Below are 288,358 nucleotides of genomic sequence, written 5' to 3'. Positions count from 1 at the left end.
GCCAAGGAGGTCGAGCAGATCTTGCTCACGGGTCAGGACATCCGTCCAGCGGTGGGTGGCCTGGTTGTAGGTGCGCCAGACCCGAGAGTGGTGGTAAATGGCCTGGCACACCTTCTCCCACCGCTTCCGGCGCTCCCGGACCCCGTACCCGGCACTGATCTTGCCGCCTCCCATGATGGTCCTGGGGAGGCGGCGCTGAACATAAAAAATTAGTTGGCCCACCTCCTCCGGGGTAAAGATCTCCCTGGGTACGACCTCCTCCCCCCTCAAACGCCCGCACGGGAGCCGGACACGGGGTGCGGGACCCTTCCCCTTCTCAGGATGCTTCCCGGCTCCCTTCACCATGGTCTGGGCGGAAAGGAATAAAGAAAATAGAATAGGGAAGAGAAGAAAAGAAAAGAGTTTAAAAAAGTAGTTTAAAATTAACCAAAAGTAGCAGTAAACACAAAAATATAGGGCTAGAAAAATAGAGGGATAGATAATAAGTAAAATAGATCAAAAAAAACTTCAAACAAGCAAAGGATGGCAGAGATTGACAGAGGATACAAAGACCATGCCCAGAACCATAGCAATGAATGAGAAACAAGATGGCTGCGCCCGTTCACGACCGCGTGGGTAAGTTCGCGCGAGATTTTCCTTGCGAACACTCGCAAAACTGTACTGGCAAGCCGCAGACTTTGCGAGATTACACTTCGCGCCCGGAAACGGAAATACGTCAGGCAAACAAGATGGCCGCGCCCTTGAACAACCGCGAGGGTAACTTCGCGCCTTGCGCTACGAGCGGCTCGCAGAAACGCACAAAACCTTGCCAACTAACACGCCGCAAAAAAACAAATTGCATATTCGCACGAATTTGCGGCTTCCGAATCCGATCTTGCGCGTGTTCGCGCCCCGCGAATCCCGCGAAATTGCAGAAAAACGAGTTTTTCAAAACTGAAAGCACTCGGCAGGGGCAAGAGTTCAAACTCATCATTAGTAACAATTCCCTGTAGTGCTTCCTGACTGGGGTCCCTCCAGAATTCAGTTGCTAGTTGCAACAATTGTATGACCCTGCTCTGACCCTCACAGCAGGCTCATAGAATAGCTACAAGTAGGCCACAAAGGTCCTGGGAAAAAAAATGCACTGCAACAGAAAGCAAATTACAGATAAGGAAGCAGGTGCCAGACTGGAATTTTAAAACAGTGACACATTAATAAACTAACCCCAAATTAATTCATGTCAGTTGAAGCAGGGCTGGTGTGCTTGCTTTCCCCCCCCATAATCTACAGTGATGATGAACCAGAGGGTGGCATTGATGTAACAGAGGGTTGCAGTGGTGAAACAGAGGGTGCTGGGAACCTGTGATGATGAACCAGACGTAGAAACAACATAATCGCGACCGTTGCGTGCCGAAATGTAAGTTCGCAATTGCGAACTGGTACGAAACCCTCGCAAACTGGCAGAAATCCTTGCGAACACAAAAAAAAAAAATTCGCTAGAATTCGCAGATTTTGCGGATTGCGAGTTCGCAAATCCGCAAAATTCGCGAACGCGAGATTCGCAAAATTCACCCATACTTACATGCCACACACAGAGCTCCATAGCAGACCTCTTTATTCTTTCATGTACGATCACACACTGCACACTTATAGCAAGCTTTTAATAGCCACACTCCTAACAGATCAAGTAACTTCATTTTCAGAGTCTGTTCAGAACCACGAGGATCCTAGCACTCCTGACATCAAAGACACTAAATCCCCCCCTTAGTTAAACAAAATATCAATAAATCATCAAGGTCAGATCGTGTTTTGTGAGGTAGTTAAGCCTGCACCAGGACTAGGGCTCAGAAGCTGACAAACAATGAGGCAGATGTCTATAGTGTGACGAGTCTCTTGTGATGGGCTTTTGGGTCCTTTTATATGCATCACTTAGCGTGAAAGGGCATGCAATGGGTGTTGCTGTGGACATTCTGTGGAATTGTGCCTTTTTAAGGGGCACACTGGGGCAGGGTTCACCCTTATCCTGTCCACGGGTCCATAGACCAACAAAATGGAGATTGACACTGAAGCTGGAATTCAAAATAACAAGTTTATTCACTCATGAGTGAGACCACGTCCATACAACACCCTCAAGTGTTCCAGGAGGTAGTGGCTTACAGAAAGCTGTCTTGCCGTTTTTGGGAGCCACTGAAAGAGCCTTTGTCCAGAGCGGAGGAAACGCCAGGATTATCACCAGCTCCTTGCCGGAGCCGCTGCGCGGGTCCCGCTGCGTTGCTTCCATCTGTGTGCCATTGTTTGGGAGCTGCAGGGCTGCGAGCTGACCCGCAGGGACTCAATCTCCCAGGAGTCCCTGCGTGAGGTCGAGACCCGCAACACCTGGGTCGCTCTCCCTGCCTGCCCCGCCCTCGCCTCAGCAGATAAGGACCTGCTGCACCGACCCTCGCTGGGACTTACAGAAAGCTGTCTTGCCGTTTTTGGGAGCCACTGAAAGAGCCTTTGTCCAGAGCGGAGGAAACGCCAGGATTATCACCAGCTCCTTGCCGGACCCGCTGCGCGGGTCCCGCTGCGTTGCTTCCATCTGTGTGTCATTGTTTGGGAGCTGCAGGGCTGCGAGCTGACCCGCAGGGACTCAATCTCCCAGGAGTCCCTGCGTGAGGTCGAGACCCGCAACACCTGGGTCGCTCTCCCTGCCTGCCCCTCCCCTCACCTTACACCGCCTTATTAGTGACACAGCGCACCGCTGCGCGGGAGCGCGCGGAGGCGCCCGGGGCGAAGCCCGGGCAAAGGGCGGGCCGTCTAAGGCCGTCCAAGGTCGATCAAGGACGGGACGGGCCACCCCCTTAACTCTTAATCCCTGGTAAGTGACATTTCCTTTCTCCGCTACTACCTCCAAGGATTCCTTTACCAAACTTACGTCGTATTAGACATCGCTCTTTGTCCAATAAATCCCTGAACAACCATGTCTTCGGACCAAGCAAAATCCAGGAACATTACTGTAAACACATCGAGGGGGCCAGTAACAGGAACTATTGATCAATTCTTCAAAAGAGTCACAATTGTCCTAGAAAAAGAAATAGCGGACACTGAAAAGCGCTTATCGATGGACCTGTTAACCGGTAAGCGCTCCTCCCTAGGTTTAATTGGGAACGCCCGCTCTCCAAATTTGATCGCCTCTGACTCCCAGTCTTCCATTATTCCTTCCTCTGACATTAACTCACTTTCGCTTTTGGGAAACGATGCGAGGGACACAACAATTCAGACACTCAGTAATGAACCAGAACCAGAACAAGAACCGGTTCCTGAAATAACTCTAGTCAGCCCCAACGCATCTAGACTATCTATTTCCCCAAATCTCTCCATCTCCCCTCCACCTCCCTCAGACCAAATAAACAATCATACCAAGAAACGAAAGCGACAATCTTCCCCCACCTCTTCCAGTACAATCACCATCCTGAACACAACCCCCGCCCCGCCAACACCCCCCCTGCTTAGCACGGCGCAGAATACTTGCACCACGACAGGACTATTTCCTGAAATGGAGGCGGAACTTCTCTCCAGAATAGAGGTAATAGTGAAGGCACTTATGCTTCCTCTTCTGGAGAGAACAAGACTAATAAGCTCCCATTTAGAAAATTTGGGCAAACAAATAGAAGAAAACACTGCGGCCATTATCAAACTATCCTCACAACCACACAAACACCTAGCACAAAACCCCACAGGCCAAAACGCGGCTCCACTGGCCCAACCATCTACCAGTAGCGCGTCCCTGAAACCTGGAATCACACAAGGGAAAAAAGCGGTAGCAAAAACCTCAAAAGAAACAACAAATAATGAAACCCCGAAACCACCTAACAGCAATCAGGTAAAAGACGGGCGAAAGCAACCGTAAGGGGCAAAAACTCGACAGGGAAGAATCCTGCAGCAAGAACCCTCCCCGCATCAAACACTAACTCTAACCCCCCTACGAACCCCATACCAACTAGTGAGCTGGGCGAACAGTTACCACAGCGCCCATATAGACCCAGACGCAGGATCGTTTATTTACCTCCTGAATCTGCACCTTACACAATCATAATGGCAGGAGTACCAGAACTAGCTGAAGGGGTCAGAGAATCTTACCACGCGTTAAAAAATAAAACCATCTATTGGTTGAAGCAGAACAGACCCCTCCCTGCACATGTCAATGGGGAAATCCTGTTGGTCAGGCGGGCTGTCTGGGTGGGGCCTAGGCCGAAAGACAAAAGAGGGGATGTGATAATTATCAATTTCAAGGATCACAGGGTGGTAAGAACTATAGGCCATTGGTATGAGGTTACAGGAGGGGACAATATTTCAACACATTATGTCAGCTACTTCTACCCACGGGAATTAATTAACAAGCCAACTCACCATCACATTAGTAGGCAGCGCCCAGAGCGGAGAGAAGTAGGCTACCAATTCACCCAGAATCAGTTTTTAAATCAACTCCAACATCCACCTTATCACCACCCCTACCAAAATAACCTGTTCAATAACAATTACCACCCGATACCTTCAGACTACAACATACCTATATTCAACCCCTTCTCAGCTCTGAGCGGCTTAGAAGGAATAGATTGACTTGCCAGCAATCAATCTTCACCCCTAGAACCTTCCATGACAAAAGAAAATACCCCCCTGGTTGACACAATTCTAGATACTCCAATTGAAACCTGCAATAACGAAAGTCAACCTCAACTTACCCAACTGCATGGAATAAGTCCGAGAGAGCTGAAAGACTCTAGCATACGGAGTAAAACAAACATGAGGCCCATCCTAACTCATAGGGAACATAATCCAGACTCAGACATGGTCACAAGAAAAATGGAAGACGGACTAAATAAAGGACAGATTTCCACCAGGAGAGTAGAAAATATCCAAATAATGTTCTGGAATGTTGCGGGTCTCCGAGAATTTTTTTGGGATGGAAGTATACTAGACTTTGTCAAAGACTGTCAAGTTGTGGCCCTTCAGGAAACACGGCTTACGAAAGAAATGCACCTTATAGGTTACAAGACCTACTCCTCGGCAGGGATCGCAGGAACTCATGGAAGAGCCAAAGGAGGGCTGGCAATTTACATATCAAACACCATACCAGGACTGGAAGTCACAGTACTTAGTCTAGAACCTAACTTCCAAATTTTAAAGCTGGTTTTCAAGACAAAGAGGAAAGTAATTCTTGCTAACCTATATGACAATACAGGGGAAAATGAGAGGCTAAAAATGCTGGGGGCCCTTTTCAAGAAATTATCTAGTGGCGCGACACCAAGACCAGGGGTGGAACCCGCAAGCATCGTATGGGGAGGTGACTTTAATCACCACCCCTGTACGATGTTAAATAGTGATGTCTGCGGGATCGGAGGCGACTCAGAAGCTCAGATAACCCACTTTAGTCATTCAGAGGTGGGTGATCTATTAAATGAAACTTCGTCGAGGTTGGATCTACTTATATTAAATCAAATCAACCCCTTAACCGGAAAACTGGATCCCACCTACCTTGGCAGGGGCCATGAAACAACCGTCGACTATATTCTTATTACAGCATTCCTAGTAAACAGGACCGCAAACTTTAAAACTAAAATTAACACCCTGAGCGACCACTCGGCCCTAGTTTTTGATCTAACCTTGGACCAAGGCCAGCCAATAGCCCAGACCATAATGTCTACCCTTACCCAAAATAATTTACAGCTCACAAAAACAAACGGCTACACCCTGGGGTGGGGAAAGATTGACCCAAACGAGCTGACACATAAAGTGGTAACTGAAGCAGAATCTGCTATATTGAACTGCTTAGACCTTGAGGCCAGTGAAGAGAATGTAATATCCCATTTTAAACTAATATTAGTTAAAGTAAACGAATGCCTTACTAAGAAACAGAAAGGGTCTAAGGAAAAAAAGAAAAGAGGTTGGTTTAGCCTTGGATGTACTACCGCCCATAAACACTTAAAGAGAGCATTATCAAAAACAACAAGAAACCAGGAGGAGATTAGGATCCTGAGGAAACAATACAGGCTCGTGTGTAAAGCGCGTAAAGAGGAACTAAAAAAGGCCCTATGGGATCAGCTGCATGAAAGTTCACTCAATAAAGACAGCGATCTGTTCTGGAAGGTGGTAAAAGCACCATTCCTGAATGACACAGATGACCATCCTAGCATTGAAGTGGCCATCGAGGGCCAAACCTGGGTCAATCACTTTGCTAAGATCTTCGGACAAACCCAGGCTGTAGTCCCCATAGACAGAAGTCACTCCCCAAATCAGGATAAAGTATTCCCAATCCCACTGGAAATCCAACTACATGAAGTAATCACGGCAGTTAATGCTAGCAAGAGTGGAAAAGCGCCAGGTCCGGATGGGGTCCCGGTCGATTTCTTTAAATTCAAAATAGAACTGTGGGCCCCCATTATAACTAGGGTGTTCAACGCAACAATGCAGTGTGGTCTACTTACCTCTTGGACACAATCTATACTGGTACCCATTTTCAAAAAGGGCAATAGAGAGGAGGTGACTTGTTATCGACCTATTTCCCTCCTCGACTCACTGGGGAAAGTACTGGGAAGAGTGGTACTCCAGCGTTTGCAGAATTGGGCAGAGGATACCGGGGCCCTCTCGGATATCCAGTATGGCTTCCGAGAGGGACTTGGAACAACGGAACAAGCCCTGAACCTGGCCCTTTTGTTGGGAAAATACATGTCGGAAAAACGTGGGAAGGTCTACATGGTTTATGTCGACCTTTCCGCGGCTTTCGACTGCGTATCCCACGCACAATTATGGGCGTTGCTGTCCGATATGGGAATTGACGAGGCCCTGGTGACTTTTCTCAGAGAACTCTACTCGAACGCCTCTTCCAGGGTGCGTTTCGGAGTACAGGGTGAACTGTCGGAATCCTTCTCCATAGAGCGTGGGGTCAGGCAGGGGTGCGTCCTTGCCCCCTTCCTTTTCTCCCTCTATACAAATGGTCTGGAGGTGGAAATGCTGAGGGGGGGTCTGGACCTGCCCCGAGTGAACAAGAGACTGGTGCCCGCGCTCTTGTACGCGGACGACGCGGTGCTTTTAGCACGCACCCCACGTGAGCTCCAAAAATCCCTGAATAGTTACGCTAAATTCATGAGCGACCTAGACCTCCACATAAATATAAAAAAAACGTATGTCATGGTGGCGGGACAAGCTAGGAAACAGGGAAAAGCTATCTTCCTAAATAAATGAAAAGCTGGAAACCACCTCCCAGTACCCTTACTTAGGGATTATGATAGATGAGAGGCTCACCTGGAGAGCAGCCATAGAAGCGCGCAAGCACCAACTGCTCCGCTCTATCGCTGCCCTAATGAAATTTGCCCAAAAATTGGGGGAAAAGCCTCCGGTAGAATTACTCAAGATCTATAGAGCCAAGTGCCATTCCATCGCACTATACGGGGCGGGCCTATGGGGACACAAAAATACAATTGCCCTGCAGGTAGCAGAAAATATCTTCTTGAGATTCTTGCTTGCGGTCCCAAAAAGAGTCTCCACCTACGCCTGTCATGTAGAACTGGGACTTCCACACATTGAAGATCTGGCTAAAGTTGAACCAGTACTTCTTTGGCGCAGAATATGGGTCTCAACAAAAAACACACTCACCAAAGCTATTATCATGGACTGCATGACTCTAGACAGGGCCGAAAAAATAGACTGGCTCATATATGTAAAGAAACTTTTTGCAGACCTGGGAATGCCGGAGTACTATCACAATCCTGAAACCATCGCCAAAATACCAAAAAAAGAACTAAAGGCAAAGGCGTTGAGCCATTTCGAAGAGCTTCGCATCACTGTGGAGATCAGGAAACAATCAGTACAGCACTCCATAGCAGTTATGACCACCCTGGAAATGGAACCTTACCTAACCTACGTAAACTCACAGTTTGAACATTTCTTATTAACGAGATTTAGGTTGAACATTTTCCACAGGGTGGTAGCATTCCCTAAAAGAAACAGCTGGGAAGAATGTTTAACTCCTTGCCCATGCGACGAACTATCAGAGCAGTCAACAATGCATACTGTTTTGTTTTGTAAATTCTATTCTGCTCACCGCAAATTATGGCTAATCCCTCTGCTTGATCTCTACATCTTAGAAGATGCCGCCCTGCTATGTTACGGTTACAATTTTTAAACTCGGCTTACGTGTGTAAAGTTGTTAGCACCTTCTTAAAATGCATTTTTAAGCACAGGCTAAACCTTCAAAACAATAATCTCTAAAACTCTTTGATAAAACAATGATGATTTTTTACTAAACTGAATCTTAATCTGTAATGTCAAATTTTATGAAATGTCTGTACACTTTTATGGTTTTCTTTGTAAAAATGAAACCGAATAAAGATTTTACTTACTTACTAGTGGTTTGAATACACAGACCATGGTGCTTATTTACAGAGTATTTTGCACTGGTAAGCATGTGGTTACAAATAGAAGGTATAAGCATACACTGGAATAGTTACCGGCAAATAAGGGCAGATGGGAAATCACTTAGTCAGCAAAGTCGGAGGGGGAGCAGGAATGCTTATGGCAGCACTAAGGGAGTGACAGTTGAGTCCAGGAGACCAGGTGTTCTGGCAGCTACAAACTCTTTAGCATGTATATTGCTTTTAGTTGAGTCAAGAAGTCAACTAAAATAGACAGCACAGGCAGAGAAAAAGACGAGCTACAGAGGATGGGAGAATTACATAGCTAACAAAATGGATGCCACAGACAAGACAGCTCCAGCTTATGCTAACAGAAATTATTTTCGATTTCCACAGTTGCACCACAACACCCATTGATTTTTACGCTGCCTAGATTTACAAGGATATGTAAATCTTAGGCAGTGTAAAAAACTAATGCCATGCAAGAGAGGGCATCAGAATGGCAAAACGGGGAGAAATACTTTTTCTCGTTTTTGCTTTTTTTATGTGTGCTGCAGAATGCTATGAATAATTGTTTATGTGCAGGAAGATATCCCTTCCTGCACATAAACAATCATTAAATAGTGACGATTTGCTACTTCTATGTGTGCTGCAGAATGCAGCACACATAGAAGTAACAAATCGCCATTATCTATTGTTTATATGCATATAAACAATCATTGGACCCCAGCGCAAGGGGGCCTGCCTTGGCGCTAGGCTTCTAATTTCAGCACCAGTCCTAGGCTGCTAATTTTAGCACCAGTGCTAAAGAAAACACAGGAGTGCACCGTATTGTTGTAAATAGGGCCCATCCTTGTGTTTTGGAAATGTCAGAGTGTGGCTCTGCCAAATTTAGTGCAGCTCCGTGCTCTGGCATTTTGTTGTAAATATGCCCCAATGTGTCTAAGAGAATTCAGATGGCCATTGTGTTGAGCAACAATTGCCCTTAGCCCCAAAGGGCTCCAATCAATTGTGATCTCAATATGTAAGTAGTGGTCAAACTAGGCCATGTCAGTTGCATTCTCAATCGCATTGTTTATTCTTTTGAAACTTTGGACGCACCTGGGAGATCACTGGAATGGGAAATTTCGCTTTGTCAACTCTCTCAAAGGAGCACTTGTGGCAAAATCACAAATGTATCTTGAGCAATAACTAGCAATGCCTAATAAAGTTCACAGAATCGTTACATCTTGTGTGTGTGGGGGGGGCAGGTGAATTACAGTGCTTGCACCTTGTCAGGGTCAGGAGGCATTCCCCTATCAGAGAATATGTGTCCAAAGAATTTAAGTTTGATTTTGTAAAACTCACACTTTGCTGCATTCTGAGAGAGATCTGCATCAGCAAGTAGCTGATACACTTGTGTAAGATCCTTGCCATGCTCCTTTTGAGTTATCCCAGTTACCAATATTTCATCACAGTAATTAAAAACTTGAGTAACAGGTTGAGTTATTTGATGTATATCATCCTGGAAAGTTTTTTCTGATTTGATTTGATTTGAATAAAATTTATAACGCGCAAACAATAACCCGAAGGCATCAAGGCGCCTAACAAAGCATATCAAAAATGTATAAGCCTGACACCATTACAAATAGGCCTGCACAAAGAGATGTGTCTTCAGAGCACTTCTGAATGCCTGAAGAGTGGGTAGGGATCTTAGTTCCAGTGGGAGGGCATTCCACCACTTGGGCGCCAAGGTGGAAAAAGCCCTGCCACCCCATTTAGCTCTTTTAGAGCGAGGGACTGACAGGAGAAGACTACTAGAGGAACGCAAGTCCCTGGAGGGAGTATAGCGGGACAGGATAGATCCTACACCAGTGGAACTATTTTTGGCAAGGGCCCTATAGGTCATACATAGGGTCTTGAAACGGATACGATCCTCAACAGGGAGCCAGTGTAGCATCTTTCTGGCCGCTGTAGCTAAGGCACGTTTGGGGAGATCCAGCTTGGACTACCTGCAAGCGCTGTAGTAGACCTTTATTCAGTGCAGTATACAGCGCATTGCAGTAGTCCAGACAAGAACCAATAAGGGCAACTGCAAGCTGTTTCCTTGCCTGCAGTGATAGGTAATGCCTTATCCTCTTCAGGATGTGAATGATGCCCCAGCAGGTAGAGATAGTTCTACTAACCTGTTTACCTAGGTTGAGGGCAGGATCAATCATGACCCCGAGGTTTTTCGCTGAGGAGGTAGGGGTGGGGCAAGCTCCTAATGAGTCTGGCCACCAAGAAGATGACCATACGTCATCTTTCCCACCAAACACCATCACCTCCGTCTTCTCTCCATTCAGTTTCAATGAATTGTGAATCATCCATTGTCCGACTGCCTCCATGCAAGATCTAAAGTTGGAGGCAGTCGGGGCACCTGATTGGGAGAGAGAGACAAGGATCTGGGTGTCATCCGCATAGGATACTATCTCCGTCCCATAAGATCTAATAAGCCTGGCAAGTGGGGTCACATAGATGTTGAATAGGGTCGGACTAAGAGCCGACCCCTGGGGCACCCCACATTGCACAGGCAGGGATGGAGATAGATATTACCCCAACTTCACTCTTTGCACTCGATGACTGAGGAAATAAGTGAGTAGATCTAAGGATGAGCCCTGAACCCCAACCTCCCTCAGCCGAGCTGTTAGCACTGAGGGAGAGAGGGTATCGAAGGCCGCCGTCATATCCAAAAGGATCAGGAGGGTGGTCTGGCCCCCGTCGACACACGTGCGGATATTATCCAACACTATGGTGAGGGCCGACTCAGTGCTGTGTTTCCTCCTGAAACCATGTTGGGATGAATCAAGACAGCCCGAACTCTCTACAAATGCGGCAAGATGTTTATTAAGATGTGATTAAGCTGAGCCGCCAAAGACACTCCAAACCTCAGTTGCTTATACTGTAACAAAGCAACATCTGTCAAAAAAGTAGTAATGTACCTACAGTTTTCTTTCAGTTTGAGTTGATTGTATCCCTTGTTCAGGTCAAGATGAGAGAACACTTTGACTCTGTTCAGTTCAGTTGCATTATCTTGCCTGCTATATGTAAGCCAGGATGTCTCTCTCTCTCAATTGCTTTGTTGGCTTGGTGCATATCAACACAGAGGCGCTCTGGAAGTTTATTTGCAGAAATTCACGGAAGATGTTGAGGCATTACACATCGCTGATTAAGGTAGAATGTAGGGCTGATACACTTGGAGAGGGTTTAACTCAAAATGGGGCTCTAAGGTTGTTGACCATTTTGCTTATCTCAGGAATGTGTGCAGTGTATTTTATCAAAGTACTTAGGGTTGTCCATACCGCATGGCTGCAAGTGTCTTAGTCTTAGTGGTTAGTGCATGCATGTATACTTCTTGACTCAGAATGGAAGGTCTCATGAAGTCTTTAAGAGGGTGATCCCCCCTTATTGAAAAAAGAGAGAGAACACTTTTTTGAAGGGTGTTCACAGTTTAAAAAGTAAGCGCCCCATTAAAGTTTAGGGAGGCATTTGTTTATTAGGTGGATGAATATCAGTACAAAGAGGGTAGCATCTACCAGATGTGGGTAAAATTGGTAGATAGTCTGTGTGTCCTGCATGTTGCAAAAGGTTATCTCCATTATTACTTGATGGGGGATAGGTAATTGGGCACAGGTCTAGCTTGTTGAATTACTTGCATTCCACAAAGCCTATACTACATTGTCACAATCATTAAATTATGCGAAAGAAGACTGTTCAATAAAACCTTTTATTGAAAACACCCGTCTCTCTACTTCTCTGCACCTCTGTAGAAACGAAGCATGCACGAGTGACTGAGTGACAGGAAGAAGTGTGGCACCGCTGCTAGGGCGACTGACTCCGGAATCTGCGGATCACGGTTCGATCCCCGGCACCGGCGGCAGATTAGCCCAGCACCATGTGACTCTGGGCAATAGCTTGCTTAATCTTCCCGACGGCCCCCAGTGCCTAGAGACCCTAACGGGTGATTGTGCGCTTTACAAATGTGGATTATTATAAAATACTTATCTATTGTTTCCGCGACTCTAGAGATACTTTTCTTATTCTTGGGAAACAAAGTTGTCATGTTTATGCGGTTGTCAGAATCTAATACCTTCTTGTGAATTTGAGAACGTTTTTAGTGACCTCTGAGCTAGCTGGCATTCACTATTAAGTTTAATATATTCGATAGAGACCTAGTCGACCTCAGTCCTACGTCTAATCTATAGGATATATTATTCCAATGCGCAGAGCCTATTGGGAATATAGGAACTACACTACATGGCGCCCAAAGTTTGGTAAGGCACTAATTTAATGCTAGATTCTAAAGTAACTCAGTCGTGCTTTTCTCAGAGACTTTCTCAGAGACTTTTCTCAGAGACCTCTTTTTCCCGTAAAATACTTCAATAGACGTCTGGAGTGGGTAAAAGTATAAAATATCCGCCATAACTGAGTAGGGCGAAAATCCTGGGTATTCGTTTTTGATTTATTCAACGTTGAAGGATACAGTTTTCCAAAATATTGTGCACCTTATCTTGTTTCCTTGAAACTTGCTCTGCAACTTTCATTAAACAATACCGTACGGCGACAACAACGCAACCAGTGGAGTTGCAGCAGCCCTACCCGGCTTAGACGTTACAGGTTACAGGTTTCCAACAAGATGACCTGGATGCTATAATCATCCCAGAAAATTTAAGGAAATCCATCACTATAAAACTTAAAACAAATGGCCTATCATGAAGAGGTGGTAGGCTAATTTTTGTGATGGAGGCGAATATCGGCAGACAGAGGTATTCTATTCATGGATTATCTTCCCTGAAGCAAATTCAGTAACACATGTGTTTCACTTCTACAAAGTAGAGGAACATCATCGGAATATGTTCCTTTCGAGGATATTGTAATTCCACTAACTTACCAAGAGCATGCACTCTGGTTTAAAGGTGCCCTACGCCATCAAAATCACATTACCATGCTCGGTCCACTAGGTAGACCAGGAGCATGGCCGGTACTAGCCAGCTATACACCACATCCTGACATTGAAGAAATGTCAGGTGATGAACTATTAGTTCAACTAAAACAACTAATAAAAATACATAGACAATTGGTTCAATATGTCATGCGGACTCTAACAGTCCAACCTCCTGTAAGGATTCCACAACACACCCCTTACCAGGGGAACACTAATAAAATCACACCACAGACTAAACAATCAGTCATTGGTAAAATACCTGCAAAAATAGAACTCATTCCATTCTGGATAGCTCAAAAAATTACTCAAATCAAGGCAGTATTTCCTGATACTACCCCTCATGAGAAACACAGGATTTTAACAATCTGTTTACCAATGGGGGTCGCACCACACCTGGAAGACTGCGACACTTGGGGTACAGTCTTTGCTGCAATCTACACAAAAACACATGGTGTTCCGTCCATGGCGGTAATACCAGACGTCTGAAACAGATTCAAAATGAATACGGGGCAGAGCCTGCTTTAAATTTAGGTATGAAATTACTGAAAGATTTCAAACAGGTCTCAACAATAATATTAGCTAATATTAAAGGTGAAGCAGCATCCGTGGCGATCCGCCAAAAGTTAAGAGAATTTGATGTAATAAAGCAACCTCAAGAACTAGCCAGAATAATTGAAAAATCCTATGAAGACTGCGACTTCTATTTGAAGAACAACTTGAGTTTCTACGCGCAAAGAGTTAAACTAAGTGCGAGTTTGGACAAATTGTCAGAATAAATCACTTTTATTTTTCATGGAAGTTTTCAGAATAATTTTTTGGTTAAAGTTCACAACAAATATCAAGGACAAACAATACAAAATACAATCTTCATAAAAATGACATTTTCATAAAAGTACACATTAGTGGGGGAAAAACATTCATACGTGGTTGATCAACATTCACATTCAAATCTCACACTCTCACACATATCATACATACACAAATCAATATTTACAATTTTGAATGTCACAAAGTAAATTTTTGAAAGAACACCAAAGAGACTTATTTTGGTTGGATCACTAATTTTTTTGCCAAATCAAAAATAAGCTATTTAGAAAATTGCATTCTTATGGTGTCGATAGGCGGTCTACCCGTTTCGAACCCCTAGAAGGTGGGGGGGGGGGGGAGTTCTCATCAGGACCTCATAACTGTAGGAAAGAGAAATGAGATCGGTGTCATTAAATGTGGGTGATTGCGGCGAGGGACTAGCTGCCACTAACGAACAAGGCCTCTTACCTTTGGTATGAGTGTGCACTACTAAGAAAGGAACCGGGCGTCGACAAACTGAAAAACAGATTGACAAGAGCGACCAATCAATCGACCTGTGTGAACTACAGTTAATTCCTAATAACACTCGACAGGCGGCCAAAAAACACTTACATGATTTCTTTGGATGTGTTGGTTAAGAATCTGTAAGGAGAGACAAGGGACTTTGTGAGCTATCGATGTGTGGGGTGGGAAGGAAAGCCGTATGCTGGAGAGGCGGGTGGGGCAAGGCTTACTTGTTAGGATCGTGTTTTGCAGCGGAGCTGAAGGGTAGCCAGGAATTAATCAAGGACCTGTTGAAGAAGGAAACTTATGTTGAAACGTTTGGACTCTGAAAAACGGAGGGCTGAGGCTCTTATGATGTGCTAGGCACTTGTTAAGCGGCTGCGCTTACCTTTGGCCAAGTCACGTTTGCCTCGGTGCGGTGTCCAATCTGTGTCATCAGGTGACACCGGTGTCGGGCTGGCGTGCAGGGAACGCCAATGAGCGCTATTGTGCTTCCAGGTTGGCAGGCCTCTGGGTAATGTAGTTCCGAGATGGCTCGGCATCGATGTATGTATGTGCGTAGACTTGGAAACTACGATCCACTGGCAATGTGTGCATGATTGTCATGGAATCCAACGCGGTTACTGGGCATGGTGAATACTTCTAGCCATTAGCAAGCGGCTCATGGAATACGATCCACCTAATGTTTTAACATTTTGCACCTTCATTGAATTTGAACGGAACATGTAGAAGTCGCTCGGAAGGAGGGAGCTTGAATTTGGAAGGAAAGCTTGAACTGCGTTGTGGTCCAGGCTCTCGCGTTTGAATATTGAAACTTTATGTGTATAAGTCAAAAAATAATCACAGTGCCGAACTAGGCTGTAGTGGCAGACGCGCGTGTGGTGTGATGTCGAGACCAATTAGATAAATCTTAGATAATGATTTGTGGAGCTTAGAAGCGTGGGATTTAGCCACTTGTGTCCCTACTTCTTAATAACAATGGTTGTTGTCGACTGGTAATGAATGGTGTCTATGAATTTTACAAGTACCATGGTGCGTTGGAAAATGTCACGGAGAGCGTTAAATCAGCTTGGGTTATTAAAAAATCAATTGAGTCTATACAGTTCAGACATTTCGTTCAGGCCTTCAACCACAGTGTTGAATTTCAGAATGAGCATTGCTTCTCTCTGCAATAGTTTTTTGTCCAGATCTCTGTCTCTTTGGTCTTTGTCAACCTTCAGAATAACTGTCCATTTAAGTTCAGATTCTTTATGGGCCATCGTTTTCCAATGATTGACTAATGGCGCTGTGAGAACCTTCATCCTTATTCGCGACTTGTGCTGTGTTATACGCGTTATGTGGCATAGGAGTCTTGTATTGTTTTTGGATAGTCTATTTTTAAGGTAGCCCACCTGCGTTTTGTGTATGAGGTTTGGGAGCTGTGCGTTAAGTCTCCCCGCTAATATTTTTGCGTATATCTTGCAATATTCGTTAATTAGAGAGAAGGGTCTGTAGTTCTGCGGGAATTGTGTGTCTTTCCCTTCTTTGGGAATGACTATGATGTTGGCCTCCGCCATTGAGTTTGTCATTTTCCCTCCTTTGATGCAGTATGCGAAAACCTCTTTCATTGTGTTCCTAATTAGGGGGAGGAAGTGTTTGCAGAATTTGGTTGTGTAACCGTCCGGCCTCGGTGCCTTGTTATCCTTTAGGGCCGCTACTGCCATGTCTATATCTGCTCCTGTAATGTCTAGCTCTAGTGTTGCGCGTTGGGCCAATGTTAGCTTTGGTAGGTTAAGCTTGCCTAGGAGGGCTGCCCCCCCATCTGGGTTTAGGTCTTTGTATTCTTTGTATAGTTCCTCATAGAATTCTTGAAAAACCCTGAGGATCTCTTTGTTGGATGTTTGAGATATCCTGTTGGCGTCAGTCATGGCTGCGATGGCATGTTGTCTTTGCTTACTTTTAAGGTGTGAGGCCAGGCCCTTGCCTGCTTTATTCGCTGAAATGAGGTTTATGGCTTTGTACCTGTTTATCCATGTACCTACTCTCTCGCTTAAAATCTTATTGAGCTCATATTTTTTCCTCGTCAGGGTCGTTAGTGTGTTTCTGTGATGTCGGCTAGGTTGACACTGTGATGCATCTCCAGGTCTTTGATCTGCCCCTCTAATTCTAGTATTGTTTTGTTCCTGTCCCTATTCATTCTAGACTTGATGCTTATTATTTTCCCCCTTATTATGGCCTTCATAGCAGCCCAGAGTACTCCCTTGTCTATGTCTGGCTTGTCGTAGATTTCTAGATAGTCTTTAATGACTTACTCTATGGCAGCAATGTTAGCTGGATCTCTAATGACATCGCTGTTGAATCTCCATCTACAGCTTATTTGTTCGTTGTGACGACCGCTAAGTGTTAGGCTAGTGAGGGAGTGATCTGACACTGTTCTTGGCGCAATCTCTGTGTGTTCTATAAGGTGGGTGTGAGTGGCTGAGATCAGGATGTAGTCAATTCTGCTATATAAGTTGTGGGGGTGGGAATAAAAGGCCTCTGGCGTCTGGGTTTTGGAGTCTCCATGGGTCCCTGAGGTGGAGTTTGGCGCATAGATTCCTAAGTATGTGTTGAGACTGTGTCTGGTGGCTGGTTCTTTGTGGGTGTCTGTCTATGGTTTGATCTAGTACCTGATTGAGGTCCCCTGCTACTATCAGGAGCTCATCTTGGGGGAGACTGCCAAGTTTGTCCCCCACCTCCCTCCAAAAGGACTCGTCCTCTGTGTTTGGGCCGTAGATGTTGGCGATATGTACAGTTTCCGCCCCAAGTTCAGACTGGTTATTAGCAGGCGCCCATCGTCGTCCGCATGGCACTCGTGTAGGGTCAGTCTGGCTTTCTTATTTATTAGCGTTATTACCCCTCTCTTTTTGTGAATGGCTGGCGAGCATGGGGTAAGCCCTACCCAGTTCGCCTTTAGGCGCTGTGCGTCCTCTTCGGAAAGTTTTGTTTCCTGAAGGATGCACACATCACTTTTTAGTTTAGGTAGTCCATTATCTTCCTTCTCTTTATCGGGTGGTTGAGCCCTTTAACGTTGAGTGAGGTTATTTTTAGGTCTGAGAGTAGCTGGGAGTTGCTATGTATTGTCATGGTTTGTGCTTCTTATCGCCCTTACTTGGTGTTGTCTATGGGGGGGTTGCCCCCCCTACATTTTGGTCCATCCCACCCTCTCCTGGTGCGTCTCTATGTGCCCAGTCGGGCTGGTCTGATAGTCGTGCTGGCTGGGTATGTATGTCCGTTAAGAATTTGAGAATTAGAGAAAGAAATAAATAGAAGTATATGATCTGTACTGGCCCACCCCCCTGTCCCCGCCACCCCTCTCCCCCTCCCCCTCTCCCCGCATTTAGAAAATTTGGCGTGCGTCAGCAAAGTTCCCTCCCCCCATTCCTCCCCCGAGGGTTTCTTCATGAACTATCTAGGGTCTTGGACCCGGTCTTGACCAGGGATCATTAGTAAAGGATATACATTTGGTCCATACGGAATGTCTTTGCGTTGTTGGGTTCCCCCCGTCCCAGGGTGAATAAGATAGGCGTGCTACCCTTGAGGTAGGACCAGTGCACGAGTTATTGACAGGGTCCACCCCGGGACTGAGCGGTACAAAAGGGGGTGGTGATGGACGGAGCATCTGAACCAATCAAACACTCACACCCAGTCAAAAGATCTGGGTTTGATCCATCACTGTTCTTTAGCCCACTCTGCCACCCCAGTTCAGACATGGCTATATGCAAATCAGTCTGACCCTGTGCCTCATGGGAACAGTCCAGCCCGAACTGCCAAGCCATGCCTTCCCTGGACCGGAAACAAGCTTCCGAGGACCGGTTTCTGGCATTCCAGCCATCTTCAGCCCGGCTTGCTTGAATCCAGTGGCAAAGTGAGCAAGGGACTCACGTCTGAGCATACCCTGCCAAACTTATGGCGGCCAAAAGTGGTACAAAAGGGGGTGGTGATGGACGGAGCATCTGAACCAATCAAACACTCACACCCAGTCAAAAGATCTGGGTTTGATTCATCACCGTTCTTTAGCCCACTCTGCCACCCCAGTTCAGACATGGCTATATGCAAATCAGTCTGACCCTGTGCCTCATGGGAACAGTCCAGCCCGAACTGCCAAGCCATGCCTTCCCTGGACCGGAAACAAGCTTCCGAAGACCGGTTTCTGGCATTCCAGCCATCTTCAGCCCGGCTTGCTTGAATTCAGTGGCAAAGTGAGCAAGGGACTCACGTCTGAGCATACCCTGCCACACTTATGGCGGCCAAAAGCGGTACAAAAGAGGGTGGTGATGGACGGAGCATCTGAACCAATCAAACACTCACACCCAGTCAAAAGATCTGGGTTTGATCCATCACCGTTCTTTAGCCCACTCTGCCACCCCAGTTCAGACATGGCTATATGCAAATCAGTCTGACCCTGTGCCTCATGGGAACAGTCCAGCCCGAACTGCCAAGCCATACCTTCCCTGGACCGGAAACAAGCTTCCGAGGACCAGTTTCTGGCATTCCAGCCATCTTCAGCCCGGCTTGCTTGAATCCAGTGGCAAAGTGAGCAAGGGACTCACGTCTGAGCATACCCTGCCACACTTATGGCGGCCAAAAGCGGTACAAAAGGGGGTGGTGATGGACGGAGCATCTGAACCAATCAAACACTCACACCCAGTCAAAAGATCTGGGTTTGATCCATCACCGTTCTTTAGCCCACTCTGCCACCCCAGTTCAGACATGGCTATATGCAAATCAGTCTGACCCTGTGCCTCATGGGAACAGTCCAGCCCGAACTGCCAAGCCATGCCTTCCCTGGACCGGAAACAAGCTTCCGAGGACCAGTTTCTGGCATTCCAGCCATCTTCAGCCCGGCTTGCTTGAATCCAGTGGCAAAGTGAGCAAGGGATTCACGTCTGAGCATACCCTGCCACACTTATGGCGGCCAAAAGTGGTACAAAAGGGGGTGGTGATGAACGGAGCATCTGAACCAATCAAACATTCACACCCAGTCAAAAGATCTGGGTTTGATCCATCACCGTTCTTTAGCCCACTCTGCCACCCCAGTTCAGATATGGCTATATGCAAATCTGTCTGATCCTGTGCCTCATGGGAACACTCCAGCCCGAACTGCCAATCCATGCCTTCCCTGGACCGGGAACAAGCTTCCGAGGACCGGTTTCTGGCATTCCAGCCATCTTCAGCCCGGCTTGCTTGAATCCAGTGGCAAAGGGAGCAAGGGACTCACGTCTGAGCATACCCTGCCACACTTATGGCGGCCAAAAGCGGTACAAAAGAGGGTGGTGATGGACGGAGCATCTGAACCAATCAAACACTCACACCCAGTCAAAAGATCTGGGTTTGATCCATCACCGTTCTTTAGCCCACTCTGCCACCCCAGTTCAGACATGGCTATATGCAAATCAGTCTGACCCTGTGCCTCATGGGAACAGTCCAGCCCGAACTGCCAAGCCATACCTTCCCTGGACCGGAAACAAGCTTCCGAGGACCAGTTTCTGGCATTCCAGCCATCTTCAGCCCGGCTTGCTTGAATCCAGTGGCAAAGTGAGCAAGGGACTCACGTCTGAGCATACCCTGCCACACTTATGGCGGCCAAAAGCGGTACAAAAGGGGGTGGTGATGGACGGAGCATCTGAACCAATCAAACACTCACACCCATACAAAAGATTTGGGTTTGATCCATCCCCGTTCTTTAGCCCACTCTGCCACCCCAGTTCAGACATGGCTATATGCAAATCAGTCTGACCATGTGCCTCATGGGAACAGTCCAGCCCGAACTGCCTAGCCATGCCTTCCCTGGACCGGAAAGAAGCTTCCGAGGACCGGTTTCTGGCATTCCAGCCATCTTCAGCCCGGCTTGCTTGAATCCAGTGGCAAAGTGAGCAAGGGACTCACGTCTGAGCATACCCTGCCAAACCTATGGCGGCCAAAAGTGGTACAAAAGGAGGTGGTGATGAACGGAGCATCCGAACCAATCAAACATTCACACCCAGTCAAAAGATCTGGGTTTGATCCATCACAGTTCTTTAGCCCACTCTGCCACCCCAGTTCAAATATGGCTATATGCAAATCAGTCTGATCCTGTGCCTCATGGGAACACTCCAGCCCGAACTGCCAATCCATGCCTTCCCTGGACCGGGAACAAGCTTCCGAGGAACGGTTTCTGGCATTCCAGCCATCTTCAGCCCGGCTTGCTTGAATCCAGTGGCAAAGGGAGCAAGGGACTCACGTCTGAGCATACCCTGCCACACTTATGGCGGCCAAAAGCGGTACAAAAGAGGGTGATGATGGACGGAGCATCTGAACCAATCAAACACTCACACCCAGTCAAAAGATCTGGGTTTGATCCACCACCGTTCTTTAGCCCACTCTGCCACCCCAGTTCAGACATGGCTATATGCAAATCAGTCTGACCCTGTGCCTCATGGGAACAGTCCAGCCCGAACTGCCAAGCCATGCCTTCCCTGGACCGGAAACAAGCTTCCGAGGACCGGTTTCTGGCATTCCAGCCATCTTCAGCCCGGCTAGCTTGAATCCAGTGGCAAAGTGAGCAAGGGACTCATGTCTGAGCATACCCTGCCACACTTATGGCAGCCAAAAGCGGTACAAAAGGGGATGGTGATGGACGGAGCATCTGAACCAATCAAACACTCACACCCAGTCAAAAGATCTGGGTTTGATCCATCACCGTTCTTTAGCCCACTCTGCCACCCCAGTTCAGACATGGCTATATGCATATCAGTCTGACCCTGTGCCTCATGGGAACAGTCCAGCCCGAACTGCCAAGCCATGCCTTCCCTGGACCGGAAACAAGCTTCCGTGGACCGGTTTCTGGCATTCCAGCCATCTTCAGACCGGCTTGCTTGAATCCAGTGGCAAAGTGAGCAAGGGACTCACGTCTGAGTATACCCTGCCACACTTATGGCAGCCAAAAGCGGTACAAAAGGGGGTGGTGATGGTCGGAGCATCTGAACCAATCAAACACTCACACCCAGTCAAAAGATCTGGGTTTAATCCATCACCGTTCTTTAGCCCACTCTGCCACCCCAGTTCAGACATGGCTATATGCAAATCAGTCTGACCCTGTGCCTCATGGGAACAGTCCAGCCCGAACTGCCAAGCCATGCCTTCCCGGGACCGGAAACAAGATTCCGAGGACCGGTTTCTGGCATTCCAGCCATCTTCAGCCTGGCTTGCTTGAATCCAGTGGCAAAGTGAGCAAGGGACTCACGTCTGAGCATACCCTGCCAAACTTATGGCGGCCAAAAGCGGTACAAAAGGGGGTGGTGATGGACGGAGCATCTGAACCAATCAAACACTCACACCCAGTCAAAAGATCTGGGTTTGATCCATCACCGTTCTTTAGCCCACTCTGCCACCCCAGTTCAAACATGACTATATGCAAATCAGTCTGACCCTGTGCCTCATGGGAACAATCCAGCCCGAACTGCCAAGCCATGCCTTCCCTGGACCGGAAACAAGCTTCCGAGGACCGGTGTCTGGCATTCCAGCAATCTTCAGCCTGGCTTGCTTGAATCCAGTGGCAAAGTGAGCAAGGGACTCACGTCTGAGCATACCCTGCCACACTTATGGCAGCCAAAAGCGGTACAAAAGGGGGTGGTGATGGAGGGAGCATCTGAACCAATCAAACACTCACACCCAGTCAAAAGATCTGGGTTTGATCCATCACCGTTCTTTAGCCCACTCTGCCACCCCAGTTCAGACATGGCTATATGCAAATCAGTCTGACCCTGTGCCTCATGGGAACAGTCCAGCCCGAACTGCCAAGCCATACCTTCCCTGGACCGGAAACAAGCTTCCGAGGACCGGTTTCTGGCATTCCAGCCATCTTCAGCCCGGCTTGCTTGAATCCAGTGGCAAAGTGAGCAAGGGACTCACGTCTGAGCATACCCTGCCACACTTATGGCGGCCAAAAGTGGTACAAAAGGGGGTGGTGATGGACGAAGCATCTGAACCAATCAAACACTCACACCCAGTCAAAAGATCTGGGTTTGATCCATCACCGTTCTTTAGCCCACTCTGCCACCCCAGTTCAGACATGGCTATATGCAAATCAGTCTGACCCTGTGCCTCATGGGAACAGTCCAGCCCAAACTGCCAAGCCATGCCTTCCCTGGACCGGAAACAAGCTTCCGAGGACCGGTTTCTGGCATTCCAGCCATCTTCAGCCCGGCTTGCTTGACTCCAGTGGCAAAGTGAGCAAGGGACTCACGTCTGAGCATACCCTGCCACACTTATGGCGGCCAAAAGCGGCACAAAAGGGGGTGGTGATGGACGGAGCATCTGAACCAATCAAACACTCACACCCAGTCAAAAGATCTGGGTTTGATCCATCACCGTTCTTTAGCCCACTCTGCCACCCCAGTTCAGACATGGCTATATGCAAATCAGTCTAACCCTGTGCCTCATGGGAACAGTCCAGCCAGAACTGCCAAGCCATGCCTTCCCTGGACCGGAAACAAACTTCCGAGGACCGGTTTCTGGCATTCCAGCCATCTTCAGCCCGGCTTGCTTGAATCCAGTGGCAAAGTGAGCAAGGGTCTCACGTCTGAGCATACCGTGCCACACTTTTAGCGGCCAAAAAACGGTACAAAAGGGGGTGGTGATGGACGGAGCATCTGAACCAATCAAACACTCACACCCAGTCAAAAGATCTGGGTTTGATCCACCACCGTTCTTTAGCCCACTCTGCCACCCCAGTTCAGACATGGCTATATGCAAATCAGTCTGACCCTGTGCCTCATGGGAACAGTCCAGCCCGAACTGCCAAGCCATGCCTTCCCTGGACCGGAAACAAGCTTCCGAGGACCGGTGTCTGGCATTCCAGCAATCTTCAGCCTGGCTTGCTTGAATCCAGTGGCAAAGTGAGCAAGGGACTCACGTCTGAGCATACCCTACCACACTTATGGCAGCCAAAAGCGGTACAAAAGGGGGTGGTGATGGACGGAGCATCTGAACCAATCAAACACTCACACCCAGTCAAAAGATCTGGGTTTGATCCATCACCGTTCTTTAGCCCACTCTGCCACCCCAGTTCAGACATGGCTATATGCAAATCAGTCTGACCCTGTGCCTCATGGGAACAGTCCAGCCCGAACTGCCAAGCCATGCCTTCCCTGGACCGGAAACAAGATTCCGAGGACCGGTTTCTGGCATTCCAGCCATCTTCAGCCCGACTTGCTTGAATCCAGTGGCAAAGTGAGCAAGGGACTCACGTCTGAGCATACCCTGCCACACTTATGGCGGCCAAAAGCGGTACAAAAGGGGGTGGTGATGGACGGAGCATCTGAACCAATCAAACACTCACACCCAGTCAAAAGATCTGGGTTTGATCCATCACCGTTCTTTAGCCCACTCTGCCACCCCAGTTCAGACATGGCTATATGCAAATCAGTCAGACCCTGTGCCTCATGGGAACAGTCCAGCCCGAACTGCCAAGCCATGCCTTCCCTGGACCGGAAACAAGCTTCCGAGGACCGGTTTCTGGCATTCCAGCCATCTTCAGCCCGGCTTGCTTGAATCCAGTGGCAAAGTGAGCAAGGGACTCACGTCTGAGCATACCCTGCCAAACTTATGGCGGCCAAAAGCGGTACAAAAGGGGGTGGTGATGGACGCAGCATCTGAACCAATCAAACACTCACACCCAGTCAAAAGATCTGGGTTTGATCCATCACCGTTCTTTAGCCCACTCTGCCACCCCAGTTCAAACATGACTATATGCAAATCAGTCTGACCCTGTGCCTCATGGGAACAATCCAGCCCGAACTGCCAAGCCATGCCTTCCCTGGACCGGAAACAAGCTTCCGAGGACCGGTGTCTGGCATTCCAGCAATCTTCAGCCTGGCTTGCTTGAATCCAGTGGCAAAGTGAGCAAGGTACTCACGTCTGAGCATACCCTGCCACACTTATGGCAGCCAAAAGCGGTACAAAAGGGGGTGGTGATGGACGGAGCATCTGAACCAATCAAACACTCACACCTAGTCAAAAGATCTGGGTTTGATCCATCACCGTTCTTTAGCCCACTCTGCCACCCCAGTTCAGACATGGCTATATGCAAATCAGTCTGACCCTGTGCCTCATGGGAACAGTCCAGCCCGAACTGCCAAGCCATGCCTTCCCTGGACCGGAAACAAGCTTCCGAGGACCGGTGTCTGGCATGCCAGCAATCTTCAGCCTGGCTTGCTTGAATCCAGTGGCAAAGTGAGCAAGGGACTCACGTCTGAGCATACCCTGCCTCACTTATGGCAGCCAAAAGCGGTACAAAAGGGGGTGGTGATGGACGGAGCATCTGAACCAATCAAACACTCACACCCAGTCAAAAGATCTGGGTTTGATCCATCACCGTTCTTTAGCCCACTCTGCCACCCCAGTTCAGACATGGCTATATGCAAATCAGTCTGACCCTGTGCCTCATGGGAACAGTCCAGCCCAAACTGCCAAGCCATGCCTTCCCTGGACCGGAAACAAGCTTCCGAGGACCGGTTTCTGGCATTCCAGCCATCTTCAGCCCGGCTTGCTTGAATCCAGTGGCAAAGTGAGCAAGGGACTCACGTCTGAGCATACCCTGCCACACTTATGGCGGCCAAAAGCGGCACAAAAGGGGGTGGTGATGGACGGAGCATCTGAACCAATCAAACACTCACACCCAGTCAAAAGATCTGGGTTTGATCCATCACCGTTCTTTAGCCCACTCTGCCATCCCAGTTCAGACATGGCTATATGCAAATCAGTCTGACCCTGTGCCTCATGGGAACAGTCCAGCCCGAACTGCCAAGCCATGCCTTCCCTGGACCGGAAACAAACTTCCGAGGACCGGTTTCTGGCATTCCAGCCATCTTCAGCCCGGCTTGCTTGAATCCAGTGGCAAAGTGAGCAAGGGTCTCACGTCTGAGCATACCGTGCCACACTTTTAGCGGCCAAAAAACGGTACAAAAGGGGGTGGTGATGGACGGAGCATCTGAACCAATCAAACACTCACACCCAGTCAAAAGATCTGGGTTTGATCCATCACCGTTCTTTAGCCCACTCTGCCACCCCAGTTCAGACATGGCTATATGCAAATCAGTCTGACCCTGTGCCTCATGGGAACAGTCCAGCCCGAACTGCCAAGCCATGCCTTCCCTGGACCGGAAACAAGCTTCCGAGGACCGGTGTCTGGCATTCCAGCAATCTTCAGCCTGGCTTGCTTGAATCCAGTGGCAAAGTGAGCAAGGGACTCACGTCTGAGCATACCCTGCCACACTTATGGCAGCCAAAAGCGGTACAAAAGGGGGTGGTGATGGACGGAGCATCTGAACCAATCAAACACTCACACCCAGTCAAAAGATCTGGGTTTGATCCATCACCGTTCTTTAGCCCACTCTGCCACCCCAGTTCAGACATGGCTATATGCAAATCAGTCTGACCCTGTGCCTCATGGGAACAGTCCAGCCCGAACTGCCAAGCCATGCCTTCCCTGGACCGGAAACAAGATTCCGAGGACCGGTTTCTGGCATTCCAGCCATCTTCAGCCCGGCTTGCTTGAATCCAGTGGCAAAGTGAGCAAGGGACTCACGTCTGAGCATACCCTGCCACACTTATGGCAGCCAAAAGCGGTACAAAAGGGGGTGGTGATGGACGGAGCATCTGAACCAATCAAACACTCACACCCAGTCAAAAGATCTGGGTTTGATCCATCACCGTTCTTTAGCCCACTCTGCCACCCCAGTTCAGACATGGCTATATGCAAATCAGTCTGACCCTGTGCCTCATGGGAACAGTCCAGCCCGAACTGCCAAGCCATGCCTTCCCTGGACCGGAAACAAGCTTCCGAGGACCGGTTTCTGGCATTCCAGCCATCTTCAGCCCGGCTTGCTTGAATCCAGTGGCAAAGTGAGCAAGGGACTCACGTCTGAGCATACCCTGCCACACTTATGGCGGCCAAAAGTGGTACAAAAGGGGGTGGTGATGGACGAAGCATCTGAACCAATCAAACACTCACACCCAGTCAAAAGATCTGGGTTTAATCCATCACCGTTCTTTAGCCCACTCTGCCACCCCAGTTCAGACATGGCTATATGCAAATCAGTCTGACCCTGTGCCTCATGGGAACAGTCCAGCCCAAACTGCCAAGCCATGCCTTCCCTGGACCGGAAACAAGCTTCCGAGGACCGGTTTCTGGCATTCCAGCCATCTTCAGCCCGGCTTGCTTGAATCCAGTGGCAAAGTGAGCAAGGGACTCACGTCTGAGCATACCCTGCCACACTTATGGCGGCCAAAAGCGGTACAAAAGGGAGTGGTGATGGACGGAGCATCTGAACCAATCAAACACTCACACCCAGTCAAAAGATCTGGGTTTGATCCATCACCGTTCTTTAGCCCACTCTGCCACCCCAGTTCAGACATGGCTATATGCAAATCAGTCTGACCCTGTGCCTCATGGGAACAGTCCAGCCCGAACTGCCAAGCCATGCCTTCCCTGGACCGGAAACAAACTTCCGAGGACCGGTTTCTGGCATTCCAGCCATCTTCAGCCCGGCTTGCTTGAATCCAGTGGCAAAGTGAGCAAGGGTCTCACGTCTGAGCATACCCTGCCACACTTTTAGCGGCCAAAAAACGGTACAAAAGGGGGTGGTGATGGACGGAGCATCTGAACCAATCAAACACTCACACCCAGTCAAAAGATCTGGGTTTGATCCATCACCGTTCTTTAGCCCACTCTGCCACCCCAGTTCAGACATGGCTATATGCAAATCAGTCTGACCCTGTGCCTCACGGGAACAGTCCAGCCCGAACTGCCAAACCATGCCTTCCCTGGACCGGAAACAAGCTTCCGAGGACCGGTTTCTGTCATTCCAGCCATCTTCAGCCCGGCTTGCTTGAATCCAGTGGCAAAGTGAGCAAGGGACTCACGTCTGAGCATACCCTGCCACACTTATGGCGGCCAAAAGCGGTACAAAAGGGGGTGGTGATGGACGGAGCATCTGAACCTATCAAACACTCACACCCAGTCAAAAGATCTGGGTTTGATCCATCACCGTTCTTTAGCCCACTCTGCCACCCCAGTTCAGACATGGCTATATGCAAATCAGTCTGACCCTGTGCCTCATGGGAACAGTCCACCCCGGGACTGAGGACCGTCTTCTTTTGCAAGTTGAGGTTCTAGATAAAAACTATACAGTGAGGTAGAATGGTTGCTTGAGGTAGAGTTGTTGATCTCGTGATTTGAGTTCTCTTGTGTCCATGATTATTGACCTTTGCAGGAGTGGTCCGTTGCACTCGTGTTGTCCAATGACGCTCTTCTCTTTACAGTGTCTGAGCGTTGCGCCTCCATATCCTTCGGCGGAGGGCCGCGGGGGTGTCTTCTTAGTTTGCCCTGATCGTCGAAGATCAGGGTGTGCTCCTTGTCTACGATTCTCAGTCTTGCCGGGTCTCCGAAGCTGAAAGTGATGTTGTCCTTCCTCATTCTTTCCCTCAGTGCCAGGAAGCCTTTCCTTGTTTCGACGGTTTGGCGCGAGAAGTCTTGTGTAATTATTATTTTGTTGTCTTTCCACTTTAGGGTCTGGTTTTTCCTGGCCACTGCAAAAATGGCCTACGTTTGCTGTGACCTAAGAGGTCTGCAAATGATTGGGCGTGGGCCACGTGCATTTTGGAGCTTCATCGCTGGTACACGATAAGCCTTGTCCAGTTCGAAGTGTCTGTCAAATTTAAGGCCGGTGATTTGTGGGATGAGCTACTCTAGGAGGGCTGAGCAGGATCCTGGCTTATCCTCTTCCCCTTCCGGTACACCGAGTAGTCTTATGTTGCCTTTTCTTGTGCGGTCGTCTTGCTCAGCCAGCTGCTTCTGTAGGCTGCTGGTGGCTTTGGAGACTGAAAGTAAAGCTCTGCTTGACTGAGTGTTGGCATCCTCGATGTCGCTGATTCGCGATTCTGCTGTGTCGACCCTTTTATTTGTGTTGTGTTGGTCTGCCCTTATAGCTGCTAGCTCTAGCTGCATGTTGTCGATTGTTTGTTTGGTGGACTTAGCAACCTCGTTACCTTCGTTGACTTTCCTGAGGATTGTGTCCAGAGTTGTATCATTTTTGAGCTTCAGGGGCGAGTCTGGAGGGTTGTTTTAATATTTCTTTACCTCGTTGGCTCCTTTTCCTTCTTGGTTTGACATTTTGCTGAGGCGCCTTCTGGCTAAGTAGCTGTCTAGCCTGCCTCCTTTCCTTTGTGCGGCCGAGTTAGAGTGCTCTCCCAGTAGGCCCGGTGGGGCTTTACTTGTGTGCTGGCGGTCTAGTCTGTATCTGCTTGGCTCTCGGATGGACCTTGTTCTTGTTTTTGCTCCCGCCAGTTCCGCTTCAGGGCGCCAGCAGGAAGACTTGAGGCAGGGTTATCTTTCCCGTTCTATGCTCTTTGCCTTGTTTGCTTTAGTTCTTTCGTGTCCTGGGTGATATTGTGGGGCGTCCCTTCGCCTCACTCGTGTGTGCGCGCTTCTTTGCTTTCGCTTTGGGTGTGCGCTGCTGTAGGATAGGCCCCTGCCTGTTCACGCTACTGGTTGCATTACTCCGCAAAGCTTACTCTGCGTCGGCGTTTGCCCTGCTGTCTGGCCCGTTGGTTAGCACGCGTGCTTCTGCCTACCGTGCTTGGCGCTTGTTTCCTTCACAGTGCTGTTCACGCGCTGGATGAGTGGCCTTGGATGGGTGTATTGCAGCCATGGTGGAGGGTGCCCGCCTGCACCTTCAGTTTCGTATTCACCTCAGTAGTGGTTCACTTTCCTGCGTTAATGCCGTTGCCACACGCTGGCACTGATTGCACTCGCTTCTCTGGTCTGTTGGGTACGTTCGTCAGCTTGTGCCCACAGGGACGATTGCCCGTTTGTGTGCTCTGTGCGTTTGCCCGTCGATCGTTTTGTCCTAGGGTGGGTGCGCTCCTGCCAAGACGGCCGCTGCTTGTCTGCATCTTCAGTTTCGTATTCGTCTCGCTAGTTGTTTTACTTTCCCGGCGTTGCTGCCGTTGCCACCTGCTGCTCCTGATTGCACTCACTTGTCTGGTCTGTTAGGTACCTTCGCCAGTTTTGATTGCTCATTTGTGTCTTCTGTGCACTTTGCTCGCCTGTCCTTTGGCGCGTTCTCGCCAAGATGGCCGCTGCCTGTGTACACTATCGGTTTCGTTTCTGTTTCCGCCGTAGTAGTTGATTCTCTTTTCCTGCTTTCCCCGTTGCCACCTTCTGCCCCACGTTGCCCTCACTCGTCTGGTCTGTTATGCGTGTTCACCTGCTTATGGCCTGAGTGCGTGTCACTCTTTTCTGTCCTCTGTGATATGCTCGTAGAGCGTATGATCTCTGTGCGTTTGCCCGTCAATCGTTGGTCCTGGGTGGGTGTGCCCTTGCTATGAAGGGCACTGCCCGTGTGCACCTTCTGCTCAGTTTGCACCATAATAATTGTTCCCCATTTCCCGGCGTTGCACTCGCTGGTAATCACTTGGCTGGACTGTGCTAGCTTGTTGTTTGTTGGCCAAGATGGCCGCTGCCTGTGTGCACCTTCAGTTTCGTTTTCACCACGATAATTGTTTCCTTCTTTCTCGGGGTTTGCCGTTTCATCCGTTGCCCCTGTTTATCCTCACAGGTCTGGTCTGTTAGATGCGCTCATCTGATTGTGTCCACAGTGTTGAAGTCGCTCGATTCCGTCTACTGAGCTTTTGCTATTGATCGTTTGGCCTTGGATGGGTGTGTTCCGGCCAAGATGGCCGCTGCCTGTGTGCACCTTCAGTTTTGTTTTCACCGCGAGTGGTTTTTGCCCGTTTCCAGCAACTGATGTTCTCGTTCTCCCCCCTCCTGGCACTCACTTGGTCTGATAGCGCAGGGGAGTTGTTTTGCTGCCGGCTCTTCTCTCTCTCTCTCAGACGTCTGACCACTTTCCTTGCTCGGGCTAGCTCCGGTGCGGCGCCATTTTCTCGCCCCTGCGCGTCTATCTTGGTCTTGTGTTGAGGCTGTTTCTCGGCTTGCAGCTCACCTTGGCTGTGGTGGCGTACACCTGTGCGTGCTCCTGGTGTTCCGATGTTCGTACTTGGTATTTGCTGGTTTCAATGATGTTGTTTCGCTAATGTATTGCGGTTGTTTCCCTCTGGTTGGTGGAGGTAACGGACTCAGGCGCCCGTCCTCATTGCTATCCAAGCAACTCCCCCATTTGACTTTTTTTTTTAACTCCATGCACACCTATGAGCAGAGAGGCTGTATATTGTATGGCTAGCCAGCTGAGATGCCCTTTCGTTCCTCCTGGCAAGGGTAGGTTGCAGTGCTGTTTTTACTGTGTATTTTTTAACTTGACATTTTGGTAAGTAAAAAGAATGACATTTCAAACATTCTTGAGCAGACCAGACACTCATGTTCTCATCCGCAATGACCCCCTACTCCCCCACCCCAGTGTTGAACCGCTCCTTCAAGTACCCAGTAGGTCCCACACTGCCTAGTCGGGGCAGCGGGGTCCAACCAGTGAGTTGGGCTTTGATACCAGCTGTGCTAATCACTTGGGGATGGGCAAGTGATGGCTCGATTCATCTTGTCCGGCTTCTCTACAGGCAAAACACTGTAAATAAAGCAGGTACAAAGATAAAACGTCTCAACGCAGCCTCCTTTAAAGCATTTTTCATGCCATGACATCATCTCCGACCTCCCAACAAGATAAATTAGTCCATTAGATTTCAAAGGGGTCGCCTGCTGTGAAAGCCTCTGGGGTTGGACTGGGACAGAGAGTAGACCTGAGCACCACAATAAGTGTCCTCCATTAGTGAATTAAATAGGTGAAACAGTGACCAATGTTCGCAAACTGTGCCAGTTCTGAACCTGTAAAAACCCGCTGTATATGTGTTTAAAAAGCCATGGAAGATTGCATTGATTTGAGCTTCTTGCAGACAATGTTTATTTTATTATGAGGAAAATCAAAAGTAAAATCCGTCACAGCAGAGAGCAAAACATGCCCACAAAAAACCCCAAAAAACGAGCTCTTACACAAACCTGTGAGACCTGACCTTCGGGCACTGCTCGATTACTTTCCTCAGACTACAAAAATGTTTTCCACTTCTTGATTTCATTAAGACGAGCCACAATTTCACCCTCCTTTGGGAATCAAAAAGTTGAGAGACATCAAACCCCAAAGGTCAGACAGTGACTGTCAGATGAGAAGGGAACTCTATGAGGTGCCCTGCCGCTGGGCTAAGCCCTGTCTCTCTGGTCCCATCTGCCATACATGCTTTACCCCGTTAATAGTGGTGAAGTGTAGGTTTGCATTGCCGCCTCATTGATACCACGTGAAGAAGGGGGGGCATTCACCCCAGGTCAGGTTTACCGCAGCATTAATGAGAGTTAGCTCCACCGTGTATTTCTCATCAGAGGCTCATTTCCAACTGTGTCAGGGCAGCTTATGCCCCAGGCCTTCTTTGAGGTCTCCCCTGACTGGCACATGCAGCAGGAGCTTGACCCAGGTTCACTGCGCATGGGCTGAGCAGAGACCAGGCTCCTGGACAGACCCTAGCCCGTACTCTCTGCCTCTCATCTATGACTGTCTCTTCTGCCCTCTACCTCTCACCCCAGTCTCTCACAGTCTTACTCTCTGCCCTCAGTATTCCATGCTCCTCTCTGGACCGCTCTTTCCCAGTCAGTGTAACCTTCAGTCTCTCCTTCTCAATGTCGTCCTCTCTCAGGTTGCCACTCCATTCCTCAGCCTCCTCTGCCAGCTTACAGTCCCCTCTGTGTTTTGTTGCCCATCTTGACTCTTTATCTGCCCCAGTCGAAACCTCAGTGTCTCTTCTCTTCTTACTGACCAACTCTTCTCTCTTCATCTCACTTAATGTCTGTCTCAATTCTCTCTCTCAATTTTTGCTCTCTTTTTCTGTCACCATCTTGGTTTGCCTTACTCTTTTTTTCTCCCTAAGCCTCTAGCATTCTCAGCCTTTTTCTATGTATCTACATTTATTACTTTATCTTAGTTTCCCTCAGTTCCTCTCTGATTGATTCTCAGTAGTGAACTTTTTCCTTCATTATCAGGAAGTTTCTATCTCAGTTCTTCATGGTTTTTCATTCTCTTTAAGAACCCTCTCTTTCCCCCAATTGCTCCTTTTCCCAGTCTCCAAACTTTTATTTCCCTCTCACCTCTCCTCGCCAGAGTCTCGCTCTTTATTCCAGTCTCCAATTCGCTCTTTTATTCTCTCTAACAGTCTATCTACGTGTGTTTGTGTGTGTACATATATATATATATATATATATTTTTTTTTTCTTTGAAAAAAAAACAGGTTTCAGGGACATTACAGTTAGTAATTAGCATTTAAAAAAAACCTTTGACATTCACTGAAAAACACATAGGTTTCAGGGACATTATAGTTGGTGATTAGCATTTAAAAAACGTTTGAAATTCATTGAAAAAAACAGAGGTTTTAGGGACAATATGGTCAGGAATTAGCATTTAAAAAACCCTCAAAAATTCATTGAAAAAACCATAGCTTTCAGGGACATTATAGTTAGAAATTAGCATTTAAAAAACCTTAGAAATTCACTGAAAAAATTATAGGGTTCAGGGACATTATAGTTAGTAATGAGTATTTTAAAAAATGAAGAAATTCACTGAAAAAAAACACAGGTTTCAGGGACGTTGTAGTTAGTTGAACATTTCACTCATACAAAACCTGAGAAACTTGACCGTTATAGTTAGTTGAACTAACTATAATTTGCGCCCCTGCAAATGCACATCTGATGATGTCACTTATTACATCACTCATAACATGGTCAGTGACATCACTGATGACATTTCAAATGACATCAAGGATAACATCTCTGATGACATCATCCACTTTATATTTGATGCACCTCCTCACACCCTGATATAACCTTTCATACGTCTACTCAAAAATACAGACTAACATTCTCGAAACCATAGACAGACCAATATCAGTTAGTACTGGTATTGTAAGTACAGTGCAAATCTGTTCAGTAATTTCAGAGATATTAAAGTTTAAAAAATATAGCTTTCTGGGGACACAAGTCCTTGCAGTGGACTCGCGGAGCCTACTAAAATTTGATTGGCTGCAAACACTGCAACCAGGAATTTTTGGCAGCCATCTTGGGACTCGGTTTGAAGCTGAGTCCCACATAAAAAGTAAAAAAGAATGAAAAGGGGACAGGTTAGGAATACCCTGACCCCCCATATGGTGAAAGGGGTCCCAAAGAGACCCCGCTGGGGTTAACAAGCATTTATTTTTTAAATGTATTTTACTCCAAGTTCATGGGTGGACCCGCAAATCTGCTGCAATGTTTTTTTAAAAGGACACTCTGCGCGTCTTTTTTATTAAGCCCCGGGTGGGCCAAATCCCGGGGGCATGCTTTATATAATGATGTGTGGGGTGCCCATGTGGTACCCCCATGCCCCAGGGACAGCCACCTCCCCAGGGCAACCAAGTAAAATGATGAGGTGGAGGCCTTTATGGCCTCTCCCACAGCCCCAGGGACTGCCACTTCCCTAGGGCTTTATCAATAATGGAAGCGGGAGGCCACGCTGACCCCCTCTGCAGCCCCGGGGGCCACCACTTCTTTGGGCTTGAAACTTAAATTATGCGGAGGGGCTGTGCAGATGTCACCCATAGCCTCAGGACCACCACCTCTCCGGGAAATTAATTGTATAAACGCGGGGGGCTCATTCTGGAGCCAGGGCACCCAGACACGACACTTTGTTGGGGACAACAGGGCAACCTGAAGTCCCCCGCAGTCCCTGCCAGCTCCCCATGTACTGCGAGATCCTGCATTTCGTTTGGACAGAGGGAGCTTCTGGACATGCAGCACCCTCTGTCCAAAAGCAATTCTGCTCCGGTTTCAGCAAGTAAGAGCATGTTTAATGCTTTCACTTTCTGAAAGCAGAGACGTGTTAGCTCTGGATTGGCAGGAGCGGTAATGCTTCCAGGAAGCCATAGCAAACAGATATGTCCAAGGGGTGGGCACCCCGGAACAAAGCAGGAGCTCATCCTGGGGAGATGTGGTTCCCCAGGTCCGTCTATGGCTCCAGGAGGGGTCTGAGTGGCCCCCTCTAATCTTTAACTTAGCCACAAGGAGGTGGTGGTCCTCAGGACCAGGGGTCTAAAACAGACCCCCTCCATTATATTATTTTAGCCCCTGGGGAAGTGGCGGCCCCCGGGCTGCAGGGGGGCTGCGCAGGCTCCTCCGCACTTCTATAATGAATTGCCCAAGGGAGGTGGAGGTCCCTGGGCTGCAGGGGGGCCATGTGGATCCCCCTGAATTTCAATAACTTAATTGCCCTGGGGAGGTGGCAGTCCTCGGGCAGCGGTGGAGGCCATATGGCCTCCCCAGCATTTTTGTTTGAAAGAAGCTCCAGGGATGTGGTGGTCCCTAAACATTAGTGAGCCCCCCCAGGAGGGGGGGGGGGCTCATGTGCCCCCTCCTTTATTTGCATAATGCCCTGGGACCTGGCCCACCCAAGGGACAATACTGTATGAAGCGCCTCATTTAAAAATAAATCAATGGGGTCTGCTTTTTTGGGTCCTGCAGTATCCCTGTGGGATCCCCCATATAGGCCTAGGGGGTCAGGGTATTTGTACTCTGCCCCCTTTTCTTTTTTTAAATATTTGTTGTGGGACTCAGTTTCAAGCTAAGTACCAATATGGCTGCCAACACTTCCAGGTCGAAGTGTTGGCAGTCAATCAAATTTCAGTAGGATTTCAGTAAGATGTAAGGGTCCCAGACATTTGTGTTTTTTAAACATTAATATAGCTCTGAAAGTATTGAATGGATTTACACCAAATCAAAAAAGCATACTTTCTGGACCAACATCTAGCTTTCTGCTAAATTCAGTGTAATTCTGTTCAGCGATTCAGGCTGTAGTCATGTTCAAGAAATGAAAAATCCCCATAGACATAACATAGGGAAAACGCATTTAGGGTCCCCCGCTTGACGGACCACCCCGAAACTTTCAACACAGCAGCTGACCAGAAAGAGGAGATTTTTCTTAACTTTTGTGAAGATTTGTCAAGTAGCGCCAAAGTTATTGGCAAATCAAAAAATGTTTTTCCCATATAAACTTTGGTCCTAACTATATCTACTGACTTTATTTATACCAGGGAGAGGGTTCTTTCTGGGATCGAGCCAGTGGTCAGGTAATGCGCAAAGCCAGCGGAACCACAGCCGGACCATAGTATCCAAGAAAAGTTCAGTGAAGCGCACCCTCAAAACGATACTATGATTGTGCAAAAAACGTTATTCCTCAGTTGCCATGCCAGAACTGTAATCAATGTCTCAGATTGTAATCTCTCGGCTGCTGAAACTCAACTCCTCACCCTGATATTGATATTTTCAAATTAATTCACAAGCTCAAACTCCTTACGTTTTTTAAACAAAAACATACCAACAGCCCCATTCTAGCATCTACTAACACCATGGGGCCCAACAGCATTAACTTGTTCGTGTCTGACATTCCAACTATACGTACTTTGGCTGAATTGGAATCCACAAACAAAAGTATACTCACACAACAATTATTACATAATAAGAGCATAGACATCCCGGCCTATATGGAGAGCCCATTCAAGCCACCATCCACTTTCACCCCCATTATGCCCAGAGATGCCATAGACATTTTCAAAAATGTTATCATCGAAGAACATAAAAGTCTGTACCATCGCAAAAAACCTTCTAAACACAGACTTAACTTTCGTCACAAACAATACACGGACCTGATGAAGAAACTCCAAAGCAAAACTGAGATCATCATCAACAACTCAGATAAGGGAGACAATACCGTCCTCTGGCCCAGGAATCTGTACATGGAAGAAGCCCTCAGGCACCTTGATGATACCACCTGTTACAAGATTTCCAATCTGAAAGAAGTAACTGCCAGTGGTAAAGAGTTGAAAAAAAGCTTTAGCAATTACAGGACTCAAGGCATTCTCAGCAAGGACAAATTCAACTTCCTTAACAATAAATTCCCTGTACTCCTAGTGCTCTATTTCCTCCCCAAGGTGCATAAATATAGGTCACCAGTGCCAGGACGTCCCATCATATCGGCCCACAAACGTTTGTGCGAGAACATCTCTAAATGCTTGGACTATTTTCTTTAGGAACTTGTCATCAGTGTGCCCACAAATCTCAGGGATACCAGTGACTTCCTTCTCAAAATCAAATGTATTCCTTGGTCTGATGAATATGTCTTGATGTTCCTTGACATCACATCTTTGTACACAAGTATCCTTCACCATGATGTTATGGCTACCTGCCAGCATTTTCTCACCAAAAGACCCATCACTTATTGCAAACACAATGAACTGATCATGTTTCTCATTGAGGCTTGTCTACAGCATAATTTCTTTATGGTTTAATAAAGTCAGCTCAGGGGTGTTGCCATGGGGGCCTGCTTTTCCCCAAGCTACGCATGTTTACACGTGGGTTGGTAGGAGGAGCAGGTCCTCATGTCAAAACACTCAGATGCATTGAACAACATCCAGTGCTGGCTCCGCTACATCAATGATGTCTTTATGATCTGGAGGGGTAACATGGAAAGTGCCAAAGCCTTCATATCAGAGATTAATTCCAATGAGTCAAATCTAGAATTTAATGCTAACATCAGCACAGTCTCTGTTGAATTTCTTGATGATAAATTGTATGTCTCTAACGGTACATTCATCTCTACACTTCATAGAAAGTCCACGGCTGGCAATTCCACTCTACACACCACCAGTTTCTACCCCAGACCCCAGATTGCAAGCATCCCTTATGGCGAAATGTTGCGCTTGCACAGGATTTGCAGCTCAACCAGTGATTTAGTTTCCTGTCAGAGGGATGCACACATAAGATTTAAGGCACGTGGGTACACTGAAAAATATATCATCACTGCCACTAACAAAGCCAACTCAACACCAAGGGAGGCATTCTTGCAAGGAAGGCCCACCACCATTCCTAATAATACTGGCACACAGATTGAGCCCTCTATCCCAGACACTGTCAACACCCGCCTGATTATTACACACAACACGGAGGAGCGCGCCATCAGGTCCATTATTAACAAGCACTGGGGTATTATCAATTCTGATCTTACCCTTGGACCTATGTTAGCTGAACACCCAGATATTAAATTCAGAAGGGCGTTCTCCATGCATGATGCTTTATTCAGGAGCAGCCCTGAAGTCATCATTAAGACAAACTGGCTATCAGGCATCAAAGGGTTCTTTAAATGCAACAGTTACAGAGACTGCAGATTTGGAGTCAACGTCAGCCAGATCACAGCCACGTTCCGTGGAGAGCCCTTGACAATCAAACACAGACTTACATGTAGGACAGAGTACACAGTCTATTTACTTAACCCCTTGCATGCTGATGACGGAGCGGTTCCGTCATCAGCTACGGGTGAGCTGTGCTGATGACGGAACCGTTCCGTCATGACTCCGCCAGCGCAAGGCGGAGTCAGCATGGGCGGGGAATTCCCGCCGCACGCAAGGGGTTAAATGTAAATGTTGTTTTAGGTAAGTGGGCAGCACCAAACTACAGGTACATCTCTGCTTACTAGAACATCATAGGGCTGTAGTCAATGGTGATCCCACATACCCAGTCGCACAACAGTTCAAGAAAATCCACAATAACAACTTAGATCACTTCAAGTACTATGTGGTAGACTGTGTACCCTCACTTAGATGGGGTGGCAATAGAGAGAAACTACTCAGTCAACTAGAATCTAGGTATATTCTAGAACTTAATACCAAGGCTCCCTCAGGGCTCAACATTAGTGAGGACCTTCATAATTTCCTGTAGTCCCACTTCACTGTTGCATCCACCAGTCACTCCTCTAATCATCTCTGTGACTTCTTAGCTATACGTTTCGCAATTATCCAGCACTCTATAACATAATTGTCTTTGTTATGGCATTTGGACATGTGATATGTTGCCCACATTTTGCCCGCTACTTGCTGTATTCACAATTGTTACATATTTCTCTGTAGCAGTGTTAATTGCATAACCCAACATTATTGTGGCAGTATTGATTTCTTTACCTGCACAGTTCACAATTGTGACTTCTGGGTTCCGCCTGCGCCCTGCCATAATCTCTGTGCTGTGTTTTACTGACACATACGTGTTGAATCTTAGCTTTGAGTGGAATGCACTATTCTGTGTTGTTATTAATTCTTTTTATCTCATTTTATCTCACCTTAACGCATGACATACACTCAAACATGCAATAAGGATTTATTTCCACTAACATATGTTTAGCACGTTCCCATACACACATTGGGCACTCCAGCACTTTCCCTGATTTCCGGAACCTATCCCTCATCACCTATAGATATCTCTTTGGGTAGTGTGTCTTGTTCATTGTAGCTTACACTTTTTATGTTGAACAGCAACCACTTTGGTGTTGCCGACACTGACTAGACATCGCACATTTGTGCAGATAGTAGTTAACAATGACCTTGACTCACCGCTGAACTAGACTCTTTATTCTCTCGCAGTTTCCCTGTGTGCTGAACACCAGTCTATATTACCCTCGTGCATCCTTATGGGCTCTACTCCCATCCTCTAGTTGACACTCGTCTCCCGATGGCATTCCCTGGTCTTCCGAGTATTTTTACCATAGGACTCACATAGATTACGAAATCCCAGCACCATACATATGCCTCTCTTTACTATATCCAGCAATGCAGAAAGGTCCGCCATTATGAGGACAGATGGGTTTAATTCAATTTAATTTAAGTTAATTTAAAAAGGTTCCACAGGGTTGCTTACAGATCCATACATATCAATCTACGATTTGTATACCACACTGTACTTCTAAGGGGGTTGTCAGAAATCTTATATCAGTCTATTGTCTATGTCCGCTATAAGGCTGCTTTACGGCTTTTTACAAAGTCATTTGCATATGACTCATCTGATTTTCAGCATGTCATGAGTACAACGTGAAAATGTCAACCATTTGTAGAAACAGAAGAGTCACTACCTGTCTTCTCTATATATACCCTGTCACTTACTACAGCAGCGCAAAGTGATCAATGCCACAGGCTTACGGTTGAAACGCGTCATTCTGACATTTGACATGCTAATGCTATAAATTTCATTTTCAGCATCTTCAACGGTGTCTGTGTTTGACCCGGCGTGGTTTTACCTTGGGATCCTGTTTGTGTGTAAATATATATATATATATATATATATATATATATATATATATATATATATATATATATATATATATATATATATATATATATAAATATATATATTTATTTCCCCTGAAAAAAACTAAAGGTTACAGGTACATTATAGATAGACTCAGGTTTCACATAGACTCAGGTTTCACTTGTACAAAGCAACTGAAATTCAGCTGTTATAGTTGGTGAGCTAACTCACGCCCATGCAATGCACTGCGTAAGGCCTCACATATTACACCCCTCACAACATGGTCAGTGATATCACTGATGACATCACTGATGGCATCTCAAATGGCATCATCCACAGAACCACACACACCCCATGAAACCTCTCCTATACCCACTCACACACCTTCACACCCACTCACATACCCATTCACAGACCAATACCAGTACTCACACACCTACTCACTCCTCAATAAAGGCACTCACTCACACACCTACTCACTCACTTGTACAGCAACTCACACAACTATTTACTCACCCATACAGATGCTCATACAGCCAGTCACTCGCCCCTAGAGCCAGTCAGATAGCCACACACTCACCCATATAGCTACTCACACACCCACTCATTTACTTACACAGTCACTGACACACCTACTCACTCACCTATAGAGCCTCTCATCATAGCCACTTGCTCACCCATACAAGCACTCACATACTCACTCACACACCCACACAACCACTTACATACCCATTCACATATACATACCACCACTCATTCACCCATACAGCCACTGACACACCCACTCACATGCCAAATGTTATCAGTGATATCATCAGTGATTTCACTGACCATGTCATGAGTGTTGTAATATGTGAGGTCATAAGCAATATGCTGTGGGAGTGTAAGTTATAGTTAGCTCAGGTAACTATAACTTCTGAATTTCACTGGTTTTGTACCAGTGAAATCTGGGCCTAACTATAACTTCCCTGTAACCTTTCTTTTTTCCGTGAATTTCTATGATTCTTTAAATTCTATTTCCTAACTATAACATTCTTGCATCCTTTAATTTTTTTAAGTGAATTAGTAAGGCTTTTTTAATTTTTCTAACTGTAAACAATAACCTTCGACCCTGAGTGTGTGAGGGAGTGCATGAATATATCAGTGGGTGTATGAGTGTCTCAGTTGGTATATAAGTGGGTGTGAGATAGTATGAGTGAGACTGTAAGTAGGTATATGAGTTTCTGAGTGGGTGTGTGAGTCTCCGAGAAGGTCTGTGAGTTTGTGCATGAGTCTCTGAATAGATCTGTGAATGGGTGAGCGAGCATATGAGTGATTCTATAAGTGGGTGCATGAGTGTCTAACTGTGTATGTGAGTCGGTGTACATTTCTGAGTTCATCTGTGGGTGGGCACATGAGTGAATGGATCTGTTAGTGGCTGTATGGCTGTAAGAAGGTGTCAGTTGTTCTTTGAGTGGGCAGATGAGTGACTGAATTGATTCTGCTAATTTTCTGCCTCTTTTCTGCTCACTTTCAACCTTTATGTTGCCTCTTTCTGCTCGTTTCTCACCTTTATTTTGCCTTTTTCTGCTCATTGCTGACCTTGATTCTGCTTCTTTTCGCTAATTTCTGACCTTTAGTCTGCTTCTTTCTTCTCTTTGCTGACCCTGGAGGGGGGCCTCATAGCCCCATCCTTCTTTAAAGAAAAGAAACCACTGGGGGTTTGGTAGTCCCCTGGGTGCGAGCGTCCACAAGGCCCCGCTCCATTTTTAAGTTAGCCCTGGGTAGGTGGTGGTCCTAGAGTACTCGGGGGGTCTGCACGCCCCTCCTAAGCATTTATTTTAAGCCCCGAGGAGGTGGTGGTCCTCAGGGCTCTGGAGGTCTGCAAGGCAGTCCCCAAGCATTTAATTTGTAGCCCTGGGGAAGTGGTGATCCCCGAGGGGGTCCGCACAGCCCACTGCTTCTTAATACAATTAGCCTCGGGAGGTGGTGGTCTCCGGGGCATTTTTAATCCATTGGAGGGGGCCCTATGTGTCCCCCTCCATTTTTTCTAACAATACCCATATGCCCCCAGGACCTGGCCCACCGAGGGGCTACAATTAAAACATTTGCAGGATTTGCGCTTGTTTTAAAAAAAAATCACAGTGATATTCATGAAGCCTTTGTGAAAATTGCAGTAATTTTTTTCAGAAATGCTTTTATGCTGTGGTTGTGGTTCCAGGGAAATTTCAAGACCAAGGCTTAGGGTCAGGGGATTACTAACCTGCCCACTTTTTTTCCCATTTTGTCTTGTGGGACTCTGCTGTAGCTGAGTCCCAATATGGCTGTAAACACTTCCTGGTTGAAGTGTTGGCAGCCAATCAGGGCTCTGAGTTTCCCTGCACAAACTTGTTATTATTTGCGAAGAAGCCGCAGCCCCAGATATCCTTATTTGCTTTCCCTTAAATTTCTCAACAACTAATGAACGAATTCACACCAAATAACAAAATTTCCAATCTGCAGATCAAAAGCTAACTTTCTGCAAAATTGTGTGTAATTCCGTCCAGAGGTTTTGGGTTGTAGACATGTCTAAAGCTCTTATGGGGATTAACATAGGAAACACACCTATTTGACCCCCCTTTTTCTTGGCTACCGCTTTATGGATCACCCGGAAACTGAACATGCACAACAAGAATCACATAACACACATTTTTAGGAAAATTTCATGAAGATTCGTCAAAGAGAACTAAAGCTATAAGCAAGTCAAAAAACGGTTTTCTTATGGAAACAAGGTCTTAACTATAACTTCCTACTGGCAACCGACCATATGGTAATACATATATATCTCACACCCACACACTTATGTGTACATATTTATGACTTTCAAAAGGCTAAGTATATATATTTTTTAAATAGTTACTAGTACTCCCCTTTGAAGTTGTGACTCTCAGTATAAAGGTAGCAAGACATATCTACAATGTAATGACTACTGATGCACTGCTTATGCCATAAAGGTAGCACACCCTCTGAAGGAAATGGAGCCAAAGTTCAGTAATGTTCAATTATTAACACGTGCATCACAACAGAAGGCCACAGGAAATGAGGTGCCAAATTTTATGAGATCTTGTTTTCTGTTTGGCAAATGCAGTACCAAGAGAGGGGTATTCAGAGCTTGCAAGGCAATTGAAAGTCAGTAACAAAATCCTTAGCAAAGTCTCCTCTGGTCAGGATGGGAACATACACAAGTGTACTTTGTACTAGAGATGGGCAAGCATACAAATTAACACGGAGAGCTGAGCCAAGTGTCTAGCTAGGGTCTATGATCCTGTGCACGAACCGAGTCAAGAAAATGATTTACATGTAAATCGTGCAACAAACATTATGTAAAACTACTTTGATTAAAAAAAACTGCATTGCTTAGAAAAGCAAAAGATTTTCACCTTAATACATCAGATTATATCGCTATATTGAAAGACATTGAAAGAGACAGTTTTTACACATGAACGCAGAAACATTCATGTCCCCTCCCTTAACTTTAACAATAGCATTAGTGAAGCAAGGCAATTATCATATATGTAGCCTTATAATCTATGAAATGAAATACAAGAGAGGCTTTTGTACAGTGCATATCCTGAATTTAAAAATTGTAGGTGCTCACATATGTGATAATGAAGAAAAAGAAGGCTTGATAAAATAAAATATTTGTCCAGGATCACACACTTTGGTCCAGCGGATAAGTGGAGATTGATTCCATGTTTTCTAATTTCACATTGTGCAAGTCAGAAACTAAATAGTATCTCTTTTTCTCTCAATGTTTTACCTCAAAGTTTAATGCTCGGTCTTCAATTCTTGGCGCACAAGGCTATAGCGTGAGCAGTAGGCAGACGCCACCTGAAAGCTTAGCTTGCTTTGGGCTCGAGGGTTCAAGTGGACTTCGAACTAGGTATCCGCTTCAAGCCTTCAGGGGTTAACAACCTCTACATTGTACATGCACAAAAACTAAAACAAAGAAAAACAGGAATGTGTAGTGGGGTTGAATTCAGGGAACAGCAAAAGAGATTATAAGTAATATACAGAATCAAACCATACCTTAGAGGACATAAAATCCAAGATTAAGCTTTGGGAGATGTTCCAAAATCCAGTCGAAAGCATCCTCTGGCAAAGAAAAAAACAGAATAGCATAAGCCTTCAAATGGCACAAGTACTAATAACAGGGAAAAGAGGGGAAAAACGAATATGACTGCGTTGTAATGGAATGCGAAGTACAAGTCGCGTACTCATGTCTGTTTACCGGAAAACACATCTTGCAGGCATACCAACTGCAGAAGAGATAATATTGCTGGCCAAATACTGCCTTTTTCTGGCAGTAACTATAGGGCTGAGAACTGGGTGTAAAAAACAATAGAGAAGGTATGTAAATACTGACAAAGATTCCACGTTGCAGACATTCTGGGTCCGGTGTAAAGCCAACTGTCCCTTCCAACCTCTTGGAAAACCCATTTCATCACCCCTAACCCTAAACTTGGACAAACAGAATATCTGCTGTGGTAAATAAGACAAACTTTCATCAGCGGATGTAATTGTCCGTAGGTCCTTGTTCTCTTATTCAGCACCTATGATGTGCAATTTAGTGGAGTTGGTGCATCGGTAATATTGTCTTAAATGTGCTAACAAAAGTTGAGAACAGGACCTCAAAGGCTGTTGTCGAGAATGGTTTGCCCTTGAACTCTCTACTGGAAAGCAAAATGAAAAAGCCTAATTCATATTTCACAAATAAAGGCTACAATAGGTTGGGTATTTGCTCGGAGTTTGGTGTTCACCCAGTGGGAAGCAAAATATGTCCCTCTAGTGCAATAAAGTAGAGATCTGGCCCTGAGTGGAAAAAGCTGTGCAGTCAGCCAAGGAATCTCTCAGTCCCAGAACAAGAGCATCGTGTTCCTAATGAATTTTCTTTTCTTAAGGGCGCGGATACGGGTCACTTCGTGGAACATCTGACAACAGAAAAGAAAACAAACAGGCCAAATCTTCAAAAATAAACCTTACTCAGAAAAAAAGGTTTCAAAGGGCAAACGAACTGATGCTTGTACTTACTGTAATGGCTACAAAAGCAGTCATTGCTCCTATTAAAGCATTGTAACATCTCGTGATGTAATTTTCCCTGAACAGATTTTCCTCATTGGTCCTAAGTTAAAGGTTTATGGCAGACATGTAACAAATACATCATTGCAAGACATCTGTGGAGTCTGTTTCGCCCTGTCAGTTTAGCATGCTGGAAAATAAATGATTAAATTGAGGCATGAGAATCAGGTATTTACATTAGAACAATGAAAAGATTTTCAGCACAGTAGGCAAAATACTGTGTTGCTCCCCAGAGCACTCACATTCACCCAAAAAAAAGTTTGTTTGTATTTTCTGTTATTTTGTATGAATTTGGTGAAATGAACCCTGCAAGACTATTTTACTTTTATTTATTATGAATGCTACAAAGAGTGTTGAGACTTCACGCCAATCATAACAAGCAGAGCCAATTAAATTGGCCTCGGCGTAAGTCAAATTTAGGGGTCCTTTACCATGCCTACATGTAAAATGTGCCATACCATCACTGGGGACCTTTTGTACTTAAAAAACATAAACAAAACATGCCATTTCCTTCACGTGACTCAGTGTTCAAAAGTCCAAGCTGCCCTGGAATTCCCAATGAGTGTTCATTTGAAGCTTGAAGCCCAGTCCAGGGCTCCAGGAGGCCGGATGCATTATCTCCAATATTCCTCTCTGTTACACAATGTTTACTAGAATGGGTAGTGCTTTGGCAGCCTCAGGATGAGAACCCCAGGGACCTGATCTCTGTGTGCCATGCTGCAAAATACCTGGATGGGAACCTGTAGGGGTAGGATGGCCTCCCCTGCTTGTCTGGAATAAGAAGCTCTGGCTGAGCCCCGGGGCAAAACCCCAGAGGGCCAGGGGGAAAGGCCCCAGCCCTGCGCTCTATTCCATGGCTCGCAATGTCACTTGGAGCCCAGGATGGGGAACTACAGGCCTAGGGATGCCCCCACTGTTGTGTGAGATAAGAAGCTCTGACAGGGCTCAATGTCAGAGTTCCAGCTGGCCTGGGGGTGGAAATCGCAACCGAGGGCTCCCTTCTCTGGCCTGCTGTGTCGCAAACTGCTTGAAAAGCGTTCTCACAGGCCTGGAGAGGTTTTTCCTGCTTATCTGGATTCAGAAGCTCTGACCGCACATGGGCCACAGACCTGATGGGACCTGGGTGGAAGGCACCAGCCCAGGGCTCTGACAGGGACAGAACCCTGGCAGGCCTTGGAGTGGAAACCCAAGCCCTGAACTCCCTTCTCCGGGATGGGGCCCGACAGGCCCCGGGAGGTCTCTCTGGCTTCTACAGGTTCAAAAGCTCTGAATGGGCCATGCATCGAAGACCCAGCAGGCCCTGGGGTGAAAGACCCTGGCCCTGGGCTTTGTCCTGGCCTGCCACGTCTCAAAGTGCCCTGGACTAGGCCCAGCAGGCCTAGGGAGCACTCCCCTGCCTGCCTGTGATAAGTAGCTCTGACCGGGCCCGAGGTCAGAACCTCGGCAAGCCCAGGGCACGAAGCCTTCAGCCCTGGGATGAGTTCCATCTCCCACCCTGTCACTTAGAGCCCAGGACAGTGACCTGCACACCTGCGGAGGTCTCCTCTGCTTGTTCAGGTTCAGAAGCTCTGATAGGGACCTAGATCTTCCACCCCAGCAGGCCCAGGAGTCAGTTTCCTGGACCCCAGTGTTTCAAAGTACCCTGAAAAGGGATTCACAGGAATGAGGTGGCCACATCTGCTTTTCCAGGTTCAGAACTTCTGACACTGGGCCCCAGTTCAGAGTCCCATTGTGCCCTTAGATGGAAAACCCCAGCCCTGGGCTCTTTTCCCTGGCCTGCTGTGTCCCAAAGTGCAGTGGACGGGGGCAATAAGACTGGGGGTGGCTCCTGAGCTTGCCCAGATTCAGAAGCTTTAACCTGACCCCAGGACATAGCCCAGGCGGGCCCACAGTTGGAGCCTCTGGGCTCCCTCCTCAAGCCCGTTGAGTTGCTAAGTGCACAGGACAGGGTCCCCCAGGCCTGGGGAGGTGTCCCCTGCTTGTTCAGGTTTAGAAGCTCTGACCCAGCCCTGGGTCAGAGCCCCGCCAGATTCAGCGATGAAAGGCCCTGGGTTACCTTCTTCAGTCCACTGTGCTGCAAAGTGCCCTGGGCAGGGTCCCACAGGCGAAGACCCCAGCCATGGGCTCCATTCCCTGGCCCACAATGTCTAAAAGTGCCCCAGACATGGACCCGCAGGCCCCGGGTGGCCTCCCCTGCTTCCTTGGATAAGAATGTTCTCACCAGACCCTGGGTCAGAGCTAAGCGGGCTCTGGGGTGGAAGATCCTAGCCTTGAGCTCTATATTCTGGCTGGCCATGTCTCAAAGTGCTCTGGATGGGGTTTGGCAGATCCATGGAGGTTCCCCCTGCTGCTTCTCTGGGCTCAGAAGCTCTAACGGGGCCCTGTGTCAGAGGTTGAGGGCCCCCACAACCCCTTGCCTGATACCCACCTAGGGCTCCGAAAACCCGGGCCTGTCCTCTCCAAGTGACTTTTTTATAAAACACTATGCAACCAGATGGTCATCCTTCAAGTCCAGGAATCTAGTTGCACACTACATATTCCTATGGAACTCCTGGATGACATGGCTGGCATGGTGGTCCTTGTGAGGGCTCATTTGATTTTTTTTGGTCTGAGTCAGGGCTCCAGGAGGTCATGTGTGTTTTCTATGATGGCCCCCTCTGCCACTTGGTGTGGCTGGATTACAAGAAAGGAGGGTAGCCTTGCTCCAGATCAACAGGGACACGGTACTTGGGGGCCCCCTTGTCATCTAATTGTTCTCAGCCAGGTACTTTGGCTGTCTTCTAGCCCTTCTGATGGGCCTTTTCTCCAAGCCTTGTTTCCCAAAGAGCAGACAGGGAAACGAAGCTGAGATCCCCATTCAGGGGGTGTGAGGGGGGACGGAGATTTAACCAGCACTGTACTGTGATTACGATGGCTGGACTGACCTTCAATTCTTGGTGAAGGCTCATTTGACTGTCCAGGCCCAACCAGGGCTCCAAGAAGTTGGATTTGTTTACTTTTATGGCCCCCCTCGACTCGTCCACGGGTTTTTAATCCCAGGTGCTGCAAGGGCCTGGGCTAGCCCATCCTGCCCCGCCCGGTCCACTTAGGGATAGACTGCTTGGACAGTTTGGCTGTTTCTTCAAGCAAAGTTCTTCGATCCTGCCTTGACTGTCCAACTCGAGAGTCTGTCTTTTGTGGAGGCCACTAAGCAGAACCAAGACCAAGCAGCCTGGCAACTTGTGTAGTGGTCCGAGCAGAGTGGATGGGGTTGGGTGGAGCTCATCCTAGATGCGTGGGTCCCACATGCCTGTCTGTTGCCCATCTCCATCCAGTGTAGTTCTGTAGCAGCTTAGAAAGACAGTTCTGTGGGGTGGCCCGGCTGCCCAGGCTGGGTCAATGTATCACTGTTTTTTGCTTAGGCTGCACCTTGGCCCACCTCTCCCTTCAGTTGTCATGGAGTAGGCTAAGCCTGCCAGTGCCCGTATGAATGCCCTGTTCCCCATATCACCTGCAGGCAAGCAGGGGCTCCCAAAACAGGCTCCCGAGGGGTGCTAAGGTCAGTCTGGGATGGGTTCCTTTGATCGCTCCATCTGTTTCTTAGATAACTGTGGTAATTCTAGAGCTAATGCATGCTGACTTCCCAGGATGCATGTACTTTACAAACGCAGACCAATCCAGACTCGCCTGTCCATTTTCGAAACTTTACATAACCTCGGGCTGATCGCACATCCCTGTGATGATAACGATACCCAATCCCAACTAAGGGAGGCAGTGACAAAAAATAACAATAAATGACACTTTCAAGGCCCTGTAATTGATATGAATACATTTTAAATCCTGTAACAAGGATCCATTGAAGGACAAGCTTGGTGCCACGGACATTCCAGCTCCAATAGCGTATATTAAAGTTGCTGCAGTTAAAATGTTCGTATTTGGATCTTAGGATCAAGCTGGCATTCCACCGCAAGGCGAGCTACTGCCTGGCCCAGCCTCTAACTCTCGGTGCCCCCCTTGATGCTCTTAACTGAGTGCCCTGGGGATCTGGACTGTTTACTTTGTAAAACTTAGTGTGCTCAAAGCATGTTGGTAGCCTGACTATTTTAGCTAGGAATAATGGAATAGGACTCTAGTGGAGTGGAGAGGTGTGGCTCACTGGTTAGAGGCGGCAGACCCGAGAGCAGAGAACGGCCCGGGACCAGGGTTCGATTCCCGATGCGGCAGGGTCTTGGACCAGGATCAGCGGACTGATAATTCTCGCATCGGTGCCTACTCTGACCAGAGATCACACTCGGCAACTCTGGGCATTAGCTTGCCTCATCTCCACAACAACCCCACACAAACGCCGGGGATGCCTGGTTTCACCTTGGAGACCCCCAAGAGGGACTATCTCACAGGGAAAGCCAGGACGGGTTCCCCAGCGGTCTATAGCGCTACGAGGCCTGCGGTGCGGGTAGCAGTGCGCTTTATAAGACACAATTTACAATTTTTTTTTTTTTACTCTGGTTCTATTTTGTTGTTTTTCAAAACTGGGGATATGATTAAGAGGGACGGCTGAAGGCATTCAAACAGTGCCGCTAGTGGTGAAATTGTTGGACGGGTGCAAGATGAACCAAACTGAAAGCATTTGTTAAGAATGTTTTAATTAATTCAGAATGAAATCCAGAGGTTTGAAAGTGATCAGGCACTATCGTAGTTGCAACCATAAACAATGCAAACTACTGATCCAGTTGCGCTATTCCCACAACCTGCTGAGCCGCTCTAGGAAAAGTCTTTGGGTTGCGGGGGAATGTGGTTGCAAATTTGAGGGATGGGTACAATCAGGAGTGGAGCCTGCAGTCTTATTTGACTCAAAGCGAGAAGCCTCATTCGGCCCGACATGGAAATGATTGACAATTTGATAGGTCTTTTTTTATTCTGTGGGTTGTGGTACATTGCAATTCTTAGTTGGTGGAGTAATTTGTCTGATTCATTCTGATAGCAAATGAGAGTCCTCCATACTAACGTGATGCCTGGCCAGCAGTTGTTGTTCAACTTCTTAAAGGGACAAGTGGTGTTCACCGACACAAGATTGAGCAATAACAGATCTGTGAGCCCTTAGATGTCCTAGGCTGCAAACGTGTTGCAATGAACAGACCAGCTCGTGTCTATCCTTTGCTGACAGATGCAGGTAACCTGCTGAACCCAGTTTGAAATAGCGACTGGGGCTTGCAATTATTTCCTATGCACGAGGAATTCCCTGTTAGATGGAGTGATAAGCTTGTGTTAAGCCCCTGTCCTTTGTACACACTGTCAGTAGGTACTACAGATTGGATGGTTTAGTGAGGTCCTTGGATCGACCCCACCGGGGTCAGGCACTGCTCAGGTGGAAAGCCTATAGTACAATCAAACTTGACTATTTAGAGGAAGTTAAAGTCATCACAAGGTTTCCTTAGGCAACAGCCTGAACCCTTGGGCGTCTCCCAGTTGAAACCCAAAACATAGGGCCTAGCACTCCCTTTGGGCATCCTGGCTGACAGAGCAGTCCGTGCCTGGGTGCTTGGGTGAGGACTGGGCATAGGGTGGAATCCTCCACCTTGGAGGACCTAAACGCCATATGAGGAATGGGACAGTAATGCCCCAGGCCCTCTGGGAAGGTGTGAGATATCCCTCCTGAGAGGGAACCCTGGCTCACCCAGCAAGCATCTGGGGATAACAAAATTGCAGTGTCTACAAGGGCTGGGACCCCTTGAAGACCTGGGCACTCCCATGCCCGATACTATCCTGCCCAGGTTTCAAGTGACTGAACAAATAGCTTTTTTGGGTGGAAGAGGAGCCTGGATGAGAAGACGTCGAGCCTGAGGGATTCCTGGTCCCTCTCATTGGAGATCTTGCCTATGAAGCCAGTGTGTACTGCCTCAAGGGGTAGAAGATGCTGCCCCTGGCCTCATGAACTTCCATGCATGTACCAGAAGCAGGTGAGTCACTTTGGTGGTGTGGGGGAACCTGGCTCTTCTCTCCTTTGTGCAGCCAACCAGGACAAAGAGGAGCACTGGCTAGGGGCTGCCTTATAAGTTGGGAACATTCGATGTGCAGGAGACAAGCCCTGGCATCCACCAGTCTTGGTGGGTGGTGTATGGCTGATGTGCAGATGGGGCAACCCTCCCTCATAGCCAGTTACCTGATAAACTGGTCCTGTGGGGTCAGGCTGGGATTTAAATACTCATGTGGCTTGTCTGGGTGAGCCATGGGGGAGCTTCCTGCCTCTGCTGCTATGGGAGCATCTCGCTTTCCTGCCTACTGTGGCAGTGGAATGGGGCTTCCAGGCCCAGCATCTTTAAACACTTTCTTCCGGAGGCCGACTTCCAGAGGGAAAGTGTGACGGAGTGTGGGGCTGTCTCGCTGCACTAGAGGAGGATCGCAAGTTAAAACTCGTAGGCGGCCTATGTTGCGAAAGTTGCCTATGGCGCTTGGTGTTGGATTACCCAACTGTCTGTCAATGAAGAATACTGCAAACTGTGTGAATTAGTGTGCATTACACATTGATCATAGACACTTTGAATGCACCTTGCAGCAATGGTTTCGTCTTGGGCTACACCTGACTGAGAGCTGCTTGAAAGTCAATCGCCCTGGGGCTCTCCCATGATGTGGTTGGGGGAGTTGCAGAGGGCTGTGCTCCCTTTTCCTACCAAGGTCAGACCCTGATCAGCCATCGCTGGGCTTTTCCCCAGTAAGCCTAATCTTGTTACGTCCATGTCTCGTTCTATACAGTGTACATTTATTCACACATTATGGAAATAGATCCTAAAAATCCATGGTAACGTATTCCAGATTTGGTAAATTAGCTCAGTAAGTGAAACCTTTTTATGCTTGTATACAATATGATCTGTGTGTCTTATATTGTAGTCCAGGTAGTGGTAGATCAATTAAACCGTTCATCTTTCCAAGCTTAAAAACGGGGTCCAATTATGTACTGATCGTCAGTTTCTTTAAAATGTTAAGTGCTTTTCCTAAAAGTACCAAATGAATAATAGGTGATAATAGGTGATTACTATAGTTCACAGAGCAGTATCCTTGTTGTGACATATAGGATAAAAGTTGCAGACTTTTAAATTATTCATATAACATGTTCAAATGATAAATACTATGTACAATTTAGGCAAGCGCTCTAATTGTGAACATAACCACAGTCACACACAATCAAACTTAAATTCTATAAAATGTAGTATGTTGTAATACCCACATTAGTCAATCAAAATATTGGGACTGAGAGACTAAAATATCACCCTTAACTTAATTTTCATGGGTTTGAAGTACAATCAATCAAAGCTATCAATGGATTTACTTAGCCCGTGTTAGGTTTTACGAGGCCAATCTCGTGTTCTATATATTTTGTCAAACCACTGGGTTGCTTCTGATAGCCTCGTTTATCTATCAGCTAAAGACATTGGTATTCACATCAGACCTGAAGAGTATTTACGTCTCACCATCAAGCTGCTACCTGTTTGAGTGTATCTATCTGCCTAGAAGGAAGTGCTTTCTTTAGAGTGCATTAGGGACAATTTTACATCTGAATGTACCCAGATCATTAACTTGTTACATGCATGGAATACAATGAGTAATCCTTGTTTGTCATTTTTGTCACTGAAAGGCACATTGGTACACTTTACCTCAAACACATGAATTGCTAGGTATGCTAAATGGTCATTCCGTTAATGATTTCCATTAGAGTAAGGAACGCTTGATGTGTCTATCAACTCCCTTCAGCTACTGGGGCTGTGATCAGATTTAGCACACACTACGGCATTGGCATAGCAAATAGGTCTGTCTTACAATTGAAAATGTAAGGCAGACCTTTAGCCTTTGTCAATGCTTGTTTTTCTTTGCATTCCCATATATGCATACCATAGGACATATTTACAAGGGAATGGTGTAGGGTGGCATTAAGCACAAAATGCTAATGCCACGCTCTGCCATTCCAAAAGTGCAGGGATACGCCATATTTACAAAGATACAGCACATCCCTGTGTTTTCCCTAGTGCTAGCACTAAAGTAAACTGCCTAGCGCCAATGCAGGCAGCCTTGCACTGTAGTGCAAGGGTAACTGTGTGGAGGGAGTGATGTCCAGGAGGGTGTCCATTTCTGCACATGAACAATCACAAACAGCGATTTGTAACTTCAATGTGTCCTGCACTGTGCAGCACACTTTGAAGTTGCAAATCGGGATTTTTGTAATGATTGTTTATGTGCGGAAGGGACACCTTCCTGCACATAAACAATCGTTAACAGCGACTTGCTGTTTCTATGTGTGCTGCACAATACAGCACACATAGAAACAGCAAAAATTAGGAGAAATAAAGCATCTCTCCTCGTTTCGCCATGTTAAGACCAGGTTTTCCCTGGTCTTAATTTTGGCACTGCCTCCTGTTTACTGGTTAAAAAGGGGGCAGCATCAAAATCAATGAGTGTTGCGGCGGAATGCCCACCACAACATCCTTTGCCCACCACTTTCACGCTAAGTATGGTGTGAAAATGTGCCTTAATTAGAAGGCGGTGTTAAGCTACTTTAAGTGGTTTAACGCTGCCTTGTAAATAAGGGGAATCCCTATCGCTACAGGAACATTACGGATCTACATATGTACAGCCATCAAATGCTTAATATAGTCAAAGACAATTAAGAACCTAAAATGTACATTCTTTAAATGCCTAGAAGGATATCCAATGCTCATGGAAAAACATACCCAGGCACAACCAGAACATGAAGATATGTAGACACATTAAGCCTCCAGTGCTTCTTAGGCACAGCCACACTGGACCACTGCAGCCTCATTATGGTTAGGCATGGCATTATATATCCAGTGCATCCTGTCAAAGAATAAAGATCCCCTGAATACCTAGTGCAGCAACCCAGCTGCAGATGTAGACTCGAACAAAGTGTAGCCTTCCCATGTGCATGCTTGGCATCAACTGTTGAGTGCAGCTCCACTCCCAAGTATAGATGTAGCCTAAAATGCTGAGTGCAGAATTCCCGTGATCAGGTATAACTTCTAAAGCCTAGTGGATTCTCCTCTTGGGCAACTATGGATTCTGATGCCCACTACACCCTTGTACAGGTTTAGTTTCAAATGACAGTGCAACACACCCAGTGTACAACGAATATGAGAAATGTGGAATCAACGTCTAGTTTAACATCACTCTACCAGACCAGGTTTTTCTTTTCTAAAATCAACGCTATCAGGAGTTCTAGTTGAATTGTTTTAATTGAAGCAAGTCAAAACTACAACTCCCATAATTTCCTGATTCCTTAAAGGAAAACAGAGAAATTGAAAATCGGTGCCTTACTTATAAGGCATTATTTGACAGGGTAGACATTGCTGAATGTGAAATGATATCTGATAACAGACAAAAAAAGTGAAAATACAGAGTTGTCCAAGTTGATATGGGTAAAAAAAGGGAGAATTCCAGATTATAGCTAAGCACTGCAATGAGGAAACATCAAGGTAGAAACATCAGCAAGGTAGAAACAGGACTATTGCATCCACTCAAAGGCAAAATTGCTTTACATGTAGAAGGACGACTACAGGCCAGTGGAAATGCATGTAATCTTTCTTTGTTTTGTTAATCCTTCCTCTCCACAGGAAAAAAAATCAGTCAATCTTAGGATACAGTGTACATCCCAATCAATCCTGTAGCCAATTCGGTAGCCAACACGTGTTTCGTCATTCGTTGTTAAACCGGTTTGTCTACATCAGGGCCTCTCTTCAATGTTAAAGACCACAAGTATAGTCATGTTCAGTCGCACTCAAAAAGCTTCCAATAATCAGTTTCCAGTAAATAAATCTATTAGTCCTCCTCGTGTTACAGCAATCTATTCATATCGATACAGTCACCCTTAGTCCATAATAACAAAAGACGCCGATATACACAAACTGAAGGAGTGCTCACCGGTTTTTCATTATTATGGACTAAGGGTGACTTTATCGATATTAATATATTGCTGTACCATGAAGAGGACTGCCCTGCCAAGCCAATATATAGAGGCGGTGGGAAAGCATCAGTCATCAATTATGTGTTTGCCTCAAAATGCTTCCTGCAGTGGTGTCGACGCAGCTTAGTAATTGAAACCCAGTGAAGTGACCACAATGCCTTACTTGTCGAAGGAGTTTTCCCATTAGATATTTAAAGAAATCCCTTATCATTCGATGGTATAAATATTCACTCCAAAGACAGTCAAAGGCTGGTTTGGCACCTTAAAAAACCCTCAGCAGCATTAAATGATTTAGTAAAGAAGTATCTCCCAGTTTTTTGGGCTGTTTGTCTGATGGAACCATGACTGAGCTGTCCCGTCATCATCAGCAATTGTGTAGTATTATTAGGAACTCCCAAATGAAACTCATTAAACCTGCGATAACCTATCCATGGTGGTTTGATAAGCAAGGTTCTGCTGCTACCCATTATCTTAGAAAGGTGACAGTAGATTACCCTAGAGATAGAAGGGTGATTCATGAGGCGAGGAAGTTCTATAGGAAAACTATTTAGAAAATGAAGCATTCTCTATTCCGCAAGGACTGGGAGGCCTTGGAGAAGGCTGCTAAGCACAACCGTAGCAGGGTGTTCTGGGAAACTGTGCATGGGCATTCCTTGCATGATAACCCAGAGAACCCTCTTTTAATATATAATATTTCTGGGCAGAATTGGGTGACATGCTTCACTGACATTTACTCTTTGGACAGAGTCAGTGAGCATGAGGTTACATGGAGGCAGTGTTAAATCAAAAGGGGGAGAATGAAGGGGTTGTGATCCATTCAGCTTCCCTTATTTGTATCGTCAAAAATCAATGGAGAACGGATCACTTGTCCTGAGTAACCAGGGTTTAGTAGTTTTTCATTTTGTGTACCGATAAAATAACCCTCATTCACGTACCGAGGCTCGGGTGGTGGTATATCTTGGTTCTCTGCCTCTCTTTTAGCAACGTGACAGCATCATCATTAGGTCAAGTCCAGTCAAGTCAGAGAATTTGTATAGCGCACTACATACCCAGAGGGTCTCAAGGCGCTTAGGAAGGGGAGGAGGATTACTTGTCAAATATCCACGTTTTAAGTTGCTTTCTGAATGCTAGGTGGTTCTGGGTAAGGCGAATGTAAGTGGGGAGTGAGTTCCATGTTCTAGCAGCCAGGTAAGAGAAGGATCTGCCTCCCATGGTGGTCTTGTTGATGCGAGGTACAGAGGCGAGGGCTTGGCTGGAAGAGCGTAGTTGGCGGGAGGGGGTGTAGAAGGACAGTCGTGAGTTGAGGCATTCTGGTCCGATTTCGTAGAGTGATTTGTGTGCGTGGGTTAGCAGTCGGAAAGTGATTCTCTTATTGACGGGTAGCCAGTGGAGGTCTTTCAGGTGACCAGAGATGTGTTCGTTGCGCGGGATGTCTAATATGATCCTGGCTGAGGCGTTTTGGATTCGTTGGAGTTTCTTCTGGAGTTTAGCGGTAGTACCTGCGTAGAGGGTGTTTCCGTAGTCCAGTCGGCTCGTGACCAGAGCATGGGTGACTGTTTTCCTGGTTTCGGTGGGGATCCAGCGAAATGTTTTTTTGAGCATGCGAAGAATGTTGAAACAGGATGAGGATACGGCGCTGACTTGTCTGTTCATTGAGAGTGAAGAATCCAGGATGACGCCTAGGTTCCGTGCGTGGTCTGTCGGGATGGGTGCTTTTCCAAGGGCTTCCGGCCACCAAGAGTCGTCCCATGCAGAGGGGGATGTACCTAAGATGAGGACTTCTGTTTTGTCTGAGTTCAGTTTCAGATGGCTGTGTTTCATCCATTCGGCAACTTCTTTCATTCCTTCGTGTAGGTTGGTTTTGGCGGTGCTGGGGTCATTGGTGAGAGAAAGGATTAGTTGAGTGTCATCCGCGTAAGAGATGATGTTGAGGTTGTGTTGGCGGGCGATGGCCGCGAGGGGGCTCATGTATACGTTGAAGAGGGTGGGGCTGAGTGAGGATCCTTGTGGTACGCCACAGATGACTTCAGTGGCCTCGGACTTGAATGGTGGAAGGCGGACTCTCTGGGTTCTTCCGGTGAGGAACGAGGTGATCCATTCAAGTGCTTTTCCTTGTATTCCGATGTTTCTGAGGCGTTGTAAAAGGGTGCTGTGGCATACTGTGTCGAAGGCTGCAGAGAGGTCAAGGAGGATGAGTGCGACTGTGTCTCCATTGTCCAGTAGAGTTCGAATGTCGTCTGTTGCTGCGATGAGGGCGGTCTCAGTGCTGTGTTTTGCTCGGAAGCCAGATTGTGAGGAGTCGAGGGATTTGTTGGCTTCGAGGAAAGCGGCGAGCTGGTTGTTGACAGCTTTCTCGATTACTTTGGCCGGGAATGGGAGGAGCGAAATGGGGCGGTAATTTTTGAGTTCGGTGGGGTCCGCTGTGGGTTTTTTCAGAAGGGCGGTGAGTTCAGCGTGTTTCCAGTTTTCCGGGAAGGTTGCGGAGTTGAAGGAGCAGTTGATGACGTCTCGGAGGTGCGGTGCTATGACGGAGTCTGCTTTGTTGAAGATGTGGCGAGGACAAGGGTCTGTGGGGGATCCTGAGTGGATGGAGTTCATCAGGCGGATGGTGTCCTCAGTGGAGATTGGGTTCCAGTCGTTAAGGGTGTTCACGGGGGGAGAGTGTTCAGCATATGGTTGGGTGGGTTGGTCTCCGGGTTGGTTGTCGAAGCTGTTGTGGATGTCAGCAATCTTGTTGTGGAAGAATGAGGCTAGGGAGTCGCAGAGGGCTTGAGAGGGGGTGATGTCGTTGGAGTTGGCCGAGGGATTGGAAAATTCCTTGACGATGTTGAAAAGTTCCTTGCTGTTGTGGGCGTTGTTGTCAAGTCGATCCTTGAATGCTGTTTTCTTGGCCTTTCGGATTAGTTGGTGGTGAGTGCGGGTAGCGTTTTTGAAGGCGTCCTTGGTGCTGGTGGTTGGGTCTTTTTTCCAGGCCTTTTCAAGGGAGCGGCAGAGTTTCTTGGACTTCTTAAGATCATCGTTGAACCAAGAGGCCTTCTTGTTGCCAGGTTTGCTTTGACGTTTATTCAGTGGAGCTAAGGTGTCGGCGGTGTTGGATAACCATAGGGTGAAGTTGGCGGCGGCTTGGTCTGGGTTAGAAGAGTGGGCTGGGGTGTTTTGAAGGAGCGATGAGGAGATCTGGTCGATGGTGATTTTGTTCCAGTTTCTTTGCAGAGTTGGTTGGAGGTGGTTGATGGGTTTTGGCTTGTTGTAGGTGAAGTGAACGCAGCTGTGGTCAGTCCAGAGGAGATCCGTAGTGTGGCTGAAGGAGACATGATTGCTGGAGGTGAAGATGGGGTCGAGTGTGTGACCTGCGATGTGGGTGGGGGAAGTGACCAGTTGTTTAAGTCCGAGGTTGGCGAGGTTGTCCAGGAGGGTGGTGGTGTTGCGGTCGTTGAGCTTTTCAAGGTGAAAGTTGAGGTCTCCCAGAAGGATGTATTCTTTGGAGGGGAGCGCGTGGGGAGTGATGAAGTCTGTGATGTCTTCACTAAATTTTGTGCGGGGTCCTGGTGGTCTGTAGAGGAGGGTGCCTCTGAGTGTGGTACAATAGTGATCAGTGATGGTGGGTAACAGTGTGAGTGAAAAAACCTTATGATAAAAAAGCTTGGGTGGCCAGACTGAAGGAATTCAAGCTTATTTAAAAACATTGGCGTGCGTAGGAAGGGGAGTTAAGAGTCTTCCGCACTATTTAATGTCCATAAAAAGGTCGACATGTTTCAGCCTTATTTTGCCCAGGGAGGTCAACTAGGCTTTCTCAGGACCTAGAGAAAATGGTGAAAAAAGGATGGAGCCCTGTATTTTTAGGGTCTGGATCAGTCTAGGTATATTAGCATGACTCTGATAAGGTCGTACCTATAAATAAAGAGGAAGACAAGACAAACAAACATCTATAGATAGCGTCAATTGCGCGGTACCTAGGATGGGTGCTGTCTGCATACCATAATACAGAAGAAATTAAAGAAACTAAAAAATGGCAATTCTTTTTGTACAAATGACAAAATGTTCACTCATTCCCGTAAGGCAAAGGATCTCTCATTGCTCACACAATGCTGAAACCTGTCACTTCAGATGTTAGTGGCGTGGTTCAACTCGTCAAGTATCAAGAGAGGCCATTTGGTTGCAGGGCTGTGTTCCTTTGATACATGCTTTTAATGAGAAGTGCTGTCTGTAGTATGTGCACACTCTAATCCAGGTCATTATGTATTTCCACAATCTGTAGGTTGCGGTTTGACCTAGGTACTCTGCGTTTAACATGTGTTTAGTCACTACTTAATATATATATCTTAAAAACGGGCTTGTCTCCTTTGTGTTTCACATTACCCCTTAAAGTTTGACCCTGTTGCTAGTCGGGTGCGTGGTGTGAGAGTAGCGTATATTTAGTGGTTCGGTAATCGTCATTAAGGGTCACAATATGTGTGGATTTTGCCTCTCCCCTGTGTTATGTTGTATGTTTCTTTAAGTGCACGAGTTAGAATGTAGAATGGTATGCAATGTTGATTCTATGTTAGGTTTTCATTCTGTGGCTAGCGGTTGATATTGTGAGTGTTTATGCAGACTCCGGTTCACCATACACGATTGTGAACGAAGAGGTTTGGAGGAAGAAATTTGTAGACAATATTAGTGAGCAATTGAATACACCTGATGTTTACCCAATCAGTTACACAGGAGATAAGATTGGCATGATTGGTTTTAGATGGCTTACTTTTTTATTTAAAGGCAGGTCTACAAGAGGAAAGTTGTATGTGGCAAAAGTAGGGCCATCAGTTTTGGGGTGGTTTGACCAGAAAAATTTGCACATTATTTTGGACCCCAATTCAAAAGATAAAGTATTGATTTTGGATGACTGTAGCAAGATGAGGGAAGCATTATCTGAAAGCTTTCCTAAAGTATTTAGCAGTGAACTGGGTGTTTTAAAGGGGTTCGAACATAGAATTATTTTAAAGGCTGATGCACAACCTAAGGTTCACAAAGTAAGACCCATACCTATACTGATAAGAGAGGAAGTTAAAAGGGAGATTCAAGGATTGCTCGCTAAAGGTATTATAGAGGAAATTGAGACGTCTGAATGGATTTCTCCGATTGTGGTTGCCCGGAAACCCAATGGAAAAATCCGTTTATCCATTGATTTACGCCACTTGAACAATAACATCGTGGTTGAGAAATTTCCCCTTCCTAAAATTAACGAAATGGTATCTTCCCTTAAGGGTGCAACGTGGTTCTCCACGGTTGATCTCTCCGCCACATACCATCAGGTTATGTTAGATCCCGACTCTAAGAATCTTATGGCATTCATAACGCCATTTGGTTGCTACCAGTTCAGGCGTATGCCTTTTGGGCTGGCCTCAGCCGCTGCTGTTTTTCAGCGGCTGATGCATAAATTGTTCGGAGACATAGACAAAATTTCGTTTTTTCAGGATGACATTCTGGTGGCTGCGAGCGACAAAGTGGGTCATGATTTAAAATTAAAACAAGTTTTGGAAACCCTACAGTCAGCAGGCCTGACTGTGGAGTTATCCAAATGCAAATTCAGCCAGAGGAGTGTTTCCTATTTAGGACACATTATAAGCGAAGAAGGTGTCAAACCTAAACCTGCATTAGTAGAAAATATTGTAAAGTTTCCTGCACCTGTTTCAAAAGATGAAGTAAGAGCGTTTCTCGGCATGGCTGAGTATTGTGCCAAGTTTATAAAAAAAAATTCTGCAAACGTTTTCAATATACGTGCACTTCTGAAGAAGAATACTAAATTTATGTGGAATGAATTGTGTGAGGAAGAGTTTAAATTGGTTAAGGTCGATTTACAAAACGTGAATGCACTTGCTAGTTTTGACCCAAATATTGACTGCCTGTTAACCACTGATGCAAGTGACAAAGGCCTGGGTGCTGTGTTATCACAATATGATTTGGATGGTAAAGAAAAGATAATTTTGTTTGCATCTAGGGCTCTTTCCCCTGCTGAGAGTAGGTACCCTATTATTGAGAGGGAAGCCCTAGCGTGTGCGTGGGCTTTGGAACATTTTCGAGCATTTGTTTGGGGCAAGCCTGTGATCATTCGTACTGATCATAAACCGTTGATCCGTATCTTGTCATGTGAGGGTATGTCAGGTGCGTCAGCAAGGTTAGCCAGACTATCTATGCGTATGAAGGAGTACATTTATAAAATGGTCTACCTACCTGGAAGAGATAATCGCATTGCTGATTGCTTATCTAGACTTCCACCTCCTCTAGAGGAATGTGATGATGATCCCTGGAGTGAATACTGTGTGGCATTGGTACATGATTGTGGTGAACCCGCCATAAATAAGACTGAATGGTTGGCTGAACAGGAATAAGATGTTGTTTTGAAAAATGTATTAGAGTACATTTGCAAAGGTTGGCCCAAGAAGAGAGATATTCCTGGGTTGGATGCTTTTTGGCAGATCCGCATGGAGATGTCCTCAGAGAATGGTATGCTCTTTAGGGGTGATAGAATCGTTCCACCTGTGTCCTTGAGAAGAAAATTTTGCAACTTTGTCACGAAGGGCATTTTGGAATTGTGAGAACCAAGTCTGTTGTTAAGGGGATGTTTTGGTGGCCAGGTGTTGACAGCGCAATAGAGGAGTTTTAAACCTAAAATGAGAGATGGTTTGATACCCGATTTTCCTTGGGACACCATTGCAATTGATATTATTGGACCCATTGGAGACTCCAAAGAGTATGGGTTGGTTGCAATCGACCTTTTCTCCAAATGGCCGATTGTCAAGTTTGTTGAAAGAGTTGACACTCAGACTGTGCTTAAATTCTTAGATAAAATTTTTATCATGGAGGGTGTACCTGTTTGCGTGCTGTCTGACAATGGTGTCCAATTTACGTCCAAGCAGGCTAAGGAGTATTTTGACAGATGTGGTATCAAACATAAGACCACAGCATTGTACAACCCTAGTGGGAACTGCACTGTTGAAAGGTTCAACAGAGTGATCAAAGGCGTTATTCAGGCCTCTGTGCATGGCAAGTTAGATTGGAAAGTGCAAGTACAGAAGGCAATTTGGTCATATAGAATTACTGTGCAAAACAGCACTGGCATGTCCCCGTTCACCATGATGAGAGGCAGAACAGCGAGGTGTAAGTTTAACCCTGGATGGATTTTTGATGGGAAAATAAAAAATTGGTCTCCTGTTGATGTTAAGGATAAGTTGGTGTCTACTCATGATAAAAGCAAGGAATTTTATGATTGTCATCACAACACTAAAGACGTTATTGTCAAGGTTGGAGATTGGGTAAGGGTTAGGAAACCTTTTAAGGTACCTAAAGGCATGAGTCGCTTTGAACCACCATGTAGGGTTGCAGAAGTTTTAAGAAATTCGGTAAGACTAGACGGAAGGGTGTGGAATCATAAAAGCATTGCCATGAATCCTAATCAGGATTGTGTAGAGGTGTGTTTTAATCCTGGTGATAATAATTTTGATAGGATTGAAGATCATTTTGAGAATAGTCATGTACAGTCTCAACTTGCTAATGATTCCGTGTCTGTTTCTGAACAGAGAAATTTCGGGCAACCCAGTTCTTCTTTGTGTGATGAGGGGGGAGTGGGCGAAGGTTGCAGTTCTGATGTTCAGACAACTACTCGTTTGGATGTATGTGATACTCTTCGTAGCAAGGTTGTTGACGTCCTACCTGATAAAAGAACTAGAGCCTTGCCTGGTTGGCTTAAGGGGTTTGTTATGTAAATTCATTGACTTGTTTTTATTGCCCATGTTTTTTTTTTTGTGTTTCTTCTTTTTATATTTGTTTTCTTTCATTGTATAGGGGGGGTGTGTTATGTTGTATGTTTCTTTAAGTGCACGAGTTAGAATGTAGAATGGTATGCAATGTTGATTCTATGTTAGGTTTTCATTCTGTGGCTAGCGGTTGATATTGAAGACATCGCTTCCCTGGCTCCCACCTGTTTATTACTTATCTTATTTACAAATAAATATCCTTTTGCCACACTTCTCGTCTGGATTGCTTCACTACACCCGCCATAGGCACTTTGCGTGAATGTGGCGGTATAAGTTAGGATATGGAGGTAATGGGCTGTTGACAGATATGTTAGTGGACATAACCCGTGTGGATATTGTCTCTCCCCACTATGCACCAATCATGCGTACCTTGTCCGTGTTTAGATTAAGGCATCATCAGGCGATCCAGAGAGTTTGGTTCCTGCTGAGGAATATCATACACGCAAAACAAATTACAATTGGGGCACAGTAATACTACGGTTGTGTTGAGATGCTTCTCGGTGACGCTGATTCTACCTCTTGTGCGGAAGATGCACAACTTGTGCTGGCTCTGCCTCGTGGTACCCGGTTCCAAAAGGAGATTCCTTCCTGATCTCTTAAAGTAGTGGGGATTGCAGTGGAGAAAAGACTTCATCTCTTTACGTTGATAATGACAGACATGGTGTTTATGTGGAGGCAGCCTTTTATCCCCTATCCTCTGCAGTTTACCATTCAGAAAGTAGACGCAGCCATCTGAGTAAGCACCAGAGGTAAGGCGCCGGGTCGTGATGGGATCCCCATGGACCTGTTTAAAAGCAGTATGGATCTCTGGGGTCCTCTTTTGGTGAATATGTTTAACAACTCTCTGCGTTATAATATCCAAGAGTCTTGGGCCAAGACTATAATAGTGCCATTTTTTAGGAAAAGGGATAGGCGGTCCCCAAAATGCTACAGACCAATTTCACAGGTGGATAGCACAGTAAAGGTACTGGAGAAAGCTATTTTTAACCGTTTGCAAACGTGGGCCTTAGACAGTAATATTTTATCTGTGCACCAATACAGGTTTTGTCCTGGGCAGGGTACATTCAAAAATATAAAATGCCACATACAATTTCTGACACTGTATTACAATAGGCCTAAATATGTTATTTTCTGCCAGAATTATATGCAAGGTGCTGTAACCATATGCTTGAGAACATGTTGCTCGTATACCCCAGGGTGCTCAAATACTCTTGGGAGCCAGTATTAATGTAATACTCTAATTTACTAAACCTTTCAGGAGTGCCTTTCAAATAATAAAGGAATGTTCAATAAGCCATTGAGGCTGCTGGCCTGCTTAGTAGCCTTGTGGTTCCTAAAGGTGGCATGACTATCGATAACAAAATATTATCCTTGTGTTACAGATCTTGTAGTTTTTATCCCTCAGGTTATAGATAATGATACTAGGTTAGCACATCACCCAAATAACTGGCACATGCCACTTAAGCTTCAAAATCGCCAGGGGCAGCTGGCATTAATGGTCGAAATGGGCGTTTCCCTCCCACCTTTTTTATGGCCTCTGCTACCACCAGTCATGGCATTATACAGATAAGTGAAATGGGCTAATTAAAATAAATGAATCGGCCTGGTCAGCACGAAAAATGTATGCATTATTCTTTTAAAACCAAATGAAACAGGAATCCTATATTTAAATAAACATAAGTAAGCACTCGGCGTGTGTATTGTGTAATAAGATAATAAGCCTAAGTGGCTGAGGTTTTTACTCATCGTGTTCATGGTCACTGAACTGGAGTCCATCTACTAGTACTACTACTACGAGTCTGTGAGGTAGTGTTGTGATTTAGGTGAGCAGGACTTGTCCGTATATATTTGTGGCTGACACAGTATTTTGAGCTTGGTATGCGAGTATACAATATGTTTGAAATGTGTGCAAAGAAAGTTTATGTGTATGTACATATAGTGGGATTTGCTATCAGGTCAAGTGTGTCTTTGTGTGAGTTTCAGGCTGGCACGGTGCATATACGTTTGAAGTTATTTGATGTGTAGGTTTCTGTGGGTCACGGGTGCAGGGGTTCAGCTCCACCATTGAATACTTCACCGTGCACAAACAGTTGAGTAGCCAAAAGAAGACTGCAAGGTAAAAGTAACATCTTACGGTTGTCTTGCTCGCACAATAAAAATATGAACAATCCGATAATTTTCAAAACTGTATTTATACTGCGGTGCCATTCTCTTGTTAATCAGAAAATAGTGTACTTTAACATTGGATTTCAGCATCTCCTTGATGTAAATTAATATCTGCGTCATAGCTATTGGTTGTTATGCACTGTTGAAAGCATGCTCAAGACTATGTTATTGAGAGTGGTGAAAAATCAGCTGCAATTCCAAAGTACTTCTTTATTGGTTCAAGGGCTTCAGAAGCCTTTTGTTTCTAGGACTGCAGCATGTAGCTCAGAAACCTTTGATGGCTAGTCTTGTTGTCTTTGCATTTGATTTCTCTGTCTACACACAGCTGCATGCCTGTGTTTTTCGGCTTCATTGTGCGTGCATCGTGACTTGCGCACAGGTATCCACAATAGGAATTTTGCTTCATACGATCATATTTTGCACAGGCCGAGTGAGGACATTGCGAGCAATATATCACAGCAGTCTCGTCTTCCCACTCCCCTTTTCGTGCGCATAATGACCGCCAAATGTTGTTTGCACAACAGCGCAAAAACCGCAAAAGGGAGGGGGAATCTGAAGGCCACGACCGCCCAATTCGAAATTCTTCAGCTGCAGTGTAAGGGAGGGAGTCTTCCTCTGCCTTGAAAAAAAGGGACAGCAGACAACTAAAATAAGCCTTCTTGCAAGTTTGCCTGCTTCCCAGAAAAAAATTTAAATGCACGCAACTGGTCAATATGCAAATGTAAAGGGTGCCTGGAAGGTATTGACTTTAATTGATGGAATAAATTGAAGCTTCCTAATACGCCTTCATTCTTTTTGTGGGGTATTGTAAGGCGCAACCAGTATCAGCTAAACTGTGAAGTCTGTGCTTTTAAAAGACCATTTTAAAAATCTGCACTACATACTCTCGGCAAAAAGAAATCTATAGTTTGGTAACACTTTTTCTCTTAAACAGTTTTGTGCATTCTGTAGCAGTCTATTTAGTACTGAGTGTAATGCAAGTTGAAAATAATGACTTACATGGTCACAGTGCTTACTGTAGCAGACTGTAGCCTTGTACCACTAAACATGTACAAGTCACTATTCTCCACAGCACCAAACAGAACTCCTCTTATGCCGATCGGGCTCACACGCTACGCTCGCTCTCCACTGTGCACTCATCGCAACTTTTGCGGTTCACCCTTTTCAAATGTCACCAGCCGCCACTGAAGTGCACAATATTTTCTAGACATGAGTCAGTGACAGAGGTGCACACTTAAATGCCTTGCCTCAAATAGAAACCGGAGGTTTAGAAAGCAAACAAGATTTGACATGAGGAGACTACCATGTCGTTAAAGACTTTAATTTGTGTTTTTTTTATATTCAGGAGAATAGGTCTATGGGCAGAGGTATGGAAGGGAGGGAGTATTCATTACAGAGCAGGAATGCACTATACATTTGCAAAGACCCACACACACTTTTGAGGGCATTCAATCATTTTTCTCCAACCCCTTTCCACCCTGGAATAGGTTAGCACTTTAGGGAAGTGTAAAATCCATAATTGGCGGAAATTTGGAAGAAAGTGATTGTAGTGACTTGTAATAAAAAGAAACGCTGGAACTCTTTTGGCTCCCACTGTACACGATAGGCCTTGCCTGTGACATAAGCATTGGAGAGATGAGTTGAAGGCAGTCTTAGAATGTTGAGTCCCGACATACCAGCAGCAAAATAAAGACATGTGTGTGGCGTACTAGTTGGTGAGAGCCTAGTCTGGCACAACGCTACAACTGGTGACAAGATAAGGGGTCTGAAGCTGGTACACTGAAGCACTCTTCCAGAGAACTTGCCTTGGTCCAACAAACTGCTTGTACATGCCACATGTGGCGCAGTCGAAGTATAGAATCGCACTGGCACAGGTGTGGTCTCAGCGCAACGCCAGCCTGTATAAAACAATCGAAGTCAAAGAAAGCAATGTTGAGAGTTTACATGTTTGCAAGTAAGAGGTACTGCACTATTACACAAATTAATGTTATACAGAGTAAGAACGCTAAAGACAGATGCAATAAGGTTACAAAAGCAGCATACAGCAATACTGCAGTACGTATCAAATTGAAATTCATGTGCTACGAATCGGAGATTAACTAGGTGTTTGTGAAGAAACATTAAGCACAAAGCCAACCCAATATCATAACATTATCTGCTTTTATGGACTAGTGTAATACAAGGTGTATCTATTTACCAAAACCATTAACAAATCGTCGTGCCACAATGTGCTGCGAAGTGGCTCCAGAAGGAGGGTCAGGGATTGCGTGTGAGGAGATGTTCCCCAGAAGAAGCGTTCCACCACCAAAGCTGCCACATATGGCACTAGATCAATGCCCCAGACAGCCATCAAATAAAGAGCTTTGATGCAGTGCAAGGGCAAGAATCAAGCAGCAAAAGTTGGTAAGGCTGACCCTGCAGCCAGCACATCACAAGGCGCTATAGAAGCTTTGCCTGATCAATGTTCAAAAGAGGCACCTAAAAAAACACTACTGTTCACCAATATATATACATATATAACATGCAGCGCCCTATTCAAGCCCAACAAGGTACAACACCAGTGGTATCCACCACTCGGCATACCTGCTTGCGCTTTCACCCATTCCCACAATTAATGTTTTTAAATCACTCTTGCACTGTAGCAAATTTATTGTATTTCTTGTATTCATGAATTGCTAAAATTGTTATTTTGCAAATGAACTGATAACGTTTTTAAGTCTGTCTTCTGACTCCTAAAACAGCTGTTCAGTTTGCCCAGTGTTTCTATGTCTGTTGTTACACAGGAAATGCTTAAATTGCCACTGCTACTTCCGGCTCTTGTATGACTTTTTGACAAAGACTGTGCTGTCAAAACGAGTCAAAGTCAATAAATACTAACAACTCCAGAAAATCGAAATCCTGAGTGAGACTCTTCTTGCGTATATGGCTGCTGCATTCTTAAAACCACCTACTCCATTTGATGCTGCCAAAACTTTTGTACTATGTATCTGCCTGTTCCTGATGCAGCAATGAAAAGTCTTCCTTCCCAACGATTGTATTCGCTTAGGAGTTCGAACTTGCCGTCAGGCAGAAATGCCTAGTCTGAATCCTGTTGATACTATACTGAACGTAAACATTGTTAAGTTCCTCATGCTGGCGGCGGCTACACTGGGCTCTGCATATTTCATTTGTGCTGCAAAATCCTGATCTTTAATCTCATCACTTCAGTTACTGTACCAGTACAGCATCTGAGGCATGTTTTTGGCATGCTGCAGTGACTCTTCGTCTCTGCCAGTTCCCACTTAGATCTCTATGCTGCACATTTCGGGGCACCTTGGGGTAATCTGCCGCTTGCACCAGCACTTTCTGTACATTGCTTGGATTCCTTTTCATGAAATGTTGCTCTATACTTAGTGACAATACTCAAAGCAACCATGGGACGTTCCCCCATCACCACCTTTCAATCATGAGATTAACGCCCTGTTAACACTAGCACTTTCTAGGCCTGCCTGCACCTCTATATGGTACTCTCGCAGAGTGCTTTGAGGTTATATCTGAGGCAACCATAGGACTATGACTTACTGTTTCTGCATATAGCAATTTTTCTCTTTTCTTTTTTAGCCTGATGCACAGTGTGCTTTCTTTCCTTGCTCGCTTAGAATAAATGTTGTAATGCTCCAGGCACTCCTTCCATGTGCCGTAACTTGGGACTATCCTTTACTGTCTATTGCACAATGCACTTTTCTCTTTTAGCGTGTCACAGATGCATGTCACAATACCAATGTCTCTTGCATTAGGACTCTCTATACTTGATTATAGTTGCTAAGACGAACTTCACAAAGCACTTTGTGACAGCCTCTGAATCATTTTTCAAAGCTATTTCTTTTATTAGTACTGCAAAACAAACTTTGTGAAACAGGAGAAAATATTTGCATCAACTTTGCGCTATCCCGCCACTTCTCTTAGCATATTGTTCTCCCTCTTTGCGTTGAACTAACTATCTTGATACACTTGCCATTTTTCTGATTACTTATCACTGATTTGTTTGTTTGCTAAGGGTTTAACTAACTGTATAATAAAATACAACGCAATACTGCCAAAAAACACCATATTGGAAGTAGATGGATGGTATGGATCAAGACTTATGAAGATTTCATAGATGCAATAGATGAAAAAGATGACAAAAAGATTATAAAGTATCTGAGGAACATGGCTGGTGAAGGAATGAAAGACGCCATGAAAAAGATACCACAAGAAAGTGAAGTTACAAACGAACAAATCAAAACAGCCTTGAATGACAAGTTTAATCCAGTGCCAAATGTGGATTATGAACTATACATATTCAGTAAAGAGTGACAGAGACCCGGTGAGACCATCAATGAGTTTGTGAAGAGGCACCCTCTTCTGGCAGAAACATGGGACCAGCATGGGCAGTACTTTTGCCCCGAGCTTGGCCGGACTATATGTCCATCACCTTGAGTCTACAAAAATTCTACACCCAGATAGCCCATACAGGACGAGGATACGTACCTGGCGGAGATATATAGATGACATCTTGGTTATCTGGGAAGGAGACATGACCACGGTAACTGACTTTACCGTCTGGCTTAACAACCAGAATGCTTTCCTGAAATTTACCCATCAGGTGTCCAACCAAAGCATGGTATTCCTGGATTTAAACATTTATTATGAAGCAGGAACCCTAAAAACTGAAACACATTTCAAATCAACGGCCAGGAACTGCCTCCTCAGATTTGACAGCTTCCATCCACGTCATCTGAGGGAGAACCTTCCCTATGGACAGTTCCTGCGTCTACGGCGGAACTGCAGTGATATTGCTAAATATAAATCTCAGGCTAAGGATCTTAGTATAAAACTAAGACAGAGGAAATACCCAGAACCTGTAATCAGAAAAGCATCAAAAAGGGCCAGGAACAATAACCATGAGGCCCTCCTAGAGGACAATCCTCGTAGGGAGGAAGCCGAAAAAAGAACAGTATGTGTTACCACATACAGTCCGGTAACCAACCAAGTCACCAAGTTGGTAAACAAACACTGGCGCACTCTAACGAGTAGTGGTCTATCTTTGGAGAAACCTTTGTTTGCCCACAGAAGGGGCAGGAACTTGAGAGACATGCTTGTCCATACAAGACCGCCCCCCACGAAAAAGGATCAAACAAGACTTCAGGGCATACATGGTCACTATCCATGTGGTAACTGTAACAATTGCCACCTCACTAAAAAAAGCCTGAATTTGACTTTCTCAAATGGGACACAATGGGAGCAACGTATGTTCACAAATTGCAACAGCAAGAACGTTGTGTATTTGATCACGTGCCCCTGTGGAAAAGAATACGTTGGTATGACAACAAGACCTGTCAAAATAAGAATCAACGAACACAAAAGTAACATCAGATGCAAGAAACTCACCACCAAAATGTCAACCCACTTTATTGAACACCAACACTGTGTGAATGAACTGCAGTGGACGGTTATTGAACAATTACCTTCAGAGGTGGGTCTTTTGGAAAAAGAACAACGGTGGGTGTTCAGGTTGGGAACGGACGCAACGGGGCTGAATGACTCCATCCCGTGGAACCTCTTGAGATAACAATTGTCTCAAAACATCACTTTGGCCTCTGTGTCCGTAAAATGTCTTTAAAAATATCACCTTGGCTTCCTAGCCTTCGGTCTAGTAGGACAGAATGCCATCCCCTGTATGTGTGCACATGACCACCCCGCTTGGCACTCCAGACCCATCGGTGCCCTATAGCTGAAACTCATTTGCACGCTAATTCATTCCAGTTTTTAAAAATCTAAGGGATAATGTAAGCCCCCCTCTTGTGTAATTCATTTAGAGCACTATTGCACAATACATACTTTTAATTCATAGTATTGCGCAATAACTAATATCGAGTTAAGTCCCTGTCTCCTCGATTTGGGAATCATAATCATTGCCCACTTCTTTCGAGTTTAGCCTAGGAGTACTACTTGTTTTAAAATCCAGTCGGAGATCTCATTTCTCCGCGGTCCCAGTGTTAAGCGCTCCCGCTCGGAGCATGCGCGATCAGGTTGTTAGACCGCGCATGCGCATTAGACAGGTGGCTCTGCGCATGCGTGCCGGCAGTGTTCCACGGGAGCGCATTACCGGATCTCCGGTGATGGCGTTCTCCGTATTTGGGCATATACCGACTCTCATCAACTAATTAGCCATCACTAATTATCACGAGGGGCAGTGTATTTAAAGGCCCTGACGCTAGACAGGCTCACTTCATTGGAGCCGCGTTGAGGGAAGGCAGACGAATGGCCAGTGCAGTAACCGTGAGTTTATGGGTGATAGCAGACGAGCTTTTTTCCACAAGTATGGTAGACTCAATACCTTGCCTTTTTTCCAACTGAACCCTGATCATTAATGTTGTTTTAGGTCTTTCTGAGCAGGAAGGAGGGATCCCCAATATACGCTTAGGCTCATGAGGTTTTACATTTTAGAACTCTAAGTAAGACTTTCTCCTTATGATTATGTGCTCTCTTTCCATCAGAGCAGAGAGTAATTTTGTGTTTTATATTTGTATGTGTCAGTATAGTGATGTCCATTTGTGTGTTTTTTTGTGTTTTCATCAAAAAAGGTCCCAGCATTTTTGGTTTGACCTTGTGATATTTAGAGAAGGTTTTCTTCTTCTCCATGAATCTGCTGGCATGTATTTATGTATGCATTTCTTTTTGCAGGTTCTCTCGCCAACTGGGCGCAAAGACATTCACTAACATTAAATAACATTGTTAGGAATATTACACATTGTGGTAATTTAGCATTTTTTTAATGAAACACTTTTACATTCTGCATGTGAGTAAGGGGAGGGTAAGTGCATAACCCTTGTCCTGAAGGAGGCTGTGACCTCCGAAACATGTTGACACTTTCACAGTGGTTTTCGATACCTTAACTCGTATCTACTTAACCACGCTCTGCACTTCTTTTTAACAATACCAGCCGGGGATTAATAAAATCCTGTTTTCTCCCACGTGCCAGGTATTTTTTAACTTTTCACTTTTTTCACCTCACCTCACTCACACCTTGGTTATATACACACACACCCCCACACATAGTTCACTTCAAAGTGCTCCTGCGTACCCGCGAGTCGTAGCACGCCGCATCCCGTAGAGGGGTGCGAAGGCCCCGATGATGAAGCATGACACCAAGGGGCCTGTTGGTGTGTGAGGGGCATTTAAACAACACTGTGTGTCTCCCCATCACTTTAGGGATCACCACCACCTTGAGTGGATTCCACTTTGTTTATTTATTAGGATTTACCTCATTAAAACTTCTATATAAAGTGAATGATGGTATGTACTTTAAATATATTCAAATTCAGGATTTCTAGTTCGGAAAATGAAAACTAATGAGGTTGGTTATTCAGATAGTTTAAAATACCTATACTCTGATCAAACTAAATCACTTACAAGTGAAAGCTATGGTTATTTAAATCTAGTTAAGATAGACAACTGTGGAAAGATGGCATCTAAATGGTCGGACAGATTGGGAATTAACATCACTCCTAATCAGATTTCTGCCTCTCTTTGTCAAATCAATCAAATGGTCCAGTTTTCTAACATAAGGTTACAATCTTACAGAACCATCTGCCATTTATATTATACCCCCAAAAGAATTTCCAGACGGTCACCAAATAATCAGCCCAATGAATGCACTAAGTGTTCTAAATGTGATCTTGAAGCAGCTGACATTGAGCATATGCTTTTCTCTTGTCCCGCGTTAATCCCATTCTGGAAGGGAATAAAAGATGCTCTAAGTAAGAAACAAATTATATCCCCGCCCCTTTCTGCTCATCTGATTTTACTCGATATACAAGACTAACAGTGTACATAAAAAATTGATTTCTATAGCATGTGCTTGTGCAAGGCTAGTTGTAGCTAGGTCTTGGATTTCCATTGAGCCTCCACATGTTATGGAGTGGTGGGCTCTGGTTAACGAAATTTATACTATGGAACTAGCATTAGCTAAATTAAGAGGACCTAGCGCACTGAAAAGGCGGGAGAAAATCTGGGAAATGTTTATCTGATTCATTGAATACTGAGAAAATGTAACCCCTTGCATGCTCATGACTAGCTCAGCTCGTCATGAGCTACAGTGCTCCGGTGCTCATGACGAGCTGAGCTAGTCATGGCCTTTAGAACGCTCGCACGCTGGGCTAATTTCCCTGCTGTGCTGAGCGTTCTAAAGAAACAGGTGCGGCCGTGACGAGCTCAACTCGTCAGGAGCACTGTAGCTCATGACGAGCTGAGCTCATCATGAGCATGGGAGCGCGCGCCCCCGCCCCCCCCTCCCTCCCGCGCCCCCTCCCCCCCTCCCCCCCGCGCCCCCTCCCCCCCCCCCGCGCCCCCTCCCCCGCGCCCCCTCCTCCCCCCCCCCCCAGCACAGCAGGGGAATGTACCCAGCAGGGAAGGGGTTAAACAGATTGATGAGACCAGCTCAATATACATTCATTTTTAAATGTTTCTTTAGTCTGAAATTATTTTTCATTAATGAATTCCTCGGTTATAATTATTGCAGGGAAAAAATATATTCATTTACTGCTATGTATTGAATTGGAATGTATATGTCTCATTCTCCTCTTGCAATAACAATAAAAACATTTTTTCTTTTTTTTAAAAGAGGGACATCGAGGAATAATTACCATGAAGAGAGCTCTCAGTGACAAGTCTTGTTTCCATATTTCGACGACCGCATTGAAAAAGAATTAAAGACTTACCAAATTTGCAACTGCCTTTCGTCTCAAGGCATTCAGCGCCCTTTGAACAGGTCAGAATTGCCACATCAGGTTTGGGAGATAATTGCTTTTGATTTCTTTGGTCCCCTTGAGAATGGACATCATCTTCTAGTCATTGTTGATGAATACTCTTGTTTTTCATTAGTGGAAGAGCTTTCATCGACTACATATGAAGAGGTCACTCAATAACTAGATGGCATCCATGTGACATGGGGTGTATCTGCAGTATTAAAGCCTGACAACGGCTCACCTTTCAATAGTTGAGAATATAAAGACTTTCAAATCACCTCAATATAAAGCATCAAAAAAATAACTTCTTGGCTCCAGGCCAATGGCCTGGTAGAACAGGTCATGTGTACTCTAAAGAAAGCTGTTCATCATGCTGCATTGGAGCTCAACCTCAAAGCTGTTTTAACCACATGGCTGCTAGGCGTTTTCCCGTCCTGTGCTGAGATATGCATGATGCCATTATTCATGACGAGCTGGCCTTGTCATCCGCGCACGGCAGGTAAGCGCCATGACGAGCCCAGCTCGTCATTAGCTTCGAAGGGGTTAAACACTACTCTTGGAGCTTACTGCTCAACCCCTCATTCAACGACACGGGAAAGCCCTGCAACTCATGCTTGGAAGAGCCATGACGACCAGGCTGCCCCAATGGACCAACCTCAGATCTAAGAATAAGGAAGACATTCACACTACAGACTTTGGTCGTACACAGAAGATGAAAATATATGCTGACATGTGAGGTCATGCAAAGGACATCACTTTTACAAGAGGGGATGAAGTGCTTGTTAGATAATACAGAAGAAAGAAATCTGATGCGCTTTTTGAGGTTGAACCCTTTACTATCACTAACACTAAAGGACGCATGGTGACTTTCCAGGGTCCTGGGAAGTCCCTTATGAGATTTCTCTCATTTTGCACGTGGCCCATTACTCAAACATCAATGTCGATGTAGAGACTCGGTCTAGACAGACTGTCCATGACTATCTGCTGATAATTCCACATAACCTGTGCAGATCACTGACACTTCAACTGCCAGGTCCCGGTTTCAAGTGACCCGACCAGGACGTGATTCAGGTGCCACTATGCTTAATTGCTTGAGTATCTATGTATTTATTTGTGGATTTATTTACCTATATTTTTAAGTTGTGATTTTTTATTTAACAAAGCGGTAGATGTAATGTTTTGTAGTAAAAGAACGTTGGAACTCTTTTGGTTCCCACTGTACACCGTAGGCCTGTGAAGTAAACATTGGAGGGATGCGCTGAAGGCAGGCTTAAAATGTTTACTTTTGACATACCCAGTGGAATACAGATGTGTAAAATTACTCTGTCTGGTGTATTTATTGGCGAGTGACTAGGCTGGCAGGACGCTACAGTGATTTCCGTGGGGAAAAATGGAGTGTCCCAGAGGATTAAAAAAAAAAAAAAAAAAAAAAAAAGGACATCAGTATTACGCTGCTTATTTTCTAACGTGGAAATATGCACATGCATGTGTACGCATGTTAAAATGGAATTCACTAATATTTTCTAGCAGTATGTTTTGACGTACTTTTGGAAATCATTGTGAATTCCTTAGATTGGCACCTGTGAGGGTGTAAGCCTTTGGAGGCAGATATAAAATTACAGTTTATGAATTGGGACATGTGTCTAATGGTTGTGGGGAAACCAGCCTCCTTTTCTGGGTCATCATTAAACCCATAGTTGCACATGATCAAAAGTGAAAACTCCGGTAAAATAGTAGAGTCGCATGGAGCAGATAGTAAGCACTTCAAGGATGATTCTGCGCAACAGTGCTATATTACACATTCAATGCACCAATCAACTTTGATCAGTCCTCTTATACCTCACTCCCATCTCTCGCATGCCCCGTCACTTCCATCTCTAATTGTTCTTTCAGAAGCCTTTCTACAACCGATATCCCATTTCTCATTTTTCCTTCTCTTCTTACCATCATATGCCTTATTTCTCGTCACAATGGATACTGCTGTCCTATCTCATACATCCAGCCTTCATTTACCTCGTCTCCATGTCCCACTTTTCTTTCTTATACCAGTCCCATCTTATTTACAACATTCTCGAATAACTCGATCATTGTTTATTGCATCCATCACTTACAGTGCCCTGGGTTACCTTGAAACGCATCTAATTCTACTATCCCGATTCTATGTTCCTGCCCCACTTATTGCCTGTCCTTCATGACTTTAATAACCCCTTTACCACTTGTGCTGACATCTTACATTTGCTGCTCTCACCAGTTTCTCCTAATATTCCAACCACCCCTGAACTTTCCAATTTGTTCACTGTTTCTCCTAGCACCATCTCTTATCTCACCTCTGTCTCCATCTGTCCTGGTTATCCTCGTTTCCTCCTCTTCCTTGACAGTTTACTCCCCTGCACATCTTTAATATTCTCAACTCTTGTCCACACATTTTCCATTTCACCATCAACCATACCTTTGACCACAAATTATATATTTAGATGTCTTTCTCATTGCCAGCTTTCTCGCTCAATCCCTTACCATCATCACCCAATGCCACTTTCAAAGTAATCTCTTCTTCTCTACTCTTCAATCCATAATTCTACCAGTTTCACTTACCCGATCTATCATTAATTCAGGCTTTAAGTCCGTTGCACCTTGCTCTTTACTTCTCCTCGCATCCATCTCCCTCTATCACATTGCCATATCAAATACACTTTTTCCCCTATCTCCATTCTCCCCAGTTTTCCCTATACGTTTTCCAATTTCACTGTTTCTTTCAGTTTGCTTCTATCACACTCATCCCCAATCAATGTAAAAAAAAAAAAAACACCCACTCTTAGGTACACTGATCGTTTTAAGTCTGTCCATCCTCTTAATTCCTTAGTAAAAAACTGGATTGCTTCATTCTTCCCTTGTTCTTTGTCTGCCTCCAGTCCGTTTTTAGTTCCTCTCATTGTGATATTCCCATGCTTTGCCAAATATTTTCGCATTTATCTTTCATTTATGTGGATCTATTTCAATTTCTTTCCATTATCTCTTTACTGTTTAATATCTAGTTATGTATTTGTCTCATTCAGTGATTTTTGTCTCGTTTCCTTACATTTTATTTAGGTGCCAGCTGTTTCCCTTTCTCCTTGAACTCCATTTGTTTCTTTTCATACATATCTTTGTATTTACGTCTACATCTTTGTCGCAATGTCTTAACATTCTGGTTCTCTCTCTATTCTATATGTTGCACTCACTTTCTCTTTGTCGACCTCGGACAACCGGTAAATGATGGCCATGCATGGGGGGACCACTAAAATTATGTTTAAAAAGAAGGTAAGGGCTTAGCCCAGCAACAACTGTGTAAAAGCCCTCAAGAACCACAGAAGCAGTTTACATTATCTCCACTATGTGACAGGGATATCCATAGGTTGAGAATTGAAAAAGAGCCTGGTCTTGGGAGTACCTGCTGACGTATTTGGGTAGGATAGACAGCAAGAGTATAAACAGGATGTACTTTGGATGCAGGGAGCACAGAATGGAGAGAAACTGATCTTCCACCTGCTTGTTTTTTGGTGACTGCTCAACAGACCAGGCTGCAGATTTCTCACAATACATACTCGTGAGATAAAAAGTGCTGCCATATATTCAATGTACATACGGCATTTTGTCACATTAGTCAAATGTTTGACAATATGAAAATGACAACTTCTTGTACTAAAACCTTTACTGTAATTAACCAAATATATTTACAATTTGTACAAAATCTTTGACCTTCAACAAAAATACAAGAACATTATCACATGATGCAAAAACCAGAAAACAAGTTCATTGCAGACATTACTGCTCTACGAAGGACAGAAGGCAAGTTGAACTGAATGGAAATGAAACATATCCCATATCTTCAGGTATGGTTAAGGTCTGCAGAAGTTCACAGAAAATCCCAAATCCAATGTTCAGCAAAAGTTCATTTCCAAGTGCCCGAGACAGTGAGTTCGGCGGCATGTCCATTCGTTCTGTACTGTTCGGTTCAGGCAAATCATAGCAGGTTCCTTGAAGTCCATTGGTAATATACTCAGTGTTTTTTTATTTCAGGTTCGAGCGCCAATTTCAATCTCCTTTATAAGATGCAATGTTTCTACTTCTACAAAGTGAGAAAGTTTTGGCCCAGTTCGTCATAAAAAAGTTCATATCTCCAAGTTTCAGTAGATCACTTCATAAACTGTAGCTTTCTTGTCCCCAGAGCCAGTGACAATATATTTATCATCCACGGAGATGTCACAGCTAAGCACAGATGAAGACTCTTTGGACTGTTGTAATAAAAAAAATAAAAACAATTAATCAACATTCATAATAAAAATAATATACGGGATGAATATTTAAGAGTTATTAGTAGCAAACTGGTCACTTAATATTTAATAGCAAATTAATAAATACAGATGTCAAGTCAGAAAAACCATAACTGACTTCAACAGCCCTACAATCATATTCGGATCTAGCATTGTGAATGAGCAAAGCCTGCATTTCCAAGGATAGAAAGATGCTCTCCATACACCAAATAACATTTGAAAAATGACTGACACATTCCACTTGATATCGCTAACCTGGTGAAGGAACAACATAAGTGTTGGATGAAATTCTGAAGGAAAGCTTATGAAAGAATCCTGCATTTTAAAGTGGGATGCAAAACCCAGGGTCAGTATTCCACTGGAGTCAGAAACTGTGTGACCACTAGAAAGAAACACTAGATTTACTGCTGCAAGAGAGCCAGAGCCTATTTGACAATATGGCCCTTGCTGATTTCCAAAGTATCAAATGATGTGGAGAAGTGCTACACTATTTACTTCCTGTTGTACTAGTATTCAGTAAACTTTCACAAGAAGCCCTCTTCTCAGATCTATGCAGGAACAGACATTCATTTCATCATGTTAGGGGTTCTAACTACATTTTTTCAATGTCCTCTTTGGTTGGTGTTCGAACTGCATTCTGCCAAAAACACACTTTTGCAACTTCTTAAGATGATTTGCATCTGGGTCCGCTTTGGTTTCCCTCGCCATCTCAACCATTTTCAGTACAGCCTCTTGCCACTTGCATGACCCCAGAATGCTGCTCACACGGCACTCTTCTGAGATTAATAAACAACTCACATTACCTACTGAGTTCTGGGTTTTCTTTCATTGGCCTTCAAAGCAAACGCCAGTAAACAATTAGCTGCAATCCTAAAATCATAACAATGATTTGCTTATTTAAACAGCTGCTATGGCAGGACCAATCTGAAAGTATTCATTGCCTCAAAAGGCCTGAATTTGCTAACGTCCATTAGACGTACTGGCACTTGTTTGATGAACATTAATCAAGTATGCGAGGCACAGTAACCTAGAATAGGACTATTAGGTGAGAACCTCTAAGAAATGTGCTTGCATAGAACGGATGCAAAAGAAATAATCGATGGACGGAATGCTGGACAATGCAAACATTCACCCCCAATCGCAAGGATCTGGGTTTAATCCATCATTCTTTTGTTCACCACACCACCACATTTGGGATCCAGCCATATACAAATCAGTCTTGACCCCGTTACTTATGGGAACTGTCCAGCTCGAACTGCCAAGCTAGGTCCTCCCTGGACCGGAAACAAGCATCCTGGGACCGGTTTCTGGGTATCACCCTTCATCAGCCAGGCTAACTTGAATCCAGTGGTGTAGTGAGCATGGGACCCAGGGTCAAGACTGATTTGCATATGGCTCGGTTCAAACTTGAATGACATGGGAAGCAAAAAAAAGATGGATTTAGGCCCAGATCTCTGCACTTGGGTGAACGTATGACATTGTTCTGCATTCTGTTAATTGTTGTTTTTGCATTTAATGGAGGCAAGGAGGGGTGTGGGGGGTAAATAATGCTTTTTGTTGCAAAAAAAACTAAAGCCTCAAACTGGAAATTGATACTCTTGTAGTTGGAGAGGTACATAGGAGATCCTTACATCTCCTCGTAGGAGGTTTTTGCCCCCATCTGGAATACTAGGTGCTGGTTGTTCGACTATCGGAGCACTGTGGTCCACTAACCAGACCTCAGTGCCAGTGTTCTCGGCCATTACAAAATGTATGTTGAATTGGCTACCTTCCAATTGTCAAAAGCTGAGTTACTTAGAAGTCCCTTGTACGTGGTACCCAGGGTGCGCACATACACCTATTCAGAACACTCACTAGCAAATACACATACATTCATACAGGCACCAAACACAAAAAATATATAAGACTAACCTTCACTGTAGAGAGGGAAGCCTTAGGGGACCCTAGGAGGGTTGGGACTGCTGCCTTCTCTCATTGGCTGAACTATGGTCAAACAATGAGGGAAGGCAGCATTCCCTCACTGGTCACAGAGTGGGATGCAGACCCCACCCCACTCTGTGATGCAGGGTCACTAATTGACACTCAGCCCTGGGCATTTTAGGGATTAAAGCTGAAGTGCCCAGGTCAGAGGCAATCAACAACCTTCCCCCTCATCATGAGGCGGAGGGTCATGGGGAACTTTTGTCAGGCTGAGGTCACACCCACAGGGCTGTGAAATACTCAGCCTGGCAAAGTTCAGCTCAGGCAACCATGAGCATGTGCATTTAGCGCATGTCTAGCTCCTGGCTGCCTGGACTGACCTGAACAAGAAGAGTGTCTGTCAGGCTGACCTTTGTTCACCTTGACAGACACTCTTCTTGCCAGGAAAAAGGTGGGGGGCATGGCCCCTCGTCGCATATGGACAGCCGCTGCTGAGGTAGCCACACCTCTAGGGTGGGCTGCCGAACTCCTAACATGCAAAGAATGGTTGAGACAACGTGTGAGTGAAAGGAATAGTGTACTCTGGAATTGATAGGTGCCCCACATAGCCAGAATTCGTCACAGAGCAAAAGGGATCCTGGTAGCGCATGGACTAGTGATTGCATCATTCTCCCAGGGCACTTTATGGGCATATCTATGCCCTCCTCACCACCTGGCACCCTGACCCTCAGATCATGACAAAAATGGAGACAGAACTGAAGTACTGCCGTGCTGACCTCTGGACCTGGCAAGAGGCTGCACCATCTGCTGGACTGCCCCGTCATACTTTGGCTAGCAAAGAAGACTGTCCCTGTGGCCCCTGGAAAAGTCGCTGCCGAGCCACCAGATGCAAAGTGTGGAACTTGACTTGAGACTGATTTGGTGACCAGGTAACTGTCCAAATACTCCTTTGCCCCCCCCCCCCGTTCTCCCCCCAAACACACCCCCCGGTGCCCCATTCCCGTCCTTTACCCTGTCCGATTTGGTTGACCCACTTGGGCCAGAGTTGCCGAACACAACTCATTCAAATTTTTCAAAAGTTTCTAAACCTTGTGGTTACCATTGCATGTTTGCGCTTTGGACTAAAAAGCTGAGAATTAAATTTACTTAAAAACCTATCTCTCCAGAACCCTCCAGTGGATTTTGCCAATCTTGGTTTGTAAAAATTCAGAAAAATATAATATAGATTTATAAATTGGTGTCGGATTTATTTTGTGCTGCGTGACTTTGTTTATTGCTTCTAAATGCTTTACGCTAGATCCTTTGTTTAAGCCTTGCTGCTCAAAGCCACAGCTACCCTTGGTTGAGCTATGGGTTTTACAAAAGAGCATGAATGGACCCAAGACAGTTTTCCAAGTGTATAACACTGTAAGGTCACACCACCATACCATATAATACACCACAATCCTCACAGAGCTCTTTAATTGACATCTTGAACTGCATGTTCGGATCCTCTGAGATCACCACTCTAGATACCCAGGACAGCACAAACATCTAGCAATGCGGACACTGCTACTAAGCAGGTGTTGCTGGTCTCCCTTGTTTCGCTGCTTTTGCCTGTAGGTGGGCCTTCATCCGCTGATCCGTAGGGTTCCAACGACTCTGTGCATCCACTAGATGTGCCTATATACCGATTTTGAACTTCACTGCCTTACAACCACACTGTTAGAACACAGCGTTGAAAATCTCAAGATATTTTACAGGATGGTCATAACTTTGGAAGTATACAGTCACCCTTCATACACAGTATTTTTTTTTTTAATTAGTAGCTACTGCATTAGTCCTTTTTCTTACCTGGAATATACTCGCTCCATAGGGCGTTCTCCAGGCATTCAAGAGGTTGTCTTTCCCAGTACTCACAAACCATTTCCCTGCAACAAACAAAAAACGGACGCTCAATCCAGATACATAATACACATGTATTTAAATGGAACTTTTTTACATAGTGGTTATCTGTAAAATCTGATATGCATCTGGCCCTACTGCTCATACATTTCACATCCAGCATCCTCCACCTGCGCTCAGGCAAGGATGATGTCTATATAATTATACATAGCCATTTTGCCAGACGCCACCCACAAGCAAGTATGCTCGCAGTATTCAACATGGTGGGATCAGCATACAGGAAAGGCAGATACTACCGAACAGTATTGGTTGCTTTCGCTGTCCATCACCAGCGGCACACTGTGTGCATTAGAAACAACGCTTGCCATGTCTAAGAGATAAATGACAGCTCTACACAAATCCTACTTCTGCGCACACTGTTTCACCATGCACTATCACTTACCACAGTTGGCAAACTTCAGGGACAGCACACAGCTCTCGTGCAGATGCAGCTGGTACTTGTCTGGTTTGTTTACATGCAGGACTTCGACATTACTGCTCTCCATCCCCACCGCAAGCCATTCCCCGGTCGGGCAGTATCCAAGCGAGAAGATCTAGAGAACCAAACCAACATGCTATTACAATTAGATTTCTCACATTTTGCAAAGAGAGAGCTGGTGGTTTAGTGTGCATGGGGGCAAATGCTGCCGACCACTGGGACTGTGCACACTGTCTGAAATTCATATTAGTGTAAGGGGAAATAAAACAATACCTCCTGATGAATCACTGGCTGAGAAGACTCAAAGGGACGAGATGCAAGTGATTTGGCAGGCTGGCAATATTTGCTTTTGGTGAGCCTCAACATGCACGACTTCCAAACCATTATGAAATATGAAAATCAATATTTGACTTTCCAGAGTGTGCTTTTCTCTTAGAACCGGCTTTGTTATTAAGCGCTGACTGGAGCCGATCTTGGAAACAATGCCAAGGTGCAGTGCAAACACAAGGTGCGCAGAAGTCCAGGGGGGTGGGTTACCTGTGATGTGAAGTCATGCTGCTGGAGCTGGCGTCCTTCCCTCAGGTCCCAGGATCTCACCGTGTTGTCCAGGCCTCCCGTCCACAGCTTGGTGCCATCGTTTGAAATGTCAATACAGCTGGCTCCGTCCGTGTGGCCCTGGAACTGCCTGATAAAACAAACAGACGGAATAATGATTTCCTGCCAGCGCTCAAGGTAAACACTGATGTGTTAGCTTTGGACTCGGCCTACATGTGTCATCTCTTCGAGGTCTTCTGAGGAACAAGAACAAACAGATCCTTCTCTTCCACCTTGTGAGACACCGGGTCCCACTTCACTCGCAAGGGCATCCTTTCATCTGAAGACCCAGGCAGGAGCATCACTACCACGGGAGCAGTCTAGTGCTCAGATGTGAAACACAAACAGGGATCCGACCTATGCATCAACACCCGTAGATCAGTAGAGGGCGCCTCGTGTGCACTGGGAAGTGCACACGCGTGCGGGTGTTAAGCAGGTTTAAAACCCCGGAGATGCAATCTGATACCCAGTGGTGAGTGTATCTACACAAATGTTGGTGAATATCAGAGAAGGGTCCACTCCAGTCCTTAATGAGAATATCTGTGCTCTTGCGTAGGCTGAAAACCTCACCCATCGTAAAGATGGCTGATGTCCTAAGACTTGGCCAGTGGCGAAGATTAGCCCTACACAATGTAATGCCAGCAGCCCATGTTGCACATGAGATCTGGTAGGGATATTGTTTTCCCAACTATTGTTCAAGGCTACCATAATGGAAATCATACCAGACTGCCCCAAAAATTCTTCTAAAGCAGACTACAGGTAAGGCAGAAAGCAGCAACCTCCCATAAGAAGCAATAGGATGTTGGTGCAAAATGTCCCAGTTATCATGCTTCGTGATTTTTTTTTTTAATCCAACTGAACATTAGCCTGCAATCGCCATTGAGAAATGTTTTAGAAACATGTCTCACTGTGTGGCAAGACACCATACTTTAGGTTAGGGTAATAAGATGCCATTTGTCTTTAGATGCTGACTCAACACCGATGCACAGACTGAACTCTGGATTGTTGTGGCCTTAATGAGTGGTTTCTGCAATTAGGTGCCTAATGTTAAACATTTCAGCCTTGTGATTCGCCTCTTAACAGATATGGAAAGTTCATTTCAATCCTACTACAAGGATGTAGATGTATGGCGGTATGATCATTTGTTAATGCCCACTTGGTGGAAATGGTTACCGTGGCTCTTTTTCACTATAAAGTGTAAACAATTGGGGCTATCGGCGGATTAGACAAAAGGAGGAAATCTGGAGAAATTATATGTTAGTGATACTCAAAGTTCGGCCCGGCGGCGGCATGGGGGCCTTTGGGCAACCACAACACTGGGCTGCTGTTTACTGGACTCAGCACCAACAATAAAAAAAGTTAAATAAACAGCAAGCACTTATTTAGAGGTTAATTGCAGTTAAGTAAAGGATGAAACACAGCCCTTAACTTTAGGAGCACCTTCATATTTAAAGACCGTAAACATGTAAAAATGTGATACACTTTTTGAATTTTGAAAAGACTTACTAACCAGTAGAATTGTTTCACATTAGTAAACCAGATTATAGCAGCGCTTTCAGAAGCACGTTTTTCAAAAGTGCTAGTTTTCAAACTTGAATTTGGAAACGTTCATGCTTCACCCTCTTCCTGACTGACAATGCCATTAGTGATTAAATCCAAACACATGAGAAGGTTTTGTACAGCACGCATCATAAAGTCATGTATTTCGAGGTCCTCTTATATGTGGTATTAAAGAATAAAAAGGGAAATTGAAATAAAACAATTGCCCAGGATCACACAATTTGGTCAAGTTGGGAAGCCGGGATTCATCCCAGGTTTTCTGGTTCTGCATTGTGAAGTTCAGTGAAGTAACTAGATGTACATGCTATGCTCGCCCTCCATCCACTTCACGCCGCCTCCTGGTTGCTGGCATCAAAGCAGTTCTCGGCCCCACCAAAAAACCAAACTTTTCGGCCACCAGGAAAAAGTTTGCGAGTACCCACGTAACGCGTTCTGATAATCGGACAATCTTAGTCTGCAGAGGTTTGGATGTGATGCAAAGAAAGGGCAGCTAAAGGCAGGTCTTTTAAATGGTGACATTCCTTTTGGCGGAACGTCATCAGCAATGACAACTCCGCCTTAAACTGTTGTACTGAGGGGTGCCTAAGATTCTTATCTTTATTATTGAATGACTAAGTTTATACATCGATTTCACTGAAAAACTGTCCACCTTCAGTTTAGAAGTAAGGATACAACTTCCTATCATGGGCAAACTTCCCCTCTATGCTGTGTTAAACGATGCTGACAATGAACCAAATGAACAGGAGTTGAAGGTTGGCTCCCGGCCACATTGGTGATGACCCATCAATATACACTGGGGACCCAGGACGAAGGATTTTACCAGCGACGAGCAGCACAATCTCAGCTTCAGCAGACAAAGCTGCAACAATAAAGGTCCAGATCACCTTCATCAACATGTAGATCGAAGATCTCTAAGCAGACTACTCACTTCCTTGGGTTACCCAACGTGTGAGGGTGCTTGTGCTTTGCATACAGACTATGCTAATGGATTCACCTATGCCCAAAGCAAGATACCACAACTTGGTCATCTGCACATCTTAGCAGCCTGGGTTCTTCCTGGTTTCAGACATAACATACAACCCCAGCACTGTGCTCAAGCCACTGAACTTGCATTAAAAATAGGGTGGTTTATTTGGCCTGTGGTGCATTTTAAGGAACAGACTGATGCTACACACCCAAAGCCTTCCAATTAAACGTTCCATTAGCGAGGACGACGTGTTCAGAGGGCAGATGTTTCACAGTACATGCACAACTAATAAGGAAGACTACGTCCCTCAGTCAGATTCACTGACAATAGGCAGACGTTTTGGAAAGTTATGCAGAGGTGGCCTTTTTCTTAATTGTTATAAATGGGATAGACCACCTGCATACCTGTTGTGTTAGTGCAAGCCAACCTTTGGGCCAAAGTATGCTTCAAAAAGATATGAGCTGGCCCTCTTCATCATTGGCCCCAATGTAGTGATTTTACACTGCTAAGGCTGATGCCACCCTGGAGTGAATATATATGTGCACTCATTAACAGTTCTTTGTACATAATGTTTAAAAATTAGAATACAGGCCCTTCGGAGTCCCAGCGTTCTGATCAGTCAAACCTCTTGCAGGAATTAAGTCACAGAAAAAACTACAGAAATATGTATATTTTTTTTAAAAACCCTAAACATTGGCTCAGATTGTGGACACTTATTGCAGTTACTTTTGTTAGTCTATATCCAAAATGGGGGAAACTGTGCCCCCCCAAAAAACCAGGGGATTCCACATTGGACCGCGCGCTGAAATTGCACAAGTCCATGGTAGAACAGCACAAGTCCATGGTAGAACAGCACAAATTTGTTAGAAGTGGAATAATAAGTGGCTCTAGGATATATTGAGGAACGAGGTCTAGCTTAAGTCAACAGCTTGCAAAGTGTCCAATCCCTGCTAAGGGATGAAAAGACCTTATATCCAAGAAATGAACTCTACTTGGAAGAATCTGTCATAATAAAGAGGAAATTGGGGTTGGCTTTAAAAAAATAAAACCTCATGCACTCAGAACTGCAACTTCAAGTAACTTACTAAGGGCATATTCCTAGCGATTTAGCCAGAAACTGCATTTTTTAACAAAATGTGGGCGTTTAATGGAAAATGCTTTTTGTCCAATGAAAGAACAGAATTATCAATTGAGTTATTAAACTCATGGAAACAGTAGGCAGATTTGATTTTCCTTCTGCTGTGAACCAGAACATTGTAGAGTAATAGGCCTAGTGCAAACAGTCCCACGCCAAATAGGCTCCCCCATTTTCAGTGACCTGCAGCATCTCAATCCATTTTTCAAGTCAAACCTCCAAATATATCAAAGCAGTCAATACTTGGCCTAACAGATGCTGCCAAGGCCAAATTCTCGACCCTTGATTGAGGAGTGACTGTCCGTGTGACAAGAGAAGAAATTCTACATGGCGAAATTATCTTAGCAACCAAAACGAGGTAAGCATGCATGCAGAAATCCCGCTTGGACCATGTCTCCAATTGTGTTTAATAAAAGAGACCTAGAAATGTTATCAGCTTTCCAAAACAAAAGCAAGCACAGGCCTAGATGAAAGGCAATACAACCTAACTCACCCATCTAAGAACAAGTGATAAACATGCATTCATTTGTTAATCTGTGTCCCTAGTACCACTCGGATAAGTGTGGTTTTCATCAACGTCCTTTGCCAAACTATACAAATCAATAAGGTTATTTGACTGGAGGTTATCCTTATTACATTAGATCCACTCTGAACATACAAGTTGAAAACTGATGTACAGAGATAGCGCATTTTTGTGTGTAACCCTTAAAAATGGTTTCAGTAGATTACAGGACGGAAATTAAGGTTAACTTTAAGACCTACACCGCTTTAGGAATTGTGCAGCACCCTAAACTGGAGCCTACCAATAAGGGTCGTGTGTGATTCATAACTGATCACACTATTAGCACTTGAACTGCATTCCTGTGCAGCACCACTTAGCTTAAGTATTAAAAAATGCACTTAACCTCTGGATTTCAGCACAGGCAAAATACATGAAAATGGTATAGGACTGGCCGTTATTCAGGTTTGTGGAGCTGGAGCACCTTCTGAAACAACGTTTATGCAATCCCTTCTGCAAAAAAACATCTGTATACAAAAAAAGGCAAAAGGCACATAACGCTGCCCTCTTTCCACCAACTACAGGGCATCTGTGGAATACTTACAAAATAGCAGGAAATATACTCACATGAAATTTAACTCAAAAACACTGCAAAAAAAATAAATCATAACCCACCTGACCAGCGTCTGGTTGTGCAAATCCCACACTGCAATGTTGCCATCACTACAGCAGGAGAAGCAGACCTTGGAATCGGGGCTGATTGCCAGAGCGTAGCAGGCCGGAGCAGAGGACGTCAGCTCGGCCTTAATGCGGGGAGTCGGAGCTGCCAGGTCCCAAATGGATAGCGTGCTGGCTTCCCCGCCAACAATTAGGGTGCATCCATCAGGCAACAATTTACAGGAACGGATGTAGTTATCTCTGTTCTGTGTCAATGAAAATAAAAATCCAAATTACTTTAGAGTTTATGAAACCACAGAACACAGTCTGCAGTAAACCTAAAGATTCGCTCCAACCTTTTGGGGGTGGGGGTTTCAGATTACTATTTATGGACAGGTTCTACCTTTCTGAAAGGTAGAATGAGAACGCCTGTTTGAATATATCTCAAACAAATACACTATATTATTGTGCCAAGTTAAGCAAAAAAAGTAAACTACATTTCCAGCCACCACCTTTTGTAAATACAAAAACTAAATGAGAGAAAAAAAAATCTTCAAGAGCTTGCTTCAGGCATTTCTGCTCTCTGCAATCCCAACTTGACTAAAGACAATGGCTGTGCTAGGTTATAAAAGTATGACTGGCATGGTTAATCCAAAACCATTACATTGGATTTATCAGTTATATAATTAAGCAAAGCCGCTTCAAATGTGCAACCAAATTACCCAAGCAGAAGATAGAAGTGGGCAATATAAAACGGGCAAGAGTGCACTGGTATACACATTCACTGCTACCAGTAGAAGCAACTACAAACACTAAAAACAACAGGACTTATAGTGCAGTAGCAGATATTCTTCTGCCTAAAAGACCTACTGATTGCACACTCCCCAAGTGTGCTAAAAAAAACATGAGATTGGACACAAAACTTAAAATCCCAAACAGAATCTCACTAAAGGACGCATACTTCTTATTGCTTCAATAATTGTGTAAAAGCAACAAAACTATAAATCTAAAGGAACTGTCATGACTGTTGACAGACAAAATGGCTGACTATCTTTGAAAGAGGCTGTTCACTGACGGACAAAGTCAAGTTGGAGGTTAGATTGCTTTTCGCTAATAATGTTTTCACCATATTTGCGAAGAAACGCCAATTAGAATGTGGCCACCCATTAGTAAAAATCTGCACATCCTCCCTCCACCTTTCATTGTGCATGGACTATGGGGTGTTGTATCATGAAAAAGGGATGCAGGGTTGTTACGTAGATAATATTGGAAATTTTTAGTTACGCAAGCTATTAGCACTGAAATGACAATGCATTAGTTCCTGTGTATGTACCAGGCAGTCCAGCTGAGAGACGGGGCTCTTATTGCCAGGTTGGCTGATGTCCCAGACTTTGACGCATCCCTTGCCGCCCGTGTACACATGCCGCGTGGGGTTGCTGATGGTGACTGCGCATACGACCTCCCCGTGATTTAGCGTGTTGATTTGACGGGCATGTCGCGGGATTCCTTGTCCAATCAGGGCGTCGGGAGGAAAAGGTACCGGCTGCATCTGGCCATCTGCGGTCACGTGAAATGAGTAGGCTCTGGTTTTCAAATTGGGGTGGGATGGGCAAAACAGAAAAGTGAAATGTAAACAGGATTCTGGTATCAAACACACTTCACACAAAATCTAACATTCAGGTAACTTATTGGTATTTAATAAATGTTTCACAAGTGTTTCACTTGGCAGTAGACATGATGATCTGTCAGCTGCTTTTGTGTGGGGTGCAGAATTATATGGACAAAATATGCACATAGATTGATTGCACATTAAAAAAAAAATTATAGTAAGGACAATGTAACCACATTCTATTTCAAAAGAATTAACTTTAATACAGATGTTAGCGGAAAAGACGCCATAATTTCGAAAGTCAATGGTATAGTTGACTACCTACTGTCAGGATCAGAAAGCAATTACACAACTTTAATAAATTAACTTTCTCCACTTTGTTAGCTCAGTTTTAAAAATTTCGAACGAAAAAACGCCCATTAAAAATGAACTTTTCACCCAACATTACTTTACATCAAGGTGCAGTAATGGATTGGCACAAAAATATTGACGCTAAATGTAGACGGCGGTCTCATCTTAAAATGCAAGTGGAAACGGCCACAAACGGCTGAGACAGAGGATGAATAACGGACTCTGGAAAAAGTAAGCATGCAACGGAATCAAAGGTGCTTTAGCCATAAACACCACACAGCATGTTGCTGGGATTATACACGATTGTTAAGTGAATTCAATTCTAGTTGTGCTATGTTAAAACGCATCGCCACTTCAGAGACACTTTTATGTTTTTAAACATATTTTAAGTGGGACAAAAATATGAAAGCAGTCATCCCTTTTACTTTATTCAAAAACAAAAAAAAGCCTCGCCAGCTCTCCTCGGCACAAGACGGGCAGAGCCAGAGTTCCTTGCATATACACTGTAGAAATCGGGACACAATACTTTACTCTGTCAGACACCAGGACAGGAGTTAGAATGGAGAATTGCTATAGTAAGAGGGCAACAGCCTTCACTTTAGATTTGTTAAGCTGTACCAATGACACCCAACAATAAATACACAAACTATAGGTGCCAAATCTATAGCGTTCCCAATTTACAAGACGAACTAGCACACACATGCCAGCCCGTGACACCAATCCATCTCGTCATTACTGCTGTGCACATCTGAGCGAACATTAACTTTGGCGACTGCCTAAAACCACCATGATTAGAGTTCGATTGGTCTCCTACGCACAAGGAAGCAAGCTTAACTGTGGTTCGCATTCGCGCTTGCTAGCTCCGATTCCCTAAATTATCTGGCTCAAGAAAACTTAAAAAACTTTTTTTTAAAAAGGAACCACACAACTAAAGTATGTAATACACGCTTCTCAATCACCAACAAATGCATTAACAAAGATGTTTGAGCACATGCAGTTGTCTGTTCGTGTACCCGAGTATGTTATGCTGGCAACTAAAAAATGTTCGACGTGACAACAAAGTGAGCAATGAGCCCATAGCCGGTGATGGCGGGCGGCCACCACTGGCGGTTACGTCGACGGTGTGAAGCGCCGCGAGAGCTTCCTGTTAACGCTGCTGAGAGGCTCGAGGAGCCGCGAACAAGGGTCGAGTGGGAGAGTGAAAGGAGGGGCGCGGCAGGAAATACACATATGAAAAAAGAAACCGCGGGGGATATACAAGCATGCTGCTTAAACCACTGTCACGCTTAAGGCCACAAGCGCAGGAGGGCGATGTGGGTACAACCCAGACTAAAAACTAGAACTGGCAAGGCCAATTGGATTGGTCTGGCTTTAAAGTGCAACCAGCTTTCGACATATTTCAGCGACAGGCCTTGCCTTTTCCAGGGTTTGCGGAATGTGAGCTGTAACTAAACAATTAAAAAAGCCAGCTAAAATAGAAATCAAAACAAAAATGTAATATGTGATCATCTGTGTACCTACGAGGTATAAAACGCTTCCCTTGTATTTGTGAAAGTAGCACTTCATTGGTGGAGAATGGAGGACAGAAATAAATAGTCCTCTGGGCAGAGCCAATGACCCCTCATTCCCTCATTAAGAGTTTGTCGGAATAGGGCGGGCGATTTATCAGGGGAGGCAAATACTATTATCCGACGGGAAGGCATTTACCACTTGTGGAAAATCTCTCCTATTCTCTGTTTTGAGTAGGAAAACGAAGCATAGCATGCGGAATCAGTTTTTAAAACTTCATGAATTACGAATTTTTGCACCCCCCACCACCCACCCCCGCCCCCCATACATTTCGGCAGGTTTTACCTGGTGGAGTTTCTCATGGTACAACTTCAAAGGTGTGATAATTAACAACGAATTCCGATCCCCGTGTAAATATGGGTTTGTACAGGGATTGGAATTCAGCCCTGAACTCGTAACGAGGGCTTTAGTGTATCTGGGAGAATTTTTGACAATAGGTTATGCAAATAAGAGCATGTGAAGCACGACATAAGGCGAAGAGCGGGATAAAAGTTAAAAAAACAAAAAAATACATTGAGAAAGGGGCCGGATAATGAAGCAATGACAAGTATGAGAAGAAACAGGTTGCAGAAAGCGGCATTAGCCAGGATAAGCCGTAATAATGGAGAAACGACTTCTGTCCTTATCAAAGTACAAACCACCACCGCCGTTGGGGCTGTTGGCTGGGTGAATGCCTCGCAGTTTACAGGGTGCTTCGCTGCACTGGTGAGAAGTGACTGGGCGTCGTGGTGGTTCCGGGTCAGCTTACTACATCTGAGAAGAGCCGCCAGCGGATACGTTAGCTGCGGAAGAGAAGTCCAAGCAGTGGAAATCACCGCCTAACTATCCTCAAGGGGAATTTGCACAGAAGGCTGGAAAAAAAGGGAGTCCTGGGAGGCAGCTTACTTTCCTGACTGAAACAGACACTACAAGACTAGACTGCGCGCCATACCCAACGCAGTGGCTGCTGAACGCAGCATGGCAGCGACACAACAAAGCCACCACCTGCTGAAAGAGCGGAGGGCACGGTCCAGCCAGCAGGCATAGGCGCTGTCAAAATTGTTGCTTTCTGGTACCATGGGAAGAAAGAGTACATGGTACCAGGTCGGTAAATAGGGCAACGAAGGACTGAATTCGAAACATTACTTATCACTTTTCAACAAAATGTAAACGCCAAAAACCAACTTGTGAGTGGCAGTCAGTCTGGTTTTTAAAGCATTTGACAACAGGACCATGCTCAGTTTCTAGTGTTTATTTCACCTTAACCTTGCTTTTGTCATCTACATTTTTTATCTTTTCATTCTGCTCAAAGGCACTGTGTGTAGTGGTAGAAGTTTGGTACTCCATTTCAGGTTTTTACATATGCAGGTGAGAGATCGTATCAGTCACAAAGTCCTGACTCAGACCCGGAAGCAGTGGTAGTGAGGACTCAATGTGTGAGAAATTCTCCTTAAAGTGGCAGGCCCATGAGCAAAAGCAATACGTTAATACTTTTTTATTGTGTTAGTTTTGCTATAAATTGTAAAGCTATGACCAAGACAGGCTCCTCTAGCTTATTCCACAGCTTTTCCAGGGAGAGTTGGGGTTTAGAATGTGTAATAGTTTGCCATTAGCCCCTCTCCCTCTAAGCAATAGGTTCAGTGTTTTGCACCAGCTGGATTGACTGACCCCTGCCTATAACCTTGGTGTGATGTCCCATCCATTAGGACCTTGGATCGGTCATGAGGGTCCCTACCCTGCGGTGGTAAAGCGGCCTCCCGCGAGGAGAAGGGGTGTGGGGAACCCCCAGGGCAGTCGCTGGGGATGTACAGGTCGCTAGTGCCCTCATGTCAGGTTGGGAGGGGGCCAGAACCCTTCTTTTTACTCGGGGATCTAACGCCAGTCCTCGACAGGCCAATGAATTGCAGAGCCTACACGGTGGTGACGTTTGCCACCAGCAATTGACGATGTTTGTTCCCCCCCTAGATACAGTGGAAGTTGTAGGGAATGTAGTTTGTAACTCTACTGGTAATGAAGAACTTACCGGTGTGGGCGAGGCAGTGAATCAATCCGGGGGCCTTGTTTTAGGTTCCTCTATTGCAGCCACGCAGAGACATAAGATAGCAGTGCACCAGGGTTTAAAAATGCTGTCCTGGAATGTGGCTGGTCTAATAGCTAGTACAAGTAACAGGAGTGTGACCCATATACATAATTAGGACTGGGTAATGAAGGTATAAATAAAAAACATTGTCCCAATAGGAAGTAATGAACAGTCAGTTATACATGCATGCACATTGCATTGCTGCCAAGGGAGAAAGGAGACTCTCAATAAACTTTCAGACAAGGTAGTGAATCATCTTGTTTTATAGTTTAAATTCATGGTCGGGATTATACAGTTGTAAGCAGCACTGCATATATCAATTTAGATGACAACCATAAAATCTTGGTGCTCTACAAAAAGTGACTGTGGTGCAGGTGGCGACGCAAGTGAAGAAGTGAAACAGCAGAAACGGTGCACTGTGAGAAGGTGCAAATTATCTACAGTGAGTGGTTCGGATCATGTGACAAGGTGGAAGAAACGCGTTACTTACCTGTAACAGCAGTTATCCAGTATTGGTGTCTTTCATAGATTCACATGCCTGAATCATTCCCCGTCGTCGAGACGGGAACTTCCGGTACATAAAAAAGTAATGTCCTATAGACATACATAGAGAAAAATAGGCCTAAGGGCCTCACCTTAGTAGCCTATACTTGTCCTTCTGTAAAAAGGACCAAACTCTTAGAGTCAGCCAATCAGCTATCACCTCCCTCTAGAACCTTCCTGGCAGGAGCCTCAGTCTCTCAGATTTTCGTACGCACCAAGCTAGGTAGGCGTAATACAGGTATAGAGAACGTGAGTCCTTCCAGGGGAGGCGGGAGGGTTGCATGTGAATCTATGAAAGACACCAATACTGGATAACTGCTGTTACAGGTAAGTAACGCATTTCTTATCCAGTATTAGGGGTGTCTTTCATAGATTCACATGCCTGAATCAGAGTAGTTAGCAATACACTATGCACATTTCTGATGTAACCATGCCATATAGTCATTTCAGAGAATACACATTTTACCCTGTGACTTCGAAACATTAGCATACATCAACAAATCATAATAGAAAGATGTGCATACCAGGATGGCGGGATGTTAGAAGGCTCACCTCACTGGAACAGATGGCGAAGCACTGCCTGGCCCACTGCTGCATCCTTCATAAGCTCAGCATCCAGGCAGTAGTGTCTGGAGAAGGTGTGCGGGGTCTTCCACGTCGCGGCTCTACATATGTCTAGTATCGGCACTCTAGCGAACAGCGCTGCTGATGTGGACATTGTTCTGGTGGAATGGGCTTGAACATTAGCACCCAAAGGCCGTCCGGCCCTGTCATGGCAGAATGCTATCGCCGAGGAGATCCACCTAGAGATGCTCTGCTTCGTCAGAGGCATACCCAACCTTGGCCTACTGTAGGCCACAAATAGTTGTGACGACTTTCTGAAGCCTTTTGTTTTATCAATGTAAAACTTCAGACACCTTTTGAGGTCCAAGGAGTGTAGCGTCCTTTCCGCTGCGGTTGTAGGGTTCGCAAAGAAGGAACGTAGAACCATTGGCTCATTAAGGTGAAAGTCTGAAGGCACTTTCGGTATGAATTTTGGATTTGTCCTCAGCACCACCCTGTCCTGTTTGAACTGCATGAAGGGTTCCTGAATGGATAGAGCCTGTAGCTCGCTGACTCTCCTGGCAGATGTTAGAGCGAGCAGCAAAGCAGTCTTCCATGAGATGTACTTGATGGATGCTCGGTGAATGGGCTCAAAAGGGTGCCTCATGAGTTGGTTGAGGACTAAATTGAGGTGCCACGCTGGTGAAATCCTTCTAGGTCTTGGGAAGGATCTATACAGTCCTTTTAAGAATTGCTTGATAAGTCTATTAGACCAGAGGGAGGGTCCCTTGTAGGTCCTGGTAAATCGTGAAATGGCTGCCAGATGCACCTTTATGGATGCGTGAGCCAATCCTGACTGTGCCAAGTGTAGAAGATATGGCAATATCTGTTCGGGTGTGATAAGGAGTGGTCTCAGGCCTTTCTTTAAACACCACATGCAGAATCGTTTCCATTTGAGGGAGTACGTTTTGTTGGTACTGTCCGCCCTTGCTTTTGCCAGCACCTCCCTGCAGTCCTGTGGGATGTTTAGATGACAGAACTCTCTGTGCTCAGGAGCCAGGCCGATAACCTGAGCGATTGCAGGTTCGGGTGTTGCACCTGCCCTTTGGACATCGTCAACAGGTTCGGGTGCTGCTTCAGACGAATCGGTGTCCTGATGGAGAGGCGATGAAGATCCGAGAACCAGTGCTGCCTTGGCCAGAACGGGGCAATCAGGATCAGGGTACAGGGTTCTGCCTTCATCTTCCTGAGAACCCTGGGAATCATCGGAAATGGTGGAAAAGCGTACGCAAATACGCTGAACCAACCTATGGAAAAAGCATTTCCGAGTGACCTTGGATGGGGACGCTAGCTTGCGTAGTTTGGGCATTTGGCATTCTCCTTGGTGGCAAACAGGTCTATTCCTGGGATCCCCCATTCCGAGAATATGTGATCCAGCGTACTCCTGTCGAGTTCCCATTCGTGGGAGAGGGATTTCTGCCTGCTTGGGGCGTCCGCTATGGTGTTGTCCTTGCCTGGGACATAGTCCGCCCTGAGCGTGATTCCATGTAGTAGAAGCCAGTTCCAGATCTTTTGCGACTCGCGTGATAGAGTGAGCGCGTTCCCCCCTGCTTGTTGAGATAGTGCATCGTCGTGGTGTTGTCCGTTCTGACGAGCACTTGGGAGGTCTGGATTCGTGGCAAAAAGGCTTGTAGTGCCAGATACACAGCCCTCAGCTCTAGGAGGTTGATATGGAGGAGCTTCTCCTGATTTGACCATTTGCCGCTTATTTGGAGGTCCTGGAGGACCGCTCCCCAGCCTTCCAGGGATGCATCCGTGGTGATTACCAGAGGTGCTGCTGGATGCAGGAATGGCAGTCCTATAGACAAATTCTTGTGGTTTTTCCACCATACCAGGCTCTTGGATATTAGAGGTGTTATTTTTACAATGTCCTCGAAAGAACCTGTACTCTGCGTCCATTGGTTCGTGAGGGCTGTAGTGGGCGCATCCTGAGTCTGCAGTGAGGGATGAGGAGTATACAAGAAGACATCATCCCTAGGAGTGACTTGTATGTTCTTACTCTTAGGGACTTCCTTGATGCCACAGCCGTGGCCAGAGATATTATTTTGTTTTTTCTGTCCTTTGAAGGAAATGCCCTTGCACATTCCGTGTTCAAGGTCGCCCCGAGGAAGGTGATGTTTCTTGTTGGGGTCATGACCGATTTCTCGTAATTGAGAGTCAATCTGAGCTGTTGAAAGAGTGGTGCAGGCGTTGGTGGATTCGGTCGCGCCTGCAGCTGAAGGCGCCTTTACCAGCCAGTCGTCGAGGTAGGGGAAGACTTGGTGACCCATTTGACGCAGGAAAGCTGCTACAGGTGAAAGGCACTTGGTAAAAATCTGCGGTGCGGATTTGAGTCCAAACGGCAGGACTGTGAATTGATAGTGTTGTCCTGCTACCTCGAATCTCAGGAATTTCCTGTGTCCCCTGAGTATCGGGATGTGGTAGTAGGCATCCTGGAGGTCCAAGGATGTCATAAAATCTCCTTTTTCCAGTATGCCTAGTATTTCTTGGATCGTCACCATCCTGAACGACTGGCTCTTTAGGAAAGAGTTGAGTGCCCTGAGGTCTAGTATTGGCCTCCACTTCTTCTTCTTGCGTATAAGAAAGAAGCGGGAATAGAATCCTTTCCCTCTTTGAGACGGATGAACTCGTTCGATCGCTCCTTTCTTTAACATCGCAGATATTTCCTGGAGCAGCAGGCGCAGGTGTTTGTGCGGAAGCCTGCGTGGAGGGGTCGCAGGTGGGATGGTGGTGAATTCCAAGGAATGGCCGAATCTTATCAATTGTAGGACCCACCGGTCCGTGGTGATGAGATGCCAATTGTGTAGGAAATGGGTCAACTTTCCTCCAATTTTTAATGAGGGATATAGTTGCTGGACTGGCTGGAGTAATTGGTCACTGGCGTCCGCCAGTGCCCAGTCTCTGGTTTTTACCTCTGAAGTGTGATCTTCCATAAGAGGTCTGACGACCTTGTTGCTGTTTCTGCTGGTACTGGGTTTTATTCTGGTAGGAATACGAAGACCTGTTTTGATAGGATCCCCTGAAGGAGGACTGACCTCTGGATCTGTTGCCTCGAAAGGACTGGTTCCTTGCCTGCAAAGTACCAAGTGCTCTAGCAGTATCGGTGTCCTTTTTGATAGTTTGGAGCGCTTCGTCAATTTTGTCTCCGAACAGATGCTGGCCATCGAAGGGCATGTCCAGCACTCTCGTCTGCACTTCTTGCCTGAATGATGTTGCCTTCAGCCATCCCTGGCGGCGCAGGACGGCTGGCGGCGCAGGACGGCTGCCCCCGCTAGTTGCCGGAAGCCCGTCATGGAGACATCTATGGCACAATCAATGATCTCAGCTGCCGATGTTTGGCCCTCTGTAAGGAGTGCTTTAACCTCCTCCTGGACTGCGTCCGGCAGTTCTGCTATATATGGGACAATATCTTCCCAAAGCTGGCGGTTATAATGCCCCAACAGGGCTATGGAGTTGGCTATCTTGATGGTCATGGCCGATGTAGTTGAAAACCTTTTGCCGATTGTGTCCAACTTCCTGCCTTCCTTGTCCGGTGGGGCTGACAGAGGAGAGGAAGGGTTGCGAGAATTCTTTTGGGCCGCCTGTGTTACGACCAAATCCGGTTTCGGGTGTCCATTAAGGCAAGCCGGTGCTGTGGTTGGGGCCTTGTATTTTTTATCTAGCCGCGGAACCACCGCAGGTAAAGAGGCCGGCGTCTGCATCAGTTTCTTTTCCTGGTCCCGGAGAAATTCTATCATCGGGATAGACTTTGTCATTTTCCTTGCTTGCTCCTTGAAGTCATGTAAGAAGCATTCTGTTTCCGTTGATTCCATTACCATATGAAATCTCTTCGCCGCTCGTTCCACTATTCTATGGAAACCCCCAATATCCACTGGCGGTGAATCTGCCTGTCGTGGTTGGGGTGAGGCAGGGGAAGATGCCACATACTCATCATCCTCATCGGGATCCGTCTGGGTGTCATGCACTTCCCCCTCTTCCAATTCTTCTTGTTCATCCTCTGATGAGTATCACCTGAGGTGGCACTGTCTCATGACGGACCTGAGTAGTCGGACGAGTTTGCTTTGGGGCTGTCGCTGGTGTATTTGTCGCAGGTGTCGGGCCCCCTATTTCACTTGCCGGTGTTTCAGGGAAACGTTGCTTGTAGTCCTGTATAAGGTATTTAAGGTCATTCACAATTGAAACAGGAAGGCATACCATCGGGGTGACCTCTGTGCGAACATGAGCTTGGAAAGAATGCTCCTGGTAGCTAATCTCATCCTGTTCTTCGTCCGTAATCTGACATTTTACATGAAGGTCAGAAGGGGACGTTGCTTGATCCATGAGTTCCTCTTCAGACTCCTCACTCTGGAGAATGTCTGTAGGCAGATGACTTTGCACTTTACTTGGTGACGTTGTCTCCGGTGTAATCTGCTTCCTGGCCAGTTTGTCAGGCGCAGAACCTTTTGCAGGAGCCCCCGCTGTCGTCTCCGGTGTTGTTGACGGTGGCAGGGTCAAAGATGACATTTCTATGTGCTTGGACTTCTTCCACGGCTCAGTAATATTCAATGTCGACGATGATTTCCCCCCTCGACGGTACCCTCGTCGACGGCATGACCCTCGTCGACGGTCCCTCTGTAGACGAAATTTCCCTAGTCGTCGACGGCTTCGTCGACGGCTTCGTCGTCGGCTTCGAAGGCGTCGTCGTCGACGGCTTCGACGTCTTCATCGTCGACGCCCCCGTCGACGGGAGGCTCTTCATCGACGATGTCGACGGGACAATCTTCGTCGTCGACGTCTTGGACGTCGTCGATGGTTTCAGCAGTATTCTAGATGGGATAGGTTTACCTGCTGTCGACGATGAAGGAGTGGTCGTCGTCGATGAGGAGTGGTCGTCGTCGATGAGAAGACCGCCGACGACGCGGTCGTCGTCGCTGTGGAGACATAGACAGGCGCCGCAATACCTTTTTGCGCCTGGGAGGAAATCGCAAGTTTGCTAGACGACTGTGTAGGTTTCTTAAAGGTCTGAGAATCCTTTAAAGACACTGTAGATTTAGTGGATCTTGCCTCTGAAGACTTCTTTTGTGCCTTCATAGGAGGATTGTCTGAGGGGCCAGGGGAAGCCACCCTTGGTCTCTTCAGGGAGGCTTCTGAGGCCATTGAAAAGCTTCCCTCCGAGGATTCCACATTATCTCGCTCTTTTAGTCTGTCAAGCCAGATGAGCAGTCGGCCTTCTCTGTCCCTCTGCGTTTTGTGAGGAAAAGACCTACAAATCTTACAGTCCTTAGATATGTGGTCCGGATAGAGGCAATACAAGCACAGGTCATGCTTGTCATCAGCATGAAGTCTTTTCTTCCCACATGAAGAGCAGGCCCTGAAGAGGGCTTTCTTCTGGGTCTCAGACATTCAAGAATTTGAAGAATTAAACACTTGCTGCAGTGATAATTAGTTTGACGCAGTCCTGTTCAAGACTTTGAAGCCAGAACTCACTTTTAAAGATGGAAAAGTTTGTTTGAAGAGATCCTGAGGAGAACTCAGGCTGGAGACTCCCTAGCACAACGTGCGGTAGAAAATCTGAGAGACTGAGGCTCCTGCCAGGAAGGTTCTAGAGGGAGGTGATAGCTGATTGGCTGACTCTAAGAGTTTGGTCCTTTTTACATAAGGACAAGTATAGGCTACTAAGGTGAGGCCCTTAGGCCTATTTTTCTCTATGTATGTCTATAGGACATTACTTTTTTATGTACCGGAGGCTCCCGTCTCGACGACGGGGAATGATTCAGGCATGTGAATCTATGAAAGACACCCCTAATACTGGATAATCACAGATACAAAGTTATATTTCCATTTTATGAATTTTAGGAACCACAATCGAGAAATGCGCCCATTAATACGTTGTGTAGTCGACGGCGTTTCGATCCATACTAATGAGGATCATCATCAGGACTTGGTTGTCTTGTTTGGGGCGTGCTGAAGAATGGGGTGATCTAGGATGATCGTCAGTGATTGAATCGTGACCTGCGCGAGGGCTAGGTCTAGAGGAGCTGGGCGGTCGTCTGTGATCCGCCGAACCTGCACGAGTCCTTAGATCAGTCGTGCCGATACCGGAGTAAATCCGCCGAACCTGCACGAGTCCTTAGATCAGCGTGCCGGCACCAGAGTAAATCCACAGGCTGGTTGGCGGCCTGTGGATTTACTCCGGTGCCGGCACGCTGATCTAAGGACTCGTGCAGGTTCGGCGGATTTACTCCGGTTTCGGCACGACTGATCTAAGGACTCGTGCAGGTTCGGCGGATCACAGACGACCGCCCAGCTCCTCTAGACCTAGCCCTCGCGCAGGTCACGATTCAATCACTGACGATCATCCTAGATCACCCCATTCTTCAGGACGCCCCAAACAAGACAACCAAGTCCTGATGATGATCCTCAGTATGGATCGAAACGCCGTCGACTACACAGCGTATTGATGGGCACATCTCGATTGTGGTTCCTAAAATTCATAAAATGGAAATATAACTTTGTATCTGTGATTCCACCTTGTCACATGATCCGAACCACTCACTGTAGATAATTTGCACCTTCTCACAGTGCGCCGTTTCTGCTGTTTCACTTCATCACTTGCGTCGCCACCTGCACCACAGTCACTTTTTGTAGAGCACCAAGTTTTTATGGTTGTCATCTAAATTGATATATGCAGGTCTGCTTACAACTGTATAATCCCGACCATGAATTTAAACTATAAAATAAGATGATTCACTACCTTGTCTGAAAGTTTATAGAGAGTCTCCTTTCTCCCTTGGCAGCAATGCAATGTGCATGCATGTATAACTGACTGTTCATTACTTCCTATTGGGACATTGTTTTTTATTTATGGTCTAATAGCTAAGCGGGATCAACCGGATTGGGGTGAATTCATGGATACCCGTCTATTCCAGGAGGCGTGGTCCCTGAACCCCACACAGAGTAGGTTTCGCAACCTCTACTAAACCAGCCACACAGGGGCCCAGGGGAAGTCCCTCTGGAGGTTTGTGTATATGGGTTGCTATTCATCTTGAGTATGAAGTAAAGTTGATAGAAACCCACTCCCCGGACATCTTATGTATCATGGTCTCCCCTAATAATTCCCTAAAGTTTGTCATCATTAACGTTTACTCTCGTCCTGTTAGGCATGGACAGACTTCAGACGCTAGATTCTTTGGCGGCCTTCCTTACCATGTTGCCCGAGCAAGTCTTCCTTATCATTGGGGGGATTTTAATTGCCATTTTGAACCCTTAATTAGCTTTCCCCAGCCCATCACGAGTGAAGAGGACTCATTCTGGGGAATCCCAATTTGTAACCACTAGCCAATCAAGGCTTGGACTCCCTTAGTTCTGCAGATGACTACTCTCACTCTTAACCATTCTTTAAGGGCTTGTAATGGTCGCTTTTCAGGCGAGAACCCTGGCAAGTTTACCTTTGGGAGGATGGGTCAGAACTCGACTATAGATTATGCCCTTTTAAATGTGTATTTTTGGCATAGGATCTTAGATATTCAGTTGCACCCTCGCACTGAGAGTGACCACAACCCTCTGGTTTTAACTTTGGATTGGCCCAAATCGGATTCTGTTCATGCTGACAATAGTACACCTCCCCCTGACTTGCTATTAACAGATGGGGGTAGAAGGATTTGATGGGCCACCTATACACAAACTCCGGAGGCAATGGCATCCTTGTACAAATCTATTATTCCCTTCTTAGAAAGGTTATGCCTTATAACTGAAAGTGCTGATGCTAGTGACTACCTTGAGGAGTTGGGGAATAATCATTTGTATTCGATAGGCAACCTGGCAGGGTTCTTTTTTAACGAGTCAATCCCCAAAAGGAAAAACGCTATATGCAACAACCCCTGGAATAATAGGGCTTGCAAAGACGCAAAAAACTCCCTTTTGGCAAACCTACGAGAGGGGGGCAACACAAGCATCAAGGCAGCAAGGGCACATTTTAAGAATACTATTTTAGCTGCAAAAAGTGAATGAGAAATTGATAGGTGGCACGCAATAAAGAATGCTTTAATTGATAAAGACCCTAGAGGTTTTTGGAACCTAGTGAAAACAGGTAATTCCGAGTGTAGGTTTGCCATCGAACCGAAGCTCGGGGAAGAGGTCTGGCGTTCCCATTTCAAACTTTTATATTCGAAGAATCGATCGTAAAATTCTGAGACGGGCTTCCCAGTCAAAGATTTAACGGAGGATATCCCAGATGACATACCACCTTGCACGCTTGTGGAGGTAACAGCTGCCTTGGCCAAAGTTTTTCTGAACAAGGCTCCAGGCTTGGACCAGGTTCCAGGAGACTTGTTTAGATCTGAACCGACCATTTGGACCCCGTATCTGCAGTCTCTTTTTGATGCAGTCCTGTGTGGTATGAATCACCCCCCAACCTGGGTGGGGGCGGAGATCATCCCCATTTTCAAAAAGGGGTCTCCCCTGGAACTGGGAAATTATAGGCCCATTAGCCTTTTAGATGTAACCCAAAAGATCTTTGCCCGTGTTCTATTGGGTAGACTCCAGACCTGGATGGATGACCACAACATTCTAACTCCGCTACAGGCAGGTTTTAGGACCAAAATATCAACAATTGATCAGCTGTTTAGACTCCAGCTGATCCTTAGGAAAACTACTATACTGGTAGGCGGCTACCTCTACCTTACTTTCGTGGACCTCAAATCCGCGTTCAATATGGTAGATCGAACCCAGTTATGGACCCTATTGCTTGAGATGGAGTACCAACTTACCTCTGCCAACAGCTTAAACGACTCCATGATGGCACTTTTGCCAGGGTAAGATTTGGAAAAGGTGGTAAACTTACAGCGCCTTTCCCGGTTGAGAAGGGGCTGAGACAAGGTTGTGTACTTGTACCTACTCTCTTCTCCCTCTTTGTCAACGGTTTAATTGAGGATTTGTTAGCTGTAAGGGACATAGATTCCCCAAAACTCACTAATCGCAAAATTCCCGCGCGGATGTTCGCGGATGACACGCTGCTCCTCTCTAAAACACCTATGGGGATGCAGCGTGTCCTTGCAGCATTTAGCTTGTTTTGCAAGAATAGAAATCTGGAGGTTAATATAAAAAAAACAAAATACGTGGTCTTTTACGCTGATTCTACTAATAGTCCCCACCCCAACTTGGACTCTAAGCCCCTAGAGAGGGTCCCAGTATTTGATTACCTGGGGCGCACTATAAACGTCAAAATGGAACGGGGGCCGCAGATTACTAAGGTAAACCTAAAACTTACCCAAGCTAGTGGGGGCATCCTAAAAGTCCACAGACTCTGTGCTGTAAAAGTGATTGGCCCTCCGGTAGAGATTTGTAAGGTCCAAGCAAGGGGGGCCACTGTGTACGGAGCGGAACTTTGGGGTCACTGCCCTAGTAAATCCTTGACAGTGACCGAAAACAACTTTCTAAGGCACCTTTGGGTCTACCCCAAAGTACCCCATTAATCCCATTAAGGCTTGATTCAATCTATCAATCATATCATTTGTAAAGCGCACTACTCACCCGTGATGGTCTCAATGCTCTGTGGTGGGGAATCCTGCCACTGCCCGAAAAGCCAGGTCTTGAGGAGTTTTCTGAAGGTCAGCAGGTCTTGGGTCTGCCGTAGGTGGATGGGGAGGATGTTCCAGGTCTTTGCGGCGAGGTGGGAGAATGATCTGCTGCCTGAGGTCGCTCTTTGGAAGTGGGCGACTGTAGCGAGGGCGAAGTCGGCGGAGCGGAACTGGCGGGTGGGGGTGTAGAAGCTGAGTCTGTTGAGGTACGTTGGTCCGGCGTTGCGGAGTCCCTTGTGTGCGTGGGTGAGGAGCTTGAAGGTTATCCTCTTGTTGACCGGGAGCCAGTGCAGGTCTCTCAGGTGGGGTGTGATGTGGCTGCGGCGAGGGATGTCGAGGATCAGGCGTGCGGAGGCGTTCTGGATGTGTTTGAGCCGTCTCATGAGTTTGGCCGAGGCTCCTGCATAGAGGGCGTTTCCATAGTCCAACCTACTGCTGACAAGGGCCTGGGTGACTGTTCTCGTTTCAGTGGGGATCCACTTGTAGATCCTACGGAGCATGCGGAGGGTGTTTAAGCAGGAGGAGGAGACAGCTTTGACCTGTTTAGTCATGGAGACGGTGGAGTCGAGGATGACCCCTAGGTTGCGTGCGTGGTCCGTGGGTGTTGGAGCGGTTCCCAGTGCGGTCGGCCACCAGGAGTCGTCCCAGGCCGAAGGGTTGGATCCGAGGAGGAGGACCTCCGTCTTGTCAGAGTTCAGCTTCAGTCAGCTGTTCCTCATCCATTCAGCAACGGCCCTCATTCCTTCGTGAAGGTTGGTTTTGGCGGTGTGGGGGTCCTTGGTGAGGGAGAGTATCAGCTGGGTGTCATCGGCGTAGGAGAGGATGTGGAGGTCGTGCCAATGGGCGACCGGTGCCATGTAGATGTTAAACAGAGTTGGGCTGAGGGATGAGCCCTGGGGTACGCCGCAGATGATCTCGGTGGCTTCGGAGCAGAAGGGGGGGGGGGGGAAGGCGGATGCTCTGTGTTCTGCCGGAGAGGAAGGAGGTGATCCAGTCGAGGGCCTTCTCTTGTATCCCAGCGTTGTGGAGGCGTGCTCGTAGTGTGTGATGACGGACCGCTTCGAAGGTGGCTGACAGGTCCAGGAGGATGAGGGCTGCCATTTCTCCATTGTCCAGCAGGGACTTGATGTCATCGGTGGCGGCGATCGGGGCAGTCTCTGTGCTGTGGAACCCAGACTGAGAAGGGTCCAGGATGTTGTTCTCCTAGAGGTAGCGGGTCAGTTGTTCGTAGACTGTCTTCTCGATGACCTTTGCCGGGAACGGGAGATGGGCCGGAAGTTCTTGAGGTCCTTGGGGTCCGCCTTGGGTTTCTTGAGTAAGGCGTGGATCTCGGCGTGCTTCCAGCTCTCTGGGAAGGTTGCTGTCTCAAAGGAGGTGTTGATGACTTTACGGAGATGGGGTGCGATGGATGTGCTAGCTTTGTTGAAGATGTTTTGTGGGCATGGATCTGACAGATCTGGAGTGGATGGTGTTCATGATTTTGATGGGGTCAGTCGATGTTGGTCCAGTAGAGCAGGTGGTTGGTGCGGATGGTGGTTGTGGGGGCAGAGGTCTCAGTGGTTGTCGGGGCGGTCGTGGCGTTGAAACTGTCGTGTATGTCTGTGATCTTGCGGTGGAAGAAGGTGGCCAGGGAGTCACACGGGTCTTGCGAGGGTGGGGCGTCGGTGTTAGAGCTGGGGTTGGAGAGTTCCTTCACAATGTTGAAGAGCTCTTTGCTGTTGGACGCATGGTTGTCTAGGTGGGTTTTGAAGGAGGCCCTTTTGGCGTATCTGATGAGGTGATGGTGTCTGCGGGTGGCATTCTTGTGGGCGGCGTGGCTGTTTGGTGTTCGTTCACGGAGCCAGATCTTCTCCAGCTTTAGGCAGGTTTGCTTGGAGGCCCGGAGGTCTTCAGTGAATCAGCTGGCTTTCTTGTTGGTATGATTGTTGGATGATTTCTTGATCGGGCGAGGGTGTTGGCGCAGTCGTTGATCCACTGTCTGAGGTTGTGGGCGGCGGTGTCAGGGTCGGTATGGTCAGTGGGTTGGCTCTGGGCAAGGGTGGTGGTTAGCTGGTCTTCGGTGACTTTGCTCCAGCAGTGGTGAGGCATCTGTTGGTTGCAGTGGTGCATGGTGGGTTTCTTAAAAGTGAAGTGGATGCAGCCGTGGTCGGTCCAGTGGAGTTCAGTAGTTTGGTTTAAGGAGACGTGGGGGCTTGCGGAGAAGATGGGGTCAAGCGTGTGACCGGCGGAGTGGGTTGGTGTTGTGACGAGTTGTCCGAGCCAGAGGTTGGCTAGGTTGTCGATCAGGGTGGTGGCGTTGGTGTCGTCATTGTTCGAAGTGGAAGTTCAGGTCCCAGAGGAGGATGTAGTGCGTGGAGGCGAGGGCGTGTGTGCTGGCTAAGTCGGCGATGGAGTCGCTGAACTTGGGTCCGGGCGGTCTGTAGATGAGGGTTCCTCTGAGGGTGGTGTTGGGGTCGGTGTGGATCTGGAAGTGCAGATGTTTGGCAGCGCTGAGCAGGTCGGTGTTGGTCGAGACTCTGAGAGTGTTCCTGTGGACGATGGAGATTCCTCCTCCCACTCTGTTGGTGCGGTCCTTGCGGGTGATCTTGTAGCCTTCCGAGACGGCTATGGCTATGTCGGGTGCTGAGGCGGGGTTCAGCCAGGTCTCCGTCAGGAAGGCGACGTCTGGGGAGGTCGAGTCGAGTAGGTCCCAGAGTTCAACGGCATGTTTTCGGGCGGAGCGGGTGTTGAGATGGATGCATCTGAGGTGGTTGGGTTCTTTCCTGGTCGGCAGCATGGTGGAGCGGATGCTTGTGAAGCTGCAGTTCCGGCAGGTGAACGCTCTTTGGGTGCGCTTGGGGGCAGCCAGGAAGCATGTGTGTGATCGTCCGTGTTGAGTGCGTGGAGGGTTCTGGCATCGTAGCGGTGTCGGGCGTCGTGGCATTAGTGTTGTCCAGGGGTCCTGGCACTGGGCGCGGTCCGGGCACAGACGGGCTTGCCTTAGGTGTGCCAGCGGCGTGCCCGCCGAGCGCGGCGGCTTCCATATGAGGGGATGTGGGAGGGAGGAGCAGCTGGGAGGTGGGAGCGAATGGGATTGCAGGTGGGCGGGGCCGCAGGGACGCAGTGGCGGGAAAAATGGTCGGGGGCCGCGGGAGAACTGGGCACAGGAAGGAAAAACAAGTTTAGGCAAGAAAACAAGTACAGGCAAAGAGAAATAAAAACAAGCCTGGGCAAGAAAGAGAGTTAGGCACAGTGGAAAAATACAAGATTAGGCAAAAACAATGCAGGCAGAGCCGTGCAGTAACGTGGAGAGCGACCTGCCTGCGAGCATGTGTATGTGTCATCCCCATAGCTGATCTGATTGCTCTCCACCCACTCCAGTACTGGCGACCTAATAAAGTGTTTAAAAAAAAAAAAAAAAAAGAGAAGTTAAAATCAGTCCTGTTATTTAGGGGGGCAGGGAAGATCCGTTTGCTGATTTTCATCTGGGATTCATCTCGTAACAGAGGAATGATTTATGGACGGAACCCAACCAGGACTGCTTAGCCACCTCCAAACAAACCCTAACTCTGGCCTGGACCGGATATAGAATGGAGCGTCTAATCCACTCTATAGACTCCCCCTGTTTAACCGCTAGATTTCTGGATGTTAAAACAATGCTACAGCTTGGAGCCCCATTCTTGACATCATTCTGCCCTTAGCAGCTAAGAAACTGTTTCTCCAGTTCAGGCAAGGGACGCTTCCGCTCTATGTCTTTACGAACAGGTGGGCGGAGGGAAAAAAGCTGCTAAGCCCTGGCTGCAAAATTGTACAAGAAACAGAGATCCATGTGATTTTTTTTGTCCTGCATATAGGATGGCCAGGGCCAAATGGGTCCTCCAACTATGTAGGAATCTGTGGATACAAAGCCATATTGTGGCCTATAGGATTTTTAAACATGAGACCTGCCAAGTCTTTGTTGTTGCTATCGCCAAGTTCCTATTTGCAATGTGGTGCAAACGTAGGCGTCATGTGTTAGGCTGTATGGAGAATTTAACAAGATCACTTATTCGGATTTATACTGCCCTTCTCATCCTTCGATTCTTTCTAGATTTTTTTAGAGTAATTTATTACTTTTTTTAATAGGTTATTTTAAATGAATCTGACAATTAAATTGCTACTAATGAAGTTCGAAAGCGTAATACTAATGTATGTATAAAGGCTCTATTTTTACCCGGGTATTTGTTGCTGCTCCATTGCTGTGGAGCGGAGATAGTACCTGATAATTGAAATTTTAATACTCCTTAGTGTCTCTACTATGTTCTTTTAATTTCACTAACTTTGTAATTCCTTAATTTTCATTTTTAGGATGAAGTTTATGTATTAATATTATATTGTATCATGTACTTTTATGGCTGTAACTTGCAGAAATAAAGGGGTATTGATTGATTGATTGAGAATGTGCAAACACTGCAATAAGACAGTACACTTCCATCGAGGAAGGCCTTAGAGGACAGGAGGAAATCAGGTGTGCCTAAATTGGAGGGAAACACTGGTCACATTAATAAAGCACATGCTGATAGACTGAGGGCTGTTGGTTTAAGGCTGAGAGATGCTGCTGAGGAAGGTACAAGCAAACCGATGAGTCAATCGCTCGCACAGAGGTACACATGAAGCATTGTAGCATATGTGAAAAGGCAGGGGATGGGGACGTTTTGTGTACTGATCGGTTTTACTTGAACTGAAGTAGATAAGACCAACGCTAATCCAAAACATTCCCAATGAAAAACGACAAATTTGCTAAATCAGGCAGCATTACAGCAGAAGCAACAAAGACACTTACGGTTTTCCTCCCGGGATTCCAGACAGGTTGGTAGGAATTCCAGGGACACGCATGTGGGGAGGAGGATCAAAGCCAACCTATTTTATAAAAAAAAATACATTATTCCAGAACCAATATAAGAGAAAATAATCTGAATATTTCCCCAATTTACACTCGAGACTCCACGAAAGCAGATTTATGCAAATGGTCTTTTTACATGCACTGTATGTTGCTAGCATATTTAAGTCAGCCAGTAAGAGCTAAGCCTCATTCAAAGAAGAGTAAGTGTTCTGTGTAAGAACATGTAGATGCGTTTTACTCACTTAAAACAAAGGCACAGATCAACATGGTATGTATGACATTTTCAGTAGTGTATGTATCCCTCTCAAATGGTCAGGCACACAAAGAATACTTTCAATGCTCACTCATTCTCACTTGCCTCTAACACCGCTTACCTAATCCATTCGGGGAGGCAGGAATAACATCTCTCATTCAGATGATGCATCATCTGTATACTTTCAGGGTTAGGCCGAGGTTGCCCAACAGAGTTCTTAAAAATAGAACCTGTCGTTCAAGTTTCAACAGGACCAACCAGGGAAGGGTATCACATGCCTGTGCATACCCTTTGAAGCACACGCCTTCATGGATACTCTTTGTTCTGACACTTCTCTACACTGACACGGTCAAAAAGTGTTGTGAAGCATCCATAAAACATGTTGGTGTTATATATGAAACACCAAAAGAAATTGTTATGCAAAAGCATTCCCACTCCAGGTCTCCAAGGTAGGGAACATGGTAAAACACACTATCATAACTCATAACTGATTTCTACCAAGTCACAAAACCTTCATTTTACTATTTGCTGTGGAAACCTTATTAGGACTTCCAGTGTATAAAGTGGCTACAGGTCTCAGATTGCGACATTCAAAGCTTTTTACCACTGATGCCCCTGTGAGGTTTAACCTTCCTCTTGAGCCCAACACAGAGTGTGTAGTAGTCAGGTCCCACGCAGTTGGTGATGTTTAGATGTTTATTTGTAGATGAGTAGATAAGATGGTAAAGCAGCCCCACCAGGAGCATCTAGCATGATGCTCAGCCCAATGTCAACTGTAGACCTCAGCCCACAGAGTACCAACATTCTCTTGTGCATCATAGCTGCAACATTCTATAAGCTGGACTGGTAGAGGGGAAAGCATGTACAACATAAACAAGATGTAAGAATACTACAGAGTGCCGAGTATAATGGTTTATCAATAATTCTCGAATTTTGTGATCAAAAAGGACTCCCACTTTTGACAACATACAGAGTGCTGCGGACGTTGGTATTCCCACTGTGTTGATCCTTTCGAATCTAACAGCAGTCTTCAACATGGCCACTCTACATGGGCTTTACTCTGGATTGCTAACATTATATCCAAGCATTCTTTGCACTGGCCTCCTTTGAGTCCTCAGAAATATTGTGTCCATGGGGGTGCCTCAAGCCTCCATTTCGTCTCCACTGCTTTTTAATCTTTACGTTATTCCGACGCCCTTCTACTGGAGTCTTTTGGGTTCCTAGTTTTACATGCAGATGATACCCAGATCATCCTCAAATTTGAAGGTGACCCCTCGACTGCATACCCAGTATCGGCTTGAGTGTGGAGGCTTTCCACACTCGAGCCGAGGCTGGTTGTTGAGGCATCAGGGGATTGTTCCGAGCATCTGCAAGTGGACCCTGCTGCAGAATTGCCTTTAATGTGCCCAATATTAATTCCAAGAAACGATTGATTGTTCTTTACCAGTCACTAACGACATACAATTTTCTCGAGAGCTTATTCAAGCCCAACACTCACATTGATCACGGCGGATCCTTTCCCCCATCCGATATACTAGTGCTCCCACTGTCCTGATGAAGACCCTACCTCAAGGACCACAACCTGTCCTGACGGGTCGAAATGTTGGCAACACTGAAATACAAACTCCAGCGACACCATATAGTATTAACTTTGGGCGCTTTTGAGTTTTGTACGATATTGGGAACATTTGATCATTCAAGGAAACGTATACAACAAATCATGTTGATGTATATATGTCACTATTACCTTTCCTTGTCCCCTACCTAAACGTGAACACTCTACCCAGATTCCCTCCTTCCTTACCTGTAAAATAGTGCACATTTGTTTCGACTAGCAACTCTATGGCTCTTATCAGTTATCTCTAAATGCTTTGAAAATAATTGCATCAGATACGCTGTGTCACTATAAAACCACTGTAGTGGACATGATCCACCTTTAATTTGTGTTGTGTTTTTTGCTACTATAATTTAACACATGAGCTTTGCTTGCTACCGTGACCACACTTTTTGATACTGTACCGATTGACCCAGGTCAGGTAGTATATATGGGTTACCCCCTTTATATACAATACCCTCGACCGCATGGGCTACCACTTTAATGTGCAGTGCCGAAACAGTAGAAATTCTCACAAACTTAAAGGAAGCAAGAAGTTTACACCCATCCAATTCCCCGGATTTTCAGAACCTTTTATACTGGTCTTCCTCACTGGGGCCAGTTGCCCTCTCAATGAAAGTGGCAAAGAATTTAGAACCAAAATTCACCCAGTACTAGTTACCAGACTACATCTCAGAGGTAGGGAAATCCAGTCTTTCACCACCATACTCTTGAGGAATACCCTTTATCTTTTTGGACTAAAATGTTTAACATTTGGAACATCTTATTGCCTCACACTGTGTACCTTGATTTGCCTTCCTTTCAGATACGTAAAATACAGCAGCATCAACATTTTGCAGCCAGGGCAGCGTGTGGCGACAGCCACAGTAATCACATCGCCCCTGTTTCAGCCTCCTCATATTGGCTGCTGGTGATGAAGGGGATCCTTTATAAAACCAATTTGGCTCACAAAGTGATTTATTCTCCCAACAGATCAGCAATTCAGCATTGTTTTAAGTGGCCTCTTCCTTCCCGCACATTAAGATAGACAATCTATCTTCAGTTGGCTTCTAAATCCAGCCTAAAATCTATGGGCGACAGAGCCTTTCCCACTGCAGCTAGATATAATATGCTGCCTTTGTACCTTGCTTTGAACGTAATCGACTAAAACTCAGAACGTTGCTAAAAACCTTGTTATTTCCTTAAGTCGATCAGCCTTCCTTCTGCTCTGGTGTATTTGTGCGCATTCAGGAATCTCTAGTTTCAGTATCAGGACACCCAAGTAAGGGTAATAGAGCACTCTACAAAAACTACACAGAGGTAAACCACACACATAGTTCTGTACACAATACTTTAAAAAGCAAGAAAGAACATAAGTTACTTACCTGTAAACTGTGGTTCTCCAGTATTGGTGTCTTTCATAGATTCACATGCTTGAATATTCCCCGTCGTCGAAGTGGGAGTCCCACGGTACATAAAATAGCAGTAATATATGCATGTATATATATGAGAAATATTATAAATAAAATATACATACATATAATGCAATAAAAATGTAAACTTAAAAAAGTACCATAGAACAGAATAGGCCCATTGAAAAGCCCAAGGGAGAATTCACTTTAGTAACTTATAGGAGTCATTATGTGTTGGTCCACATTCCAGCCAATCAGGCTGTAGCCTCCTCTAGAACCTTCTCCTCAGAAGCCCAAGTCCTCAGATTTTCGTAGCACAAGTAAGTATAAATGCTTGAGGAGAAGAGAGCCTCTGAGGGGAGGATGGGAGGGTCGCATGGGAATCTATGAAAGACACCAATACTGGAGAACCACAGTTTACAGGTAAGTAACTTATGTTCTTCTCCAGTATTAGGGGTGTCTTTCATAGATTCACATGCTTGAATAAGAATAGAAAGCAGTAAAACATACATTAGTCATAAAGGAAGATACAAATTAAGTTTAGGCATACCTTATCACTTAATAAGCAATAAAAAACCAAAACATGACAATACCTTTATGACTGGAGGCGGGTAGCAACAGAGGCTCACCTTTAATGGAAAAGATTCCGCAGCACCGCCTGACCCACTGCCGTATCCGCGGCATCTGTTGATTGCAGGCAGTAGTGCTGCGTGAAAGTATGGCTGCTGGACCAAGTAGCAGCTCTGCAGATTTGTCTTAGAGGTACCCCCGCAAAGAGGGCAGCAGAAGTCGACACAGCTCTCGTGGAATGAGCTCGTGCAGGAACAGGAAGGGGCTTCACTTAATCAAAGGAGAGAGGGAGGACTAGGTAAGCTAGTCTGGATCCCCAATATTATATATTCAAAATCAAAAGAGACTAGCTAGGTTTAAACAAAAAGGACTCAAAGGAGTACGTATGTCAATGGAAACCAGTAGGTTTTATTTGAAAGCCCTCACCCACCAACCTAGTTGGTGGCATGCTTCATCATCGGGCCCCACCGCAGTGGCACCTAGCGTGCCCCGGGTGTGCTTCGACGCCAGGTTACTGCGGAGCTGGTATGATTACTGAGTGTGCAATGTGGTGAGTATGAAGGTGAAAAATTAAAAAGCCATACCGAAGTCCCAGCACCCGAGGGTAAAACTATTTTAATAAAACTGGGTATCTGTTGGCACATTAAAAAGGCAGACGGACACAGTGGAGTATGGATTATGACCTCCAGTGTCCTGTGTGGTCTACATGTTTCAGCCTGGCCTTTCTTAATTTGAAACAGGCTTTCCTCAGGACCAAGTGAGTATGTGTGGGGGTATTAAAAATAAATTACAGTGAGTGTGTTAGAGGTTCTATGTGTAGCACACACTAAGGTGCTATATGGGTGAGAAGGGGGTTCCCTCTCGCTTTGCTACATATAACATAGAGGGGGAGACATACAGACGTACAGGGTAGAGTCATATTAGCATATTATTGCAAAGGACACAGTCGTCATTCCACCGTCTTATAAGGTGAGTGAGCGAACTATATATGGCTAGAGTGTGGTCTTGTCAGTGGCAAGACTCAGGTGAAGGTTATCTAGAAGCCGGTTGTAGTGGTGATCTAGAAAACGAACATGTCAATGTGAGGTTCAGGTAAGTGAAGGAAAAAACAAGTATTGTCCTCACACAGTGTTTTGCTGATCAAAGCCTCCTTGGGTCGCCTGGCAGAGAAAGAGACCCTAAAGGAAGGCAGTATTGGTATTATATAGATATCCGACCTGCAAGGGAAAACCTCAACACCTTACCCCAACAGTAGCTGTAGTGCGCAGCCTCATTTACTCACGAAACTGTCGGTCTAGTTCCTCCCTGGACCTGTAATCCTTCTGCGGCGCCCGGATGCGAATGAGGGTCGGCCGAGCTTGTGTATTTAAAGGTTCAGTCATTGGTTACACCTGGGTTAAGGTAGAAACAGAGGGAGGGGTTGCCGCGCTGAAAGCGCCATGTCATGTGCGTTCTGCGCATGCGTTAGGAGAATAGTATTCCCTATCCGGTGCGTGCGCTCGCTGGTAAAGCCTGTCTGCGCATGAGCGGGTAGATAGTGGCTACCGCGCATGCGTGGAAGGAGCCGCGCAAGCGAGGAAGGGTGTTTTAGCGCTCGTGGTAGCGCTAGTATGTAACAAAACTTTAAATGAAGGCCAAGGAGTGTCGAAAAAAAAGAGATATTGACACTGAGAGGCAGCAACTGGGTGGTGTATTAACCAGAAAACGATTAGTTTATATACAACAGGGGGAAGAGGAAGGAAGTCTCAGTCATTGAGTGTGGGAAATGCACAGAATGAAGGGGCTTGCCAGCCCGTTGATGACAATAGGATATGGCAGACGATATCCATCTGGTGATAGTCTGTTTAGTTACTGGTTGTCCTTTGCATACTGGACCATATGCAACAAACAATTGATCAGACTTTCTGAAGGCAGCTGTGCGTTGAATGTAAAATTTAAGACAGCGCTTCACATCCAGAGTGTGTAAGGAACGCTCCGCTGCAGATTGAGGTGCAGGGAAGAAGGTCTTAAGAACAATAGGTTCATTGAGATGAAAGTCACTGGGAACCTTCGGAATAAAACTGGGATTTGTTCTCAAGGTGACAGCCTCGTTGGAAAATTGCAAAAACGGTGGCTGTATAGTAAAGGCTTGAATGTCGCTGACGCGTCTAGAAGAGGTCAGAGCAAGTAACAGAGCCACTTTCCAAGTGAGGAACTTCAGATTGGAAGAATGGATGGGCTCGAATGGAGGCAAAAGCAGCCGAGACAGAACTAGGTTGAGTCGCCATGAAGGTGGAGGCCGACGGATTGGAGGAAACATCCTAAAAAGGCCTTTGAAGAACTGTCTTATGATCCTGGAAGAGTACAAAGATGTTATGCCATCATGACGGAAACGAGAGATAGCAGCCAGAAAAACCTTAAGGGTAGAGTGAGATAGTCCTGATTTTGCTAGCGACAAAAAGAATGGCAAGATTTGTTCTGGCTGAGCACGCATGGGATCTAGTGATTTAGTGGAACACCAAGCGCAGAAACGCTTCCATTTCAGTTGGTAAGTTTTGACAGTAGATTGTGCTCGAGCATTTGATAGCACTGTCCTACAATCCTTGTCGATATTCATGTGTGCAAATTCATAGTACTCGGGTTCCAAGCATGAAGTTGAAGGTATGCTGGATCCGGATGGCATATTTGACCTTGATGCATTGTGAGAAGATGTGGCAGAGGATGCAACCGTATCGGCTGTGTCAGAGAGAACAGGAGGAGATCTGAGAACCAAGGACGTCTCGGCCATTTGGGTGCGATCAGGATCATCCGACATGGTTGGAATCTCATTCTGTGTAACAGACGTGGAATGAGCGGCAGAGGAGGGAATGCATAGCTGAAGGTGTTCGACCAATTTATTGAAAAGGCGTTCCCACTCGACTCCTTGTGTGGATGCCGGCTCGCAAACGTTAGACATTTGCTGTTGAGAAACGTTGCAAAGAGATCCAACTGCGGTTGGCCCCACTGTCGGAAGATGTAATCCAACGTTGGTTGGTGTAGTTCCCATTCGTGGTTGTCCGAGAGGGCTCTGCTGAGCGCGTCCGCCAGCACATTGGCCACACCTGGTACATGAATAGCTTGGAGATGTATTTGACGTTGTAGAGCCCAGTCCCAAATTTCCTGTGCCAGCTGTGATAGCACGAGAGATCTTGTGCCGCCCTGTTTGTTGATGTAGTGCATGCTGGTGGTATTGTCTGTCTTCACCAACAATGTCTGTCCCTGCACTACTCTTTGAAAGGACTTCAAGGCCAAGAAAATCGCCAGTAGTTCTAAGCGATTTATGTGCCAAGTGCGCTGAGACGCTGTCCACTTGCCCCTCACTGACATTCCGTCGAGATGAGCACCCCAACCTTCCAGGGAGGCGTCTGTCGTCAGTGTCAGTGTTGGTTGTTCGTCCTTGAATGAATGACCTGTTGCTATATTTGGAGGATGAGCCCACCACTCCAAAGCTCTTTGCATGCGGGACGTTAGATGGATCTTGTCCTCGAATGACCCGGATACCTGCTTCCACTGGCTGTCGAGTTCTTCCTGAAGGACTCTCATGTGCAGCCTGCAGTTGGGAATCAGTTGAATGCACGAGGAAGCCATGCCGAGGAATGACTTGTACATTCGAACAGAAACGCACTTTCTTGACTGCAGGAATTGAACTTTCTGCAACATTCTGCTCTGACGTTCCTGTGACACGAACACTTGCCCGAGCCGAGAATCGAGCGAGGCTCCTAGAAAATCTCGCTGTTGAGAAGGGTGAAAGTGTGACTTCAGGCAATTGATGGAGAAACCTAAAGTTTCGAACAGGGATATGCAGACCTGTGTGTGTTCTTGTGTCAGTTGGAAAGTCCTGGCTTTTATGAGGCAATCGTTCAGATATGGATAAAACTGGATGTTCTGTAAACGCAGGTAAGCGGCCACCGGGGCTAGCATTTTGGTAAACACCCTCGGTGCCGATCGAAGGCCGAATGGAAGGACCTTGAATTGGTAATGAAATTGGCCGACTGAAAAACGAAGGTATTTCCTGTGCCTGGTGTGAATAGGCACATGGAAATATGCATCTTGAAGGTCTATTGTCGAAAAGAACTCTCCTGGAATGAGGAAATTCAAGATTTGAAGCAGGGTTAGCATCTGAAAAGTCTTGGACGCAATGAACTTGTTTAGAGCCCTTAGATCCAAGATGGGGCGCCACTCTCCTGATTTTTTCTTCACTAGAAAGAAACGGGAGTAGAATCCCTTGCCGCGTTGATCTTGCGGTACCAATTCTATGGCTCCTTTCCTGATCAGAAGCTGCACCTGGGCCAACAGTTCCCTGAAATGGGGAGAAGGTGGGCCCGAAGGCGGGCGAGCGGGGGGAAATTTCGTAAATTCCAGGGTGTGTCCTTTTGAAACTACATCCAAGACCCATCGGTCGTTGGTGATGTTCGACCAATTGCAGAAGAATTTCGAGATTCGACCTCCAAGATGCACAATCCTCTCACTGTTTTTTGCTGGAGTTCGCACCACCTCTGTAGTTGGACTTCCGCTGGTAAGGTCTGGAGGTGGATGAACGATTTTGGGACTGATGGGATCCTTTTTGCCTGTTGTCATAAGTGTATCCTCTATATTGGCCCGTGCCTCGAAAAGTAGAGGTTCCTCCTCCTCTACCCCGAGCCCCACGAAATGGCCTCTTTCTGTATTGCAGAGTTGTTAAGGACTTCGCCGTGTCCGTGTCCTTCTTGATGAGTTCCAAGGCATCATCAACGTGCTTACCAAACAGAGACTCGCCATCGTAGGGCAAATCGAGCACTCTGGATTGAACTTCCGGCCGGAAGGTTGTTGACTTCAGCCAGCCTTGGCGACGCAAAACTGCAGCACCCGCCAATTGTCGGAATCCAGTAGAGGCTATATCGACGGCACAGTCGATAATTTCCGTCGAAATCTTCTCACCCTCGAGAATGATGGATTGTGCTTCCTCCCGGATGGAGTCAGGCATTTGGGGAAGTAGACCAGCGATCTCGGACCACATTTGCCGGTCGTATCGACCCAGAATGGCTAAGGCGTTGGAAGCTCTTACCGTTGTCGCTGCCATTGTGGTAAATTTTTTACCAATGGAGTCCAATTTGCGGCCATCCTGATCCGGAGGGGAAGTTAGGGGTATGGCAGGATTTCGAGACCTTTTTTGTGCCGCCTGAGTGATCACTGAGTCTGCTTTAGGCTGTGAAACTAAGCAGGCCGGGGAAGTAGGCGGTGCTTTATATTTTTTGTCCAGTCTAGGTAGAACGGCTGGAATGGAGTTAGGACGTTCCATTAACTTAAGACCCTCTTCCCATATGTGGTCAATAATGGGAATGGTATGAGTTTGGCGTTGAGGCAAGTCTTTAAAGTCATACAGAAAACATTCTGCTTGCTGCGTTTCTAACGTTAGGTGGAACCTTTTTGCTGCACGAACCATAAGGCTGTGGAAACTTGCGATATCCACTGGTGGCGAAGTTCTCGGTGATGTTGGTGGAGTAGAGGGTGTCTGTGCCCTATAATTGTCCCAATCCTGCATTTCCTCATCATCAGTGTCATTATCTCCAGTGTGTTGTGGAGTTTGACCCTCATTATCTGTATCAGGAGCAGCACCTAAAGGAGACGTAGGTGCAACAGTCGCTTGAGCTCGAGGCCTAGGTGCTGGAGACTGTGGTTGAAGCACTGGAGACTGAGGGCGTGGAGCTGGAGCCTGGGACCGCTGCACTTGGGGTGCTGGGGAAGGCGGTAGTGATGGTGGAAATCTACGATTGTAGTCATCCAGCATATGTTGTAGGTTTTTCACCATAGACATAGGAATTTGTGTAAAGCGTTCGTAATTAGGTTGTTGTGTGCTATCCAATGGAAAAAGGACGTTCCCATCTTCGACGGTATTATCCGCATACTCATCGCTGTAGTCCTGACGCTTTATGTGTAAATCCGATGGACTGGTTGCTGGTTGGTAAAGTTGATCCACTTCTGAATCATTTCCAGATTCCTCTGCTCCAGATTGAAATAATTTCTCCGGAGGTTGTGATCCACTCCTAATAGGACTTAACTGTATTAGTGGCACAGACTTGAGGGACGAAGTAGAAACCACTTTGAAGGTGGCAGCAGATTGTAGGGGTTGCTGTGTCGTCGACGAGCCAGTCGACGAGAGTGGCATAGCCTTAACACCCTCTAGTTGTTTTTTCGTTGGCGCCGCTGCATCCGGCGTAGGAAATTTAATTTTGGTAGACGATGATTTTTTGGTCGTCGACGAGGCCGTCGATGGAATCGCTGTCTTTGCTGTCGACGAGGAAGTAGTCGGCGGAGCAGCCGTCGACGGGGCGTTCATCATCTGCGTCGATGGTATCGTCGACGGGGCTGTCGTCGACGAGGATCCGGTCGTCGACGATGAAGCCTTGGTCTTCGTCGACGGGAGAGCCGTCGACGATGGGTACGTCGACGGTGGTTTCTTCGTCGACGGTTTGAGTGACGAGATCATAATAATGGAAGAGATGGGTCTCACCTCCTGGCTGCTAGTCGACGAGATGATCATCGTCGTGGCAGAACTAGTCGACATGGAAGAAGTAGTCGTCGACGTGGAAAAAGTCAAAACAGACTTCGTAGACGCTGAAGACGTCGACGGACGCGTCGACGAGCCCGTCGACGAGCCAATGCCCATTTTAGAAACGGAGGGCATGGTCTTGGGACGAGACGCCAGAGAACCAGGTCCCGTAGGCGCGCCCTGAAGCAAGTCTTGTGAGGAGACATCCTTGGAAGATCCCAGCTTTTTACTCTTCTTAAGAAAAGGAGAGGGGATTTCAGTCTCAGACCCACGCTTCTGAGAGGTTTTAGAAAAGCCAGATGACATACTCTCAGCATCGGACACGACGTTGTCAGATGATTTCAACTTCTGTAGCCACAGAAGGAGACGAGCCTCTCTGTCCCTCAAGGTCTTGGGAGGAAATTTGCGACAGAGTCTGCAGGTAGAGACAACATGGTCCGGATATAAACAGTAAATACACTTACTGTGTGGATCCTCATGAAAAAGGCGAAGTTTCCCACAGGAAGGACAAGCCTTGAACAGAGTTTTCTTTGAAGAAGACATTTTGAAGAAAAAATATGAAGAAACTTGAAGAAACTGAGCAGAGCTCAGGGAGACTCCCTTCACACGACGTGCGGTAGAAAATCTGAGGACTTGGGCTTCTGAGGAGAAGGTTCTAGAGGAGGCTACAGCCTGATTGGCTGGAATGTGGACCAACACATAATGACTCCTATAAGTTACTAAAGTGAATTCTCCCTTGGGCTTTTCAATGGGCCTATTCTGTTCTATGGTACTTTTTGAAGTTTACATTTTTATTGCATTATATGTATGTATATTTTATTTATAATATTTCTCATATATATACATGCATATATTACTGCTATTTTATGTACCGTGGGACTCCCACTTCGACGACGGGGAATATTCAAGCATGTGAATCTATGAAAGACACCCCTAATACTGGAGAACTATAATAATATTCCAAGAACCGTCAGTGGCTATTGGGGAGAAAGCGTACACTGTTCCCATGGAACAGCCTCTTATGTTAGCCGGCATGCAAAAGCCCAGAACAGTCTATGGATTTCCTGAAAGGTTATTAGTAATGACAGACTTGGTTAAGTTCCAGTGCTGGTTTCGCATCCTAAATTTACAATGGGCTTTCCCCCCTTTGGGGTTGCAAGGCACCTTTGCTGTTTGTTTGATCGCTGTAGAGCACAGGGAGCACCCATGGTTCGTGCTGAAGAAGAGCCTAGATAGCCAAGTCTGTGCCCCAGCCCAGCCTAGCCAACCGGGGTGCCCAGCAGTTGGGGTACATGCATGTCTAATCAAGTAAGGTATGGCAGCACACGCACTAGTTTGAGAAACTGCATTGCTCGTGGCCAGTGGATACTGAAGTTTCGGTTCATCGACCAACCTAATCACAAAATCTATTTTCCAAATAGGCAAGGTGCCCCATCTGAGCATAATGGTGAGTTCTAGAGAAGGCATCTTAATGCAAGTTTATCCTCCAGCTTGCGGACCGTTCCTTTGTTGGGACCAAAGACTGTAGTTTGTTTTTTTCTATTCTCTTCCGACTTCAGCAGGTTTAGGTTTACAACAGAACTTGTATAGTCCAGAGTCCATCAGCACCCTTGTCCACAGTGCACAGTCCTATCCTCACTGTGGGGAAACCTTGGGACTACTGGGCGTCTCTCTCACAGTGGTCCATACCCTGCCCTGGTGCTGCAGCACACGTCTTTAGCTCGTCCTGCCATGGATTCTTCAAGGCAGTGTCATCCTTGTTTAAAGGCACTTCCAATGCCCCTCCTCAGAAGTTGAGTGATCTCTTCCTCGAATCAGGTTTCAACTGGCCCTCCTGGCAACTTAGCCAGGTCTCTGGTCCAGTAGCTGGCAAGGTAAATTGGAGTAGAAATCCAACCCTGGATCACAGTTTTAGTTATCACTGGTGTAGAAGCCCCAGATTCAGGGCCGGACTGGCCATAGCGGGCACCGGGCAATCTCCCAGTTCACCGCACGGGTGGGGGCCGGTTTATTTACAACACCATTTTTGCAGCATAGCTGCAAAATCGGCCCTGTACCAAAATCGGCCGAAAACCGGCCTGGCAAAGAGCTCAGCAGCACCTCCAACCCCCAAGTGGGGAGGGGGCCGGCCGATCACTCTGCCAGTGCCGGTTGTGGTTCCGAGTCTGGCCCTACCCAGATTCCAGTAGAGAATTATTTCCACACTGGCTGGACTGCTGCATTTTTTTACCAAAGTTAAAGACAATAGTTTTGCATTCCAAAGGGCAGTTTTAAAATCAGTTTTGTGCAGTTCTTTCCGGTCTTATTCCACTCAGATTGGCCAAGCCAAGGTCTCAGTTAGGCGCTAGCAGAAGGTAGGTGCACCTGGGGGTCTACTCATGAAAAACCCAAAACAAGGGTATGACAGATATGGAAGCTGTTCCTCTAAGCTCCCAGTTAACCTGTGGGGTCGGGGAGGAGCGGGTCTCTAGTGATTAATGTGCCAGGAAAGGGCACGGGGAAATCCCTTGGCTTCAGAGGCATTCTTGCACATCTCCTTCGGACACAAAAGGCTGTCCCATTAAAAAGAATCTCTGGAGTGTCTTGGAGGAGCCCTGCGATTCATATCTGCGGTTTCAACTGTCTCAATCTGTGCATCTTAGGCAGCTCTTTGAAGTACCAACTACAAAATAAATGTGTTGCAATCGCCACGTCTCATGCTCCACACCCCCCTTATACAGGCAGATGAGTATACATGTGATACATCCATGCCCCACGTTGTTTGGGCAGTAGTAGTGAACTCGCAGAACAATTAAAAGGTGGTAGATGCAGTAGGTAACTCCTCCCCCCCTCCCGCCCCTTCAAGCAGGGACTGGAAAAATAGCCTAAACTTTACACTATTATTTTTATTGTTGCACCCACAGTCAGTCTTGTACAGCCTGGCAAGCTAACAGTAGACACAACTGTCCCTACTGTCAAAAGATCCCTATGTGGTTTTCATCAATGTTACGCAATGCCTCCAGGATGATAGTTGTGAGCGTTGAGCTACTGCCTCTGCTTTTTACCGAGAATAAACTCCTCTCAAGCTACTGATATTCCGTCACTGCAACACAAGAATATGTTTCTTCCCAGGAGTGAAGTTTCATAATGTGAATCCAAAAGCGTTCCCAAAGGTAAGTAACTTATTCTTCTGTTGGATACTTCTAACAGCAGATTTCTTACCATGTGACTAGATACCAAAGCAGTTCCTACCAAGGTGGTGGAATGGTACCAACCATAAATTCCTATTTTTGCCTATATGGCGCCTACTGTCAAGGCAATAGTGCTTCATGAACGTGTGCACGAATGTCCTAGTAGCAGGCACTTCAAGCACAAACAGTGGTAGCAGCCTTAGCTCTGGTGGAATGAGTGCTTACATCTCCCAGAGGCTGCTTCTTGACCAGTGCGTAGCAGATTTTAATACAGAGGCTGCTTCTTGACCAGTGCATAGCAGATTTTAATACAGAGGACTATTCATCTTGATATGGTCTGCTTCTGCACCGCCTTGCCTTTGTGTAAGAGATCGCCACAAACAACCGATAGCCCTCCCGGGTCACTTTAGTGTGATCAATATAAAACCTCTTTTGGGTGCAAATGGAGTCTCTCTTCCTCTTTAGGGGGATGAGGTGGAGCAAAAAATGTCAGAAGAGTAAAGGGATTGTCAGACAAAAGATGCCTCAGCCTTCGGAAGAAATGCTGCAGTCCTGCCAAGTGCCAAGCATGTCACGATAGGGTAACCACAAGTTAAGTTCCCACATTACTGCAAGAGCAGTAATTGGTAAATCAAACAAGATGAATAGACAGCTAAGCGGGATATCCAATATCTAATGCCCTGTCTTGTTGTGAATGGGTCTACTTTTTGATTAGCTATCAGACAGTGACACCTATTGGCAGCCAGCTCCGTTGGTCAAAACAGCCATAAGAGCTCTGCTGACACATGGGCAAGCTTAAATTAGCACCAGAGAAGAGGCGTTCTAACCCGACCAAGTCATAGAGTGTTCCAGAACTATGTTGCAGTTGCTGGTAATAGCATTTGGGCCAAGTAGATGGGGCGGCTTAACACTTGCTGACTGTACTGTATATGTGGCAAAACAAATCCAATACATTTTGCAGGTCCAATTTAAGTCCATGAAAAATATTACATACCTGAAATTCCTCCGCCTGAAGCTGGGAAATACCATTAAATGAGAAACGATATTTATATTTTTGCAGGGTTTTGTGCATTGCATGCGAGGCAGTGGCTGCCAAGTGGAGTTCTCTTATGTGATTTACACTTTCGGTCAGTTCTGACATTTAAGTCCGACTGATTAATTATTAACTATATCAATTGGTTACATTAAATGCTGGTTTACAAAACGTTATTACTTCATGATATCACATGTCTTATAAGGGTCAATGAATATAAACCGGTTTTAAAACAGCCTTGTGAATTGCGTTAATGTGCATGAACTGGTATATCCCACACAACAGTCAATTAATTTTGGTCCATCATAGGCATATCAACAAAACTTAGCTTAGCTGCACTTATGTGCACTGAGTGTACAGGGTGGGCTATGGACATGCACTCTTTAAATGGACAAAACCGTTTGATTACGCTTGTTATCAAATATCACTCAAAGTGTCACACAAGGCAATCTAATGCCACACAAACACTACGAAAACACACAAATGTCACACTTAATGAATCAGAAAACGTGGCAGTTATGATTCTGCTCTGATCTGCAACACCATACTGTATGGAAGGTGGTGGTGTAGGGTAGCTGGACCGGAAGAGCCTAGAGCTTGCTCACATTTCAGCTGAAGTTATTGCACTAAGACTATTTTGAGTGTCAGAAGATGCAAAATGCAGTTGTGCATTGGCTCAAACAGTGTATGCATGAAGAATGCGAGAACCAAATTAAGGTATCCTAAAGGGTTTAGGTGGAAACATATGTACCACACCTTAAGGATAACAAATCACAACAAGTGGTAAAGTAAATGCAAGAAAGTCGAAAAGACCGACAAATATCCTTTAACTGTGCCCACTGCAAGTCCTTGCTGGGCTAAAGACAGCATAAAAAGCTAAGACACCCAACAGCTTTGCCTGTAATGGGTCCATAATGTGGGAAACACACCAGGCTATAAACCTAGTCAAGAGATCTGTGTAGACAGATTTTGTAGAGTGGCATCTAGATGCTGCTTCAAGTGGGAGGTCAAATGAAATCGACTTTCATTCCACAATCTCCACGCATAGAGATGTACCCTACCAGGCCTGGGTGCAGGACACTCCACTGCTGCTGCTACAGAATATCCTCCCGAATAGGCAGCCAGATCAGAGGACAGATGCTCATGTCCAGAAGTTCATGCTACTGTACTCTCTTGACCCAATCTACAGCCACTAGGATGACTTGGGCCCCGTCATTCTTTGTCCTCGTTCATAAATCTGGGACAAGAGGTAGAGGCAGTTAGACAGCAGTCCAGAATTCCACTCCAGACAGAATGCAGCTAAAATGGACAGCACAATTGGGAATCCCAGCGTGCAAAGTTGTTGACATTGCTTGCTCTCTCTGATGGCAAACAGATCAAGCAATGAGTTTCCCCATAGTTGGAAGCTACTCTCTAATCTCAGGGTGTAACTGCCAACGTAGTTAATCCGGCCTCACATTCAAAGATCCCTGCCCACCTGGCAGGGGACAGCTCTGACTTCTCAGCCAGTGATAGAGGCTCAAGGCCCTAATCCTCTGATCTCCAACTCTCCCACGGGACCGTCCCAACCCAGCAGTCATGAATAGGTCACCGCCATCAGCTCTTGGTGTGGTAGAGAAATGGGGCTGCCACCAGTCCAACGGCAGTTGATCAACAACGTCTGCAGTTCTTTTGCAGTTTACTTCATAAACCTAATTGAATCGGACAGGTTACCTTGATGCTGAGCCCATTGAGATTTGAGATCCTACTACAGAGCTCCCATGTGCCACATTAAGTAGGCAAAGAAGCATGAGGCCAAAAAGGTCAAAAAGTCTAATAACCACTCACAGAGAGATCCAGGACCGAGGATGAAACATCAGGTTCCTATCCCAAATGTCCTGGACTATCTGAAAACTGGACTGTATCCAAAATGACTCAGATGAATGGGAATCTCTGCCAAGTAATCAGGTACGACTTTGGCATTTGATTGAGTCCCTTCAGCATACAGTCATCGAGGTAGGGTAAGGCTGATTTTTCCAGCCTTCAAAGATGTGCTGCAATCAAAACCATCACTTTCATGAACACCACAGCGGCAATGGAAAAGGCCGAAGGGGAGCACCTGAAAATGTAATTGGCCCACCTTGAACCACAGATCAAGCTTGTGGGACCACAGAACAGGGATAAGAAAATAAAGTGTCCTGGGGATCCAGTGCTACCATCCAAGTCTCAAGAAACCAGGGCTGACCGAATCTGGAACTGCTTGAGAATCTTAAATTTGTCCTTCAGGAAGGACTTGAGAGAGCGAATATCTAAAACCAGATTAAGGCCTCTGTCCTGCTTTGGTATCAGGTAATAACATGACTTACATTACCTATTTCCGATGCGCAACCATCTCAATGTCTTCTTTGTCCAAAACAGCCAGGACTTCCTGCAGCAGAATGGTCAAACTGTCTCCTCAAGTCCATACTGAAGATGGAATATGCAGAGGGCTAGACAAGAATTCCAGGGTGTAGGCTTATTAGACTAGTTGGAGGGCCCATTTGGATGTAATGCACTGCCACTCCTGGAGGTCATTATCTATCCTGACTCGGAGGATGGTCAAGTGCTGCAGATGGTAAACTAACAAGGACTGGAAAAGGGAGCGGCAGGGGACTGGACTGCACATTTTCCCTGCTGATCTTGACATTGTCAGCTGAATCCCTGACCACAGAAACAATAGAACTAGAAAGGCCTGCTGCTGAGCCTTGAAATTGTAAGCCATGTCTCTTAGGAAGCCTCAAAAGGGGCCAAATTGTTAAAGATACTGTTGTACGGGTGCAGAAAGCTCGAATGAGCATGCTGTGTGCACAACAGTGCAGAATCTGCTTGGTCTCGAAAGATGGGAGCTGTTAAATGCTTATCCATTATTGATGCCTGGCCATCACCCAAAAAAACTTGTAGACATCATCCAGGTGTAATGAAGAAGCACCAAACTGGCACAGAGCACCATGCCTAAGCATTCATTCGTGTCTAGTCCTCAGTGGATAGCATTTTGTCACATCTTGGCTATCCTGAATGATTTGCGCGAGACTTAAATAAAATTCATCGTCAACTCTTGGCAAGATCTTATTCACCCACCCTGGCCCCCGCTGAATCCTGCGCTCCCCGTGAAGAAATGGAGGAGGGGCCCGGGAGGCAGGCAGGGGCAGGAGGCCAAGAAGATGGGAGGAGGGTCCCTATCTCCGGGCCCCACAGTATCCAGGATGGGGGGTGGGGGGGGGGGGTGGGGAGAGCGCCATCGCGCCCCCCCAAAGGTGTCGAGGGGCCGGGACCCCATCCCGGGCCCGATGTCAGGAAGAAGGAGGGGGGGTGGGGGTGGTGCCGCTGCACTCCCCAGGCCAGCGGGAGCCAGAGCGGGCAGACGAGAACTGAAGGGCGCAAACTGAACTGAACTCCCGCATTCGCACACCAGGGTGCGGGCCAAGCGGGGAACCGGCCGGGGGCAGCCAGGAGGGGGATCCCTGGACTGCCCTCCAATGTGGAGAGCCTGCGGGGGGTCCCAGGTGGGACCGGGGCCCCAGACCAAAGCGCGGAGCAGAGGGGATGGACTCCCCATGCTGCATCCCCTTAACTAGGGGTCCGGGTGGGACCGGGCCCCCCAACGGGGCCTGAAGATGTGGCGAAGCCGCCAGCAGGTCTGTGCGGCTCTCCGCAGCACAGCGCGAGAGCCGCTCATCAAGTATTCACGAATAGGAGAAAAATCCCCCCCATAATGCCTTGCCAGGCGTTTGGAAGCCTACTATTCTGGTGCGTGGTGGCCCCCCAGAGGGGGGGGGGGGGTCACCCTCAATGATGAAAAGGTGCTGGGGAGCTGCTGGAGAAGCAGTCTCCCCCCCCCAGCATGAAGAGATAAGTCTACCTAGGTGTCCTGGGGATTTAAAAAGAATAACCCCTCCAGGGCTCAACCTAAATTGTAATTCTTTATTGTTTGATTATTTAAAATCTTACAATATTGCCTATACAAAACATACTATAATAAATAGAAACCATTAAAAGCAATTGCACCATAAAATTCATTACAATTCATTAAACCCCTTCATTTTATAACTTAATCTCCCAATTTTGTTTTAGCTATCAATAAGAACCTTACAAAGGCAGCGTTCATGCTTATATCATTGGAGTGGAGACACATTTTCAGTACATGCCTACATGTCCTTATGCCTCGTATATTAAAATGTAATTTAAGTAAAATTCTTCTTTCATTATGAAGTCCAGGACAAATACATAAAAGGTGGATAATATTCTCCTCTCCATTTTTACAGAGTTTACATAGTGTGCACCTCTCCATTTTTTTCCACGGGGAAGGTGACTAAGACCCGGGAGTACTCCAAATCTTACTTTAAGAAAAACTTGTTTATTGTTTTCCGACCACGGTGTTTCCAAAGATTCTTGTACCTTCGTTTTTGTATATCAGTTTATTATTGACCATCAATGTTTCTTTTTGCCAGCTTATCTTTATCATTTACAAGCGATAGTTGGTTGTTGTTCGATTGACTATTTTTTTAAAGGATGCCTTACTTATCGTATTATTCCAAATTGACATAAACGCAAACTCTTCTATCGCTTCATTAAGATAATTCCATGTAGGTGACTTCACATTATTATTTATTTCTTCCCATAATAACGGTGATATCTGATTATCATGGTCATTTTTTTATCCGATTCCAGGTTGATAAAATTACCCTTTCTTGCATAGTATTGATTATTTAAACCAAATTCCAATCTAATTTGTGCTGGTGAGGCATTATTTGGGAGGTAAAAAAAAAAATAGATATGTTTTAGAAAAAGCATTATTTATTATTTCAGTGTCCTTCCCCATTAGTGCTTCGCTGCCATATGTAATGGTCGGAAGCAGTTTCGCCCCTATAATCTTCAAAAGGGGCTGATATATAACATTGCCAAGCGATTTCTGTAAAATCCTGAATGCTGCAGTTAGTGTATTTGCCTTCTTTTGTATATCCAATTTTTGTGGATGATAGTTTCCCTTCTCATCAAATAGAACACCCAAATACCTATAGACTTCAACTTGTTCCAGTTGGGTGTTCTCCATGTACCATTTGTTTTTATGTCTTAAATTTAAATTCTTAGTGACCACCATGATTTTGGTTTTGGTTTCATTTATCACCATTCCATTTTCCTTTGCATAAAAGATTGTTCGATTATTTAGACGCTGTAGTCCAACTTTAGTATGGCTTAAAAGGATGGCATCTGCATATAGTAAATTAGAAATCTGTTTACCAGCTAATTTCGGAGGGTGTGCATTTAATTCATCCAGGTTTTCCTGTTAAATCTGCCAAGAACAAATTGAAAAGGAGGGGGGCCAATACACATCCCTGTTTTAGACCTTCAATTTCTGGAATTTCTTTTGATAATGTTTGGCCATCCCCCATCCTCACTCTAACCCAGGTTTTACTATATACAAATTGAATCATTCTTAACAGTTCAGTTGGAATATTTTTTCCCTGGAGCTTTTTCCATAATAGATTTCTTTGGACGCAATCAAAGGCAGATTTAAAATCTACAAAACAAATACAGAGGCTGTTCGGCTCAGATTGACTTGTCAATTAGTAGAGATAATGCCAAGATGTTTGTGGTCGTTCCCAGCCCTTTAATAAAGCCAGTCTGATTCGGTGGCAGTATCTTATTTTCTGTTGCCCATTCATTTAAGTTAGTGAGCAATATTCCAGCAACCAATTTAGCGTCTGTGTCTTGTAGGGTAATAAGTCTATAGTTTTCCTGAAGCGCCCAGTTTCCTTTTTTGAAGATTGGCGAGATTAAAGACCCTCGCCATGGCTCGGGAATAACACCTGTCTGTCTAATTTCTTTAAATACCTTTACTAGATATCCTGACCACTAATCCGGATTTTCTTTATAGAGAGCGAACTGGACCATTTGGTCCTGGTGCCCCATCTTTCTGCTTCTTAATTTTATTAGTTGGGCTTTTGATATTACAATTTGTTCTTCCATCACATAGTCTAGACTATTAGTGGGTTGTGGTTCAGTTTTTGTTATTGTTCCATTATGATTTAGATGTTTTCCGAGAAATGTAACCCATTCTTGCTCAGTTAGAGTTGATGAAACCACCATTTTGTTTGGTCGCACTAGCCCATTTATGATTTTCCAGAACTCTTGCGTTTGCTTGCATAGAATAATTTTGACCAGAATACTTGTTTCTCTTGATATTTTTCATTCCATATTGACTTCTTCAGGTTTTGATTTAAAGATTAATTTACACAGGATTTCCTCATTGTTGATGGAATTTTTAATTTGTCTTCTTATCCTATTTCGAGTTCTTTTTAATTTTGTTACTGGATATGGAAGATTTATATAGGTTTTCTTTTCATCTCGTTGCTCATTTTGGTTCCTTTTGTTCGATCGTATTTGCGGTTGAGGTTTAACCAACTTCTGTGTAAAATATACCCACTTCTCAATTGATGTTTCCATTGTTCTATCATTGAAGCAATTCTCTAAGTTTCTGGACTTGTTCATTCTTTTCATCCTTATTCTGGACAGTCCAAATAAGTTTTTTGTAATTTATCGTTCCAAGATACCCCGGCACAGTTTGATATGGTTGATTAGTATTACTCCTGATATTGGTGGTTATTATCTGCTGGCAGTGGTCACTATCCACAACTTTCTACAGTTGATATGAGAATGTTCTGAAAGATATTGAGTGATGTCATTGTATAATCAATCCTTGTGCTTGCATTGCGTGAGATATGCGTATATGCTGGAGGAGTATCTGCTTTAAATCGTCCATTAAGAATACGCAAACCCATTGCTTCTATATCCTTAACAAATTGTATACCAATTTTGTTTCATAAAGGGTTTGTCTCCATTCCTAGGTCCTGATGGGTGGATTGACCATTGATGATCTTGTGATTGCGAGATGTCATCCCTTATAAAAGGTGCAAGTAAATTCAGGTTAAAGTCCCCGGTCATCATATAGACTGCTAAGGGGTCATCCAACATTTGTTCCAACAAAAACGTATTAAGTGCTGCACATGTAGATTCTCTACTACTGCATGTTGGATGTATATATACATTAATCAAAATTAGGGACTTTGTTTTCTGATCAATTGTTTTATATTTCAATTTAATTATTAGAATGTTTGTACTATTAGAGGCCAATTGCTCATGCTCAGTCTGTAGGTTACTAGAAATAAATGTTGCTAGCCCCCCACTCGGACGACCATATTTATGGATTTTATTTGCATATTCAAAGTAACTTATATAGCCCTGTAACATAAAAGGATTGGTTTCCCATGTTTCCTGCAATAGGATAATCTGGCAAGGAATTGGTATAGAATCTATATGTGCATTATAAATCTTTGTTCCCACTCCATTTATGTTCCATGAACACTGTCATTTTTCCCATCTCTTTTACATTCATTGGGGGGAACTTGATTCTATTCCATCATTGATCCTTATTGCTATGTAATGCCAGGGCAATCAATTTTTCATTTATTCCTGAATTTTTTTCTATTTTCCTTAGCGGCGATGTGGCTCCTATTGTATAAGCAGATCTACCCCGGGCATTTTTTAGTACAGTACCCATTTGCACGTTGGTTTTTACCTTCTGTACCTGATCTATCTCACTAATGAGTGGTGTCGGATAAACCTTTGGTACTTGCTTACTAATTGATATGCCCCAGGCTTTAAATGTATTATGTTCATATAAAATTTGTTCTGCTATTGACATCGACTTTAATGTAATTAATGTAGGTTCCTGGGGACTATCCTTATCAGTCATAAATTCAATAGAGTCAATATCCTCATTCATAATTTTAGCTAGTGATGGGATGGATTTAAATAATCTAATATATTCCCTCTATGTATCTTGTCTCCCTCTAGATTCGAATTCTGGTTTAAAAATAAGTTGTGCTTTCTCATTAGATAGTGGATTGCCCTGGCTATCTGTTTCCATAGATTGCTTTGTTTTATAAGTAATTTGTGTTACTCCTTCCCGATTTTCAATAACAAGTTGATACCAATTTGGTAATTTTGTTTTTGTCTCTATTGTTTTTTGTGAAATCCTTTTATCTTCATCATTCACATTAGATTTAAAATAGGTTTGTTTTTTCGTCAACATATTGATGTTGATGACTTGTTTTTATTGTTACCTTTATAGGCGTGCTGTCATTCCATCTCTGAGAATAATAGATGATCGGACAACTGTCCTGTGCTTCCTCTTCTTTTAGTGGTTTATCTTTAAGTTGAGGTGGGCTAGCTATAATCCTTAGTTTTTGTTCCATCGATATTTGGCTTGTTTTAGTACATTTTATAGCTATTTTTTTGCGTCCTCGTTAGTTCCATTGATGATTCTCAATCAAATATAGCAAAAAATGCATTATTCCCATTCTTAGCTGTTGAGATATTTTTTTCTTCTTTTGGTAATTCATTTCTTAAATCAGTTCCTTTCGCATCTATGGCTGTTATCGGGTCTTTATCCGATTGTATTATTACACAGTTTTTAGTGTTTTTATTTTTCCTTGCTTTGCGTAATTTTTTCCTTTGGCGTTTTGACATACTGGAACCATTGGCGTCCTGATCTTTACATTCTTGATCTGCCCTTGTTTCTATACTGGTTGTTTCCTCCCTTGTTTGATCCAATAATTGTATGTCTATTGATGATATTCTTTCGCCATGCACATTTGATTTTATCTGCGACTTTCTTGGTGATGTTAATTCTAGCCCATCTATACTTTCCATGGAGCCGTTATATTCCTTTTCAGTCTTCATAATAAGTTCAGTTTTATCTTTTGTTTTTTCATAATCATTTCCATTTTCTTTTAGAATGGACTTTTTGGTGTCTTCTATTATGGTATGCAAAACCTCTGGTATTGTTGCTAGCTTCTCTATAATTGGTGTACAAATACAGTCTGTGGCCATTTTTCCATTATCATTTTGAGCTCTAACTATCAGACCATTAAGCTGAGCAAGTTGGTCAATCCACGCAACTGCATTTGCCATCATTTTAAGAAGGTCAATTTGAATATCCATTTTGTTGGATTGATATTTTAGTGCTTCTAATGTGAGAGTCTAAGTTTAGTAAAAAAAATATCCCAACTCATCCCCATATCTTTTTCTTTTATTCCTATTTGGTTATCTTGTGTTATCTTTCCATTTTGATATTTAATGGTAGTGGGAGGTACATATTCTACCATGAGGATGTTGTTAATTTTTGGGTCAGTATTTTCATTTATTTTATTTCCTAAATAAACTTCCCCATTTGGATTGACTTGCCATTATCTTCTTGGTTAGCACTCCCAGTATTGCATCTTTGATTACTCAATTGATTGGGCAGTTTTTCCTCAATTATGGTCAGAGATTTTTCTTGATTTCTACATTTACTTCTATAGGAATCATTGACAGTTTTTGTTCCATCATACCTCTCTTAGTTAATACATCTGATTCACCTGATACATCGGATACATCCATTTCTGTTGATTTATCTTGTTGATTTATCCCAGAAGGTATAGTTACACTTAGTATATCTGATCTGTGATTTGGAATTCATTATCCTTAATTTGTGAGTTACACTCTTTTTGTAGGCTACTTTGTGTGACTTGCATACTGGATTTCTCACTACTAGTCGGCTTGATTGGAATTTGTAATTTATTATTTTCCATATCTGTTTGCATTGTTATCAGAGCTCCAGTTGGATCCTTCATAAATTGAAATTTGTCTGGGATTTTACTTGATTTCTCAAACAGCCTGGCTATTGGAGAAATTTGTGTCCGATTCGCTCCTACGGTGTTTACTTTAACCTTTTTTAACACATTCAATTGTTGTATTTTCTTTGTACGTCTTGCAGTTGTTCCTGACATCCTCACTTTGCCAGAGCGCATAATTCCCCTCTCTATTCCGTACGACTGAACCCTTTTCGTGTTTCGTAGCGTGATCCTTAAAGAGGGTATAATGCTCAACACGATTAAGTTAATCAGTTAGATGGTCCAAACTCCAGCTAGATTTTATGCTGTACACCTCTATTTTCCTCCACTCTCTTACTCAGACCAACTGCTCACGAAGTCCAGGGCACATACACTCAGGGACTCAACAGTTAAGGGGGACTTTAAACAGCTGAAGTGGCTAAAAGGATAGTACTCTCCCCCCTTGTTACACTCCGCCACAGTTCCAGTTGTTTTTCTCTAGCGGACACCGGAACTTCAGTTAGAGGGGACTCCGCAAAACATAAAATCAGTCAGCCAGCTGACGGCGAACCATGAACCATAGGCCACCACCAACTCTAATCCTTGGTGCAGGCTTTCAGTAACACAAGCCAGTCCACATGACTCCACATCTCCAAAACTCACAAACTCCTACTCCACACTCCGGGCTCCTTGTTCGAAACTACACAGAGGGGCGGGAGGGGGTGCTCACGCTCAACAAGCAACCCCCAATAACTCCGCCAATACCACTTCCAATATTACCCACACATGTACGGTCAGATCTCACATCTAGGGTTTCAATCAAACGGGGCAGTTCAATCCATCTGCTGCAGCTGTGGCTGTGGCTGCTGTAGCTGTATTCACATGCCTCTGTCTGCCTCCAATCTGCAAGTTTCTTGTGAGTGCAGTGAGACTAGAGGTAGTAGAGATCGAGTTCCCCTCTTATTTCAACACTTGCAGCTTGTGGCTCAGGCTGCCTTCACACGGCCCTCCCTTCACCACTCGCCACGGCACATCTGTTCCCACCTCACAACTTCGCTGCCTCCTCACAGCTCCTCGCGGCCCTCAGCTTGCTCCACTACTCTGCTGCTGCCGCCACTTGCCGTTTGCTTTCTGCCTCGCAGCCCACAGCTTGCTCCACTCCGCCGCCGCTTGCCGTTTGCTTTCTGGCTCCTCGCGGCCCCGCGGTTTGCCGCTGCTGCCTATTGCCGTCTCTTGCCATGACTGTTTTCCCTATGCCACCAAAAATGGGGATATAATAGTTCAGCTTATTCACCGTAGTTCGTAACTTTTTCAAAAAATCTAAATCGGCATCGGCAGAGATGGTGGTGGTGCACACCCCGCTCCTTCCTTCTCACCGCACCACTCTCGGCACTATCTTGCGTTCTCGTCTCAACAGCGCCAGGGCTCAACCTGCATTTAACACCTTCCGGGCAGGAACTTTTGTTCCTCAGCTGAGGGTGGTATGATGATTGCATCAAGGAGTAAAGGGCTGAGTTGGGGATGTCTGGAGAAGGGCATCCCCTGGAGGTGAAGGTGTAATTGGACTGAAATGCATTTATTAATGGTTATTTCTTTTCAAGGGACTGATGTTTAAGGTGATGTTATAAGCAAAGTGGATTTAAGTGGCTAGACACTCCTGCTTGGGTGTCTGACTGTATTTTACTTAATCCTGCGATCATCTGTGATGCCTTTAGGGGCTGGAATTGTAATGCATTTTTAATGATATCCACATGTGTTGAGTACTATCATTCTAAAGTGTGCAAAACATGTAGTCTTGCTGCTGCGCTTAGGTGAAGACCCCAGACTATTAGCCCTTAAGATGTAGAGGTGCCTACTGTCTGGTCAGCAGGAGATGCTCAGTCAGGATCATGTGTCACTAATTAATGCTTGTGGAGGTAATGGGGGGGGGGGTCGCCACTGGGATGGTGCCAGTGCATAGGGCCCTCACTCCAGGTTAAGACCAATTCTCTGCATTGGGGGCAAGATGATGTGCATACATGGGAGTGGTGGTACTAGACCTCCCCCCCCCGCCCCCACACGGGAAGGGTGGAGATGTTAGGCAATATCACAAGGTAATTCCATCAGCATATGTATATTTGTAAATTGGTGTATAGTATTGAGTGGTGTGTGTGTTTAATAAATGTACTCTTACTTTTATAAAGCAAAGTTCCGACTGGACAATCAATTATTGAGTGTTATTTTTGCGCACCTGCAAATGGCGATCACTAGCCCACACCACCTCCCTTGAGTAAGCCTCAGACTGCTCTGCAACGCTACCCTCAGAGTCAGGCGCTGCCCTAGGGTGTTTGGTTCCCAGTGAAGAACAAATGTGTCATGTTACCAACCAATCTACATATAAAGCACTAAATATAAAGAAGAGCCTCAACAGGTATGTTGCCTATAAACCACATGCACATCCATGCAGCTTAGCATTAACAACCACATTTCTCCAACTAAAACAATCCACATATTTTTGTAGATTTGCCTGGCAACTATTACCCAGTTGAAACTAGTGCCCATTCCTAAAGATCAGCCCTATACATCTGATGTACCTAAGTGAGTGTTATCTTTGCACTGTATGAGATATTATGAGCTGAGAGCCCTTGCTCTATTTTAATCGAATCAGACTCTTTTGAATAATTTGAGCCCATTTGATACGAAGCCATAAAGTTATGTTATGTTGGCTAGATAAGAGAAGATCCCAATCCAAGAGATAGCTCTTTCGATTGGTCATAGTAAACACACAGCATGATTGTTAGGGTATTTATGTAAATAATGAGTTGATGATGTTATTGATTTGTGTCGATAGATCATCTAATTGTATATAATTATTTTTGTATAGGGGGTTTTATTTGTTGAAAAATTAAGTCCTGATGATGGTCTTATAGATGACAACATACAAGACAAAAACGTCGACCAAAGACATCAACTCCTCAGCATGGTTTGCACTGAAGGATACCACAACACATTTATGATTTTGGTTTTCTTCTTTTATTTATGCAGCTGATGTACTGTTATGAACTGACCAGTTAACATAGATATACTGCTTTTCATGACTTTTATTTGAAAGTTTTGTTCTGTTTTCTGTCCCCATGAAATCTTCTTTGCGATTAACTTCAATACAAACAATTTCAAATATAACCTTTCTTTGCTGTGTGCTTCTTCTCGTTACTGTATTGTTTTACTTAGTTTTTAAAAATTGGTGATTAATGTCAGAGTAATCCTGTGGATACATTAGGTTCAATTCACTAAAGAACCTTTAAATAACAATCATCTTACTTAAGCCAATTGATCCACGAACAAAATCCCTTGTAGTCATCTTTCACTTTAACCCTCAGAGTCAGGTGCTGCCCTAGGGTGTTTGGTTCCCAATGAAGGACAAATGTGTCATGTTATTTGTGCAGGCCTCACAGATGCTGCCTCGTTTTCTAACACACACAAAAGGTAGTCCATCACAAGCGAGGAGACTTCAGCAATCACTCTTCAACCAGGTGTTACGGAGTTAGACGGTTGTGTTGCTGCAGAAGGGTCATAATCGCAGAATTTGCATTGAACTACTGAAGGTTTGGGAAGGAGGTGAAGGTGTCTGCAGAGCACAGAATAGATTAGGTGCCCAGAAGCAGCTGAAAGTACTTTATGCAGGGACATTTCCAATCACAACCAGGGCGAGACCTAAACATTCCCTCTAGAAGGACAGACCAGGAACAAAAGCAGGCTTAAGTCAGAGTTAAAGGCATCCAAGAAGCTGGAAGGGGTATAATTGAAGAACCTTCAGTTATGTCAGCCATGAAAGCAGAGGTCATAAGAGAAGGAGTTCAAGCAGTTAAGTATGCCTTTTGCTGCTTGCAGGCAGATTGGGTGGGAATTAGTGGCAATGTAGAGGCAGGAAGCATTGCTAAAGTGTTACTAGAGAGGGACAGGGGAGGGCATGTGGGGTTGGACAGCTGAAGGCAGGCTGTAAAACTAGGTTTTTTACATTATTTAGATGGAGTTATGATTGTTATGACCAGACTCGCTTGGGACTACATCTCAAATGGCCAGAACCCTATTCCTTCTCAGCAGCAAAAGAAAAGCATAGCAGCCAACACCTAGAAGCATAACTGCACAAGAATAGAAATTCCCGTATGGAAACATGAGCGCATTCCTTACTAAAGCAATCACACAGTGAAACAAATGGTATCAACTGACTAAAATGCACCGCAGCCCCATTTCCCTAAATGAATAGCAAGCACTTCAGTAATTCATTCGTGTTCAGTTTGTTTGCATGATGTCGTTTCTGAAGACTTCATCGTTTTCATTGTTGCTGCTGGATTTATGAGGAGATCTGGGGTGAATAATCCCTGGTCTAAGACAAAGTAGGTATTACATTTCAGGAAGGCAGAGGTAACAGTTTCTGCTCATTAAAGGAAAATTTTAACGAGAGAAAAGGATAACTAAGGATTAGTGGATATCTTGAGATGGGGAATCGCAGTCGGTACACAAGATTTAAAAGTAATCCGGATCAAAGCAGCTGGCGGATAACCACAGCTACTGCACCTGCCCCGGACAACCGCATTCAGAACCACCAATATCAAATGTGCTATTTTTCAGATCAAGGTATATTTGGCATTGCATAATGAGCAGAACACAGTTTTAGGCTTACAAAACCAAAAGTTATTATTAGGAGAGCACAATAATCTTCCAATCACATATGGAAAACAGTGGCCCACTTGTAGCAGAGCCTGACAGTGTAACAGTGCATAAGGCTTCCTTTTGCTTCAAAAATCTTTTACACACTGTGGCCTACCATAGTGGATCGTCCATAGGCAACAGCAGCGGCAGCTGCAGCAGCTGCACTCATCTGGGGCGACATGTTGTGTAGACTGGCGTAGGCTGCGCCAGGACTGGTCAGATCTCCATTCATGCCCGCATGCGACACCATTCCAAAATGTGCGCCGTATGGGCCCGGAACGGCTAGTGGTGTCCTCAGACCCGCAGCTGTGGTAACAAAGTGCAGAAAACATATACATCTTAGTCCCTATATCCTTCTCTGTGCAGAGCAAGTCACCAACATTATATTGCATTTGCAACACATCTTATTCGGATACATGCATGGTTTCACTTGCACATCAGCTAGATGTGCATTCAAGTCCGCTTTGCTGTAACAAACTGCATGCATTTGTAAAGCTAGCAATGCAGATGCTTTCGAAAAAATACATTTAACTACGTACGCAAGATTACAACCACAAATAAGGACCATAATAATCAGTAGGAACCGCAGCATTTACAGAAAAACACGAGACAAAGCACTAGTCCACGTTTCTGGCACCCTAAAGAAAACTTCTGCAGATTACACGTTAGCCAATGCAACTGACATGTTATGTGGGGCACCAACTATGGGACATAATATAGTGGTTCAAATGCTACAAAAGCACCAATCGCTTAGCCCAGAAGGACAATACTTAGTTTTAAAACATGCATGCCTTGGAGGATTTCCTGAAGGACACATCTAGTAGTAGGTGCACAACTGCACTGCCTTTTCTTCAGACAGATCAGCAAACAAGTTAACTCTGACCAAGCATGAGAAGTCAAAGGGGAGCTTAAAGAAGTAATGAAAATAAGCAGAAATCTTACTGCCCTCTTTGTAGAAGCTGTATTATTCGAAAATAAACTAAAGCCGAGTGTAAACAGTCTGGTGAAAGAAATTGGTGCAGCTGCCGAAAACTAAGTACGAACATCTGCTTCTCATCACCCCTCTTCTATGTGAAGGAGCGAGGCGTGAATCCAGTTAATATTCATGGAGTGTTACATAAAAAACCATGTACACGACATTAGCCAAGGCGCTGGAAGAAAGATCAGCATACCAGCTTGGTTAACCAGAGGGTCCATGGAAGGCGGCTTTCCCAAGCTTGGGCGGTGGCCAGAACTTGCGCTCGAGCCTGGAGTTGGCACGTCACCGCGCGGCGTTGGTGTGCTGGATTTCAGGCTGGGCGTGCTGGCTTTTTCATGCTGGTATCATTAAACAAATAAAATGAGTATTATTTTTAATCCAGGCCATATTACACAATTTATCACAACAGCAGCTGCCCCGCTAGGCACCCACCACCTACTCCGTGAGCCAATTTTCATAAATCCACGCAATGTTGACAGCATTAACTCGTGAGCAAGAAAATGTTGACCTTTTCCACTCCTGCCAAAATGAAAACCCGAGCAAGGACTGCAGAAAGTGATTATATGTTTTTCTGCTGCCAAAAGGCAGGAACAATCTTGGCTCGTGCTAAGGCCTTTGCTCCACATCAACATTTTTCAATTAATTCCTGCCCCAGGAATTTAAACAACCAGGTAACTGCCGCGCACATGGCTGTGAGGGTTCAAAGAGTGGGTGGCAGAACTTCTAAATTCCGATTCTGACTGTATCCTCAGGAACTAAAGATTCAAGAGTTTCTGGGATGTAGAACTAATTTACATTAATTACTAGCTCGCAGTATTTTGGTACTCTGCAAAACTGTGGTGAGCGTGCTAGCTTCACCGCAGATATATCATACTATTCGTACATTTCATGAGCTATTGTTAGGGATATTTGACTACTTTTATAAATTTACGGAGACAAAAAAATTGCGATATGAAATCTTGTTGCTCAATTATTAACTTGGGGAAAATTAGACAAATTTCTCAAACAAATATTTGTGCCAATATTTAGTGTTTTCACAGAAACATTTCTCGAATGCTGTTTAACAGCCCTGTTTTGATCGATTAGCTTTATTAAAATAAAACAAAACCCATGTCAATTAAAAAAAAAAAAAAAGGAAAAAATTAATTCGTAAGTACTTCGAAAATGGATTGTGGGCCACACATTTTTTTTAAAGGAAAATGGGAGCACCTGACTTTTCTGGGGCGTTTTTAAATTATTTCTCTAAAACGTATCTTTTTTTTATTAATTTCAGAGGGCTCAGAATAACTTCTGCTATAAAAGCTCGTCACAGTAATATACTGAGTTGCTCCCAAAAGTACTCGAACCCTAATGCCATCCCCCGGGCTTCCAAACAAAACTAACACCCGCGTTTTAAAATGAATTTCACACCTCATATTTCTGGACATCAGAGTCTGGGAGACGGCACCCCAGTACCACATTTCTGTAATATGAAACTCCGGTGATACCATAGAAGAGTTGCCTTGGAAACCCTTTATTTTAAGTTCTCATTCACCAGTTGATCTTTCAGTGGTTACCTACAAACAATACAAAGACAGAGGATCACAACACAGCTTCTCTGTGAAACTGCACTGATTATTTACCATGCTAATTTCTTTGGATTTCAGAGAAGCTGAACTTCCAGAGGAGGCTGTTGACGCGGGACTGCTAGAGGCGTCTTTTTTCATCAAACGGCTTTTATCAATGCCGTTTTCTCGTGGTGAGTGAGCAGGACTTGCTCGCGGAGATGAAGGGTCCTGATTAAAACACACAAAAAAGACAGAAAATGATCTTCATAAAAGGATTCCCATTTAAACATTTACACTCTTTTGGAAAATATGTACTGACTGCGCCCCTATGGTTTCAGAGGAAAAGCAACTGGGAATCGCATGGGATATCATGGCTTTGAGTGAGGTACATTTTCTTATCCACCCACGCCAATCTACCTATGAACACAGAGGGAAAATGTCTGTCAATTATCGCCAATCCTACAGGGATAAAAAGTCCAGGTAATAAGAGGGCAGAACTTCCAGCATCGAGGCACTGGAGTGAGCAGCCACTGCTATGGTTCATGCTTTGCCACCTAGAATCCTCCCACCCATTAAATAGTTGTCATTTGCCTGACCGATCTAAACATCTTTTTAGAAAGTTAAATTATGAGAATGAATATACTTTCAGACAATACATAACCCCAAATTAACACGGGGTTCAAATTAAGAGATCCCTCAAAGGCACAGGGACACTTCCGAGTAGCTGTGCGCTCTACAAATTAAAATAACGTAACATAACACAAGGCATGTTTCCACTAAATAGAATGCAATCTATGACTTATTCTAAAGACACTCGTTGACGGTTACAAAGATGACATAATCAGGCAGTTAGAAGGAGTCTGGAGGTAGATAAACGTAATTATGCAAATCCAGACCTGAAATTACCAGACTGTCTGTGCGCAGAGTGCTAGATCAAATGTAAAATACTGTTTATCATGCACAAGACCTATTGAAGCAAAGTCTCTGAACAAGTACAAACAATAGGCACACAATCACAGTTATCAACAGCAAACATTTGGATCCAACAATCTGCACTCAAGCGTCTAACAGGGAAAGGAAGTCCCTTAGGGGTTAGAGGTACTAAATTTGGAATTACTTTACTGTAACCTCGAGACCAGAACCAACTCGTGCAGTTCGGGATTCTTTTCCACTAAAGCTCAACCAATGATTGGTCTGGATTCGAACTAACAGGAAACGTTAGCTCTGCATTATTCTGCTGAAGCAAGACCTGTAAAGTGGTCTCTAGTGGTGCAAAGTGGTCTCTAGTGGTGCGAAACAAAGTTCCGAAAATAATGGTTTCCTTTCAAATTAAAAAACAAAACCAACATCTTGCCCATAGGACGCGGCAGTCTAATCTGATCTCCAACATGTTTAACACAGAATATAAACAACAATGTAGTGAACAGACCAGGGCATGGCAGTGGGGATAAAGAACGCACTCCAATATTGGGCCCTTATAACTCCATGGAGCTCAAATCTTCAACAGGGGGGGGGGGGGGGGAGAGGTGAGCGAGAGAGAGAGAGAGGTGAGAGAGAGAGAGAGAGAGAGAGAGAGAGAGAGAGAGAGAGAGAGAGAGAGAGAGAGAGAGAGAGAGAGAGAGAGAGAGAGAGAGAGAGAGAGAGAGAGAGAGAGAGAGAGAGAGGTGTGAGAGAGAGAGAGAGAGAAGCGATTATATTCCCCAAAAGCAAAAAAGCAATGAATCAGACCTAGTCACATTGTTCAATGTGTGCATATTCACATATTTATGAAAAATCCCATTCATTAGGAGTGTTTTGCTTCACCCATCGACTAAAGAGACTAGATGGGACAGGGAGACCTGTACAGATGGATGTACACTACCTCAGCTGAGGTGCACAGTTTAAGGTCATTGTGGAAAAGCCACACCAGAATGCCACCAAGAAGGAGCGCAGTTTCTCTGGATTATCTGTCATACTTGCACTCGATTCCTCTGATGAGGTTCTTTTTCATTTAAGGGAAAGGTTTCAAAAGTGGTCAATCGTTAATAAAATAGTACATAAATGACTGCCTTCTTTTTCCTACCATGAGTCATATTGAGACAAATTCACTCTACTACTTACAAAAGCCTAGGCAAGGAGAGTGGAGGTATTGCTACAATCAAAAGGGAATAGTCATTTCTGAACTTCAGGACCAGAATCTGGTGTTAATCTTAGACTTCAGCAACAGGAAATGCTAATGGCAGCATGGCACAGGTGAAATGCGATTGTGGACCACTTCGGGAAATATCAGCACCAAGTGAATCTGAAGGCTTTGAGGTGGAGAAGCTCTTGTGGATTATTCCCCAATTGCCTTGATAGGACAGTTGCCATTTCCTTGCATGTCTTTCAAAATTATAAGGAAATGCATCTTGCAAGTACTAAATTTGGAACGTCGGCGAGTATTTAAAGCAATCAACCAACCAATTTTGGAGACCTAAATAACACATTCATAGTTTAGAGTAGAAGGATAAGGTACTGGTGCATCAATTTAAGCTTGATGCGCACTGAAGACTTTTCAGACCAAGAATTTTGGACATGTGCAAATAAAGTGCCTTTAAAGCTTTGGACACAAACTAGATGAAATCTTCTGACCAACACTGGTGGGAGAAAAGGGTCCTGTAACTGTAGTGTATGGAATCCATGCTGTGGGTGGATGAATTACAACAGTGGGCTTCACCCACTGAACAGTGCTACTCTGAGTCCTTTTGGATTCCAAGTACATTAAGATACATCACTGTGCAGATGACCAGCAACTCTAGCATGACACAATGTTGGATATCACAAATATCTGCCTCAACACCAACTCTACGGCTTATCTCAAACTCTACACAATGACAAGTGAATTTCCACAAATCACATCACAGACTAAACAACCCATTTAAGGTTGGCTGAGTGATTCTAGAGGTCTCTGCAACCAATTTGCTTAACAATGGCAAGCCACTTGGCTTCCCAAAAGGTCACCTACTGTAGCTTTAAAATCAACCACAACGCTGGCCACGCAGGAGATGGCCGACTGAGTGACGAGCTCCGCCGCGGGACGGACCCTTGAAGGGATATTCCCACTTACCTCTAGTGTCTGAGTCTTCTTTTTGTGTGCCGCTGGAGGACATGCAGAGGGTCTCGGTGGCTTTCAATTTCGAGGAGACGGCGCATTTCAGCGTTCCCGCCAGCCGGTGAGGTGTTTGCCCTGCTCCTTTCTGTTGCCGCATTCCGAGCGCTACATGCCGATTTGGGCCGCGCCTCTTCTCTACACAGGGCCGCGCCTCCTCACATATTGCGCATGCCTGGAGTAACAACGCCTCCTCCTACTGTTGTGGAGTGAGGTGTCTCTTGACACTGCCGGCAATGTTTTTTTTTCTCCTATCTGACGGTACACTTCTGATTATTCTACAAACCAGCGCTTTCTATTGATGCAGCTCCTCAGCCTTATTTCACTCCCTGTCTCAAGGGCTGTGTTCTCGGTTCCCAGTCACTTTGGATTATTCCAGCACAAAATAATTTTTGGAGAGCAAAATTTGATTATATTTACTGTTTTTTCTTCATTATAGGCAATCTCCTCATTGTATTGACTTCGAGCCGACACTTACATTGCTTTCACAGGGCCAATTGTTTTCCACGCTCTTAGAAGCAGTGTCATTCTCCTTCAAAGAATTTGTTTTATTGCCTCACAACATGGCCATGAGTATTTCCTCATGGTAGTGAAATATGTCATTACATTGCTGGAATGTCTTCCTGCAATGTAAGAGCTGAAGAAACTAAATCGATTAGAACAGACCTCAACACTTTTAATACAAGAATTGAAACCTTAGACTAAAATACTGGCCATGGAGAGTCGTTTGGACTCAGTTCAAACCTCAGATCAAGATCTTTTTCTTCATAGCAAAATCTTTGATTTGGAAGATCGCAGTTGCAGAGACAATATCCGTTTCTTTGGATTTTCAGAGAATATTGAAAGGCATAACATGAAAACGTTTCTCTGTGATACTCTTCCACCAATGACTGGTATTTCCTTTGCTCCACCTCTTGAAATACAACACGCTCATAGAATTGGTCCTCCACGTTCTGATCCTTCTGCGAGTCCAAGACCAATTATTGCTGGTTTTTTTCGACATGAACAAGTTAGACAAATTCTATCTGTAGCCCGTACACAGGGTTCCTTTCTATTTCAAGGTCATTCTATTCATGTGGCTGCAGACTTCTCTAAAAGACGGAAGGCATTCCTTTCGATGCGAACTCAACTACGTCAGCTAGACATTAAATATGGTCTATTTGAGCCTGCACGATTTCGTATTACCAGAAATGGAGAATCCATGGAGTTCTTTGATCCTGCACTTCTGCAACAATTCCTGGATAATATCAACTCAAGATATGGAAACGCAGCCTTCCCAGTGTACTCCGTCTCAACTGTCTTCTTCCTCTTCACATAAACCGCCACAGCTACCACATACTCCCAGTTACTCTAGGCAGCGTGGTAGAGATTTGAATAGACTTACTCGTTCCTCAGATGATAAGGCTTCAGTTTTGCTCTCTGTCTCTATTCTTACAAAGGAACCACAGAGGGATAAATCTAGATCGCCTCTTAAAACACCTTCAGAAGCGGACTGAATGATCTTTTATTGCTTACTTGTTTACTTGACTGAATACTCCTTTCCTGTTCACCTGCATACTTCTGTGATTTGTTCAATTGTTCATTTTGATGCTTTATTGTATTATATAATGTAGTTACTTCTGCTTCCTATGTCATATTGCAGTATCTGCTTTAATGTTATTGCGTAATTTCACATTAGCACCATTTCCTGCTTTTCAAACGCATATCTCCCTACTACTGTACTGTTTATTGCATGTTCAGGCTAAAGTATTTAACATCTTGCATGTCCTTTCTTCATTGTGGATTCCCTCCCTTTGGAGATATTAGCATTATTTAATTTGGCACTGCATATTTATTATTCTTAGTTATTCAAGGGTTGTAGTTAGTATTGCTATTTAATTGCTTTGTGTCTGTAGGTAAGCGTGGTCTTCTTTATTTCTAAGTTCCAATATCTTATTATACATGCTTTCCTTTCCTTTTAATCTCCCTCCTTCTTGCTTTATATATTCCATTCTGCAACTTGTTCTCTCTTCTTGTATTTTGTCTTTTATGCCTCTCTAACCTTAGTTAGTCTCTTGACTATTTATGTCTCACTCTTGTTTTCATTAATTCATGGATGTTTTTCTTTTTTCACATTACCTCTGTTATGTATTATTGCTTCCTTCTTTTTCAAGACTTTTTCTTTATTCATTGCAATATTCTCTTAATTTTTTATCATAGTTATATCACATTGAAGCTCTCAGTCTTCCTATTTCATGGTTTTATATTACACTGTTATAGGTTATAGTTTATTATGGTTCTGATAATGTTGCATTGAATACTTTACATTTTGACATTTCTCATATATTCCATATTATCCTTCATTTACTTGATCCGTATCTTTCTCTCCTCAGATGGGGTCCTGTCCAACAGCGTTGCTTTAGTGCGCCCAGGCCCGTGGTTAACAGTCTCGGTTCGTCATCTATCCTCTTATCTTATTTTCTCTCCACTTCCTCCATCTCCCCCACCCTATTTATCTCTTCTATTTATCTTTACTTTTTCTATACAGAATATTTACTTTGCTTTTCTAAATTTCTCACATCCTTTTATTCTTTCTTTTTCTTCCTTTTTATTTCTCAATTAGTTTCTCAGACTTTTACACACTTTGTCTTTTGCTACCCAGAGTAACCCTCTTCTCCATTTTCCCTGTGCCCTTATTTCCTCCCTTTTTCTCAATTCTGTTCTTGAATTCTTCTACCATGTCTCCGACTCATCCTTTATCAGTGGTTTCCTGGAATGTTCATGGTCTCACCCACTATATTAAAAGAAAGAAAGTTCCCTCATATTTGCATTCTAAACATGTGGACATTGCTTTACTGCAGGAAACACATTTGGATGATATTGAATCTAATAAACTCAGTAGATTGGGTTGGAAGGGTTATTCATAGTAGTATTTCCAAGACTGATCCCACCAACTCTAATCCTGTTCATAAATGTGGTGTAGCTATTCTTATCCGGAAGTCACTCCCCTTCACGATTTCCAAGACATGGTCTGATCCAGAGGGTCGATATGTTGTTGTTAAATTGAAAATTGGAAACTCTTTATTTGTCTCGGTTCTATATACGCTCCAATTGGTGCTAAAAAAAACAATTTTTTTCTTAGACTGAATTGTCTTCTTACAGAAATCAATGCCTCTCAATTCTTCATTGGAGGGGACTGGAATTTGGTTCAAGATCCTATCCGCTTTGATAATGTTAAAGCTTCTGATAGAGCCATTTTGCAAGATATTCTTGCCGACAATGGTCTAGTTGATCACTGGGGGCTTAGTCACCCACAGGATAAAGAGTACACATTCTTCTCTTCCGCCCATGGCACATTTTCTCGTCTAGATTATTTCCCTCTTTCACAAAAGGCAGTTCAGTTGGTTACAGATTCGGGAATCTTAGAAGCAGCCATATACGATCAGTCTCCTGTTCTTCTGTCCCTCGATTTGGGTCTCTCTAGACCAGGACGCAAACCTTGGAGAATGAGCATACACAAATATAAGACACCTGAAGGTAAACTTCTTTTACAATGGCACCTTCAAGATTATCTCACTATTAACAAGAACTCAATTTCTTCTAAGTGAACAGTCTGGGCAGCAGCTAAAGCGAACATCAGAGGTCAATTAATGTGCAATGCTGCTCTTATTAACAAAAACAATGCTGCCAAATAAACAGAATTTGAACAGGACATTCAACATTTTTCCCATTTGTATGTTTCAAATCCTACCATACAGAATCATAAGTTTTTGAAACAGGCACGAATGTCTCTTAATAGTCTTTTTACATCTAAGGCCGAATATGCCTTGCAAAAAACGAAAGGGAGACATTACGAACAGGAAGAAAAGGCTGGTCGACTATTGGCTGCACAATCGCCTCAGAGGAAGGCTGCTATGGCGATTCCAGCTATCAAATCTAGTCACGGCGACATGCTTACTAGGCCTCAAGAAATAGTTGAAGAATTTGCTTCTATCTATAGATCTCTTTGCTCCCCGAGCGATCACATAGATAAAGCTAAAATGTCCAACTTTTTAGATCAGGTAAACCTTCCACGACTTTCAGATGACGGCAGAGCTTTACTTGATGGTATTATTACAAAAGATGAGATTTCTTCGGCTATATCTGCCTTGCCGTATAATAAGGCCCCTGGAGAGGATGGTTTCCCTCCCGAGTTTCATAGATGGACTGGTCAGAATATGATCGATACTTTACATGCCGCGTTTCTGGAAGTTGATGAGGAATCCTCTTTAGGATCCCTTTCTAACAAAGCAATTATAGCTGTCTTACCAAAACCTGGCAAAGATCCCTTGCTGTGTGGCAGTTATCGGCCTATACCTCTCTTGAACTCCGATATTAAAATACTAGCTAATATTCTTGCATCCCATCTTCGCAAAGTTTTACCTTCCTTAATCCATAATTCTCAATTGGGTTTTGTTCCGGGTCGTTCATCTCAGAATCATCTCCGCACTTTGTCCCATGCCTTGTGGTCAGCTAAAAACTTCACAGAAGATGCTTTGATTCTTTCCCTTGATGCTGAAAAAGCATTTGATCGCATTGAATGGGAATCTCTTTTTACATGGGCGATCAATTTATTGATAAAGTGTGTTTGATATATGATAGTCCACTAGCTCAAGTTAACTGTGGTGGTTTCTTATCTACCCCCTTTCCTATTCAAAGAGGCACTTGGCAAGGTTGCCCGTTGTCCCCTCTTCTTTTCCTCTTGGCGATGGAACCTCTGGCTGCGGCAATACGACAATCTAATGAAGTTGTAGGTGTTCCTCTTCCAATTGGCCATACAAAAACTTACTTGTATGCCGATGACATTCTTCTCACTCTTACTGACCTCCCCCGTTCTCTTCCCACCCTTCTTCAAATTATCAATGATTTCTCCTCTTTCTCACGTTATAAAATAAATTGGGATAAAAGTGAAGCGTTACCCATGTCAATTGGTACTACGAAGACAGCAATTTCTGGATTGCCTTTTCTTTGGCAACCGTCCTGTCTTAAGTATCTAGGAATATTAATCAATAGAGGCTTGGATAATATGGTCACGGATAATTTGACTCCTTTATTTACACAAAGGGACTTTGATAAATGGAAAGCTTCGGGACTATCTCTTTGGGGAAGAGTTCTAGCAGTTAAGATAGTCACTTTACGATTCCTTTATGTTTTAGGTATGCTTACTCTTCACATTCCTCTAGCTACTCTTCGATCCATGGACTCCAAAATAAAACTTTTTTTGGGGTACGGTTAAGCCACGTCTTGCTATTGCCAAATTGAAAGCCCATTAGTTATATGGGGGTTTGGGTCTTCCCTCCATTGAGCACTATTCACTTGCCCTTCATATCTCTCAACTCTCATCTTTTCTACCCAAATCTAAAGATATTCCTCAATGGGTACTAATTGAACGTCACCTTTTGGCTCAAGATTTAGGATTATCCCTTTTATACGGTACAGGATCTAGTTCTTCTGATCCTAAAAACCATATCTTATCTGCAATGCATAAATCTTGGCAGAGAGGTCACAGCATACTAAAATCTAACTCGCGAATTCACATTAAAGTTCCCCTATGGCATAATTCAGCTATTCGTATTGGTGGTCGTACCTTGTCCTGGTCTTTATGGAAAGAGGCTGGCATCTATTCCATAGATCAACTTGTACATGATGGAGATTTTAAATCTGTTCCCCAAATTTGTGAGGAATTTCATCTACCACTTTTACAATCCTCTAGATATATCCAACTTCAACAATGTATTACAAAACACTTCGGCTCTCCACCCGAACTGCTTCCAGTATCTCCCATTTTGTGTTATTTACAGTTGTGGGGGAATTTTAAAGGAGTGACTTCTGGTCTTTATAAAACGTTTCTACATACTCTCTTCTCACAGCCTCTCTCACATACTCTTCAGATGAAATGGCAATCTCGTTCATCAATTATGTACTCCAATACTCAATGGGATCAAATTTTAGAAGGATTACATAAATGTGTTTGGGAAGCTCGTCTTAAATTCTGTATCTTTAAAATTCTTCATGAATGGCATTGGTCTCCTGCTAAGTTACACCAAGCCAAGTTGTTATCGCATACTTCTTGTTGGAGCTTTTCTGCTTCTGGTTGTGACAAATCACACATCATTTGCGAATGTCCCCGTACCAGATCCTGTTGGCTTTTTGTGGGGAAGACCTTGACTTCTACAATGTCACTAACATTACCTTTTACGCCGGCCACCATTATTCTACATGATTCGAGGTTTCCCGAAACTTTCTAAACCACAAATACGCCTTCTTCATACTGCTTTGGCCACGGCCAAAATCTGTATCCTAATCTCCCTCAGCTCCGTCTCAGGATGAATGGCTGGTGGCAATGATGCAAACGGCTTTACACAAACGCACAATTTACAATCTTCAGGACCAGGCTTCCATTTTTCTCCAAAGTTGGTCCCCTTTTTTGGAAACCACGGTAGATGGTGACTACATCTACTCCTTCTCCTACGCATACTATTTCTACTTAATTCTATTTCTTCAGTGGTAACTTTTCAATTACTTTACTCTAGCTATCCTTTCCCTCCCCTTTTTCCTTATTCCTACCCTCTCCAACATGGTTACTCTGGTAATTTCCTACTTTATTTTCTTTTTTCTTTCTTTTTTTTATTTACTTATACCAAGATCTGTCCATTACTCTTTCTATTGTTACCTTATATTGGATTATGGAATATATGTTATTCATTATTTCCTCATATATGTCCTACTCTGCATAGGATTTCTTATTACTTGTATTTTCATTCATTTACTATGACATTTTTTGCTTGGTTATCGTATTTGCATTTTCTTGACAATTTCAATAAAAAATTTCAACAACAAAAAAAAAAAATCAACCACAACAATACCATATTCGATATAGATGTCCTGCTGCTCAAATCTTAAATCTCAATGGGTCTCCCAAATACATCAACCTTTCCTCTCAGATCCACAAATGGCAAGGCCATCACCATGGCTCGATGTATGGCCAGACGAGCCATCACAGGAATGTGGGGGAAAGAACAGGCACCGGAATACAGCGCTTGGCTCAACAATCATTGAGAGCGGCTAGGCATAGAAAAACTCTTGGCAGCTCTGGAGAAACAAAGGATCACTTTGAAACAAGCATTTACAATGCAATGGTTTCGCCTTTGGAAAAGTTAGAGCTATTGGCATTGTAAATGACAAAATTTGTATTTATGTGTTGGTTTTGAAAACAGATAAATAAATGGCATTGTCATTTACATTGCCATTAGCTTAATCTCTGCAGTCACTCTGCAGTCCCTCGCACTCCCTAGCACTCTGCACTCCCTAGCACTCTCTAGCACTCTGCACTCCCTAGCACTCTGCACTCCCTAGCACTCTGCACTCCCTAGCACTCTGCACTCCCTAGCACTCTGCACTCCCTAGCACTCTGCACTCCCTAGCACTCTGCACTCCCTAGCACTCTGCACTCCCTAGCACTCTGCACTCCCTAGCACTCTGCACTCCCTAGCACTCTGCACTCCCTAGCACTCTGCACTCCCTAGCACTCTGCACTCCCTAGCACTCTGCACTCCCTAGCACTCCCTAGTCACTCTGCACTCCCTAGTCACTCTGCACTCCCTAGTCACTCTGCACTCCCTAGCCACTCCAACAGGGAATATGAACCTGCAAAGAGGCAACAATCCTGGTTTTTCAACACAGTGGAGCCGTGTGACTTGGTGAAATTTGGCAAATACTTAAGCCTGCTACAAGTATAATTTAAGGACATTAATAATACTGATCACTGCTCCAATTAAAATCACCAAAACAGTGAATTTTAACGTTTTATATGGCAGGTTTAATCCACTTGGATAGATCTTTAAAATGTTTTCATTAGCCGCTCTCTGAGCCCATGATTTGAGAACTATCTGCTATATAATTCCCAGTCCGTATGCACTGTTGTGCACACGTAAATTAATTTGCACAGTAATTAGCTGATATTAAGCCACAGGTATTATTCATGATTCCCAAATTCTCCTGACATTGATTTAAAATCTGTCCAAAACTGCTATATATTACTTACATTACCTATGCTTGCGATTAAAACAATATGCACATGTACTGTTTGCACAGCTAAGGTATTTTGCATAGCAATTATCTGGTTTCTAGCCATAGGTATGTTCACGATTTTGACATTTTTATGACATTACTTAAATTTGGCATATAAAAGGTAGTTTTGTCTGGTTAACTTAGAATCTATCTGCCCTCGGAGTTATATCTACTTGGCTGAGCTGCAGTGATCTACCCTGACCAGCGCACTGGCCAACTGAGAGAAGCCATTCAACAGTGAAACGCTGCTCGTCAGCCAGACCCTGAAAGTCGCATAACAATGAAGAACTAGGTTACCAGTTGTCTCCACACCAAACCCTGGGAGAGAGGGACCACCTCTATAATTGATGCCTGATGGGGAGAAGAGAGAGCTCAAGAAGCCGCGTGGAGGGAACGGCTCCCAAACACCAGTGGGCCCGGGATGCTCTTCTTGCTCTAGTCACGTGACTAACGTGTGTTTCAACACTTTGCAATGTTATTTTCCTTCTCACGCGTACCTAATATCTACCCAATGATCCATCACATGACGGAGTGATAGCCACGATCACAAGCCGCCGCGTTCTCCCATCTTAGGTGACATCATTCACTCCCCACTGAACTGAAGTGTAGGCATGAGATTTTAAACAGCTGTTCAACTGCACACCACTCAGCTACTGCACATACAAAATAAAGATCATTCTCTGTTACTAAAGACATAAAACTGGGCTCGTTTTCGGTCGCGTTGGACAGGCCACTAGCTATCTTCTACCCGTGGGATAGTGATGTCATACTGTGAGCCTCTCAGGACTCAATAAACAAATGTGGGCACGGTGGAGTCCCCCCTCCTGGGGACTCAGGAAGACCAATGGCAGGAAGAGCCTCTCTGGCTCGGGTTGGAGTCCCCCTCCTGGGGACTCGAAATGCACAGAAATGCCCCCTTTCGCTGGAGTCCCTCTCGGGGGACTCGAGATGCCGCCAATGCCCCTTGAGCCTCCTGGCTCGAAAAGAAGATGCCACCCGACGCGTTGGAGCGGCCCTCTGCCAACTGGGGCCGCTCGGCGAACAAATAGGAACTGCCCCCAGAGCCTTGCACAGTCACGGAGCCCCCACCAGCCCTCCTTCACTTACCGGGCGGTTCGTGGGGGACTCCGGTCCTTTCTCCTGTGTGGCGGTAGCGCTTTGCGGGGCTCTCTCAGCACATGAGAGCCCCGCCTTCACAATGCTCCCGGCCCGCTACCTGTTCCCCCGGTCCCCCATCTCGGGACCGGGCCGTCAATGGCTCGCGCTGTTTGTTTCTTTTTCCCGGCGGCAGCGAGCAGCCAATCGGTGCGCGGCGGCAGGCGGGACTTCCCTCCAAATGCGGAAGTCCCGCCCCGCGTCAGGCACCGTAGTGCCTGGCTTCCTGTTTTGCGGCGCTCGGGCCGCGGCGGTGATTCTCGGGCATTTAAGAGGGGTGGACACCCTCGAGACCAAAAGTAAACAGTGAAGCGAGGTGGGCACTCGCAAAGGGCGCCATAATCGGGGTGGCACCCGTCAATTAAGAATAAAGTGCAACGAAGCACTCGGGGGTACCAAATTACTGCAAACCCCGGAATCCAATCACCACACGGCAACAGTGGTGACGCTGCGCCGCACGGGCCAATCCCGTCGCGGCGTTTGGTGAGGGGGCTCGGCTCTCCCGTCCAATCGGAGAGCAGCGGGCTCGTTTTCGGTCGCGTTGGTACCGGCAAGGTACGGGGCCCTTCGTCGGGGGTTTACTGATCCCGGGTTGCGGTGGTGAAGCTGCACACAGGTTATTTTAGTGCGCTCTGCTCGGGGAAGGCTCACAAACCTTCAGTCTGCACCAAACACGTGTCGATGGATTCGGGGGCGTTCCCGGCGTCGCGTGACGTCGGCAAAAGCCAAAGAATCTCGGGAACGCCCCCGTGTCTGGTCCGGCATTGATGGACAGGCCCCTCGTCCAATGGCTAGGCTCCATTTATGTAGCTAGCCAATGGGACGGGGGGGCGTGTTCCAGAGTGCTTACTGTACTCAATAGATTTCTCTGGAGGAGGAGCCTAACGGCTCCGCCCCCCAGCGAAACCTAAAAACATGGGGTCAGTGCATAGATTACCCATCAATAGAATACATGAATCTCATCTGCCACAGATACTTCAAAATCCTCTGCATTACACACTTTTACCCGGGATGGAACATTTGAGTGTAAAGTGATAAGGGCACCATTTATCAAAGTCGCAGAACTGATGGGCAGCGGGGCACAAGAGGGGGGAAGGGTCTTTGGTGTTTCTTTTTTCATTATTTCAATATGTATTCCATTACTACTATAGAGATTTTACAATTGGACACTCAACAGGTCTGTGGAAGTAGGGGGAAATATGTGATATCTTTAAAAAGACGCAAGCCATAAGTTCCACAATAATAGAGGAAAGCAACAACCACTGCAGCTTTGGAATATCAAAAACTCATTTCTAGAAAGACATACAAGTTCTGATCCTCTTGCTCCTTGACAAAGGAAATGCTCTGTTGAGAGAAGATTCAGAAATCCTGCTCACACCCCAATAAAGTATCACCTTGCAGCAGCCGGTCTAATCAAAAGTCTGCAAAAGTTCAAGAGATCACACTAGCTGTCAGCGATGAGATCTCCAGTGACTCCTCATTACCTTCAAGATATGTTGCATAATTTACAAAGTACTACACAAGAAGCCACACAACCACTTTACCAGGTTCTTACACTAGTCACAGGTGACCAAACTGGAACAGGCTCATCAGAAAACTTAGATACTAATCAGTATCAAGGATTACATCAGTGCCTATATTCTCCAGGTCATCGTAATCAAGCAGTTTCATCCTCAATATCAATGTTGAATGGTTTCTGGCATAAGCACCAAGGCTATGGCTCTACACCTAAGCCGGCTGACCTCATCCTAGGACAACCATCCGAATCCAAGAGGCCACTTCTTCCACAGCATGAGAACTCGCACAGCATGAGATGTACGGTCAATAGTGACATAAATGACTGCAAACAAACATTTGCTAATGCAAATATAAAAATGTATGGGCCTTATAAAAATCCCTGCAAACTGGTACCACAAAACAAGCAGTCACGAGTATTGTAAAGCATTGGCCACTGGTAAGAAAATTCATGCAAACAAAAAAGAAAAAACATACAAAATAGTTCTTTACTGGTGGATAAGAAGACCACGAGTTATGTCAATACTGTGTGATTAAAAAAAAAAAAACTTTTTGTTAATTATATTTTTCGATGAATTCCAGTACAACCACTGGCACCATGCAGTAAACAAGTGAAGATCAAAGAACTTCACGCAATAAAAACAAGCATTTGCAATGCAATAGGCATTGTTGAAATTTAGAGCATTGGTGTTGCTAAGCTGCATAAGAAACAGACGCCATACTCTCAGAAGCGTTGCCTTTGCACAGTCAGCTAAAATAAGAGTTGATCTGCCTCGCTTTACTGCTTTGCCCCAGGTACCTGCCAGGCATGGAACTGCAACCAGAAACAATGCCCCTTTGCCGGGTATGAAATGCGCAAGCGTAATCAAGGGACCGGCTGGTTTAGCAGGAGATGGGCTGGTGCGTTAATGCAACTACTTTGCTGATGCCTTTAGGTCTTGGGAACAACAGGCTGTCAAACGAACATGAGCAACAGTGGACGAGACAGTGGGCAATGGTGTTTTGTAATACCATGCAGCATGTGCAGCCTGCCCGGAGGCTGGTGTCCTCTTGTTGACTACAATTGGTAAAGATGAAGCGCAACAGAGTATGTTAAAAAAAAAATCAAAATCCACTGTGCCGCCCACAACAAAAGAAAAAACGTGTGGCTGCCATTGGCAAAGATCAAGTGAGACATGCCTTGCGGTAGAATACATAAATAAATAACATGCTACCTTACAAGTGAATGCAACCGAAACCATAGAAAAACACACCTAAAATTACAAGATCATCATGTCGGGTAACTGTGGTTCGGGAATAAGTAGCTGTTGTGCCTGCAGTTGCAGCCCTGTCAAAGAAGTTATTAACAAAAGAGTGCTCACAAACTCAATTAAACATTCAAAGTTACACATGTAAAAGGGGGAGGTCCTTATCGGAGGTTAAAAGAGTAGAAAAGGAGGGACTTTTAAGCAAAGTAACAAAAAACTAAGCATTTACGAAAGACTCGCAAGAGCCAATTGAAAATATCGGCAGGCAATGGGCGGAGCTTAAAGCCCATATCCTGAATACAGCATGTCTCGAAGAGACAGTGCAAGCACTGCCTAGCTGAGAACTAAAAAAGTAGTCTGCCTGCTGACAGACTGGATAGTGCTATTATGTACACGGTGTGTGAAAGTGTTTATCTACATCAATTAAGATGGAGCCCTGGGGCCATTCGAGGAAACTGGCAAACCACACCTAGACGATACCTTGGAGATGTTTTAGAAACATCTGCAAGATGTACAGAGATATAAACACACCCTCAAAAACAAACCTCTCAGCAGCTAGCTCTGGAAAGCTTCAACAAACTATCCACCAGGAAACAGAGGGTAGGGAGAACAGGGTTGCGTACATAAAGTAATTGCAGAATTCTGGCCATTTTAATTTTGTTTTGAATACCTTTTTTAGCAGAGCAACAGGCAGCATGCCAGGTTCAGCAAGTTAGGGCACAGAATATCCCACATCCAATATAGACAACAAAAGTGTAGCGATTGCAAAATAGAGGTGTCCCCGGTCGAAGGGGGCTGCCCCTATTTACAGCAGTGTGTGCAAATATCAGCAAAAATTAAGCGTGCAATGATTTTCAAACAGTTGCTCATGTGCGTTGCTTAAGGATCTAATTTTTTGTGAACAGTTTTCTGCAATTTATAAAGTAGAAAAAGGTGTGGAAATTGAAGGCAAAATGAGGAAATAAGCAACTCTATTAAAATGTTTGTTTAGCAACAGCATAATCTCATCAGTTTTGGGTTTCCTTGCTCCTTAGTTTTTTAATCTGTAGTATAAGCATGGATTGACAATGCCCATTAACGCACAATACCGAGTAGATAACTGGCAAGCAGGCTCTCTCAAATATATTACATATATGGCAATCACCGCTTGAAACATACAATGTATAAGTTGACATTTTTAGAATATCCACAAAAGAAGGTAATTACCTCATTCGACACATCTACTACCAGGTTGTCATCACTTTTGTCCCCATCACTGTCCTAGAAAATATTTAAATTCAGTTAATACATAGCAGGCAACACTGATCGTAGCCTTTTAAGAAAAATTGCTTCTGATTACAAACTAAGTATATTCAAGCTGCGTGCAACAAGGAGTTTGAATTCAAGCTGCGTGCAACAAGGAGTTTGAATTCATGCATTTAATATTGATAGCAAACAACTAGTTATTTTTGCCACAACACATCATATAGATCAGATTCTGACAGAGCTTGGTCTTATCTTGCCATTAGACTACATTTCCAGTGCTGAGGCAATACTAATGGACACCATTCTCATCACCACATAGATAAATTTCTCTGAAAAACATGGGCCTTCGGCCATCTATTTACCAGCTTTCATCTTCATCAACTGCGAATACTAACCATCCTTCAATCATACACTGAAATCAATAAGTGGATATTAATTAACAGCACCGAAAAATTCTGCGCTGCCTTTGAAATAGGTTACGTCAGCATCATACTTTCTTTAAAGGGAAATAAATCCAGCTAAAAATAGATATCTTGATTGTTCCTGTATAGAATCGGTACATTCACAAGTCATGAGAATCAGCAACCAAGGTATTACTGTCGTCATATACATTTAGGTTAAGTGTGTGCAGGAAATTAATTATCTAAGAATAAATCAAAGGATGTGTTAGACGGAATATCCATATCGTCAGTTGCATTTAAGCTGCTTTGGGAGTTCTACGTGATGCTAAATAACAAATTGTTTCTTACCTGTCGGTGTAGTTTTGCAGCTTGAAGATCTTTCTGGATTCACTATGCTGTGCATTATTTCACAGTCTAGTGGTTGGGTCCGAAAACGGAGTCTTTTCTTTCTTTCTTTTTTTGTAGCCAGGTTGGACGTCAACGTCCCACTTCTTGGTGTACTTCCTGTGACGTCAGCACGCTTCCTGCGGAAGCTCCCACCTTTGGGCGCCATCTTCGGATTCTTTTTCTTCTTGTTGTGATCTGTTTGTGAATCCTTTGGCAATTTTTCTATTTCTTCTTCAAGTAAGTGATTTTTCCGCTTTGTCCTTTAAGGTGTGTATTTCTATATTGTCCTTGTATCACCACTTTCTTCTCCGGTCTCATCTTTCTGGATGGGTGGGTGGGTTCAAAGTGAAGCTAGTGAATCCAGAAAGATCCTCCAGCTGCAAAACTACACCGACAGGTAAGAAACTATTCGTTTCCACACAGTAGTGCTTAGTGAACATGTTCACTGAAGCCCATGTTGCCGCCAGGCATATGTCTTGAATGGGTGTGTTAGCCAGGAAGGCTATTGTTGCTCCATTCTTCCTGGTAGAGTGGGCTCATGCCCCCTCTCCTAGTTCCCGGCCTGCCTGTTTGTGGCAGAATTGTATAGCTTGTGCGATCCATTGTGTGATGGTTCCCTTTGTTATTGGTCTACCCAGGAAACTGCTTACGAAGGACACCAAGAACTGCTTTGTTTTCATGTGCTCTTTAGTTCTTTCCAAGTAAAGCATCACTGCTCTCCTAGTGTCCAGAGTGTGCAGTGCCCTCTCTGCGCTTGTGGATGGTTTCTGAAAGAAGCTTGGTATTTGTACTGTCTGGTTTATGTGGAACCTCGACACCACCTTTGGCATAAAGTGTGGGTCAGTTCTCATTACCATCCGATCATTGTGTATTTGAATGTAGGGTTCTTGCAGTGTTAGCGCTTGTAGCTCGCTAACCCTGCACAGCGAGGTGATTGCCCCCAGAAAGGCTGTCTTCATTGTCAGCATTTGTAGGAAGGCCTTATGGGTGGGTTTAAAGGGGGCTTTCATGAGCTCTGTTAGGACCAAATTAAGGTTCCATGCCAGTGGCGGACACCTCTTAGGTGGTGCGATCCTTTTTGCCCCATCCAGGAATCTCTTTACTATTTGTGATGTAAAGAAGCTCTTTCCGGTCTCATCTTGTGTAAGCTACTATCGCTGTAAGGGGTACTCTTAGCGAGAATGAACTCAGTTTTGCTTTCAGCAGGTGCACGAGATATCTTCGCACCGTTGAGTCCCTTGTCATCTTCTTGTGAAGTTTCTTCTTGCTGCACCATTGTGTAAACCTCTTCCATTTTGCCAATATAGCACCTTCGTGTGCTAGGTCTTCTTGCCTCTCGTAGCACCAGCAAGATGCTCTCAGGTAACCTTAGGTGTGTAAACTAGGTCTTCAGGAGCCATGCCGCTACACTGAGGCTCTCTGGCTCTGGGTGTAGTACTTCTCCGTTTTGCATGGAGAGCAAGTCTTCTTTTCCCGAACTTGTGGGGTGGCCCCTGTGCCATTTCGATTTGCGAGTACCAGGTCTGCCTTGCCCACTGTGGTGCCACCACGATCAGTGTCATGTTGCTGGTTCTGCACTTGTTGAGTACCCTGTGTATCAGCGGCATCGGGGGGAAAAGCGTAGGCAAATGTTTCAACCAGCTTATCCATAGGGCATTCCCCTGGGATCATTCCTCTGGTTGCCTGGATGCGAAGTATCGGCATTTTGGTGTGTTGCAAATAAGTCTATTGTTGGTGTTCCCACCTCCTGAATAGCCTTTGCGTTTCCTGTGCATTGAAGCTCCCACTCGTGGGATGCTGAAGTCTGTCTGCTGAGCCAGTCTGCTTCCACATTGTCCTTCCCTGGTAGGTGTATGGCTAGCAGGTCTATTTTGAGTGGGATGGCCCATCTCCATATTTCCTGCGCTAGGTTGGACAGTGCGACTGATTGTGTTCCTCCCTGTTTGTAGAAAATTGATGTTGTGTGGTCTGTTTGTATCAACACTCTGGTTGTACAGTTGTTTCTGGAATGCCTTCAGAGCGAGGAACACGGTCTTGAGTTCCAGGTAGTTGAGGTGTCTGACCGCATCTGCTGGAGTCCACAGACCCCTCACTGAGTTTGTTCATGTGTGCTCCCCATCCCATCTGGGATGAGTCTGTGGTGATGGTCACCGTTGGGGTTGGTGGTGTTAAAGGCGTCCCTTTTGTTATGTTCTCCTTGTTCCATCACATAATCTCCTCCTGCACTGTGTGCGTTACAACCAATACTTCCTGTAGCTTGTTGTTGCAGCCATTTCTGGAATAGTCTCATCTGGAGTCGTATATTGGGGACCAGGTGTATGCAGGACGCCATCATCCCCATGATCTTGCTCGCTGTCCTCACTGTCGGAGCTCGCCCCTTCTGGTAGTGGCGTGTCTCCTTCAACAGGGCCAGTGTTCTCTTGTCGCTGGGGAACACCTTGTGCTGTATGGTGTTGATCTGTGCCCCCCAGGAAGATCTTCACTTGCTCTGGTTCCATTGAGGACTTCACCAAGTGTATGGAGAATCCCAGGTCGGTCAGTGTCTCTGTGACCCGCTGTGCGTGTTCCTTGCACGTCCTGTGTGAACTTGTTTTTATTAGCCAGTCGTCGAGGTAAGGGTATACATGAATCCCTTCACTGCGCATGTACCCTGCCACGGCTGCGAGACATTTGGTGAACACCCTTGGTGCGGACTTTAGTCCGAAGGCTAGGGCTGTGAACTGGTAGTGTTCTTTGTTGATGGTAAATCTTAGTAGAGGTTTGTTCATGGGAATGTGCAGGTAGGCATCTTTGAGGTCTATGGTGGACATGAAGTCTCCGTCCCTTATCTGAGGAATGACCTTGTAGGAAAGTAATTTTGAACTTTTCTGTCTTGATGTATTTGTTTAGGAACCTTAGATCCAGGATGGGTCTTAGCGTTTCGTCCACTTTTGGAACAAGGAAATATTTGGAGTACACTCCCTTGTTCCTTTCTCTGAAAGAAACTGGTTCAATGGCCTCCTTTCAGAGTACTTGAGATTCCTCTAGGAGTAGCGCTAGTTCTTTTCCTGAATGCGCCTTCCTTTTTGGTTTTCTGTTTGGTGGTTTATTTTCCAGTTCTATGCAGTATCCGAATTGTAGGATGTTGAGTATCCATTTGTCTGTAGTCATCTTCTACTCCTGGAAGAAGGGTCTTAGCCTGCCTCCTACTGGTGTTACATGTTCGTCGAGGTTTGGTCCGTGTAACCCCATCTTGTTGGCCTTGTTGTGCTCCACCCTCTGAGTGGCTGTGTGGGTGGGCACGCTTTGCGTGACGGAGTCACTTTGAGGTGGGTTGTTGGCCTTCTCTTGTTTGCCCTCGTCCATTCGCCCTCCTGCGAAAGGACTGGCCCTGAGGCTGGTACTGCCAGGTTTGCTTTTGCTGCCCCTGCTGTGATGGTCACCCTGGTGTGCCCGCTGGAATGTCTGTTGTGTTGTTCCCAGCTGGTTTCCTCCCCTTCCGTTTGGTCTCCGTGTCGGGGTACCCCTACTCATCCCTCTGAGCTGTAAGGCCCCCATGGACCTAGCAGTTTCATTTTCTTTCTTGAGTTGGGTGAGTTTCTCATCCACCGGTGCCCCGAACAGTGTCTCTCCATTGAAAGGGGTGCTCAGAATGTTTTTCTGCACTTCAGGCTTCAAGCCTGAGATCCTAAGCTAGACCTGCCTTCTTCCTGTGATTCCTATCATCATAAGTCTGCTGGATGTGTTAGCCCCATCCAAGGCCGTTTTCAGGCAAGCATTTGCTATATTTTTTCCTTCCTCAACCAGGTGTGATGTCCTTTGCTGGTATTCCTCGGGGAGGTGCTTGAGAAGTTGCCCCATCTCGACCCAATGCTGGTACTGGTGTCTGTTCAGTAGGGCATTGGAGTTCGCCATGCGCTAGTGTACCGCTGCATTTCTCTCTATTTTTCTCCCAGTTAGGTCCATTCTCCTACTTTCTTTGTCTGGTGGTGGGCCTGATGTTGTTTGGACGTTTGCCCTCTTCCTGGCTGTTGCCGCAATAATGGAGTCCGCTGTGGCGGTTCCCTAGATGTAGGGAGGATCCTGAGAGGAGTGTTTGTATTTTTTCTCAGTCCTAGGTGTGACAGACCTGCAGGTCACTGGATCTTTGACTGCCTCCCTCCCTTGGTCCATCACACTTGGAAGCATGGGGAGGAACTGACTCTTTGTTTGAGTGGGGAGCAGGGTCTCCAAGAGGAAACATGCATTTGATTTTTCCTCCTCCAGTTTGACTCCATAGGCCGCTGCCGCGTTCTTGATGACCATGTTATAGGCCCCAATGTAATCTGGTGGCGAAGGCCTCGAAGGATAAGTCTCCACGGGCTCTTCTGGGTTTTCAGAGTCGAGGTCCTGCCATTCCAGGTCCTGTGCCATCGAGGATGCCGAGCCGAAACTCATTCGCTGGTCATCGTCCCCTTCTTCCTCATAGTATAGGCACTCTTCCTCTAGGTGCTCCTGGGGCTCGGGAATTTTCGGCGGCCCTTCGTCGTCAAACTCCTCTTCCTCTTCTATTTCGACGATCGTCGGCGGCGGCGGTTTAGACGGAACTGGGAACCTTTTCATTTTCTTGTCAGACTCGCTCTTCCTTTGCAGGATGTTCTCCATTTCGGCCTCGAGCCTTCTCTTTTTCCTCTCTATCTTGGTGGCATGCTTGGCGTCGAGCGTTTCAGCCGATCTCTTTGACTTAGTAGTCGACGTCGAAGCGACCTTCGGGTCCTTTTCCTTCGAAGTCAAGTGGTTCTTTTCAGGGACGTGCTTAGACGACCTTGGCTTTTCACTGGTCTTCGCCGCCTGGGAGTCCGTTTTGAAGGATCGGCTGGGCTGTTTGTCCTTGGATGCAGCTGCGGCCGTCGAGGTTGTCGGCGCCAGTACTCCCGTCGAGGACTTCAACTTGGTTTTTCGAAAGTCCTGATCCGGCTTTCGAGAGTCTGTCGTGGGTTTAGGGCATGGGTACTCACAAACTTTCTCTCGGGGGCCAAATTTACAGTGTGGTTAGTGTCGGAGGGCCGCACCGGTGGGGGCGGGGTCAGTGGGGGCGGGGCTACAGCAACAAAAAAACTGATCATGAGGTTGATCACAGGTCCCTGCAGCGGACGCCTTCGTCCACTGAGCCACCAGACCCGGCATGCACACCTCTCTCGCTCTATGTCTCCCTCCCTCTCTTTCTCCCTCCCTCTCTTTCCCTCTGTCTCACTCACTCTGTCTCACTCACTCGGACTCTCCCTCTCTCCCTCCCTCCGACTGTCTCACTCCCTCTCTTCCTCTGTCTGACTCACTCTGACTGTCTCACCCTCTCTCCCTGTCTCCCTCTCTATTTCCCTTTCCCTCTCTATTTCCCTTTCCCTCACTCCATTTCCCTTTCCCTCACTCCATTTCCCTTTCCCTCACTCCATTTCCCTTTCCCTCACTCCATTTCCCTTTCCCTCACTCTGTCTCCCTCTCTCTCCTTCCCTCTGTCTCCCTCTCTCTCCTTCACTTTGAGGTCTCCCTCACTCTGAGGTTTCCCTCTGTCTCCCTCACTCTGAGGTCTCCCTCTCTCTCCTTCCCTCTCCCTCACTCGGAGGTCTCCCTCCCTCTACCTCCCTCTGTCACCTCACCCTGCCTCCGCCGCCCACACCCCCCTCCCGAGCTCCAACAATTTCCACCCCTTTGGCATTTATTTTATTTGCTGATTTTTTGAAGAATGGCTGCAGCGGAGCTACGTGTGTATATTTTATTTACCTGAATGGATGGTAAAAAGATATATATATATATATATAATAATGTTGTTGGCCTTCGCTTGGTCAATACCATTAACCGTTCCCCAGGAGCGAGAGAATGCCCCCCCCCCTTTCCCAGACACACAGTCTCCCAGTGTGAAGTTTTTGAAATACATTATAAGGAGCTGCATCCCTGAAAAATGAAGGGACCAAGAAAAACCATCAAAGAAGTCCCTATTACAGTCAGCAAGGAGGAGGCCGCTTCCCAGGACAGTGCAAGCTAAAATGTAAAAGTAAACAAAATCTATCTAAATCAATGGTACTAATATTTTAATGAACATATACAGCTAATTTAGCAATTGTGCACCCTTCCACGCTTACTTGTAGCAAGCCCCAGGCAGGAATGTGTAGGAATATCGTGGAAAGCAAATAAATAACGCTGGTAATAAAGTGCAGTAGGTACACAAGTTGTTCAGGGAAAAGGAAGGCGTGTGAGCGCTCCTACGATAGGATTATGAAGGAAGAAGAAGAATGCGTAAACAAAAAATAAGAAACTCGAATGTCCGAGTATATGCGCAAACTTGCATGTTGAAAAAGTTGAAAAAAGCCTCAATAATGCTAAACCAAAATCTGGCCTGGACTCGTCCGCAAATCCGAGAGTAATCCAGGAAGGTGGGGCGTCCCCCGCTAAACGTTGACGGCTTGCACTGATTAACGGGGATGCATAATCGCTCCCAGTGGAGGTAGTTGAGCAAAAAAAAAAAAATGACACGAGAAACGCTGAAAGCCAAGCAATGAGTGACTACAGCTGCTGGTTTAAATCCGCCCTCTCACCTGACCTGCGCATAATCGTATGGGAGAGTGCACAACGTCCCTTTTTTCCCTACTCTTTCTGGGAGATGTAGTGTACCTACAGTGCATACAGCCCGACTCCTGACATATGTACCTTTGTGATTATTTGGTTATTAATGAAGACAATGGAAAATGGAAATGTGATAGCTTCCAGGTGCGCGCACACACACAGAGCCACCCGAGCACTTCACAGGTCATTAAAAGACCATTGGCATGTTAATGAGGCTTTGTTCACCTCTCAGCGCCCCTGCAGCCCCTCTCTGACTATGGCGATAATCGCCCGGCCCCCACAGAGCAGCAGAGTCTCCGAGTCGAGCTCTGGTTGCAAAAACTCTTTGAAAAAAAAACACAACTCGGGTACGATGTCTGCAAGGTCCGCGGGCCGCCAGGGAAGGCTTGCCGGGCCGCCACTGGCCCGCAGGCCGTACTATGAGTACCCCTGGTTTAGGGGGTCGACGTCTCTCCTACCGCTTTAGATGCCTTCTTATCGGTCTCTACGACCGTGTAGTCATCTGGTCCCTCAGCGATGTTGTCCTCTTAGTCGCTGGAGAGGCCCAGGTCTCGAAGCAACGGAGGTAGGCCTTTGCCTTGCATGGTGTAGTTGGCTCTCCTCTGTCTCTGTCTAACCCGGAATGTCTTCGGGATGAAGGCGGAGCAGGTGTTACAATCCTTGCTCTCATGGTCGACCGGTAAGCAGAGGTTGCAGACCGGATGCTGGTCCTTCTGCGCGTATTTGTGGAGGCAGTTACGGCAGAATTTAAATGGTGTTTTGTCCATTCCTGCGCTCGGGGGGGCCCCCATGTACGCATTCTCGGTTGGACGTCGAAGATCTCGAGTTCTCCTCCTTAGTCTCCCCCTTAGTGACCTTGTTCCTTCTCCAATCTTTTCTGTGAAAATTTCGTCTTTTCCCTCTTCTTTCCTCCAAAAACTCTGGAGCCTCTCGGTGACGATCCAGATCCAACGGCGGAAAAAAGAATCTGAAGATGACACCCAAAGGTGGGAGCTTACGCAGGAAGTGTGCCAACATCACAGGAAGTACACCAAAAGGTGGGACGTCGACGACCACCTGGGCTACAAAAAAAAAAAAAGAAGGAAAAGACTAAGATTCCGGACCCAACCACTAGACCGCGGAATAATGCACAGCATAGTGAATACAGAAAGATTCATGCTGCAAAACTATAAAAGCAAATAATGCTGCTCAGCCCATCCAATTCTTCTAAACCGGCTCACAAAAAAAACTGCTAACAGGGAGCAAAGTTTTAGGACCTTTTTCTTGAAATGTTGCAAACATATTCTCCACTGGGCAAAGACTAACAAGGCTTAGACGAAAGGTGTGCTGAAAGATTGGTAAAAAAGAAAAAACAACCCTTTTAATAAGAACCCATCTCTAACGCTCTGACATGTTGCTGGGTTGCCCAGGTAAAGCAATCTCTCTATGAGCCCATTGGGTAAAGGACTCTCTCTAGGAGCCCATCGGGTAAAGGACTCTCTCTAGGAGCCCATCGGGTAAAGGACTCTCTCTAGGAGCCCATCGGGTAAAGGACTCTCTCTAGGAGCCCATCGGGTAAAGGAGTCTCTATAGGAGCCCATCAGGAAAAACACTCTAGAAGCCTATCGGGTAATGCAGTCTCTCTAAGAGCCTATTGGGTAAAGCAGTCGCTCTAGGTGCCCATCGGGTAAAGCAGTCTCTCTACGTGCCCATCGGGTAAAGCAGTCTCTCTAGGTGACCATCGGGTAAAGCAGTCTCTCTAGGTGCCAATCGGGTAAAACAATGTCTCTAGGAGCCCATCGGGTAAATCAAGGTCTCCAGGAGCCCATCGAGTAAAGCAGTCTTTAGGATCCCATCCGGTAAAGCAGTCTGTCTAGGAGCCTACCAGGTAAAGCACTTTCTAGGAGACTATCAGGGCAATACGACTAAAAATGGAGAGAACCTTTGTTCTCAAGCGGTCAGTGTCACTCGGAAGGACAGGAGCAAACATAGCACAACACAAGATAGCGGGGTCTCTCTTTGTAACGTCTCATCCGCTGAAGTTTGAAAGCACACAATCCACTTCTGCTATGGAAATACTTTTTGAGAACAGTGTCAAGGCTTGGGGGAAGGTTTAGCTTGAGAAAGAGAAGAATGCCCCTAGCTGTTACACGGTTACTGGGCCTTTTGGCCAAAGGTAAATGTTGGAGTACCTGTCTACAGCTTCATCGAAAATTTTAGGTGAGAACACGCATATTTAACCTTTTTAACGGGTAAGCATAATCTTTCCTTTAACCAAAAAATGAGGCCAAAGAAACGTCGGTAGAACTGCCAATGTTTAACTGGGTCCCAACAGATTTCTTTTTATATCTAAGCAAGTGCTGAACTATTGTAATGCTGCACTGGTTTCAAAATCCCTATACACATAGACCAGCTGTAATGGCGCTCAGCATGTCAGTTTTTGAAGTTCGAATGAGGCTACCTATCTGACCAATTAGTGGAGTTAGACAAACTCATCACTAGATAGTCAAATTCTGTCATCTTATCCAATTTGGCTCCATCAAGAGCTACATTCCCATTGACTTCCTTGCCATGTGTGAAAATCTTATATTTAGCTTTAGACTGGTTTATTTCAAGGACGTGGGCTTTACAAAATGTAAACTTCCCAAAAGGGCGTTAAGGCGAACAGCAGTTTTGGATAACAGGAGGAGTGTATAGTCTGTGAATAGCAGACTTGGCATTTTGGAGCCAGCAATTTTGGGACAGTCATTCACATAAATCATTAAATAGGGTATACTTTAATTAAATTATAGCAAAAATAATGAGGGAGCAAGGACGCAACCTTGTTGAACACGCCCTATTGGAAAGTTCTGTGGTCTCCCCCCCCACCCCTAGTCCCCTGCTCCCCCCCCCCCTCTATCCCATCCGACTGTGGCATAGTTATCAGTGCCCCGATTCTGAATCAACATCAATAGCCCTGAGGGAACCACGATTTTGGTGAGGTTCTTCCAGAGGTTTGTCCTTGGGACAAGGTCAAATGTTGCACAAAATTCAACTAAGGTGACCAAAAGCACACTCCCAACACCCCCTCCCCGTTCTAGGTCGGAAACTTTCCATTTTAGGGTCTAAAACTGAAAAAAGATGGTCCACAGTGCTAGTTCTGGGGTTGAAGCCAGCTAGGCGGTAGGATGGAATTCATTCGGACCATGGTTTACCCCCTACTCCCCCCCCCTCCAAGTCTGACAATCTCGGAGTACTCCTGATCTCCACACTGACAGCGGAGTCCGAGCACTATGTCCGACGCCCGGTGGAGCTGCTCTGTTCAGCTATTGAGGAGATCGGCCTTGGTTCACCACCTGACCGTCACCTACCCAGCGGACTTTGGGCACAGTTTTTCTCTCCGTCTGCCACCCCATCATATTTCTGTAACTATTCTTTTTCCTTGTCTTCTATCTATATATCTGTTCCCATTTAGCACTCTCTCATTGTCTACTTCCTTTGCTCCTATCCCCTCTCACCTGAATCTTTCCCCTTGCCCGCTACACCGCCTAGCCCCCCCTGTCCTTTTGTACCCTTTAACTAAGCACTCTTCCTCCCCTTGTTGGGGAAAGTTCCAATATTTATACTCTGGAGTTTCAGCAAACCCACTGAGAGAGTCCACTGCGCCAAAGGAGCCACTCACAGCTGAGGAATGGTATGGCACCCCTGGCCAAAGCACTCCCTCTCCCCTTTTTGGGGAAGGATCCAGTATGTAGGCCTTGGAGTCTCAGAGACCCCTCTGAGAGAGTCCACTGCGTTTAGGGAGCCTCTAGCAAAAGAGATGGGGAAAGGATACCACTTCCCCTGGGATCACAGTTTACTGGACTTTGGACGCAGCTCTGACTCGTCTACTGGTTTGTGTCCCAGTAACCCTCCCCACCCCTCTTTCCATGCTGTGTTTTATCACCCTCCCCTCCTCTTCCCCTTCTCCATTCTCTCTACTTCCCCTGCTCTTACCCCCTCCTCTTCTGAATATCTCCCTTACGTATATGTCCATTTGTTTGTCTCGACCTTACTTGTCACTATGTTGCCAGGCTCTAATAAATGTATAAAGTTTTGTAACAATGTAACTTGCAATTTATGGTCTGATACTCATGTAAAGCGCTCTGATACCTCCGGGTCTAGCCAGCGCTATTTAAAAAACTTTTAAATAAATAGAGCTTCATTGGATCTAATCTAATCTCGGTCTTACCAGAAGCTGTTTAACCGTATATTTTATGGAAGTTATCGATCAGGGATATAGGGCAGTAGTTACCAGGCTCTTGGCTTGAACAAATATTTATAAAAAGGCATTATATCAGCCCCTATCCATGAATTAGGGATACGGTGCACCCACTGAGATTGTATTATTCAGGATATCAGAGATTCAGCACAGAACAGGTCTGAGGGGGGCCGTCAAGGCCAGGAACTTCCCACACTTTCTGGTCCTTCAATGCAACAAATGATTCATCGATGGTGCAAGATACTACCCTCCTCCAATATGGTCCTTCTTGAGGAATTGGACTCCAGGTTCTTTGGGGATGTTTTGGAGAGTGGCTCTGCATAGAAGTGCTCCACCCAGTCAGCCTCGGGGATGTGGCATTTTGGGACCATTGTTGATAACCAGATGCCAGAACAACATAGAGCCCCCCCCCCCCCCCCTTTAGCTTCCAACAGCTCTTCCCAAACCTTAGTTTCTCACTGGGACTAACTGGATTTAATTTCTTGGGTGTAATTCCATCTGGCTTGTAAAATATGTGACCTCATAATGCTTTTTAAGGCTTCCATCAGGGCTGTTTTAGCCACTGTGCATTATGCTCTCCAGACGATGAATGATCTCCATATCTAACATCTCATGCCAGATCGTAAGGGCCAGTAAAATGTAATACATATTGCTGGAATAGTCTCCCTTCTTAAAGGTTGGCTTAGCAGTGAGATCCGATAAGGTACGCCCATTGCAGGCTCATATGGCATAGGTGGCGGTAATATCTGAAATCTGAAAGGCAGTTGCACTCATCTTAGGGCTATTTGTCTCAAGACAAAATTCATCCTTTGACACAGTGATACTAAAATTACGGCCTGGGGGGCGCTTGCAGCCCGCCCAACCTTTCTATGCAGCCTCTTGTTGAACAGCAGCACTGGTCTGCTGTTTACTTGACTCCGCACTAACATTCAGAATGGAAGAAAATAAGGGTCCTGCACCACTAAACTTTAGAAACCCCTTCATTTTTTAAAGACCTCTTACAACGAACATGTAAAAATATGAAAAGGTCTCTTCAAAATTAAAAAACGTGCATTTCATTAACATGCAATAACTTTTCACCCTAGTAAATCCGGTGATATCACTGCATTGAGAGTTTTTTTTGTTTTTTTTTAGATGATACTTTTCAAACAAGAATTTAGAAACACTTATGCTTCCACTGACCCCGACAGCAAGGCCAATAGTGAACTCAGAGTCAAGTCAGTGGTCGGGTGCCAAGTCTAGGTGGCCTGAGTTCCTAATATAAATGTACAACATCATTGTTTATTAAATCGAACACCGCAAGAGAAGGGACTGGAGACATCGTGAGAAAAAAAACTATTGCCTAGGATCACACAATTTGATAAAGTGGGGGTCACAGGTTTTCTCTGTTAACATTGTGCAATTCAACCACTACATTTACATGCTTTGCTCTCCCTACACCACCTTACAAACTCCATATCGCCCAACGGCCACCCTGCTGGCATCAGTGCGGCCTTCGGTCACACCACAGATCATGATGTGTGGCCGGGGAAAACGTTTGTGAGTAACTATGCTCTAACCAAACAAATCTAGCAAGGGTTGGTAGGGCTAAAAACAGCAGTTGAAATTGCCTGCAATGACATTGTGACTGACTGATGCCTAGTCTATTACCACGTTAAGGATTTTTGTAGTTTGAGACAACTTATTAAAAGACGACTACCTGTTGTACACATTTACCAAGATGGAAGAAGTACCCAGCTTCAGAGACAGTTTGATTATGAGGAGGTTGGGGGAATCCGTGCCCATAACCTCAATAGAGCAGTTGAGAGGCTTTAATACATATAAGCAGACCGCCCGACGGTCTACCCGCTATGGAGGGGAGGGCATCAATACTGAATGTAGAATAGCCTCGCTTAAATCAAATGAAAAAAAATCCTAGGCAACTCTTCCTTCACAACAAATGAAATAAAATCAATTTAAATTAAGGGCGCATGTGACAACCAGAGGGACATGAGAGTAGATCTCATATACAATACATAATTAAAAAAATGTCAGCTAACATACGCCAAAATGATACAGCTTCCAAGTATTTCAATTACACAATCTCATACCCTATTTGGATAACAAAAACACCACATGTGAAACATTATAAGTACATCTTATAGCGAAAGAGAAATATCCAACTGTTTTGCTTTGTACAAGTTTCAGCATAAAGGGATTTTTCATGCAATTTGCAAACAGTGGCTAACCAATATTATATTTTCTTTCTACACGCGCTTAGGCACATCGCCTTCTTCAGGAAGGCGCAGAGTTTATGTATTATGCGGATTCTTAAGCAGTCTACAATTGCTTAAGGATAAATAGATGGAAAGGGCAGCTGAATGTGTGAGCAGCCTCCGCAAACCCCCCAAAAAAAGATGCAGCAAATATGCTTCTATCTGTGCTCAGTGCAGGAAATATGATGACCGGCCTCGTTGGGTTGTCCCTAAATTAGAGCAGCTATGCACAAACTTATTAGTTCTTTTTCTTACATGTTAAGGAGCATCGTGAAATACGTATGGCCAGAGTGCTGCTTTTTCTAGAAATGGTAATCTGTTGGTTCGGACGTGGGACTCAAAGCGATACGAAGTGTCCTCAGACCGGTCGGACATCAAAGCCTTGCCTATAAAGCTTGTCAACTGTCTAAGTTTTTTGGTAAATGCAGATTTGAAATCCCTCCAGAAAGTGGCCCCAATTTGCATCCGGCATCTTGGATTTAAGGCTGTTTAGTTCCAGTTCACAAGCCGGATACCCACAGGCCCAGTGTAAGGCCTCACCATTGCAGGACTTGGAGTACCTAACCTGTTAGAGATGCTGCAAGAATTGTACAAATTACCAGATTCACTAACATCAGGAGAAGGAGGTGCAATGAGTATGATGCCCTCTTCATTCATTCACCACAGATCCTGAATGACCGCGTGAAGCAGGCATGTGGAATAAGGACGGGGGAATCGAGCTATATAATTCTGGAAGGAACGGTTGGAGGACCAGAGCAGACAGTGTGAATTAATTTGGGTGGTGGTGTTGGCCTCACTCCTGACCCACCCTGGAGGCAGCCAACAGTTGTCCCTTCTAAAAGGCTATTGCTTTGACGACCCACTCCAAAGCTGCATTAATCTACTCTACCCAGCACATCAAAACGATCTCAGACTGGTACATTGTAGATCCTATTCGAGCAGTATTGATCATAGGAAATAACCTTGGTGGAGGACGGGAGCAAAAGCAGCACCCTCTGGTAGTCATATTTTAAATAGTGTTTGGGTTTGTGTCCGCTCACTCCTGCATTTCCGCAGCGCTGAGATACCCCTCTGGGGGTGATTCAGGCGCTATACAAATTCATAAATACATAAATTACCCTGTTATACCTCGTGGTGAAAGGGTCTGGAGAACAGGATCCAGGAAAAGGGTGACTTTTTAAAGTGTACAGGTACACTCCACGGCAAAGTTGGAACCGGAGACAGCAACCTCCCCTCATGGCTCTCTAGGCATGTGTGGGTGGGCACAAGCACTGCTGCCGGGGAGGGGCTGATGCAAGTGAGTTTCTGTATTTGATGTGTTTGTCGAATCGCTGACATTTATATTTTGCTGCTTATAAGACTGGGGATATCTGCATGTGCACATATGCGTCAGGTGAGCCTCAAAAACAGTGAAATGTTGTGTCAAAAATATTCAGTAATCATCCATCATATTGAGCATTTTGAGATAGCAATTAGATGCTATGAAAACTCAACATGTGAGTAAATACATGCATATATGACAATACATTCCCTTTAGAACAATAAAATAAAGGGAACAGAAGTGAATATAAGGGGACCCTTGGACACTGGTCCAACCTCACTTCATTATCTTATAACAGCAAGCCGGTCTTTTTCCGGAATGTGGATGTTTGCACACTTCAGGGTCCAGGTAATTGCAAGTTGACTCCACTGCCATGTCGTGAACACTGCCAGAACCCTAGCACTCTTCCCTTTCTGTGAATGGAGCAAGAAGAACGCTCATGGAAACCTGTGGTGAGGCTTTCACTATACCCTCCACCTGTTTCTCCCCATCCCCTCGCCATAGGCCTGCTTAAGACCCGCCCCCTGTGAAACATCTATCCCAATGTCCCAATTACACCAATTGGAAGTTCACTAAACAGAAATGGTACAGGAAGGAGTCAGTCTATCAGTGGGGTTACATAAACCCTCCACAGTACATTAACAAGGAACTGCTGGGATATATGTTTTCGCAAATTCTGATATGTCGCAAACAAAATGTCGTTTTAGAAAGCACGCAATGCACTGCTGGCTCTCCTAAATATGGATGGTTTCCAAAAACAGACATACAATGTAAACATTTACTTACATAGTGGCTGGAATCTTTATCGTCCACCTTCCGTTTCTTGAGGTCATTTGAGTAATCGGGCCCGTTCCGGCGTTTATCTAAGCCGCGCAGGCTGTCGGCAACCAACAGTGAGTTACTCTGCAGAAACAACACAAACCGTTCAAAAGGATTAATTCAATATAACTTTGTGCGGACATGAAAACCAAAAAATAGGTTGCCATTTCAGAAATGCGATGCCTATGTAGATCGATGGCAACTTGCCCTTCAGGCAAAGTATGTGTAGAGGACCACATTTTTAAAAAAAATTTGAGTTAAAGGAAGCTGAATGTGAATAGATCTGTGAATCCTAACCCCAGTCATCAGTCAAGTTCCATTCAGCTATCCTGTCAACTAAACTTTTTATCTTTTTTTTGTGTGTGTGTGGGGAGGGGGGGGGGGGGGAAGAGGAGGTTCTTTGCGGTTACCTCTTGAACGTGCCAGGACTAATTGAAAGGAATGACTAGGCTTCAGAATGTCAAACGTAAACCAGGGAAGTTTCCCGCTCTATGCATCTCTACACAAAAGCCGAAAGGAAAAAAAAATCACGAAGGGGGTTAACTAAAATATTCCACAATTAGCTGTATTTTCTCTTCTTTGAGAGAGGTCCTAATTTTATTATTCTAGGAAAAGATAAAGATTGTTATTTTGTGCGCCATAATAGTGTTTACTGGCTTCAAAGGGGGTCTCTTTGAAAAGACTGTTTATTTAATCACAACCTCACCACTTGAGTCAACAAAGAGCTCCATTCTGCGCACAATAAGCAATGACTAATCTTTTCCACAAATTGCACAGGCAACTTAGCATTCAGAGGCGCTCGGTACTAACTGTTGACCCGAAGAAAGCAAGAATTCGATAGTTGTGGGTCACATGACAATTTGACATGCACTGGATTCCCATCTCCCCTCTGGCTACAGCACGAAAACATGTTACAATGAGTCCTTTTAAGTGCAGGATTAGCATATGCAAGGGGCAATTTGTTCAGTGATGTGTTAATGCCGCTAACAATGCTGAATAAGTTGTGTGAAAAACTCCTTTCAAAAAGCACAGATAGCTCGGGGTTTCAAAAGCCCTCTAAAACAAAAGGATGAAAGGCACGGTGCCAGCATACATTTGCATTGCTTATGTACACTAGTTTTTTTACGTGCGATAAGATAGCCCAGCTTTTGCCACGATAGCTGACCAGCTGCGGGTGCATTTGCAGTGAATACACTTGATAGCTGCGCCTGTGCTTTCCTGGCACAAAGTCGTTTCGAAGACGAATCCATTCATGCACAGGAGACACAATTATGTAGCTATTTGTCTTGTGGATTTAACTGCTGAACCAGTGTTCTGTTGTGTAAGGAGCATAAGGAGTGTAATGTGCATTTTCACCATTCGAGAACTCTGGAGTCGGTTCGCCAATTATGGTCCTGGTTGTGTTTCTCGGGGACACTGTAGTTGCTTGCGACTCTCGTATAGTAAAGAGTTTCTGATCCTAACTTTCCTTGTGATCACACCAGTAAGATAAATCAAGAAAACTAAGGCCTGGATGAAAATGCATCTGCTGCTTGCACTTTGCAGCCCCCTGTCACCAAAATCACTTCTAAGCACGTACATCCAGTAGTGAAATGGGGATAATGATGGGGCCTGATTTAGGCACGGTCAAGGTGGGCCTAGATGCGGGAGTCTTGCTTCAGAATGATGCATTAAGCTTATCTAACAATTTGCTTTAAATAATTTAATTCGTGGCTACCACGGCTGTTGAGTACATTTATTTAATCGCCATACATTTTCCTCGCTCCCTTCCCTTCACGCTATGCCAGACTTGCTCCTCAGAGCATTGCACTTCCAATTTGACACAGATGAACAGAAGGACACATTTGCTTTTGTCTAGTGCCTTATCTGAGCCAAGGCCGGACCCAGTTACCTGGTTCATATCCCCGGCGAGTTCCAGGTTCCAAACCATAGCTGAGAAACAGTTACATCTTCAATAACTTGCAGAAATAGCAAAGATAACTTGCTTTCACTTTGAACTCCTCCGAAGACTCGTTCTAGACTCTGGCACCTCAGACTGCCATTGAGTCTGGTCCTCAAAGTTATGGGTAACCCAATTGTGTGAGCAGCACCTGAGTGAAGTCAAGGGTTTCCCAATGACTTAGAGGTGTCGGGTAATTGAAGAGCGCATTAAGACTGATCACAATGAAAAAGTTCAAACATGCAGCTTCTCCAGTTCCTACACCCAAGCTAAGTTTATGGGTTTCAGGAGTTAACTACAACCTTCCCTCGATTCATGATAAACTGTCAAATCCGCTTACAGATTCAACTACTAAGACAAATCAATTACCTCCTTTGGACTCATCTCCCGCAAAACAGTTCACACACGGTGGAGTACCCTCATCAACAAGTAATGAGCTTCCTGAGACTTTCTAGCCACTCTCTGGTAAGGGCAGTACTACATTAGAACGACACATTATTCATGACGGAGTCCATGTGAAATCACCACATGACAGCAGTGCTCAAAATGCTACACTAGCTGCTCTGAAATGTAATAATCTATCAAGTCTAAGCATTCTTCCATTTCCTTCAAAGCACTTCACCTTCACAACTCTACGTCTCAGTTCTTCTAAATTGCTCTAAAAGTGGAAACTTCCAATTTTAAATGAAACAAGCCCTCGCCACTCCTTTTTTAAGGCTTTGCATATTCACTTTGATACTTTCCCACAGAAATTCAACGCATCCCCTACTTCCTTAGAATTGCTTCCTCAACCAATGGCCTTCATTGAGTCTTTCCTCATGTATGTAATTTTGCATATTTTGGTTCCTTAACTTGCACATCCCCTAACAGTTATGCCCATAACCTATCCCTGACTTTACACAACACATTAGCTTCCCATCTCCAGCTTTCATAGACCACCAGCACCAACCCAGGATCAATCTAACTATTTTGCTTTACTGATTTTCGACACTGGTGTTAGAATTGTGCACCTGGACAACTGCATTTTTCGTCACTAAATAGCAGCAAAGATTAACTTTTCACTGTTTAAAAGGGAACTACCTACATGTAGCTTTTCTCCCTTAACTTATTTATTTGGTAAAAGGCTACCCTGCAGTGGGGTCCAGCACCCCTCGAATCATAGTAAAAATAACAGTGTAAAAAAAACAACAATTACACGAATCAATGAAACAAACAAAATAACTTCAATTATAGTGTCTGAACCAATAATTAGCATGTCGAACTACTTTTTTTGGCACCATGTTGATGTACCGCAATGAGCGTCCAAGGTCTGGTGCCCCTGCCTCGTTTTTTACCTCCTTAGTCAATTACGTTACTTTGAAGAGAATGGGTGAACCAGACCATCTGGACAGCCTAATCCTAGATTACATTCATGTTTAAAAAAAGCATGTTTTGCTAACTGAACATGGGTATTCGTTTTGTTAATGTTCAACTTTTTCATAAGCAAATGCTATTTGTTTGAAGTGAATGACATTTAAAACGACATTTGTTGTGACCACACAGTCAGCCGAGGTTTGGGTTGCTTTCAGTATAACAGCACTTGCATCTCCAGTTGCGTTTGAATCATCAGCTTCAATCCCCGTTATACCGCAATCTCAGTCAAACTCACAAATTGCTGCACCTCAAATACAATGGATACATTTTAAAAAGCTTTTTACAATCGAGGAGCTGCATAAGTGTCAAGAATGTTTTGGAAGTGAAATCCCAAGGATTAGATAGAAAGCGCCGTGACAAAGTCCATAACTGACTCTTGCGACCAACCATCCCTGGGCTGTATTTTTTTTGGTGGGGGGAGCCAACACCAAACAGACTATGGGGAGAAATATATATATATATATATATATATATATATATATATATATATTCACTGAAAAAACCATAGGTTATAGACCATATATAGTTAGGAATTCGCATTTACAAAACCTTATTTTACTCACACAAAACCATTGAAATTCTATATAGTTAGTTGCACTAACTATATATCGCGCACCCGCAATCCACTGCTGATGTCACATATTACATCATTCATGACATGGTCAGTGACATCACTGATGACATCACTGATGACATCTCAAATGACATCACTGATGACATCTCATTTGACATTACTGATCACATCACTGATGATATCATTCATGTGATAATATGATGAACCTCTTCAGACTCTAATATAACCTTAGATACAATCAGTGTAAACAGACACTCACAGACTGTCACTCATCCATGGAGTTACTCACACACCTAGTCAGTCATGCAAAGAATCAATCACACCTCCATTTCCTCAACTATACAGTTATACAAACTTTACTTATTCAAACATATACTAACACATATTTACTCTCTTATACAATCCCTGATACAAGTTCACAATGATCCATACAGCCACTCACACATTCACTGGCTCTTATGCACAGTTATTTATATATGTCAACTCTCACATGTACTGTGTTTTACATATGTACTTACTTTGACATGTAGCACCGAGATATCCATTCACTCACCAATACACTCATGCACACAGTCAACCGCCCATACAGCTGTTTCCACATGCACTTTTGAAACCATACATCTAGTGAATCAACTGCTCACACATCTATGCACAGAGTCATACACCTCCCAGCCACCCACACACACACTCAGTCTCCCATACAAATACTTGGGCAACCAATCAATAACCCATATAGTTACTCATATAGCTACTTATCAACACATGCAACAGTTTACAGAACAATAGACATAATGATGCACAAATTAAGACAGTTTACTCACTAACCCATGCACTCAGTGAGACACTTAATCACTCACTCATACAGCCAGTCATGCACCTACTAAATCCTTCATCCAGACACTTATACATCCACTCATTCTTCAATATGTAAGACATATTTTAACTTTACAGAAACATACAGTCACTGGATGTTGTCATCAGTGATGTCATCAGTGATGTCATCAGTGATGTCATTTGAGATGTCATCAGTGATGTCATCAGTGATGTCATCAGTGATGTCACTGACCATGTCATGAATGATGTAATATGTGACATCATCAGCAGTGGATTGCGGGTGCGCGATATATAGTTAGTGGAACTAACTATATATGGAATTTCAATGGTTTTGTGTGAGTAAAATAAGGTTTTGTAAATGCGAATTCCTAACTATATATGGTCTATAACCTATGGTTTTTTCAGTGAATTTTCAAGGTTTTGTAAATGCTAATTCCTAACTGTATATGGTCTATAACCTATGGTTTTTTCAGTGAATTTTCAAGGTTTTGTAAATGCTAATTCCTAACTATATATGGTCTATAGCCTATGGTTTTTTCAGTGAATATATATATATACATACATACATATATAAATATATATCATCTGTATAAATACAAACATAAATGCATGCATACATATACTTATATGCATACAGATGCATGTTATTTACATGAAAGTTGAAAAAACACTAATAAAAGCAAAGCTAAAAAGCCACCTCATTACAAACAGAATGGCTTTAACTTGAACGAGGGCGAGATCTATTGCATTTTCAATGCTGGTTTACTTTGGTTCCATCAAGAAGGCATTCAGATGTGTCACACATTTGCCATAAATTCTGAATGTTAGCACTCTAGTTGCACATTAGATCACTGTAGTAAAGCTACTGCTCACCAGGGACGTCTGCTGCTGGTATTCAAAGTGCATGTTTCAGTCTGCATGTCAGATTTTTTTTAATGAAATAGAAGAGGATTTGAGAAGTCACTCAAAATGATCCCTAATTTTTCTTTCTGAAGCACTAATCATACTTTCTATGGCAAAATTAACCCCCTCATGTTGTTCCTTTTTAAATTAAATGTTTTAAGAGTTACCACTTTATTCCAATCAAGATGGCTTCAGGTGTGCCATACCTTTGTAATAAGTAGGACTGTTAGCGCTCTAGTTGTTCTTTAGAACACTCTGGGACATTCTGTCATTGGGCTATACTTGGGCTACATCTGGGTGATATTTGGGCTACATTTGGGCTCTTTTGTCTCTGGTGGCCATTTTGGGAGACTGCATGTCAGAATGTTTTAATGAAATAGAAAAGGATTTGAGAAGTCACTCAAAATGTGCCCTAATTTTTCATTCTGCAGCACTAATCATACTTTCTATGGCAAAATATACCCCCTCATGTTGTTTCTTTTTAAATTAAATGTTTTAAGAGTTACCACTTTATTCCAATCAAGATGGCTTCAGGTGTGCCATACCTTTGTAATAAGTAGGACTGTTAGCGCTCTAGTTGTTCTTTAGAACACTCTAGGAGGCTGCAGTAGAACACAAAGGAATCAACTGACAGTCTCTGTCCTTGTTGGATGTACATGTTTTACTGAGAATGTCAGACTTCATTTTCACATGACTGAGAAAGATAATGTGAATTTACAGAAAATATGCTTTCAGTTTAGCTTATAGATCCCCTTCCAAACCACTGTGGGAAAATCATGAGATATTAGTTTTCTTTCAAACAATATTCATGATATCACAGCAGAAGTTTTTTTCACATGGTAAAATCACCTTAGAACCCACCACAATTCCTAAAACGAGTATGGTACCATCAACAAATGATTTATAATGTAACTAAAGTCCTAAAACCCTCTATTAACTACAATGCTTTTTAATGAGGTGCTATCATGTATATTGGTCCCAAGATGGCTGCCAACACTTCTTGGATGAAGTGCTGACAGACAATCAGATCAGATGTGTGGTTAGGCTCCGCCCAGATATATATCTTTTTTTTAACCTAAATTACTCAAAATCCACTGGAGCACATATATTGAGACCTAGCAAAGGCACATCGGGCTAACAGTCCCTACAATTTTGCCAAGTTTCGTGCAAATCCATTCAGCCGTTCGAGCTAAAAGTGAGGCCAACCGCCCTATGGAAATTAATATGGGAAAAACGCGTTTTGGGACCCCCCTTTTTTCTCGGCCCCCCCTTGATGAAACCCCCCCAAATTGTCAGGGGCTGCTCAGAAACAAAAAATTCCATTTTCCTGAAAATTTCAGCCAATTCCGTCCACAAACGCCAAAGTTATTAGACATAGAATTTTCAAAAATCCCATAGAGAAAAAATCCTAACTATATATACCTACTGGCGACCGCCAGTAGGTAATATATATATATATTTTTTTTTTGTTTATGGTAAAGGTATCAATATTTTAATGAGTGTGGGTTCTGAGAGGTGCAAATAGCTATCGGGCTACAAATCGGAACATTTATGGGTAAACATCTGAATGTTATCATTCTGAAGTACAGTGACAACTGGAATTGGGGAAATGGTAACCGTGGCACCTGCCGCACTATTGAGCATCAAGAAAATTATAGCACATACTTCGAGGGAAAAAAACTCAATGTAAATGTTCCTCGTTGAGACTGGATTAGATTTTATAAGCTAGTCAAATTGAATCTATTAATTATCTTAACAGCGATGTGGCTGGTTCAGGACTTCATGTCCAATGTGGTGCTAGCCCACAAATGAGCATTTATTTAATTACCAAGCTTTTCGCTCACTTATTAACACTCACGCTGCTATGGTATGCTTGTTTACTTTTTATTCTTGGTTTGCAGAAAAAGGGAAACAGTTGCCTTAACCCCCAAGGGCTCTACTAAATAGCAATCACGTGGAGCTATATATGAACAGGCCATCAAGGCAGGCCCAGCTTCTGCTTGAAGGGCCCTGTAATGTCCATTCCTACTGCCTCTGCAGTAGTCTAAAGTCACATATTAACTCGCCTTGGCACACATCACTTGGCAGCTGAGGTAACCTCAATTAGCCCTCAGAGCAATAGTTAAGTTAAGAGGTTTTGTAAAGTGCCATGACCTGAAGCGATCCAAGATTTGTCGCAAATGTGAATGACCGTATAAACTGAAAACACCAACTTCAGGAGAACAAGGTAGTCCGTGTATGGAGTGGATGCTTAACCTGTTTAAAAAATGTTAGATGTCAGTATTTTAATTTGGTTTCTTTACGATTAACTTATCTGCTCTTTCCACAAAACAATGAATGTGATTCAACTGTTAATTTCGGGATGCTTAAGATTACTTTGAGGGGTGTAGCTCACTTTTTTTTTTTTAGATTTCATTGAAGAATTAATTGTACTTTGAGTTAACTGACGTCAATTAAAGAGCATATTAAATGAAGAGTGGGAGCAGTTCACTCCTACCACTAGTCTCATGACGTTTACAGTTTGAACTTCATCAGATGCCTTACATTTCCTTGGCAGACCTGCGAGAAGGTGGTTTTAATACTGCACTTTGAACCCCACCTTGAGAACTTTAGAGAGTGGTTATTACAAGACGAAATCAAATAGTTGCTTTTATTGCACATTTCGGTTATCTGGTCTTGAGTAAACACAATGAACTTTGTGAACTGTTGAAGAGAGGCTGAATCAGAATTCGGGAATTCTTGAGTAGATTTGATGATGCTGCAGAGAGATACCCATGGGGCATTACACACCAACCATGAACTGGGTTGTACATGTACAGTCTCAAATAGACTAACATTGTAGCTGCGAAGCCGGTGAGTTAAGTTATAAAGCAGGTAAGCTATATGGTGGTTAAACAAATAATGCAGGTTAATTTGTACAAGGCCTACTTCCCAGAAATTCTAGTTATTACAGTTTCTCCGAACTCAACTATTTCCAATCCATAGATAAACAAAAATGAGCCAATATAAGAAATTCTATTTCCACCCACAAATAAGCACAGGCAAAACCAAAAGGTCTGGATTTAGCCATTAGCCATTTGGCTGTGCCAATGCTTGGTGTTTTCTCAAGTTTTTGCAACACTTTCCAATATATACATATATATATACATATACATATACACATACCATATACACACATACGCACACACATACACACTATATACATACACACAAAATGGTTAGAAGCAAAAGTATGTTTTGGTTTAAAAAATACACCCCCTTCCCCCCCCCCCCCCATAATAATCCCCATACTTATGCTAAGTACTTCGTGTGGCTGTGCTCCAGTGGAAAGGGCAGAATGTGGTCACTGGAGGTAGTCAAAGGCTGAAGTGTGCTGGCCCATGCTGTATGGTGGGCAGAATATTTTAATTGACAGTACGGACCTAATACATTAAGAAGGCTGGCAAAATCCCCTGTAGATTATCATATATATCAATTTAGTAGAATCAAATAGGACTTGGCTACCGTCAGAGTTGAAAAGAACATGAAACTCAGAGAAGCCATGTTTCCGGCTCAGATGATTAAAGCCTGTACCTCATTAATTTTCTTCTCACAAAATCTCTCTTTTAAAGCCCTTGCAGATAGAGCCAAAGCTAACATAAGTCTAACAGAACATGCAATGCGAAAAGAAAAGAAAATCACCAATAATTTTCGGGTCTTCGATATATAAATCCCTGCTTCCAGGCGAGTTATCATACCACACATTAGAATCAATCGCTCACGGACACAAAACTGATTTCATAATTTTCATTGATCAGTACAAATAATGAAATATTGCAAAAAATTTACAGCACCATTTTTCAAACCAGGAATGAGGTAAACTGCAGATTTCTAAATAAGATTCTTTGCCTGAAAAAAGTATTCTTCAGTAGTAAGGAGATCTAAATCTTTACTTTATTTCCTACTAAAATGCCCCCGTCCTAAAGGGTGTGGGGGACTGAGTGTCTCACATTATACATTCTTGAAAATAAAAGCCCAGGCTATGCTGCCATCTACACAGGTAGTACCAACAGTGGGTAGCCTGTCAAACGAAATGCAACACCGCAAAACACTGCATGCATGTGAACTTCAATCTAATGCCAGCTGTCAGTAACGCTCTATACCATTTGCACGGGTCAATCATTTGAACAATATTCACACATCACTTTAGTACATTCATGCATAGTATCCTATTGCAGCATGCGCTCTATTAAGGATATTCTGAAGTGTCATGTATTACCTACTGAAATGCCAGTTTGAGTGTGCATTAGCAAAGATTATCTAAGTAAGGTAGCAACAGACTCAGCATGAAGGACAGACTGCAGCATGAACTCTGCCATGTATCAACTGGGCAGCGTCCGTGGCCTGGTATTGTACACAAATATGCCTAACGTGGTCTTTGCAGGACTAAAACCCATGGGCCAGAAAGGTCTTCTGTACAAGTTACACAGAATGAAAGACTAGCACAGCTCTGTGGATTCGTATGCTTGTGGCTGCTGTAGTTGTGCCACATCAAGGTCACTAGCTGAAATGCCCGCAGGTGGACTCAATGTTTTACTCCTAGGAGGTCGATAAAAACTGTGAACATACCAGGGTAATACACTTACAGCAGTCAAAGCCATGTTAAGAAATCCCCTTTACAAACGGCTGGTGCACTGCTAGGGATCTGGTGGACGAGGTGGGCAGCTACATCGCCTGCAGGGTGGCTAAGTCATTGACAACACACTGTGTTTCGGAAACATCATTGTTCACCCAGCAACAAACAAATCATAATGAAAATTTCAATAGTCTCAAAAAGCAAAGGTCATGTATAGAAGCAGCCCAGCATCTTCTAAAGAAGGTGTACTGGCAAGAACCTGTAGTTCAAAACTGGTTTTCGAAAATGAAAAGCAACTTAAAAGGTACACTACTAATATATTTATCGCCACAACTTCTTGCAGGGGTGCAAAGTAGAGAAAGGCGAGGATCATTGTGATAACGTTATCATCGATCTTTATTGAAGATGTGATTAGTATTAAACAAGAGTACTCTTGGGCACTGTCCACGAAGTAATGAGACCTACGTTTTTTTTGTTTAAGAGTAGGTTCTATTGAAAACATTTTTCTTACCATGCCATACATACACTCCAAAGAGTGAAGACAAAGATGTTCATGGTCATTCTTGGACAACTGGAATAACTTCTTGTTCAAAGAGCAGAAGCAATGCATTATCCAAAGAATGATCAAGGCATTTTCATCTTCACAGCAATATCGCTCTTAGATATCGAATTTGTTCAAGTTCTAGCATTTATTTTATAGGATTTTTAGAAATTTATTTTACATAGTACTGAGCATTGGTCTAACATGCATTACCTGAAAGATCATGAGAAAGCATCAGTAATACTTACCGAGTGAAAAACGAAAACCAATTGTATAATTTCATACTGGAATACTCTAAGAATCTTTCAAGGAGTTAATATGGGAACCATGAATTAGTTATTAGCACACTAACCCAAGTAGATATTGGGAGGGGGAGAAGAGGCACTGGGCGCTTGAAGTCAGCTAACCTCCAACCTAACATGACAACACAACAGACGCTGCTCCAAGTACAGTGACTGAAACCTAGACGCTGCTACGTTAAAGGGGTCATGGCATATCACAAAAAATGTGAAGGACTGTCAATTCAACTAGCTCAGACTATACTACCTCGTCTCCACAGATAATGAATGGGCTTGGTGTGAGCTGGATAAACAGTCTTGGCAAGACCTCATTGTTGTCTCAATGGTCAATTCAATGAAATGCAAAATAAATAAGGAGATACATTGTTTTAGAAAGGGCAGCCACTGCGCTTCTCGCTTCTCTTTTGAAGCAGGAGATACTGTGTGCTACAAAAGCCTCTGTCTGTAGGAAATTCCGGCTGACAGTAGTACATTTCTCTTTTTTCTACTGAAATTAATGTTTTAATATAATTCCAACAGCAGATTATTTAATGTTCAGTCCCATTAAGGACGCACTGAATAAATAAATAAAAAATACCAGTTTCCTACTGATAAATTCGACCAGGACGTATTCCACACCTCGCCATCCATATTTAAATACATTTGGGAGGAATGTAAAGATAAAAGGAGGAGCTCAGCAGCGGTCACATAGGCATTTTTCAGATTGAGTGTGTGGAGAAAGCCTACAGAGAGGCAAATATCATTAAGGTTTGCAACCACCCTTTATTCCCGTGCATCTAAAAAGTACCAGATTGAAATCTTCTGCTCATTAGCTAGAACTGGCGTGAAAGTACTGCAGACATATTTTGACCAAGAAGACTTATCCTACAGCATCGATATTATACCTTTTCTATAACAAGAGCTACTTATTTTCAATTAAAATAATTCCATGATACTAAACACAGTTTTTACTTTATGAAAATAAAAAAATGCATCCTTTTACGTTTTGAAAGATACCCAATTTAATAAATAACATTTTTTCATTTACCAGGTTGAGCTGCACAAAAGGGAGCCACTCACAGGTAGCTGGAAAGCTATCAGTAGCTCCCAAGCTATTCCTTGGAGACCTCTATCCTACTGCTTATAAAGTAAGTCTGCTTTGGCATGTCTTCTTTGGGCATGAAAGGGGAACTTTGGGGCAAGGGAGTCTGCTGAATGCTTAGGAGACCACCTGGGTCACTGAGAAGTGACATGTCCAAACTAGCCTAGTTACTGGTTGAGTGCGTTACAGGGTGTAAACGCATCCTTGAGATTGGGCACACACATCAGGTTCGTCATATGAAGACAGACTCCATTGTTAGTTGTGATAATCAATTTGTTTAATCAAAGATTTATCATATTCTTTAGTTGTAGCAGTTCATAAGGAAAGGTTTACCAAAATTTTCCAAAATGTATTTAAATTCGACCAAGAAACATCCTTAAAGGTGATCTCAAATCATGCTCCGATGCATTTCGGGCAGAGATTGCCCTTTCTCAAGGAGCTCTGTGGACACGAGACGCATTTACAATTCAAAACAATACTCAAATTAAATAATATATTGATCGTTTAACATTGCCTCAGTGTGCAACAGCATGCATGAAGGGCGTGTGTGGGTTCGGGAAGGGTTTGAGTACCTTACAGACCTGGGCGGGTAACTAAGACATGGAGGGAGGTTGCGGGTTGTGAAATGTGAAAGGGTTGCGGAAGGCACTTACGTTTCTGGGTCAAGAAAGGAGATGCGTCTATGGGAACAAAAACGGGTTTAAAAGCGCGTTAGATGCGGTACGACCCAGAGTTGTCGAGCAACACGGGTCTATGTCGGAGCTCAGACTTACTTGGTTTGGTGCGAAGGTTCGATTCAAGGGTCCGCGGCGGCGGAGTTGCGCGTGGCTCGCGGAGTTGTTAACGGAGTGGGTGAAGGTTGGTTAAAAGTCGGTTCGCGGAGGGCCGGTCATGTGGTTGGGTCATGGAAACTGAAAAAGGACTGGGATGTAACAGAAAATGTGGCGGCCATGTTGAGGGGGAGTGTGTGGGCAATATGGGCAATGCAGAGAAATGTAAACAAAATACAATAATTGTCCTTGAGCTAAATATACAAAAGATACAGAGAAACATATGTACCATATGGTATTACAGAAAACTACTAAATTCAATTCGGTCATTAAGACCGTATGGCTTCATCGCCTTAAGTCTGTAGATCCAAGCTGTCTTTCGTTGTAAGAGTGTTTTATTATTGTCTTTTCCTTCTTGTTTACGCACAATTTCTAGCACCAAAAATTTTAACTGGGCCACATTGTGATTAAATTCATTGAAGTGCATAGCAATGCTAGATTTTTGATGCGAATGTTTGATTTATGCTCTTTTAGGCGAACTTTTATTTTTCTGGTAGTTTTGACCACGTATATCATACCACATGGGCATTTGAGTAGGTAGGTCAAGTTCGTTGAATCACAGGTTGCATCCACATGTAATTTAGTTTGGAATCCTCTCATGGGGTGGTTTATGCTGTTTCCCTTGATGATATTGTTGCAACTGTTGCAATTAAGGCACGGAGCATGATTTGAGATCACCTTTAAGGATGTTTCTTGGTCGAATTTAAAAACATTTTGGAACATTTTGGAAAACCTTTCCTTATGAACTGCTACAACTAAAGAATATGATAAATCTTTGATTAAACAAATTGATTATCACAACTAACAATGGAGTCGGTCTTCATATGACGAACCTGATGTGTGTGCCCAATCTCAAGGATGCGTTTACACCCTGTAAAGCACTCAACCAGTAACTAACTGCGACGTACATGGACGGTTACGTCACTTGCTGGAGCACCCAAAACTTAAACTAATCTTTAAAAACTACATAAAAAATTTCAAACAATCACTAGCTGTGCGCCACGCCATCAACTACCAATTCAAACTAGCCTAGTCACACATCACTACCTCAAAATCAGGAGGCCCCTGAGTTTCACTCATATGACAGCAAAATGAATCAACTGTACAGTAATGTGTTCTGGCACAATACTGTAACAGATGTGGCCCAGAAGCACCCACTAGTAGTTGATCACTTTGAAGCAATCCTCTATAATAGGAATGACCATCAGCATATTTGTTACATGCTCAATGTGGATGGCATGGAGTGTACTACGTGGGGGACAAAGGGCTGCCCCAGAATCGTTGATGGGAACGTGGTAGTGTGAATCTCTACTGTCGGAGGTGAAGGGTATGAAGCTAAAGAGGTAGAACTCAAAAGAACATACCGTTCCAAATTAATAGGTCGAAGCAATGGATACCGGTGTATCAATGGAATATTCACTGTACACTGTTCTGAGTCAACAGAAGTGGTAAGGTGAGGATCAAGCAGCAGAGAACAAACAGGCCTATGTAGCAGGTGATTGTAGAGTTTTCAGACTCGTGTTGCGAGTACCAGATTTTGGCATCTGCACAGAATAGGGTGCCCCATCAATTCATGATTTTCTAAAACTGGGAATGATCAGACTCGGCTCCTGTCTTAATCTAAGGGTTCTTCTAGGCTGGCACTTGTTTCATAAAAATCTTCTGTGAATGGCTCAGTGTGCAATGCATAGTCTTTTCAAGGGGAGTGATCTGAGACACTATCAAAAGAAGCAGATTTGCAAACTAATGGCAGACTTTCCTCTTTATTGGGTTTTTTTGTCATTAATCCATTAATGGAGGCAGTTAAGACTTGTGTTAATAGAACTTCTGGAACCCATTGAAAATTCTAGAAAGTAGGAGCAATTCGGTGGCAATACATGACATAGGGAAATATAACCAGGGTTAATAAAATGCTATTATCCTTCAGCAATTGAACCAAAACACTCTAAACCACAGTTGCCAAAGGCCAGAAGTGCACGAGCAATTAATCCATTATCATTAATAAGGGAAGTCATAAAATATATGCATGATGAATCTAAAATCAATTTCAATACCTACTTGGTTATCCTGAAAATCGGACACAGATAGGAGTCGCTTGAACCCATGCTGGCACCATTGACTCCGCTGTAATTGATTCACTTAGGTACAAGTTTGCTGTATAATATAATGGTGCGTCTGCATAATTGATATTATGAATTTACAAGCACCTTGACCGACATGAGTTTGAAACTTTCAAAAACAACAAACACCCAGTCTTTCACTTTCACCGTAAGGCTGGACTTGTGTGGATTAGACTCGACTGGTCAAGAAAACATGAAGTGTGTTTACATTAGTGTAGAATAAACCAACTGGAGAAAAGAATCACCTTGACATTAGACTGGCACAGGGGTTCGTAATCTGTGGTCCGTGGACCCCTTGGGGTCCTGGACTCCTAAAATAGGGTGCAGATTAATAAAGTATATGCAAATAAAAAAGCAAAATGTGAAATAGAACATTTTTAAGTCTTGTAAATGTGAAGTAATTTGAAATTAGAGGCTAAGATTAAGTTGTTATCCTTAGCTGGATTCGTGGGAACCGCCACAAGCAGCAAACAGAATATAATACAGAAGATGATTGAACTCGTTTGGAAGATCGATAGAAAGGGAGGACACATACAGAGAAGAAAAAAAAGGACAAATCGATATGCTAGTCATGCATTTTGCGTCATCTAGAATTAAAAACTAAATTTAGAAAAGGTTCAACCTTCCCACGAACATTTTTTTTATTGGTTTGTGAACTGAATTAAATGATATATCATTTGTGAATCTATTTGATGTATACTTGATTCGATATTTGTGGGTACTGTTTTGAAGTTCAAATATTATAAATTGGTTAGGCCGGGATCCCAGGCTTCCAGTAACGACTGAATGAGGGTCCCCTAATTCAGGTAATGACCATCCCTGGATTCCACTAATGACTCAATGAGGGGACATAGACGGCGGAAGGTGAATCGCCGCTAGACCAGCATATAAAGCTCAAACATATCAGTTTAAAGAAATCTGCACTTTAAACTCAGCAAGACTACATTTAGGGCATCACTAGCATCAGAACCATTAAACAGAACCTTACAATTTAACATGATGTGGGAGAGCAACATTTGGGGTGGGGAGAGGTTTGCGGCTTTGCAGAACTCTACACAACGCAGCTCTTCTGCAAAGCAGCTTCTAGCTGCTCAGTTATCACGTACATGTAATTATTCAATTTTCACTAGCTCAAAACAAAATGTATGCACATCAATTTCCATTTATGAAGAAAAGTTGAAACAATTACATCTACAGAGATCAACGCAGGTGCAAGACAATTATTTTAATCTTTTATGGTGGAAACTTTTTAATGTTTGCAGTACTTACTGTGCCTGGTTCTCTTTCTGTTCCCGTAGTGACCAAGTGCACAGACATGCCCGTTCAGACACATAAGCAGAACAGGAAAAACAAAAAAAAGGAGGAAATAATTATTACACGAACGCCAATGTTTTAAAATGGCTTTTATTTTTTTAGTTCATTGCACATTCCTAATACAGTAAAATCCTGAAAATTACATTAATTTGTAAAGATAAATGTACAATTAACCATTTACAATGCCTAATTCATTTTAGAATAAATTATTTTTCTTCCAAAAAAACAAGTGCAATTTTGCCTGTACTGGATGCGCAATTCTAGATTTGATATCAAATCTTTACAGGAATATATGCAATTATCAAAATCAGTTGTGTACATTTAATTTACATTTACTTCATAGTTCTCACTCGTGCAGAAAACGATTTTTCCAAACTAACCACATATGCAGTAAAAAGTAGTCCATTTTTTTGGCAGAAACCCATTTGAGAAATACGTAAGATTTGCCAAGTTAAAGTATCTGGGACAAAACAAAGCCAGAACACGCCAAAGAATCTTGTATTTAATTTTTTGCAGCCACTGAAATTCTCATGCCGATTTTTGCACAAAGGTTTAAGGCTTCCATAATCATCTGCAAGGTGCATCAACTTGCATTTTCTATTTACTTGTCTCAAATTCTTAAACAAAAGTACACAAACTTCTGTGAGCATGAATGTTGAAATCATTAGACCAAGAAACAGTCCTAATCAGGTTTTCCCCGCCTCTCACCTCGGTGGTGATCTGAATCATGATGCTTCTTGTCGTCTTTCATGGACATGTGGGACTGCCCACCCAGTGCATTGGAGAGGGCAAGGAGACTTGCACTGCTTCCAAGAGAAGACATTCCAGGGGGTGGGAGTCCTGTTGGATGGGGCGTGAGAGGTACTGGAGGTCCGTGGCCATGGGAGAGGTGTTGAGCTTGTAACTGCTGCTGCTGTTTTAATTGTATTCCGCAGTGAGGTGTAAAATGTTCGATGGAGGGGTGATGAGTCAGACAGGAAGTGTCAATAGAAAAGAAAAGAGAAAAAAAAATGGTAAGAATGTTGTGTTCACCCACAACTTATGCTCAGAACATTTTAGGCAATTTTCATTCTTCCTTGCACTGCAATTACATGATCAAGAAATAGAATGACAATTTTTAAGATACAGCACTTCCATACTAAAGCAATAGCAAAGAGGAGCCTTCTAACCCCCAATCTTATAAAGCCGTGTACATCACAGCAACACACAATGCAATGCTCTACCTGTGCCCAGATACCCTCTTTTAAGTGCATTGTCAAGAAAAATTGGAAGAAAATGCATAAGACATCTAGTAGTATAATAGGTAGACAACAAAAACCGCAAGGCTAGAGATTTCACAGCATCGAAGCATGTTAACCTCACTCTTAATCTTGCACACATCAACTTTGAAACTGAAAGCAAACAATTCCCCCATCACCAAGTGCAAGACAAGCTTTTAAAGGTGATATACCTGTAAGCATGGCACAATATTGGTATTTAATGTTCTCCAGAGCAGATAAAATAACCTGATGCTCCCATTTTAGAGACTGATGTTATATACAAGAAACGGCCATGAGGATGGGGTCAATCAAGATGGAGGACCACACAATAAACTTGTCTAGGATCTCCAGCAGTTAATTTGCCTGACAAAAAGCCATCAAATTTCGCCTTCACTTAAAAGTGAAAAACAGTGCATCTGAAACATACAGAGATCACCTACCAGGGTGTAGTTCCACAAAACACTACTGCCAACATCTTTTTTGCAAGATTGCCAAGTCATTCTTTCAAACATATCATCGAGGGATATGCCATGTGGTAGCTAATCAAATTTATAAACTGGAAGGAACACATTCCTCATATGTTAACAAGAGGTTCATCCATATTCAATCCATGTTGTATCTTCTGGCGATATATCAATTTGTTTCTTGCATAAATACTACACCAGTGGTCTTCAAACTTTTTAATGCCGCGCCCCACTTAGTGGGAAAAAAAACCCAGCTCCTGCCCCCTCAAATTATTTCCAATTATTCTAATAAATTGTTAATGTGTAAATATGTCTAGACTTATTTAAACACTGCAGTCAAGTTAGATTACCATTTAAAAAATGCAATCAAATACATAATTGACAAACATACTATTCTTGTCAGGCATGCCTTACTAAAATAATATCCACTGTGTGAGACTGGGGCTTTCAACAATATTTGGAGTCCCTTCCGACACATACTCTCAGCTAAGATATAAATGACACAAGAGGTTAATTATGGCCCATTACAGAGTGGCTCCACTGTCGCTTATTTTATTTCACCTAAAACAAAGCACTGCTCTCAGCATGCTTCTTTGGACCACAGCACCCCTGTACTACACTTTAATCTTAGTAGACTGCTGGAGCCAGTAACCCTTGGTGGGGCAATTTATGAGGCCTTGCAAAAATAGAAGTTATCCTGCTTTTCGCATGATGTTGCATTGACTTGTCACAATTCTGCAGCTGCAAGATATTAACCAGCAACAATTTTTAGTAAATCCAGCCCTGGTGGTCAGTTACAGTGAAATTTAATTGGTTATGAAAAGTGAGTGCATTCGTTTTCATCTATCCTAGAAGAGAGGTAAATGAATTATCACGACCGTAGGTTTCAATGGCCTAGGGTTTTGGAATGCTTACTCCATGCCACATTGAGATAAACTTTTTAGAAGAGGCATTTTTGCCAATAATAGTTATATTTTGTAATAAACCGGCTCAAAAGAAAAGGTAGATTATCAACTACTTGAAAGAATAAAGTAAGTAAAAATCAGACAACACTGAATAAAATGAACTGCGAGCTTGACCTCTAGAAGGGAATGTCAATGAGCGTGGTCAGCATGGAGACAACTGCCTGGGGCGGTAAACAACTCAAATGATTCGCTCCACCAGGAAACAATTTCGAGAAAAACAGCATAACTAAAGACAGAGTTGGAGTGCAGAAAAAAACACTGGATGGCTGCAGATGTGAAACCCTTTCTATAAATTGCAGCCGAAATGCGGATCCGGAAACCGGGAAGCGAAATTTCAAGGACATGAGTAAAGTTGTACTGTTTATTTAGAGACCAGCTGACATTGTAGTTACTTGAAAAATATTGCAGGTATTAAAACTAAGATGCAACTATCGTAAACACGACATCACTTGTCTCGAGGCAATACACTGCAGTAATTTAAAAAAGCTAAGCAAACAAGCAGTCCAATAATTATGTTAACTACATTTGCTCAGTGTCAGGCTAATTCCATCAGAGGTACAACCATGCACGTAGGCCGGGTAGGGACTATACCCCACTGGCTCAGGAGACAGACGTGTAGATGGTTAAGAGCTTTTAATCCTGGGCCAGGATGACAGGTGCACTTGAGCAAGACGAGAACAGGGCAAGACGCACCAAACATTCTGCCAGAGCCAAAGAAGGGGGTGATATTTGACATTGTGGAATACCACCAGGGGCAAGGAGAAACTGGGATTTTCAAAATGGTACATTGATTGAGGAGTGAAACTGGGTGCATACATTTGGGAGCAAATCAGAATGCAACACAAGCTTATATATTGGACTGGCTCTGACATGATAAATACCAGGCGTCGGCTGTTAAGAAAAATCACTAGTAACCGAAATTAGTATTTGGCTACCTTATAGGGCAATCAGTGGCATCAGTCAGCATGAGAAACTGGTTGTTTAGGTCTTCAAAATGGTACTAAAACACTCCTTTCACCAAAGTATAATATATTCCTTACCCCACTCTCCAAGGGTGCATTAGTACAAAAGCTCTTACCTACTGATAGTATTCAGATAATGCACAACTCCATTGTTGTGCTAAATTATGGTGTGTTATGTCACACTAATTTACAAGAAGAATACTTTCTAGAGATCTTCTTGAATGACAGTTACAGTAAGATTAACAGCACAATTTTTTTTAACCTTTATTCAAAAATTAAACACTCCCCTCTCACAAAAATGATTAACAGTATAAATAATTACTTCGTTTTAACTCGGATTGTATGAATGTGGAACCACAGAGTACACAAAGGTATTTTCTGTGCTTATAGCACTGAACGTACCCTACCAGGATTTCAAGAAAAGTGACTAATTTTGCAACTTTTAATATACCCTTTAGGATATAAATTTAAATCGAAAAGTTATTTTTGCCATTACTATGCAACAATCAGATCTGTTCTCTTACTACCTCTTACTCGAGAAGCATCTAATACCATAGAATATATGATCCCTTCCTTCACTCAAGAACTGCTTAATTACAGAGTCTCTGGGAGGCCACAACGAACCCCCTCCCCACCTCCCCGTCTGACGCTTACATGGAAAGAATTGGGAAATGAACAAGTATACTGCCATCGATCAAGATTGGCTAGCCTACAAATGACCAGTTGCGTGGTCTTCCACAAATCATGGCTCTACAGCTTTGAGACTGTACATTCAAAACCATGGATAACTATGTTCATCAAGGGTGATTGTCCAATACCAAGATGCTTTCACAATTTGGGATCAATGAGGTATTGCGTCAACCAGAGAGGTGATCAGTTTTGTGCTTTTGTAAAACGATAGTTCTCTCAGATATAATTGTGGAATGATTGTAAAATCAACAGATTAAGTTGGCTGAAATAGGATCCACAGAAAATGGAAAAAGTTCAGGAAAACTTTGATGTATCCAATAGGACAATAAATAGTTGTAAGAATGTAGATTTTATGTGAACGCATCATCTTTCCTCCTCCAGCTGTTCAACCATAAACAAAGTAACAGCACCAGCTTTTGTGCCAACCCTTATACTGCTTAAAGCCACATCATTAAAGGTTTAAAGAAACGAAAGACAGGGTATTCAACAGTGATTGGGCATTTCACAAAGAGCCCATTTCGCCCTTCAGTTAATTCTATCAATGTACTTTTGTATTGCAATATTCCTACATTTGTAGAGGACAATGGCCATAATACCCAATGCAACATTAGCAACTATCAGCAGGAAAAAAAGATCTCCCTTACCCCCTATTCCAAGCTTCTTCTCACCCACTTACGCAACTGGTGACAAAATAAATGTAAGATGCTGATGCTTTCCACCATAGCACATGATCAACCTTCTTTTGCAACTCCCAAGACCTGAAATGGACAGCCTCGGGTTGTTTTCACATATACTTCAAATAAAATATTATATATATATATATATATATTTTTTTTTTTTTTTTTTTGAAAATCATGTTCCATAACAAAAAAAAGTTCCCTTCACCAATCCTTTGATTAAATTGTACTGACAGACAAGAACCACTCCTCTTGTGCTTTTAACCCGGAGGTTCTTTTGACTGCGGATTGTTGTTCCTTCAGGTAGTTTCCTCTCTTTAAAGGGTCAGAGGAAGGAAGCTGAGAGTTCCATTGATGCAAAGAGCCAGACACCCATGTCTGTTAAAACCAGTGCATCCCTGTGTTGAGGAGGAAGTCTTTGAAGCATTGCAGTAAGCTTCGGAAAATGTACAAACATAACAACCAAGCAGAATTGTGGGAGAGGAGTGTTGATAACCAAAAGCCAGATTTAAAAAAAAATGTAGATCTTATTCATCTGCACAATTTAATTACAAAAATGAATTTCAATTTCTTGAAACTTCCTTTCTTGAAGTAGACTACAAAAATCGTGCGCCATCCAAAGGCATTAGAATCACAACAAAGTCAATGAAAACGGTTAGTTCTATGAAACTGCAGAAACCAAAGTCAATACAGATGCGCTCTCCAGCCTTCAAGCTTTCACTGCCTCATGCAAACCTGCAGCCAATTATGTGGGTCTACCAATGGAACGTCAGAAGGGGGCATAAGATGCGAGGTGTAAGCACTAGACCAAAGACCTGCACACTAGCTGAAAGCAACCAGAAAGCAATGCCTATCATCATTCTGAAGTGGATTACCTGAGGGACATTTGCCTTTGGGTTCTGGACGAACTGGTCATCGCTCACCGCCAAAATGGCTAAATTTAGGAAGAAGCCCCTCCCCATTCTTGCTCCTATCCTAACACCCCCTAACCGTCCTCATGTTACAACGGTCTTTATCAAAATGTTTTACACATAAGAGCAACAAAGAATCTGCGGACTGGACGAGTTTCAATCAATAAGAAAGCAACAGGACGCATCTCTCTGCGCAAGCCATTGCAGACAAACACCCTTCAAAACTGCGGCTGATTTGGATAACTCACTTCAGACAAAACAAATTCACATTTCTGACGCTGAAGATCTGATCGTAAAGTTCAGCGCAGATCTCAGTGCAGTTATTTGGAAAGTAAACATGCATATTGTGAGAGCAGTCACTCTCTAGGCTCAGTTCTACCTGTAGGCAGCTGCTTAACCCTTGGCTCCAGACAGGCAGGTTGCGAGCTCTCATATTAGCATGCTGGGACTCCAGGCACTGATGAGTTAATAAGACATTTGATTCATAGTAAATGTAAATACCAATGTAGAAGCACAAACATTTTTTAAGACATTAGCGACACAATAAACACACTTGGAGAGGGATTCACCCCTCCTGCAACATGTGATAAACCTGTTAAAAGTAAAGCTAGTTTTGCATAAAAGAAACATGTTTCGATTATCTAATTACAGATAAGATTTCAAAGAGACACCCACGCATCGAAATAGGTCGATTACATTTTGAGTCTGTGATTAGCAAGATTTTTGGAATTTTTAATGTCAAGTACCTCTAGATATGCTACTCAAGAAAAGCACAGCCCCGAAGAATGGCATTTGCTTAGACAAATTCGGACCATTGCACTAACCATTCTACCCAGCTTTCCTGTAAACAAACGTGTGCATTGTAACAGAGCAAGCGTACAGAAATGATGCAATATGATGCAAGATGCTTGCGGCGATGAAAGGAAAGTGTGCGTAGAAACAGCCCTGCCAACATGTATCATCCAGCCAGAAGCTACTACCAACTAAGACACCGCCACCAAACTACATCGAAGGAACTGCTGCATGCACTGGAAGGATGCTGGCAGCAAAACAGACCTCAGAAACGATTTCTGGAGGCTGCCAAGCGGGGGGATGCCTGGCCAAAAGCGAACAAGGAATACTGTGGAAGGAGTAGAAATATAGGACTTGTTACTAGCGAGAAAGCCAATCAAAAAGAAAAAGGCAAAACAACCAAATACAATATTGAAATCGGTATCCCACATAGCCCTTCAGGTTACCGCAATAGAAGGGAGGCCCAGAAATAATGTCCACGCTCAACAAAATATTGGGGACAACGTGGCAGACACATTCATGTGCATTTTTGTACTGGTGGGATGGAAGAAGCAGGCACACATATAGATGTGCCTTCTACACCAGAAGAATACGTTCCAAAAATTGTTAAAGGGTGAAAATTCTTTAGACAGTTGACAAACTGCCATTTTAACCTATTCATATATATTTTTTTTAATATGGGGGACAAATTCGCCCAGTGTCCTTGATGCTGGGCATTCCTTTTAATAGTTATTTCTGCAGAAAGTTCCATTCTTGAGCTAAAAAGGTGTTACTAAGTTGTGTGGTGCAGAAAACCCAGCCCCCTTTGATTCACAGCCGTGCCCTCTGCCCTCCATTAGAACTGACACAGCACTGCCCAAATAGGTTCTCAGAGAGGTCTGTCAAAGCAGCCAGGAATTCCTTTATGATGTGACAACGGTGGGGGTGGGGGATAACTTTTCTTGCCCCCAGTTACTATTTCACAGCAGTGAATAAGGAACTTTATAAACTGGTGCTACTGTTTGGTTAAGCATGGTTTTATTTCGGTAATATTTGACAAGAATGGAACTCAAAAGTTAATTATTGAATGAAAGTTTGCGATTATTCAACATTGGATAGCAAGAGGAAAGCTCAAAAAATAAAATATTTGCAACTCTGAAAATATCCTGAATGGTTCTGAGTGAGTGAGTAAGTAAGGCGTGCAACACTGGTACTCATTTGGTTACTTCACGGTTTGGTTGAATTCCGATAACAATAAGCCTTTTCCACCTCACTTCTCAAGGACATTGGCTGTCCATTCATCTCTCCTTCCATCTCCTCATCTATCCTGCCCTCAATCCGTAAATCTTTACCATCCATCCTTACGTCTCCCCATCCACCCATCTTCACATGATCCATCCGTCCATTTACCCATCCTGACTTTTGCTGCATCCTTCCTTCCATGTTCCCTCATTATAACCTGTACTTGACAACTCAGCCCCATCATTCTATTCTCTTGGCGTACTATTTATGAGCTTCTGTTTCGATCAAAGACAAAGGAGGCATTAAGAAGCTTAATGTGACACGAGTTTTCCAGTTGAATCCACCCTCCATGCCCCCGCTCAAGGTGCAAAAGTGGTGGTTCATGGAACAACCACCCCCCCCCCCCCCCCCGACCCGCTTGCTAGCATCAATAATTTGACTGGAGCATTTTTATTCTGTCCACATTTTTCCACATGTTGAAATATTGCTACTGTAGCACTGTAAGGCATGGGACTTCAGCATCTGAGATCAATGTAGAGCTTAGGACCTCTCAAACTGGTGCAGTCTAAGAGTTTCATCTTGTTTAGTGGTGGCCGGAGATCATCCCACACCAGTGGACAGGCGGCTGGTTTTGCCCATCCGAAAGGCTAGAATGCAACTGTAAACTTGAACCTTAGTGTAGTGTAATACACCGTCTGAGCTTTTGCTAATGTAGATATGCTTTGAGGTATGTTTCAATGTGTCTTGAAACTTCTTTAAAAAGGTTTGAAACAGGACAATGATTTTGAAGTGATGCTGTAATATTAAATACAACCAGTGTTAAACCCATAATAATTCTAATTTACGTGTTGGCTGGTTGTCCTCGAATCGTACGAGTGGGAGGGCATTGGGAACCTAAGTGAACACATTGAAGCCTAAATAATAAACCTAGGTAGATCAACACAAACTCATGTATCAGGCTAACCGTGGTGACAGCAGAAAGCTCGGAGGTGTGAAAGCTCAAACAAACTAGTTGAAAGCACGAGCCATTAAGTGTCCACAGCCCCAGGTAGACATCGACTGCACGCCATGTCTGATACACGCCTTGTCTGATGCACGCCATGGCTAATGTCCTCTAGATAATATATGCTTTAGGAGTAGACTGTTAATGTAACCTCCACTGCACAGTTATACCGAAAGTACAAATGCTAAAGGCTGCAGGCCTGTTGTAGTCGTTTTTTCCTTTCGCTCCAGTTCCCTGCTTATAACAAAATACACCGCCCGGTTATTTATAGGCTTTCCTGGGATTAAGTGGATCCTCGTCCGAATAAACCCTCGAGAGGTTAACCTCATCCTCTTAAACCTCACACAGTACAATCCTGGAGATAGCCAAGGAGAGAAATAAACCGACATCTTGCTAATCCGTTTGCCAATCACCTCCTGCAAAGAGAGCTCTCAAGGAGGGAGGACAGCTCAATCTGCCTACACCGACTCCTGCGTCTGGCCAAATCCACAAAGATTTCACACAAGAGCGAACTGGGATATTTAGTGGAGAAAAATCGTTTATGCATTCACTTTTAGGGATCGGTTCGTCTTTTACGAAAACTATTTCTCCCAAATCATTTCAATTATCCACCTACAAGCAAATTAATATACAAATCCAGTAACTCCAAATAAAAGTTATATACAGTGAATCGAAATAGGGCACATTCACATAGTCTGCAGTTGTTCTTTAAAGCTGCTAGGACCCAGCCTTCTGGACCTAAGCTAGCCACACCTGACCTGCACTATTTAAACACAACCCTTGAAGTAGCAATACCAGGCACTTCAACAGCTTTGTATCTTTGTCCATTCTGGGCTCTATTAAAAAATCTATAAGTCTAGCCTTAATTTTTAGGTTTCTTGTGTCAATAGATTTCACTCCATGGATCGAAAGACACTGCTCAGACTCAAGTATAAAGAAGCCACAGAACGAAGCGTTGACCAATACAACCCCTTGCTTAAGTGTAAGGAACACTACATACAAAATTAGTGATGCAGACGACTGGCTAAGAAGCAAGGAATATCCATTCCGATTTTTTTTAATCTAGATAGACGGAGAGAAATGCAAATAATGGGAAACGTTATGGGAAATTGCAGAATGTGAGAACATGAGTTGGATATAGGGGATGAACTAGCTATAGAGACAGAAAAGCTATAGATATATTTTATTTATACTCACCAGATTACAGTTCTCTCAATTACACAGCAAGTATTCTGCTGGCACCATAAACTCCACCTCAATGGAGATACCACCATAGCAGACAGAAGAGCACAGTTAAAGATACTCAATGTGCTTTGATGAGAGCCTCAAAGGTGTGCATGTGAAAAAGGATCAAATTTGGCATCTGAGCTCAATAATATGTGAGATTTTCTTCAAAGGCAGAAACGTGATCAGACCTATAACAAACCAGAAGTGATATTTCATATATTTTTTTAAATGGGAGCTTCAAGATTTGGAACGATGGATCACATGCAGTCTAATTTAAACTCCTATATTTTCGCCAGTGTCCTTAGTCACAACTTCGAAACAAAACGATTGACTGAGAGAACTATATAGGCTGAACAAGGTAGTCTCTGCTGAGACGGTTACCATCCTTAGAAACATGGTTAGAACATAGATAACACCTTAGTAGATTTGGACGGGTATCACAAGTGAAGAAGTTAGTTACGGTGGTTTCCAAAACTGTGAAATGGATGTGTTCATGGTCTATACACAATGGACGCTTAACCCGATAGGCAGGAGCTATACAGAATACATGGCATGCATATGTGCTATCCATCACAAAAAGTGGCCGGAGGATTAAAGGCCTAGATACATCAGGGCTGGTCTTGCCATTGTACCACTCTGGAATTTTCCAAGCAGTCTACAGTCCAGGGGACGGCTTTCACACAGAAAAGACTGCAAAGATCCAACCATATTTTCCATAATAACACCCTAGTCACAGCATTCCAAATGTAGGGTGGATATGAACATGTTTTTGCCACGTTTGCAGCAATGACTTTGATGTCAGAAGGGGAGTCAGCACTACGCTCGGTCAAAGTGATGTTGGTTTGCTTGGCCAGTGGGCCTTAAGAAAACGGTCAATTCAGCAGATGCATACATCAAAAGTACAACGCTAACCAGTTATCTAATGAGAATTTTAAAAGGCTGGGTATTCTAGAATAAAATATAACACATCTGCTGTACTGACATGTTTTAAATATATATATAAACTATCAAAATTACAACAATAAAAAAAACACACAATAAGTTACATTAGGCCGTACCTAGGTCTGGTGCTTCCACTTCACACCTTCAGATTACAGCTACAAACTGGAGCAATAGCAAATCATAAAGATCAAAAACCATTTTAGGTTCATATGTTGGGGAAAATCACTCCATGGCAAGACCACTGCTGAAAAAATAAATCTCACAAACAAAGAGCTGTGAACAGACCAGAACTTTTTTTTAGCACTAAATCCATTGAAAAGAAAAAACTATGAAAAGACTGTAAAACGGTCAAATCAGTTGGTTATGACCGAGACTAAGATCTGATCACTTTCATTTCTAACAAGTCCTTTAAATACATCAACGCAAAAAAACAAAAAAACACACAAAAAAACTCACTTCCAACTGCTTTAAATAGGCAGAGATCCCCGCTCCGGCACAGTCAGCTTCTCTAAAGTAGCAAAGCTAAGCGGACATCTCTCTTCAAATCTACTCTTTCCGCTTGTGAAAGCAGAGCACGATCCTCTGCTGCTCAAGTTTGTTGCATGAGCCATATTTTTAAAACAGGCGCATTGTAAAATAATGACCAAGTTTGATTGTGTGCCCAGTCAGCCTTTGCCTGGTGGGACGTGCATTCGCTAGTGGAGTTTTCCATGCATTTCTTGACAAATTACGGCCAGGGGCCATAAAGCACGGTTTGGGGGAATTTAGGTAGAAATATTGTTCTGGCACTGAGAGCCTGACCACTACAATGTAGTTTTTGTGGTGAAGTATAAAGTACAAACAAACGATAACAAAGGGCCTCTTGGTGGAATGGTATTGACAAGGTATGCTCAAGGAATCTATGAGCAGAAAAGCCAGGTCTTCGTTTTTTTCTGAAAGCACAAGAGCTGGGATTCTGATCAGACAGGAGGAAGGAGGTAATTCCACAATTTTAAGACTTGGAATCTGAAATCGGTCACCACAAACGCTGCCAGGAAGAAAACTGCACCACAATGCTTGGAAAGCAAGCGTTGATCTTCGTGGTGGGCTTGACATGTTGAAAGTTATTTGCTCTAGAGGCTGCTCCCGCCACCCTACTTCTTAAAAGAGAGAGGCAGGAGATTGACTGGCAGGCATCCAAGTATATTTATCATGGCGGAAGGTAGAGACTGGGTGATGCTAGGCAATGGCACCCGTGCAGCAACAGACCGATAAAGCAGAGTAAAAAAGCCAACAAAGAGTCAGTTTTAAACATCTTAACATGCCAAAACATAAAACTGAACAGAACGAGGAGGCTGCCATGGTAAGTGCACAGAAAGTCATTTACCAATAAAACACAACTTTCAATACTATGCCATTATTTGCTGACTAATGAAATGGCATTCTGTTCACAATTTCTGTTTGGGGCAGTGTTTTAGAAGCCTTTCACATTAATCAAACATGTGTACAGCTTGCAGAAATGTACCCAATCATAACTTACTGTATGTTCAGGAAATATTTGTTCCGTAATTTTATTCACAGTGAGCCACCAAGGCAAAATACTGTAATACAATGAGCAGCCACTCATGTGGACATTATGGACACCACTAACTAAAAGTGCTGGAAAAGTCACGGTAAACAGATTACGTAAATAACAGAAAAACATCAAAGAATGTTTTTCTCAGGGAACAGTGCATATTAAAAAGGGAGGCGACGGAAGGCTACGCCTTTTCTCATGAAACTAGTTCTTTATCCACTTCAGAATGGTTTAAATCCTGCTTGAGGTATACACGCTTTGCTCAGGGTGCCTACTGCAGTTTTCATCCATTCATTCATTTATCCCATTCATTGCAACTGTGAGCTGCCTCAAGGCACCGCTTGTCAGTTGTGTGAGCGTGGAGGGTGGTGACCGTCTGCATTTCACACGGACTTGCATCTTAAACTGCAATATCACCAGACTCCAATTTACCCATTGACCTGTTGACTAGATTCCAGGACCTATTAAAATGTAGTATAAATCATGAATTCGTCAAATAACAAACTGAATGTTTTCCTACCAGGCACATGAAGTAACAAATTGTCATGCACAATATGTTCTGAGTTTGGCGAGTTATTTCTTTAACTTATTGAGTGAGTCATAGTTAAAGCCAGCCTATCAGGGGCTCCCGTAGGACAAGAATCATTTACCAGAAGGTTCCCTTAATAAAATGTAGTAGGGCAAGACCTACTCCTAGATGCACTGATTTTGGAGCAGTCGCTGGTCCCATTCATGTGCTCCAAAAGTTTAGTCTGCGTCATTCACCCCTTGAACATGGGTGTGTGGCCCCAAAAGGCTTCTAACCCCAAAGATTCGAGACTGGGAGCTCACAAGTATCACTATGCATCACCAAGGCAGGGGACACCTCTTTATACATACTAGGATCGTGTACATCTAACAAAGAAAGATCAGAGAAGTGTATGTGTCAGTAGTACTACAGGGTAGTACAGAAAGAGCATGCCAAACTGATCGCAGACAGAAAAGGGCAGCATTTTGGCAAGCCAATGGCAATTACCAAAGAGAAAAATTATGGCTAGGCAAAGGTTGTGTATGCAAAAGGTAATCAATACTTCCCAATAAGTCTGGTTTGACCTCGAAAGTAAAAGCACTACATTTTTGGGGGAATGATTCCTTTTGAGTATGGAAGGGGGATTAATGAGAAGACTGATTATTTGCCATGTAATGGCCAGATTCTTGCTCAAACCAGCACACTGCTGGAACACTAGGAGCATAATCTGCTTAACTTCATAGCTTTACAATTTTGATGAACTTTTAGGAGAAAAAAAAAGTTTTAAAATGTTGCTATACAATCCATTTCAAAGCAACCTCTCATCTCTCTGATCAAATAACTTCTTATCTCGTTGACTTCTATTATGTGGGAAAATATGCAGTTGCTTTGATGAACAACAATGAATTACCCTCTTTGGTTAGTTTGTTTCCTCTTCACTAGATCCGAAGCATGTCAACATAATTATACTGAAATTCTTTGCACAGGATCAGGCTTCGAACATGTAGGATTTTTTTTTTGCTCAGGCAGAGAAAAACGTGATGCTCCTGAATGAGAATGTGCCCAACAAGGCCAGTTCTGTGTCATATAGGAAGAAAAAAAAATCTGATTTCAGAGCAGGTTAAGAATAGATTTTGCCAAAAGGTCTCATATCCCTGGGTTGCCCCTTTCAGCTCCCCCACTCTACCAATAATCACTCATGCTCGTTGGCTTGGCTTCAACTGAATAGTATCAAAATTCCTGCCTCAAGAGAAAAACATCCTCCACTGGTTCTGACAAGCAATAATAGTTTGAAGGGCCTGTCACAATCAAAATATTCAACTCATGGAGAGACGATGAGAGTCCAAAGACACAGCATTAGGGAAGCATGATAAATCACCAAAACATGGAGGCGACTGTCGCCTGATGCTGCATACACCTCATGCCGCACACCCTGACTTGGGGAGGCATAGGTCTGATGCAATGAACAGCGAAATCTCAGGTGACGGACTGGAATGGGTTTACTTTAAAGACAAATGCCTAAAATAATGCAACACATTCCAGTGTGGAAAAACCCATTTGTACTTCAAAAATTTGAGTTTAACAGGTCCGCTCAGATTTTATATTTCAATGGCAAGTAGAAACTGTGCACATGCTTCGCTTCTTCATCCATGCCAACAAGATCTGTGTGAATACCATCCGGAGCATAAGACATAATTAAGATCTGAAACCAAGTTTACATCTATACTGTCCTTGGCGAGGCAGATGGGAGTAATCTTGGAATCAAACTTCTTAGAATATAAAAACTGATTCAACAAAAAAAAAAAAAAGGTAAGGGAGTGGCGGGAGAATGATCAATGGAAGAGTGCAAGGGAACATTTGGTTTAGTGAAATAAATGTCAGGACAGAACAACTAGACTGCACAATAAACGCAATCTGTACAGGCAAAGTGTGGGCCAGTAGCTACAAAAATCGAAAAATCGACGAGAACAAGAAACAAACAGCACTCTTTTTCCACCACACACATTTGCATAAAGCGCCAAAGAGAGAAAAAAAAAAATATATATATATATATATATATATATATATATATATATATATATATATATATATATATATATATATATATATATATATATATATATATATATATATATATATATAGCCACCCAATATATTATGCTAATAGACAATACACAAGACTATTCTAACCTTGTCGGACAATAACTCTTTAATGTATGTGAAAAAACCAAACAGAATTTCAATAACTGACTCAGCTTAGTAGGTAAACCAGAACCATAAATGGAATTGAAAAGGAGCCCTGGGAACATATAAATGGTACTAAGCACTACACAAATATTTCTTTATTTCCCACAATCAGCCGAAAAAGCATATTCCCAAATGTAAAAACACAACAGAAAACGTACCCTCGGTAGTCCACATTTTGTTTGTCAGCATATAAACATGGTCAATGTTCGATAAAAAAACACGTATGATTCATGGAAGGTAAGCCTTTAATTATACAAATCCCCACCAGTCCCTGTCATTATAACGTGGCTGGCACCAACGCTTGTTCCATTATTGATGAACTAACAAAAACAATCCATTGTGGGCGTGGTCGCCAGGATTAACACCCTTTGAACAGCCCGAATCAGAAAGGAATCTAAAAACGATGGGGATTGCATTTGTTTGCTGTGCGTGCTCGGTGGAAACAAACAGTCGCATGGACTGCACATAGCATCATTAGCAACAAAAAGATGCAAAACCCGCGACTTGTGGCGAGGAGACGTGCACGCAGGGGACACACTCCCCAACGGCTGCCTCCAAACATTTGTTCGTGAACTTTTACACTCGTAATCGATGTATGAACTGCGGAATTAACATCTTTCGCTCTCCGAGCTCCGGCGACGCTGCTCTTTAAAAAGCAAAGCCTCCTCCATTGTTCTCGACACTAAATCGGCTCCCTTAACAATACTGACAGCTGCTGGAGGAGCGCCGGGCGCAGCTGCCGCCCGCGGGAGCAGACAGGCTCCGCGGCCGCCTCCCCCCGGGCAGACAGGTCGGCACACTGCATGCTCAATCAAGGGGAAGAAGGGGCCACTCAACTGTCAACCCAATTTTACGCCTCCCTGACTCCGGAGGATGCACACTACCTTTCAAGTTAAATCCAGCGTATGGCAGAGCATGAATCCCATTGTACTGAAGGGATAATTGTCGTTCGCAGGCACTGGGAAGAGGCTTTAACAGTGGAAGAAATCGAGGGGTAGCGGATAGCATCACACTCGGAGGCCAGGGAGTACCAAAAATCTCACATGGTGAAATGCTGGCCTCTTCAAAGCTTCTACCGTGCAACGCATTTTAACGGAAGATGCGAATGGTCAAAGGTTACAAGTTAAGTTCATTAACTGGAAGATGCACATCTAAAGGCACATGAAAGCATGCAACAGAAGGTTTCTTTAAACAAGAGGGGAAAAAACGGTCCCGAGGAAAGACACTAAACGCGGCTCTGCTTTTTCTTTCCTAAACAAGCTTCTCTAGTCCACAGAAATCAGTGCGATTGAAAGCAGGCACCACATTACTCCTGGCCCCTTGCAACTCAAACAAAGGTGGGAAACAGGGGACACAGAGTTGAAGGCTCTAGAAATTATAAAACCGTTCAGATTGTATTGGCTCCCGAACCTTTAGTCATATGAACTAAAAACACTGTCCGTAATCGTTCCATCTCCATTTCCAGAGATGGGATGTGCATTTAATCTTGACATTAGAGGATTAAAGTTATTTTCAGACTCAATCTTCACTGCTCATCTGAGATTTCAATAGAGGGAAGGGACTACGTTAATACTGATGAAATTATCCAAAAATCAAAAGCTAATATACAATAAGCAGAACACGGGACAGTTGAGCTGTCGAAATGGGTCCGTTGTCCCTCGCGATTCTTAAAGTTGTGTTGTAGACAACAAAGGGCAACCTCATTTAATCAAGAAGCAGCCGGGAAGCAGCATGTAGTCGCACAAACTGCGATCTGTTACTCCTCTCGCTTTAGTAGGCGCTTGGCCTGCAAGACAGCAGAAAGTGAGTCAGCAGTAGCAGTTTTAAAGCTGCATGGTTCTCCTACACATCCCAACTCTGGAAAGACCATTCATTCTGACGGGATCCCACATTTAACAGAGGGAGCACTAGTTGCTTGTGTAGGAGCTTAATGACGCCCTTTAATCTTCCCCCACAGCCGCGGAAATGACAAGCAAGAGATCAAGCGTTGTTAGGAGTGGTCTGTACAGGACTGGGGCTGGGGCTCTGTACCCGCAGAATTTTGTTAATTCACCCAGGAGGATAGCACCACAGTAAGGTCAAAAGAGTAGAAAAGCATGCCCTCCTGCCATTCCATGTATGTAGCATGTGTTGCCATTACCTTGAGATTACACCCAATTTAAGCAGTTCTGGCACGGAGGTGTGGTACAGAAAAGCAGGTGGTGTACCAAGTGTCACTCGTCAACCTCTCCAGGATTTGGGAATATCCACTTATAAAGTGATAATTACTCTCTGAAATGGTGGTAGGCAGTTTTCCACCTAAAGGAACTGACACATTTTTGAGGCTATCACTACCATGACAACGAAACGCTCAGCCCTTATATATGTTGGAGGTGTGAGTAACGGAACAGTGAGCGAGCTGTGGGGAGAGTTGGTATGTGTGCGAAAGGCTAAGCTTTCCATGGTAATAAAGCAGCTGGAACAAAAATGTGAGCTGAAATCCACCAAAGCGCCACATTTCGGGGTGGATATAACTATTGAATGGAAAAGAAGGTCACCCTCCCAGTTTATTTCACCTAATTGACTGCCAATAGCTTACCACTGGCGAGCTCACAGCGGCTCTGCAACTGAGCAACTGATGAAAGGAGTTTTTTCAAGCTGGCTCCCACTCTTTATCAGCACTAATCCTCTCTCGCTCTTGCCATTTTTTCCACCCCATCTCCAGTTGGGATGTAATTTTAAGCACAGATGGATTAACTGGTCCCATTGTCTGCAGACGTCACCGGACTATGGGCACTGCTAATCCGTGCAGCAGCATGTCTAATTATCATTACAAAGTGTCTGAGCGAACCGTAAAGACCAGCAGGGCATCTTCTCACAAGCAATTAACATAAATTGATAAATGAGTAATTTGAATTAGCTCAAGCCGCTCGCATATGAATAAAATCAGTAAGGGCGCGTCTTGTTTCTGCTACTTTTTTCTCTGGGTCTGGAAGGGCGGCAAACAGTAGAGAGCGGGAGACTTTGCGGCAGGGAAACGCACTCATGTGGTGGAAGGAATGCATGGTTCACAGGGTGCATTAATGCAGAGCAGGGCACCGATGACTGACAAGCTGTCACAGGCCAGCCATATTAACTCATCTCAGCACATTCAGAGAGCAGAAAAGAAATATGAAAGGACAGCCAGGCACTTAATACAGACTCCACTGCCTAGCAAGTTACGTTTCTTTTCCACCGATGTAAAATATGCATAAAACGTTTAGTGAGTAAATGACAGAGCAGCTGAAGAGTAAATCGTCTTGACAAGAAGAAATGCAGTAGGTGGGGGAACCGCACTCCCAATTCCGCTATAAATTGTGAAGGCTTTACATGAAGCTAAACCTTTTATAGTGACTTTTAATGGGGGCTTTTAGTGGAACCTCATTTTCGCAATGCAAAGCGTAAGTGCAGCAAGTTGCAGTGGACTTGGTAAGCATTTTCTCTTAAGTGAGTAATAGTAAATTGATTGACTGAATCCAATTACAACTAGATGTGAAGAGCAACTGTACAGTCCAAGTTGGTGCTATTGATACAAATACACTGTAATGTTCAAAGTGTAGATACTGTTATTTAAACAGGGAGTCCATTCCCATGGGGAGAGCATCTGACTTCTACATCATCAATATGAAGCGGCGAGAAGCTCAGATGTTGCCACATATAATCTAAACATCCATATGATCAGGCTATGGAACCACTCAATGAGTCTTTCGGCTCATAATACATGGTTACGCGTAGGGCATGGCTTACTTGCTTTTTCAGATATTCACCTAACTGAGCAGTATGCGTTTGCACGTCATTTTGTGATGGTCAAGGTTATAGACCATCAAAAGCCTCGTCATGTGCTTGAAACATAACAAAACATTTCACTGTTCCTAAGTGCCTTCCGTCAGCTCAGCCTCTCCTGGCAAGCCAGGCCAATATCTATGAGACGTAGTTTCAGGTAGATATTGGCAAATAGGAGTACTAAATTCCATTCATAAGAAATGCCCCCTTTTGACACTTGCATCCAGTGTGGAGCACCTTCCTCACTCCAGCTGACGCAACGGCCCGGGTAGGACACTACCCGCGTCACCAGAGGGTTCTTCTGTAACCATGACCAGGTCTATGAGCTTCCAGGAAAGGCTGAGCTCCGACCCATCCTCTGCCTATCTCTTCCTAAAATGCCCTCCCTGCTAAACACCCTTCTGACAAATAGAAAAAAACAACCAAAGCACACCTTCACGCCAAATGTTCATAACAAATATTTGTACCCTGCCTAAATCCAATATGGACTCTCAGTACTTCTGGCATTCAATCAGCAGACAGCCAATCAAATGGCTGCAAGACCTTCATCTTAGAGCCTGCCCCAACAGTAAAGTCCAGACGCAGTGCTAAAGGGTTGAAGATGCCTGTTCCCAGGCACTTCTTGCATCTTGTGCAAATATATGTTCTTTTGTTCACGCTCCCCTGAAAGGAGGCTTTTCCCTAGAGGGCTGATTTCATGCAATAAAACGTCTTTGTTAAAAAAAAAAAAGTGTAGTGGTCGCTCTGTTTCCAATGCACCTTTGAGTTAATAGGACCAATATTGTTTGATTTTTTTTAAAATAGGGCATATAGGGCGATAGTGTGTGGTATACAGGTTCCAGTAGGAAACCAGCTTAAAAAGGAATATAGTACCAAAATCTAGAAAAAATCTAGAAGACTGGTAACAGCACATCATATTAAGTAAATTCAGAGCGAGAACCAAGCATCACTTCATGCATTTTGAAAGAAGCAAGTCTAGCTTTTTCAAACCACTTTTAGAGTTGTTTAAAAGTCTAAAAATAATACAACCTTTTGGCTTTTAGCGCATCCTTTCTACAAGGCAGATTTACATTCATGAAATGCGCTCTTAATACTACTGCAATAAGTTCATATTTAATGCAGCTTTTACCCTTCTACATCTGACTGAGAATGACTTCTACCAACATTTATGGCTGAAACCTGGCATAGCTAAACACTGTCTATAGGTGAATGGCAATCACATGCAAATTAGGCCAACTATCATCGCGCAGTACAACAAAAGCTGATAGTCTGGAATTTTGAGGTAGACCGTTACTGGGAAGATACTATGCACAATGCAGTCTCTGGCAGGAACGGTCACACACGCAAGTCCTGTTGAGTCACTAATTTTGAGGACGACAGGGTCTCAAGCCAAGGAAATTTAGATGGATACACAATGGGGGTGATTAAGTAGGACATTGTTTCAGCTGAAAGGGATGTAAGAAATGCGGGATCTAGGATCAAAACTGTATTTTCACCTTAGCATTTTTTCTTAACCAGGAATCGTTTAGTAATAGTATGCCTTTACCTTAGCAACCTGATCAGAATCGAGGTATGGGGTGTGTGGGAGCTAAGGAATACTTGCCCCAAGGAAAGGCAAGTGAGGAAGCTGTTGAGCACAAGCAAGCAACAAGACTGTTAACAGTCCAAGAGTGTAATGCTTTGGGCTTCACGTGCATCTTTGATAATACCATCCCTCATTTAGTTTGTTACAGGTACTTCGTAATCAGCTCCACCATTGTCAGGCTAGTGTGTACTATATTTTTCTTTAAAATAAAAAAATATATATTACAAATCATAGCGAACGTGTTTACTTTTGGCACCTGTGCAGGGATCCAAATCTGAAGCATCTTATGTATAGTGAAGGATAGCTCATATTTCAGATGATTCTTGGGACAAGAAGTAGGGCTTAACTTGGGATTGCATGCAGGCTGATTAGGACTGCCACAGCAGCGGGTGCCATATAATGCAGCAAAATGCCTTAGGCTTGAAAAAAAGTATCCATGTAATACACAAAGCAGAAGCACACGACATTTATGCAAGGTGTTCTATGAACACAGTTCCAGTTGCTGGAGTTTGCTTCTGCTCCGACTACAACCAATTAACTTGTGGTGCTATCAGCTGTTCATGTGGACAATTTTCAAACTTTGCCAATGTTCTGGTGTGAGATCTTCATGACATAGCACCCAGCTTTCATTTCACAATTTTAATAGGCGACTGGTTTGGAGCTGCACATGGCCAATTAAGAAACTGGGAGAAGTATAAATACCATTCTATATGTAAACGAGAGGGCAGGGTATCGGTAAAACTGGTCAAGTAGAGAATGGTATTAGCATTGTTCAACATCGGCAGACCGAGGGCTGGGCATTGCAACCCCATTTTAAATTCTGTTATAAGAATTTTAATTACAAATTAAGCGGAAGGGAAATCCAAGGAAAATCTATGCAACGGAGGATATTACCCACATCATTTTATTGTGCAAGAAGAATGTTTTGTAGGGACTGACCCGACTAAACTAACTACTACTATACTTCTGAGGCGAGAAGACATGTGCTATAACCTAACTGCAAGTGAAATTATAATTCCGTACTTTGTAACAGGAAATCGAAGGATTCAACTGTGCATAAATCTTAGACAAGTCTTCAGTGTTTAAGTGCAAAAACTTTAAATTTGGTGGTCCGAGAACATTAGGCACCATTTAAATGCAAGTGAATGGTATATCTTGAAAAACATAAGCAAACCCAGCCATACCCAAAGTTCAATGTTACCCATGATGCTGGCTCATGATGATGCAATTAACACAGAATGTGCTTCCCTAGAGGGCAGGAAATTTTTACTACTTTTTTCTTGTATCCCAAAACATAGGATCTTAGTGCAATGCAAGACAGTGACACTTTACAGTAGCCTCATCTAACAAAACGGTAAGAAAATGAAATACACACGGTAGGAGGTAGACCAGGAAGGCCACGTACCCCGATGATTGCATTCAGCTCTGCCATGGTCACTTGCTTGGCACGCTCGACAGCTTGGGCAACTTGTTGCTGATGCTATGAAATAAATGATAACATTTTAGGGTCATGTTACTAAATATAGCCAAAACGGTTGAGCCACTTTCCTCTTGTCTTAGTTATTCTGCAATAGTCCGTTTTGGTGGAAAAGTTACAAACATTTATGAATTTCAGGGAAGTTAAAAAGACAGAAGTTAAGAGACAACAAGGCTGCGTAAATATTACAGATCTATCTGAACCCTCATCAAACATGCATGTGGTAGCTCAAGAGAGACACGCAATTCTACATTTGCAGCCTTCTGACTCAGGAGAGTGCTAATGCACACAACTCAAATGTAGACCATCGTTGGTGTTCACACTAAATACAGCATAGCATTTGCAACTTTCTAAATTGCATTTAGGGCCAATGAGATTATGCAGCAGGACAAAGACCAAATCAAGCAGCAAGAAAACACACATTATGCAGTATAATGAGCACATTTTGTGACAGTATTATGTGATTATTTGGTCATTTTTACACATTAACTTAATCAAGGCAACTGTTTCACCCCATTACTATCAGTTTTCACCCATATACACAAATTAGCAACATAAAGCGGACCCGATCTTTGTGAATGGTATTCCACTGCACAGCAACATGTTGCCACATTTTTAGAGCTTTTGATCTGTTAGAGCTCAAACTTTTGTTGAACTCATCTGGTTATGAAGTATATGGAGGATTATGTAGAAAAGGCAGCAACTCCAAACTTAACCAGAAAATGCAGCCACAACAACAACAACAAAAAAATGTTTATTAAAAAAAAAATCATAATTCCAGGGACTCATGTTACATTTTTTAGAGACAATAGGGCAGATTCTCAACATCTATAAATGCAACCGTAGGCCTGTGAATGCGCATGGTTACAGATTCACAAATTTACAGACCTACTGAGTCAGTTGTAGGCATGCTAGTGATGTGAGCAAAATACGTGGCATTCCCACCCTATAACAACTACTACATGCTCCACCATCCTTTTCCTGATTAATTTGCCAGTCCCTTGGAGCAAGTAGATAGTTTTGAGACTGTAAAGCCACCTTCTGTATTTTGTAACACTCGCAAAACGGCCAAGTGAACAGTGCCATCCAGTTCATAGGGAGAGAATCTTACACGGTGCATTAAAATGAAGGGAGGAACTCTTGTCATCCAGGTAAAAATTTAAGTCCAGTAGTAAATAATGCAGTTATTGTCCAATTGGTCTCCTCCCATTCTACCCAGTAGTCCCCTTTGCTCCTAAAAACGTCAGTCATAGTTCCAAATATTTGAATAGGAAAGGTCGAATAGTTCTGCTACCTAAAGCTGGCTCCTGCTGGAGCTAATTGAGCAGAGTACTTGCAAACAAACAGACAACCGTTTAAAAAGACAAGTGGAAAAATCTTCTGTTTGAAGTGCACAACAAAAGGGCGCCACTGATAGGGAAGGCCTTCACTGATAGGAGCTGCCACTACCCCCTCCCTTCCGTTAAACCACCCAAGCGCACTTCCGTGTAAAGATCAGTTCAGAAAGGAGCACGCGCCTCCTGCCGCAAAGTATGTATGATCTGATTGAGATTGCCAAGCAGGCAGCACGCGCTTTTCAACTAGAACAGATGTTCTCGCATTTGCGGGTTGTGATAAAATTAACATCTTAAACTAGTTAATTTGCAAACAGAGAAGAACATAATTGCACTTTAACAGCTGAACAGTTTTACTTACTTCCTGGGAGAGAAACGGAATAACTTGGGCACAAATCGTGTTCAACCGCTTGGCAATTTCAGTCTATGAAAGAGAAAATATGTAGGTTAGAAAATGAAAATAAAGGCCGAATTCACATTTGTAAAAGGACGTCTATTTAATTAGGATTTATAATTATAAGACGATACATCATCTAAACTTCTGGCCCAACTATGCAATCAAACAAATTAGAGTGATAAAACATATCCCTGAAAAAGCTGGTCCAATTTCCACCCTCAAAATGGACACTGTAGATCTGGAGACCAGTTGATCAGTAACTGATCTCTCAAACTATGTCCAGTGAACCCCTTGACATAGACTACAAGATCCCACGGGTCCAGATAACTGGACCTTTAACTACGGACACATTCCATGGCACCTATAATCCGTCATTTCATTTTTCGGTAGTAGGGAATCTATTTTTCATGGAGTTCTCAAAAGGGGTGCTTGTTGAGGTTTCTGCAGTTTCTCAGACAACTTATCTGACTTCCACCAAGTTTTCAGTCTCACCATGCACCAAGCTACCATTTTGAAAATAAAATGAAGGTCAGACAAAGCATACTCGATTTATTGAGCACTGCCTCACACTTTTGTTACCAACTACACCAGTGAAAAACACACAGCAAAAGAATTGAGCCTAAGATAGCCAAGAACTTATGAACATGCTCAATAAGATAATACCGCTCAAGGAATTCCAGGTTATTCTTTATTGTAACACCCAACTAATTAAAACACTGTTAAACTGTTGGCGTTCGAACACAGAAAGAAAAGAGACTGCATCCTCTGCATTTGTGGGTTTCTGGCTTCCACTGCACTGCATTCATAACAACCCATTCTTTTTATTAGAAAGCCAGCAGATTTAGTTTGCACTACTTATTAAATTGGATCAGGAGCTCAAACCTGTAGTGTCAATTATGCATAGGGTTGCACTTGGGTAAACCAATCTGTGTGCAATAGTAAAGAATAGCATTCTGGTACTAAAAGTACAAACATCATTACCAACCTAGGATGCTGGACAGCAACTGGTGACTGCACAGAGACAAGTCCACAAAGCATCAGAAGCTACTAAATGTCATTTATGCAGCCAGAGGGTAAACAGTTTTATGCAACACAAGCATTCCTGAGCAGTTTTCAGTGTAAGCTATACGTTTCCGAGAGCCAAGTATCAAGAAACTTCACTTTCTATAGCTGAAATAGCTGTACTTTCCACTTCACAGGTCCCAGTATTTACCCCTGATGATAGACAGCACTGCACTCCAGAACAAGTCCCAATTATCACAGGAGAAGAAACCTAGAATAGAATATTTAATGGGAAACCTTTAAATAGCCCTTGCCGTGATGGGAAGCTGTATATTGCGATCATGCTCCAAGGGCGACAGCAACAAATGAGGCTGGATAGAGATTAACCACACAAAAGCTGCAGTGTAGGCAAAAGTAAAGGGTTTACAGTACAGCTGGTCTGGAGAAAGTGTGTATACGATGGAGTCTGAACCACAAGTATATAAAGGCAAAAAAAATGAAACCAGCTTTTTCTTCAGCAGCGACCTTGTCCTACAAGAAGGCGGCACGTAGAGAGGTTGGCTCAGGAGTAATGAAGGTAAACACTCCATTACCAAAATAGGGTCATAATCACTCCGAATTTGGTGGAGGTGCCACCTCTTTTAAAAAAAATATTTAACAATGCATAAAACCCACAGTTAGGATGCAAGCACAGTAAGGTGCTAAATGCTACTTCACGCTGTCCTCAACACAGTGTATGATTCAGCATTGGCCACCCACACTAAAATGTTCGAAAGTGAACAAGGCCATCAAGATACAATGGTATCAACGAGTTTAACAAGGGAGGGTCAAGATCAAAGTTTTCACCCAGCTACATGTCAAGGAAATAAAACGATACCAGAGTCCAAGCAATATCATAGTGACACCAAACTCTAGTTCAGTGGCCCGAAGACAGCCAAAGAACAATGAACAAGATGAGTGGTCACATCCCCCTACTACTGCGAGTCATCTTTTTGGACACAGTGGAGACAGCACTAAGAATAAGAGAACAGCAAGGCATTCAACGTTCCGCCCTAGAATTTGCAAGCACATAGGACTGGACATAAACACAAGAGGAGTCCCTCCACAGTCTGTTTCTAACGGTGTATCTTTGGTTGTTTTCAATGTTGCACCAGAGGAAGATTTCATTTAGTCACTTGGGTGCACGGACTAACAAACCTCCCACATGTAATGAATGGACAACCTAACATGCAGCGAGCACAACACAGATTCTGAAATAGTCTGTCCAACCCCCCCCCCCTCCCCACCCCCCCTCCTCACCCCCACCCCCCCTCCGAATGAACCAAATCAACAGCCCGAGGGGGGATACCAAGTAAATCATGGCTTTCTGTAAAGTGTCAGAACCGTACTGCGGTCTGGAGAAGTAACTTTCTGAAATGCATGGTGCACTGGAAAGAAGGGGTTGCTGAGGTCCCTACACAAACATATTGCACTCAAACCTCAAAGGCAGCACCTTCCTTTCTGTCAGACTGAGATCAACATTGCCTAAGTGTCTGATGTGACAATGCCCAGGTGGCCTTAGGAAGTTTGTAATACTGAAGCAACAGTTGTGGACGTTGGAACACTACCATGTGACATACCAAACCGAAATCGAAACAATTGGGGAAAAGGGCAGTGTTAGAGGGGGCGGGAGAGAAGGGGGCATTTTCAGCCTAAAAATGAACCTTTACTTAAGCTACCTATTTACATTTCTCAGTAACGCATCCTGCCTTTCCAGCTAAACAATACAAGGGGCATTACTGATGGCTCAGCACGGCCCTCATAAAATACTATGCTACCCACAGATTTTAATTTTGAGAATGAAAACGACTAACTTCACTGATAAGGTGTGCACGTACACGTACACAAGACTTCTGCCTTCACCCAACCTGCTACAGCTAAGTTAAAAGTAACTGTTCGGATGAGAGGCGGATTTGGCACCGTCCATATACAAGCTATCGACGTGCACGCGGGTTACAAACGTTCTGCACAAGTGCATTACCCTAACTGCAACACCAGCTACGACGTTGTATTTAATAACGTAAGTACTCGCACGTTTTACCGCAGTGCCCTTTTAGCACACAAGGCCGACACGCCCGTCTCCGACTCCATGACAGCACGTCACGGGAATGACCCCGGAAGTGAACACGCCCCTGCATCATGGCAGGGTAACACGACTGCTGTAATTGCTCATGTTCTCTTTGGCAAAAGAGTGCTAGGTCGTGCATGTCAAGAGAAAGCTCTCGCAGCAGCGAGGCAGCCCTTAACAGCTCATCTCAAGTGCCCCTAATTGTTTATGTTCTTAAAGCACAGCCTCTTGAACACATTCATTTTTTAATAGCAGGCTCGAACGCGTGGCCCATCAAGGAATGACAAAGCATTTCTGCTCACGCAATGAAAGTCTTTTGATTTATGTCTAAATGACAACCTTGGCAGCCTCTCCACACCAGCCTCAAGTGCTGCCCTCCTTTCAAAAACTCCATTAAAACGAACAGGAAGGATTCAGCCGCATTTTCCGAAGCACGTTAAGCCTGTACCCAGTGTCGTCCAGGGCAGTCTTTTCTTGGTGCCATCTGATTAAATGGCTTTGATGATTAAGCTTTGCTATTGCCAAGCATGAGGTGGCTTCATTTATAACCTTCACAGAACTGACACGCATGACCAATTGCAAAACATCACAAACTACAAGTTTTTCACTGTCAACATATTTTAAGGAATCTTTAAACCCGCATTCTGTGTATGCAGGGATAGCTTACATTGCAAATCTAGAAAATGCACGATTCAAGATAATTTACCCGTTTACAGTAGATTTGATGCTGCAGGAAGAACGTATTGATGGTGAACTCACTACAACACAGCAAAGCACGTAGACACGGGGACAAATAATCCTTGGTTCGAAGCCCCAAAAAGAAGGCTTACAACTGTAAGTCCCTCAATTACTGGCGTGTTTGGACTCCATCATACCCGCATACTAACATACTAACAGTCATCCTTGCACTTATGCATCCAATTATCCACCCATTAATACATGCTCACATTCATCAACAATTAAACACACAAACTTAAACAAGCATATGCAAAAAAATTAAAAGAATAAAATTAGAAAAAAGGAGGCGCAAAGTCCATTTGTATATGTACATGTGTGCATGCATTTTTAGGATGGTTTTTATTACAAGAGCTTGGCTGACAGCTTAAGCTGTCAGGTTGGATTTAAATGCACATTAATACGCACACTGTTAAATGCCAGAACATAAAGCTAAAAAAGTGTAGAACATTACTGCTGGCAAAGTACACAAGCCCTCCTATTAGTAGCAGCAAGAATTCTTAAAGGCAAATTTCCACCCCTAGAGTTGGGCCGACAATGGTAACAAAATGAAAACTATTGACTACTACAGTAATCTGCCAGGTCGCACACTGAAAATATCTGTGAACATGTTTTAGGAGTATAACAATCCACTTTAGAAGCTTATAGAATGGTTTTTCGCTGTAACTGTCGGCCTCAGTCACAGCTTTTTGAATAAAGAAGTAGAACAGACATAGTTAATCGGACATAACTCTTTATAAATAACCAATAAGGTCCGCAGTCTTCAGCAATGGCTTGTCCCTTTAGCCAACACTGATCAACTGCCTGGAGAATAGGATTTGCTACAAGGCAACAACCAAGCAAACAATTATAATTTGTGCAAAATTGCAGTTAGCAAATTATACAACATTCTTAAATTGGCATAACAAGGATTGTCATAGTACAAATCTTCTACCGTGCAGATTATTAAAAAGGCAGGAATCAACACCAAAATACTTGATTAAAAAAAAAAAAAAAAAAAGATTTGTGTTCAGGCTTTACCACAGAAAAATATTTCACCCTAAAAAGACTACTAGATCGATGTATGCTTCTCACCATAAACAAGTCAAGCCTACCCTACCGCCTTTGTAGTAGCTTTTGGTTACAAATGGACCACACCTAGCCATATGGCCCAGACAAAAGTATTCCTCCACAAACCAATCAGGCCTTTAAAATTCATAAATAGCTTGCTTCCATAACAAACTCCAACCTACTGTACGGAGCATAAACTCTCATTAGGCTGTCACCAGGTATTCAGTCATGAAATTACAAATTCATACTATATGACCACTGGCCAGAAATATATAGATACACAGTCCCTTCTAAGAGGGCAAAGAAGGATTATTATACTAAATATCTTCACACAAGTTGTGTCATAAGTGGAAAGCAACACAATATCTTGCTTACACCGGTAGTCTCTGAAGTTCCATACGACAATACATGGCATCAGGCTTGAACACGGTGTAATATCAACCCACCTATAAATGTCTATTGCCTTTAAACATGTGTACCTGTAAAAAGTAATTCCTGCCGAGTAAATCGTAATCTTTCAAAATAAACAGATTACATCTACGGAATTGGATATAACTTTTCCCAACGAACCAGGCACCCTTCATCAGCAAAAGCCTTCTATATTTATTGAGCATAAGATTTCTCATAACGCAAGAGTGATAACTACAATAATCTATCAAATTAGAGCTGGCAAATCCATATACAAGACGCCCCAAAACGATTTAACAAGGATTATCAGAATGCAATTCTACCGTGAGTGTTCGTCAGAGATAGTGCCCAATACAAAAAACGTGTTTAGTACAGTATGCTATGAAACAAAATACTGGTCTACAGGCTTTTAACACTGCTTAATAACAACCCACCCATAAAAAGGTTACTGGCTTTAACATGCATTTTGCAATATTTCATATTAAACGGAACATATGGCATCTGACTTAAATAAACCAGTCCGGCTTATCCATCATTTGTTCGTCACCATAACCAACTCAGGCCTACTCTATTGAATATAATCTCCCTCACAAAGCAATCATTGACATACAGTACAAAAAATACAAATATGTACACACTTACAATTGGCAAAATATACACCCTCTCCAAAATGGGCCAGAAAGGAATTCCTAAAGTCCAAATCTTCTTAGTAGTTTGTCAGAGGGCAGCCGACTCCAAGATAATTTTTTACTATGATAAGGTGTGAGATTTTACATAAAAAAAATTCAAGTGTACAGTTTTGACTGCAGTATAATAACTATCCATGCTTAATGCGTACTGAGTTTGACATACGCATTTCGGAACAAATAAAATCACACCTACCGCATTAGTTGGAAATGTTCCTAATAAATAAAGAAAAAGTATTGCATCTAACAAATTTGAGTCATTGGCTTGTCATCATAATAAATTCAGAACTACTATACTGAACGTAAGCTTTTAAACAAGAAAGCGTAAAGCAAGCATTCTTTTTAAGCAGAAGCACACAACTTCTGCCCAATACAATGATGTGATTAAGGAAATGTGGGAAGAGCTGCAGCCAATCTCTGGTACAACTTCTTAAAGCTCTTTTTCTGCTGCACATAAGGTATGGCGGAAGCTGCTTTGTCAAGCCAGACCTAACAAACACAAATGTGCAGGGAAAAAGAAAAAAACGAGCATATACATCTAAATACATACCACGAGCTATGGCTAAATAATAGTAGATGGATTTTGCACCTTGTGACAAGAGTACAGTTATTTTATTGCTGCTTCCACCCGAGCATCGGGCACCTACCCATGTCATTAGAAACCTCTCAAAGCATTTATAACGGAGAGCACAATACAAGAAACTGACACCAAACCCACACATCTCCAGAACAATACCCTCCATCACTGTTCTCATACAGTAGCAAAGTTACTGAAAGACAAAACCATCAGGGCCATTTACATGATCCAGCACCACTTCTTAGTCCACAATCCGACAATGCATTACCTATCATCAGACCAATACAAAAAAGAGACACCTCTGCACGCCTTTGTTGACAGACGTGGCCTGGCAGCAAGAGCGGCTTGCTTTGGAAGTGGGTTAAAATCTTAGCCTTCACTCAACATCCTGTAATTCTGGGCAAATCACCTACTCATTGAATGCCAACAAATGGGTAAAATCTGGTTCTCTTGCAAAGAGCTCCAATATCCTAGGGCCTTGTGATCTAAAACGAGGATGACAAAAAAAAAGACAACACACTGGCAGAGTCAACAGGCTTCACCTTTGGGACCAACTGAACTGGCTTTGTCATTTGCATTTGGCAGCACTATCAAATCAAAACGCACTCATCATACTATTAACACAGGTGCCATTGGCATTTTTTTTTTTTTTTAGCAGATCCAAGATGGCAGCTTCCACTTTGTAATCAAGCTATGCTCCAGGGAAAGGACAAACAAGATAGACAATGCAAGCCATTGAATAAGAAGCAATACAATTCCAGTGACAAAGTCAACCAATGGTAAGCACCTGGCAGGCTATACGCCCACTGCAAGATCTTGGTAAGTTGACATCTTTTGCAGACAGCTTGCGCTGCCTGCTATGCCAGACCTAAAAAAAAAAAAATACAAGGAGCCCCACTGACGGCTCAACACAATTGACAACATAGTGTGCCTGAAGATGAATGGGCCAAGTAGAATTCAAAACACAGGCCACGAATGCAAAACTCGCATTGTGGATCTGCTCAAATCAGAATTCAACAAGGCAAAGACCATCATGCCCCTTCCCCAAATAACTTCCAACTAAGTGAATAACTCCCAGAATGTGCAAGAAAGAGGTTGGAGTAGTTCTAACCATTCTCAACATGTTGCAAAAAGAGGGGGGGCAGTGAAATCTTGTCAATCAACCAGCATAAAATAAGACTAATAAAGACCTGACTACAAGATAGAATGAAAACTAAGAGGAAAGCTCTACTAAACGCATACATCTTCATAACAGACCAAAAGCTGTGTTAAAGTACAGCATACCGTCACTCAGAATAGAAGTAGCAAATAGGTAAAGTGGTCCGACTCACTGTCCGATACTGTAGTGGGCACACAAATTATTTGAATGGCGAAAACAAACCAACTGATGAAGCCCCCAAAAGGAACAATCCTGCAATTTACAGTGTAACATAGGTCTTGGCTAGTACTAAGCCTAAAAACGGGGAGATATGAGAACATATACTAAGGGTACACATGAAAACTGAGAACATATACTAAGGGTACACATGAAAACTGGGAAAGAGGCTTGGGTAGGGGCAGCCATCACTGATTAACTCCATGCTGCTTCAGTATAAATTCTTAACAGATGCAAAGAGAAAAGGTAACAGCAGTAGCAGGTGATGAACGTAGATGTGTTAAGTCACATCAAAACTATTGGCCCCATTTCATAATCAGAGTACACATACCTAAAGCATATACTTTTACATACTTAAAAGAGATCAGTGTAGAGAACAACTTTATTACAAGTTTACAAACCCACTAGTATTCTAAAATTTGAACACTGTCCCATTTTACACCAACAAAGCAATGCATAAATCACAAGAGGGCCAGTGAAACCTTCCATTGCCCTAATGACAGTGGACGAAAAATATCAGTCGGCATTGTGGTTACAAAATGTGGCACTTTCCGTTTTACAACAGTGTTGGAGGTAAAGTCAGGCTACAGGCAACTTGCTTCAAGCAATCTGTCTACTTACATCTACCACTGTCCTAAACTCACAACTGACGTATTACCTACCAGAAAGCACAATCCCTATTCTAACCAAGTCCACAATCGGATTATAGACTACCAATGGACTTCTCAACAGAGAAAAGGGGAGTAAGTAAGACTAGAAGAAACATTCAGATCTGGCTGCAGTGCGGTTATGAACTGAGTAAACTGAGCATTAAAGAGCAATGTGCAAGGAGGTCTGCACATCTCGCGTCAGAGCTGACTAGATGACAAATTCTTTGCTTCTGAGCTACTGGTAAACGAACAGAATGACATGGAGTTTGTAACTGTATGAATTATTAGGGCCTGCAATTAAGTTTGAAAAAAAGCGGGAGTGGGTCATGGCTCTTGAAAATTACACATACATTTCCCTTGGGGCATTCCTTGTGCACAGATTTTTTCTTTTTTTTTGCAAATCGAAGAAATGGAGAAAACGCTTTCTGAACAAAGCCCAAGGGGTACGGGTGGATAATATGGAAACATACTGGCAAAACGCCAATTTAGGTTTACCAGAGCATTAGAGGCCAAATTGAGAACACGGCTGGCCTTTCACAGGTCTGCGCCTGCACTTTGCAGGCACAGGAGGCCGCGCTCAATAACACTGAACTACTTTTGGCTGCACAAAATGGACTTCCTGCCATTTATACAGTGTAACATAGTAAACCACCGGGGAATAAAGGTCAGCGTTGCACTTTTCGTCATTACTGAATCATTTGAGATGATCTGTGCTGAGGATGAGAAGAAAATCGAAGGCTGCGAGAATGCTGCAAATGGCTTATTGACCTCAGAACAATTTTCAACTCCATCTGTCTAATAGCAGACATGTGGATAAAAAGCTCTCCTTACGGGGCACTCTGCTGGCTTTTTTAGATTTTAAATCCATGTCGCTCATCTTAAATGCTAGCCACTCATTGTGTAAGCCAGGAATGCATGCATTGATTTGTTAATAACAGGGAGGAAATACACATTTAAAAACCCACAGCGCAGTTTACGGATTTTCACTCTCTAGAAAGACAAATGGATTTCAGACGCCAGCTCGGAACTCAACTCAAACAAGCCTCTAAGAGGGTTTTGCTGTAACTAAAAGTACTCTATTTTCTCGAGCTAACGTTAAATATTGAGCAGAATATAGCTGTTATTTGCGCTCTCAGACCATGCCTTGACAGAGAAAAATCAGTCAGTGGATTCTGAGCTGTATTTTGCATTTCCACGAATTTGACCATTTTTTTGCTACGAACTTGTGCGAATCACAAATTAAATCTGGAATTCGCCCACACTGTTACACATATGTGAGAGAGAAATTGTACAGTACGATAAGTATTCAGGAAGGATATAAACTATTAAAGAAAAACATTAACAATTGAGGTATAACCCCCCACCTAGTAAGGATTACACAATACTCTGTTGCTGAATGTCAGGCGGATGCCCACGCCACCCCACATTGCACCAAAGCATATATACCGCAACTTCGTGAAATAAGCAGTTAGGAACCTAGGATCTCGAAAGAAGAAAAATTGGCTTTTTATTAAATGCTCTTTTCTTAGCCCATGGATACATTATGGATGCAGGTTTAGGCATCAACAGCAAGATACAGACAAGGAAGTAGAAAAAGAAAAAACAACAACATACTTCAAACTAAAATAAAAAAATAAAAAAAATCTCTGTTCCCGGCAGTATATCAGTGTCAAACAACCACGCTGCAGGCCCAGATTCAATTCAGGTAAGTGCCCCTGCCAAATGTTCTTGTTCCCAGGCGTGCTTTAAGATTATTTTATTGCTTAAAATTTAATCTGTTCCAACTGGCGTCTCCATGACAACGTTGGCTAACCCTGCAAATCATTTGGATAATTGGATATCTTATCTTTCTACGGCTCTCAAATCCAATGATTCTGCTGAAATTGCATCAGGCAATAAAATTTACAGGCCACATGAGAGTAAGCAGCGCAGGGTGAGCCACATTTCCATGCCCCATTCGACCACAATCACCATCATGCAGACAAGACTACATAGCCAGGTTACATACTTCGCTTTCAACAGAAACGAACAGTCCCAACAGTTGTCCTAGCTCAAGCTCGCCCTTTGGTGGCTCTGCAGATTAGATCATGGTTTGCCACCTGGGATATACGCTTCAATTCTATGAACACAGTCAGAACTACAAACACGCAGCTAGTGTTAAGTGCAACCCCACATGTGCAACAGCAGAGCTCAATGAATGTAGGTCTGCTCACTTTTCTTAATGTTTAACCTTGCCTGTTTAGCTCTTTGATTTTTTTTACAGTAGACCATTAAAGTAGTAGGATGGATGTATAATTCGAAAAAGAAAAGAAAAAATATTTTCAGAATTTATGCAACTTTGCATATGAATCACAACCTCCGCCATTCTTCATGCTCAGAATAAAACTACACATTTGGAGAAAAAAAATCTGCGTCTTCATCTCTCAAAGCATTAAAGATTCTCCACTACCGTGCTACGTTATCAAGAGGCGCCACACTGCGGAAGCACAGTGGACAGACACGATAAACAAGGAGCTGATGTCAGCCATTTAACCGCCATCACAATTCGCCTCCATGGTTGCTGCCAAGTGTTAGCAATAAGATCAAGCAGGACAGTGTGTCCATGAAATATTATTCCAAAGAAACCCATTATCACTGAAATCATATCTTCGAGTCAAGTAACTAGCAGCTCTCTTTCCTCCTCTGGCAGGGCCTACTCAAGACGGCCAGTAATGAGCTGCATTCGGCCTGCCCTCAGCCTTTCATGAACAGGAGCGTTCATGCGAGCTAAAGAATGAAACCGCATGCAATCTGCACACTGCTGCAGTGAGCATGCAGCTGTCATTCCATCCATAGGAGAACACCGGCCTATGCCGAAAGCCAATTTGACCAGGTACAATATGTTTCTACCGATAGAGGCCAGTGTCTCTTGTCTTCTAAGTACTGTGATGCACAGCACTAGAATTACCTATCAAGCCCCTACAATCACTACCTTAAGGGAAAACTCTGGCTATTTTCCTCCAGTTTTTGTTAAATTATTTCCTACACAGTCCTGCGTACCTTATGGATAAGGCAGTCAGCTGATGCACATAAGACCCCCACTATTCTCAATGACTGAAGTCACAGGGAAAGAGCACAGCTTTGAAGATGTATATTCGTGTTGCATATCGAAGCTGAAATCAAAGGTGCACCAGAAATATGACCTCAGCTGATTAAATAATGCCTGAAAAGTCATAGCAGATAAGACACCACTAGGTCGGTCTTCCTACCCTCTCACTTCATTCAGCGTGTAACTACCTCCTGCGACTTGTTCATTTCTGAGAGCTGAGAAACAACCCTTGCCCATTAGAGCTTGCCAGGTGTCACATTATCATTATTCTTCATTATAACATTTAAGTGCCTTACGTTTTTGTCTTTTTGCAGTTGGAAAGAAATGCCAACACTAAAGCAAGGGCCAGTGGGCATGGTGTATATCTAAATCGTGTTACGTAAATCAGAGTCAAAAACATTACAGAGTAAATCAAAAGCTTACTACAATCTCTCGACATCACTGAGCTATGCTGGAAATGTTCTCAAACTGAAGCAGAAAAAAAATATTATGTTCTGAGACTAAAACAAAGTCAGCATTTCAACTAGCAGTATCCAGGTTTACCTTAAGTTAAGGCAACAGTTTAAAAATAGGCAACAAAATCTTGCACATGCAGAAGAATGAACAAACCCTTCTATTCCAACATGCACAAAAAAAAAATAACAGGGCATCAGACATTTCATGAATGTGTCGGTTATCCTTGTTATCATTATCTGGGACAATTCACACCAAGATTTCCACAAGGTGCATTTTCTATAATAATTTGCTCTTCAAATATAAAAGAAGGGCGGGACACAGCCTGAAACCATAACACTGTATCCTAAACCCACTTGCACTCCTGCCACAGCACCATACCATACAACCAACCCAGGATCACAGAACCCGCCCGCGCCTTTCAACCAACTAACAGATACAACATGCAACTCAAACCGTCAGAGTATTGGCTATGCTGAAGACAAACAAATTGACAATATCCCAGAAAATCCATGAGTCAGACAAAACAGACACAAATTGCAGGCCTGTTGGAATATAACAGTTACTTGAGTCAACAGGAAACTTGACAGCTTGTTATGTATGTTCTTTTCCCAAGATGAGAAATATCTCATGTTCTAGCCTCCTCTTTAGTGCGGCAAATGACAATTCAATAAAGAAAACACTTCTGCTATGAGATCACCAAGGGAAACAGCCATTACAAGGCAGTCGGAACCACGAGTGACCATTACCATGAAGCCATTACCACGCTTATGCCTTTACCACGCATGCTTTACCACAAGTACGCATTTACCGCAAATGCCTTTGCAATGAATTTCTTTAAGCCATGAATGATAAAAGGCATTTGCGTGGTAATGTCAACACAAGCATGACAATATTTAACAAAAAACATAATTAAATTAGATTTTTAGGGGGTAGTGTTCGAGGCAGTGGCCTAAGTGTTATGGGGGCACTGCCAAGCCTCTAATTTTAAATAATAGCCTTAAAGAGCCTGCTGATAGAGAGCCTATCACTTCCCACTCAAAGTTAAGTAATTAACTAGTCCAAAATAATAAGGAAAAAGATTGCCAATAGATACCCGAGCAGAGGCAGAACGCAACTTGCTGAAGAATACCTATGCCGGCATCCAGTTTAGTAACATCATGCATCCACTGCCATGTGTGTGCCGAAAAAGCAACTTTAACATTTCACAGCACACAGCTGCCATCCCACAGATAGTTACACCAGGACTGTTAGCTACCTTATAGCAATGCATGTAAATCTTGAACCTACACATAAAGTCATTTATGCCTTGATGAGATCCAACCTAAACCGTACTATACAATAACTGCTGTTAGCCTGAGAAGGATTGAAGGCCACATAGATTTGGCAGAAGCAGAAACTGTATCTAGCACATCACTGTAACAGGCTTTGTTTCCAGGTTGATTTAAGCATCCTCTGATTAGGGGATGACCCTCTAGGCACAGCTCTCAATCCACTATGTAGCGTTTAAATCTTGAATAAAATAACCCAATGTAAATCTTTCTTTAGATCACTTGTTTGTATTTATTAAGAAGAAAATTGTACTCATTATCTTCTTGTATACAGTCTTATTATCCGTTTACTTTATGATGAGTAAATCTTTACAATTTTTCAAAAGGCGTTCCCAATGCATTTCGTGCACAGGGTGCACTTCATCAGGGGAATATCTAAACAAGCAAAAAAATTCAATGAACTCATTTTAGAGGATAACTTCCTACAAATGTAGGTGTACAATGTTATTAAGAGACTTGAAAAATCTGACCAAAATATCAGGGAGTGGTGAAGTTCATTCTCTATTATGTTAGATGGTGGTGGAAACGTGAATCGATAATGGTGAGTTAATTTTTAGTGCATAATATAAGAAATCGGGTAGGTTTGTTTAGGTGATAAATAAATGATCGTATTTATTTTTCACAATCACAAGAGCAGAAATAGTGGAGTGTGAGTTGTTAATCAATAATCGTGCTAAAATTAAAACATGCAAGTAATGTGAGAGATCTATAAACATATTGTGCCCACTGATTAGTCAAATGTAAGCGCAAAGAGCCCGTTACCTGCCATCAGATGGTGATTCGTTAAGTGTCTGACTTCTCCTACGCGGTCAAGTCGGAGTCGAAGACGATCCGGCTTTCACTCCGCTTAAATTGTTTGGAGCTCGAAATAGGACTCGAGGTTATTCTGGGATTAGTATGAGCGCCATCTTGGAATGGTTCATTGATTTTTTTGGCTTGTTTAGATATTGGATTATTTTATTCAAGATTTAAACGCTACATAGCGGATTGAGAGCTGTGCCTAGAGGGTCATCCCCTAATCAGAGGATGCTTTAATCATTTATGTCCTTAACACTCTAAGAGGTAGAGAGTGATACCTTTGGAGCACGCCGCAAAAGCACAACCATTTACGAACTGAAGCCTGTGCGCCAACCTAACGACTTCATTTGTTTCCAGGTTACCTACATAGCACGTTATGCTATTTATAATGCATAAACAGTATTTAAAAACACACACCATCTAGCATTCAGGGTTCAATGCGAGAGCCTTGCACTTTCCCAGAGGGTGAAGCCCAAACTGCCCTGCACCTAAGTGAGAAATAACCCCATCACAGAAAAAGAAGATTGCACCACACATTTGCAAGGGCATTAATGGATTATGCAAGACCAAGACCTGAAGAGGTTACCTACCCCGCAAACACTCACAAATTTTCCCCAGGTAAATTTAGACAGGTCAATATTGCCAATATTTACCACGGATAAAATGCACAGTATGTAAATTAAAATGCAAATTGTTGGTTGGAAAGCACAAAAAAATCTGCACGTTAGTATGTCCCATTATTCAGGCAACACTTGTTATTGGTGCCTTTAAAAATCGGACCTAATAAATTCCGATCCCCGAGGTATCTCATTTTATCACGGGAGGGAAAGAAAACCTCTTTCTCCAAACGGCATTCGGGCCCGACTACTCCAAGAGTTGGGATGTGCCTAATTTTAAATAATAGCCTTAACGAGCCTGCTGACAGAGAGCCTATCACTTCCCCCTCAAAGTTAAGTGGCAGCAAACTGGTTCATTTTGGAGAATTGTAGGCAGCAATGCTGGTGGAAGCAAATCCCTCCAACTGCTACAAATATTCTATAGAGGCCTGCAATTGTAGCAACTCGGGAACCATTCAAGTGCTGCTGTTGTCAAGGGTCTGAACTGAAACAAATCAATGGAAAAGTGGGGGGAAGTGGACGGACAGGACACAGAAGGGAGGTCAGATACTTTTTGTGGTATGGTCAAATACATTGGATGTGCGAGTTTCATTGATCAGAGGCTTTTCCCTACAAAGAGCATATATGAACTTGGGCCTGATGCTACATGCTGCTAGCCGCCAACACTATGTAGGCATTTCCAGAGTTCAACATGTTCTAAAAGTGGAACCATGGCTTAAAGCAAAAGAAGATAGACTGCTGTTCTTAAGCCAGTGCTATTTGAGAAGTCAGAGAGGCACTTCTCTGGCAGCAACCCGCTTCAGCAGCTCCAATAATGCCATGCATTGAACTTTGAGCTGGCTTAGAAATGTTCAGCTACTGGTTCAACGCCAGGGTTCTGGCTGGAATGACAGCACAGAGTACAGTGCCCACTTAAACAGCTTGTTCACTGAGCCCAATGTGTCTGATCGACAGCATACGTGTGGGCATAATACCTTTCCCAGTGTTGCGGTTGACCGTGTCCAATGAACGCAATTGTACATTAAATGCACACCTCGTTTTAAATTTGGGTATAAAAGGGCATGCCAAAACGCTATAGGCATTTTGTGCTTGGCGGTTTCAGAAGGAGTTGCAATACGAACAATTTCATAACAGCAGAGGGATATCTTCTCTAAAAAATGAAGTCGTTTTAGAGTAAATGTAGTGCATTCTGCACCATTTTGTGGACATTTTTTTTTTTACGCTGTAAGGCAGTAGCCGAAGAGGCCTTAATGGAGGAACAGTCCAAGCAACATGTGATTTGGTTGAGGTGCAATGCCAACCTTAACTCAAGAGCCAAGGAGCTATTTACGTGGCAGTAAGCAAAAATAATAATCTTTAGGAGCGTGAAACGACATTCACATATCACAAGCTGGCAGTAAATAAATGAACAAATAATACCCAAGCACATCGTCGCACGTTTGCAATACATTACAATACAAAAAGATAAAACCCTCACGTAGGGGGGTCATTAAGATTGAATCCTGAATACATATTTTTACACCTCCGCTAATCTATAGGCTTGTGAGAGGCATGGAAATTCTTTCAGCTTTGCACCACATGTTTCAGGCACAAAAATGAAACTAGTTCAACATGTACTCCGAACTAGCCTCAACAGCACTTGTTCACAGTCTAAAAGTGAAATATCAAAAGTGCAATGAATCCCTGTGACAAATGGGACCATGGAAAGGTGCCATTTAAAAACTCAACAGTGCCCACTATCGGCTGCCAAACAAGCAACAGAAAGGTATGCAACAGATGTCCCTTCCAATCTGCAGAAAGCAATATGTAGGAGCTCAAGATGTACAAGCTGAAGTTAAAAGTTTGTTATTAAACTTGATAACGCTCAGCACTGCTTTGGAAATCGCTCAACTCTAAAGTGCAGTCACGGGATACATTTCATGTGTTCAATTCCAATTTTCTCAGCATCAGTACACTAAAAGCAGCTCCTTGTCAGCAATTGACCAGGCACAGCGAACAGCGGCCCGGCCCACATGCAGCTGCAGATACTGCTGAAGTGCAGCCAACTGGCAAGAGCAAAGCTGTTGTCAAGATTTCTAAGAGCTTTTCCCCTCACACATCTTTAGTATGTCAGGACTCTACTTAAAACCAAGCTAAACAGAGCAATAGTCATCCACAGGCGGCGCTACGTCCAGATGTCAGCCAACCATGACCAGACACTTCTGCCAACATAAATGAGCAGGAGAAACAGCAATAAAAGCCACCGGGCACATTATCTGTCTGCAAAACACAAAAGTGCATCATCGCGAGCAGGGAGCTTGAGACAGAAACCTGGTAAATTCCATGGGCGAAATCTCGATTTTTGGCCAAAGCTCTGGAAGAACAAACACCCTCAGAATCCTAATGTTTAAAAATTCCAGTCTCTCAGGTATTCCCAGAGCAATAGGTAGATGGTAACAAATGCAGCAATTTAACGATTTAATGCAAGATGTCAACGGATGGATCATTCACCCAGTCTTTCTGAACACTGTTCACAACTACCACTTTATCCAGTTGGATGATGGTTAAAGTGCGACACACATTTGCCACTTGGGCCACCTTGAAGCAGCATTCCACATCTCAGCCACCCAAACAGTCACTCTTAATTTACAACGGAGCGTCCTCTACATTGACTGTAGCATGGTGATGGGCCTAGAGATTCACCACTTCTCCACCGGAGGTAGCAGCGCAGCCATTGAATTACACTTGATACAGACAAATACACTGAATAAGTGTGATGGAACACAGTTTTTGCCTGCCCAGGACAAGTGAAGCGGCTAATATGTGCTTAGAATGAATGAAAAAAACAGCCTCAGACACTGCACCAGCATTCGTCTTCTACACACAATCGCTTCGAAAGTAGCATTAAAAGGGCAGTCTGTGGATCTTCTGAAAAACTAAAAACAACGAGTTTTAAATGGACAATGATTATAAGGTCCTCAACTTGTAAGAAGTAATTATGAGTTCTGCCAAAACGAAGAACAAAAAGACAAAAAACAAGCTGTTATCTTCGTTTATTTACCATTGTATTGTAGTCTGGCTGCATTGTTCTAAGAGGGACTGTAGTCGGATATGGACTCGAAATTTAAAGATGTGTGTATTTACTCATTAACAGGCACTTTCAAAGCAGACATCGAGTCAACAATGTGTTCTGATGTCGATTTTCAGTCTACCATCAACTAGGTGTTCCAGCAAAAGGAAAGAACAGTGCCTTCCTTCCTAATTCGAAAATCCATACTGCCACTGCCCTTGCAAACTGCTAAACAAGCACTATCGGCAACCCGCTTGTGCTGTGTAATGTATTTACCGCAGGTCTCGGCGGCCGGCCTGCCAAGGCCGCGCTCTGGCGTCTTATTGTCAATACACGGCCTGCTAACCTCGCTTGTAAGCCTCTCGCACCCAGTGTTGACTCAAGGCACCCAACAGGCCGAGAAAGAAAATAAAGCGGGCAGCGGAACCCGGGCCCCACCCTGGGCCTCTCATTAACAGACTACTGTGCAAACAGCAATCTATCAGCCGCTCTCCGCCGGCGCCCCTCCCTCGCACGCATTTACGCCACCTAAAAACAGCGTGAACAGAAGCGTAGCGGCTCGCGGCTCCCGTCGGACGTAAGACGGTGACGTGCGCTCTCCTTACACCAAAGCGAGGGAGCACAGCGAGGTGTACTTAAGTGCCAGCTCCGCTAAGGGGCATTCCACTGGACTCTAGTACACGACAAGGGGGGAGAGGGCTTTTAGATCCAGCGATGGACCGGAAAGCAGTGAAATTAAATGACAGGAACTTCCGAGGCTACTCGCGGGCCGGGACGGTCCTGTGGAAATGTAAAGTTGTAGAACACGTTGCATTGTATGCGTTTAAAAAAAAAAACGTTTAAACTATACATCCATTTGAACTGAAGTACATCAAGGCCCAGCGTGCCTCAACGTATCCGAGAAGCTTTAAAAAAGGGAGTCGTGGTGTCTGGAGAGGCTTCGGTCTACAGGGGCCCAGGCGACCACAGTGCACCACGAGGCAATTGCATTTTTTTTTTACGGCAGCTACCGTCTACTCCCCCCATGCCCCCTTAAAAAAACAGAAAGGGCGCCCCACAAATAAAGTGAGGGAGCACTGAATGACTGATATTCAGAGGCGGGTACACAACCCCCCAACTGTCACGCAGTGTGGCCTGTCAGGGGGCTTAGAGCGGATGAAGCTCTCATGGCAGCCTGCCAGCGAACAAAGGCTAATCTTACACCTAAACAATCCAAGCTTAAAACACACAGGAAGCTTTATCTCCAGACCTATTCCAGAGGGGGATAAACGACAGACATGCCTGATGAAAACAAAGCAGTGTGGCGCTAATGCCTGCTGACAGCAGCCCTTAAAATACAGTAGAGCCATTAACGCCCTGCATGAAGCTTAAGAGGGGCCACAACCAAGCACCTCAACACCCCCATCAACACATCCTTCGGCAGGGCTACTACCAGCGCATCAAAACAGCGCTACTCCACCAGTGCCCCCAGTGAGCAAGGATTAACCACACCAATGCCCTCGAGCCACACGTGCTCATGTTTTGATCCACAGTGGTCAGTCTGCTCTAAGCTGGTAAACAATGGTACATTTGAGACTGAAGAGAAACAGTTACAGAGCATGTCTGGATCACACTTCACCACCAACCAACTAAATACCAAGAAAAAAAAGAGCACCAACATACTAGTCAACACAAAACACCCCCCTACAACCCCACATGCTTCCAACGAAGCACAGTCCATGGACAGCATGCCGCAATAGGCTGCGAAGTGCTACAACTACCACCGACAACAAAGACCTCAAGTAGTGAGCAGATAAGTGCACAATTTGGTTGGCTGGCTGCATGTCTATGATTTCCCAAGGCTGTATATGGGGGCTGATCAAGAGATAAGAAGGGTGCAAAAGGCACTGGATACACGACTCGCTGCCAACCTCGACGGATCACCTCACTTGAACACTACAAAGCTCACCTGCTCTGAAACATCACAATCAAAGACCAAGGCTACGTGAAGGCCTCAGAGAGAGCCATACGTGCAGTGACAGGCCATTAACAATCCGCAGCGCGCCCCGTGCAGGGGCAATATCAAAGTGCCTCTGGTAACAAAGACGTTGTCAGGGATGACAATGTTCTGTGTCCCGGGTGAACCCTCGCTAGCATTTGGTTATTTGCCATAAAGAACACATAATTTGTGGCTGTCAGGAGTCCAGCTAATGCCCAGTTTCCCCCCGAGAGAACTTCTGTCAGACGTAATGAGAGCTGCAAAGTCCTCTCCGCAATATAATGAGCACTTAGACCATGCTGGTGATCAGTCAGCAAAAAGCATCAATCGCAGGCTGGCTGCACCCCAGGGCCCGGCGTCACTGGTTGCAAGGAGAGTCGTGATTACTTGTACCGGGGCCTCGTCTCACCTATTGCTACAGTGCGCACTCGGAGCCCGGCACCTTTCCTTCATGACGATACCCGGCCCTGCCTTTCATGCGCAGCTTACAGGACACCCCATGGGGAGGCTTACGACATTTCTTTCTTCAAATTTATAGGCTCCCTCTGTGCATAAAAGTAAGAGCTACTCCCAGGGGGCAAAGATAAAGAGGAAAGAACACGGGGGGAGGGGGGCGCACATTGCCAGAAAGGTGAAGAAGGCTTGAGCAGGAACAGCGACATTAACAGAGGCAAAAAAAAAAAAACTGCTCTACACAACTAAAGCGCAAACAAATCCACACTGGGCCCACTTTTCAAGTTTGGACTGTAGCCGTAGCCTTCTCTCAACAATTCCAAAGCAACATGAAATATCAAGCACACACACAAATTTAAAAACAATAAAAAAAAAATTCTATTGAAAAATATAACTTGGCAAATCCAGTTAATATTGTGAGACAGGAAGCCCAAACCAAAAGATTTCTTCTAGATGCAATCGCCGGTCATCAATGTTCTTGCACGTTATGAAACAAGGATGTCGGGTAAAACAGCAAACACACATGCAACGAGGACTGGAGTGTTGCACCTTGAAACGTGCCCAACCCCATCTTGTTTTAATTCCTCCCAGGAGGCGAATCGGTCTATTAGAGTCGCGCTGTGCCCTGGTACTGTTGAGGGGCGCATGGACCACCCCTTCACTGACGCCTTCGCCACACACAATGAGCGCTCAATCCCGGGTCCTCTGGGCGCCGCCATCACTCAGCTCTTTTCACGGATCCTCGCTGCCCTGTTCCACTCCTAGGAGCTTATTATACACCCATGTCCTCGGAAGTAGAAGCTGGAACCTATGCAAAGCCAGAGACAGGGCTTTCCTCTTACTCGAGCTATGTATCCCATGATGTTCAAGCCCAACAATCTTACGTTCAGTTCTAACAAAACACCACAGAAAACTTAAAGAAGCAAGATTGAGAGTCAATGTATGAAGTCCTTTGTTCATTTTTATCAGAGCAAAAGTGTCAAATATTGAAAAAGGTACAAAACAGCGAACCACAATCCAATAGGGTTTCCAGAAATGAATCTAGAACTTCCAAAAGCAGCCTTTGTTGTTTTATCCACTATCTCCTCTGCGTGTCATCAAAGAGCAATTAATTGGTTAAGTCCTTCGACAAACGCGCTTTCCCACATCCCTCTAAGGCAGAGCAAATAGCAGATGTTTGCTCTGCTCGGCATATCAAATCCGAACATACATGTTTGTACTGAGCAGGGAAGAAGTTTACCGAGTACTGACTAACAATACCTGCTGCGCCGCGGCAGCCTCGTCAAATATGTGCTCAGCAGTCAGTCACACGGGCCACTTCAATGCCCCTGCGCCGGCCGAGGCCTGCGCGCCACCTGCCACCACCACAACTCACCTGCTTGTGCATTTCGATGTTTAATCCGTAGGACATCTCATAATACTGCAAAGAGAAGGGAGAACCGTATTAGGACAGCACGCCAGGGCCGCAACTCAAAGGCCACAAACACATGTACAAGAGTGACACCCACCATCACGTAGTGCCTCTGCATTTCGGTCTTCTCGCTGGCCAGTTTTTCGCATTCCAACTTAAGGCTAGAAGAAAAACGTAAACATCAGGTGCTTTGGAGAGAGCCTTGATTCGAGCACCGCGGTGCTGTGCCATTGGCTTAGCTGGATCTAATGAGCGGAGGAAATGGGCGACCACAGAAGGTGCTCTTCAAAGAGACTGGAGAACCCCCTCCCCCCGCGAATCACGTGGGCCTGGCATAGCCTCTTTGGGTGGTGCTTACGAAACAACCTCCGAAACCCTTGGCTGCAAAAATAGGGGACGGTGTTCAAGTGTCTACCGGCGACATCTATGTATTCAAGGTCAATAATTCAAGTCAGCATTCAGTAAACACCGCTGGCACTGTGGGTGGCAAAACAATGAGGGCATATGACATATATACCGGAATGTAACACATAGCAAACGTGGAACATAATGGGTGACAGTTATACATACACATTATAAATGAAAGCATTAAAGTAAAATAATGAATAGGCTGACACATGGGTTGTTTTTCACCAGAGGTTTGCTATTTTACACTACACTTAACGACTGGAACTGTCAGACAAGGGTATGATGCTATACATGTACACCACTACCCCAAACCATTGTTAATGGTGGAATATAAGCCATCTTTAAGTTTATAAACGAAATTAATATGTAACCCATCACAGACACCAGTAGGACCATTTATGAGAGCATCATTAGATGGCAAAACCCCAGACCTATCAAACGTACGCTGCTGGCAGGCAAATTAAGCTCTGGACTAAAGTGCAAACTTACAAAAGCCCAAACCTTCGATGGACAAACAAGCACATGGACTCCATTACGGTGGTGGGTGAGTGAGCCGTTGAAAGGCCGTACAACGACAGGCGCAGGGGGGCGCTATGTTAAAAGAGGTAAAACGCTCCTATGGTCAACAGGGCCGCTTAGCACACAAGCCACGCACTGTCAGCCGTGTCTGCTTACGTCGGCAAACAGCGACCCACCTGACGCTCTCTACTCGGAGCTATGTAACAAATGGAAGGCAAATATTGACTGCTCTCAGGGAACTTGAAAACACAAACATGGAGCTGTGAATGAGACAGGAGGGGCAGGAGCGCCGCCTAACACCCTGCCCCCTTCCGGTAGGAGGCAATAAGGGCGGCCAGGGAATGGAGATTGAATGACGGATGTCCCCAGGCAGAGGGGACATTTCTGATTTAAACACAAGCAAGGGCTCTGAATACGCACCTGTGGTACTGCGCCTGCAGGAACTGGAACTCCTCCTTGATGCGGTCCAAGGACTCCGGAATGGTGAACTTGAAGGGCTGCCCGGCGGCCTGGTGCGGGGTCTGGGGGAGCAGAGCATACAACAACTTCACCAAAGCCGGCCTGGGAGATGGATGGGAGGGCTGGATCACCGGCTATACTGGGGTGCAGACCAATAACAACCAGAACCCATCCCACACCAGGGATCAGCTACATAGTAAGCTAACATAACTCACACCAGGAATCAGCTACATAGTGAGCCACCAGACCCCCACACCAGGGATCAGCTACAGAGTGAATCACCAACACAAATGTGGCAGCAGGGATAACTACTCAGTGTGCCACCTGAGGGGAGCACCCACCCACGCACCTTAAGGAGTTAAGCACCTGGCAGACAGACTTCCACGCGGTGGGATCACCCACCCATCCCCCACAGACTACAGAAGAAAAGGAAGGAAGAGCGAAGGAAAGTAGGGCCTATGAGTAGTAGAATCCTGGACAAGGACAGGTGGAGACACTGTATGTGGACACACCGGACAGGGCACAGCCAGAGCTTTACAAGGCAGGGGTAAGAATGTGGGAAAGTAACTTATCTTTGGAGGAAAGTACATGGGCGAGGTTATCATGGCATAGCTTTGGGTATACAGAGTATAAGCGTGTAGTGTTAGCTTTTTGCCCCCCCTACACCGCCATTTTTTTCACATTTTAACACACGTGTGATACTCACAGGGTGGCGGCTCTGGGGGAACATGGCTACGGCCGCCCCTCGGCTCCTCTGCAGCTCAATTCTTGAATGTTTACCAAAACCCACCTCCGGAAACCACCGACCGCGGGAGAGCGGAATACCGGGGGGTGGGGGGAAGGGAGGGATTCCAACAGGGGAAGGGTCCTCTACGGGGAATCAGAGGATTCAGGTGGGGGGAGGCCCCGCTCCACTCATGCCGCCGCCAGCCTCCGGCTCACAAAGCACCCTAAATCCTGCAGGGGGTTCAAGTAAATCCGAGATACGGAAGATCCAAAGTGAAGGCGCGCGGAATCCAGCCCACGGGAGCGATAAATTCCTTGGCACAACACGTAAGCGGTCCAGTGGATTTGGGGCTCCGGGTAGTCACGGGTCCACCTCCTGGGCGGGTTGGGCCGGCGTCGATGTCTCTTCTCCTGGGCTCAGCTCCGGCGCTGGCCGCATTCACACGCGGTTTCACACTCCCCGAAACCCGGTACCGCCCACTGGCGAGCGTCGGCCAATTAGAGGTAGTCCCGTCCAACGTGGGGTCGTGACGAATATTCAGCACTACGGGCCAATCGTCTCTCCCTCCGCAGCACTTGGAAAGGAGGTTCACCAAGACTGCCTGCAGTGGGACGCCAAGACGGGCCAATAGGGGGGGAGACTGGGGCTGGTTGATTGGCAGGCGGAATAGGAAGGTCGGTGGAAAGGCGAGCCAGGGCTGCTCAAAGCTGTCAATCAAAGTAACGTGGGGAAGCGAAAAGAGGACATGGAGTGATGGAAAGCGAAAACAGACTCGGCCTCCCTCACCCGCTGGTGGAGGAAGTGCTCAGAGGCTTTCATTCTCCCACAGGCCGTGCTCATTAACCAGAGGAGGGGGTCGGCGCACAATGGGCCAGATGCTGCTGGGCTGTAAATATATAAATCATCCAGATTCCCACCCTCTCCCCTTTGCTTCATTTGCCCAAGCCTTACAACTGTCTTTAGAAGAGAATGTCCTACTTCTGAGATCTGGTTTTCTACGCTCTTTGTTGTTCGCCCTTCAGACTAAATCCGTTTTTCTGCCTAATGCTTTTCAATAAGGGTTGGGGGCAAGCCGTCGTAAAAGTCTTCCTGAACTCGAGGGAGTCTCTGACATTGTATGGAGGACAGGAGTGGATGGTTGCGAATGAACAGATTAATACTATGTTGCATTTTGCTCTATTTCCAAACCAATAAATTGCTACATTTTCTATTTAGACTTGCTCCTGATTTTTAAACAGAAAATTAGGCGTTTGTACTGTTCTGCTGTTCAACATCTCCAAACCAGCGCAAGTTAATGCTGATATTTTTACCCTTGAATGTAGACGTGAAACAGCAAATATCCAGGGAATCTTTTCAAAAGGATTTTAAAGCTGTCTAATTGATTTGATGAATCAACTATACAGTACAGGATTGTATTGTAACATTTATATAGTGCTTACTGTCTCGCCACACCCCCGAAGATTATTGTGTGTGTGTGTGGCTCTGAATCACTTGCCTACTTGGGTTTAACGCTACACTAGTTAGGGTGTGTACTGTGCTTGGAAGGGTTTTGTCCTTGTTTTGATCCTATGCCAGATTTTTAAAAAATGTTCATGATGACCACCAAGGTGCAGGTTATTATGTTATGGGTCGCACTGAATAAGAGTGTGATAGATAAAGAAGTGAGGGCGATATACACTCAGCTTATGGTTGTTAGTACACTGGCAGCTTCAATTAGCTCTGTAGGCCCATTTATGGTATTTCTTATGATCACAGTCCGCTAAGCTTCCTACTGCATGTGATTGTCCTGACGTGACACTGCGGAAAATCGGCAGAGAGCCGGCAGAGAACCAGAAACTGGAGTCGTGGGGTCAGAGCGTGGCTCCGCACAGGATCCAGGACCCCACGACAGCATCAACCAAGGCGGTGACAGAGGTGACCAACCTGCTGTAGTCCTCCAGCAAACAGCAGCAGGGGAAATGGAGAGACTGGAGCCCATGTACTGTCTGATTGCACTGAGGTGGCCGGCGTTAGTCCAGTGCAGCTTGCACGTCAGAGAGGACCGTTCCCACCCACCCCGCTACCGTAGAGGCATCGTGGGATCCCCGGTCACCGTGTCGCCGGAGATCGCTAAGGGCCAAAACCCTGAAGGTCGCCGGAGCTTTGGCCCTTGCACGGCGTTGCCCGTGGTCAAAGAGCTACACCTGTGAGTGGCCCCTTCGCCCAACGCCGCCCAGTACATCAGGAGATGGTGGCTGGGACTTGGGTCCGAGAGGCAGCCGCAGAGTGCAGCACTCAGTTTACGGCCTCCTGATCGGCCAAATGCTGCCCTCCAGAACAGGTGATGCCAGCAGCGATAGGGGGAGAGGGGCAAAGCGCAGGGCTCCATGGCCTGTTCCCTGATCCCCTCCATGTGTAGGACTGTGTGGCCCCATACAGTTAATTTACAGAATCTAGGCAGGAGGAGGAGCAGGTGAGTAGCAGTGGCAGAGATCGTGGGTGTGAATCCCGAGGTCCCTGCGGAGGCGACCTGGCTGGAGCTTGGTGCAGCTTGTAGGGAGGGAGCACGGACATGGGCGTCAGCAGAAATTTTTCCAGGGGGGGCTAACCTGGCAAATGAAGGGGCGTGCTAATGTTAATAATAGGGGCGGGGCTAAAATGTCAGACAATCAGGATTGGGTAATTCTCAGGCCAAGCTGAGAAAAAAAGTGGTGAATTCTGCATCTGAAACTGGACAACAATTAGAGCACACACAAACCCTAAAATTAGCCCCCTGGCCCCTTAAAACTCATACATACCCTGATCCCTAAAATTAGCCCCCTGGCATCCCATAACCCATACCCGCCCTGACCCCTGAAATTGCCCCCCTGGCACCCCAAAACCCATACCCGCCCTGAACCATAAAACGTCCCCCCTGTGCCCCAAAACCCATACCCACCCTGAACCCTACAATTACTCCTGCCCCCCAAAAACTCATACCTGCCCTGAACCCTAAAATTACCCCCCTGGCTCCTTAAAACCCATACCTGCCCTGAACCCAAAAATTACCCCTCTGGTATCCCAAAAACCCATAACCACAATGAACCCTAAAATTACCCCCCTGGCACCCCTAAACCCATACCCACATTGAACCCTAAAATTACCCCAGCCCCCCAAAACCCATACCCACCCTGAACCCTAAAATTACCTCCCTGGCCCCTTAAAACCCATACCTGCCCTGAACCCTAAAATTACCCCCGTGGTATCCCAAAACCCATACCCACCCTGAACCCTAAAATGATCCCCCTGACACCCCAAAACTCATACCCACACTGAACCCTAAAATTACCCCCTGCCACACCAACACCCATACCCACCAAAACCCTAAAATTACCCCCTGGTACCCCAAAACCCATACCCAAAATGAACACTAAAATTATCCCCCTGGCACCCCAAAACCCATACCCACCCTGAACCCTAAAATTACCCCAGCCGCCCCAAAACTCATTCCCACCCTTAACCCTAAAATTACCCCACTGGCCGCTTAAAACCCATACCCACCCTGAACTCTAAAATTACCCCCCTGGTACCCCAAAACCCACACCCATCCTGAACCCTAAAATTATCCCCCTGGCACCTCAAAACCCATACCCTCACAGAACCTTAAAATTACCCCTGGCACACCAACACCCATACCCGCCTGGAACCCTAAAATTACACCTTGGCACCCCAAAACCCACACCCACCCAGAACCCTAAAATGACCCCCTGGCACCCCAATCCCTAACCCACCCTGAATCCTAAAATTACTCCCTGGCACCCCTAAAACCTACACCCAACTTGAACCCTAAAGTTACCCCCTGGCACCCCTAAAAGCTGAACACTACAAGCTTACACTACATTTGTATATTCGGAGGGGACTGCCCTCTTTGACGTTTCCATGCATGTAAGTCTAGAACACCATTCACTTAGAGTAACCTAGATATGCAGCCAGTAGGTAATGCTGATGCTGTAGAATGCATTAAAGTTACTGGAACTTACTTAAAAACTGCTGCCTGCTCTTCTGATACAAATCAATGGAGTCGGGCTCATCAGCAGCACTGCTGTCCTGGCATCCAGCCCCTCCTGAAGGTCTCACTGTGTAGATAGATGTGGGTCAAATGTCTCCTGGTTTCTCCTTGCCAGGGCCTCCTCTACTTCTTCGTCGGTGCCCTTGGATGCAAAAAGAGACAGATCCATGGCCCTGTTCATCATTCATCTGGTGAGCAGCGCCTTGGATACAAGCGCACAGACAGCAGGGGGAAAGGGATGGCAGTGCAGGTGACGCTTTTCCTTTGTAAAGTAATTCCTGTTGGCGTCATAGCCCAGGGTTTGCTGTCTGTGCACTTGTATGGAATATACATCTATACAAGTGCACAGACAGCAAACCCTGGGATATGATGCCAGCAGAAATTCCTATACAAAAGAAAAGCATCACCTGCACTGGCCATCCCTTTCCCCCTGCTGTGCACATCTTCACACTTCCACCCCATGCTTACATTCACAACACATCAAGTGCTTAGGTGAAATCCCTGCCTTCAAGCAAGGATATCACCTCAGTGGCACCAGTCTAAAAGAAAACAAAGGGTCGGGGCAGGGATGGTCGCTGAAACCGTTCAGAGGCGGGCTGGCTCAGGCTGGTTATGGGCCTCTCAGAAGGGGTCATAAAAATCACATTCTCGGATGCATAGCATTCAACCATTGGATTGCTCTTAGCACCTGGGTGTTATATGCTACATGAAAAAAAATACAGAAACACAACATCCGGGAAATCATTAACACTCTAAGGGAATGAAATATTAAATAAAACGTCAAAAACAAACAGGAACTAAATTGCTGACATGGATTGACTTTTTACATTCATTATTTAGAAATCGATTAGTGTTTATGTCAGAATAAAGGGCATGACGTTAGAGCCCGATAAAGACCCGTTGCAACGTCCTCTGCGACCCTGGGGGACCCGGCCCATTTAAAGCCCTGGCTGAGGGGTCACTTCAATGTGAAATGAAAATTGGCAACAAAAGGGTCCCCCACATGCAGAAGATTTCTTGAGAAATCCCTGTTCTGGAATGGGGGCTGAGCAGGACGTTTGTGGCGGGGGAGGAGCCTCATGGTTCCTGCTCGGCTTGTATTGTGTCTTTCCCCTTCTAGTGGAGGTGCGTGCTTCAGTCATGCTTCTGGGTTTCAGTCATGTTCAGATCTGCGCATCCGATTGTTTCACATTGTAAGTACCATGGAAGCGTTGGTGAGTGCTTTGCAGACACGTTTGGGTAAACTCTGTACTTTTTGTGACGTCATGTGTGAACGCAGCGCCCCGAAGTGAACTCACCAGTTAATGAGACATGAAAAGGCCAATGGCCCATTCTGCTGTCGCCAGTCAGCTCAGCTGTGATTACCCCCATGGGTGTGGGCTTTCGCACAGGGGGCTCAACAGTCAACAACATCATTGTTCTCTCATATCTAGCCCAACAAGCAATCTCTTGTGCTTCCCCTCTCAGTTTTCTCATGCTTCGTTGACTACTCTGCAGCTTTCGACAGGGTAGTCCGCAACGCCCTCTAGCAAAAAATGAAGGGGTGGATCTGTTGCCCAAAGCTACTAAAGCCATTAGGTCACTATAACCCAGTACCTGGGGAGCCCGGTACTCTTTGGCAACATAGTGAGGGGTTGAGGAGCTTACAAGCCCCAGCAAGCTCCAGTAATGCAACACAAGACTAACGCCACACTGCCCCGGAGGCACTTTCCAGCAGCGCTGGGGAGGATGGTACTCTTTGGCAACATAGTGAGGGGCGAGGAGCGTACAAGCTCCAGTAATGCCGCACAGGACTGACGTCACACCGCTCTCGGAGGTGCTTTTCAGCAATGTGAGTCTCCCGCAGCGCAGGAGAGCCCAGTACACTTTGGTGACATAGTGAGGGGCGAGGCATCTACAAGTCCTAGCAAGCTCCAGTAACAACGCACAAGACTGATGTCACATCGTGCCCGGTGGCCCTTTTCAGCAATGCCGGTCTTCCGCAGAGTGGGGGAGTCCGTTACTCGTTGGCGACATAATGAGGGGGCGCGGAGCGTACAAGCCCTAGCAAGCTCCAGTAACGCCGCATGGGATTTATGTCGCATGACGCCCAAGAACGCTTTTCAGCAACACCGGTCTCCAGCAGAGCGAGGGAGCCCGGTACTCTTTAGCAACATAGTGAGGGGTCGAGGAGCCGACAAGCCACAGCAAGCTCTAGTAACGCGGCACAGGACTGACGTCACACTGCACCCGGAGGTGTGGTTCAGCAATGCAGGCCTCCCACAGTGCGGGACACATGAGGGGGTGCCCAGGCCAAAGGCGGGTTCGTCCATGTACGTCGGAGCCTGAAGGAGACTGGGCTGGCCCCCCTCAAACGCGTGTGATTCCAGCTGCTCATGCACCCCAGGCTCCAGTCTGCAGATGGGGAAACAAAAGACTACCACAACTACACCTGGAGGTGAGCCTACCAACACATTAGGCTCCTTTTTTATAAAGAGCTACTGATGTACTGGACATGGAGATTCAATCAGTTGAATGCATACTCTCCATGGGGGACTCAGGAGTACCAGGCCAATTAAGTGAGCCTTTATATAGTGAGCCTTTAGCGGTGACCGCAGCTGACACCTTACACTCAATGCCAAAGCCAGCTACTACTCGCTCAAAACGCTTGGTTCCCCACACAGAATGTATTATACTTTCACCCCCGGTACCTTCAGAACCACCCTCAAATAAGAAGAAAGAGGGGGGTTATTAACCAAGTCAACTTCAGCTGCTCTCCAAGATCCCATTGTGACCTTTCCGCCTATCTCAGATATTTTGCTTTAAAAAATTGCACAGTCAATCACAGAATCATTCCAACCGCTTGTAGACAGACTAATCAGAATCGAGGCTAATATAGCAACTCTTTGTTCAGTAAGGGATGGCCCAAATCCTTCCAATTCATCGGCTCAATTAATAGAGACACCTATTTCCAATGATCCAATTCCTGCATCTTCGGGCCCCTCATTAATTGTATGTAAAAGCTGGGCCCTAAGAGAGAGGTCAGTAGTGGAAGGCCTAAATGCTCTTATTTAGCAGTCACAATAGCAGGGGCCCATATAACCCTGGTTCAACTTGCAACACAGCAACTTAATCACTTACCCCTTTATCCACCTTTTGCCAATCTTAATGCCCCACAGTTCCAGGGGGTATCCAAGGGACCGTCATTGCCATCAACAAAACCTGATGGAGAGAACGCAGTGAAAAGAGGGGGTGAAACAGACTGCCATATGTGTCTGGCCCTTCCCCCAGCAGCTTGTCCATATGTTGTAGTTCTGTCAAATGCTCCCAAATTACATAGTATTCAAAAGGAAACTACAGTCCAATTGATGTCAAAAGCTTTCCATTGGATTAATAACCATGCGGGTGGGTGCGAGGGAGATATTGCCACAAATGCTAATGGCAAGAAGGGTGGGCTGGTTGGGGGACTGAAAGAAATCTATTGAGGGCGACTGTGTGGTGGTCAATTTTAACTCGTACCAACTGGTTCAGCAACTGTATCATTGGCTTTCGATAGGGCCATCATCGTTCACCCAAATATTTATATTACCGCTGGGCTTTTTTAATAAACCAGTCGCGATCAGCCCCTGGCGACAAAATCCTGCAGCCCCTCTTAGTCTCCTTCATCCTGAGCCCCAATCACTTTTGTCGAGAAAACCCTTTATCTCCTTTCCTACCCGCAACCGGTTTAATGTATTAACAGACTTAGGGGGCTGTTACTGATAGAGGTCGAACAGGAGGACCCCCACTCCTGTTCAAAGTCCATTATATCAGGATCAGAAAGCTCCAAGCAATCATCTGCATTCTGCGATCAGACCAATCATGTTAAATTAATTACCTGGAATATTGCTGGTTTGAGTTTCAAACTGTCCGACCCTGATTGGCTAAAAATTGTCACCTCTTAAAAAATCTATTTGCATTGTAGAAATCAGGGGCCAGATGTAGGTCGCCCAATACCGGTTGGTAACGGCCGAAATGACAGAATTGTGTCCGTTACAGACCGGTATTGGGCTTTTTAGATGTAGGTGGCATTTTTTTAGGATTCAGTATTTTCTCGAATCGGTAATTTAAGGATTCGGTAAAATACCGAATTCTTAACATACCGATTCGGTAAATTACTGAATCCAGGATGTAAGGAGCACTCAAGTCAGTGCATTCCTCAGTTAAGGATTCGTTATTTACCACCAACTACAAGTTGGTGGTAAATAATGAAAACCTTTGAAAAAGCATTTTTTTTGCTTTTCCAACAGTGCGATGTGGCAGACATACATGCCCTTAAGGCATGTATGTGTGCCACATGTGCACCCATAAACAATTGAGGGGTGCAACAAGGTGTCAAAGTGGCACCCTGCCACCCTTCAATGTTTTACCCCTTTTACACCATTCATTCCTATGGGCCTCCAGGCCCATAGGAATGAATGGCAATTACCGAATCAGTAAATACCGATTCGGTAATTACCAAAACTTACCGATTCTGTAATTTTTAAAGAAAAATTACCTACATCCCATTTACCTATTCTTAAATACCGAATCGGTATGATTCGGTATTTAAGAATAGGTAAATTGAGATTACCTACATCTGGCCCTAAGTATTTTAACTTTAGTGATCACGCTGCCATTACTGGGAAGCTGGAATGAGAAGGTATCCACATAGAGCATTCGAGACGTATCAAACTCACGAAAGTAGGGAATAATAGGATTGTCCTCACATGGGTCACAATAGACAAAGCATACATTGTTCCTGTCGTGGTTGCAGATAGGCAAAACAATATCATGACCTGCAAAGAAGCGGAATCCGATCCTACCCAGGTTACTACGGCTGTTGAAAAATTATTATCTGAGATCAAAACCTCCTACTCAGAAAAAATCCTATGGCCAAAACCTCAGACCGTAGATGTTTTGATCAAGCTTGTACCAAGTCCCTATCAGACTTACATCAGGCTCTTAGAGCTATGCCTAGAGACATGGAATTAGTCAAGTCTCTCCATCTCCGGTATAAAGAGACCAAGAAGACCAGAATTAAATCTTTAAAGGAAGAAGCATGGGAACAATTGCAGCTAGCTGCCATCTCAAATAATGCGAGGGACTTCTAGAGAGTTATCAACGCTCCCTTCCTCAAACCATCCACAGCCCGAGTCTGGATTGTCACGTGGATGAGGAATCTTGGGTTACACACTTTTCCCTAATATTTGACCCTAAAGCTGAGGGAATGACTACGTAGCGGGCAGCTATTTGTCCCTCTATCAAACCTCTTTTTACCTTTAATCACCATGAGATAAGAGAGACCCTTATGCAATGCTCCAGCAAGATGGTACTCCGATAGATGTTTTGATCCTGGTTCAATATGGTTTTAAACAGGGGATGGGTACCCAGGATCAGTGCCTTAATCTGAGTATGTTAATTTCCAAGTGTACCCAAGCCAAGCAGGGCTAGTTATACTTGGCTTTTATGGACTTATCTGCAGCATTTCACTGTGTGGCACATCCCCATCTCTGGAGGATAATGAAGGAAATGTGTATTGATGAGGCAATTACTCTCTTTATCAGGCCGCTTTATTCCTTGGATTTGGCCTGTGTCCGATATGGGAGGCAGGGAGAATGTACTAGGGCATTTCCAATCAACAGGGGCATCCAACAAGGCTGCATGCTCACCCCATTTCTTTTTTTCTATCTATACTAATAGTTTGGAAGCTCCCTTGTCGGACGCAACACTAGATGTTCCCAAGATTAACAACGTACGTAACCCAATCCTCCAGTACCCAGATGATGCTGTGTTAATTGCCCACACAGGCTTAGCCCTACAAAAGTTATTAGAGGCTTATGTGAATTACATGAAAAATTTGAGCCTAAAAACCAACAAGGCCAAGTCTTTCATTTTATTTACCCGACAAAAGCACAGGAAGGCTCCAAGTTTCAATATAGCTGGCCAGAAGTTAGCCCGAACTGATACCTTCTCTTACCTAAGGGTGACCTTTGATAAATAACTAACTTGGTATAATATGATTACTACAAAGGGTCTATCACTAGAAAAAAGCATCATCGTCCTACATTCTTTTATAAAAAAAACTAGGAGCGAAACCTATTGATATGGTGAAAAAAGTCGGGGGAAGATGGCGGCTGGGTAGGACGCTCAGCCGATGTGCTCCTGAACCTGTGAGGCATGCGGGGAAGACAGTAGCCTAAAAGAGCACCACAAACGCACAAATGAGAAGTAAAACGGTAATCTAGCAAAACGGCAAGGGATTCTCATCGACATCGGCAAACCGGCAAACCGGCACGGCATGGCATGGTGATTTCTGCAGTTTCCGTACCTGGGAGAGGAGAGAGTTCACGCCGCGGCAGGCAGGAGAGAGCGGACCCAAATTGCAGTCTCAGCTTCTGGGCGGTGGCTGCGGGAGCCAGATCGCGCTGCAGCCGAGCTGCCGGAAGGTTGCGCTTTCAATTCCGGGGCATAAGCGGCAGAGTAAGCGTGAGAGGCAGCGAGCTGCCGAAGGAAAGCGGAACAAGCGGAACAAGCGCTGAAAGCACTGAAAGTAAAAGTGTGCAGCAAGAAGCGAATTGCTTGGAAAGCCAAACGATCAAACTAAACTATACGGGGGAAAAGCTTACGAATAAGGATATTGGAAGCAACAACAAACGAAACAAGCACAAGCAAAGCACAAGCACAAGCAAAAGCAAAAAAACCAGCAGAAGAAAGAAATAAGTAATTACAACGAAAAAGAAGCGCATCCCCCTGAGGTAAGGTCAAAAAATTGTTTAATTTTTAAACTTCCAATTTATCCAAAGAAAACACAAGGCAATACTTCAGTAGCAAAATCTATATGCTCAACTGAACCAATTGAATCAAATTTACTTCAATACCCATTAGACACACAAGTTAACAAACAAGTTATCAAACAAAGAGAAAGCATAGACAAACAGCCTATGAGTGACTTGCCAAGCATAGTAGTGGAGAGCAGTAAAAAAGGCTATAACAACTTGGAAACATCCCCTCTCCAGCCACAAGTAACAGAAACAGTAATAGAAACAAAAGCTCAGGGGGGACAAGTTCTAAAAAAAAACCAAGAAGAGCAAATAGAGCAAAAGGAACAAGTCATATCCACTTATAGCCTGCGAAACAGAAATTTCCTAAGGCAAGAGCAGTATCCTAAAGGGATATCTCCAAGAGATATAAAAAAAAAAAAAAGCTCAGAAAACATATTATAGACAATAACAAGACTGATTTTGAAGGAGGACCGATTACTCTCAAAGAAAAAATAGTATCCTCGTCTCAAACAAAAACCAAAATAAAAGTGACACCCTCTCTAAGATCTTATTTTAAACTTCAATCTACCCAATCTACCCAAGAGCACAAACAGATTAAACCCTCATCTCACGAACTATCACCTACGAGGGCGGAAGAAGATACTCATTATTGTATCACAGCACTACCACTAAATCGAGCTGAAACTTCAGAAGCTCTATTTAAATTGGATAAAGGAGCCGCGCACAGCACAAAAAAAGAGAGTAAACCTAAGAACAAAAAAGGTGTTGAGTCAAAGTGTCTAGAAGACTGTTGGAAAAGCAGTAAGGAATTTAATTGGAAAAAGGACACAAAGTCTCAAGGAGAGCATATGGCGGAGGGAGGAGGAGGAGAAAAAGAGGAACGTGTCAAAAAAACACAGGAAGCAACAAAATATATGGAGGAAACACTGGGGGAATCACAAGGGGGGGAAAAAGACACTCAATACCCTCAGAAAAATCAAACAGAGGAGCTTCTGGAAAAAATATGGACTGAAATGAGAGAAAAATTCGCAATATCTGAAGCCAAACAGGATAAAATACAAGAAGCTTGTGAAAAATTGGACAATAAACTAAATGCCTTGGGCGAGAGAGTGACGCTAGTAGAAACTGAAGTTGTCGCCTTAAGCAAAACAGTAGAAAGAAATAGGAAAGACATAAATTCTCTGAAACAAGAAACCAAGATAATGAATGAAAAGATGGAATCACTAGAGAACCAAGCAAGAAAAAATAACATACGAATTCTAAATGTTCCGGAAAATAAAGAAGGTTCAGACATAAAGAAATTTGTAGTAACATTACTGACGGAATTTTTTCCCTGGGCAGACCAAGCACTGTTACAAGAGGATATCCAAAGACCCCAAGGAAGATACTCGTGAATTTCAAAACATACCTATTAAAAGAGAAAATCTTGGGGGAAGCATTGAAAAATGGCAACTTCAACAAAGAAAACTGGACCTTTAGAATAAGATCAGACATGTCGAAGGCGTCCCAAACCAGGCAATGGGAGTTAGGAAATTTAATGTCAGAACTTCAACAACTTGGGGCTACGGTACAAATGAAATTTCCACCGTCTCTCAGAATAATGTGGCGGAACAAAATGAGGAACATGAAAGAACCGGAAGAAGTTAGAACATTTATTGAATTAATGAGAGACCAGAGAAGAGCAGAAGAACCGATGAGTTAATGGGAAACCCCTTGAATTCATAATATCGACTAATAGCAGAAAAATCAGAGGTGCAAGGCTACAAAATAACACCACGAGCAAATCAGGAAATCACGGGGCAGGGAAGCACAGCCGGTTATGAAGATAACCAAAGAAAAAGAAGAAGGAGGCTTCCCCGGGGAGGGTTACACAAAACTAATAAAAAGAAAACACAAAAATATGACGAAAAGAAACGAGGGTGGGGCGCAAATTAGGGAAAAAAAAACCCCCAAAAAATGTCCTCATATGCTGTACCAAAAGGAGAAACAAAATGGAGATTTTAAACAAAAATCTACAATCTAAACACAAATGGAAAAATGGGGAGTACAACTAAAAACATCAAGATACTCTCCTGGAATGTAAACGGGCTAAGGACAAAGAATAGGAGGAACAAAATACTAGAATATATCAAAACATCAGATTCCGAAGTTATAATACTACAAGAAACACATCTCCTGAAAGAAGAGTGGATACAAATAGTAAAAAATTTAGGCTGGATAGATACATACGCGTGTACAACACAACAATGTAACATCAAAGGAATCATAATCATCATAAAAAAGTCTCTAAAAGCGGTTATTGATTCAGTAGAAGTGGACAACAAGGGAAGATGGGCAATACTCAAAGTAAAGATTGAGAATAGACCGCTCACGATAGCAGGATATTATGGTCCAAATCAAGACGATGCAGAACCCCTACGGAAACTATATTCACAACTTCTATTAGCTACCTCACCTATCATCCTGGGAGGAGATTTTAATCTCGTGATGGACCCCAAACTAGACAGGTCACCACCAGGAAGACAGGCAAATCTGCCAAAAATGAGAGAATGGATTGCCATATACAAAAAAGATCTTGAGCTGATCGATATCTGGAGAGACAAAGGAGACATCAAGCAACCATTCACTTTACACAACAAAAAACTAGGACATAGGTCGAGGATTGATTACTTTCCTATTGATCGAGATTTATCCAGTAGTGTGGCAAGTGTAGTACATCTACCAGCTCATATTGCAGACCATTCAGCTGTCCAATTAACATTACAGATTAAGAAAAGAGAAACTATAAAAAGATTCACAGTAGAAAGAGCAATACTACAAGACAAACAAATAATAAAAGAATTAGAAAACGAAACTTTAAACTTCTTCGAACTCAACAAAAACAGCACCATAAAACAGATAATTTGGGACACATATAAAGCAGTGGTAAGAGGGAAGTTATTGAGCCTAGGCGCTTATAAAAATAAAAAATTAAAGAGCAAAATATCAGATCTGGAAACTAACATTACCACTCTAGACTCCTTAATACTAAGGGAACAAGAAACAAGTAGAAAAGAGGAAATGCAACAAGAAAGACAGCGCGAGAAAGAAAAATTAGAAGACATCCTCGAAGAGAGAGTGCGGAAAAAATGGGAGTCTAGCAAGTTATCTAAACATGAATATGGCGAGGGATGTGGAAAATGGTTGGCATGGAAACTTAAAACAGATCTAGCCAAAAATAAAGTAAGAAGTATACACCAGGAGGGACAAACAACACAAAGAACGGATGACGAAACAATAAAACAAGAATTCAGGAATTTTTTTGAAAAATTGTATACTGAAGATACAAACCCACAAGTTTCATTAATTGACTCCTATCTCGAGGATGTCCCAATACTGGCACTAACAGACGAAGAAAAAATAGAACTAAACAAGGAAATCCTAACAAGCGAAGTGGAAGTGGCCATTAAAAGTCTAAAGAAAGGAAAGGCAGCAGGACCGGACGCTCTACCAAATGAGTTCTACATGGAATTAAGAAATATTTTACTCCCACACATCACAGACCTAGCACACCTGATTCTTAAGCAGGGAAGTAGCATACCAGATTCCTGGAATGATGCGGTCATCACTATATTCTAAAACCCGGAAAGGATCCGGCTAGATGCGAATCATATCGCCCGATATCTCTGTTAAATACAGACTATAAAATCTTCACGAAAATAATGGCGACACGATTGGGAAAAATTCTGCCGAAACTTATAAACACCGACCAAAAAGGTTTTATTAAAGGGAGACAATTGCACGAAGTCACACAAGAACTATTGACTGCAATAGACATAGCCACACAAAAGAATCTCCCCCTTACCATATTAACTGTTGATGCCGCAAAAGCATTTGACAGAGTGAACTGGGCTTTTTTAGAGAGAGTCATGACTAAAAATAACATAGGGCAGCCCTTTATGCAGGTGATAAAACAAATATACAAGACACCAAGATCTAAAATACTAATTAATGGATGTCTTACGGACGATGTGAAAATTGGTAGAGGAACAAGACAGGGGTGTCCTCTCTCACCCCTGCTTTTCAATTTATACATTGAACCACTTGCGAACAACTTAAGGAAAGCCAAAGAAATCACCCCATTTAAATACCAGATATGGGAGAAGAAAATTGCACTTTATGCAGATGACTTAATGATCTTCACGAACAACTATCTGAAAGCCAAATATAAGATTGAAGAAACTATTAGTGCCTTTGGAAAGGTCTCAGGTTACTTAGTGAACCATACAAAAACGGAAATTATGACTTGGAATACCAAATTTAAAAGTTCAAATATAAAGAATGAAATAAGATACCTGGGAATCCTGATAAATCATGATCTAAATAAAATCACGCAACAAAATATAAACAAAGTCACAGTTGAGGTGAGAAGACTGTTTAAAACTTGGTCCACCTTACCACTTAGTTTGATAGGAAGATCTAATATTATCAAGATGTCCATACTACCAAAATACACATTTTTGTTCAATTCTATCCCTTTTGAATTCACTAAATCAGTATTGAATAAACCACAAAGTGAAATTGCAAGCTTTATATGGGCCTCGAAAGGCATAAGAATCTCACAAAAAAAGCTTCGAAGAAGAAAACAAGATGGAGGACTGGCTACCCCGGACCTATTGGTGTATCATAGGGCTTTTTACTTTAAAAACACTCGAGTGCTACTTAAAAGCTATGGAAATTACCCAATATACTTACAAGTAATGACAGACTCAGTTGATCACTTTTTGTTTAAATTCGGACACCCCAAATACTTCAAAAAGATTAAATTGAAGATTCTAAGGGAGGCAGCTAAAGTTTGGACTCAAATAAGAGGAGTCTTAAATATCCCGTATTACAGCGAGAAAGCACCTATTTGGAGCTCACCAGGGACTCCGGAATGCTTAAAAGATACTTTGGCAACTCCATTAAGGATAGCTAACGTGAACTATTGGGGACAACTATTGAATGGCTCAACTTTGAAAACATGGACAGAACTTCAAGATATTACTAATAATTCAATCTCCAAATTTAAATATTATCAGATTCTAAGTTGGTCTAAAACAATACCCATATATAACAAAGAAAATGAAAAACTTGAAAAAGAAATGGTAAAACATACATTAACATCAAAAGAAGTGGCAAAATGGTACTGGGCATTAATAACAGCCGAAGACAGAAACCAAAACATTGAAGATCAAATTTGGGCGAAAGATTTGATCACAACCGACTTAGATTTAATTTGGGAAAAATCAGTGAAGAAATGCTGGTCGACACTAAAATCTGCGTCACTAAAAAGAAACCATTTATATACAATACATCGAGCATACTGGACCCCGAAAAAGCTCTCAAAATTCAAAAATACAGGAATAAAGAAATGCCCGAAATGTGGTGAAGAAAAGGCAGACGACATCCACATGTTCAGAAGCTGCCCCATGTTAAAAGATTTCTGGAATGAAGTTGGTAAGACACTGAGCGAAATCATGAAGAGAGAAATAACTGTAAGTACCACTCTTACTCTTTTCGGGATAGAAGAAACAGTCAGTAGAGGGGGGTTAGATAACTATCAAGAAAACCTGCTCTTTGTATTAATTGTACTTGCAAGAAGGGAAATCTGCATTAAATGGATAGGAACATCTTCCCCAACACACAGTGAGTGGATGAACTCAGCAGTAAGAATAAACAAATTAGACAGAAAAGGAAACAACAGCAAAAGATTTAAGTATTGGGAAAATTTTGAAAAACACATAAATCCTAGCACAGAGTAGAAACTTTAGTCCATGATTAAGGCGAAACAACTTCTGGTTAACAAGTATGGTACTTGTTGAGTAGCTATAACAGCTAGCTCCCTCACGTTTCGAAACCGAAGTTTAAATTATGTGATGTTTCAAGGATACTCCTCTATACTACCCAGACAAGAGAGACCAAGGGGTAGAGATGGAACAAAACAAACAAGTTAGAGGTAGACACCTGAAACTCCGACCACATAAAGCTTCGCAATGTGAGGACAAAAAAAAAAAAAAATTAATAAAAAAAAAAAAAAAAAAGAAGAAAGTCTACACTGCCTAATCAGTTATGGGAGTAACTTATGGGGAAGGCATCTGGGGTTTTTCTAACACCTCAGCTCTCAAGATCATGGAGGACACTTTGGAAAAAATTAGTAGGCCTCCTCGTAAGTTTCTCAAATTTTATATGTCATTCAGAAATTGATGTTCCATACATTAATGATAAAATTTGCCTGGCTCCAATCATTTTATTTTAAAGAAATCAGTAAGAAATAGCATATAGACCAAAATAGGCTCCTATATAATTCCAATATCCAGCCGGACAATACTATGAGGGGAATAGGAAGGAAAGGACAAACAACAATTATGAGTTTACAGGCAAAGACTGAGCAAAATGGCCACTTGTAAATCAGTATGTCAATTATTTCAGTAAGTATGGCCAAAGTGGAAAGCACAACAAATTATATAAAAAGGTTAATTGTGAAACCACTAGAAAAGGTCGACGTTTCCATCCCTAGCTCAAGATTATACGGGATCATCATCAGGACATAACATAACATTTGCCTGGTGTATACAATTGACGCCTGTTGGGAGAAAACAGGAGGATAAGGAAAAGGAAAAAGGTGACCATTAGCAATCACTATGCGCATTTGAACATCAAAGTTGAGAAGGCGCATGATTAATTTAAAAACTCAAAATTCGGATTCGAACATTAGGGTGAAGGAGTGCGGTATAACAATGTGACCTTTGGGCGAGAGAAATGAAGTTCCAACAATTAATAGAAGCTCGAGGGTGGAAGAGCAAGCGCATAAGGTGGTATATAGACGGCATGCAAGCGGTGCGCATCTTCACGGTAAAAACGGTGGCTAGGTGACACGAGGGTGAGTTGTCAATGGCTCTGAGACACTTCGGTTATTGAGACAAAGCCTTAGTAGCTGTATTACAATCTGGTAAGAATAATGGCGCAATGCGGCAGCCCTATCAGCCGGAAACATTGGAACATTCAAGACAGGGTGAAAAATTAGGGAAAACGGGTTCAGTGGTGACGTGTGGTGAAGGTAACTGTTATCCATGAGAGCTTACCTCCGTGGTGAGGCAAAGTCATGCGTTTTGAATTATGGGGGTCAATTCTTTTGTCGCAAGGATTAACGCTGTGGTGGAAAAAGCAGCGTTAGTGTGCTAGGGGTGATGGTGCCTCTAGAGCGTATGGGAAAATAATAATTACCTTAAGTACGGGCAAAAATAATGCTCAAGCGTATTTAAAACTGTACGTACCATTCAGCTGTCCAATTAACATTACAGATTAAGAAAAGAGAAACTATAAAAAGATTCACAGTAGAAAGAGCAATACTACAAGACAAACAAATAATAAAAGAATTAGAAAACGAAACTTTAAACTTCTTCGAACTCAACTAAAACAGCACCACAAAACAGATAATTTGGGACACATATAAAGCAGTGGTAAGAGGGAAGTTATTGAGCCTAGGCGCTTATAAAAATAAAAAATTAAAGAGCAAAATATCAGATCTGGAAACTAACATTACCACTCTAGACTCCTTAATACTAAGGGAACAAGAAACAAGTAGAAAAGAGGAAATGCAACAAGAAAGACAGCGCGAGAAAGAAAAATTAGAAGACATCCTCGAAGAGAGAGTGCGGAAAAAATGGGAGTCTAGCAAGTTATCTAAACATGAATATGGCGAGGGATGTGGAAAATGGTTGGCATGGAAACTTAAAACAGATCTAGCCAAAAATAAAGTAAGAAGTATACACCAGGAGGGACAAACAACACAAAGAACGGATGACGAAACAATAAAACAAGAATTCAGGAATTTTTTTGAAAAATTGTATACTGAAGATACAAACCCACAAGTTTCATTAATTGACTCCTATCTCGAGGATGTCCCAATACTGGCACTAACAGACGAAGAAAAAATAGAACTAAACAAGGAAATCCTAACAAGCGAAGTGGAAGTGGCCATTAAAAGTCTAAAGAAAGGAAAGGCAGCAGGACCGGACGCTCTACCAAATGAGTTCTACATGGAATTAAGAAATATTTTACTCCCACACATCACAGACCTAGCACACCTGATTCTTAAGCAGGGAAGTAGCATACCAGATTCCTGGAATGATGCGGTCATCACTATTATTCTAAAACCCGGAAAGGATCCGGCTAGATGCGAATCATATCGCCCGATATCTCTGTTAAATACAGACTATAAAATCTTCACGAAAATAATGGCGACACGATTGGGAAAAATTCTGCCGAAACTTATAAACACCGACCAAAAAGGTTTTATTAAAGGGAGACAATTGCACGAAGTCACACAAGAACTATTGACTGCAATAGACATAGCCACACAAAAGAATCTCCCCCTTACCATATTAACTGTTGATGCCGCAAAAGCATTTGACAGAGTGAACTGGGCTTTTTTAGAGAGAGTCATGACTAAAAATAACATAGGGCAGCCCTTTATGCAGGTGATAAAACAAATATACAAGACACCAAGATCTAAAATACTAATTAATGGATGTCTTACGGACGATGTGAAAATTGGTAGAGGAACAAGACAGGGGTGTCCTCTCTCACCCCTGCTTTTCAATTTATACATTGAACCACTTGCGAACAACTTAAGGAAAGCCAAAGAAATCACCCCATTTAAATACCAGATATGGGAGAAGAAAATTGCACTTTATGCAGATGACTTAATGATCTTCACGAACAACTATCTGAAAGCCAAATATAAGATTGAAGAAACTATTAGTGCCTTTGGAAAGGTCTCAGGTTACTTAGTGAACCATACAAAAACGGAAATTATGACTTGGAATACCAAATTTAAAAGTTCAAATATAAAGAATGAAATAAGATACCTGGGAATCCTGATAAATCATGATCTAAATAAAATCATGCAACGAAATATAAACAAAGTCACAGTTGAGGTGAGAAGACTGTCTAAAACTTGGTCCACCTTACCACTTAGTTTGATAGGAAGATCTAATATTATCAAGATGTCCATACTACCAAAATACACATTTTTGTTCAATTCTATCCCTTTTGAATTCACTAAATCAGTATTGAATAAACCACAAAGTGAAATTGCAAGCTTTATATGGGCCTCGAAAGGCATAGGAATCTCACAAAAAAAGCTTCGAAGAAGAAAACAAGATGGAGGACTGGCTACCCCGGACCTATTGGTGTATCATAGGGCTTTTTACTTTAAAAACACTCGAGTGCTACTTAAAAGCTATGGAAATTACCCAATATACTTACAAGTAATGACAGACTCAGTTGATCACTTTTTGTTTAAATTCGGACACCCCAAATACTTCAAAAAGATTAAATTGAAGATTCTAAGGGAGGCAGCTAAAGTTTGGACTCAAATAAGAGGAGTCTTAAATATCCCGTATTACAGCGAGAAAGCACCTATTTGGAGCTCACCAGGGACTTCGGAATGCTTAAAAGATACTTTGGCAACTCCATTAAGGATAGCTAACGTGAACTATTGGGGACAACTATTGAATGGCTCAACTTTGAAAACATGGACAGAACTTCAAGATATTACTAATAATTCAATCTCCAAATTTAAATATTATCAGATTCTAAGTTGGTCTAAAACAATACCCATATATAACAAAGAAAATGAAAAACTTGAAAAAGAAATGGTAAAACATACATTAACATCAAAAGAAGTGGCAAAATGGTACTGGGCATTAATAACAGCCGAAGACAGAAACCAAAACATTGAAGATCAAATTTGGGCGAAAGATTTGATCACAACCGACTTAGATTTAATTTGGGAAAAATCAGTGAAGAAATGCTGGTCGACACTAAAATCTGCGTCACTAAAAAGAAACCATTTATATACAATACATCGAGCATACTGGACCCCGAAAAAGCTCTCAAAATTCAAAAATACAGGAATAAAGAAATGCCCGAAATGTGGTGAAGAAAAGGCAGACGACATCCACATGTTCAGAAGCTGCCCCATGTTAAAAGATTTCTGGAATGAAGTTGGTAAGACACTGAGCGAAATCATGAAGAGAGAAATAACTGTAAGTACCACTCTTACTCTTTTCGGGATAGAAGAAACAGTCAGTAGAGGGGGGTTAGATAACTATCAAGAAAACCTGCTCTTTGTATTAATTGTACTTGCAAGAAGGGAAATCTGCATTAAATGGATAGGAACATCTTCCCCAACACACAGTGAGTGGATGAACTCAGCAGTAAGAATAAACAAATTAGACAGAAAAGGAAACAACAGCAAAAGATTTAAGTATTGGGAAAATTTTGAAAAACACATAAATCCTAGCACAGAGTAGAAACTTTAGTCCTATGATTAAGGCGAAACAACTTCTGGTTAACAAGTATGGTACTTGTTGAGTAGCTATAACAGCTAGCTCCCTCACGTTTCGAAACCGAAGTTTAAATTATGTGATGTTTCAAGGATACTCCTCTATACTACCCAGACAAGAGAGACCAAGGGGTAGAGATGGAACAAAACAAACAAGTTAGAGGTAGACACCTGAAACTCCGACCACATAAAGCTTCGCAATGTGAGGACAAAAAAAAAAATAAAAGAAAAAAGTCTACACTGCCTAATCAGTTATGGGAGTAACTTATGGGGAAGGCATCTGGGGTTTTTCTAACACCTCAGCTCTCAAGATCATGGAGGACACTTTGGAAAAAATTAGTAGGCCTCCTCATAAGTTTCTCAAATTTTATATGTCATTCAGAAATTGATGTTCCATACATTAATGATAAAATTTGCCTGGCTCCAATCATTTTATTTTAAAGAAATCAGTAAGAAATAGCATATAGACCAAAATAGGCTCCTATATAATTCCAATATCCAGCCGGACAATACTATGAGGGGAATAGGAAGGAAAGGACAAACAACAATTATGAGTTTACAGGCAAAGACTGAGCAAAATGGCCACTTGTAAATCAGTATGTCAATTATTTCAGTAAGTATGGCCAAAGTGGAAAGCACAACAAATTATATAAAAAGGTTAATTGTGAAACCACTAGAAAAGGTCGACGTTTCCATCCCTAGCTCAAGATTATACGGGATCATCATCAGGACATAACATAACATTTGCCTGGTGTATACAATTGACGCCTGTTGGGAGAAAACAGGAGGATAAGGAAAAGGAAAAAGGTGACCATTAGCAATCACTATGCGCATTTGAACATCAAAGTTGAGAAGGCGCATGATTAATTTAAAAACTCAAAATTCGGATTCGAACATTAGGGTGAAGGAGTGCGGTATAACAATGTGACCTTTGGGCGAGAGAAATGAAGTTCCAACAATTAATAGAAGCTCGAGGGTGGAAGAGCAAGCGCATAAGGTGGTATATAGACGGCATGCAAGCGGTGCGCATCTTCACGGTAAAAACGGTGGCTAGGTGACACGAGGGTGAGTTGTCAATGGCTCTGAGACACTTCGGTTATTGAGACAAAGCCTTAGTAGCTGTATTACAATCTGGTAAGAATAATGGCGCAATGCGGCAGCCCTATCAGCCAGAAACATTGGAACATTCAAGACAGGGTGAAAAATTAGTGAAAACGGGTTCAGTGGTGACGTGCGGTGAAGGTAACTGTTATCCATGAGAGCTTACCTCCGTGGTGAGGCAAAGTCATGCGTTTTGAATTATGGGGGTCAATTCTTTTGTCGCAAGGATTAACGCTGTGGTGGAAAAAGCAGCGTTAGTGTGCTAGGGGTGATGGTGCCTCTAGAGCGTATGGGAAAATAATAATTACCTTAAGTACGGGCAAAAATAATGCTCAAGCGTATTTAAAACTGTACGTACCGGTCTGGGTAATGTGGGCAGCGGAGAGGGTCTCCAGGGTTTTCTAGGTAAGGGGTGCGGTCATGGATTCAAGGCCGCTGTAAAGGGAAAGGATTTACATTGTTCCAAAGTGGACAATCATGATGAGACCACCGCGGTTGACCGTGCAATACGGCTTCTACCTGATATTAATGGGCAGCAGCAACAATGTGCTGTCGGCGGAGAAGCAGCAGTCTGCTCTTGGTCCTCAGCTCGATGGCAGGCACGGCATGTTGGACCCTGAGGCAATGCTTATATCGGCCACCGCCATTGTTGAGCAGTAAACATAGAAAAGGGGTTCGATTCCCGGGAATGTGAATGGCCGCCTTCTTGGAGTGGTGCACAGGAACTCAATTCGTGGGGTTCTCAAAACGTGAGAATAGGATAAAGGGATTGGTGCTAGCCAACTCTTGGGAAACAAGTGTGTGTGTGGGAGAGTAATAGTGCTGGGGAAGTTGGGGTGAAATAGTGAGTGTTGACAATTATAAAACATATATACATAGACAAGGTGATTTACAATTTCTGGCTAGACAAAAACAGTCAAGTATTGAAGATTCTGGAACAATTTAAATACAGAAATATTGACTACAGAAATTTCTGACTCCCAGGGTGTGGAGCCCAACAACCTTAAGGAAGCAATGTCTATTTTGGCATCATAATAGCATAGTCCAGTCCTCGCTTCTGTTGGGGCCATGTCGGATTGTGTCAAGCTGAATTATTGTCTTTAATTCCTCACGGTTGAGTAGCCGAGCCATATTGCCGCCTCTCTGTGGTAGCTTGAGAACTTTCAGAATGGTCCATCTGATGTCGTCCTCGTTGTGATTTGACTAGGAGAAATAATCCACCAGAGGACCATACGGTGTCTTGCATCTGATGCGACTTCTATGCTGGCAAATCCTTGTCTTGGCTTTCTGGGAGGTTTGGCCTACATACAGTTTCAGACAGGGACATTGTATGACGTAAATTACATTGTTAGTGTTACAATTTGAGAAGGCTCGTCTCTCCACCGTGATATTGTTCTGAGTAAAGTTTTTTCCTTCTAATGTAAACTCACAAACATTGCAACCTCCGCATCTGGCATAGCCTACAATGGGAGTCAAGCCCCAGACTGTCTCAATTGTAGATTGGGGTTTTTGGAGACGGAAGAGCTGCTCTGACCAGGTGGTCCTTCAAGTTCCTGCTTTTGGCAAACAAGGGTCTGTCTATGTTAAGGATACCTGCGTTAATTGTGGGCCAGTGCTTCATGATAGATTTCCATATTTTGTTCGACACCGGGGAGAAGGTGGTAACACAAGCTATTCTCTCTTGTTTGTTTTTGGGTTTAGGTGTCAGTAGGACATCACACGGACAATACCACGCACGTTTCGAGGCTGTTTTTATTCTTCTTCTTGGGTAGCCATGGTCTTTGAGTTTGCAAGAGTGGATTGCTGCCTCTCTAAAGTAGTCTTCTTTAGAGGAACAATTCCGTCTGATTCTCAGGAATTGGGAATAAGGAAGCGAATCCCTGAGGGCTCTTGGGTGGTTACTGGTGTAGCTCAAGAGTGTGTTGCACTCAGTTGGCTTCCTATAGAGGCATGTGAGTAGCTCGCCCTCTGAGTGATAAATCGTCAGATCAAGGAAAGAGATCGCTGATTTGTCATGAGCAATTGTGAACGATAAACCAGAACATATATTGTTAAGCCAATGAAGGAAATGGCACAGTGTATTGCTATCCTGGTTCCAGATAAGAAAGATGTCATCAATATATATTCGCCACAGATAGATATCTGTGAAGAAAGGATTGCTATGTTTAAGGATGGAACCGGTTTCTAATTGATCCATGCACAGGATAGCCAAGTTGGGGACAAAAATAGCCCCCATGGAAGTTCCCTTGATTTGCTGGTTGTATGTGTTCTCAAAAATAAAAAAAAGTCCTTGTCAGGCAGAGTTCTAGAAGCTGAAGTTTGAACAAGGTTGGCACCCTGTGCGGGCGTGTTCTAGAGTCTAGGATTCTCTGTATTACAAGTAAGGCAGCTGTCTGCGGGATGTTTGTGTACAACAACTCTACATCCATGGTGCAGAGTGTGTCAGTTGTGGGGTTAAAGGGGTAATGTTCAATCAAGTTTATCATAGCCATGCTATCTCTCACATAGCAGGCTTTTTCTGGGACGAACTCTTTAATGAAAAAGTCCACATATGCCCCGAATGGTTCCAGAATCGAACCGCACGCTGAGACGATCGGTCGTCCAGGAGGATTGGTGGGGTTCTTGTGAACCTTGGGTAGAGTATAGATTACTGGTAAGCGGGGGGGATTTTACATTAAGGAAATTGAGTTCCTTTTTACTCAGAAAACCATCGGAACATGCCTGGGATGTTAATTTCAGAATTGTCCCGGGGAATTGTGCTTCAGGAAGCTGAAGCATATAAAGCTGAAGTGTTACACCAACTCGGCAACACTGAGCACTACCAAAGGTTACCAGGAAACCCTACAAAAGAAATTCAAGAGACAATTCTGAAATTAACATCCCATTAACATTAACAACTCACACGCCTCTATAGGAAGCCAACTGACCGGAACACACTCTTGAGCTACACCAGTAACCACCCAAGAGCCCTCAGGGATTCACTTCCTTATTCCCAATTCCTGAGAATCAGACAGAATTGTTCCTCTAAAGAAGATTACTTTAGAGAGGCAGCAATCCACTCTTGCAAACTCAAAGACCGTGGTTATCCAAGAATAATAATAAAAACAGCCTCGAAACGTGCGTGGTATTGTCCTCCAGATGTCCTACTGACACCTAAACCCAAAAACAAACAAGAGAGAATAGTTTGTGTCACCACCTTCTCCCCGGTGTCGAACAAAATAAGGAAATCTATCATGAAGCGCTGGCCCACAATTAACGCAGGTATCCTTAACATAGACAGACCCTTGTTTGCCTTCCGCAAAAGCAGGAACTTGAAGGACCACCTGGTCAGAGCAGATCTTCCGTCCCCAAAATCCCAATCTACAATTGAGACAGCCTGGGGCTTGACTCCCATTGTAGGCCATGCCAGATGCGGAGGTTGCAATGTTTGTGAGTTTACATTAGAAGGAAAAAACTTTACTCACAACAATATCACGGTGGAGAGATGAGCCTTCTCAAATTGTAACACTAACAATGTAATTTAAGTCATACAATGTCCCTGTCTGAAACTGTATGTAGGCCAAACCTCCCAGAAAGCCAAGACAAGGATTTGCCAGCATAGAAGTCGCATCAAATGCAAGACACCGAATGCTCCTCTGGTGGATCATTTCTCCGAGTCAAATCACAACGAGGACGACATCAGATGGACCATTCTGAAAGTTCTCAAGCTACCACAGAGAGGCGGCAATATGGCTCAACTACTCAACCGTGAGGAATTAAAGACAATAATTCAGCTTGACAGAATCCGACAGGGCCTCAACAGAAGCGAGGACTGGACTACGCTATTATGATGCCAAAATAGACATTGCTTCCTTAAGGTTGTTGGGCTCAACACCCTGGGAGTCAAAAATTTCTGTAGTCAAAATTTCTGTATTTAAATTGTTCCAGAATCTTCAATACTTGACTGTTTTTGTCTAGCCAGAAATTGTTAATCACCTTGGCTATGTATATATGTTTTATAATTGTCACCACTCACTATTTTATCGCAACTTCCCGAGCACTATTACTCTCACCACACACACACTTGTTTCCCAAGAGTTGGCTAGCACCAATCCCTTTATCCTATTCTCACGTTTTGAGAACCCCACGAATTGAGTTTCTGTGCACCACTCCAAGATGGCGGCCATTCACATTCCCGGGAATCGAACCCCTTCTCCATGTTTACTGCTCAACAATGGCGGTGGCCGATATAAGCATTGCCTCAGGGTCCAACATGCCGTGCCTGCCATCGAGCCGAGGACCAAGAGCAGACTGTTGCTTCTCCGCCGACAGCACATTGTTGCTGCTGCCCACGAATATCAGGTAGGAACCGTATTGCACGGTCAACCGCAGTGGTCTCATCATGATTGTTCACTTTGGAACAACGTAAATCCTTTCCCTTTACACCGGCCTTGAATCCATGACTGCACCCCTTACCTAGAAAACTCTGGAGACCCTCTCCGCTGCCCGCATTACCCCGACGGGTACATCGTACAGTTTTAAATATGCTTGAGCGTTATTTTCGCCCGTACTTAAGGTAATTATTATTTTCCCATAAGCTCACACACTCTAGAGGCGCCATCACCCCTAGCACACTAACGCTGTTTTTTCCACAACAGCGTTAATCCTCGCGACAAAAGAATTGACCCCCGTAATTCAAAACGCATGACTTCGCCTCACCCTGGAGGTAAGCTCTCGTGGATACCAGTTACCTTCACCACACGTCACCACTGAACCTGTTTTCACTAATTTTTCACCCTGTCTTGAATGTTCCAATGTTTCCGGCTGATAGGGCTGCCGAATTGCGCCGTTATTCTTACCAGATTGTAATACAGCTACTAAGACTTTGTCTCAATAACCGAAGTGTCTCAGAGCCATTGACAACTCACCCTCGTGTCACCTAGCCACCGTTTTACCGTGAAGATGCGCACCGCTTGCATGCCGTGTATATACCACCTTATGTGCTTGCTCTTCACCCTCGAGCTTCTATTAATTGTTGGAACTTCATTTCTCTCGCCCAAAGGTCACAAATGTCACATTGTTATACCGCAGTCCTTCACCCTAATGTTCGAATCCAAATTTTGAGTTTGTAAACCAATCATGCGCCTTCTCAACTTTGATGTTCAAATGCTCATAGTGATTGCTAATGGTCACCTTTTTCCTTTTTCTTCTCCTACTGTTTTCTCCCAACAGGCGTTAATTGTATACACCAGGCAAATGTTATGCTATGTCCTAATGATGATCTCATATACAGACCCTCCAGGATATCGCGATTTCGCGATATGCAAAAGAATCGCATAATCGGCAGTTTTGTAAAATTGCATAGATGTTTACAAAACTGTATGCCAAATCCGGCACTTTCTATTGGCTCGGTGGGTCGTCACCACGGAGCCAATAGAAAGGGTCTCTCAGGTGTCGGTCTCGCTCGCCCGTCCGTGTAACCCCACCTCACCCTCAGCTGTGCCTCACCTGTGTGGCTGCTTGGCTCCTGCTGTCCTGAGGCTGCTCTGACCCTTCCAGGATTTCACGGCTTGCTTTGGCGGGGAGACTGCAGATGACGACCAGACGACGAATTTGCTTGTTTTGGTGTGTGTATCGTTGGGCCCCGGGGGCATTGCTTTTTTTTAAATTCTTCAGCCTTGGGTCCCGCCGCGTGCCCGGTGTGTGGCGGGCCCAGGGGCCACATTCTGTGGAGGCCCGCCGCACATGGGGCACGCGGCCTGCCCCGGGGGCTTTGTTTTTTTTTAATTCTTCGGCCTCGGGTCCCTCTGCGTGCCCGGTGTGCGGCGGGCCCAGGGGGTCTCATTCTGTGGGGGCCCGCCGCACATGGGGCACACGGCGGGCCCCGGTGGCATTGTTTTGAAAAAAAGTCTTCGGCCTTGGGTCCCGCCGCATGCCCTGTGTGCGGCGGGCCCAGGGGCCACATTCTGTGGGGGCCCGCTGCACATGGGGCAAGCGGCAGGCCCCGGGGGCATTTTTTTTTCCAATGATTCGGCCTTGGGTCCCGCCGCGTGCCCGGTGTGCGGCGGGCCCAGGGGTCACATTCTGTGGGGGCCCGCCACAAATGGGGCACGCAGCAGGCCCTGGGGGCATTGTTTTTAAAAAAAAATCTTCAGCCTTGGGTCCCGCCGTGTGCCCGCTGTGCGCGGGCCCAGGGGCCACATTCTGTGGGGGCCAGCCGCTCATGGGGCACGCGGCGGGCACCGGGGGCATTGTTGTTTTTTAAAATTCTTCGGCCTCGGGTCCCGCCGCGTGCCCGGTGAGCGACGGGCCCAGGGGCCACATTCGGTGAGAGCCCGCCGCACATGGGGCACGCGGCGAGTCCCGGGGGCATTGTTTTATTTTAATTCTTCGGCCTTGGGTCCCGCCATGTGCCCGGTGTGCGGTGGGCTCAGGGGCCACATTCTGTGGGGGCCCGCCGCACATGGGGCACACGGCGGGCCCCGGTACATTTTATTTGTACAATGATTCGGCCTTGGGTCCCGCCGCGTGCCCGGTGTGCGGCGGGCCCAGGGGCCACATTCTGTGGGGGCCCGCCGCACATGGGGCACGCGGCAGGCGCCGGGGGCATTGTTTTTTTAAAATATCTTCGGCCTTGGGTCCCGCCGCATGCCCCATGTGCGGCGGGCCCAGGGGCCACATTCTGTGGGGGCCTGCCGCACATGGGGCATGCGCGGGTGGTGACGACCCACGGAGCCAATAGAAAGTGCTGGATTTCGCAGGCAGTTTTGTAAAAATCGCAGCATTTTTACAAAGCTGCCGATTTTGCGATTTGTTTCCATATCGCAAAATCGCGATATCCTGGAGGGTGTGTATATGGGATTATCATCAGGACATAACATAACATTTGCCTGGTGTATACAATTAACGCCTGTTGGGAGAAAACAGGAGGAGAAGAAAAAGGAAAAAGGTGACCATTAGCAATCACTATGAGCATTTGAACATCAAAGTTGAGAAGGCGCATGATTGGTTTACAAACTCAAAATTCGGATTCGAACATTAGGGTGAAGGAGTGCGGTATAACAATGTGACCTTTGTGACCTTTGGGCGAGAGAAATGAAGTTCCAACAATTAATAGACGCTCGAGGGTGAAGAGCAAGCTCATAAGGTGGTATATAGACGGCATGCAAGCGGTGCGCATCTTCATGGTAAAACGGTGGCTAGGTGACACGAGGGTGAGTTGTCAATGTCTCTGAGACACTTCGATTATTGAGACAAAGTCTTAGTAGCTGTATTACAATCTGGTAAGAATAACGGTGCAATTCGGCAGCCCTATCAGCCGGAATCATTGGAACATTCAAGACAGGGTGAAAAATTGTGAAAACGGGTTCAGTGGTGACGTGTGGTGAAGGTAACTGGTATCCACGAGAGCTTACCTCCAGGGTGAGGCAAAGTCATGCGTTTTGAATTATGGGGGTCAATTCTTTTGTCGCGAGGATTAACGCGGAGGTGGTAAAAGCAGCGTTAGTGTGCTAGGGGTCATGGCGCCTCTAGAGTGTGTGAGCGTATGGAAAAATAATAATTACCTTAAGTACGGGCAAAAATAATGCTCAAGCGTATTTAAAACTGTACGATGTACCCGTCCGGGTAATGCGGGCAGCGGAGAGGGTCTCCAGAGTTTTCTAGGTAAGGGGTGCGGTCATGGGATTCAAGGCCGCTGTAAAGGGAAAGGATTTATGTTGTTCCAAAGTGAACAATCATGATGAGACTACTGCGGTTGACCGTGCAATACGGTTTCTACCTGATATTCGTGGGCAGCAGCAACAATGTGCTGTCGGTGGAGAAGCAGCAGTCTGCTCTTGGTCCTCGGCTCGATTGCGGGTATGGGGCACGCGGCGGGCCCCGGGGGCAATTAAAAAAAAATAATTATTCGGCCTCGAGTCCTGCCGCGTGCCCGGTGTGCTGCGGGCCAAGGGGCTACATTCTGTAGGGGCCCACCACACATGGGGCACGTGGCGGGCCCCGGGGGCACTTTTTAAAAAAAAAATGATTCGGCCTTGGGTCCCGCCGCGTCCCCGGTGTGCGGCGGGCCCGGGGGCTGGGGCATTATTTTTTTTATGTTTACTGTTGGGGGGGGATCACTCTCACACTTCCTAGCTGGTAAGTTTGGGGTTCTGTACACTTCTGGGCACTGTCATAATTCTTTATTTTGGTTCTTTTGCAGAGACTCGGAGGAAAAAGTCTGCTGTTTTAAGAGCCAGAATTGGGCCGCCTGCTGCACAGCGCTGGTAAGTTTGGGGTTCTGTACACTTCTGGGGAGTGTCATGATTCTTTATTTTGGGTTTGGGTCTTTTGTAGTGTCTATGGGGAAAGGAACTGCTGTTTCAAGCGCCAGAATTGGGCCGCCTGCTGCACAGCGCTAGTAAGTTTGGGGTTCTGTACACTTCAGTATTTTTTTATTTGCAAGCACTTAGGGTCAGGATTGCTTGTTTTCTGGAAAACATTTTTGCCTTAGGTTTTTCGACAATTGTAATGCCTTTTTCCCCTTTGAAACACATCTAACACCAAATATATTTGTAGGCGACTGACCATGCTGTTTTAACACTGTTTGCTCAACGCCGTTCGCCATTTCCCATTGCAGTTGCGGACGAAAAGGTTTTCCAATTTTTGGCCATGTGTAGTGCTTCATTGTTGCATTCATTTTTAATCATTGATCCCAGGTGCTTTCTTAACTTACCATTCAACAATTGCCTTTCCCCCCTTGAAATGCATCTAGTAACACTAAATATATTTGTAGGTGAGCTAACTGACTGCGCCACAACCCTGAGATCTTCTGTATTCCAAGGGAGCAACAAGCCACCACAACAAAAGCAGGATGGAGAAGTTTCTGCAGCCTGTAAGCACCAATCACATCTGCCTACCCAGATAGCCGCAGCAGATCGGGCCAGAGACTACAGTACCGTGATGCATGCTGATGGTGGCGTGCTGTTTTGCAGTGTGTGCAATGTGGCGGTGGACCACATCTGGAAACACACTGTGGATATGCATGTGTGGTCCCAAAAGCACTTGAAGCGCTATTCAGATGCTTCTGACCCTCAATCTTCACCAAAACGTGCACGTAAGATGACTGTGAACTCGCTATTCACAAAGAGCACAGCTGCAGGTGCCTCAAACCATGAAATTATAAGTGAGTGAGTCGATGTCTGCACAGCGCTAACATTCCGCTGAGCAAAACCGACCACCCTGTGTTGCGCAAGTTTCTCCACGAGCGAGTACGGAATGGTGGAGCGATACCTGGGAGTCATCCGCTTCAAGAACGTTATCTCCCAGAGAGATATATAGGAGCCAAGAACGAGCTGAAAGAACTATTGAAAGATCAGAAGATCAGTGTTATATTTGATGAAACACCAGATGTCGAAGGGTGGTGTGTATTGAATGTGTTAGTTGCTTTAGTCTCTCCGCAGGGTGCCGATCAGATCCATACCCACCTGCTAGACACAGTCTTTCTATCACAGTGCAACCTTGGGACTGTAGCACAAGCTGTTGTAAAGATGCTCACAGAGTACAGCATAGGCTTCCAGAACGTTATTTCCTTTAACACTGACAACGCGGCATACATGCTCAAGGCATACGACACGGTGTTGAGGAATCTGTATACAAACTACATACACATCACCTGCTTGGCACACATAATGAATCTTGTTGGAGAGTCATTTAGGAAGCCTTTTGTGGAGCTAAATGCTTTCGTTCTGTACTTCTCGCACATCTTTTACATGGTCGGTAGCAGAAAGAGAAGGTACCTGCACCATCTTGCTGAGAACCATGGGATGAAAGCACGGGTGGCACCTGACCACCCTTGCAGTACCCGCTGGAATTCTTGGTTTGCTGCTGTCCAGTACCACTGCAAGCACTTTGAGGCCTATGCTGGGTTTGTTGAGTCTGAGATGCAACTCAGCAAGTCTCCCCCAGATTCCCTTGAAAATCTACAGAAGATTTTGAACAGCGACCAAAGAAACTGCATTAAAGTCCAATTGGACATTGTGGCAGAAAAATGCCAAAGCATTTTAAACCTGATGGAGTTATTCCAGAGTCAGACACCAGTGACCATGAAGGTATATGATTTTTTGGAGGACCTCCACATGAACCTAACAAACAATTCAGTCCTCACTGTGGAGTCACTACAACCATTTCTACAGACCACTGCAGGGGCAAAATTAAGTCTGCCACAGAAAAAAATAATAACAGCCCAGCTTAATGAAGCTTTTGAACATTCACTGGAAAAGCTGGGCAAATACATGGGGGATGCCCAGCCAGGCATACAATTCTTGAAACAAGTGCGCCTTTTCAATCCTGCGTGACTCTGCATCCTGCCTAATCAGAAGAGTGCATATTCAGCCATCCCTGGTTTGAGCGAAGTTCCCGATCAGGAGCTCCGCCTCTACTTTGAAAATGTAGGCCCAGAAGCAGTGCAGGCATCTGTTTCAGGAGTGATTGACACAGACCTCTTTTGGCGTGGGCTGGCTGACCGCATTCCAGCTCTTTCCCAACTTGAAGCTGTGTACGAGGACTGTGTGACCACTTCTGGAGATGCTGAAAGGAGCAATAGCATCTACAAAATTATTCTGTCATCCAGACGAAGGTCCCTTTCAGAGCAATCCATCCGGGCATTATTGTTTTTGCGATATAACCAGCAGCACAATACTGGGCTAGATTTGGAGTGCTCAGAAGAACTGGACGTATATGGCCAAGATTAACATGCCAAGCATACATGTTCCATGGCCATTTATTCAGTAACAAGTTATGTCCTATATGTAGCCTTTTAACCAAAACAAATGGCCTGAATTGTAAATAAACAAAATATACATAGCTCCATGTTGTAAAATAACTCAAACAATAAGATATCTGTGCTTGTTGTCGAAAAAAAACCAAAATAAAATGCCGCTAAATTCCCAGATTTGTGCCGCTAAATTTCCGGATTTGTGCCGCTACATTTACTAGTTCATGCCGCTATATCCTGGGGGGTCTGCATATAATCTTGAGCTAGGGATCGAAACGTCAACCTTTTCTAGTGGTTTCACAATTAACTATTGTGTATAATTTGTTGTGCCTTCCACTTTGGCCATACTTACTGAAATAATTGACATACTGATTTACAAGTGGCCATTTTGCTCAGTCTTTGCCTGTAAACTCATAATTGTTGTTTGTCCTTTCCTTCCTATTCCCCTCATAGGTACAGGAGTGTGCCCTACCACAACTGTTGTTGTTCAGATATCCATGATTCTATCCTTTGATTATCTTCAAAAATAAAATCCATGTCCGGCTGGATATTGGAACTATATAGTAGCCTATTGTGGTCTATATGCTATTTCTTACTGATTTCTTTAAAATGCTAAGGACCTTTGTTCTTATAAAGTATTGAAATCCGTGGTCCTCAGCCATTGCTTCGGGTCCCCCTGTCTTCATTTAAAGTCCAATCATTTTATGGCATTCTTCCTGGAGAAGAGAATCTGTCCCCATGACCCAGAAGTTAATAGAAGATTTTTCTCTCTCTGGAACATGCCAGGAGTCCATTGATTAAATATATCAAAAGTAGTCTCTCTTATCTTGGTTTAGAGCATCTATTTGTTTTTACCAAATGATGCTCTAAAAGTTTTAAACAAGTGATTGAAACTAGTTTTCTCACACAAGGGCAAACGAAATATTGAAAACCAACTGTCTAAAATTATCAGTAAAATCCTATTTAGAGGGACTGACTGTCCAGGATGGAATATCCACATATTTACTTATGTTGACATATTTATATCACAGATTTATTTTACTTAGGTTCCAACTACATTTTATTCCTTGTATGTAGGCTAATCCATCGGGAATTTTCTCTATCCATGAGACCTCCCGCCCTGTCCCTGTGATGGGGTTTCCACTCTATCACACTTGTACATTTTTTTCTTCTGCAAATTTTATGTGAAACATCGCAAAAGATTCATATTCCCTCTTATGCATAAACATAGTTTTATACAATGCTGCATATGAATGTACTTTTTTACAATCACTGCCTGATCCCCTTGTTTGTTACTCCTTGTTGTCTTTTTTATCCTTATCATACTGCCATGATACTGCTATGATAATGCTCCAGAGTGTAGTTTTTCACGGTTTTCAACCTTTCGGAGAGAAACAAGTGGCAAACTTGCTAGTGCAAACCAAGTCTGTGTCCCCTCTTGACCCCTGCCCCCCACATATTTTACACCTAGTCCCTGAGGAGATCAGTGCCTCCTTGACCCCCATACTAAATATTATCACGAGCTCGGGGATCTTTCCACTATGCTGGAAAAAGGTATATATCAGACCTATTTTGAAAAAAACACTCTTGATCCACTGGAAACCAAAAATTACCGTCCAATATCCTGTCTCCCGTTCCCCTCCAAGATACTTGAGAAAGCACTTATCAGAGAGCTGACTGAATATCTGGATAAGTACAATATCCTTGATTCTACTCAGCATGGTTTCAGATCTCGGCATTCCACTGAATCCGCCTTGATAACGGCGAAAGAAGAGATCAGCAAGGTGATGGATGGAGGGTGTAGGGCCATCCTCATATTTCTCGACCTAACCGCAGCAATCAACACTGTAAACCATGCGGTACTGGTGCAAAGACTGAAAGCTGCTGGCATCAGCGATTAGGCTCTGGCCCTCTTAGCATCATATCTGGCATCTAGGCAACAAGCAATCCACTGGGAAGGACTACAGTCAGGAAAGTTCACTCTACCAAGTGGAGTGCCCCAGGGCTCAGCCTTGTCTCCTACAATGTTTAATGTGTACGTCACACCATTCTCAAGACTGATAAAAAGCCAAGGACTCACGCTAGTGTCATATGTGGATGACACCCAATTAGTGGTGTCAGTTATGCAAAGCATGGACTTGACGGCGGAACGGTTCGGGAACTGCCTAACAGCACTGATGGCATGGATGAATATAAACTCCCTGAAGCTAAACACAGAAAAAACAGAGGTCATAGAGTCCGGTCAGAAACCTACGGTCTGGAGCCAACTATGGTGGCCACCAGAAGCTGGAATGTGTCCTGCCCCGGTTCCCAAGGCTAGGAATCTAGGTTTCCTGATCAACAAAGACCTAACACTCGCCCCCCAAATAAATCAAAAGTCTTCTGCATGTTTCTTTAGGCTGAAAGTCCTGCATAAGATTCTTCCTTTTATCCCGTCCTTAAGGAAAACGGTAGTCGCAGCACTAGTCTTGTCAAGAATAGATTACTGCAATGCACTATATTTGGGTGCAGGTGCAAGGCAGCTCTCCAAACTCCAATCATTAAAAAATACAGCTGCAAGAGTACCGCTCGATCTACCCAAACATCATCCAACATCGCAAGCATAAAACACCTCCATTGGCTCCCGGTTCGACCGAGAGTAGATTTCAAGGCCCTCTGTCTAGTTCATAAAGCCCTCAATGGAGGAAGTGCGGAGGACATGCAACTATTATTCCCCCAATATTTGCCATGATGCTGCATAAGGTCAGCTAATACTGGACTGGTACTTCTCCCTAAGACCAGAAGAGTCAGGTGGGACGGAAAAGGATTCTCATGGCAAGCGACTAAACTGCGGAATTTCCTTCCCATTCACAGGAGAATACAGTCAAGCAGGACCCTTTTCAGAAGAATGATCAAAACCTGGCTCTTCTCCAAGCTCTAGACCCAGTAGCACTATGGATTGCACTTACCTCAGCGCCAGGACGTCTTAGCAATAGCGCGCTTAACAAACATTCAGTCAGTCAGTCATCATGGAAAACTAGGCAATTGTACAATACCCAAGAATGAACTGTATGTTATGTCTTTTAGTAATTGCTTTTAATCGATTGCTTAGTTATTCTGAATGTACTGTATTTTTTTAATGGATGGTGTTATTTGATCTTTTAACATTTTTGTACTAGGAGGGATGTTTTTATTCTGTGAATCTGTACTTTTATGATCTTACAACATAAATATTGAATAAAGTGAATTGACTGACTGACTGGGTAAATATCAAACTCACCAGGGAGTCTGCCACCAAAAACATTGCTACAGGCCTAGGGCTAAAGCATGGGTGCATGATGGCTCCCCTACTATTCGATCTATACACTGCAGATCTGGGCCCAGCGCTAAGTGGAGCCTCCTGTGTTACACCAAAATTTGGAAACAAAAAATCCATCTGCTGCAATACGCCGATGACCCAGTCCTCCTAGATCACACCAAGGTAGACCTTCAAAGAGCACTTAATGCCTTTTATAAATATAATCTTCAGAACGAGTTGGTCGTCAACGCAATCAAATCCAAAATAGTGATCTTTGGCAGTTACCCAAAAAACGGCTCTCAAAATGGCTGCTGGGCCCACTTAGCCTGGACTGTGTAATAAGCTACAACTACCTGCATGTTTGGCTGTGCGAATCAGGCAGACCCTCGCTCCATCTACAAAAAATAAGGCTGAAAGGGAAGATGGTGATGTACGCCTTTTGCAAAGTAAACACTGCCCTTGACCGCCCTACAACCACGGCAATACCAAGCGTGATACCGGCCAAATTGCTACCGCTGGTCAACTACACGCACAGGCATTTCCCGGTATGCTAGACGCAGATCTGGAAAAAATTCAATGCTCAGCCAACAAGAAACTATTCCATCTTCCCACTTGCATAAGAAACACTCTGATTTGCTTAGAATTTGATCTTACTCAACAAAAGCTGGAAGCGCTGGCCTCTTTGGCAAAATATTTTTTCTTAGCAATTGCAGCTTCAGACAATTCCATGAAAGCTCTCATAAAAATCATTTTTAGCAACCCAAACAACCCCTGGTATGCACATATCATGGCTGTAAAAGAATCCCTGCAACTGGCATGGAGAATGGGACTCGAACATTATCAACTACACAACTGTCAAAACATCAATAAAAAACAAATGATCCTTCAGTCCCGTTCTCTAGACCTTGAATCCCTACAGGGAAGTAACCTTCACAAAACCATCTAATTGCCGCAGATTTCCTCTGGAACAAAAAATGATCTTAACCAAGCCGTGTGGAGATTGACCCATAATCAGATCTTAGCGCAAGTCTACACCGGCTCCTCTTAAAAGAACTGTACCCAACCTGGAAGATGCTTGGATCCTCCACAGAATGCAGACTTTGCAAATATAAAAGGGAATCATTGGTACACTTACTCATATGCTACCCAGCACAGCAACATATACGCCAAAATCATCTTATGCCTATTTGTCTCGAACAGGGCACTCACACAGCAAATGAAGCTGTACGACAACTCTATATCTTGGATACTGTCAAAGACATGGCCAATTTTGGTAAATTTGTACAACAGCAGGGAGTGAATACAAACCAGACGACCATGCATGGCCAAACATATAGGGAATGTGGGAGGCAAAAGCACTGGCACTTTACTGAAGAACTCCAAACAACAATAGCTAACATATAATGGCACTTTACTGAATAACTTCAGTACCACCTCCATTTTCAGCTACAACAGGAGAACCTACTTTAGAGTAGAAACAACGGAAAGAAGGCCTAGAGGCTTACATAGAAGCCATTGGTGGTGATGATTATACAGACAAGAGGAAGCTTGCTATTTTAAAGCATTGTCTGGTGCTGAAGGCAGACACATTTTGAATCACTTTCCTCCAATTTCTACAAATCTTTCTTCAGATGAGGATGACATTCATGTGGTTATGTGATGAGGAAATTGAATCTTCTGAATGGTTGTCACCTGTCATTGTCGCACACAAACCCAACAGGAAAGTTAGGTTATGTGTGAATTTGAGAGATCTTAATGACAATGTGTGGGTAAACAGACATCCTTTGTCCAATATTGGGGAGATGTTTGCCAAACTCAAAGGGGCTTCTGTGTTCTCGACCCTTGACTTGTCTTACATGAAGATAGCAAACAACTCACCTCATTTATTACTTCTGAAGGTGCCTTCAGGTATAAAAGGATTCCATTTGGTTTAATATCTGCGTCTTCTGTCTTTCAAAGGGTTATACATAAATTATTTAAAGACATCAAGAATGTGTTATACTTTCAAGATGATATTCTGTTTTTTGCGTGCAATTCACAAGAGCATAATGATAAATTGCACAAGGTCCTGTGTATTTCACAAAATAATGGTTTGACCTCAACAAAGGACAAATGTAAGTTTGGGGTAAAATCTGTGGATTATTTGGGCCACTCCTTTAGCAAGGATGGTATTTCTCCTAAACAAAATTTATTCAAGGCCATTGAGGAGGCTCCAGAGCCCCAAAATAAAGACCAACTTAGATATTTTTTAGGTCTTGCAGAGTACTACACTACGTTCATTCCTGTGTTTTCCGACAAAACAGTTCACATGAGAAATTTGATGACAACGAATCAATCATTTTCATGGGATGACAATTGTGCCAGCGAATTTAAATTTTTAAAGAAATGCATATCATCTGTACCTGCTTTGGCCCCCTTTAACACTGCCTGTTATTCTGTTATTGTCTCTGATGCCAGCAATGGTGTCATAGGTGCTGTTCTCATGCAAAATCATAAGGGTCATTTAGTCACAATTACCTTTGCATCTAGACCGTTAAAAGGTGCTGAATGCCAATACTCCCCTCTGGAAATGGAAACTCTTGGATGTTGGTGGGGCATTGAGTATTTTCGAAAATATGTTTATGGCACTGTTTTCAAGGTGAGGATTGACCATCGTCCTATTCTGGATTGATTTACAACCAAAGGTTGTGGAAGAGCTACTTCCAGGATTGCTAGATGGCAGTGCAAGTTACGAGATTTTCACTCCAAGGTTGAGTACATACCTGGTGTGAAGAACATTCTTGCTGACTGTCTATCAAGGTTACCTGTTTAAGATGATAATGTGTTTGAGGATGATGTGGATCTAGAGAGAGTTGTTTCTGCATGTTAGGTATCCAAGGGTTGTATCAAGGTAGATCAATGGAGATTAGCATGCGATAAAGATATGAGTCTCAAAGAAGTTGCTCGTTTTGTCAAATCTTCATGGCCTAGGAAAGCTGATATTCCACAGTCTTCTTCCTTTCTTTCAAGTAACCCACGAGTTATCCTTGCAAAATGATGTTTTAATGAGGGGTTTGCAACTTGTTGTCCCTGTTGACCTGCAACAAATTGTCCTAGACATGGATCATGAGGGTCACCCAGGTATGACCAGTATGAAGAGGAGAATTAGGAGTGAATTCTTGTGGCCTGCAATGGATAGGTGCATAGAACGCAAAGTCAAATCTTGTGTTGAGTGTTGTGTCAGTGATAACTCTGAAAAAACGGTTGCATATGAACGTCTTCCTTTTTCTAGACTGTCACATGTTTGGGAGTGTGTGCCTCTTGATATTGCTGGTCCAATGAGTTTTAGTCATAATCCGGTGTATGCCATTGTCCTTGTTGACCAGTTATCCCAGTGGCCTAATGTTAAATTGGTTCCTCATATCACTTTGAGAGTTGTAATTCAGTTTTAAATGATGTTTTTGAAAGGGAAGGTTTTCCTGAATCGTTGCTGTGAGAAAGTGCCATCTTTCTTGCAATGATATGCCCCCACTTTTTTCTGAACTGTGCCCTGGGGTCCTGCCAACCAGGTACCAAGGTCTTGTGTTCCTTCCCTAAACGCTGTGTTGAAACTAAAACCCAATTGCCATCTCTGGCCGCCTGTCAGCCCCTAGTAAATGGTACCCTAGGTACCCAAGGCATGGTGACCAGAGAAGACCCCTGAGGACTGCAACACTTATTGTGCCACCCTCAGAGAGAGGCCCTGTACCCTGACACCCACACACTGCCTTTGCAGGCTGAGTGTCTAAGTACAGAACTAAAGAAACAAAAGGAGAGGCAGGGAGATTAAGGAACACTCTCTTAGTCCCTGGTTATTAGATACAAAACAAAGGAAGAGAGGTTACATTTGTCTCAGAAGCCACAGAGACGGAGCCATGTACAGAGCGAGTTTACATACCCAATTTGGATGGATAGGAAAGCCCTCACACACCGACCTGGTCAGTGTCATGCTTCATCATAGGGCCCCACCTCAGAGGTCGAGTGCCTCCTCGGTGTGCTACGACGCCAGAAGACTGCGGAGCTGGTTGTGTGATAGGGCGTGCAGTGAGGAATAATAATAAAAGTGTCTAAAGAGTATCTCACATTTTTTTTATTAGTAGATCCCTACGACACAGTTTAAAAATGGTCTTATGTGTCTGGATTTACAGCCAAAGGGAATGGTTTGGTTTAATTCAGAATTTTAATCAGTCAACATGTTTCAGCCTTTTAAGTGGTCTAAATTTACCTAGGCATTCATCAGGACTAGTGTGAACCTCGGCGGTATGGACTCTCTAATCGTCCACCCTAACCTGGGGACGTGAAAGTGAAAAAGTGCAAAAAGAAAAACGAGCGGAGAGCTAATAGCCCAATCCCAACCCTCCTGATTTAGGAGTTTTTCTGCACCTGTAGAGGAAAGAAACACAGACAAACATAAAAGACAAACACGCAATCAATGATAAGCATAAGTCCAATCGTTTGTCCAGAGTGCTCCAAACTGTGGCAAATTCGTGTCAGCAGGTAAACACTAAAGTTATCACCATCCATATAGCCCTATAAGGATGATACCACTAACTCTGGGAAGTGGAGTGTCAAAAAAAAGGGTGCTTAAAATGTGCTAAGTAGCTAAAGGGGATTTTAAAATATGTGTGATCATACTCCATAGGAAGGATCAATGGAACAAAAGGTCAGTGACCCCCCCAAAACAGTTTGTGATCTCAAACCGTTATCTCACTTTAAAATATGGCGCTAGCTGCACCATGGGTCTCGGGAGGGGGGTAGGAGCGTACCTGGCACATCCTGCGGGAAGAGAGGCAAAGGTTTGAATGCAATTGCGATCATTATACTTAGCTCAATAGTATCGGTTGCGTAGTGTGGAATCAAGTCGAGAACTCACACCCTCAACGCTCGCCACCCGCTTCGGCACCTAGCTTCTCCTCTAAACCGGACCCCGACGATGGAGAGCGGGGTCGGTTGGTGTGTTTTTAAAGAGATTCTACGTTGTTCCGTACATTTCCGGGTGGGCGTGGTTGAGCCCATACCGAGGCTTGGAACGCACGGGTCATGCCGCCGGTGGGCGTAGCTCGTATTGAAATTGAGGCTTGGATAGAATAGCCTATTAGAGCACAGAGGCAGATGCTGCTAAGGGGACCGGTACACTCATTTTACGAACAATAGCAAGTACTTTATTAGGACGCCTCGAGAAACACCGCCGTACTGCAGCATAAAGACCCCACGATCGAGTGAGGGGAAAGTGCTGCACAGTGATAACGGGGCAGGTTGTAATATGTTGGCTTGATCTCATTTTCATAAAGAACAATTTGGAAAAGCTATGTAACTAACCCAAATGATCATAGTTATACCCTAATAATTCAATACATAGATATGTAGGGGGTGCTCGGGTACATCTATGGGCAGTACTTTTGCCCCGAGTGTAGCTGGACTCTATGTGGCAGATTTTGAGTCGAAACACGTCTTACCTGCATCCACAGAATTCGCGGCTTCCATACTTTTATGGAAGCGCTACATTGATGATATTTTGCTACTGTGGACAGGTAATGATAGAGACCTTCAATCCTTTTTAGCTTGGATCAACACTCTTGACCACAACCTCAGGTTCACGCATACCACCAGCAAAACGCAAATCGTCTTCCTTGATGTAGTGATCTCTGTTTCCGGTACGAGCCTAGTTATGAAAACCAACTGTAAACCATCAGCTAAAAACAATTTACTTGAGTTCACCAGTTTCCACCCCCGCCCTTTGAAGGAGAATCTTCCATACGGGCAATATCTAAGACTAAGAAGAAATTGTAGTACCCTAAAAGACTTCTAGGAGCAAGCCTCTGAACTAACCGAAAAACTGAAAGATAGAGGTTACCCAGCCTCAACTCTCAATAAGGGGTTCAAGAGAGCACAAAATCAACCAAGATGTGCACTGTTGGAAGAAAAACCGGACACTCAAGATAAAATTCCACTTACATGTGTGACCACTTTCAACAGTCTGTTCAACGTCATGAAAAAGACAATAAACAAGCACTGGAACATCATTAAATCTACCAAAAAAGACTGGGAAAAGCCCCTTTTTTCTTTTAAGAAAGGTTGGAGACTCAAAGACGCCCTGGTCCACACCCGCCCCAAAGAAAGGACCCCCCCAAGGATCCCTTCAGTCACAGAGGCATGGGGTTTACCTCAAGTCATTGGACATTACCCCTGCACAGATTGTAGTGTATTGTAGAGTATGCCACTTGACGGAGGTATCAAAAACCCTCAACTTGGAGCAAGGGAAGATCTGGACTCAGATGTCACACACGAACTGCAACTCAACTAATGTTGTGTACCTGATCACCTGTCCATGCGCCTTACGATATATAGGCATGACTACTCGCAAAATTAAACAGCGTATTTGTGAGCATCTGAGCAATATTAGATGCAAAAAAACAACGACAAAACTAAGCCAACATTTTCTGTCAAACAATCATACGGTCAATGACATGAGATAGACCGTTATAGAGGCAATCACTGGTACCACTAACATCACGAGCAGGTTGTTTGAGAAAGAACAACGGTGGGTTTATCGTTTGGGAACTAATCTAGTGGGATTGACCGATGATATCCCATGGAATTCAGTACTGAGATAAGAAGTGGACTGCACTACCCCTAAAATCAAACTGCAGAAATAATTCCCATTCTCTGTTTCTCTGATGAACCTATGCAAGTCTAGCGCCCTTTTTCCTCCTAGTCGTCTCACCCCCTACATATCTATGTATTGAATTATCAGGGTATAACTATGATCATTGGGTTAGTTGCATAGCTTTTCCAAATTGTTATTTATGAAAATGAGATCAAGCCAACATATTACAACCTGCTCCGTTATCACTGTGCAGCACTTTCCCCTCAATCGATTGTGGGGTCTTTATGCTGCAGTACGGCGGTGTTTCTCGAGGCGTCCTAATAAAGTACTTGCTATTGTTCGTAAAATGAGTGTACCGGTCCCCTTAGCAAAATCCGCCTCGGTTCTCTAATTGGCTATTTTATCCAAGCCTCAATTTCAATACGAGCTACGCCCACCGGCGGCATGACCCGTGCGTTCCAAGCCTTGGTATGGGCTCATCCACGCCCACCCGGAAATGTACGGAACAACGTAGAATCTCTTTAAAAACACACCAACCGACCCCGCTCTCCATCGTCGGGGTCCGGTTTAGAGGAGAAGCTAGGTGCCGAAGCGGGTGGCGAGCGTTGAGGGCGTGAGTTCTCGACTTGATTCCACACTACGCAACCGATACTATTGAGCTAAGTATAACGATCGCAATTGCATTCAAACCTTTGCCTCTCTTCCCGCAGGATGTGCCAGGTACGCTCCTACCCCCCTCCCGAGACCCATGGTGCAGCTAGCGCCATATTTTAAAGTGAGATAACGGTTTGAGATCACAAACTGTTTTGGGGGGGTCACTGACCTTTTGGTCCATTGATCCTTCCTATGGAGTATGATCACACATATTTTAAAATCCCCTTTAGCTACTTAGCACATTTTAAGTACCCTTTTTTTGACAATCCACTTCCCAGAGTTAGTGGTATCATCCTTATAGGGCTATATGGATGGTGATAACTTTAGTGTTTACCTGCTGACACGAGTTTGCCACAGTTTGGAGCACTCTGGACAAACGATTGAACTTATGCTTATCATTGATTACGTGTTTGTCTTTTATGTTTGTCTGTGTTTCTTTCCTCTACAGGTGCAGAAAAACTCCTAAATCAGGAGTGTTAGGATTGGGCTATTAGCTCTCCCCTCGTTTTTCTTTTTGTACTTTTTCACTACTTTTTCACTTTCACGTCCCCAGGTTAGGGTGGACGATTAGAGAGTACATACCGCCGGGGTTCACACTAATCCTGATGAATGCCTAGGTACATTTAGACCACTTAAAAGGCTGAAACATGTTGACTGATTAAAATTCTGAATTAAACCAAACCATTACCTTTGGCTGTAAATTCAGACACATAAGACCATTTTTAAACTGTGTCGTAGGGATCTACTAATACATTTTTTTTTAGATACTCTTTAGACACTTTTATTATTATTCCTCACTGCACGCCCTATCACACAACCAGCTCAGCAGTCTTCTGGCGTCGTAGCACACCGAGGAGGCACTCGGCCTCTGAGGTGGGGCCCTATGATGAAGCATGACACTGACCAGGTTGGTGTGTGAGGGCTTTCCTATACATCCAAATTGGGTGTGTAAACTCGCTCTGTACATGGCTCCGTCTCTGTGGCTTCTGAGACAAATGTAACCACTCTTCCTTTGTTTTGTATCTAAGTACAGAACTAAACAAAGAGTCAACAAGGCACACATCCTTGTGTGCCATGCCCACAGAATCCATTGCCCTGGCATACTTCAGTCACCCCTCTAGCTGGGTGCCCTATTCTAGAGGTGTGGGCACAGGTGCATGAGCCCTGTGCCCCTACAGTACCTAGTGCCATTCCTGGGCACTGTAAGTGCAGCAATGCCATTAAGAGTATATGGTGCTGGGAGGTTGTTATTAAGAAATCCACAGCACCATAATGGCTAGACTGAAGGGTGACAAGTTTAGTACCAAACTTCTCAGCACATTAAAACCCGCACTGATGCCAGTGTGGGATTTAATGTAAAATGCACCAGAGGGCATCTTAAAGATGCCCCCTGAAAACCTAACCTACAATCCACGTGTGGGCTGAGTGGCTGCAGAGGCTGCCACACAGCAGACACGTTGCTGGACCCCCGGGTGGAGAGCCCCCGCTCTCCTGGGCTTGCAACAATGCACATCCTGGGCGATGTGCTAGGTCTCCTCCCCCAGGATGGGCAGGGGGAAGCTTCAAAGGCATGCCACCTCTGTGAGCTTCTTCAGACCATTTGCTGTACCCAGCAACAGGCCCCACCAGTCCTGACCCCCACTCTGGCGGGAAGACTAGCAGGATACACTACGTCAGGAAGGGGGGTGTGCCAGCATGTGCCAACCCCACCCCTCAGGTGGGGGAGACGAGGTGAAGCACGACCCCGGGCTCCGGCCATCTTGAAGATGGGGAGGCCTGCCCAATCACAGCTAGGATCCTGTCCCCCTCCCACAGGAGAGGAGCAGGCTAGGGGGTGTACCCACCCCAGGACAGAAACTTATAGGTCCCTGCCCTTGCCCTACCTGTAACGCCCCTAAATTCAGTATTTAGGGGCTCCCTGAACCTTCCTTCCTCAGATCCCAATACCAAAAGAAGAAATAAGATCAAGAAGAAGAATACCCGCCGAGCAGCTGCTAACAACAGGATGACAACAACTGACTTGGCCCCAGCCCTACCAGCCTGTCGATCCTGGAACCTGCTTCTGCCTGCATCCCGGCAACTCCTGCGGACAGCAACCTCGGGACACCCAGAGGACCTGCCTGCCTTGACCCTCCTAAAGACTGGGACTCCCTTCAGCAGAGGCTCTGCTGCAACAGCCCTCCTGGTGCCAGCTCCTGACAAGCCCACTCTGCACCCGCTGAGCCCGGCCCGTGCCTGAGTGATCAAAGACTACGAGGACGTCCCCCCGGCAACTGGGACCCGAAGCCCAGTGCCCAAAGACCCTCCTCGACAAACCAGACGACGCCTGCAGACTCACAACCAGGGCCCCCCCAACCGCGACCAGCTGAGGGTACGCTTTTCAGACACCCCTGCACCCGGCCCCCTACAGCCCCCTGTGACTCCCTTTGGGGTACCTACCTTTGCTCCAAGATCCCAACTTACCTCTCGATGTGCTGGTCGCCCCTGGAGAGTCTCCGCCCCCGAGCCTGCAGCCTTTGTCCCCTTTTTACCTTTCCCATTGGATAACATTGAGCACCCGACGGCTCAAAAGCACCCTGCACCAGCCGCCCGAGTACCGCTGGCTGTGCCACCTTTGTCCTATCCTGCTTCCCCCTTTGCCCTGAGCAAGTGAGCAGGAGCCCAGCTCACACAGCTGTGTTGCCTGCTAGCCAACAGCCACCAACCGGAGGCCACCTGTCCCTATTGGATAACATTGGGCCTAACTACCTCTGCACCCGGCCGCCCATGCGCCGCTGAGGTTGAACCAACTGTACCTACCTGACCCTGGGGGACCCCTGAGTCTATGCCCAGAACCACAACTTCACCAGTCGAGTACTCATTAGGAAACCGGTAACTCACTAACCTGCCATTGAATAACATTGACTGGTTTGACTCGAAAAATCTTCTAAGTGTCTACTTTTGAATTTCGAAATACTCACCTGTGATCAGGAGAGGAGCCAGTACTGTACCTTGTAGCCAAGTGCTGAACCACAAAAGCAATCCCTAGTGGGTTTACTAGTGACTTGCATTTTCTCCATAGGAATCCATTGTCTGCTTTTCTATGAAATTTTTTCTGTCTATTTTTGAAAACTAGAAATATTCATTAAAAATCATACGAAATACTGAAACGTAATTACTTACCTGTTTTGAGTTGAGACCCCAGTGCTAGCCCCCGGGGCCCAGTACTGGATTACAAAAGTAACGAGAACGTACTTTACCTGCAACCTGAATTTTCTCCCATTGGATAACATTGCCAGATTTCTGTTAAAAAGTTTCTAAGTGTGAACTTTTAAAATAGCTTTTTATTCCTGAAAAATCACTGCAATACCTAAAACGTTTTTGCTAAACTTTTTTCAGCCTAGACCCCAGGACTGAATCTAGGAGCCAGTCCTGGAATTACCAAAGTAATCAACTGTGTTTATACAAGAAATCCATTGAACTCAATGTTAAATTGTGTGTAGAATTGTGTTGCCTACTGCAACCCCTGTACTTATTGTGTTTACAAAGTTTATTGCCTTTCTGCAAAGTACTCACCTCAGCCCTCTCATATTGAGAACAGTATATTTTGATACCTGTCGGATCTAGAAATAAAACAACTATATCTTTGATATAAAAACAATTGGCCTGGAGTTCAGTCTTTGAGTGTGTGAAACCTTTTGCTGACTGAGTGTGTACAACAAATGCTTTACACTGTCCTCTGGTACTGCCTTACTGCTCGACCAAGCTACCACTTTAGAGAGTAAGGTCACACCAGGCTTTAACCTCTGTTATACCTTTGGGGTTGGTGGACTCTATACACACTGTACCTTATTCTGGTCCAGTATATATAGAGCCACTTTCTCACAGTTGCTCTCGGACAATACGGTGAAGTTAATATCCATTGAGGTGAAGGAATTTCTCAAATGTCATGGTATTGTTCATGAGCACTCTTCAGTTTATTATCCCCAGAGCAATGGTATTGTGGAGAGGTGGATCAGAGTGTTTAAAGAAGGCTTACAGCTGGCGATTACTAATGGTAAGAACTGTCATCAAGCCATTAGATACTTTGGAGTTACAGAAACACTCCTAGGAGTGATAGTGATTTGTCTCCTTTTGTAAAAATGAAGGGATGGAAGAGTGTGTGCAATATGGGCCAGGGATGGATGAGAAAAGTGGTGTGTAGAAATGATAATGAATGCAAGACGGGTCAGGATCACCATGTTAAAAATGTAGAGTCCCTTTTGAAAGTCAATGATTGGGTGCGTGTGAGGAAGGGAGAATGGTGAAATCTGGTGAGTCGAGGTTTTTGTCTCCCATGAAAGTTGTCAGAGTTGGCAAACAGGTTGTGGAAACTTATTGATGGAAATATTTGGAGTCTGTCCAAAGGAGTGACAATCCCTCAATGGTTATGACCTGTCCAGAATAATGTGGATCCCAAAGTTGTGGTGGATCCCAAGCTGTTGTGTGAGAGGGCAAATTGGCGGAAACCGTTCTATCACCAATCCTGGAATCTGCATAGACGTGGAGTGCAGAGACAGCGACATCGCCCAGTTTGGTATAAGGATTATTGCTTGGATATGTCAAAGTTTCATGTTATTTTACCTTTTTATTATTATGTACCTGTAGCAATTGTATAAGGTTATTTTTTTCCTCTTCATCTTTTTCTTCAAATGTTTACTGTTTTTTTGTTAATGAATGGGGATTTGTGGTGTCCTGCTGTTCTCATGTGGAATCTGGAACACAGTGTCATAGTCCAGATTCCACATGGAGGCGGTTGGCCCAGGCTTGATGGAGGAGCCTCCTGGCTCACCTCTTCAATGAAATAAACTTGCCTGAACTTTTTTTTTTGTTGTGCTTTTGAAACATGAATGCATAACAGGTACAATTCACAGCGACATTCAGCAGACATAATACAGTGATAAAAAAGCAATATCATCTCCACACAGGTGAAGACATGACACGAAGTCTAGTTGGATGAAATGTAGGCACATTGCAACATATGAGTACATTAATTGCTCTGCTATCATCTAAAGACAGGTGTCTGCCATGTATAAAGATACAGTACTCCGGGCCAGGCAAAGAGACATATTAGGGGCTACCATTTCCCATCTAAGATCGTCAATGGCCATTACAATATAAGAGTAAAACTTTACGCATTTCTCACTGGGTTCAGTACAATAGTCAGGCATTTATGGAATGATAAAGGCAGCAGATATAACTTAATATACTATGTTGTTCCTCAATAGAATACGGCAATGTCTCTGGTATATCCACTTGAGAGTCTGATGAGTGCGCGAGAAGATAGCTTTGCAGCGGACTCCATATATCCTTGGCCTTGAGGCACGAGGCAGTGTTTCAGCATACAGAGTCAGTTGGTCTTGGCAGAATACTAGATCAGTTAGCCAGTCCTTGAATTTGGGCGCCCTACCCCACCTGCACGCAACCATACGTTTAGCTAACAGCAATGCTATTGCGAGATATTTGCGACATGACCTGGGCGTGGATTTAGTGTATCCCAAGAACGCTATTAAAGGTGTACGTCGTACAGTAATGGGCACCATCTGATCTAGAGCATCAAAAACCTCCCACGACAGATGTAAGAAATCAGCTCCTGGTCTACCACATCTCTCACAGCAATCCGTACTTTTCAATTCAAAGTGGAACATTTTGACAGGAATATAGGATAGACGTTGCAGGAATTCATAATGCGTGATCAGTAATCTACCACTAGCAGAGATTTGCTCTGTTTGCAGACAATAGTACATCCATTGATCATCTGTTATCTCTTGCCCTAATTCCAAGCCACACTTCGCACGAGAAGAGCTGGGAGGTGCCAGCCGCTGAGTGTGAATTGTATGATAATGTGTGGATCCAAATGCCCCGGTGATGCATTACGAAGCATTGTATGTAGGGGAGCAAGCGTAGGGGGAAATCTGGGGTAATTGATCGTATACTCTGGCAGAGCCTAACGTAGAGGAATATATCCAATGAGGAGGGTGCAGTACACGAAAAAGGGATTCCGATGATCGAAATTCATTTTGATAAAGATCTCCCCATGTGGTAATGTGGGTGCGCTCACAGAGTCTGTGGAACCCTGTTTCTTGTAGCAATGGCAAGCGAGGATGATATGAGAGCAGGAGTAATGGCAAGTATAGCATTGGGCATTGAAGAAGCGATAGGATACGGTGCCAAGCGTCCAGGAATAAAATCACAAAATCACCAAACACATTCAACAAAGGAACCTCCGCTCTAAAGGAGCATCTCACCTTAAAATCCCACCATACAAGAAAAACACCATGGGTGGCACATGATTCTCTGTTCAAGCAGCCAAACTATGGAACTCTTTACCCCCCAACATAAGATCCACCGACAACTACCTTATCTACAGAAAACTACTCAAGATCTGGCTCTTCCCAACATAAGCACAATGCAGAAACAGAAATTTACAGCATATCCCTCTGTATATAAGCATTTGTTTTCAATATAGATATGTACCTATCTTTGTGTATTACTTTATAAAACATGTAAAATTATTATGTTGTTAAGAGAAAATTAAAAATAAAATATTAATAATATTCATCAATAAATAAAAATCATCTTTAGTCTACATGTACATACTTCCATTGTGCATCTATGTACCTTCCATGTACTTGGATCTGTATCTGTTACTTTTCTCCTGAAAAAGCATATCCAATGCACTACCCTATTTCTCAACCTGTGCCTCTATCAATATATTTAATCTAAATATACTTACTTCCTTTATGTATCTATATACTTTCAATGTTCTTATGGATCTATATATTTATCACTTTCTTCTAATTTAGCATTTGCAATGCACTAGCCTATTTCTCAGCCTATTCCAGCTCAGTATATCTTCTAGCCCAACCTTCTGACTCATCTCAAACTTCTTTCTACTACTCATTCCAATGCACTACCCTATCTCTCATCCTATACATCTATCAATATATCCTCTACATCCACTCTCTCATTTATCCCAAACCCCAAACCACTACTATGATCGCCAAAATAACCCTTTCTAGACTCTCTCCTGCTCTACCCCTCCTTGCATCATCTGACATCTCTTTTTACTACACTGATCCCCTAAAACAAACCTTTCTAAACTCTCCCCTCTGACTCCTTCCCTCCAAAACTCCTTTTTACTCATACAAAAGCCTCTTCCTACTGCTAAAACCTAAAAAAAAGCATTCACTCTTTTATCCCTCCACTATCCTTTTCAATCAAAATTAACAGACTAACATGTTCACTTCTCAAATTCCATATTCCATTTTCAACTATACTAATATACTGCCCAATTAACTGAAAAACATATCTACTACTCAAATTACTTCATATTTATACTATACTAATTTTCAACACTAATCCTTTATGGGTTCCAGAGTGGCGTGCTACTCGCCAGAAAAGCGCTTCAACACCCATCAGGGGTAACAAGTGCTATATGAATGCAAATCTTTCTTCCCCTTTTATCCCTCCGCTATCCTTCTCACTCCAAGTAACAGACTAATATCCACCACTGAAATTACCTCATATTTCACCATATTAATTCACTACTAATCCTTTATAGGCTTCCTGAATAGCATGCGTCAACAAGTGATAAATAAATACAATCCTTTGTCCTCCTCTATCCTTCTGCTATCATTGCAAATCCAAATAACTGACTAACCTATCCACCACTCAAAATGTACTTGCATGTTTCACTATACTAATTCAACACTAATCATCTATGGGTCCCGGAGTAGCGCGCTACCCGCCGAAAAAGCGCTTTGATGCCTCATCAGGGGTAGTAAGCGCTATATAAATGCAATTACAATACAATACAATACAATACTGTAGATGTGATTGTAGGAGGTGCATTGTCTCGTGT

General features: G+C 44.2%; 1 protein-coding gene, 1 long non-coding RNA gene and 2 pseudogenes across 10 annotated transcripts; 2 read left to right on the top strand and 2 right to left on the bottom strand.

Moving 5' to 3' along the window:
• Window positions 1-48,480: 48,480 nt before the first annotated feature.
• Window positions 48,481-50,313, top strand: LOC147727273 (18S ribosomal RNA; annotated as a pseudogene).
• Window positions 50,314-51,310: 997 nt separating this feature from the next.
• On the top strand, window positions 51,311-51,457 carry LOC147727272 (5.8S ribosomal RNA; annotated as a pseudogene).
• Window positions 51,458-77,233: 25,776 nt separating this feature from the next.
• On the bottom strand, window positions 77,234-237,357 carry TLE1 (TLE family member 1, transcriptional corepressor). Of its 9 annotated transcripts, none has more exons than XM_086961327.1 (21): window positions 236,883-237,357; window positions 236,138-236,238; window positions 234,888-234,951; window positions 234,755-234,799; window positions 212,987-213,049; window positions 211,220-211,294; window positions 195,313-195,390; window positions 189,714-189,915; window positions 188,961-188,977; window positions 172,510-172,626; window positions 156,523-156,576; window positions 140,260-140,412; window positions 138,831-138,975; window positions 137,774-137,964; window positions 108,657-108,733; window positions 88,898-89,147; window positions 87,583-87,830; window positions 82,690-82,837; window positions 82,117-82,267; window positions 81,624-81,700; window positions 77,234-77,831 (listed from the first exon to the last, which is right to left on the bottom strand). In XM_086961327.1, the coding sequence occupies exons 1-21, from the start codon at window positions 236,904-236,906 to the stop codon at window positions 77,724-77,726; spliced, it is 2,388 nt and encodes a 795-aa protein (XP_086817453.1). In that variant the 5' UTR covers window positions 236,907-237,357; the 3' UTR covers window positions 77,234-77,723. The 9 variants fall into 9 exon arrangements, with proteins under 9 accessions (XP_086817453.1, XP_086817450.1, XP_086817451.1 ...); XM_086961324.1 differs by having other exon boundaries at window positions 189,714-189,918; window positions 211,190-211,294; window positions 236,883-237,333; XM_086961325.1 differs by having other exon boundaries at window positions 211,190-211,294; window positions 236,883-237,333.
• LOC147727271 (uncharacterized) lies at window positions 149,892-155,229 on the bottom strand. Its single transcript, XR_015309318.1, has 3 exons — window positions 154,792-155,229; window positions 153,861-154,335; window positions 149,892-150,373 (listed from the first exon to the last, which is right to left on the bottom strand). It is a non-coding gene; the product is annotated as an uncharacterized LOC147727271 (long non-coding RNA).
• Window positions 237,358-288,358: the final 51,001 nt, after the last annotated feature.

The sequence above is a fragment of the Lissotriton vulgaris genome, chromosome 3_1 (genome assembly GCF_964263255.1).
Source record: "Lissotriton vulgaris chromosome 3_1, aLisVul1.2, whole genome shotgun sequence".
NCBI lineage: Eukaryota > Metazoa > Chordata > Amphibia > Caudata > Salamandridae > Lissotriton > Lissotriton vulgaris.
Note: the sequence above shows the minus strand (reverse complement) of the source record. Positions and strands in the feature narration are given on the sequence as shown.

What these genes read in the sequence shown, in the direction of transcription:
- TLE1 (XM_086961324.1), bottom strand. Translation starts at nt 236,906, where the DNA reads ATGTTCCCCCAGAGCCGCCACCCT. An exon ending in CCTATGGACGATCCACTATG is followed by an intron (nt 108,734 to 137,773) that starts GTAGGCCACAGT and finishes TTTATAAAATAG; the next exon opens with GTTGGCTTTGATCCTCCTCC. An exon ending in CCTGAAGTTTGCCAACTGTG is followed by an intron (nt 81,701 to 82,116) that starts GTAAGTGATAGT and finishes TGTTTGTTGCAG; the next exon opens with GGAAATGGTTTGTGAGTACT.